The sequence below is a fragment of the Tamandua tetradactyla genome, chromosome 3 (genome assembly GCF_023851605.1).
Source record: "Tamandua tetradactyla isolate mTamTet1 chromosome 3, mTamTet1.pri, whole genome shotgun sequence".
Classification (NCBI taxonomy): Eukaryota; Metazoa; Chordata; class Mammalia; order Pilosa; family Myrmecophagidae; genus Tamandua; species Tamandua tetradactyla.
The window spans coordinates 65,925,977-66,214,334 of record NC_135329.1 but is presented as its reverse complement, the minus strand read 5'-3'; the positions used below and the strand labels follow the sequence as shown (position 1 = coordinate 66,214,334).

Sequence of the window (288,358 nt, the reverse complement as noted above, 5' to 3'; positions counted from 1 at the left end):
TGCCCCTTCAATGATAGAAGTGGTCCAATGAAATCAACCTGCCACCATTTAGTCAGCTGATCATCTCAGGGAATGGTGCCATATGGGGCTAAGTGTGGGTCTCTGCTGCTGGAAGATTGAGCACTCAGCAGTGACTGTAACCAAGTCAGCCTTGGTGAGTGGAAGTCCATGTTGCTGAGCCCATGCATAACCTCCATCCCTACTACCATGACCACTTTGTTCATGAACCCATTGGGCAATGAAGAGAAGGAGGCTGACTGGTATCCACAGAACACTTGATTATTAAAACCTTCCTCTGCTGAAGTCACCCTCTGGTATGCATTCACATGGGACAAATATTTTCATGTTTTTAGCCCACTCAAAAATGTCTATACAGGCATCTCTTCCCCAGACCTCTTTGTCACCAACCTTCCAATCATGGTCTTTCTAAGTCCATGACCATTCAGCCAAAGCATTAGCAACAACCCACGAATCAGAATACAAACACACCTCAGGCCAGTTCTCCTTCCAAGCAACATGAGCAACCAGCTGCATTGCTCAAAGTACTGCCCACTGGAAGGATTTCTCCTCACCATTGTCCTTTAGGGACATCCAGGATACAGAATTGTAGTGCTGCAGCTATCCACTTTCAGGTGGTACGTGCATTTTGTGCAGAATTATCTGAAGACCAGCCCCGAGTTTTCTATTGTTCAGTCAATTCAGTATAAGGAACTCCCCAAGAAGTCACAGCTCTGGTCTGGGAAAGAGAAGGTACTGTGGCTGGAGCGCAGACCATAAGCATCTAGGCCACTTCTTCCTGTAACTTACTTGTGCCTTTAGGACATGTTCTAGCCCTATCTCATACATACCATTTCCATTTTATGATAGAATGCTGCTGTGCATGCCCGACTTTATGGCTTGATGGGTCAGACAGCACCGAGTTCATGATAGGCAACTTGGGTCTCATGGCAACTTGGTGGCCCACGGTTAAGCGTTCAGTCTCTACTAAGGCCCAATAGCAGGCCAAATGCTGTTTCTCAAAAGGAGAGTAGTTATCTGCAGCAGATGGTGAGGCTTTGCTCTGAAATCCTAATGGTCTGCATTGTAATTCTCCTTTAGAGGCCTGCCCAAGGCTCCAGACAATATTTGTATTTGCCACTGACACTTCCAGCACCATTGGATCTGCTGGATCATATGGTCCAAGTGGCAGAGCAGCTTGTACAGCAGCCTGGACCTGTCGCAGAGCCTCCTCTTGTTCAGGTCCCCACTCAAAAGTAGCAGCTTTTCTGGTCACTCGATAAATGGCCAGAGTAGCACACCCAAATGAGGAATATGCTGTTGCCAAAATCCAAAGAGATCAACTAGGTATTGTGCCTCTTTTGTGGCTGTAGGAAGGGCCAGATGCAGCAACTTATCCTTCACCTTAAAAGGGGTATCTCAACATGCCCCACACCACTGGACGCCTAGAAATTTCACTGAGGTGGAAGACCCCTGTAGTTTTGTTGGATTTATCTTCCATCCTCTGACACACAAATGTCTTACCAGTAAGTCTAGAATAGTTGGTACTTCTGCTCACTAGGTCCACTCAACATGATATCATCAATATAAGAAACCAGTGTGATGTCTTGTAGAAGGGAAAACTGATCAAAGTCCCTGCGGACAAGATTATGACACAGGGAGGGAAAATTAATATATCCTTGAGGTAAAGCAGTGAAAGTATATTACTGGCCTTGCTGGTTAAAAACAAACTGTTTCTGGTGGTCCTTACTAATAGCTATTGAGAAAAAAACATTTGCAACAGATCAGTAGCTTCATACCAGATACCGGGGGATATATTGATTTGTTCAAGCCATGATACCACATCCAGAACAGCAGCTGCAATTGGAGTCACCACCTGGTTGAGTTTATGATAATCCATTGTTATCCTTCAAGACCCATCTGCTTTCTGCACAGGCTAAATAGGAGAGTTGAATGGGTATCTGGTGGGAATCATGACCCTTGCATCCTTCAAGTAGTTAAGAGTGGCAGTAATCCCTGTTATCCCTCCAGGAATCTAGTATTGCTTCTGATTTACTATTTTGTTAGGTAGGACAGTTTTAGCAGCTTCCACTTGGCCTTTCCTACCATAATAGCTCCCACTCCATAAGTCAGAGAGCCAATATGGGGATTATGCCACTTGCTCAGTATTTCCATTCCAATTATGCAACTGGGGAAATAACTACAGAATGGGTCTGCAGACTTGCTGGACCCACTGTGAGATGGACTTGAGGTAAAACTGTCCCAGTTCAATGGATTTGAAGACACAACTGATTTCTGACAAGGCCCCCCAAACCACTGAACTGGGACAAAATAGTCTTTTCAATAAATGGGCATGGAAGAACTGGATATCAATAGCCAAAAGAATGAACGAGGACCCTTAACTTATACCCTATACAAAAATTAACTCTAAGAGGATCAAATACCTAAATACAAGAGCTAGCACCATAAAGCTTCTAGAAAAAATGTAGGGAAACATCTTCAAGAACTAGTAATAGGAGGTAGTCCTAAATTTTACACACAAAGCACAATCAACAAAAGAAAAAATAGATAAATGGGAATTCCTCAAAATCAAATGCTTCTACACCTCAAAAGACTTTGTCAAAAAGATGAAGCAACAGCCAACTCAATGGAAGAAAATATTTGGAAATCATATACTGGACAAAGGTGTGATATCCTGTATACATAAAGAAATAATACAATGCAACAACAAAAGAACAAACAACCCAATTATAAAATGCGCTAAAGATATGAATAGGTGAGATCACATTAAGGCCACAAAAGGAGCAGCAATCTGGGGCATGCAAGGCTGCCCGTTGGACGCAAGGTGGTGACAACAACCTTAGCTTGCCATAGGTGACCCTGGTTGCAAAAGCTGAGGAACTGAGAAGAGAGAACTAGAGCCTTACTTGGAAGCCCAGAAACCACAGGGGTGGATGGATGGACGAGGAGAAGGGGACTAGGAAGTAAGCCAAGTCATGTTCCTTGAACGTATTACCCTCACCAGTGCAGCACCACTACCCACAACTCACCCCATACCCCATGCATCTGAACACTGTCACCCTTCCCTACTCCCCAGCTCCAAGCTGCCCCACCAACTCCTGACGCATGTGCCCATCGCACACCCCCACCCAAAGTGCAGCCCAACCCACTTCTCCTGCACTACTCCCGAGCACTACCTCTACCTCCCTGGGCAAGTGCATAAAGGCTGTGGACACTTGCCTCCATACCCAGGCTACACCCACCACCAGTTCATAGTGTTGCACAGCCTTACCCTGCCCTGACAGAGCTCTGTGCATCAGTTTACAGCACTCTTAGACCCGTGCATGTACTCAACCCACAGTCATGCCCCTCAGCTCTGGGAACAACAGTTTATGGCACTCCTAGACCCACGCATGTTCATGGCCCTCAGTAACACCCTCAGCTCTGGAAAGCATTGACCTGCACAGCTTGGTCACACCTGGCCTGAGCCCATGCAGGCATAACACCAAACCACTGTTATGCATGCACAGAAAGGGGTCCACACCCTAGACTAGCACACACCAGAGTTATGCCACCCAGATATGTGCACCTGCACAGCTACATCCTCCCAGGCACCTGGGCCCTCACGTTCACAAGCACTAGTTTGACATCCCCAACCTGTGACTATACCTGTACTGCAATGCATCATTATGCTGTTGTGACCCACCCTACATCCCGTATCCTGCTACACATCCATTTCACAAACACAAGTCTTTAGACTACTGAAAGAAATCAACTCCCAAGGTAAATCAATCAACATATCTACATGCAATGAAAACAACAGATCACTAAGCGTATCGCAATGCAGACAGATATAGCCCACCTATATGACCAAATTAAAACACCAGAGGAGACACAGATATTAGAACAATTAATCAAAGATGTTCATATAACTCTATGTAATAAAATACATGGGATGGCTAATGACATAAAAGAGATCAAGAAGATAGTAGAAGAACATAAAGAGGAATTTGAAAGAATAAAAGAAAAATAGCAGATATCACAGAGATTATAGACTCTGTTGTCCGAATAAAAGACATACGAGAGGCACATAACACCAAATTTGAAGAGACAGAACAAAGAATAAGTGAACTGATTTTGAACACTCAAGACAGCAAGTGGCAAAACAGATGGAAAAATTTAATTGGACTTCAGGGAAATGATAGGCAAAACACAGTACACAAATATAAGAATCATTGGTGTCCCAATGAAGGAGAAGATAGCAGTAAAGGGCTAGGAAGACTAGTTGAGGATATAATGGGAGAAAACTTTCCAACCCTTATAAAGGACATAACTATACAAGTCAAAGAAGACCAACAAACTCCAAACAGAGTAAATCCAAATACACCTTCCCCAAGACACATATGAATCAGTCTTTCAAATGTTGAAGAGAAGCAGAAACTTCTGAAAGCAGCAAGAGAAAAACAATCAACTACATAGAAGGGAAACCACATAAGACTGAGTTCAGAATATTCAACTGGTACCATAGGGGTAAGAAAACAGTGTTGTGATATATTTAAGATCCTGAAAGAGAAAGACTTCCAGGCAAGGATTCTGTACACAGCCAAATTATTCATCAAAACTGAAGGAAGGTGTGGGCCATTGTGGCTCAGCAGACAGAGTTCTCACCTGCCATATCAGAGACCCAGTTTCACTTCCTGGTGCCTACACATGCATAAAACAAACAAACAAACAAAAAAACTGAAGGAGAGATTAAAATTGTCACAAACAAGTCCTGAAAGAATTTGTCAACAAGAGACTGGCCCTACAAGAAATACTAAAGGGAGTTCTGTCAGTTGAAAAAAAAGGCAGGCGTTGGAGGTCTGGAGGAGGGCACAGAATTGAAGAGCACCAGTGAGAGTAACTTAAAGGATAAAAGGAGAAAGAAGGAAAATAATATATAGATCTGACAAATAAAATCCAAAAGATAAAATGGTGGATTAAAGAAATTACTTTTCAGTAGTAACTTTGAATGTTAATGGACTAAATTTATCAATTAAAAGATGAAGATTGGTGGAATGTATTAAGAAATATAATCCAGCTATATGATCCTTACAAGAGACTCATCTTAGACACAAGGATACAAATACACTGAAAGTGAAAAGATGGAAAAAGTTTTTCCACACAAGCTGTAACCGAAATAAAACTGGAGTAGCTATATTAATATGAGACAAGATAGACTTTAAATGTAAAGACACCATAAGAGACAAAGAAGGACACTATATACTAATTAAAGGGACAATTCACCAAGAAGATATAACAATCATAAATGTTTATGCTCCCAATCAAGGAGCTCCAAATCCATGAGACAGACGTTGGCAAAACTGAAGGGAGTGACAGATGTTTCAACAATAATAGTAGGAAACTTCAATACAACCCTTTCTTATATAGATAAAACAACCAAATAGAAGATCAACAAGGAAAGAGAGAAGTTAAACAACTTGATAAATGAACTAGACCTAGAAGATATATTTAAGTCATTGTACCCCAAACCACAAAGATATACATTCATCTCTGGTGCTAGATCATATGCTGGGGCACAAAACAGGTCTTTATAAATTTAAAAAAAACTGAAATTATTCAAAGCACTTTTTCTGATGATCACAGTGGAATTAAGTTAGATCTCATTAACCACCAAAGAACAAGAACAGTCACAAATATATGGAGATTAAATAACACACTTTTAAACAAGTGGGACAAAGAAGAAACTGTTAGAGAAATCAGTTGCTATTTGGAAACAAATGAAAACGAGGATACAACTTATCAGAACTTGTGGGATATGGCAAAGGCTGTCCTGAGAGGGAAATTTATTGCCCTAAATGCCTATATTAAAAAACAAGAAAGAGCAAAAATCGAGGACTTAACTGCTCACCTGGAGGAACTTGAGAAAGAATAGCAAACTAACCCCAAAGCAAATAGAAAAAAAGAAATAACAAAGACTAAAGTAGAATTAAATGAATGAGAGAACAAAAGAACAATAAAAAGAATCAATAAAATCAAAAGCTGGTTCTTTGAGAAAATCAATAAAATTGATGGGCCATTAGCAAGACTGACAAAGAGAAAAACAGAGAGGATGCAAAAAAAAAAATCAAAACTGAGAAGGGATGCATTGCCACATACCATGAAGAAATAAAAGAAATCATAAGAGAATACTATGAACAACTATATGCCAACAACCTAGACAATTTAGATGAAATGGACAAATTCCTGGAAACACAAAAGCAAGGTACATTGACTCAGGAAGAAATAGAAGATCTCAACACAAGTAAAGAGATTAAATCAGTCATCAGAAATCTTCTTACAAAAAAAAACTCAGGGCCAGATGACTTCATAGGAAGATTTTATCAAGCATTCCAAAAAGAACTAATACCAATTCTGCTCAAATTTTTCTAAAAAATTGAGGAAAAAAGAAATTCTATATAATTCATTTTATGAAGCAAACATCATTTTAATACAAAATCAGGTAAACATGCTATAAGAAAGGAAAACTACAGGGCAAATCTCCCTAATGAACACAGATGCAAAAATTCTCAACAAAATATTAGCAATTGAATCCAACAACACATTAAAAGAATTATACACCATGACCAAGTGGGATCTATACCAGGCATGCAAGGATGGTTCAACACAAGAAGATCAATTAATGTGATACAGCACATTAACAAATTGAAAGGGAAAAAAATCACATGATCATCTCAATTGATGCTGAAAAAGCATTCGACAAAATTCTCATCTTTTTCTGGTAAAAACACTTCAAAAGATAGAAATCAAAGGTAAATATCTCAATATGATAAAAGGGATATATGAAAAACTGATGGCCAGCATTGTACTCAATGGAGTATGACTGAAAGCTTTCTCTCTAATACCAGGAACAAGACAAGGATGCCCACTGTCACCACTATTATTCAACTTTGTGCTAGGAGTTCTAGCTAGAGCAATTAAGCAGGACAAAGAAATAAAAGGCATCCAAGTTAGAAAGGAAGAAGTAAAACTTTGATTATTTGCAAACAACATGATACTATACTTGAAAAATCCTGATAAAACTACAGCAAAGTTACTTGAGTTAATAAACAAATTCAGCAAGCTGGTGAGATATGAAATTAATCTGCAAAAATCAGTTAATGTTTCTATGCATTAGGAATGACCTAACTCAGGAGCCAGTTAAGAAAAAAAAATTCATTCAAAATAGCAAATGAAGGAATCAAGTACTTAGGAATGAACTTAACTAGGGGTATAAAGGACTTGTTCACAGAAAACTGCATAACATTGCTAAAAGAAATCAAAGAAGATCTAATTAAGTGGAAAGACACTACTTGCTCATGGATAGGAAGGCTAAATATAGTTAAGATGTCAATTCTACCCTAACTGATATAGATTCAACACAGCACCAATTAAAATTCTAACAACCTATTTGGAAGACTTGGAAAAACTAGTTACCAAATTCACCTGGAAGGGAAAGAGACTCTGAATAGCTAAAAGCTTGTTGAAAAAGAACAAGGTGGGAAGATTAACTCCTTGACTTTAAAACCTCTTATAAAGCCACAGTGATCAAAGCAGTATGGTACTGGCACAAAGATAGAAGCATTGACCAAAGGAATCAAATCAAGAGTGCAGGAATATACCACCATATGTATGGTCAACAGATTTTTGACAAGGCCCCCAAATTCACTAAACTGGGACAAAATAGTCTTTTCAATAAATGGGCATGGAAGAATTGGATATCAATAGCCAAAAGAATGAAAGAGGGCCCCTACCTTATGCCCTATACAAAAATTAACTCAAAGTGTATCAAACACCTAAATATAAGTACTAGCACAATAAAGCTTCTAGAATAAAATGTAAGGAAACATCTTCAAGACCTAGTAACAGGAGTTGGCTTCCTAAACTTTACACTGAAAGCACAAGCAAAAAAAAGAAAAAATAGATAAATGGGATCTCTTCAAAATCAAATTCTTCTGCACCCCAAAAGACTTTGTCAAAAAAGAAAAGAGGCAGCCAACTCAATGGAAGAAAATATTTGGAAACCACATATTGGACAAAAGTTTGATATCCTGTATACACAAAGAAATCATACAACTCAACAATGAAATAACAAAATAATTATAAAATGGACTAAAGATATGAATGGTCATTTTTCTGAAGAGCAAATACAGGTGGCTCAAAAGCACATGAAGAGAGACTCCTTTTCATTGGCTTTAAGGGAAATGCAGATCAAGACTGCAATAAGATTCCACTTCACATGTATAAGAATGGCTGCCATTAAACAAACAGGAAACTATAAATATTGGAGAGGATGTGGAGAAATTGGGACACTTATGCTCTGCTGGTGGGGATGTATAATGGTACAGCCACCATGGAAGACAGTTTGGCAGTTCCTTAGGAAACTAAATATTGAGTTGTCCTATGAATATGATTGCTGAATCATTAAATTGAAATTTCTTTTAGTCCCCAGTATCTTAGAGCAGCTAGATGTAAAAATCTAAAATTGTGGAATTATATCCCACACCAAACTCTGAAATATGTTTTACAAGTAATTGTTGTGCTGTGCTTTGAAATTTATTGCTTTTTTGTATATATGTTATTTTTCACAAAGAAAAAAAAGGGAAAAAAGTCAATTGTTATGATGAAAAAAGATTTATTCCTTTGAGCCTCCTATATTCTGGAGCTGCTAGACAGAAAAATCTGAGAGGATCTTATGGTAGCCCATGACAAACTCTGGGATCTGTCCTGCAACCACCTGTTGAAGAGTGCTTCGAAAACCATTGCTTTTTCATTTCTTTGCTTTGTATATATGTTATATTATACCAAAAAAAAAGTTGAAAAAAATCAATTGACCTTAGATCTGAGGGTCTATTTCTGATCTCTCAATTTGATTTCACTGGTCAGTATATCTATCTTTGTGCCAATATCATGCTATTTTGACAACTGTGGCCTTTAATATTAAGTTCTAATGTTGGGAAGTATAAATCCTCCCACTTCATTCTTTTTTATGATTTTTTTTCGCTATTTGAGGCCCCTTCCCTTTCAAATAAATTTTGTTAACTACCTTTTCTAAGTCTGCCAAGTAAGTTTTGGAAATTTGGATTAGTATTGCATTGAATTTGTACATCAATTTGGGGAGAATTGACATCTTGATGACATTTAGCCTTTCTATTCATGAATATGGAATGTCTTTCCACCTATTTAAGTCTTTGATTTCCTTTAGCAATGTCTTGTAGTTTTTGGTGCATGGGTCTTTTACATTCTCAGCTAAGTTTATTCCTAGGTACTTGATTCTTTTAGCTGCTATTGTGAATAGAATTTTTTTCTTAGTTCCCTCCTTGGTCAGGGCATTTCTCATGTACACTATTGATTTTTTTCACATTAATCTTGTATCCCACCACTTCGCTGAAATTGTTAATTGACTCAAGTAGCTTTATTGTAGATTTCTTAGGATTTTCCAAATATAGGATCATGTCATCTCCAAAAAATGAGAGTTTTACTTCTTCCTTTCTGACTTGCATGCCTTTTAATTCCTTTTCTTTTTTAGTTGCTCTAATTAGCACAGTGTTGAATAACAGTGGTGACAGAGGCCATCCTTGTCTCATTCCCATTATTAGGGGGAAGGCTTTCAGTCTGTCATCATTGAGTACAATAGTGGCTAGGGGGGTTTCATATATGCCCTTTATCATCTTGAGGAAATTTCCTTTGATTCCTACTTTTTGAAGTGTTTTTATCAGAAAATAATGCTGAAAGTTGTTGAATGCCTTTCCAGTATCAATAGAGATTATTATGTGATTTTACCCATTTGATTTGTTAATGTGTTGTATTAAATTGATTGGATTTTTGTGTTGAACCATCCTTGCATGCCTGGTATAAACCCCACTTGGTCATGGTGTATAATTCTTTTAATGTGCCATTAAAAGAATTTTTTCTTTTCTTTTAATTAATACTTTAATAAATTAAAGTATTTTGTGGATAATTTTTGCATCTGTATTCATTAGGGGGATTGGCCTGTAGTTTTCCTTTCTTGTAGTATCTTTATCAGGTTTTGGTATTATAGTGATGCTAGCTTCATCAAATGAGTTAAGTAGTGTTCTTTTTTCTTCAATTTTTTGGAAGTGTGTGAGCAGGAATGGTTTTAGTTCTTTTGGAAAGTTTGGCAAAATTCCCCTGTGAAGTCATCTGGCACTTGGCTCTTCTTTGTAGGAAAGTTGTTGCTGACTGACTGACTCTCTTTGCTTGTGGTTGGTTTCTTGAAATCTTCTATTTGTTCTCAAGTCTATATAGGTTGTTCGTGTGTTACTAGGAATTGGTCCACTTCACCTAAGTTGTTTAGTTTGTTGGTATAAATAGGACCCTCTTATGTCTTTTTTTTATTTCTTCAGGATCCATGGAAATGACACCCCTCTCATTTCTGACTTTATTTATTTTCATCTTCTCTCATTTTTTCTTTCTCAGACTAACTAGGAGGTTGTCAATGTTCTTGAACTTCTCAAAGAACCAGCTTTTGGCTTTATTGATTCTCGCTATTGTTTTTTGTTGTTGATGATATTGTTCTCCATCTCATTTATTTCTTCTTTAATCTTTCTTGTCTTTCTTTGGCTTGCTTTTTAGATTAGATTAAATTAGATTAGATTGCTGTTTATTTTTTTTTCTCTAGCTTCTTCAGTTGTTCAGTTAGGTCTTTGGTTTTAGCTTTTTCTTCCTTTTTAATGTAGGTGTTTATAGTTCTAAATTCCTCTCTCGGCACCACCTTAGCTGCATCCCATGGGTTCTGGTATGTTGAATTCTTACTTTCATTCATCTCCAGATACTTATTGATTTCTCATGCAATTTCTTCTTTGATCCATTGATTGTTTAAAAGTGTGTTGTTTAAGCTATATGATGATTTTATGAACCATAGATTGTGCACCATGTATGCAATGTTTGTACCTTTGTATGTTAACTTTTGTCAATAAAAATAGTTTAAAAAATAAAAAGTAAAAATAAAGTGTATTGTTTAGCCTCCATGTATATGTGAAACCTCAAGTTCTTTGATGATTATTAATTTCACATTCATTCCATTATGGTCAGGGAAAGTATTTTAATAATTTCAATCTTTTAAAATTTATTCAGACTTGTTATGCACCTCAGCATATGATCTATCCTGGAGAACATTCCATGAGAATTTGAGAAGCATGTATATCCTGGTGTTTGGGGATGGAACAATCTATATATTTCTGCTAGGTCTAATTCATTTATCACATTGTTTAGTTCTCTATTTCCTTATTGATCTTCTGTCTGGTTGTTCTATCCAGAGAAGAGAGTGATGTGCTGAAGTCTCTCACTATTACTGTAGAGAAATCTATTGCTCCCTTCAGTTTTGCAACTTTGCCTCTTGTACTTTGGAACTCCTTGATTGGATGCATAAACATTTATTATCATTATTCCTTCTTTGTGAATTGTCCCTTTTATTAATAGAGAGTGTACTTCCTTATCTCTTATGACATCTTTGCATTTAAGTCTATTTCGTTTGATGTATTATAGCTACCCCTGCTTTCTTTTGGTTACTACTTGCATGGAATATCTTCTTCCACCCCTTCACTTTCAACCTATTTGTATCCTTCACTGAAGATGAGTCTCTTATGAACAGCATATAGATCGATCATGTGTTTAAATCCATTCTGTTAATCTGTATCTTTTAATTGGGGATTTAATCCATTAACATTCAAAGTTATTACTATAAAGGCAGTTCTTGATTTAACCATCTTATGCTTTGGTTTTTATTTGTCAGATCTATTGTTTCCTCTCTCTTTTCTATCTTTAAGTAACCCTAACTAATACTTACTAATTCTGTGCACTCGACGAGACCTCTCTCTCTTTTGCCTGCCTCAGAGTTGTAGGGTTGGCATTGCTGCAAGATCTCTGTTTGTGGATAAATGCGTCTGCTGCTTCCCAGGTTCCAATGCATAAATTCCTGGCTGCAGAATTGAGAGGGAGGATCTCCCCAGCTGGCTGTGAATGTGGGAATGTGGGAGTGCACCACTCCCCAGCACTTGCTCTGGTCAGCATGTAGCCTTTAACCCCAGGTACGATTATGATTGAATCAATTCACCCCATCCTCTCAGTCATAATTTCTCTGCCTTTTCATCCAGGTTCTCTTTGGTCACTCTTACCCTAGAACTGCTGTCCCAGTCATTTTCTACTATTTCTTTAGTTATTCCATGGTGGAGAAGTTGGTTCTGCCACCGTCTTCCTGGAAGTCTCTCTTCTTTCTTTTAAAGCACCCCACAATCTCTTCCAATATTATTCTTCCTCTAGACCTTTTCTCCAACCTCTATTCCTGCTTCGTCACATTTCCACACGCAACATTCCTTTTTGTCCCTGTTGTACTTCCCCTGCCCACTCATGGGGTACATATCTCCCCCATGGCACCATACCCTCCTTTTTTTCCCCTTTACTTCCTCCTGTTGCACTTGCCATCGTGCTGTCTGTTTTTCATAGAGCAAGATGCATTCTTTTGGAATAACAATCTAACCTCATAAAATGTAAGAAGGGGAAGTGAGCTCTATGCTTTAACCCCTCCAAGCAGCCTGAAGACAAGGAAAGAATGACCAGTAACAGCCCTGCGCCCCAGCGCCCATCATCCAGTCTCCTAGCCACATGGAGACCTGCTGAACCGGGCTCTGATTCCAGACCATCACCACTGGTCACCGCACAAGAGCTCACCTCCTTCTTCACCTTCACCTTGAAACCTCATTCAAGTTTGGTCTGAAATCGCTGCAAAATCAAAAATATCCTTTAACAGGCGGCCACGGTGGCTAAATAGGCAGAGTTCTCACCTGCCATGCCAGAGAGCAGGATTCGATTCCCGGTTCCTGCCCATGCAAAATAAAATAAAGTCTTTTGATGTTTCTTCCCTAGAGAAATTGCAAGAACTATGGCAGAGCCATTCATTAGCTGAGTGTTGGAAGCTTGGGAGAGGCTCCGTGAAAGAGGGAGGAAGGGTCCCTGGAGCCACCCTCAGGGAAAGCTCTCAGCTGTCCCTAGAACCTCCTCACCTGTGGGGGGGTCCCTGCCAGTGCCTGCCAGGACTGGGCTTTTGAGAAGACCGAGAGGCAGGGGTGGGGTCTGCTGATACATCCTCCTTAGAATCAGGCATTTAATTTAATCACCAGGCATTTAATTTAGTACTCAATAAGTAATATGTGTTTTTGTGGGCACTATGGAAAAGTCAAAGCATGAAATATAAGAATTATTTTTTAAATATCCGTAATCTCATGACTAAAATCTGTGAATATTTTACTAGCTGTAACAGAACATTCATAACAATATTTATAAAATTAAAAAGTGAAATATCAAAGTATTTATGAATACATTGATAAATATTATAGTATATAATTGTATTCAGTTATATAAGAATAGTTGTGTTATGATAATTTACATTATATATTTTATTTATGTATTACATACATTTTCATGTTCATTGGTTTATATAATATCGTTACATATGATACATATTTTAGGTATAATAGATATACTTAGATTTATATATTTAAGTGTAAATATCACAACTTTGGGTATTATGAATAATACTAAGAATGTTCTGCTAAAAAGTCATTATATTGCTGATAATTATTTTCTTTGTTGTTGGAAAGAATTGATTCATTACTCTCAAGGGGACAAGAAATACTTTTTTTCCCAAAATCAAATGAAATCTAATATAAGCCCCTCATGTAGCAAGTATGGCAAGAAATCTGCTTTCTGTAACTCCCCCCCTGCCCGGAGTTGTCCCAGAGCCAAGAGAGAGAGGCCCTTGGTCCCTAAGTGAGGCCCGGTGCACCCCCTGGCTGGCCTTCTAAAGCTCCCTGGCTGGGCCCCTAAAGCCTTCTTACTGGGTCTGCCCTCTGCCTTGTCTACCTCCAGGCCTCAACTCAGGCTGCTCAAGCCCAACACCCACGTTTCTGGACATCTGCCCAGGCACCACTGCCCAGGATTCCTGTCTCCAGTCTTGCTGACCAGGCCCAGGCACCCCCGTCTCAGGACCTTCCACCCCTGGCCTTGCTCACCAGGGCAGGTACCCCCCTTTCGGGACCCCTACCTCCAGCCTTGCTGACCAGGGCATAGGCTGCCTTCAAGGGATCAACTATTTTTATTCTTTCAACAAAGGCTCATTCTTGATTTAACTTCCAAAGAACTCGCACTGCCATGCTTAGACTGCTAGGTTAAGTGCTGTAAATATTTTAGGACATTAAAAATCCTTTCAATTTGTTTATAATGAGAATATCATATACATGAAAAAATATGTGAAATTCCTAGGGAAAGTTTACAGAATTATAAACTGAACTCTATTGTACCCATGACCCAGATTAAGGAAAAATTATAATTCCTTCAAAGCTCCCTGTGCACCTCTCCACTTATCCAAAAGGGAAACGCAATTACGAATTTTGATTTTATCGGTGCCTTGCTTTCAGATGACAGATAATCAGATAATATCTCCCTCTAAACAATGGTGAAGTTTTGTGGGTTTGAGGACTTTTTATAAACAGTACCACACTATTTGCGTACTTGAATAGCAAGCTTTCATCACCCAACCTGTTTGTTTATGATTCCTTCTTGCTGAAGCATGAAGTTATGGTTAATTCATAGTATTCCATCATATGCATAACCAAAATTTAGTTATGCATTCGCCTCTTGAACATTTGGATTGTTTCCAGCTCTTTGCTGTTTCAATGCCTCTAAGGACACTTCTCTACAGTTCTCCTGGCTGACACATATAAGAACATCTGTGATTTGTACACCTAAAGAGGCACTGCTCACGCAGAGGTTAACACCTCTCTACCTAAAGGTAGAAATCCAACTTTTTTCCCAACACACTTATGCACTCTTACATTCCTAATGGCATACATAAAGTTCTGTTTTTCTCTACTTCTCTTCAGTCCATAAATTTTGTCAATCTGGTAGGGGTGAAATGGTGTCTAATTATCATTTTAATTTGCCTTTCTCTGTTTTCTAGCAAGATAGACCATCTTTGCACATACTTATGGGCCATTTCATAGTTCTCTTCTCTCAAAAGCTTGTATGTCTTTTGCCCATTTTTCTATTGGGTTATTTGTCTTCCTTTTTGCTCTGTTATAGATCTTTAGATAGTAATACAATATTGGTTATATGTGTTGCAAACATAGATTTGTAGTTTGCTTTTCACTGTCTTTATGGTGCTCTTTGGTAAGTTTTCTACTTTTCATCTTTGTTATTAAAATATAATTTACACACAATAAAATTCATATATTTTACCATGCATGGTTTAAAGAGTTTTTATAAATATTAAACACATTAAGCAGCAACACAGTCAAGATAGAGTATATCTCTCTTGCCCCAGAAAGTTCCCGTGCTCTGCTTTTCAATCATACCTCTCCCCTCCTTCCCCCAGCCAGACAATCATTGATCTAATTTCCTTCACTAAAGACTAATTTTGCCAATTCAAGAATGTCACAGAAATGAAATCATGCAGTATGTACTCTCTTGTATCTGGGTTTTGTCATGCAGAGATTCACCCCTGTAATTTCGTCTATCAGTTCTTTCTTTTTTATTGCTGAGTAGTGCTCTATTTTACAGGTACACTGAAGTTTGTTTCTCCGTCCAATTCTGGCGGACATTTGACCAGTTTCATTTTCTTTATTATGAATAAGAACATTGGTGGACAAGTTTGCATTTAGACGTATGTTTTTGTTTCTTTTAGGAAAATGGGAATAGAATTTCTGGATCAATAGATAACATATATTTAACTTTAAAAGAAACTGCCAAACTGTTAGCAAATGGAGTTATACTAGTTTACAATCCCACCAGACATTTATGAGAGTTTGAGCTGGTCTATACATTCCAAAAAAAACCTGACAAGGTCTGTGTTTTTATTTTGACCGTTCTGGTTGGTATGAAATGACCTCTAATTTTGACTTTAATTTGTTTTTCCAAGATTACAGCTGGTGTTGAACATCTTTTCACTTTCTAAACAGGATCTATATATCTTCTTCTTTTGAAGTATACACCTAAGGTTTTTGCCCATTTTTATTTATGTGGTGTTTTAATTTCTAGGCTGCCCAAGCCAATACCATGAAATGGGTCTACTTAATGTGAGTTTATGAGTTTACAGTTTAGAGGCTAAAAGAAAAACCAGGATGGGGTATCATCAAGGCAATGCTTTCTCCCTGAACACTGGGGTTCTGGGGCCATCGGCCAGCAATTCTGGGGTTCTTAGCTTGTAATATGGCAAGGCCCATGCCAGGGTATCCTGGTCTCTCCCTTCTCTTCCAGGTTCAGCCTCTCACCTCCTATGGCTTTCTCTCTCTCTGTCTGAATTTCATTCCACTTACAAAGGACTTCAGTAATAGGATTAAGATTCACCTGATTAATGTAGCCACACCTTTTTAACTGAAGTAACCTCATCAGAAGGTCCTGCTTACAATGGGTTTACACTCACAGGGATGGATTAAATTTAAGCCATTTAATCTGGGGTTCATATAGCTTCAAATCACTATGGATGGTGTCGTTTTTATTGAGTTGTGAGAATTCTTTGTATATCAGATACGTGCATTTTGAATAATTCCTCCCAAACTGTGTCTTTTCAAGTTGTTTTCCTAAAGGTATATTTTGAAAATCGGAAGTTACTAATTTTGCTGAAGTCTAATGCATCATTATCTTTTATAGTTAATGTTTTTCATTTAGGGCCTCCAGCTGATTGGATAAGGCCCACCCACATTATTCAGGTTAATCTCTTTACTTAAAGTCAACTGAGTGTAGCTTCTAATTCCATGGATGAAATTCCTCCACTACAGTATCAGGCAAGTATTTGACCAAACAATGGGACACCATAAACTTGCCAAGTCAAAACATAACATTAACTATCTCTGACCAGCTTTCTAGATTCCAAGAAATAAATTCTAACTAATACAGACCAAGTCACATCTGCTACCCTCCCACAGTTAAATGGGATCTGCAGTGAATGTGTGGCTTTAATCAGGGTTTGCCTCTGAACCACAGACTGTGTCCAGGCCATGCAAAGCCCTGATTCAGAAGAACAAAGCTCGAGGTTTGGAACCTGATAGGCTCAAACTTGAACTTTCATCTCTTTCTAACTATGTGACCTTAGGCAGTTCACTTAACCTCTCTGAAACTCAATTTCCTCCTCTATGTAATGTCAATAATAACTCCTAACCTAGTTATCTGACAAAGTCAGAAGTGTTAGCTACTTTGATTGTCATAATGAGACAGTCTGGTGGGAGTAAGAAATTCCAGGGATCAGAGAAAACAATCACTCCAGTGGGGAAATAAATCAGAAAAATTCAATGGCATGAATTCTTCCCTATTTCATCTGCTGGTCTGGCCGTTTCAACAATTCCAATGACTTAGCTTCTAAAATCCATCTCCATTTCTTGATGGAAGTGATACTACAAAACATTATCAGATAAAAGCACTACCAACTAAGGAGAAAATACCAGCCAGATCATGGATTCCTCCTCAAGCAACTCCAAAAACATGGCCTTTCTTCAATCCAAGCCATCCACTGTTAGCAAAGCAAGATGGGAGGTCGGAGAGACCTGCCGGTGCGGAGTGCCTCTCTGAACATGGTCCTGTGCGAAAGCTTTGCAGTCACATTTCCACCCTGAGTTCTCGCAAGGGCTCTGCAGGGTGGGCATAACCCCCTGATTTAGGAGACAAGGAAATTGAAACACTCCAGGTTAAAAAGGCTCACAGGTAGAAAGAACCAAAGCTGAGACCCTGGTGGCCTCTTCCTCCAATGGTCTCCCAAGCTGACCCTGAGCAAGGCCAAGGGGTCCGTGCTCTGCACGAAGCATGTGTGACTTCATCTTGGATTCTTGCATTTGTAGGAGGGAAACTTTGCATCTAATTAACTTCAGGACGAGTTCTCCATAAATTATACTTCAACCTGGTTCTCTATTTGAATTATTAAGTTTAAAACAGAAAGACTAATGAAGCTAATGGTTACCAAATTACAATGATTTTGAAAATCATTGATTTTCTCATTTGCCTGCTAAAATTAACTGATCTCATTTACATATACAGATTGCTTTTGCTTTAGCTTTGAGAATATTTATTACTTTTTCTACCAAAGTTTCAAAATCCATTTGAATAAATGCAATTCTATTTCAATTAAGCCCCTCTGCATGGAAAAGCAAAGCCTTATTACTCCTCTAATTAACACTACTATGATTATTTCTTTTATTTGAATATAATGTCTTTGTAACTTAAAGAATAAACGTTTTACCCAGTCAAGCAACTTAAAAAATACATATGGAAATGATCAGTGGGATACAATTTCTTCTGGTAAGTAAGATAAATAAAAACAAATTCTCCTGTTACAAAACACACCAAAGATACACTTTACACAATGTATTTTTAACACGTTCTATGTCAATACTTTAAGACCATCTGATGTTAAATGTTTATTTTCACACAAAAAAGAAAATATTTCCTGGGATTATTAATGGAGGATAAGCTCAAAAGGATTTCCAAGAAATAGAGACACATAAGGATCCAATGGCTTGAAAAGCAACTGGAAATCTTCTCACTCAGTATTTCACAGTGCAGGCCACCCCCAACAAATTTGGTGGATCATAATCAGCACTTTTTTACAATAAAATATAAATTTAATAGAAAGCATGTAGCAAGAGCAGCCATCAGTTGTGATGCTTCTGTTTCAGTTTGACACATGGGTGTGTTCATGTGTGTGCCTCCGCCTCTTGGGCCCTGGTCCTGACGTAAATGTATTCTTTACAATGGGTTATGGTCAAAATGTTTCAAAACTGCTTGGTCTAATTTATCCCTTTTGTCCAACTGCGGTTCCAAAGACTTCCAAAGATAATAAATAACAGACTTTGGAACCAGACTGCTTGGGTTCAAACATTTGTAAATAACTTAACCTCCTTGATTCAGCTTGTGAAAGCTGCCGAAAAGCAATGTTTCAGGAGTGGGTTGGCTTTTAACAATGGGGATTTATTAAATTAGAAGTCACAATTCTAAGGTCAATGGAAAAGGTCCCAATTAAGACATACATAAGAGGATACCTTCTCTGAGGAAAGGCCACTAGCAGCTGGGGTTTCTGTCACATGGGAAGGCACATGGTGATGTCTGCTGGCCCTACTCTCAAAAGTGTCTCCGGGCGTTTATGGGTCCTTGCTTATTTCTCCTGGGGCATCTCTCTCTAAGTTCTCTGAGCTTTAACTGTTTTTGATCCTTTCACAAAGGACTCCAGTAAAGTGTTAAGACTCGCCATGAATTGGGTGGGTTACATCTCCATGGAAACCTAAGCAAATAGTCCCACCCACAACAGGTCTGTCCCCACAGGGATGGTTTGCTGGTTAGCTTCTGGTGTCAACTTGGCCAGGTGATGATGTCCAGTTGTCTGGTCAAGCAAGTACTGGCCTGATCAGTGCTGCAAGGATATTCCATGGCTGTGTGATAAACCGAAAGTCTGGTTTATTAAATCATCAAGCATTTGATTGCAGCTGCAAATGGGGTAATCCAGTCAGTTGGAGACTTTTAAGGAAGGAGAGAGATTTTACCATTGTTTCTTTAGCCAGCATGCTTCACCTGTGGAATTTGTTGAGACACTTCATCAGAGCAGCCAGCTTCACAGCCTGTCCTATGGATTTTGGACTCTTGCACCCCCACGGTTGTGTGAGACCCCTTTATAAATCTCATATTTACAGATATCTCTTATTGGTTCTGTGTACCATGATTGGGGTGCTGCTGCAGTTTGCATATACCAAATATGTTAGAATGGCTTTTTAAATGGATAAGTGGAAGATTCTGGAAGAGTTGTGAGGAGCTTGATAGAGAAGGCCTAGAATGCTTTGAAGAGACTTTTGGTAAAAATGTAGACTATAAATACCTCTTGATGAGGCTTTAGACAGAAATTATGAACATGTCATTCCAAACTAGAAGGAAGACATTCTTTGTGAATGGGGTCAGAATTGGAATGTGATGAACTTGGATATTCAGCAGAAGAAATTTCCAAACTGAATGAGTAAAATGCAGTCTGGCTGCTCCTTGCAGCTTATAACGAAATTCAAGAGGAAAGAGATGAGCTGAGAACTGAATTCTGGGGTAAAAATAAAACAGAAATTGATGGTCTGGAAAATTCTGGGCTTCCAGCAAGTGAGACCTCAGTGAATAGGGCCCCATATGAGGATTTAACTAAACCCGGAAAGAGTCAGTCATTGCAAGACAAGCCAGGATTGCAGACGGCCTTACCCAGAAAGGATTTGTGGAACATCCTACTATCTGATGGAAGTGATCCTTGCATGTTGCATGGAAAACCAACAAGAATGTTATGGGATCTATGTAAATGGGACTACTGCCAATCTGGACTAAAAGGGACAGAAAAGGGATGGATTGAATGGAAAATGCTTCAAAGGCAGAACTGCGGAAACTAAGGTCTGAAGTCAAGAAGCCTTAGGCCAGGAGAGTGGACACATCCATACCATGCAGAGGTTGAATTTGCCCCAGAAGCAGAGGACTGGCCTTTGATTTTGTTGCTCTGGAAGAATTGTGCCGCATGAGGCTTCAAAGAGGGTGGAGCACATAAACCAGGAATTGGAGGGAACATGACTGCCACTCCAATGTTGTGGAGGGTTGAGCATGTGCCCTGGAGATGGCAGAGTACCCAGGTGCTGTTCCAATGGATGGAGAGGGTGGAGCCAAGAAAAAGGTGGTCCCCCAACAAACCCCAGTATTACAACACTCCCCAGCATTTGGAGAGAGTTAAGCCACTGCAAAGGCCCTTGGAAAGTGTAGGACTGCCACTTTCTAAAGCCCTGAGGATAACTGATTCTCAAGACTTTGAAATCTAATGGAGTTTGCCATGCAGGTTTTTGGAACTGTTTAGGTCCAGTGACCCCTATTTACCTTTCAATTTCTCCCTATGGGAATGGAAACATGTATGCTATGACTGTTCCTCCTTTATATATTGGCAGCAAATAATTTGCTCTGAGTTTCTCAGGTCCAGTGCAAGCTTTGCCTTAGGGCAGACTGCCTGTCGTTGATTTTGATGAGATTTTGCATTGTTTTTAACTTTGTATTGTATTTGTATTGTTACTGAAATGGCTTAAGGCTTTGTGATATTGGGATGGAGTGAATGTATTTTGTATATGGAAAAACCACATCTTTGGAGGGGGGGGGTGTCCAGAGGTGGAATGTGGCACTTTGAAAGCATTATGTATCTCAGAAAAACAAGGTTTTAATCCTGATTCAATCTTATGGAGGAAGCCATTTCTTTTAATGCTGATTCAATATTGTAAGGCAAAAACTTTTGATTAAATTATTTCCACAGAGATGCGTCACCCAAGTTGTGGGTGTGGTGATTTGATTAGGTGGCAATGTGACTCTATCCATCCGGAATCCTTTAAAAGAGGAAACATTTTGAAGAAACCTCAGAGTTGACAGAGAGAGCAGCTGTAGACACTTGTAGAACAGTTGTTTCAGAGAACAGAGACACGAATGTTTAGGGATGCTTGGAGCCTCGCAGATGTTGCTGTGTGCTTTTCCACCAAATACTAAGGAAGCTGAACCCGGAGAGAGTGAAGGGAAGCCAAGAGATGAAGGCGAGCCCCGGAGAAGCAAAGTGAGGAACCCCACAGGAACAGAGGCTTTGTTCCCACAAACAAAGCAATGGAGACTAGCAGATGCCAGCCATGTGACTATCCAGCGAACAGAGGTCTTCCAGACCCATTAGCTTTTCTCAAATTAAGGTATCTTTCCCTGGATGCCTTAGTTTGGACATTTTATAGACTTAGAACTGTAAGCCTTATTGCAACTTTTTAAATTCCCTGTTTAAAAGTTGTTCCATTTCTGGTATATTGCATTCTGGTAGCTTAAACTGATACTAATTTATTGAAGAAACACAGTCTTTTCTGGGGTACATAAAAGATTCAAACCAGCACCCTCCCTAAATTTCAGTTTCTTCACTTCTCAAATGGACATGGTAATAGCAAATCTCACAAGTTTGCTGTGAAGATTTAATGAGATAAACTATGTAGTGTTTAATACAGTGCCTGGCACGTAGTAAGCAATAAATGAAATTGTGACTGTCCTTATTTTCTAGAACTGCTGAAGATCTTCTTTGTCTCTGATTAATCTCATCTGCTTCAAGTTGTACCCATTTTCTGTGGGTCTTTATCAGTCTTTTCCTTACTGGATTGTCACTTGTCCACTTTCAGTTGCTCCTCCTGTTATCCAAAGACCAGAGACAGAACTCAGCTACCAACACTGGGCATGGCAGAACTGCTTCATTCATTCCCCAAATGGCCTCAGACCCTCATCCTGGGCTAGGACTCGTGACACAGGGACACAAAGAAAGGCCAAGCAACCATGCATCCCTTCTGCTAACCTCAAATAAAAAGTCTGGCCCAGCTGAGGAGGTTCTCATCATCTTGGCATTCTCCTTGATGCATGGATCCTTTTTATTATCACACATGCTTCCTTCACTATGCCTGGGCATAGAAAGAGAAATAGGACAGTCTATAAAATGGTGACACCGAGTTCAAATACTGATAAATCTTGGAATAATGAGATTTAAGGTGGCTGAAGGGGACTAGACTCAACTTATTTTAATGGGATTATAAGTCAAGCTAAGGGTTTTTAATTTCACAGTGTAATCATTTCAAACAGGCAGCAGTTGCTGAGCACTTATTTATGTGCATAAAGCTGAGTGCCTCATACATGGTTTCCCAATCAGTCCCTCCCATGCCCAGGAGGTGGGTTTTCCATCCAGGATCACCTTGCAAATGGGCATCTGCAGATTCGAAAGGCTGAGGAACACCTGTCAGATGGTGTAGCTGGTCTTCACGACCAGAAGCTGAATCCAGAGCCCGTGCTCTCCACCCATGCATGCTTTCCGCAGGCCAGAGGAGCCCAGAGGACTTGTAAACAGGAGAATGCTGTGGTGAGACCAGCAACTTCCTTGCTCCTGTGAAGGAAGTACCTCGGAGGCTGTTAGCCCCTGCATGCATCCCACAGGAGGTGAGGAAGGGGCAAAAGAGGCACAGACCTGGTGGGTGGAAGGACAAGGCATGTGCTGATGGGTCTGGGGTGAAGGGAGCAGGCACAAGTGGGCAGTGGTTTAAACCTGAAGCCTGAAGGGGCACAAAAGGGCCCAGGACACTCTTGGGCTTCAGGCTTGGGCAGCCACAGGATGGAAGGGATGTCACCTGATCTTAAATACATCAGAGGAAGCCTGGGAGGAAAGACCAGGAGCAGAGTCTGGGGCTCGTTGTGCAAAAGAGGCAGAAAGATGAGGCAGGTCTGCAAAGGAAGGGGCTGCCCAGCCCGGGACACAGCTCAGGAGCCAGGCTGCCCCGCAGGAAGCACCATTCGGACATTTCCCAGCTCTGGGAGGGGGAGGAAGTGACTACACACAGATGCTGCCTGTCCGGAGGAAGGAGTCTCAGTGTGTGAGCTATCCATAGTGTTCTATAACTAAATGAAATAAAACTAGGTGGAGGCAGAAATGTCCTCCCCCTTGCTGCTTCCTCTCTCATACTCTGTCTTGGCCTCTGACCGGGTTTTAGGCTCTGCTTTGAGACTGCGCAGCTGTAATGGAGACGCCGGGGAGCATTAGATGAGAACCCAAGTTCGTACCTCAGGTCAGCCCTGTCTCCCCCAGACCACCGTGGCCAAAGGCCCCTAAGAATGGTCCCTAATTTCATTCTCTGTTCTCTTTTCCTTCTGCTAGCTTGTAGACTGTCCCATGCTTGAGTTGGGAGCTGCCTCTTTTTGGGACAGAAACGGCGTTGCCTCTTAGGTGTGAATCAGCCAGTCCTGCCTACGCGGCACCACACGCCTGCCCGCCACCGGGACTTGCCAAGGGAGGGGGCCTGTCACGGGCCCTGCCAGCAGATTAGTGAGATGAGAAGGTTATTTCCTGGAAATCATTCAAGAATCCATTCACCTGAGAAGAGAGCATTTTCCCCTTTTCATTTGGTCACATTTGCCTCATAACCTTCCCAAGAAGATCCTCACAAAGCAAAAGTACTGGGAGAATGAACCATTTCTCTCACAAGCTTGCTCCCTTCCCCTTCCCGTCACTCTCGGCCACCAGAACGGCCCCAGGCACTCTTCTCCTAATGCAGGACCGCCGTGACCGTCCCCACAGTTCTCAGAAAGCCCATCCACATGAAAATGTTGTGCAAGAAGCTGATGGTCAAATGAAATACGGGCATGATGTTGGCGAGGGGGAGCCTCCAGCTAGCAGCGGCCTCTGCACGGTCAGCAGTTGGGAGCACCTGGAGAGCAGATGGGCCTGTCTTTGGGAGACACGCAAGGACCTGCCTGCGTTCACTGACTCCAGCCTGAGTGTGGACACATTCCAGCGGCAGCATTCGGCATCCGTGCCTCAGAAACAAAGTCACTTCTCCCTTTGGGTTTCCATTCTGTTCTCGGCATCTTTTGCGCAACTCTTCCCGGCTTCCATGCACCCTCTGGAAATCTCACTCCTAGCTTGGAACCTCGGGGTTGTAAGGACAGCTTAGAAGATGCCAAGACCCAAGAAGCTCTCCGAGGGCTTTCCTTCCCATCACCAGGGTCTCGAGCAGTGACCACCATTCCAAAGTGACTATGCAAGGACCAAGTGTGCTCTTAGGTCTCCTCCACCTTGACCTCTGGCTCGCTGGCACTAACAGAAGAAACAGTGTGGGAGGTTCTTGGACCTGTTGTCACCAGAACGTGGCTGTCACGCAGGCTTTTCTGGGACTTTCCTGCCTTAAACGCCTCCTCTACCTTCCAGGCCAGGACCCCACCATGATGTGAAAGGTTTTGCTTTCGAGACTCCTCTCTGAAGCACAAATACTCTAACATCCCCAAAAGCGTATTCCTAAGAATGCTCTCTGAAAAATTAGCTTCATGGTTAAAAAGAAGGTGGGGCAGGCGGAGAATATGGTATGTTGCATGTCTTTTGTAAGTGGTCATGAGACAAATTAGCATGCAAAAGGTTCTGAAGATCCCATAGTAAATAAAATTATTTTGTCATATTTACCTTGGTCTTCTCTTCATTGTGTTTAACTCAGTGTTTTCCAGAAAAATCTGCTCCTGAAACCCTGTCCGTTTTCCAGGTATGAACATTCCCAAGACTACCTCTTCCTTTGGAAAACCCAGATCAGCCATCAGTTTGGAGAAACTTGGAGAAGAAATATGCAGATCGCTGGGCTCAAGGAAAGTGGGGTTTTTAATTACAAGTTCTGTGACCTTGACAAGCCACTAAAGATCCTGACCTGCAAGTTGTGAAATGAAGAATAATAACCCTTAGCTCACGGGCTTTTGGGGGGAGCTAAAATGACAGGTGGGCTACTTGAGAGTGCAGCGAGAGACTGTAGAGGGTAGCGAGCTACTGTAGAGTGCAGTGGGCTACTATAGAGGGTAGTGGGTACCATCGAGGTCAGTGGGCTACTCAAGTATCATTAACTTCATAGCTGATATCAACTGGCCCTTTCTATTCCCAAGTGCTACTATTGTTGTGCTTGTCATTTTGGCCACAATGTCCTTAGCTGGGACTAAGAGGGGCTGGAAGACAGGTGAGTGCAAGTGAGGAGGTGTGAAGAGAGGGGGAGCCAAGGCACATGGCCCCACCCAGCACTGGCCAGAGCCCTGAGGCCATGGGGAGGCCTGCAGGTCCGGCCAGGGCCCTGGCTCCTGAATAACTCTTTTTTTAACCCATCTGAAGGGGTACAGGGAGTGCTCAGCAGAGCTTGTGTGCCCTGAAAGGCTTCTGAGAGGGAAAAGTGCAGGCTGAGGCCCCAGCTCTGTAGGGAACGAGCTGAGGCTCCATTCCTAGGTGAGCAGCCTCACCTCTGACGGAATCAGCCCGCCCAGCTCCTTCCAGCTCTGAGTTCAGGGCCACCAGGCTGCACCCCAGATCTGCAGAGCCACACGCAGGGAGGCCCGACAAGCAGGGCTCAGCTGGCACCAGGGGCTCCCAGAGCTGTGGGGGTGCAGGGTTACCATCCGCTGACCAGGGGCGGTGCAGAAGTCTGAAGTGGCAGACCCCACAGCGCGGGCTTGAAGGAGGCCAGTCAGCCAAGGAATGCATGACCCGGACCAACCTGGCCAGCGGCTTCTCTGTGACAACGTCTGCCTTCCGTCCCAGAGGAGCAGAGGAGCGCAGCACCCGGATTTCCAAGTATGTAGACCTGTCCCTGACCCACAGAAGACAGCACCCTTTCCCCTCATGTTCCCTCTCCTTCCCGCCCCCTTTTGCCCCCCAGATGCCAGGGGAGGGCCTGTAGGGTATCACATCTGACCCACACAATGCCCCACTGCACAGCCAGTTACAGCAGGGACTTCTCTGCTCTGGTCAAGCCAGGCCCCAAGTGCCAGATGAGTCCAGGTGCCGGAGTCCAGGCATCTCCCCTAGAAGGTTCGTCCTGCTCCAGGCTTTCCAGATGTGGCAATCTGATTCTAAGTAACTAGAATCACTGACCCACCAGCTTGGGCGGGATCACATGCCATTTCAGTAGACGATGAATTTAGCCCAATAAAAAAAATACACTGCAGATCACAAAGACTGTAGGACCAGGAGCTCTGTCTCTGCTCAATAAGCAGAGTCAAATTTCTTCTGCCCCAATGCCAATCCCAGGAAAAGCAATTCATGGCCTATGAGTCTGCCTCGCCCTGCAGGCTGGGGGTCTCTGGGGCAGAGGGCTGGCCTAACTATTCTTTGCAGCTTTCCCAGGGCAGCAGGGGCAGCACATTTACATCTGTAGACTGACTGTACCTGTCAGCATTTGCTCTCTAGTAGTCTTGGGCCCTGCAGTGGGTTTATTAGGACAAATTGAGGGAGAAGCTGGGATTTCACATGCAGCTGCAGGAGACTCCAGAGTATATACCCTAACTGAGAACAAGTGCCTCTGATGTGAGAATGTCATTTAATAATGCAACCATTAAACGTAGCAGCATTCAACAGGTGAAGTCTCCACACTCAGTGCAACCCTCGTGGAAGCTCAGCAACCCTGCGTGGAATACCCTATGGCAGCTCCACTGCCCTGCCCTTGATGATGACAAGCCCCTGACAGCCCCCTGAAGCCTGCACCCCATCCCACCACCCCTCCTCAACAGAAAATTGAGCCTCTCAAAAATGGGACGCTCAACTTCCTGCCCCAACCCTTAAAGTTCATCTGTATTGGCCCCATCCCCACTCTTTTCACCCTGATTCAGAGGCATGTCTGTCGCTCCTCCACTTCAAAGCCATCCCTTGCTCCAGGATTAGGTTGCACGGTCAGCTCTCGCCTCTCTGAATCTTCATCTTTTCCTCTTCAAGCCTTTTCATGTGAGTCTGTCCCCAGGTGGACTTTTTTAAAAACTCATTCACCAAGCACTCAGCACTCTCTAGGGCCCAGAACGCAAAGAGCAGTGTGTGTCCTCACCCTGGGCTTCTTGTCATGGACAGACAGACAAGCAAGGCCTGGGCTCCAACGTCCAGACTCCACAGAGAGTGCGTGCAGGAACCTTGGGGCCCCGGGGACCTCCCAGAGGCACGAGACAGAAAAGGCAAGGTGAGGGCTGGACCCCAGTCTTGCACAGCTGCCCCTGGCCCTTCCTGACCTTCACAGCCCTGTGATGAAGAATGGATGCGCATTCAACATGGCCATTCCCTCAACTACCTCTCCATTCATCTCCAACTAGTCTGGCTTCTGACCCAGCCTTGCCCACGAAACTGCTTCCTTTGAGGTCACCGGTCCTCTGGACCTGCGTGCACCAACAGAACATGTGACATTTGTCTAACTCGCTCTCCCTGAAACATTTCACACCCGACCACTCTTTTCTTCAGGAAACTCCCTTCTGCTTTGGCTCTGGGGTGCTCCTCCCTTCTGAGTCCTCCAGTCTCTCACCTGGCGCCCACTTAGTGTCTTTGTGGGCTTCTCTTTTAGTACCAGCCTTGGCTAGCAGCATTCCCGACCTCTCTACATGGCCCTCTACCCTTCTCATTTATTGTACTTATTTAATTCCCACTGGCTCCTCTGCTCACGGCTCATTTGTGACTTTCTCTCTGGCCAGATAAAATCTCCCTGCCATGCCCTCTGATGAGACCGTGCATCTCTCCCCCATAGCCCTTACCTCAGGTCTCATTTTGCATTTATTTATGCTGTTATTTGACTATCCCTTCTCCTTCAAATAGACTACATATATCCTATCCAATAACAGGATGCAGCTTAAATAAATCATGGTATACATACTTTATGAGATAATGCCCAACCAAGGAAAAATCATCCCAGGAAGAATGAATGGCTTGCAAAGATATCACCTTGTATCGCTAAAAAGTTTTAAAGCACATTGCAAAACAATATGTCCCACATGAATCTCATTTTTCAAGCCAATATAAAGCTATGTGCAAAATATTGAAAGAACAGACAACCTGGTAACCGTGTGTAAACAGGGTGATGTAACTAAAAGGCATTTTTGTTCTCTCAGCAGCAACAAAAATAATGTCACCAGTGGAGTTAATGAGGGGACGCTCTAAATCCTCAGAGCCTCCTGCAGCCCATCCAACTCACCTGCTGTACATATGAGTGCAGAGTTGTTCCTGCATCAATACAGAGGAGTCCAGTGTCAGGTGTTAGGGATGTAAGGACTTTCTGCTTTACCAGAAGAGAGACAAGCAGCGGTGAGCTCTAAAGGCCCAGAGCTGTGGGCAAGGGGCTTTCTGGTCTACCTTTGATTATTTGAGCTTTTGACACACACCACAGTATGCTCCACACACCACTGTCCAGGCATTCGGTATCCGGGGACAAGTCGGGGCGTTTGCACACATGAAGAGCTTGCTGTCTGCTGAAGAAGTCAGACACGTTGGCAGAGAAGGCCAGTCGATAAGAGCTACAGATGCTCAAGGAGAAGTTGGCGCAGGTGCAGAGCAGGGAACTCTAAATCCCACAGGAGCAGACGATGTGTAAGGGAGATTCAGTCTCTTCTCCTTCTGCTTATATTCATCAATGTGATTAAGGTAGGGAACGTCATTCCTCTCTTATTGTACAGATGAGGAAATAATAGCTACACTCAGAGGGCACTCACTAAGTACTTCATGGGTACTTAATCCCTAGAACAGCACAATGAGGCAGGAAATCTGTCCATGATCAGCAGAGCCCTGGAGTTCAAGCACAGTGCCCTGGGCCGGTACCTGAGCACCTGCTCCACCGCTCAGGAGAGTGCCAGGTAGCCCAGAGCAGGCAAGTGACCTTTTTTTTTCAAGGTCACCAGATAGAGACCAGGCACATCCCGCAGGAAAAGCCAGATACTCCGTCTCGAAGTCCAGTGCTGCATCCACTCCTCTGTCAGTCAAGAGAACAACTGTTAAAGAGCTTGGAAAACCTAGACGTGGAGAAAGGAAAAACACGAGGGAAGGAAGCACATTGATTTTTATTTATTTTGCACTTCATCAGGCACGGTACCCAGTGCCTAGCAAATATCACTGCATTGAGTCTTTGTCACTGCGCTGAAGCACAGCTGCTGTCCCCACCTGCCTAGGGAAGAGCAGTAGTTGGCCCTGGTCCAACCCCGAGGCCTGCCTGTCACCTCCAGGGAATCCCTTTCCTTCTCAGGCACAGGAGGAAGTGTGGCCAATGTCCACTCCAGCAGATGTGCCCCAGGAAGGGAAGACAGAGGTGCTATACCCTGGAGTCTGCCCTTGGTGCCATCTACCTCGTCTGCCAGGGTTGAGGGAAGGCACGAGGTGGGAAGTGGGGCTTGTCTGCCTGTCAGCATTGCCCACCTAGGCAGGACCACTGCTGGGAACAGAGCGGCCACTCGCAGGGCCTAAACCTGACTCTTGGGTGCAGCTTGTTCCCTTGCAGCATCCTAACAAGTCTGCCCAGAGGCTGCTCTGGACTCGGAAGGAAGAGGCAGCTGTGCTGAGTTTGCACCTGCCTGCATGCCCATGTGTGTGGGTACATGCCTACATGTCTGTGTGTGTGTGTACTGCCTGCACGACCATGTGCGTGCACTGCCTGCATGCCCGTGTGTGTGTGTGTACTGTGTGCACGCCCATGTGTGTGTACTGCCTGCACACCCATGTGTGTGCACATGCCTGCATTCCCGTGTGTGTACACCGCCTGCATGCCCATGTGTGCACATGCCTGCACGCTTGTGTGTGTGCACCGCCTGCATGCCCATGTGTGTGCACTGCCTGCATGCCTGTGTGTGTGTGCACTGCCTGCATACCTGTGTGTGTTCACTGCCTGCATGCCTGTGTGTGTGTGCACCACCTGCATGCCCATGTGCGTGTGCACATGCCTGCATGCCCTTGTGTGTGTGCACATGCCTGCATGCCCGTGTGTGTGTACTGCCTGCACACCCGTGTGTGTGCACTGCCTGCACGTCCGTGTGTGCACTGCCTGCATGCCTGTGTGTGTGCACTGCCTGCATGCCCATGGGCTTCGTGCAGTCTCCTGATGCTGCCTCTCCGCCCCCCACACGGAGCTCTTCATATTTGCCCTTCTTTGCTTTACAGAGCACCAGGAACTACTTTATGAGATTTGTAAACCCAGAGGACAAAGGAGAGCAGCCTCCTCCCCAACTGACTTGTGTTCTCCACTTCCAAATTGTGTCACACACATGATCAGAATATGCTGAGCAAAGCACTGAGGGGAACTGTGCAGCCTAGCATGTGAGGGGAAAGGGGCTTTCAGTCATGCTGGAGGTAATGCTGGCAGGAGTCCCACCCAGCCCACAGTGCCACGGCCCCCGAGAAGCCAGGCACACAGGCCGGTGCAGAGCCACCGGGCCCTGCTCCCCCTACCCAAGAGTTACTGAATGTTTTAGCACGCACAGCTCCAGAGAGCAGCAGCTTGGCCTGCAAAAGCTTCTGCTTCTTCTCAAAAACAGAGAAGAGAGTCAGGCAACCTATGTAGACATTTAAAAGAGGGGCCTGAAGGCTGATCACTGTCGCTCCTGGGACCTTCAGTTCCTCAAGCATGTAACTGATTCCACCAGGAATGAGGACTTCGGGCACTCCGTGGAATTCCACTTGGCAGTGGTTTGCCACTTTAGGAGCGTGTCTGTGGTTGGTCGCCCCCACCCTGTCCCTTAAATACAGACGCCCTGGGTCCTGTACCAGCATCAGGACGGCTGGTTGCTCTGCAGCCGCAGCTCTGCCCAGTTTCAGTCTCAGGTCAAATGGCTTCCATGCATCTCCCCTCCAGGCTCTGCTCAGCGGGGTGTGGACGCGGTGGGAATCTCTGTGAAGCCCTGGTTTCCTCTCCGAGCTGCGACCAAAGATGCCACGCAACAGGTTGGTCTAGACCCGAGTTCATTGGCTCCCAGGCTCCGCAGCAGGCAGCCTGCTCCCTCCCAGCACCCACAGCATCCTGTGGGCAGCAGTTCTGGGGTTCCTTGGCCTTCCCACCATATGGCGATGTCCTCTCCTTTCTCTTTTGTTTCCCATTGACCCCGGTTTTCCCCTGCGACTTTGACTGACTGTGTCCGACTCTCCTCTGAGTATAAAGGACTCAGGTAACCCAGGTTAAGGCCCATCCTCAGTGGACCCTCCTCACCAAGACAACATCTGCACAAGGTCCTGTCCTCACAGGCTCAAACCCACAGCGATGTGCAGGAAGGTTAAGAACACATCTCAACTGGGGTACAAATTCAACCTATCACACACCACTGTTGAAAATTTACTTTAAGTACAATATGGTACTAGATACCTGGCATGTGGGAGTCAATTTGGTTCTTGTAAGAGGCCCTTCCCACTGCTGTAGAAACTAAGGCTCCCAGAGGTTGGAAAGCCATGCACCCAGTAAGTGGTGGGCGTGGGGCCGTGGGAGCCCTTGAGAAGCTATGCCGAGCACTTAGGGGCTCACCCACTGCCTATGCAGGACTCACCCACTCCTGCTGCAGGGCTCACCCACCCCCAATGCAGGGCTCACCCACCTCCAATGCGAGGCTCACCCACCCCCAATGCAGGGCTCACCCAACACAGCTGCAGGGCTCACCCACCCCCACTGCAGGGCTCATCCACCTCCAATGCAAGGCTCACCCACCCCCACTGCGGGGCTCACCCAACACCACTGCAGGGCTCACCACCACCGCCCTGCAAGTTTCACCCACCCCTGCTATTGGGACTCCTCCCACCTCCTCGGCAGCCTGGCTGCCCGGGGCCTCCATCACAGCCCGCTGGGGCCTACCCAGGCTCACTTCCCGTCCCCATCTTCACCACCCTGCCTTCAACCCCAGAACCATGGCTGCTGCGGCTACTCAAGGTACAAGCCGCAGCCCTCTGCACTATGGTTGCTCTGAGGGCCTGACCCGTATGTCCAATGAAGAAGGACCCCTGTTGCCCCATTCATTGGGCTGACCTGTTCCCTGGCACTGGAGAGGAGTCAGGAAAGGGTTACCCAGTTTTCTGTGAGGAAGAGAATGGTATAACCGAGAAAAGCCACTTCCTGCACACAGGCATTCGAGACCGTGTTGATTCTCAGTCACTTCGTGAAGCATCAACCTGCTTTTTCTTTTTTTTTTACATGGGCAGGCACCGGGAATCAAACCCAGGTCCTAGGGCATGGCAGGCAAGCACTCTTACCTGCTGAGCCACCGTGGCCCGCCCTCAACCTGCTCTTTTATCCGCTTTGGATCTTTCTCTGGGGGGCGAGATTTGGTAGAACAAGGACAGAGTGTGTGTACCTTCTACGTGCCAGGCACAGAGAGGGGAAGCAGAGTGGACTCAAGGACAGGTGGACTGGACCCAGAATTCACACTATGTCTTACCCCCATGTGCCAGTTTTAAAGGATTTATGTACCCTAAGAAAGCCATGTTTTAATCCTAATCAGTCTTGTGGGAGCAACCTTTTCTTTTAATGCCTAATCAGTAATTTAGGTTGAAACTTGATTAGATTATCTCCATGGAGATGTGACTCGCTCAATTGTGGGTATTAACTTTTGATTAGAGGGAGAGTGACTCCACTCACTCCAGGTGGGTCTTGATTAGTTTACTGGAATCCTTTAAAAGAGGAAGCATTTTGGAGAAAGCTTGAGGTCTGAGAGAGCTACCAGAATGACGAGAGAACCACAGAGCCCACGCAGCCAGAGACCTTTAGAGATGAAGAAGGAAAACATGCCCTGAGGAGCTTCATGAAACAAGAGGCCCGGAGAGAAAGCTAGCAGATGCCACCATGTTCACCATGTGCCTTTCCAGTTGAGAGAGAAACCCTGAACTTCATTGGCCTTTCTTGAGTGAAGGTAACTTCTTGTTGGTGCCTTTATTTGGACAATATTATAGACTTGCTTTAATTTTCATGGCCATAGAACCGTGGACTTGCAACTTAATAAATGCCCCTTTTTAAAAGCCATCCCATTTCTGGTATTTTGTATTCCGGCAATTGGCAAACTAAAACACCCCACCAAGCTGCCTCTCTGGGTCTTCACGGCAGTCACGGAGGACAGCAGGGAGTTCCATCTTCATTTTTTCTTCAAGTTGGGTTCTTAGGAGAGCCGGCACAGAGCCAGATAGAAAGTGACATTCCAAGCTCTAAAATCACCACTGCAGGCGGTGTCATTGCAGCCATGTTACTTACTGCCCGACCCTGGGTAAGCCCTCAGTCAGCCTGAGTTTGCTGATTGCTCTGTAAAATAGGGGTAATCTGCAGGATTGTTGAGAAAGCTGAATGAAGCAGCATGAAAGATGCAAATCCCCATCCAGGAAAGGAGATGGACAAGACCTAACCAGCAGGGCAGCAGCACAGAGCTGCTGGCAGGATCCTCTTCCCAGACTCACAGAACTGGCCCTTCCAGGACACCATGGATCCCACCTCATTATGAGGTCAAAGGGAGCAGAAATGGAAATCAGATTGTTAATATGAAAATTATTTTTGGAGCAGAGAATGCCATATGCCTCCTAAACAGGCTCCCAGCCCCGTCCTGCTGTGTGTATGTCCTGAGCTCTCTGGGATCAGCACCAGAACCGCAGCAGGGAGATAAGCTCACTTGGGTGGGATGGCAAGAAACCCAACCTAAAACCAGGTGATCTGGGAGACAAGGTAGATGCAGCTGGGAGGGAGGCAGCTGCTGCTTTTGGTTGCAAAGCCAGGGATGGGGGCTGTGAAGGGATCCTTAGTCAAAGTAGTCAAAATTGAAATGAAATCAGAAAGCGAGTATGACCCAAACTCCTTAGAAAATAATAACAGCAATAATTTGTATTCATTGAGTCCCAGGCATATACTCATTTAGTTTTCACATAGTCATGAAACTATTAGTCCCATTTTACAGATCGTAAAACTAAGACCCAGAGAGTTTAAATCACTTGACAAAGGTCAAACGACTAGGAAATGGCCAAGCCAAGATTCAAACTCAGATCTACTGGAATTTCTATTTCTCGACAGACACCACTGAGGCTTAAATCCAGAAAAACCCAAGTCCAAAGATCAGAGGAAGAGAGAAAACGAGGAGGCACCGTCAAAGGTCGGGTATGGGAGATAATCTAACAAGGAGTTGAGAGGATGACATCCTCCTGGCCACTGGCCACCTACTGTGCAGCTGGGACAGGCTGTTTCAAGACCAGGCATCTGGTTGGGAAAGAACGTTTTTGAGCTCAGACAGCAAAGGGGTCTCTGCACCCCAAAGTGTCAGGGAAATCTCTGGAAGGAGCTGCCAGTTGGTCAGCATTCAAAGACCTCCAGCCTCCTTCTGCAAGCACGCATGAGAGCTCCTGTGGCAATCTGATCTCCACATAATTTTCATTTACCATACTTCTGCTTTACAAACTAGCTTAGGAAGAGGATTGCATTTTTTACCTACTAAAATGCTTGCCTTCTTTGTTGATTTTCATAGTTGTCTCTAAGCTATCTAGACTTTGGTGAAAAGACAGGCTTTATAACAAACTGATACAACTCTTTTAGATGTAAATTAGGCACTGCTTCAGTTGGCAACCATTTAGAGTACTTTCCACATGCCATGTATGGTACTGGCTGCTGAGGACGGGAAGGAAAATGCAAGCCGCTGACCTCAGGGAGCTCAAGAGCTAATGGGACAAGGAAAGAAACGGCAGAAACAGAGCTTTGATTTCTGCTTGGGGAAGACACAAGGCATATCTCGGCAGCCAAAGAATCTTAGGTCAGTCTGCCAGTGATTCTATTTCTGGAACCTGATATTTTGTACGTAAATATGTTCACTAAAGAACAACTTTCATTTTTTAACTTTTATTGTGCTAACACATACACAACTACAAATTTCCCCCTTTTAACCACTTTCAAGTGTGCAATTCAACATTGTATCAATATCAATTATTGATAAATTCATCAATAATTTATGATGCACCTATTCAGTAGAGAATTGTGTTCCCACTTTTAAAACGGTGCTTGTAAGTTACTTTTATTCCAGGAGGAAATGCTAATGCTTTAATATCAAATGAAGAATTAGATACCCTATGTTTAAAGCATAGAAGAAGGGTGGGCAGCGATGGCTCAGTGGCAGAATTCTTGCCTGCCATGCTGGAGACCCGGGTTCAGCTCCTGGTGCTTGTCCATGTAAAAAAAAAAAAGAAGAAATTGCTTCAAACATAGAAGAAAAGACTGGCAGGTAATAATTAGACATATTGGTCAGAATTCGCCAGAGAAACAGAACTTCTGTGCGTGTGTGTGTATATATATATATTTAGTTAGTCAGCTATTGTAGGAAGTGGCTCATGGCACGTGGGGCTGCCAAGTCCAGAATCTGCAGAGCAGGATGGCAGGCTGGAAACTAAGGCAAAAGCCAATGCTGTGGTCCTGATGAATTAACGTCTTCTTCTCCAAGAAACCTTAGGTTTTGTTCTTAAGGCCTTCACGCGATTAGATCAGCCCCCACCCCCATTGTGGAGGGCAGCCTCCTTTCCTTTGAGTTGGCTGAGTGTAGATGCCGACCCATCACAGACACCTCCACAGCAGTAGTGAGTCGCTGACCAAGACCTGGACAGGACGGTCCAGCCAAGCTGGCACGTTAAATTAACCATCACACCAGGCATATGTTGGCAAATATTTAACACCCCAAAAACCTAAGCAAATATGCCGAAAGCCCTGGCTGGCAGTGCGTGCCATGGCAGATGTCAAACCACCAGTGTGAGGCCACCATTCCTGAGTGTGCAACTGGAAGTCAGCACGGGAGCCAGCTTCCTGACCTGGCACCAGCCACCCCAGCTCCCTGCTGACCACAACCACACGATTCTGAGAGATGCCGGAGTGATGTGATTATGGGCAGCAGCATTTTCTACTTACATTTTCCAAATTTCCTAGAATGTACTGGGGGTGGGGGGGATGTCACCTTTGGGAAGCTCCCTTCACCTGTGCAGACAGCCTCTCAGCAACTGTGGCCCTCCACCAAAGAGCTGTCCTGAGCAGTGGCATTTAGGCTTTCTCTTTGCATGCGTGACCAACTAGATGCTTGATGTTTGGCTTTACATTTCATTCATTGAGTAATGCAGGGAACTTGGCTGCCACAGCCCACCCTGACATGACAGAGGCAGGGAATGCCCTGCAGTCTGGGCAGGGGGACAGGCATCACGCTACAGCCATGGCGGGCAGAACTGCAGGGATGGCTGACCGAGGTCACTCTTCAACTTGAGATTGTGATTTCTTAAATGAGACTAGAATGCACCACCAACCTCTGGGTAGCATGATGTAGTGGAGTGACATATACAAGTTATTCATTCTCTCCAATCCTCAGTTTTTTCTTCTATAAAAATGGAGACATTGGTACCCATTGGTAACCACTGCACAGTTATTGTGAGAATTGAATGCAAGTGATAATGAGGGACATAATAGCTTAATTTAATAGTTTAATAACAGATAGTAGTTATTATTTGCTCCCTTTTGCTTACTCTACTGCTTTAGGAAGAAAAGGAAAGATCTAAAGAAATGTCAACCAGCAGAAAAGGGGTTAATGATGAACGAGCTGCCCTGCCTCCAGACAGCAGCAGCAGGGGGTTCCAATATGCCACGGTTTGAAACCACATTTGTGTTTTTGTAAAATCCTCAAACAGCTTTGCCCTAAATATGCATCTATCACATAACAAGTAAATATTAATAACTTGTAGAAAGTACTATTTTGCATCCACATCTGCAGTTCAGAGAACAGGACATGACTTCAGAGCAGACAAAACAGTGTTTCTGCCTGTTGTTGTCTTCCTGCCGCCATAAGAGAAAGAGTTCAATTGGAAGAGGTAGTAAATTGGTAGAGCGATTCATGCAAGAATATACACCTTGATGGAAGGCACAGAAGCTACACCCCACGCTCAGAAAACACAGGGTGACCTTTCGAAATGCCTGATGCAAGTAGCTGTCAGGACCAAGCATCCAGGTGGCTAACCAGCCTGGCTAGGGCATCCCCAACAGGGAGGGCCCTGCTCCTGAGCATTGCTGGCTACTAAAGGAGAGATAGGCACCATCCTGGAGCAGAACGAGGAGCAATAGATGCCCTCTGCTCTCTGCAGATGCCTGATTGGATCAGGACGTGCTACCACGGGCAGACTCCCCAGCCCATCTCAGGCTCTTTTCTCCCACTCTCGCCAGAGTGCAGGCAGCGATCCTGATTTCGTTTGCAGATTTCTTTTGAAACCCCTTACTAGATAATTGAGTCATTCTTGTTCTGCTCCAGGACTGGAAGGCACTGGGGATACAAAAAGGACGAAAGACGAGCCAGTAAATCCTGCCTCTGTGTTCACAGAGCAGCCCCACAGCAGGAGCAGAGCGCTGGTCGGCGCTGGGCACAGATGCTCCTGCCCAGCAGTGTCTCCCGTAGGTCAGGAGGGGCGTGCCCAGCCCCCATGGGTCTCGGCAGCTGCACACGAGGCTAAAATGCCTGACTTCCTCCCCCCACCTCTGCAGTCCAGAAATGGTGGGCTCCTTTATTCTCAGAAGCAAGGACAGAAACGAGAGGAAAGGAATTCGCCCTGGTAGAAAAGGAAGTGACCTCTCCTTCCAGATTGCCCAGGGACCCGTACTGGAAGGTGGGGAAGTGGTTTTGCATGCTGCTCCCTGTGGTACCGCTGCTCAGGAACCGAGCTGGTCTGTATGAGAAGGAGGAAATGGACCAAGGTAAAGTCAGGGAAGGGATGTGCCCCTGAGGAGCTCTCCAATTGGACACAAAAGCACCACTTCTGGAGCTTGTTAGAAAAGGCTGATTCCAAAGCCCCAGCAGGAATATTTGATTCAGAAAGTTGAGGATGGGGTCCAGAAAGCAATATCAACAAAGCAGCTCCCCCCAGGTGATGGTCTGCAGGGGCTATAAGGCCCGACATTGAGGCTGTTTTGTCAGCAAGACCGACAGCCAGTTAGCATGCCTGAGAGGAGGGGATGGCCCCGCTGGTCTGCACCAGAGTAGGCTGGAAAAGCTGAGGGTGTTCAGAGGCAGAGGAGGTCATGGACAGGCTGGGAGAGGTCACCTCAACTTACCCAGGGCCCCCATACACACTCCCCAGGGCACTTCCACTCACCCAGAGACCTCCCCCCACTCACCCAGTATCCCCCTCTACTCACCCAGTATCCCCCTCTACTCACCCAGTGTACCCCTCTACTCATCCAGGGCTCCTCTCTACTCACCCAGAGGCCCCTCCCGACTAACCCAGGGCCCCTCTTTGCTCACCCAGGGCCCCCCTCACTCACCCAGGGCCCCCCTTTACTCACCCAGGACCCCCCCTTAACTCACCCAGGACTCCCCCTCTACTCACCCAGGGCCCCCCTCACTCACCCAGGGCCCCCCTTAACTCACCCAGGACCCCCCTACTCACCCTGGGTCCCCCCACTAACCCAGGGCCCCCTTTTACTCACCCAGAGCCCCTCTGAACTCACCCAGGGCCCCCCTCTACTCACCCAGGGCGCCCCCTCACTCACCCAGGGTCCCGCTTTATTCTCCCAGGGCCCCCCTTAACTCACCCAGGCCCCCCTCTCCCTGGCCCATCCCCATATGTCTGGAGGGGGTCTGCAGAGTCCTTGCGGCACTACAGGGGAGCGCCTACAGAGCTTCAAACCCCGGGGAGTCAAAAGTTGATCTGGGAGGAACTGGGACCAGCTGATGTTCATTTTCTCTGCTCAATTAGCAGAGTGCCAGCAAAGAAAACGTCATTATTCAGCAGGGGGAGTTGGGATAGAGGAATGCTTGTTCTTGACATTCGACCATAAGGATTGGTGTTACTCCATCCGTGCTGGAACCTTCTCAGGGCCCTCACTCGCCCAGTTCCCTCCTGGGGTCCCTGCAGTCTCACCCCCTCCTTCACTCCCATGCAGTGAGGCATCTCCCTGCATGCCCCCTTTCCCTTCCTGGCCCCCAGCTGACAGCAGCTTCTTTGGGGAGCAGCTTTCCCACCGGGCGTGCCCCTCCTTGCTCCTCCGTGGTCCTCCCAAGGCAAAGGCCCGACCCGTCTCCCTCCTTCAGCGCCGCTGAGACTCTGGAGCTGCCCACGAGCACCTCGGTGCCTCACTGCCCAGTGAGCCCGGCTCCCTGAGCTGCCCGGGTCTGCGACGTGGGGGTCCGAGACACAGCTGCCCTTCCCCTCAGCCACATGCTCACGGCACAGCTGACGGCCGTCTGGGTGGTCCCTCCACGCCACAGACATCCACAGCGCTCCCAGCTTCTGGGGCATGGCACAGGGACCGGCAGCTCTACTTGCTTTAGCCAGGAGGGTACCAGCAAAGGCGACCCAAGCAGGGCCTCGACGAGCTCATTCCGACCTGCTGCCAACACGGAAGAAAGCCGGGCTCTCTTTCCAGAGGAGCCACACGGAGAACTGAGAGCCTCAGCTAACAGCCCCAGCTCCTAAATGTGAGCAAGGCAACTTAGAGACACCCAGGCCAGCCCAGTGGCTAGAGGACACGTACGCACCCACACCAAGCCAGCCAGCCCAGGACAATCTGCAGCTTGTGAGCAAATAAATCGTTGCATGCAAAGCGACTGACTTTCCAGGTTCTTTAATGCAGCTGTAGGTAACCACTGAATTGTGTGTCTATTTGAAATAGCACTTATTTTGTAGCCGTTAAGACCCATTGCTTTAATTTCAATATCACTGAGGAGATACATAGATTCCCACATTAAATGAACCCTTAGTCTATTTCTTTGACATTTTCAATGTGAAAAACGCACATTCAATATCACTGAGGAGATACATAGATTCCCACATTAAATGAACCCTTAGTCTATTTCTTTGACATTTTCAATGTGAAAAACGCACACTGAAATCATTAGTCATTAAGTGTGAATACAAAATGGTGTAAATTCTCTACATTAAGTGTGAATAGAATCATTAAATATGTGGGAACAAATACATAGGCTATTACAAGGAACATCTCTTTAACAGATTAATGGAGAAAAACCTTTGATTATCTAAATATTTCAGAGAAAAATGAAGCACTTCATAAAATCACACACTCACACATGATTTAAAGCCCTGCCCAATTTAGTAATAAAGAAACATCTTAGCCTGCTATGGCACCTGCCAACACCCACAGCAAATGTCAATTTAATAGTGACCTGCTAGAAGCAGGTCTCCTTTCACAGAGAAAGGAGAAGCAAACGCCTGATAACAATGTTTCCAGTTCCACAAAGAATGAGAAGTCCCAGACCTGCCCAATAAGGCAAGAAAAAAGAAATAAAAGGAAAAAGAATTGAAAACAAAGAGAAAAATATATACGTATTTACATATAATGCGATTGTCTGGTAGGTTGAATAATTCAACCCCTTCCCTCGCCCATAAGATGTCCATGTCCCAATCCCTGGAACCTGTGGGGTCATCTTTTATGGCAGAAGAGACTCTGCAGATGTGATTAATTTAGGGATTTTTGAGATGAGAAGATTAACCTGGAATGACAATGGGGCCTAATATAATTACAGAGGTCCTTGGAGAATGGAGCAAGAAGTGAGAAGAGAGGTGACAGCAGAACAAGAGTTAGAGTGATACCAAAAAGGGGCCAGGGTGTCTCCAGAAGCTGGAAAAGACAAAGAAAAGGACCCACCCCAACCCGCACCCCTGAGAGCCCTGTCAACACCTTGACTTTAGCCCAGCGAAGGGACCCACCCTCCAGAACAGTCAGAAAATGTGTTTGTTTCAAACCACCAAGTGCATAATAATTCCACAACCATCACAGGAGAACAACACATCGTCTCAATAGAACATCCACAAAGAATTTATAGACATTTAAAACTACGAAGGGAGATCAACAGGTTTGTTGGATACAAGCTCAACATAGAAAAGTCTGCAGCATCCCACATACCTGCAATCACCTGCTAAGATACGTAATGACAAAAACCAACCTACCCATGAAAACAACTTAGATACTCCAACAAAAACATACAAGACTTTTATTTTAGAAAAACAACAAAATATTCTGAAGGACATAAAAGAAGACCTTCATGAAAAGGAGTAATATTGCACAATTTTAAGTATAAAAGTCATTCTCAGAAAGACAATAACCTTCCCTTCCCACCAAATTAATCCATACGTGCATGAATCCCAACAAAATTTTCTGTGGTGCTTGACAGCTTAAACCTAAAATCCAAAGAGAGACAGAGCTGAGAATGGCTGAGACCTGTGAAGAATATCAATAATATGGGGGTTTGGGGTTATTAGCCTCACCAGATTAAGGTTTATATAAAACTGTGACAAGTTACATGTCCCTGGAACATCCTGACAGATTGAATAGAACAGAGATCCTGAGACAGGGTCTAGAGTTCGCCTCTAGGAGTTTGATGGAGGGAACACAAACGTGGAGGACTGGAATTGACGACTCAATAAACAGTGCTGACAATAACATAAACATAGGGGTCTGCCAATGCAATACAAAATACAAAATTTCAACAGCCTACTTTACAGAAATGGAAAAGCTAATTACCAAATTTATTTGGAAAGGTAAGGGGCCTTGAAAACCCAAAGACATCTTGAAAAAGAAGAATGAAGTGGGAGGTCTCATGCTTTCGGACTTTAACATATATTATAAAGTCATAGTGGTCAAAACAATATGGTGCAGACAAAAATATAGATATATCAATAATAGAATTGAATCAAGAGTTCAGAAAGAGATCCTCAGATCTATGGTCAATTGATTTTTGACAAGTCCACTCAACTGGGACAGAACAGTCTCTTCAATAAACAGTGCTGGGAGAACTGGATATCCATACCCAAAAGAATGAAAGAGGATCCCTATATCACACCTTATACAAAAAGTAACTTAAAATAATCAAAGACCTAGGTATAGGAATGATTACTACAAAACTCCTAGAAGAAAATGTAGGGAAACATCCTCAATATCAAGTGTTAGGCAAGAGTTTCTTTGACTTTACACTTAAAGCACAAGCAAAGAAAGAAAAAAAACTAGATAGATAGGACCTCCTCAAAACTGAATACTTCTGTGCTTCAAAAGACTTTGTCAAAAGTATGTGAAGGCAGGCAACTCAAAGGGAAAAAAATATTTGGAAACCACATATCTGATAAGGGTTTGATGTCCAGAATATACAACGGACTCCTACAACTCAACCATTGCTCTAATTTGCAAGCTGCTGGAATGCAATATACCACAAATGGAATGGCTTTTATAAGGGGGAATTTATTAAGTTGCAAATTTACAGTTCTAAGGTTGTGAGAATGTCCACCTTTAAAGCAAGGCTATAGAAATGTCCAATCTAAGGCATCCAGGGAAAGATACTTGGTTCAAGAAGGCCTGTGTAGTTCAGGGTTTCTCTCTCAACTGGAAAGGCACATGGCCAACATAGGGACATCTGCTAGCTTTCTCTCCAGGCTTCTTCTTTCTTGAAGCTCCCCTAGGGACGTTTTCCTTCTCCATCTCCAAAGGTCTCTGGCTGCGTGGGCTCTCGTGGTTCTCGTGGCTCTGCTGCTCTTTCCAAAAAATGTTCCCTCTTTTAAAGGATTCCATAAATTAATCGAGACCCACCTGGAATGGGTGGAGTCACATCTTCCTCTAATCAAAGGTTAATACCCACAATTGGGTGAGTCACATCTCTGTAGAGATAATCTAATCAAGTTTCCAACCTGCAGTGCTGAGTAGGGATTAAAAGAAAAGGCTTTCTCCACAAGATGGATCAGGATTGAAACATGGCTTTTCCAGGGCACTTCAAACCTGCACAGCCATAAAAAAACAAACCACCCAATTTTAAAATGGTCAAATGAATAGACAATTTTCTAAAGTGAAAATACAAATGGTTAAAATGCACCTGAAAAAATGCTTAGCTTCACTATTAGAGAAATGCAAATCAAAACCACAGTGAGACATCACTTCACCCCTACTAAAATGGCCACTATTAAAAAAATAGAAAACTACAAGTGTTGGAGGGATGTGGAGAAACAGGAACACTTATTCTCCTCTGATGGGTATATGAAATGGTGCAGCCACTGTGCAAATGGTTTGCTGTTTCTTCAGAAAGCTGAGTATAGAAGTGCCATTTGATCTGGCAATCCTGCTACTCAGGCTGTACCCAGAAGATCTGAAAGCAGGGTTTCGAACAACTGTTTGCATACTTATGTTCATAGCAACATTGTTCACATTTGCCAAAAGATGGAAACAGCCCAAGTGTCCACCAACAGATGGATGGACAAACAAAATGTGGTAGATACATACAGTGGAACATTATTCAGCTGTAAGAAGGAATGAAGTCCCGAAGCATGTGACACCATGGATGAACCTAGAGGTCATTACGCTGAGTGGAAAAGTCCGACACAAAAGGACAAATATCGTATGTTCTCACTAATATGAACTAATTGCAATATGTAAACTCATAGACTTAGAATTTAGAATATAGGTGACCTGAAGATAGAATGAGGCTAGAGAATAAGGAGCAGTTGCTTAAAATGTGCAGAATGCTTAACTAGGAGATGGATAGAGGTGACGGCAGCACATTATTGTGAGAATAATTAACAGCTCTGAATGGTGTGTGGATGTGGTGGAAAGGGGATGTTTAGAGTCATGTATGTCACCAGAAGGAAAGCCAAAGGTCAAAGCATGGGAATGTATAACATAGAGACTCTTGTGGTAGATGATGATTGCAATTAACAGTACAATTATTAAAAAAAAAATCTTCCATGAACTAGAACAAATGTATACAGCTATTACAAGGAGCTAATCATGGAGTGGTGTGTGGGAGAGAAAGCACCTCTTGCAAGCCATGGACTATAGTTAACAGTAATATCTTAATCTTCTTTCATCCACAGAAACAAATGAACCACAGCAATGCTAGGGATCATTGGTGGAGGGATAAGGGGGGTAGGATGGCCTGGGTTTTCTCTTATTTGTTTCTGGAGTAATGAAAATGTCCTAAAATTGATTGTAGTGATGAATGCACAACTATGTGTACTTTGGATGGATTGCATGCTGTGTGTTTATGTCTCCATAAAACTGTAGTAATAAAAAAATTGGGGGTGTAGCTCACACTGTATCTGAAACATAAGGAGCCTACATTCTAACTAGGGGTAAGGGAGACATTAAACAATATAGGCATGATAAATAAATGAATTTATAGCATGCTAAAATGTGGTCAAGTGCTGTGAAGAATAAAAAAGAAACAGAGCAGGATTACAGAGCTCAGAAACGATCAATCTGGGGAAGTGCATACGGGGAATCCAGGCTTATGTTCGCCCTGCAGATGTGCAGGAAAGAGGGCAGAGAGGCCACGCTGCACAGAGAGGCCTGAAGAGGTGACCCACATAAAACTGAGAGGCTGAGGGCAAGACTCAACGCCAGCTCGGTCCAACTCCCCGGTCCTGGAAATAAATGGCCAGGATTTCCTACCCAGAAGTCAAGGAGCATTTCTGAATTCATAGCTGACGGTCGCCCACCTTTTTTCTCCTCCTGCTCACCCTCACATCACCTTTTTAAACCTCCGCCTCTCTGATACTCCAGCCCTCCATAGTGCAGTGTCCTACTGCAGACTTGCTACCATATCCTGAAGTCTGTTCCAATGGCATCTGCCTTGTGAATTTCCAAACCTCCAGGAAAAGGAATTGCCGCCTACTCAGGGCCCCCAGGCTGCTTTGCTCTTGCCTCAGGACCAATGATACTGGCATGGCACTGAGTGGTGTGTCTGTGTGTCTGTCTCTCCCTCTAGCTGTGGGCCCCAGAGGGCCATTGGTGTCTGGTTCACCCCAGTCTCCCCAACATGCACGCGAAGATAGGGGCCTCCTAGATGTTGAATAAAATGTGCTAAATGAGTGGATTATTGATGATGAAAACAAATGGTAGTGTTCAGCAGATATGAGGATAAAAAATAATGAAACCTAAGATTCACACCTGGTATAAAGTGATGTGCAATCCAATGCCTAAGTTCAGAATTATCAGATACCACGTGCCAAAAAGGAAGGTATCAGGACAGTAAGACTAATCATCACAGTCAAAGCTGTGCTTTCTTCCCCATATACCATATGCAGAGCCTGCCGCTCTGTTGGATTTGTTGGAAATGCGTCTTCCCATAAATAGATTTTTTCAGAAAGATGGTTCACAGACTTGGTGAACTGCAGACATGCTTTGAAGTTAGATTCTATGAAAATTGGATGGTTTCGCTGAGTCACAGACTTATATAAGACTTCCATTCATCGTGTAATTCATTCCTTTTCCTCTAGGAATATTTTTCTACTTAGTAATTTTTAAATGTTCCTATTTCATATCTCAGCATTCTAACCACTTTAATTCACATACAATAACTCGAGGATCTTTTTTTTAAAAAAAAAGAAAGATTAAAGGAGAGTTTTCCTTGGCAATATAGATAAAATATTTGCTAATCAAATGAATATAATGATAATGGTATTAAAGGGAGAACACGGCACTTCCTGGACCCTGTTTTCTCTCCAGGCCTTTCTGGACTTTCCCTGTGCACTCTGGTAGCTGCAGGCCAGATGTAATGACCAGTTGAAATGTGGTTAGTGCAAGTAAGAGACTGAATTTTCAATTTTATTTCATTTTAATGAATTAAAAATTAAATTTAAATAGCCACACTTAAATGTAGCTAGTGGCCACCATTTTGGATACTACATATATAGAACATTTCCATCATCTCAAAATGTCTGCTGGTCAGCTTGCCTACACTAGAGATGGCCAAAATTCATTACACATCATGAAATTAACAATGACCAGTGTGGGTACATAGGAATATAAATGCTGACACTGTCTGTGAAGATGAAGGGGTTCAGCTGGATAGAATTGAAATACAGTCCAGCCCCTAGTCCAGTGGGTCAAGGAAAGCTTCAACAGAAGAAGGGACCTCCAAATCAACTGTAAGGAAAAGGGAACTATGAGCAAGGGATGGGGTGGAACCACCAAGCCAAGCAACAGCCATGGGTAAAGCCACAGAAATGCATCCTGACAGGCCATGGCTGCTGGGTGACACAGAGTTTGGCCAGATGTGCTAGCTCTGGAGGGAGGCACACAGGGCTCTCAGGGAAACATGGATCTGGCAGATGTGCCAAGGGAGTCTCCTTGGGACAGTACTGGATTTTCAGGAGAAAAGTCAATCTGGCTGCAGTGGGAAAATTGATGGGCTGGATGGGAGAAGAGCCTGAGTGGTTGGGCTTATACAGGAGAGGTGACCAGGCCAGAGTGAGGCTTTTTATTCAAAGTGGACTGATACCCATTAAAAATACTCTTTTGAAGATACAGTTAGGACACATGACCATCTGATGACCTACAGAAGGCGTGGCTGCAATTTCCACAAAGGGCTGTGCCAAAGCCACAGGGAAAGGCAGAGCTTGCAGCCCACCCAAGAAGGTGCCTGGGCCCATCTGAGGAGGCCACCGCATCCCACCCAAGGAGGCCACTGAGTACGCCCGAGAAGGCCACTGAGTTCACCCAAGGAGACCACTGAGTCCACCCGAGGAGGCCACTGAGTCCACCCGAGGAGGCCACTGAGCCCACTCGAGGAGACCACTGAGCCCACCTGAGGAAGCCACTGCATCCCACCCAAGGAGGCCAGAATCCACCCAAGGAGGCCACTGAGTCCACCTAAAGAGGCCTCTGAGTCCACCTGAGGAGGCCACTGAGCCCACCTGAGGAGGCTACTGAGCCCACCTGAGGAGGCCTTTGAGTCCACCTGAGGAGCCCGGGGCAACCCACCTGAGGAAGCCACTGAGCCTACCTGAGGAGGACAGAGCAGTCCACCCAAGGAGACTGCTGAGCCCACCCAAGGAAGTCATGGATCCCCTGACGTCAGGTGCCCAGGACAGCCGACTGCCAGACTCCCTCAGACAATTCCTGACACCAGCCCCAGGGGCAAGCAAGGCGAGGAGCAGACGTGGCCAGGCAGGGAGGGGCGTGATGCCTCCCGCCAGCTCAGCCACATGCCAGCAGGGCCTCAGGACCACCTGTGGATGGTGCAGTGTCACTGATTCACCAAGGTTTTATGAATAACATTTTACCTGCCTCAAATACGCTGATCACCTTTGCCTTCCTCAAAACATTTTATCTCTAGGTAATGAATCCCCAAAATTTTAAGGGTAGACTCCACATTTAACATGTCCTTTCCTCACCTGGGTGATGTTTATCTCAGTTTCCCTAACCTTTGATAAAACCTAAATGCCCAACAGCCTTGGGAAGGGACAGAAAACACTTGCATTTCTGGTTTCCTATGGAAGAACCCATTTCTTCCTTAATCAAATGACATTCCTTAGAGGACATCTGTTTTAGTTTGCTTAAGCTGCCAGGATGCAATATACCTGAAAATGGATTAGCTTTTACAAAGGGGATTTATTAAGTTACAAATTTACCATTCAAAGGCCATAAAAAATGTCCAAACTAAGGCATCCAAAGAAAGATACCCTGACTCAAGGAAGGCTGATGTCTGTCACATGGGAAAGCACATGGCTGGCATCTGCTAGTCCTTGTTCCCGGTTCCATTGCTTCCTGCTTCTGATTCCAGTGGTTTCCTCTCTAAGCATCTGTGGGCCCTCCCTTAGCTGCTCTGGGAAAAAATTCCAGGTTTCATCTCTTAGCTCAGCTTCTGCCAGGGCTGGAGATATCTTCTCTTCAAGTTCTGGCTATTTCTGTGAGTCCTTGCTCAGCACCTGGGCTACATCTGTTGGCACTTCAAGAATCTCCAAATGTCTGCATCTCTATTGGCTCTGAAGTAATTGTGTTTTCTCCAAAATGTCTCCTTTCTAAAGGACTCCAGTGAACTAACTTTCTAAAAAAGACCCACCTTGAATAGGCACAGTCGTATCTCCATCTAATCAAAAGACCACACACACAACTAGGTGGGTCAATCACCATGGAAACAATCTAATCAGAGGTTTCCACTTACAATATTAAATCAGGATTAAAGGAGTTGGTTCTTCTGGGGTAAACAACACTTCAAACCAGCACAACATCTATCCCCTCCCCATGGGGAACAGCCCTTTCCCAACAGGTCTCATTGGAATCGCTTTATGTCAATTTGCACTTACAATATTAAATCAGGATTAAAGGAGTTGGTTCTTCTGGGGTAAACAACACTTCAAACCAGCACAACATCTATCCCCTCCCCATGGGGAACAGCCCTTTCCCAACAGGTCTCATTGGAATTGCTTTATGTCAATTTGTAAGTTGACAGCATACCAAACCTGGGGCAGATTGTATAAAGGGGAATTTAATAATTTACAAGTTTACAGTTCTAGGGAAATGAAAGTGACCAAATTTAGGCAACAACAAGAGGTCACCTTGACTCAGGAAAGGCCAATGGGTCAGGAACACCTCTATCAGCTGGGGAGTCATGTGGCTGGCATCTGCTGGTTGCTCCTGGGCTCTGTTGCTTTTAGCCTCTGTTCCTGCCGGGGCTCCTCACTTTACTTCTCCAAGGCTGGCTTTCATCTCTTGGCTTCCCCTGGCTCTCTGCAGGTTCTGGCTTGCTTAACATCTCATGGTGACGTTGCTGGGCTCCAAGCATCTCCAAACATCCGTGTCTCTATTCTCCACATGTCCACATCTGTGTCAGTTCTGCTGTGATGTTTCTGTTGGCTCTGAAGCTTCTGTCATTTCTGAAGTTTATCCAAAATGTTTCCTCTTTTAAAGGATTCTAGTAAACTAATCAAGACCCACCTGAATGGGTAGAGTCACATCTCCATCTAATCAAAAGTTATACCCACAACTGGGTATGTCACACCTCCATGGAGAGAATCTAACAAAGTTGCCAACTTACAGTACTGTAAAGGGATTAAAAGAAATGGCTGCTGCCACAAGATTGTATCAGGATTAAAACATGGTTTGTCTGAGGTACATAATACTTTCAAACCAGCACAAGCTTTCTCAGGATACACCCCCTGTCATGGTCAGGTTCATGTGTCAACTTGGCCAAGTGGTGGTACCTGTTTGTCTGGTTGGGCAAGTGCTGGCCTGTCTGTTGCAATGAGGACAGTTCATAGAATTAAATCATGATCACATCAGCTGTGTCCACAGCTGATTCCATTTGTAATCAGCCAAAGGGGAGTGTCTTTTGCAATGAGTGATGCTTAATCTAATCTCTGGAAGCCTTTTAAGGAGGATTCAGAAGAGACAGGCTCTCTTCCTGCTTTGGCTGGCGAGCCTCTCCTGTGGAGTTCATCCAGACCCTCCAGCAAAATCTTCAGCTTCACAGCCTGCCCTGCGGATTTTGGACTCTACATTCCCATGATTATGTGAGACACTTTTATAAATTTTATATTTGCGAGTGTTTCCTGTTGATTTTTTTCCTCTAGAGAACTCTAAATAATACACTCCCACAAGCCAAAATTCATTCAAGAAATGTATCCTAGAATAACTGAGGGCAGTCTCTTCTTTCCTGGGAGGCTGCGAAGAGTATAACTAGGCTAAAGAGAACATTTCACCCTTATATAACCTGAACTGGAGTTTTTCAAACAATGTTCACATCACAAAAACTTCATAGGGTCCTGTGGGACATTTATTAAGAAGAATAAAAATGCCTGTTATTTATTTTTTTAGCAACATATGTGATCCTTTCCACATAGCTAATCCTTTCAATGATCTTATGTGATAAGTGCTATAAAAATTCCAATTTAAAAGATGAAAAGACAGGCTTGAGTTTGCATGGCTAACATTTGTATCGAGTATGAGCTTGTTCTAAAGTCACACTACAGTATTCTTATTGCAAAACAAGTCAGGTTTTAATAATTTTGTGAAATTATCATTTCCTAAAGTAAGCTTGTATGAATATATTATCTCTGAAGACAGCTCCGGCTTCCTCTTTCACCTCCAAATCGTTCCCCAAGCCCCACTGTCACTCAGTGCATGTTTCCAGACACAATAAACAACAGTGTTCCATGGCTAAACTGAGACTATAGAGATAAGGCTCCTAAATTTGGGCATGATAAAACAGAAAAATAATCTAGGACCCTTCTATCTACCATTCCCAATTTAGTGACATAATTTTCATGACAATTTTAAACATTTCCTTCAAAACTGGCTCTAAATTAGTATACATTTTTTATTATTATGAAGTCATTTGAATCTTTCTCTCTTTACTTTTTTATTAATTAAACTATAGAGAATTTCTGATTTCTAAAAGTGTTAAAAGCCCTGGGCTAGATAAAAGCCAAATTAAGCAAGTGGCTGCCAAGGGTCACGGAAGCTAAGTCTTTGTAAACCCGTTAGGAGAGGGTCACTTCTCCGCACTGCCCTTTCCCAGGTGGAGGCCAGCCTGCCTCTCCTGGGCTCACCCTGGGGCAGCGGGAGTGTGCAGAGAACCGGAAGGAAGCACCCCCAGCATCCCCCTACCCACACAGTGCTCCCAGGCCCTCCTCTTCTCTGAACTCTGCTGCCTCTGGAGGGGCCAAGGCCACCCTGCGTGCCCCTGCTTTCTGGACCCACGTCCATCCAGCTGCCCAGCTGGGTGTGTCCAGCGCCCTGCCCTCATCCACAGCTTCCAGCGCCGCCTGCAACACACGGCGGGAACAAGCCTCCCCAAAGCCACGCAAGGCCGCATGGAGACTCACGTTCTCTCTTCTCCGCAGCTCCCCGCCCAGCACGCTGGTGCTGTGTGTGTGGGAACAAAAACCCCAACTCCTTCCATTTAAGCGGAGCACAAACACCCCTCCCAGGACACAGCCTGTCCACGGGGGCTGAGGACACAAGTCCCCAAAGTCCAGAGGGCGGGACCGGCCGCTGCTCCAAGGAAGACTGCAACCAGTGCATCTGTCCCCAGGGAGGGCCCAGGGAAGGGCTGCAGCCCAGTGCAGGAGGGAGCGGGCCAGGCCATTCCTGGAAGGAGAGGCTGCAAGGAGAGGAAAGGAAGGTCCAGCTCTAGGGCTGAGCCCTGCTCCCCAAACTCAGCACAGGGCCCTTTCCAGGTGGTTCTCACGCCCTCCTCTCTTCTCAGCTCCATGCCTCCTGAGGGCACCGTGGGCCTCTGTCTTGTCTGGAGCCAGCACTGCCCACAGTGCACCCCGAGAGCCACTCCAGGGCCCCCCCAGGGAAACAAAGGGAAAGCCTCCCGGGACCTGAGAGAAGCTTCTAGAGACCAGCTGGAGCAGCGTCGGCAGGAAGGCTGGTTCAGAGCCCAGGTCTCCAGCCGTGCATGGAGACCCAAGGCCCACAGGGCACTATCCACAGCAGGATTCGGTCTGCAGGGGGCCCAGAGCCCTGCCGAAGCCAGAGGATGGGGACAGGTGCCCAGGGTGGGTAAAGGACGACCCCACTGAGCCCTGAAACAACCCTGCAGGAACTCAGGGAAGAAGTAGTCCTCATGGAAAATGCTGGAAAATGGGCCCAGGAAGGCAGACGTTGTCCCGTTCCCACAGCAAGCTTGAGGCAGAGATGGCAGGTGCATGGGTCAGGAGGGAGGGGTCCTCTGTGCTTCCAGCTCATGGCCCCACGCCCCTGTGGGCAACTCCAGGGCCAGCAGGAGGGGCCGTGTGTGGAGGATCGCGGCAGGGAGTGACCACCAGCCGGGACAGACAGACCCTTGGCCTGTGGGAGGCCGGCCTTAGTCTTTGACGCTCACTCAAGGGCACCTGAGACAAAGCCCCCACCCCTCTGCTTCCCCCATAAAAGGCATGGGGCGACCCAGACACGGCGACACGAAGTGAGGCCATCGGCAGCAGAAACAGTGGCAGTCGTGGTTGCAGCAGCCTCGCCAGCGCATCTGAGTGTTGCAGTAAGACCCAACAAGTCCCTGGGGCGGCACCTGGCTCAGGGTGCTGGGTGAGCAGCGGTCGGTGCCTGGCACATCTGTCAGGTCTACACTGCTACAGAAAAGCCAAGGAAGGATGCAAACAGCCCCTCACCAGGTACCTGTGTCTGCAGAGATGCTGTTGGACCACCATGAAGCTGCAGTGGCAGGCAGCACTCAACCTTTCCACGGCTCATGAGTCTGTGGGATGCAGGTGACATGGGCTGGGCTCATGCACCTGTGCACTGGCCCAGGCCCGCCGCCGTGGGGACATCTGAGGCCACACGGCCCTACTCTGCATGTCTTCTATCTGTCAGAAGACCACAACAGAGGGGCAGAGGGCCGGAGAGAAGGCCCGCCCGGGCAGGGCACCTGCTACCCACCTACTCCCTTCCCAGAAGCCACAGCAAGTGGCTTACAGAACAAAGCGTGTGGCCAGGGGAAGTGAGAAAGCCATCCCAGCTATGGAACCAGGAGCATGTCACTGAGCTGCTGCCAGGGTGGGCACCACGAGCCCCCACCCACAGCCACCTGTTGGGAGGGTATTCACCGGACACAGTAGTAGATGCCAGGAAAGCTGCTGTGGGCAAGGCAAACTGGCCTCTGCTCTAACAGAGCTTGTGACCCAGTGGGAAGACAAACACGAAGAGCAACATGCTTTCAGATGATGAAAAATTCTATGAGATAAAGTAACCAGAATTCCCCAGCAGACTTTGAGGACAGGGACTTTTGAGCTTTGTGCTGTACTCAGCCTTCGGCCCAATGCTTAACACCAAATGGGCTTGGATAAACCCTGAAGGGACAGATACGGGGTGGCACGGCCCTGGCACCTGTATCTCCTGCCACTGCCCCCTCCCCACCTTCATGCAGGTGGAAGAGCAACCCCTGAGTACGTGGGGGCTGCTGGCCCCGGGGGTCCCAGGCATGTATCTTCACCACCTCCGCGGCCCCTGTGGCTACAGAGCTTTGGTCTTCCACGTGGTCTCCACGTGTGGAGTGGGGGACTGAGCATGGAGTTCCCGCTGCCCACCATGCACTGCAGAGATGCAGACCCCTCCTCACTCCTCTGCATGTGCTTTAAGGGTGGGATGTGAAGGGGCGAGAAAGAAGTGGGGGGCGCGGCCAGCTCCAATCCTACCAGCCCCATTTCCCTGAGCCAGATGAGCAGGCTCGCTGCCCCAAAATGTTGGCTTCTCACCACCACTTGTTGAGTACCTGGGTACTTCGTGTGCATTTACTCTTCACAGTAATCACTAGAGCTGGTTTCAGTCCCTGCTTTACTAGGAAGTTAGATGCTTTACCCAAGAAAGACGAGGAGAGTTGTCAGGAGAGCCAGTTGTTCTGAAGCAGCGTGGTAGACGGAAATAAAAAAATTCCGTGTGGTCCAATGAGCATGATGGACCTGAGTCCACACTTGACCATGATGGACCTGAGTTCACACACACCTCAACCACCTGCCCAGCCTGGAGCATGCCGTGTTAGAGGTGACAGCGACAGTAGTGATCTAAGTCTTAGAAGCCAGTGAGCACCACACCTAAGCTATTCACAGACACATTTGAATGGAGCGCATCTGTCGAAAGCTCATATGCCGCTTGCTTATATTTTTCCTTATAAAAATATTTGCAGAAGGGACCAACGAAGTAGACCCAGAAACAGATTTCAAACCTGAACAAAGTAATAAAAATCAGTCATCTTCTCAACTGTATGTGCAATAGAACAGAAAATCGTCTTAAATGAAAACTCCTCCTTTGGAGCACATGTTGATCAACCGAGGTGCCTTACGTGCACCCTGCTTGTGGTGAGGGGTGCACCGAGGAAAGCCTCTTCTCCAGAGTCCCCTCCAGCTGAGACAGACCTGAAGTTGGGGGACCCGAAAGAGGAAGTGTATTGGAGCCATTCTCTGCGGCAACTCGAACTATGGAAAGTTCCTTTTAATTTGTTCCATATGAATCGTGAGAAACACGAAATATCCAAGGGGGTTATCATAATTCTCGATGAGATAAATACTGTGTGCTCATGCAATAAAAAGATGGAAAATATGTATTTAGTCCAAAACTTTCATTAAAAAAATATAATAAAGTTAACATAAGGAAATGATTTCCTAAAGAGCCTCTCAGTCTGAAATGAAAGACCAGCTCAGCCATCTCACAGCTGCAGGTCACACACATCATGTGCATTATGTCCCTAGACAGGCCGTGGCATAAGCCATGCCGCCGACGCGCTCTGCAGCACCCGGGCACGTGCTTGGCCCCCACCGCACACCTTAAGCCTTGCTGAGCCCAGGTCCGCTACTCCCAAATGCATGGCTTAAAAATGACAAGCCACGCAACCATGGACACATCTCCACATCTCACTGAACTAACTCACAAGGTGGATGAGATCAAATGAGACTGGTAAACTATAACTCATCTACACATGTGGATGCTATTGTTTTTATAGGTTGAGATGCATAAACAAATGGTTTTGAGGCCCAGCCATTTCCTCAGGAACGTGTTAAACACTAAGAAAAGAAATATAAGTGAAGCAGAAGGTATGCACCCTGCCTCTAAGGAGCTTGTGAGCAAGTTGGAATGTCAGACAAAAAGAGGAAACAGAAAGAGGACCATATGAAAAAATAAGAAAATTAGCATTTTTGTGAGGAGGGCTACACATGGCCAGAAGTGGGTGAAAGTCTGGCATGGTCAAGGAAGGGTCCTGGAGAAGGTGGGATTTCGGGACAGGCTTGTCATGGGGTGGCATAAGGGAGGGTGGATAAGATGAACAAAGCTAAGAAGACCCACATCTCAGATGCCAATTTGGCAAAGGCAAATTGGCCTAACTTAAAATCCACCCTTGGCCATCCCCTCCTTGCGACACACCTCTGCAAATGTGGCCACATCCAGGACGGTTCAAAATCAAAAGGAAGACACGGAGGGAGCTTGGTCACTAGGGGGGCGGTATGACCAGGGTGGAGTCACTTCTCTGATCTCTTTCCTCTTCTTCTGAGTGGGGGCCAAGGCCCCTCGCCCCACTCCCTCCGTTCCCTCCACCAGGAAGTCCTCTGGAGAGGCCGTGCAGAGAAGTCACAGAACAAGGAACCAGGACCGGTTCCAGAAACACCAGCTGGCCCAGCAGGGGACCAATACACACTACTGGGCAGAAGGGAGATGGCACGGAAAATACACGTCGGGCAAGATCCATTATGTGCCAGACGCACATAATTTGGTGGCAAACTATCTCACTCAAAACTCTCCACGGGAGTGGAAGGTGATAGTTCCATTTTACAAATAAGGGAACTGTGGTTCCTAGTGACTGAGAGACCAGCACGAGATCCCACACCTCATAAATGGAGGAAGCTTTGAACCTGAGCCCTTGGGACACTGAAGCCCATGTTCTTTGAGGCTCACAGAGGCCCTAAGCTAAGATGGAAGTTGTCCGAGAGTCAAGGGAAGCAGCTTCCTCTCCTTGGCTGCCTTTTTCTCTTGGCTGGGAGAGGAAGATGAAGGGCTTCTGTTTGAAATACCCCTTGGCTCCTTGGAAAAGTCTTGGGGGATCCAGGAAAAGGAGCTGGAGAATAGCAGCTTAAGATGTGTTCACAGCCATTGCCAGAGAGGGGAACATCCCTGGGGGTCAGCCAACAGGCCCCAGGAGAAGAACTGGACTCCGGGGATCTGAGCTGTCTGGAATGAGGGTGGGTGACCAATGGAAGGGGCTTCCCATAAGTGTTCCTGCAGGGCAAGGTCGGGATAGGTGGGACCAGGGGCTGGCTGCAGGGGGAGGAGGAGAAGGGGGCCCAGGAGGCTGGGCACCCAGCTAGAAGGGCCACCTGTGAGCTTGGCCAGCCAGATCAAAAGAGGTGGAAACAGCTGGGAAGAGATGTGAAGTCGCAAGCAGAGAAACGCATTTACCAACACTCTGCATCTCAAACCGAGAGCTTGGACCAGACACCCAGGGGGTAAGGAAAGCAGTCCAGGAAGCAGCTCTGGGGCAGCCAGGCCGACACATGGGCGCTGGACCCGAGAGGAGCAGGGCTTCAGGTTGGGGGAGCACAGACAAGGCTCCCCAGCCCCTCCAACCTGGGCCAAGAAGCCTTCTGAAGGTGGTGGGCCTCCGCCAGGCTGAAAGAATGAAATAGCACTTTCCAGGGAGAAATGGGGGAGGGAAATACGTTTCCTTGGCAGCGGATAGGCTAGGAGAGCGGCCGGTGCTTCCCTCCCCGGTGACTGCCGGAGAGGGTGCAAGCTGGCACGGCCAGGCCGTAATCCAAGTCTGGGGACTGGGCAGCGCCGCCCTTCCCACCCGGGTTCTCACCTGCAAGGTGGCTCCTGCTTTCCTGAGGCCCCGCAACCCGCGAGGAACCAGCACTGCCGACCCTTCCGGGACTCCAGCCTGCAGGCCCAGGACGCCCAGAGTCTCCCATGCCGCTAAGGCCCAGACCATGCACCCTTCCCTAGCGGCAGCGCAGTCACTGAGGGGGCGAGCCAGGAAGCTCCAAATCAGCTGTAGGTCTCGGAGTGCGCTAGTTGCAGTGAAGGGCGGGGCTCCAGCTGGGGTGGAGCCAGATGGGGCGGGGCTCCATGTGGGCGGGGCTCCATGTGGTGGAGTCAGGTGGCTGGGGCTGTGGGTGGGGCGGGACTCCAGGGGACTGTGCAGGGCCCCTCCAGGCAGTACTCTAGGGGGGCCAGGGCTCCAGTGGTAGGCTCCAGATGGACAGGGCCAGCCAGCCCGGGCCCAGCCCTCCTCTCCAACCCCAGTGGGAAGAATTCAGGCGTCAGGGAGGTGTCCTCACGCCCGGGGTTTCCTCTCCCAGGGGCTGTGACACAGGCCCCTCCCTCTCATGAAATGTGGCTTTGCCACTGCTGTAACTCCAAATACGACACATTGGATAGACCTAAACCACAGGAATATACTGGCTCGCGGTCTGAGGGCTACGAGAAGTCCAAACTGAAGGTCTCAGCACGGTTTCCCAGTCTGTCGTTCTGGCGCTGGCTGCCTGCCATCCCTGGGGCTCTGGGTGCCCACACCTGTGAACCGTCACATGGCCATGTCCTCCCCTCTCCTTTCTCTTCCAAGCCCTCTTTATAAGATCCACCTCCTTCAGCTGACCACATCTTCACTAAAAACAGCAGCCCGGAGAGGTCCGCACCCAGGATGTGGGTTAAGGTTAGAACCCCGTGTTTGTTGGGGGACGGAGGAGCGCAGTCAGATGATCTTGAGGATTCTCTCCCCATGCTGTGCAACAGAGATAAAGACCCAAAGGACTTCAGAACTTCTGCCATGTGTGTGCTCCATCCCCCCATCCCAAACCTCTGTGACCTTCCCTCCCTCTGCATCACAGCTCACACCCCACCCCACCCTATAAAAGGGGGAGGGATGCCATGTCACTGGCTCGGGGCTAAACTCTTGAAGTGTCTACTCCACCAGGACGGGTGATGCACTCACCCACCTTGTCAATTTGGAAAGTCAGGCTCGCAGAGATGAAGCAACGTGAGGGCTGAGTCTTGCTCCCCCCTTAAGCCCACCTTTCCCTCTGATTGGACTCTGCACCCAAGTACCAAGCTTTACTTTGTATCTAAATCTATCACCCGTGGTCTCCCATAGGTCAGGTTCCAGCCATGTGATGGCTGGGTTCAGCTGTCAGCTTGGCCAGCTGATGTTGCCCAGTTTTCTGGTCAGGCAAGCACTGGCCTAGCCATCGCTGCAAGGATATTCCATGGCTGGTTGATAAACCAGAAGGCTGGTTTATTAAATCATCAGTGAGGTGATTGCAGCTGTGGCTGACTACATCTACGATCAACTTAAGACATGAGATGATCCAATCAGTTGGATTTGATTCGATCAGTTGAAGACTCTAAAGGAAGAAGAGAATTTTCACAGCTTCTTCAGCCAGCCAGCCTCTCCTGTGGAGTATGTCGAGACCGTTTATCGGAGTTGCCAGCCCCACCGCCTGCCCTAGGGATTTTGGACTCTTGCATCCCCATGGTAGCATCAGGCACCTTTATAAATCTCATATTTAAGACCCACCCCATTCAGCTGGCCACGTCTTAACTAAAAACAGCATCCTCGAGAGGTCCTTTTACAGTGGGACACACCCAGGACATGGGTTAACGTTAGGGTCCCGTGTTTGTTGGGGGAGAGAGGAGCACGGTCAGATGCACAGATACCTCCTGTTGGCTCTGTTTCTCTAGAGAACCCTGGCTAATACAGGCCACCATTATCTCTCTCCTTTACTGCCTTAACCTAACCCGCTCAGGCCCCACACCTCGGCATCTGCTTCCTTTGGCCCCTGACCTCACACCATCTCCCTAGCATGTGCCAGGCAGCCTCCGCCTCCCAAGTTCTCAGGACAGTCTGACTCAGTGATCTTCCTCAGGCCAAAGCCCTCACACCATCAACTTTGAAATTTGCCCTTTCTCAATGGCCAAGACCTCAGTTACCAGCAGTTGCTTTCCCCTGCCCTTCTGGTCACTCCCCCTTTGTCCTTTTACCCTATGGTACTGCAGAAAAAGCACGGACTTAGGCCTTCTGGCCTTAACCTCAATCAGCCACTTCCAGGTCCAACTGAGTTTTTTTTTTTTCTAAAGCTTGCCCTACCCTGCCCTTCCTGTCCAAGTTATCACAACCTCCCCATCATCTACTGCTCTATTGGGAAACACACCACTGGCAAGCCATTTACCAGTGTGGGGGAGGCACAGCCATTTTGTGGATTCATCAAAAAACTTGCAAGGGAAAATAAAAATCAGATCATCTTGCTGTCCTAACTGCTGGTCTGAATGCAGATGCCCCAGAAGCATCCTGTTTACTCAGACAGATGCCAAGGAAAACATGCTTAACCCTTCCTCACTCAGGGTAATTTCCCATTGGGTAGAAAAGTGTTCTCTTTTTCTGTTTTACAAAGGATAGATTAGTAAAAGATATATGAGGTGACACTTACATTCTAGATTTTACATGCAGTACCAACACAATAGTGTCACATCGTGAATAGAGAAAATTCTCTATCCTAAAATGTTAATGAATTATGTGGTTCAACTTCTGATTCTAACCATTTCAGACTTTAAGAATACCCCCTCTTTCTTCCCAAGCCCTCCTAAATAAAGTAAAAAGAAACTATTCAAGAATACTATCAACCTTGAAATTGTTATGCAACAAAAACAATTGACAGCAAAGATAAGAGAACATGAGAGAGAGAGAGAGAGAGAGAGAGAGAGAGAGAGAGAGAGAGAGAGACAGAGAAGGGGAGAGAGAGGGGAAAAAAAGCAGCAGTGCTGAGCTTGCATTGGCAGAAAAAAAAAAAAGAGCAAACCCATGCCATACACAGAAAAGCTAAGTGCAAATCCACCAAGGAGAAAATAGGTACAAAGGAAAGCTCACAGTCCGGAATATTACCTCTCATGAATTAAGTTTTACACTAGAAGAGGCATGAGAGGCTGTCCAAATTCTTCCCTTAGCTTCTGTTTCATCATTTCTAGATGGACGGTGCTAATTACACCACGGGGGGGGGGGGGGGGGGTTGAAAGGATGTGACGTGATGTACATAAGGTCTGCCTCAGCACTTGGCACTGAGGAAGCATTTCATCTTTGCTTTAAAGGTTGTTAAAGTTCTGCTCAGTAGGTCCCTCAGATCTGTGATTCGTACTGCCCATCTGATCCAGGGAGCAGAGCTATTTACTGAGGCCCCGCTGTGTCTTCATTGCCCAACAAGGTACTGTAGGAGGTGGGGAGTGTGGGCACAGCCCATGTGACATCTGACATGGAAGGGTGGAAAGGGAGCACCCTCCCAACCCCACCCCCACTCTCCACCCCCCAAGCCCCCCAACTGCTGCAGCCAAGACCCATTTTTAATACACGATACAGAAAATGTCATTCCGTCCATGTTCCTGAGTTTTCAGTTCAGGTGCCAATAAAAAAAGGGACTCTTCCTACCGAAAGTCATCCAACTCCCCCTCTTTTCTTCCCAGAGCAGTCAGGTGTTGTTCCACGGGTGAAAGAGAAGGGATGGGAAGCAAAGACAGAGAGAGAGAGAGGCTGGCCTGGACTCTGTCTGAGAAGAGCAGGCAGTGAGGATTTCTTATTGAAAATGGTCAGTGTGTTTATTGACCTGTGGGCTCAACTGCACCTTTCTACCCATATGCTGAAGTTTACAAGTCCAGACCGTATCTTCCCCCAGACGACCAAGCTAATTCATCCACTGCCTGCTGCGTATTTCCACGTCCCGCAGAAACCTCGAACCAGAGTCATCCAAAACAAAACTCATTTCCATGGCCACCCACCTCCCCTCCAAAAAGGCTTCCACTTCAGGTCTCAGTTTTAATTACAACCATACAAGTCACCAGCCTTAGAAACCTCAGATTAGTCTTTGATTTCTTCCAATATGCATTCAATCTTGCCTATCTTACAGCCCTAACCATTTCTTCAATCTATACAATATTTTTCCATTTCCCCAATGACACTGTTTTTATTTGCAATCACCATTGGCTCTTGCCTGGAATTATCCCTTAATTTATCTACCTGCTTCCAAAGGTACCTGTTACCCGGCTGCAACCAGAGTGCTTCATCTAAAATGCAAATCTGGCACTTTACTCTCCTTCTTACCCACTTTCAGGGTCTCCCTAAACAGAGACAGAATTCCTGGATGTGGCTTGCAAGATCTCCAATAATCTGATCTTTATTTACCTCTGTCAACCCATTTAAATTCAGACAGTGCAGCAAACTTCATGCCACACTCACAATGCATATACCAAGCTATTTCTCACCTCTCTGTCTTTTGTCCTTGTTGGTCAGTGTCCTCAACACCAAGCTCCCAGAATGTGTTTGCCAACAGTTAGCACCGTGCCTAATGTATGCGAGGCCATTCCATGAATGTTTATTACTTGAATAAATGAGTGTATTACCTGCCAATTACAGTTAACAAGTGCAATAGAGGAGGTGAGGAAAGGATGCCACAGGAGCACAGTGGAGGGGTACCCCACCCTCCTTGAGAGTCCTGAGGAGCTCCGTGAGTGGGAAGTGGTGGAATGGTGCCTTAGGGCATGGCCTGGAGGGAGGCAGGAAAGCAGGGAAGCACATGACCTCTTGCTTGGTTTTATGCTCTGCTGCTGCCATCTTGAAATTCTTGACTTTTGAACAGAAGACTTGTATTTTCATTTTGCTCTGGGTCCTATAAATTATAGCCAGTCCTGTAGGTCAGACTAGGTTGTCCAAAGGTATAGGGACATGAAAGAGTTTGAAAAAGTTCATTGGGAGTCCTGAAAGTAGCTCCCATCTGGCTCTGTTCCTCCAGGCAGATGTTTAACTGTGGTAAGACTGGATGTTTTCTTCCCCCATGCATTTTGATCTATTCATAAATGTTTAGAGTTTAGGAGAGAAACACCAAATCCACATTTCCAAGCCTTTTGCTCTTCAATATTTAAATGTGTGTATCATAGGACAAATCAAATCCATATGTTGCAGCTTCATTTACACTTGCTTCATCAGAATAGCCTCTGATCCCCTCCCACAAGGGCTGTCTCACATCCACGAAGTCATCTGAGCTCTCCTAGAGCTCTTGTGTTTAAAGAAAAGCATTTTGAAAAATCCCAATTTGACTCAACAAAACTGGATTTAAACCTCAAAAGGTCCAATTACGTTTTGCAACCCTAAATCCCCCTGCTCAAAGGTGGGGACTCAGCTTGGCTCAGTCTCACAAGTCACTTGGTTATTTCCACAGCAGGCACAGCCTCCACGGGGGCCGTCTCCTCCCAGGAGGAAAAGGCTGCTTGGGCCAGGTGCTGAGAAAGGCTGAGGAAATCATACCTATCAGCTGCTGGAGGACAGAGGGGCCTCCCTCACTGCTGTGTTTAGAATCACAAAGCGTTGGAACTGAACGGGACAACTGAGAACCATCCCCCCCACCCCACCCCAAAGATAAACGGCCTTCACTCACAGGTCACCTCACACTCCGTCGAAAGCAACAATGAGGTTCAGGGAGGTGGCCTGGGTTTCCCAGGCTCACACAGCTGACGATGGCAGGGCTCAGACGTCCCAAAACCCCTCATCACTATCAGGGGAGAAGCCAGGCCCATGCCAGAGCAACCACCTCTCCAGCCAGTGCTCAGGGCCCTTTATTCCCTTTATCTAAGCCTCAGGAGGGACAGAAGCTTCTCTCTCAAGAACTCATTCAAAGAAATGCCTGTTATTTCAGACGTGGCCAAACCCACTCCTTGTAAAGAACAAGACAGAGCTTTTTGCTTCAGTGTAAGTTACCTTTCAACCCCTTAGAAGGTAGTAAAGCTGATATTCTGCAACCATCACCCTCAAAGAAGAAACTGAAGCTCAGAGAAGTCCCATCATCACCCCGTATGCCTAACTCACGTTCTCCAGCTCCAAGCTTAAGATTCTTCCTCTGAGTATCTCTGAGCCCATAAGCACAGCCATTGGCAGAAAATGGAGCTGATGGGGTGGGGGAAGGAAAGACATCTCTGAGGCCTATGGACAGGACAGACTGTGGTGGGCCTGACCTCTGTGGTGGGGCTCATTAAAAACCCACAAGAACAGCTGGGAGAAAGGACGGGCTGGCTGAGGGCAAAATCTGAGCAGCACCTATATATATGCATATAGAAGATTCAGTTTTATCTCTTTCAAGAATATGCAAGCTAAGCTATAAATTAATACTAACCAGTACCCATGAGGTAAATAATTAAAAAGTTATAATTCACAAGGGGCCTACATTACTTGATTGTGTATCACCAAAGCTTATGAATATGAGAATTAATTACTCGGCCCAGACGTTGAAGGAATGTTTAATTTCTGGAGCTCTTGGTTTGAAGCGTCTACTGATTCTATTCAGCATTGATATGAAACTAGCATTATAATGCTTTTACTAAATTATTTTTAACAAACCGCCATTTATTAATGAGTTGATAGTCCATATTTTGCACTCTAGGCACTTTATACACATCATCTCACTTAAGCCTCACAACAACTATATAAGATGGATATAAAAATCATCATTTTATATGTCATAAAATAATTAGGCTCGTGACCTAGTAGCCAAGGTCGCACAAGGTCACACAGATGGAATGAACTGAGGATACAAACTTGTGTCTGTCCAGTCTGGCTGTTGAACTTGCCCTTACTGCAAATGAACCGCTCATCAATTCCGGTTTACCAAAATGTGAACAAAGAAAATTTATTCTATTTGTAAAACCACCTGATTTTGCCTTTTTTTTTTTCATTTGAAGCTTGGGATACACTTGAATCTCGAAATCTGTAGGCACCTAAATCCGTTCATTTCTGTGCTATCTATTCATCCCTAACTTGTTTCTCAGTTCCTTGTTAATCAAAACCAAAACCAAATGTTCCTGCCTGGTGAGTAGTACCGACACACCGCCAAATCCCACTCACGTTCTGAGGGTTAAGGGACCAGAGTGGGCTTAAATAAGTCATTTCCACACAGCAGTGGAAAAGCTGGAATTTAAAAATCTGTATTCTGTGTATGTTTGAGTTTTTAAGAGGTTATAAACTTTTAATAGCACTTTTATTTTCTACAATAAATATATTGTTCTTTAGTCATAAGGAAAATGCGTTTTAATTATTAAAATGATAAATGACAATTTGACTATCAAAATTTTTCATCACAATCCATCCTCTCCTAAACTTTATATGTTATTCTATCAATTGTTTTTATCAAATTTGTGGAAAGCCCTAAGGCCTCCCTGATTTTTTTCCACTGGAGTATTTTGCAGTCTGAAGTGGTTTTTAGGGTTCTTTTCCTACCCACGGAATTCAGTACTTTTACCAGGATATGCCAGGATGTCTGTCAGATTTAATTACATTTTTCTGGGAAGGTCTTTCAAGCTGCAGGTTCTTAACTTTCTTTATTTTCAGGAAATTATATTCTTCTGTACTGCTTTTGAATATCGTATCTGACATGTTCTTCAGACCCAGCTTTCATTCACTTTCCAGTTCGTATGTATAGCATTTGTTCTCAGATTCTGTAATCTCTTTGTCATTTTTTTTTTCTCTATCCTAGTTTCATTCACTGATTTGGTCCTATACAGTTTAGTTCTGTATCACTATAAATTTGTACTCTGCTATTATTCTTTTCTTTATGTTATTTGCTGGAGTGTGACTTATCCCAAAAAGGTAATGCAATTTCAATAAAAATACAAAGGAATGTTTTGGGGGACTTGAAAAAAATATCCTAAAGCTGACCTAGAGAAACAATTGATAAAACTAAATGGGACATATAGGAGGCTGTGGAAAACAGTACTAAGAGAGAGAAACATGCAATAAGAGATACCAAAATAACTTTAAACACTAGAATAACAAAAATGAAAGAGAGTAATCCTATTATCAACATAGGAAGGCAAAGCAATGGAGCAGCATAATTTTGTTTCTTCTTTACAAAGTATTTCAATTAAGAGGGAGGGAAAAGGATTCCATTACAGGCAGTGGAATTACTAGTTAACATTTAGGGAAAAAATATCACACTAGAACTCTGACTTACATTTGATAACAACCTAAATTCTAAATGAATTAAAGAATTAATTTTAAAAAAACATAAAATTACTTACAGAGGGCCATGGTGGCTCAGAAGGCATAATTCTTGCCTGCCATGTTGGAGACCCAGGTTCAATTCCCGGTGCCTTTTGCTCATGCAAAAAAAAAAAAAGATACTTAAAAAAAGTTGATGAATATTTATATAATCTTCATAGCTAAGAGGATTTTTCCAGACAAAAACCATAAAGGATAATGTAACTATGTTACATTTAACTCTTTATAAATTATTTAGAAAAATCAATACCCAGTAGCAATGGGAAAAGATACAAATGGGAAATCCACTAAAAAAGAAAAAGAAGAGAAATGCAAATGTCAAATTAACTTACAAATAACATTTAACCTCACCATAATCAAAGCATTGTAAATTGAAGGAAACTCTGAACATGTCCTCAATTCTTATCCCGTGTTTCATTATCTACATTTTTGCACATTTGTGGAATGTAAAAGTGAAATCTGAAGAGAAAACTTTAAGACCAGAGTTGGCAGAACTTTGTGGAGACTATTTAGAGAGGACAGATGTACATGAAGTAGAATAACATGACTATGCCAGCAATAAAAATATACCAGGTAGGACTAGGCTCAGAGAGAAGAAAACTCACCATGGACTGATACGGTCAAAAAGACTTTTGGAAAAATTGGACACTTGAGCTTGAGAAAAAGAAAAACCAGTACAATGAACTTGGAGGTACTCCAAATTTAGCAATCTGCCTCAAGACTGAGATGGCTGCAGTGGTTTTGAGATGTATATACCCCAGAAAAACATTTTCTTAAACTTAATCCATTCCTGTTGTTGCGAACCCATTATAAGGAGGAAATTTTTGATGAGGCTTCTTCAGTTAAGCTAGGTCCCACTTCAATCAGGATGGGTCCTAATCCTATTACTGGAGTCCTTTATAAGAGAATGAAATTCAGACAGAGAGAGAGAGAAAGCCACAGAGAAAGCAGCCGGAAGCTGAATCAACAGAACCTGGAAGGGAAGGAGAGACCGCCATTTGCCTTGCCATGTGACAAACCAGGGACCAAGCGTCACTGGCAGCCAGCTCCAGAACACCAGTCTTCAGTTCGAAAAAAGCCCTTTCATACCTGATTTTCCTTTCTCTCCCCAGTAACCCTTGATATTAGAGTGTGAAATGGTCATTATCCTCATTCTGATGAAGAGGAAACTGAGGCTTAGAGAGATGGGATGCTTTTCCTGCAGTTGCACTATTAGGTGTTGGCACAAGAGGATAAGATATTCCCTTATAGAAAAATCCTCTTGTCTTCTTCATCACCTCTGTTGCCATATAGAATTTAAAAAGATAAAATAAATAAATAACAGTTCTGTGCTTCTAGATCACAGCTGCACCAGTTTTAGTTTCTCATCCATATTTCAAGTGGTTGTGCTAAGGAACAATTGGTGTTGCATGAGAGTATTAGCAAACAAGAACTTTCTTAAAGAACCCAGACGTTCTTACAACCACCCCCCCACCAAAATAAAGCCCTTTGGCTGCAGCTGGATCCCTTTCTGGAGGGATTATGGAGGCATTGTAATTAAAACAGAAAAGTTGCAGCACAAAGGACATCATAGCCGAGCCACAAAGATCAGAAAACACTTGGTGGGGGACTTGCCCCTGGCTGTGAGAACATGCTGTAGCAATATTCCACATACAGGCCTCAGGTTCTCCAAGTATAGAACTAAAGATTGGGTAAAAGGCTGTCTAGCTCCCCTTCCAGCTCTGACCCTCACGGCTACCAGTTTAAGAAGGAAATAGACACACAATCAGAGGAGAATAAAGAGTGGAGGAGACTGAAAACCATGCTATGATGAGGTGTGACTGAAAGAACTGGGGACCAGCAAAGAAAACACACAGGGGACATGAGTGACGTATGTCTCCAAATGTTGGCAGGGCTGTCTTAGGAAAGACTAATTCAAACTACTATGTGGCCACAAGGAGAGTCAGACCAATGGGCAAAGCTCCAGGGAGTCAGCACTTGCTAAAAGGTGAAACTTGCAGCTTCGGGGAGGGTAGAGGTTGTGGAAGCGGGAAGGGAGAAAGAAGCACATTTATTGAGCAGACAGAACCAGCTGACCTTTTACATGCATGACCTTCAACCCACACAACCCTGCCAGTAGGGCACTACTGACCTCATTTTCCAGATCAAGAAACTATAGCTCAGAGAAAAATCATTTGACCAAGTGATCAGGTGAGTCCCTCCTCCGAGACAATGTTGAAGCAGAGGATGAAAGACCAGCTTAAAAGTATTTAAGCATCACATGTGGAAGATTAAACAAGAAGGTCTTTAACCCTTCCACCCAGAAAATCCATGATTCTATTGTGTCCACCATCATCACTGCCATGTCCGCCACCATCACCACCCCACCCTCACCATCACCACCAGCACCACCACCATCATCACCATCACCATCACTACCATCATCATTATCACCACATCAATCATCATCATCCTCACCACCACATCCATCATGATCACCACATCCATCATCATCATCACCATCATCACCATCACATCACACCCATCAACACCATCACATCCATCATCATCATCACCACATCCATCATCACCACCACATCCATCATCATCACCACATCCATCATCACCATCACCACATCCACTATCATCATCACCACATCCACCGTCATCACCACATCCACCATCATCATCATCACATCCACCATCATCATCATCACCACATCCATCATCATCATCATCATCACCACATCTATCATCGTCACCACCACATCCATCATCATCACCTCATCCATCATCATATCACCACATCCATCATCATCACCACATCCATCATCACCATCACCACATCCACTATCATCATCACCACATCCACCATCATCATCATCACTGCATCCATCATCATCATCACCATCATCACCATCTCCACATCCACCATCATCACCACATCCACCATCATCATCATCACTGCATCCATCATCATCATTACCATCATCACCATCTCCACATTCACCATCATCACCACATCCACCATCATCACAATCATCATTGTCACCACTAAATCCACCATCACCACCATCACCATCACTGCAATCACCATCATCAGCAGTACCAACACCTATTATATGGTAGGCCTTCGCATAGGCTATAATTCAGGATGTAGATTGCCATATCTAATAATGGTCTCAAGGTATCTTTGTCACCATTTGACAGATGAGAAAACTGAGCCCCAGAGAGGTGAATTATTTATAAAAGTTTTTTCCCCAAGTAATGGCAGAGCTCAGGCTCAAATCTAATTCTGTTTGACCCCAAAGCTGGTATTATCTTCAGAATACCCTCCATTGTCTCCCTAATTCTCCCCTCTCGTTCTCCTGCCATCATTGCATCTGAGCACAGAACACACCATTAGGAAATACAGGAGCAAGTGTTGGAACAGTCCCCACTCCCATACTCTAAAAACATGTGCTCTCCCATATGGAGCTATTGCAATATATGGCTTGAATAGCCATTGGGCATCTTGAGAAACATAAAGGACTTATTGGCATGATGTGATGCAGGCTGGCTTCTAAGCTCACTGCGACTTTGGAAGGTGATCCTAGGACCCCAGCCTTACCATCAGAAAGCCCTCCCCTCAGAACCTCAGGAGGGCAGGATGCTACCCTGTAGAGTGTAGATTGCTTTAAAGGCTCGTCCCCCAGTGCCACAGTTCACTCTGGGGGTGCTGGCTTGGCTTGCCTCCCTTGTGAGATATGTAGGTCATCAATAACTTTCCCCATACTCAGCACTTTCTCCAACCCTCTGGCTTTTTCAGCTGAGGCTACTATGTCAACCATGTCATTTTGTAAATTAATTCTTTGAAGATTCAGTTTTGTCAGCTAACTTTTCTCACTACAATAAGCCAAGAATGTCACTTGCCAGCAACTGAATTTTCCACTTTCATGTACTCCCAATGTAAGACAGTGTTCTAAAATCTCTATTCAGCACAACTGACTATTTATATATAACTAATCTCAAAAATGTCCACTTAGGGGCGGGTCATGGTGGCGCAGCAGTCAAGAATGCTTGCCTCCCATGCCAGAGAACCCGGGTTTGATTTCCGGTGCCTGCCCATGTAAAAAAAAAAAATGTCCACTTAAAAATAATGGGTAAGCAATAAACCCATCTTGGCCTTGGGTAAGAAAAGTATCTGGGTTACATCATCTGGGGAAGAAAGAGGATAGAGTCAGACTAAGCTTTCCACTAGCACTGGTCTTAAAACAATCCTGATTTTTCAGTTTCATTCTCACATCCTGCTTCAAGTTAGCAGGTATTTATGCCATGAACAGCACTGGGGTAATTGTAGGTACAGGGGAGAACATAGAGGAGTAAGGCATGACCTCTGCCCTCCAAGAGTTCACAGTTGGAGAGGGGAAGCGCACACAACATGCCATGAGGCTGAGAGCCTCTGCAGAGGGGCAGAAGGTCCTGGGAGCAGCTCCTGGAACCAGAGGACCAAGTCTTAGGTTTTGGTTCTGAGCACATCCCTAATTTGCTCCATGACTTTGGACATGTTTCTTTCTCTAAGACCCAAACAAACAAGACTGAATGATAACTAAGCCTCCTTCTAAGAGGTGAAAACAGTGGGGTGTTCCAGAAGAAGATGAGGAGAGCATTTCTCCTTGGTTTCATCTAGGACATCTGTGATCCTCAAGGAATGGCTAGGATACCCATGCACCTGGAGACTAACTGTTGGAAGGCATTCTAGTCCTAGGAAACTGCTTACCACCTGTGCTGCTGCTGCCACAGAGGAAGAGGGCAGGGGGCAGAAATGGGTACAGGAGAGGGAAAGCAGCAGGAGGAGAGAAAAAGGAAGAAGAGAGGAAGGAAAAGAAAAAGCAGAAAGAAGAGGAGGAGCAGAGGAACACCACACTGTAACCATCAGCAGCACACCCACATGGCCCTTTTCTCATAAGGGAATTCCACACACATGGGCTCTCTTAACTCTTACCAGCATTTTCGCTCATCCTTACAGACTCAGAGGTTGGATTGTACATTCACATAAGTGATGGAGCCAGAACTCAAACCTAGAAGTGCATGACAGCAAGTTCTCCCATCACACGACAGCTGTGGTCACACGTGCAGCGTGTCCCGCTGCGTGACGTGTCTCCAGAGCCGCTCCACGTGTGGGCCCTCCACCGGGCCGGGGGCTAACGTGGCACCCAGAGGCAGTGAAGGAGAAGCCTGCTGCGTTCTGCCCTGACCACCAGGACCACCGCTCTCAGCTCTGGGCCCCACAGCTCCGTAAGGGAAACTGTCCAATTGGAGCACTTCAGAGGATGGTGAGAATTACTCACACCAAATAATTAGGAACAGCTGATGAATCTTGGGTAGTTTTCATGGAGAAAAGAAGACATAGTAAGTACATAAGCAATGCCTTATAATTAACTGAAGTGCTATTATAGCCAGGGTCCCAACAGAAACTGATGACATTATCAAGTCAGGTCGAATAGAGGAATGTTTATTTACAAAGGGACTATTTCCAGTGGCATAAGCGTGGGTCAACCAAAGGATCCATCGGTAACCGGGACTAATAGCAGAGGAGCTGTCACCACGCTCAGGGCCAGAGGATGCAAAGAACACGTGAGGCTGAAAACCAAAGAGTGTTGTGTCGAGAGGGTCCTGAAAGAAGTGATGCCACGCCATTGAAGGGCACTAAAAGTGCCAGTCACAGCTAGCCCTCAAGGAAGAACCCAGGCGAAAACACACCTGGGTCCATTCTGCTCTCCCTCCAGCCTCTTGCTGGGACACCCCTTTGGCCATGTCCAACCAGAAGCTACAGCCTATAGGACCCCACGGATGTAGTGCCAACAAATTCCACAGGGCCAGCCACCCAGGCCAGAGAGCCAAGTGAGGAGGGGGAATGCGGAGCAGAGGAGACAAATGTGGAAGAAGCAAATGTGTCTAAGACCTTAAGTGGATTGGGGAGAAGAGTGGAGAAAGAATCAGGGTCACAGAGAAGTTAAAGGGAAACACATGTTGGCTAAATTAAAAAGAAATAAACTAACAGTCAGAACTGAACTAGGAAGGGATGAGCTTGCATAAAGGGACATGAGTGACCCATCTCTGAGCTTCAAGTTTGGAAGCCGCTGAGCCAGGAATGCACTACAGGGAGTCCGTGGTTGAGTTGGACCAAATGACTTATAGAGTTGATTTTAGCTCTGAGATTGCAACATTTTATGAAAAGTAGATAAAAGAGAAAATGCTTTCCTCCAGTCTTGCTCTTCACCCTCTTTGCAAATAGAGTACCTGCACTCAAGGCGCCCATCATAATAGTAGAAGATGTTTGTTAATTAAAGATGGCACTAGAGTTAGATTTTTAATTATGGAGAATTTTGAAGTCGCTTATGCTTTAAATAAGCCTGTGTATGTGGTGACAGAGTGACTTTGAAAAGGAAAGGGAATGCTATTTTCTAGCCCAGGCAACTTCAGAACACTTACTTCATCATCTCGAAAACGGCCGCAGTTGCTCACGAAATTTTGATCCGTAATTTCCCCCACCATCGCTCTATAATAAGATAATAACTTACAAATGAAGAAGTAGCTGAAAACTAATTTGCAAATTTTATTAACCTGTAAGTTTTTTTCCCATCTTATTTACTAAAAAATAATAGTGAGTTTTTCTCTCTTATTTACCAAGAGTTACACCATCAAAGTTAATTAAAAACTAGCTTTGCAGATGCTCCCATTTCTTGAATTGCCAAACAAATGCTAGAAAAAATTGGCAATTGCACAATGACTCAAAATTTGTTATGTACCAGAGAACTTTCATGTGGCCTTCATCTTAAATAATAGCAAGAATGTTCTGAGGCAATAACAGTTCAGTTATTCCATTGTTACTAAGTAATTTACACTGAGTTAGATGATCAAGGTCAGTGCGAATGTGTCCACTGAAATCTGCCATAGCTTGGTTACACAATCTGCTTTTCATTATTGCACAAGGTCTTGCAGAATGGAACCAATAAAGCAGATATTTCACAGAGCAGGGTGCCGACTAGCCATCTGATGGAATGTTTCAGCTCACAGTTCCTTCTATATAAGGAACAGATGCAACTGCAGAAAAAAGACCACCCACGGTCTAATTGTACAGGTGAGTTGCAAAAAACTGGCCCATGAATATTTTCCCCAAGAATTCAGATAACCAAATGAAATATTCCTAACAAGCATGATAGAAGACTTGGTGGTTGGAATCAATTCCTTTTTAGAAGAACTATGAATTAATTCGGTTGTATTTGGTAAGTCAAAATATTGCAGTCACCAGGGAATCCTTTAGGAGCTGTGGATTCTACTTCTTTGCTCCTCTATCGTCAGTGCTAAGTTGCAGTCTCACTCCTTACCTGCATCAACTCAGCGCTGTTCCTGCACAAGCACACCCCAGGAGAAGGGCAAAATGGTCGAAATCCAATTCTCAATACCAGGATTTCACCCAGTCATCAAGAATTCCTTGTCACCCACAGACCCACTCCCCGATGTAAGTTCTTTAAGCCCTCAGTGGAAAAGGCAAGCACCCGCCTCCTCTCTGCCTCCTTCAGCGAAACGCACCTCATTTGTCCCTTTGCTCAGCCTCACCTGTCCACACGCTGGCACCTCACCTGCACCTGGCGGGAGCTGACATGGACCTCATCCGCTCCCTCCCTGCACTGCACCTGCCCAGCACCTTTATGCCATTTCTCCCAACGTTTTCACCACCCCACCCCACCCTGTAACACTGGCCTCTGCTCACACGTTCAGCCCCGTCCACCTCACAGGTAAGGAAACAGACACAGAGGGGGGCAAGGGTCCTGCTGGGCTCCCCTGGCCAGTGAGGCACAGAGCCGAGGGCAGCTTCCAGGTCTGCCTCACAGCTCCAAATGTCCATCCAACCCATCTGTCCACGGACCCAGGGCGCTGACGGCGCCTGCACCCAGTGCCAAAGCAATGCTTATGGAGCTCTTTCTAGGTGCCCGGCAGCGTTCTGAGTGCTTTACAGGTTATTTGCACCCTATTTACTACTCACAGGAGAGCTGTTACCAGTGGGACCATTCAACAGGGAGAAAAACGCGTCCCAGAGCAGTTAAACAGCTTCCCTAGGGTTGCAGTGCTAGTAAATAGCAAACCCAGGGAGTCTGGTCCAGACGGAGGTTTTGATTCTCCTGCATTGTTCAGGGTTCTGCCGAACCAGGCAGCACCTTCGCTGCCTGGTGCCAGCAGGGGACAGGTCTTGGGCACCCGAGAGCTAAGGAGATAGGGTGGATCTTGATGTATTGGAATTTATAGTCTATTGATGAGCAGCTATTAAACAAGTAGGTGCTAAGGAGGAAAACACACTGATAAAAAATGATGATAAGTGGGGACAGGGCCCCTCTTAGACTGGTGGTCAGAAAACGTTCCCTGGAACTAATCTGGTGGGGTTCTGCCCTTTGGAAAAAACATCAACTGCAAATGGGAATGAAACCGAGTCTCCTACCACACTTAGTTCATTTCCTCAGCCTGAGTGTAGAGCTCGCCAGCTCTGTGCCCTTGGATATGTTACTTCACTTCTTTGAATTCCAATTTCCTCACCCTAAAGAGAATAAAACTGTAATCCCAGAGGTTGCTGTCATCATCATCATAGGAAATGAAGGGAGAGCACCTAGCAGAGTCCTTGCCACCCAGTAGGTGATGAGCAAAGGTTCGTCGTTCACCTTTCCTCCAGCTGAGCCCACCCTGGAGCCAGGTCTCGATGGGAGGGCCCAGCTCAGTCCCTCTTTGGCCGGCTCTTCCTGGTCAGGCACGCCGGCATGCTCGGTACATCTTTGAAATAGAGCAAGTCTATTTAAGCATCACCCGGGACCTTAACTCAGAAGACCTGTGGTCCTACCCCACAAAGTCTGTCCTCACGTCATGCATCCATCAGGAAAGCTTGTTAGACTGCCATAACAGGAGAAATTCTAATGCCTGCTTGATTTAAACAACAAAGGCTTGCTTCTCATGGGTGCCACGTGTCCATCCTGACCAGCTAAGGGCTGCGTTACATCCCCATCATTGAGGAACCGGGCAAGGGAAGCACTGTGTGCCTACATCTGGATAAAGGTAAGTGACAAGTTGACCCCTGGCCCCTGAGGCTCTGATGGGCCAGGACACACTCTCCGCAGGCCACATCTTACGTCCATCCAAGGCACCCAGCACCCAGCAGACAGGGCCATCCAGAGCCACCAGGTGCCTGGAAGAAGAGAAGTGCTGCACCAACACAAGGAGGTATGACCAAGCAGGGACCTGAGCTGGGCACTGGGCATGCCAAGCTGGTGAGGACCCTGTCCTCGCCTCTCAGGAAGGTCCTCCAAGAAGAAGCTGCTGCCTCCTGAGCGGTCATCTCAGTAGCAGATGCCTGGTATTCAAAAAAATCCTTCCTGAATCTTGCACCAACTGCCAGCATTTCTAATTCCACCATGTTCCTATAACTCTTTTCTTTTTCTGTATAAAATTCTTAGCCACCATTTAGCTAGAACCAATGATTTGCCAAGCACTTGACATACATCATCTCATTCCATACCATGACAGAAAGTCCTGAGTAAGGAAAGGTGCTAGCATTACTGAAGGTTTTGCCTAATGATTAGGAAGCAGAAGAGAAGCTCAGGGAAGTTCAGTGACATGTCAAAAACCACACAGCAAGCAGCAGAGGAAATTCGAACCCAGGTCTGACTGTTCCTTACCTCCCACCCCCTTTTCCCACTAAACTCCTATTCCCTCCTAGTGTCAGCCAAGAAATCAAACTCAGATGTCCATGAACGCAGGTGAGAGCTGCCGATACCAACCCTGACTCCATTATTAGTGCATGATTTGGCCTCACTTTTAGGGACAAACCTTGTGACGACACAAAGTGTTCTGACTTGACAAGGGTTACTAGGAAGCTCCATTGAAATTCCGCACTCCCATAACTCACTGATACCCATCACCCTCAGAGCCCCTAGGGAGCAAACTATCCCACAGGAAAGAAAGACCAACGGGCTATCTGGTGGAACCAAGATTGTAAATTTCACAAAGCAGCAATCCCCACTGAGTTTAGGGTCAAGATGACAGGAGTTGAGGCAAACAGCAGCAGGAGCACGTATGGAGCAGTTTCCTGCCTAGCCTCGGCCCCGGCTCTGGGCTGGGTTTGCTCAGGGCAAATTTAGGGGTGTCAGTGAAGCAGAGACTCTGGAGCCAGTTACTCAGGGGGGTTAGCTCTATACGCCAGTTGTGACTCCAAAGATACAGCCTTTCTGAACCCCATTCCACTAAGTGGCAAGGCCACTAATATTTACATGTTCAAGAGATGGATCAAGAATAACACAAGTGACTTCCTGGAAGATGGCGGCTTAGTAAGACGCGTGGATCTTAGTTTCTTCTCCAGGACAACTACTAGGGGAGTAGAAACGATACAGAAAGCGCCCAAAGCCACAACAGAGATAAAAAAGACAGCGTACCCCATCCTGGAACGGCTGGCTGGCTGAGAGAAGCAGCTCGGGTGAGATCGCCGAGGCGCGCGGGCCTCACCGGGCGGGGTGGCAAGCGGCCGGAGTTACTCCCTTCCCCCTTCCCGGGCCGGCTGGGAGAATTGGAGAGGTGGTCCCCTGAAACCAAGGCGACTGGCGCCCACACCACGCGCAGCCCCCGGACCAACTGAGAGAATTGGATCGGAAACCCCCAGGCCGCGGAGAACGGTGACCCCGTGACTCCCGGGGAACGTGCACTCTCTCGGGCGGGCCGCTGCCGCTGGTGCCCTCCCGCCACGCTTGTTGCCCAGGGCCGACTAGGAAATTCGGATGGGCTCTTTCCCTGGCTGCGGCGACCAGCAACCCTCCCTGCGTTCGGACACCCTCCCTGCGTTCGGACACCCTCCCTGCGTTCGGACCCCGGGCCGGCTCAAGCCGCTTCGGCTAGCGAACCCCCAGGACGGCGAGAGTTTTCCAAAGTTTAAGGTCCCACAGCACCTTTTACTGGTGGGACCCGCAGACAAACGTGTGCCACGAGCGCCACCTACTGGGCAGGATAAGAAAAACAGAACCCAGAGATTTCACAGAAAAATATTACAACCTTGCTGTGTCCAACACCAAGAGAAATCTGAATAAATGCCCAGACGCCAGCAGCAGAAGATAACTGTCCACGCTCAAAAGATTGAGAATATGGCTCAGTCAAAGGAACAAACCAATAGCTCAAATGAGACACAAGAGCTGAGACAACTAATGCTGAATATACGAACAGAAATGGAAAACCTCTTCAAAAATGAAATCGATAAATTGAGGGAGGACATGAAGAGGACATGGGCTGAACATAAAGAAGAAATAGAAAAACTGAAAAAACAAATCGCAGAACTTATGGAAGTGAAGGATAAAGTAGCAAACATAGAAAAAATAATGGATAGCTACAATGATAGATTTAAAGAGACAGAAGATAGAATTAGTGAGTTGGAGGATGGAACATCTGAATTCCAAAAAGAAACAGAAACTATAGGGAAAAGAATGGAGAAATTTGAACAGGGTATCAGGGAACTCAAGGACAATATGAACCGCACAAATATACGTGTTGTGGGTGTCCCAGAAGGAGAAGAGAAGGGAAAAGGAGGAGAAAAACTAATGGAAGAAATTATCACTGAAAATTTCCCAACTCTTATGAAAGACCTAAAATTACAGATCCAAGAAGTGCAGCGCACCCCAAAGAGATTAGACCCAAATAGGCGTTCCCCAAGACACTTACTAGTTAGAATGTCAGAGGTCAAAGAGAAAGAGAAGATCTTGAAAGCAGCAAGAGAAAAACAATCCATTACATACAAGGGAAACCCAATAAGACTTTGTGTAGATTTCTCAGCAGAAACCATGGAAGCTAGAAGACAGTGGGATGATATATTTAAAATACTAAAAGAGAAAAACTGCCAACCAAGACTCCTATATCCAGCAAAATTATCCTTCAAAAATGAGGGAGAAATTAAAACATTCTCAGACAAAAAGTCACTGAAAGAATTTGTGACCAAGAGACCAGCTCTGCAAGAAATACTAAAGGGAGCACTAGAGTCAGATACAAAAAGACAGAAGAGAGAGATATGGAAAAGAGTGTAGAAAGAAGGAAAATCAGATATGATATATATAATACAAAAGGCAAAATGTTAGAGGAAAATATTATCCAAACAATAATAACACTAAATGTCAATGGACTGAATTCCCCAATCAAAAGACATAGATTGGCAGAATGGATTAAAAAACAGGATCCTTCTATATGCTGTCTACAGGAAACACATCTTAGACCCAAAGATAAACATAGGTTGAAAGTGAAAGGTTGGGAAAAGATATTTCATGCAAATAACAACCAGAAAAGAGCAGGAGTGGCTATACTAATATCCAACAAATTAGACTTCAAATGTAAAACAGTTAAAAGAGACAAAGAAGGACACTATATACTAATAAAAGGAACAATTAAACAAGAAGACATAACAATCATAAATATTTACGCACCGAATCAGAATGCCCCAAAATACGTGAGGAATATACTGCAAACACTGAAAAGGGAAATAGACTCATATACCATAATAGTTGGAGACTTCAACTCACCACTCTCATCAAGGGACAGAACATCTAGACAGAGGATCAACAAAGAAATAGAGAATCTGAATATTACTATAAATGAACTAGACTTAATAGACATTTATAGGACATTACATCCCACAACAGCAGGATACACCTTTTTCTCAAGTGCTCATGGATCATTCTCAAAGATAGACCATATGCTGGGTCACAAAGCAAGTCTTAACAAATTTAAAAAGATTGAAATCTTACACAACACTTTCTCGGACCATAAAGGAATGATGTTGGAAATCAATAATAGGCAGAGTGCCAGAAAATTCACAAATACGTGGAGGCTCAACAACACACTCCTAAACAACGACTGGGTCAAAGAAGAAATTGCAAGAGAAATTAGCAAATACCTCGAGGCGAATGAAAATGAAAACACAACATATCAAAACTTATGGGACGCAGCAAAGGCAGTGCTAAGAGGGAAATTTATTGCTCTAAATGCCTATATCAGAAAAGAAGAAAAGGCAAAAATTCAGGAATTAACTATCCATTTGGAAGAACTGGAGAAAGAACAGCAAGCTAACCCCAAAGCAAGCAAAAGGAAAGAAATAACAAAGATTAGAGCACAAATAAATGAAATTGAAAACAATAGAGAAAATCAATAAGGCCAGAAGTTGGTTCTATGAGAAAATCAATAAGATTGATGGGCCCTTAGCAAGATTGACAAAAAGAAGAAGAGAGAGGATGCAAATAAATAAGATCAGAAATGGAAGAGGAGACATAACTACTGACCTCACAGAAATAAAGGAGGTAATAACAGGATACTATGAACAACTTTACGCTAATAAATACAACAATTTAGAGGAAATGGACGGGTTCCTGGAAAGACATGAACAACCAACTTTGACTCAAGAAGACATAGATGACCTCAACAAACCAATCACAAGTAAAGAAATTGAATTAGTCATTCAAAAGCTTCCTAAAAAGAAAAGTCCAGGACCAGATGGCTTCACATGTGAATTCTACCAAACGTTCCAGAAAGAATTAGTACCAATTCTCTTCAAACTCTTCAAAAAAATCGAAGTGGAGGGAAAACTACCTAATTCATTCTATGAAGCCAACATCACCCTCATACCAAAACCAGGCAAAGATATTACAAAAAAAGAAAACTACAGACCAATCTCTCTAATGAATGCAGATGCAAAAATCCTCAATAAAATTCTAGCAAATCGTATCCAACAACACATTAAAAGAATTATGCATCATGACCAAGTAGGATTCATCCCAGGTATGCAAGGATGGTTCAACATAAGAAAATCAATTAATGTAATACACCATATCAACAAATCAAAGCAGAAAAATCACATGATCATCTCAATTGATGCAGAGAAGGCATTCGACAAGATTCAACATCCTTTCCTGTTGAAAACACTTCAAAAGATAGGAATACAAGGGAACTTCCTTAAAATGATAGAGGGAATATATGAAAAACCCACAGCTAATATCATCCTCAATGGGGAAAAATTGAAAACTTTCCCCCTAAGATCAGGAACAAGACAAGGATGTCCACTATCACCACTATTATTCAACATTGTGTTGGAGGTTCTAGCCAGAGCAATTAGACAAGAAAAAGAAATACAAGGCATCAAAATTGGAAAGGAAGAAGTAAAACTATCACTGTTTGCAGACGATATGATACTATACGTCGAAAACCCGGAAAAATCCACAACAAAACTACTAGAGCTAATAAATGAGTACAGCAAAGTAGCAGGTTACAAGATCAACATTCAAAAATCTGTAGCATTTCTATACACTAGTAATGAACAAGCTGAGGGGGAAATCAAGAAACGAATCCCATTTACAATTGCAACTAAAAGAATAAAATACCTAGGAATAAATTTAACTAAAGAGACAAAAAACCTATATAAAGAAAACTACAAAAAACTGCTAAAAGAAATCACAGAAGACCTAAATAGATGGAAGGGCATACCGTGTTCATGGATTGGAAGACTAAATATAGTTAAGATGTCAATCCTACCTAAATTGATTTACAGATTCAATGCAATACCAATCAAAATCCCAACAACTTATTTTTCAGAAATAGAAAAACCAATAAGCAAATTTATCTGGAAGGGCAGGGTGCCCCGAATTGCTAAAAACCTCTGGAGGAAAAAAAACGAAGCTGGAGGTCTCGCGCTGCCTGACTTTAAGGCATATTATGAAGCCACAGTGGTCAAAACAGCATGGTATTGGCATAAAGATAGATATATCGACCAATGGAATCGAATAGAGTGCTCAGATATAGACCCTCTCATCTATGGACATTTGATCTTTGATAAAGCAGTCAAGCCAACTCACCTGGGACAGAGCAGTCTCTTCAATAAATGGTGCCTAGAGAACTGGATATCCATATGCAAAAGAATGAAAGAAGACCCATCTCTCACACCCTATACAAAAGTTAACTCAAAATGGATCAAAGATCTAAACATTAGGTCTAAGACCATAAAACAGTTAGAGGAAAATGTGGGGAGATATCTTATGGATCTTACAACTGGAGGCGGTTTTATGGACCTTAAACCTAAAGCAAGAGCACTGAAGAAGGAAATAAATAAATGGGAACTCCTCAAAATTAAACACTTTTGTGCATCAAAGAACTTCATCAAGAAAGTAGAAAGACAGCCTTCACAATGGGAAACAATATTTGGAAATGATATATCAGATAAAGGTCTAGTATCCAGAATTTATAAAGAGATTGTTCATCTCAACAACAAAAAGACAGCCAACCCAATTACAAAATGGGAAAAAGACTTGAACAGACACCTCTCAGAAGAGGAAATAAGGATGGCCAAGAGGCACATGAAGAGATGCTCAATGTCCCTGGCCATTAGAGAAATGCAAATCAAAACCACAATGAGATATCATCTCACACCCACCAGAATGGCCATTATCAACAAAACGGAAAATGACAAGTGCTGGAGAGGATGCGGAGAAAGAGGCACACTTATCCACTGTTGGTGGGAATGTCAAAGGGTGCAACCACTGTGGAAGGCAGTTTGGCGGTTCCTCAAAAAGTTGAATATAGAATTGCCATACGACCCAGCAATACCATTGCTAGGTATCTACTCAAAGGACTTAAGGGCAAAGACACAAACGGACATTTGCACACCAATGTTTATAGCAGCATTATTTACAATTGCAAAGAGATGGAAACAGCCAAAATCTCCATCAACAGAAGAGTGGCTAAACAAACTGTGGTATATACATACGATGGAATATTATGCAGCTTTAAGACAAGATAAACTTATGAACCATGTAATAACATGGATGGACCTAGAGAATATTATGCTGAGTGAATCCAGCCAAAAACTAAAGGACAAATACTGTATGGTCCCACTGATGTGAACGGACATTCGAGAATAAACTTGAAATATGTCATTGGTAACAGAGTTCAGCAGGAGTTAGAAACAGGGTAAGACAATGGGTAATTGAAGCTGAAGGGATACAGACTGTGCAACAGGACTAGATACAAAAACTCAAAAATGGACAGCACAATAATACCTAATTGTAAAGTAATCATGTTAAAACACTGAATGAAGCTGCATCTGAGCTATAGGTTTTTGTTTTGTTTTGTTTTGTTTTGTTTTGATTTTACTATTATTACTTTTATTTTTTTCTCTATATTAACATTCTATATCTTTTTCGGTTATGTTGCTAGTTCTTCTAAACCAATGCAAATGTACTAAGAAAGGATGATCATGCATCTATGTGATGATGTTAAGAATTAATGATTGCATGTGTAGAATGGTATGATCTCTAAATGTTGGGTTAATTTCTTTTTTTCCGTTAATTAAAAAAAAAAAAAAAGAGAAGGGATAATTGGAGATGAAGGGATACAGACTGTACAACGGGACTCGATATAAAAACTCAGAAATGGACAGCACAATACTACCCAATTGTAATGCAATTATGTTAAAACACTGAATGAAGCTGCATGTGAGGTATAGGTTTTTTGTTTTTGTTTTTTTTGTTTTTTTTCTTTCTATTATTGTTTTAATTCTTATTCTGTTGTCTTTTTATTTCTTTTTCTAAATCGATGCAAATGTACTAAGAAATGATGAATATGCAACTATGTGATGTTATTAAGAATTACTGATTGTACATGTAGATTGGAATGATTTCTAATTGTTTTGTTAATTCTTTTTTTAATTAATAAAAAAAAAAAAGAATAACACAAGCATAAAAATGGATGTCACAGGGCAGGCAATGGTGGCACGGTGGCAGAGTTTTTGCCTGACATGCCGGAGACCTGGGTTCAATTCCCAGTGCCTGCCTATGCCAAAAAAACAGAAACAAATAAAAATGGATGTTGCAAAGCAAAAAAGAAGAATAGACTCAACCATGTAAGGTTTTAAACCCATATATATATATTTTAAAGCAGGCAAAATATAAAGGCAAATGACAACCGTATGAGCTGAAATTAAATGTGTCCCCAAAAAGCTAGGTTGAAGTCTTGGCTCTCCACACCTCAACACGTGCCCTTGTTTGGAAATCAGGTCACACTGCAGAAGTAGTTGGCTCAGAGAACGCCACCCTGGGGTGGGGGCCCTGACCTCCAAGTGGCCCGTGACCCTCAAGGAGGAAAGAGGACAGACTCTCAGGGAGGGTGGACGCATAAGAACTGAGGCAGAGGTTGGGAAGATGCCCCCAAGCCAAGACACACTGGGGCCACCAGGAGGACGGAGAGCAGGACGGAGCCTCCCCGGACCCTGGAGGGCTTAGCTCTGCCCACAGCCTCGACTTGTGCCTCCAGCCTCCAGCGCGGGGAGAGAAGGCATTCCTGCTGCCCTAAGCCTCCTGGTTAATGGGACTTTGTTATCGCAGCAGCCCTAGGAAACTAAGGCAACTACCCAAAGGGAAACTTTCCGGGACATAGCTGAGAATGTTTAAGTAACATGAATGGGGGGAATTCACACAAATCAAATGCACATCTGCTTTTACTGGGAAAGGCCATGCTCAGAAGGCATAGAAATGGTTAATAAGCATTTTTTAAAATGTTTATCCTTACAGTAACAAGGGATACAAATTAAAATAAGGTACCATTTTTACCTAATTGACCTTTTTTTTATAATACCCAATGTTCTTGAAAGTGTTAGAATTTCACAAGGCATAAGGAGGGCAAATACCAGGAAAGCACTTCAGTAATATGTACTGAAAGCCTTACTAATGTTTTCTTCCTTAATCCGGTAATTAATTTCTGGGAATCTGTCCTGGAAAAATCATCAGAAATGCTGATAAAGATTTATATTGCAGAATTTCCAATATAATATTATTTGTGATAACCAAAAAATTTTTAAAAAATTTTAAATGGACACAACCTAAACAGTAAAAATAAAGTGCTTATTTATTACAGAAAGTACTACAAAGTATCATATTTTCAAGAATTATATGATAAAAGGGAAATGTTTACAATACATTATCAATCACAAAAGGCAGGTTACAATAGCATAACTTTAGAAGAAAATATTGCACACGCACACACAGACATAGTAACACATTCACACCCACATTCTCAAAGAGAGCGTGGTAGGTTGAAAACTTTGCCATTAAAGAATTCCCTTCCCTGGATCTGTGTTGCTGAATCAACACCTGACTTATTTGGCCAATGGGATCATGACTTGTTTGGCCAATGGGATTCTGACTTGTTGGGCCAATGGGATGCTAGCAAACGTGATGCCAATAGAAGCTAGCAAGGCATAACCCACTGAAGCTTGTTTTACCTCCCTGCTCTTTGGAATCCTGTAGCCGCCACCACAAGGAAGAGCCTGGGTGATCCTGCTGGGTAAGGAAGGGCCATGGCCACTGGTATCTCAGTTGTGCCAGCCTGAAGCCTGCCAACCTTTGGAAGCACAACTGCCGAGGAGACCAGCAGCTCACCACAGAGGCAAGAGTGAGCTCAGCCAAGACCAGCAGTCTCTTTACCTGGACCTCTAAAAACATATACCCACATCTCCTCCCACTCACAGCCCACTCTGCCCCCATATGCTTAGTACTCCACTCAAATAAAACTGCTCAGTATTCTGAGCACAGGTTATGTGACCTTCCCTGCTCATTCATGCTCCTTTTCTCTGCTTAGATTGTCTTCTCCCACAATTGAACTCCTACTCATCCTTCAAGACCCACCCTCAGAAGATACTTCTGAGTCCCCAGACTCAGCCTATGTTCCCCCAGCCTATTTATCTCGGGTCAGATTCTCTAGAAGCAAAACCTAAGACAGGGATCCTTGTGCAAATGATTTACCTGAGTGCTCTCAGGAAGATCCTTTAAGGGGAAGTAGGACGGGGCAATGTAAGTGAAGATGTGGCTTCAGCTAATGTCTGTGTGCATTGTTAACGAAACCCAGTGTTGTCCCACATTGAGGAAAGGCATCTTCTGGTCTATTGTGTCCACATACCAGGCCACCACTGTCGAGAGCCTATCCCCAGGAAGGAAACATGGCCTCCAAGCATTTCTAGAGCAGCAACGTGTACACAACATGTTCTTAACCTTAATCCACCTTCCTGTGAGTGTGAGGCCTTTTCTAAATAAGACCTCTTAAAGATGCCACTATTATTTGAGGCATGGCCAAACTGAATCAGTGTAAGTCTTAATTCAGATTATTAGAGACCTTATAAGGAAAGGAGATTTGGATGCTGTCAGTCAGAAGAGGCAGAAGTCAGCAGAAACCAGAAAAACAGACCCAAGGAGAGGGAGATCATCACAACACGAGAGGCATAGATGCTGTGCTTGTCAGGGGTCTCCAGAGAAGCAGAAATGACTGGAGGATGTACACATAAATATCAAGAGATTTATTATAGGATCTGGCTTATGCAACAATGGGGATTGGCAGGCCCAAATTCTGTAGGGCAGCCCACAACTTGGGAACTCAATGGTGACACTGAATTCCCCAGGGGAACCCACACGTTGGGAATGCTGATTCGAAGTTTCCAGTGAATTCCCCGGAGATGCTGGCAGTTGAAGTAGAAATGGAGATTCTTCCTTCTGATGGTGAAATCCTCCATTCTCCTTGTAAGGCTCTGATTGGAAGAGACTCCTAGCATTGCTGAAGGCCATCACCTGTGTGGGCTGTCAATGTCATCAGTGGCAGAGGCAATCAAGAGATTAATTATTTAAATCTACAAAATATCCTCACAGTAATAATCAAGCCAGTGCTTGCTGGATCAGACTGCTTGGCAGCATAACCTGGCCAAGCAGACACACAGACAACTGTCCCACAGCCACAGAGCCCCAAGGATTGCAGGAAGTCACCTCCAGAGCACTGTCGGCTGCAGGAGAAAGCACAGCCGCACCGACACGTTGATTTTGGACATCCAGCCTTCAATACCATTAAACAACAGATGCTCACTGTCTAAGCAGACCCACTGTGTGATTTTTGCCATAGCAGCTCTGGCAAAAGAAGACAACTTGCTCCGGAGAAGGGAACCCCTGTAAGCCAAGAAAGAACAGTGGTTGACTGAATTCTGCACCCCAGTTTAGACAATTTCTAACTGTGCATGTGTACGGATATGAACTCATTGCAAATAGAACCTCTTGAAGACCTGATTTTTAGTTAAAGGTGGCCCCACTGGAAGAGGATCAGATTTAATCCAGATTATTGGAGGCCTCATAAATAGAAATGGGTGTGAGAAAGGAGAGGACATCTCCATGTGACAGGAGGCAGAAATACACGCCACAGAGTCGCAAGGGGTGCCAGCAGCCAGCACCAGGGTGCTAGAACCTGGGAGAAAGCAAGCCTTACTGAGATCTTGATTTTGGACTTTTTCTAGCTTCAAAGCCATGAGCCAATAAATTCCCATTGTTTAGGCCATTCCATTGCATGGTATTTGCTTTAGCAATGAGGAAACTAAAGCAGATCGGTAGAGCAGAAAGATGCTTGCTTGGCCCCAGACCTCTTTCCTCCAGGTACTGTGTGACTCACATCCCTCAAATAAACCATCAAGAAGTGTTTCTGGTCCCAACACCTAATACAGGCACCATGGGTTCAGGCTGCCCTATTAGAACTGTCCCTGGTTTCCTGCCATAAAAACTGGCGACTCAATTTTGGGTGGGTCCTTAAAGAACCAACATCTAAACTACCATGAGAAGTATATACAGTCAGGCAGGGGGCAGAGGATGCAAAAGGTCAAGATTTCCAAGGTCCCTGATCCCGGTGAATTAGAATAAGCCAGAGGTCGTGTCCATTTCCTGGCCAGGCTAGTTCCTAGAAACAAGCGGTCCTTATTCGAGGATCAGAGCGGAGAGACACCTGGGGAAAGAGCAACGAGCCAGGTCTGTGCCCAGAACCATCTGCTCAGTCCTGGGGGGGGGGTGGGGGGGGTGGAAGGGGTGGGCAGAGGCCACGACTATGGAAGGTGCTGGAGGCTTGCCCACTCCTGGGACACAGCCGGCCCTGATGTCTTGCCTCGGCCGGAAGGGCCTGGAAAGGAAGCCGACACTGAACAATGGGGAAAGCTCTAAAAGCCACAGGGGTCTGGTGACTAAAGCCAAGAGGCTGCCCAGTAATACAGTGATTCAAAGGAGACCGAAAAAATAAAAGAAATAAGTTAAGAAAGAAGAGCACTCCATGCCTACCCAGGAGCATGCGTTACTCAGCGTGCCCTTCCAGGAATCTGCTGACACTCCCTGTGCTTTGTGTGCCTTTCTGCCTGGGGCCTGGAAGACCCGCCTGGAGGGGCGGCGGCAGAGGGGAGGTCGGTGGAGCGCGGGAGGAAGCCCTGGCTTCTGAGGGGTTGTGGGGCGCCCTCTGCTGCTGGCATGGGGAACAACGCCCCACCTCCAGAAACCAATCAAGAAAGCCTGTCTCGGAGATAGTGTGTGGGAAACGCCATCAGATTTTGCACCTCCTTTGAGCCAGATGCTTCCTCACACCTTTTATCTCACTGGAATGTTACATTTCCGCTAGGAAGGATTGCTCTGCCAGTTTTACAGATGGGAACTGAGGCCCAAGGAGATGATTAATTTCACTGAGGACAAGAATTGACAAATCTTTAGGGCTTGCAATCATTCCTGGAACATAAATGCTTGCCGAGCAAATGACTGGATAAAGGTTTTACTGACTTGCTTTTTGGTAATATGTCTGTATGGACCCAGCAGAATAGGAAAAAGTAAATGCAAATGTGAAACTAGGAGCTGAGCTTAGGGACGGCTCTCAGAAATGCCTAGTGCATGGAGCACGCCCTCTGTCTCTGCCATCCTCCTATAAGATTGCAAACACTTTATTCATCCTTTCTGGTGCCCACCTGGCACTTAGCTTTCGTGGATGGGCCACATCTGGAAGAATGGAGAGATCCAGCTGCACAGACAAGCACCAGGTTTCACAGACACGAGCCCATGACCAGCAAAGATGCGAGTGGAGTTGTGAGTAACCTGATGACACCGCGGAGGTTGTCCTCCGCCGGCTCCTGGCTTCCTGTCTCATCTGAGTATACTCCTTCCTTCCACATTTCTGGTGATGGTCAAGCATATCAAGCCTTTTTAGGCTGGACCCTCCATGCATCCCCTTCTACCACCTGCCCCCAAACATGGAAACACACCTCCATATCCATACTTCCACACACAAGCAACGTGTGTGCAAGTCCTTGAGCCTACCACAGTGAACTTCTCGCCATACCTTAACACACCAGAATCTGTTGCACCTTTAAAATTCTGCAATATGCTTAGTCCTTTTGTTCTAGCTGGGAAAATCACCCCCCTCAACCAACTCCTATTTAAGCGTCAAGACCCATCTCCAATGTCACTGCCTTTGTGAAACACTTCTTCCAGCTCATCACCATTTGTTTTGCTCCCTCAACTGTAAACCTAGATACTTTGCTCACATTTTATTTTAACAGACAGAGTCCTCATCTGTACATGTCTTGCATATAAGCACTCAATGAATGTTCATTGAATAAGTGAACAGAAGCTACTTATAAACACTCTAAGAAAGAGGAGTAGAAGCAGACTTGAAATGGAGCCCCAGGATCAGAAACCACTGCCATCCCAGGTTTTGGCGCCAACAAATCCTAGTCCTTTCTTGGCATCTGGTGTCTCTCAGCTGCTTTTCTGGACAAGGAAGAGCAGTGGGAGGCCCCCAACTGCCAGTGGAAAATGCACAGCTAGTCAAAGGGAAACAACCCCATAAGGCAGCAGTAGGCCAGTAGCTCTGAGACCTCAAAGCTCCCTGCAAGAGCAAAACTCCCTGTGCAGTTTCTGTCCAACCCCGAGCTCCTCTCCTCATGCTCAGGCTCTGAAATCTTGGGTCTTATCTAGAAAGATTACTTGCAGATTATTTATCTAGAAAGATTATGTGCCTGGGCTGGGGGAGATGCGAGGGAGCTGCTCAAGAAACACTTTTTAAAAGGAGAGGATAAAAATGACCAGACGCCAATGCCAAACCCACTCACTGCCCATGGTCTCAAGCCCAAGATACAGTGGTGCCTCCAGGAAAGGAGGACACTAGCATTTACTGAGCATCTCCTGGGTGCTGCTTTATAGCTATTGTCTCCTTTAACCTTCACAATGGAGCTGCAAGAGAGATGGTCATTCTCTTCTAGCAGATGAGGAAAGAGGCTCAGAGAGGTCATGGAACCTGCCCCAGGGCGCCCAGCAGCAGAAGGAGGCTCCTCTCCTTTGGCACTTGTTCCCTAAATGAACCTTTGCAATTCCTTGTTCCATGTGGGAACAATGTCTGCCCTACAAAGGGTCTGAGGGAGGACAGGTGCCACTGGCCCCTGCTGCTATGGGCTGGAAAAGCCTGCTCTGGGCTGGCTAAGGGAGGTGAGGTCCGGGCACCAGCAGGACTGAGACCCCCTGCGCGGGGCACCCCACTCTGGAGAGCTGCAGGCACCTGGGTGCAGAGCCACACCCCTAGAGGCCACCTGAGGCTCTAAGCAGACATGCCGTGCCCCTCATAACTTGAGCTGGGCAAGGCAGGGAGGCAAGAAGATGGGAATTGCTGGTCATTAAAGTGAGTTTCAGGCATCCTGAGCAGCGGGTCCTGAGCTTTCAGAGCCACCCGCTGCCGGGCCAGCAGCCATCCCAGCTCTTAGAGCCCAGAGGCGAGGCGCGCAGCGGCAGCGGGCTCCTCCAGCTGAAACGAGCCTCCAGTCGGCCGCTGCTCTTCCCGGGAGCACATTGGTCCCGTCGTGGCGGAGGTGTCAACCGGGATTTCTGGTCATGTCCCCAGCTCTGCCGTGTGCCTGCAGGCCCCGGGCTCTGTCCCACGCTCTGCAGACACCGCGGTGACGGGACGGGACGAACAAGACCCCAGCGTCCTTGCACAGCTCCCGGAGCAGGGGGATGCTGCGGAGCTTAGCAAGTGAACCGCGAAGACAAAGCAGGCGAGGGGGCTGAGGCACGCAGATGGTCTGAGAGCGCAGGTGATTGACACGCGCGTGGGGTCCTAAGAGCCCGGCCCTTGACAAAACCAGCACCGGGGAGAGCGCCCTGGCGGCCGCTGCACAGAGGTCAATGCGCGCGAGAAAGACACCAGCCAGGCGCGCAGAACGAGGAGACATCCCAGGACCCCGGGCTCAGCTGCCCACCTGGAACCTCCCGCCACACAGATAATTTCCACAGACAAACCTTGAGGAGAATTTCTAGAGGGTGCACTGAAAGGTTTCCTTGTGATATTCTCATTTTGTTATTTTTTCACATAGAGCTTCAAACGGCGGGCCAGTAAATCAGAGCTTCAAGGGCATATTTTAATATTCCACTTTAGCTTAGCTTTGTTACTTTTTGATGAATGAAATTAAATTATTTCGAAATGCTTCCAGTTTTGTAGATATATTTTAAGTAGTTAAATGCTTAATATTAAATGGAGTATATTATTTTCAAATATTGTAGCAAATATATGGAAAATGGTTATGATATTGAAGAACTGTGGCAGAAAACAAATGTACAGCCTTCCTCTTGGAAGTATAAACAGTTGCCCTCTTTCAGGAGGGCATATTTGCTGTAGCTCGAAAATCTTGAATACAAGATCTTGAAGAGGCCTGATATGTCAGATCTATTCCTAAGATGTTATTACAGAGGAAAAAATATACATGTGTAGATAAGAATATAAAGATGTGCATCATAGTATCACCTCTAATTCTAATACATTATAAATGTTTGAAATGTTTTCTTAAAGTATATGGACCTTAATTGTACTATTCTTTCAACTTTTCTATAATTAAATTTTTTTTTCAAAATAAAAAGTAGAAGTGAAGAAGATTGGAAATATATTAAGCAATATTGGTGTGGGTTTCAGATTGGCTCTGCTTTGACATCTGCAAGGGACTCCTCTAAAAATTTAAATCACTTTCTTAAAAAAAAGTCCTTCCTTGGCCCCATGGCCCTCCATTTATTCTCCTTCACGTGAAAGCTCCCCAAATGGTTCCCACCATCACTGGTCCCACGTCCCCTCTTCCATTCCTCTGAAACTGGCCTGTCAGGGTTCTAAAGGCTTCCGTAGTGTCAAGTCAAAAGGACTCGTCTATCCAACTCTCTCGTGGGTATCTTAAACTTAACACATCCAAAACTGAGTCCTTGGTCTAGTTTGCTCCAAGTGAGCATCCCCCTTAGCCTTCCCCAATCACTTATTTGCCATGACCAACTTGCCAGTTCAACCCAAAAATGCAGGAGACACTCTTGATTTCTTTTCCTTTTGAGTTCAGCTTTAATCAACAACAACAAAAAAATCTGGTTCTACCTCTAAAATAGGTCTCAAATCCATCCATTGATCGCTGGCTCCCCTGCCTTTCGCTTGGGGCAAGCCACCATCCCCTTCTGCTTCCCTAGCTCTTCTCATGACAGAATCACTCCCACCTCAACTCTCAGCCTAAGCATGGACCTTCCCCAGGGACCCCGCAGCTCCTCACAGCACACAGCCCACCCCCTCCTCCTGCAGTGGCTCAGCAGCACCTCCTGCTACCAGCTTCTCCCAGACCTTTCCCTTCCCAGAGTTGTCACCCTCTGGATCCCAACACCAAGGAAACTGGAGATGGCTGACTCTTGTCTCCTGGCCCTGGGATGCAGGGAGTGGTAGATGAGTCACAGGTGGGCACAGGCAGCTGTGAGGCCAGACCAAGGGAAACCTGCACACAGCCTCTTCCCGGGCATCGATCCTCCCTGCCAGTCCTTCCAGTGCAGGTGACTGAGCAGTCTGTCTGAGAAAGGTGCTTGTCCTCACAGCCTCTTCAGATGCTCCAGGAACACAGGCTTCACCCTGTCTCTGGGAAGTTCTTGGCTTCCCAGAGGGAATTTGAGGCTTGGTTTGGCAAGCACCCCTCCGACTCAGCACACAAAATAACCAGTCACAAGACTACTCTGTTTGCTTTTACCTCTTCTTCGCAACGGGCTACATCTCTGCAAGGCGTCCCAGGCCCTCGGCTTGCACCCAGGTATGCGAGCCCTCTTCTCCCACAGCTGCCCCAGGCACACAACCCCCCAGACACCTGTGCCCCTAGACTTCTGCTTACATGGCCGCTCAACCTGGACTGCTTTATTTTCCCCACCTCTTCTTCAGAGCTACCTCCACGCCTATTTCCTTTGGGCTCACCTGTAAACGCCTTTCTATTTCCTTTGGGCTCACCTGTAAAGCCTCAGACCAGATATGGCCTAGCCCACCAGGTGGCTGTGAGACCCCAACGCCGAAACCCACCTCTGCAATCAGGTGTTTGCTGCCTGCCGCTGCAGGTGAAGCCCATGGCCAAGGCTGAGATGCCACAGAGGAGGAGGGAGGGGAAGCAGAAGGAGAACCAGGTTTGGAATCAGGTAGATGACACATCTTACGGCCCCTCATAAGCGAGGCCATGCCACCTGCAGACAGCCACATGTGAGGGTTAAAAGCGATCACATATGCAGAGTACCCGGCACACAGGTGGGCTCAGGAACTGTTCATTTCCTCCCCCTTGCCCGCTTGCAACCTCCCAGAAAACTCTGGCGTGGGTTGGCTTTGGGAATATCACCTGGTCTTCCCCAGACACTTGTCTACCTGTCATTTCTTATTCCAAGCATTTTCACTGTTCCAGATCTGCCTTTGGCTCAGCTGCCAGGATACTGAAAACCAGACAGTGAATGCGGAACCCAGCTGTGCCGGTCGCCAGTGCCGGAAGCCCAGATGTGCCCACATAACAGAGATGACCCTGGGACCATGTCACAGGATCTGCCACTTCCCCGCACAAATCAGGGCTTCTTACCGATATGTGAATCTGCCTTACAATTTGCAGGACACGAGTTAGTGCCTACTTCAGCCTCTAAGGTCAGGGAGGGTGTTTTCCCCCACTGTTCTCGTGTCATGAGAATTAGGGTGCAGAGACCAAGAGCACAGCCCTCAGGGGGCTGCCCTATAACCTGGCATACCTGCCTCTGCCACATGACCATGGGCTTTCAGAGGGCAAAACCTGCCTCTCCAGTGTGTCTGTCTTCTCCCACAAGCACAGCCCTTGCAGGAAATACCTGCTCAGAGTAAGTTAGTTGAGTGAATGGCTGACTGAACGAATGACTTCGACTTAAGTGCATCCCCCAACACCTCCAGGTCATTTCCTCATCTGTGAGATGGAAAACATTCCGCCCACTGAAACAAAGGTGGGTGAAGGTTCTCCTCGCCTCTGTCACACTTTCTCTCCGGATGACTCCCTTGCCAAGTACTGGTGGCTTTTGTCCTCCTTGAAGCTCCCCCATGCAAATCAAATGGTGAAACCATGGACTCACTGCAGGTTAGTAACAACACCAGAGCCTCACCAAGGTTCTCGTCCTGTAAACTTCACATGTTTTACCTAAATAAAGGTATGTGAATGTCCAGGATATCTATCGTCTCAGAGAAAACTTATCACTTGGGATGGGGCTGAGGGGTTAGAACCCTAAAAATTGCTGTTGGCAAAAATCCAGGCACTTGCTGCCAAATTGTGATGCAGGGTTCTTCCAGGCCAAGCTCAGACCTCCAGATAAAGACAGTTGAGCACATGCTTTGATGTCAGTCATCCATCCATCCATCTGCCATCCATCCGTCATCTGTCCATCCATCATCCGTCCATCTGTCATCCATCCATCCATCATCCATCCATCAGTTATCTGTCAATCCATCTGCCATCCATCCGTCATCCGTCCATCCATCATCAGCCCATCCATCTGCCATCCATCCATCATCAGCCCATCAGTTCAAGACCAGCGATTTTCTAGTTGTATGTCTTTGGGTAAGTTAATTTACTTCCAGCAGCCTCAGTTTCCTCATCTGTAAAATAGAGAATAATATTTATTTTTGAAATGTTACTGTGAGAATTAGAATCGTGTATGTGTGTGTGTATTATGATGAGTATATGGTTTAGCCATATATTAAGTGTTCAATTAGTAAAACTAAACTGAGTATATAATTTACATCACTTCTTGCATGCCTTTGGTCAAGATAATCATTCTGCGCTCTAGCTTTTTCATTTAAAAATTAGAAGAAAGCCCTTCCTAGCCATCCCAACATGAGTATAATGCAGTGTTGCAGATGTGAGACTGTCTCACACCCCACATAGCTCTCTCCCTGCAGAATGTAACTTCCTTCTACCTCCCTTCTCTTTGACAGGAAGCAGGAGTCTTCCTCCAAGCAGCCAAGGAACTACACAAAACAGGCTCTGGGATTCCCTTTGAGCCCCATAGTGATTTTTAGAAATGACCCTGAGAACCTTACATTGCGCTCAGCTGATTTTCATCCCCCACCCCCACATGCCATGCCTCAGCCACTTGCTGGGCCCAGAGATAACTGCATCCTGGCTCAGCCCCAGACCAGCTCCTGCAAGCCAACCTTCACATGGGTGAGCCACAAACCTGTCCAGAGGAGCTGGGAACAGATGCCCCTTTCTGGGCTGTGGGCATGTGTCCAGGGATTGCCAGGCACCAAGCTGCAGCTGCAGGTGGCTGGGCCAGTGCACACTGCCCTTTTGTGCCAGGAGCCAAGGGGCAGACAGCGTCCACTCTGAGATGCACAAAGGCCCCTCCAGGTGCTGCTGACAGAGAACATTTTAGGGATTTTTCAGAAACAACCAGGGTCTTCTCCTGACACAGTCGCTGCCCGGATGCCAGGGCTTTCCCACGGGTCTCCCTTCCAGCCTCTGCCTAAATAGAGTGCCCAGTGGGATTTGGGACACAGGCCAACAGGTGATGCCATGGAGGGGCTTGACTCTCACTCTCACTCTTACAGTGTGCACCCCCGGACCCCCCAACCCCACACCAGGTTACACTGATGAGTGCATCACAGAGAAGAGCAGGGAACCGCACATAACAAAAGCCAGAGGAACTTAAAATGTGTCTAAGCCAGTGGTTCTTGAACTCTGGGCTACATCTGGACCGCAGACGGCTGAGCCCACTCCCCAGAATTCTACTTCAGCAGGTCAAGGCAGGGCCTGAGAATTGGCATTTTGAAAATTCCCTGCGAGCGGTGATGCTGAAGGCCCAGGGACTGCACTCTGGGCACCACGGGTTCCAGGCCAATGTTTCCCTTAATGTTGAGGAAACAGGAGCCCTGGGAGGGGCAGGTCTCTGCCTGGCAATCAGAGACTCTCAAGCTTGTTTTCACGACACCCCCAGAGGCCGTGACCTTATTCAGCATGGGGAAATAACAGAGTCCAGTGGGCAAGCATTGAGGGCTGGGATCCCTTGCACTCTGTTCTATTGTGTTTTCAAAAACTCGTTCCCCAGGGTCTGTGGGTGGTTCAGTGGTAGGACGCTCGCCTTCCATGTGGGAGACGTGGGTTCGATTCCCAGACCATGCACGCCCCTCACCCCCCCCCAAAAAAAAACACTTGTTCCCCAATGTCCAGGCAGAGACAGTAGAACCTGCAACTGCATGGGTGGAGCCGGTGCTGGGGAGTCTGGAGGGCCCTGGGGCCAGGGTGACTGGGTGGGACAAGGAAGGTGCAGCAGAGAGAGGGGCATGGAACTCCGAGGCCCGTGCTCCAGTAAAGGGAATCGGGAAGGCAGGAGAACCAGGTGATCGGCCGGAGCCGAGCGCTCCAAGCACAATACCGACACTGGGGGACTGAGCCTGGAGGGCCGTTCGGGAGGTCCGGGCCCAAGGACCCCCACGCAAGGTGGGAGGGCAGGGCTGCAGAGCTGTGGGGGGCGACCCACGCGGCCGTGTGCTGGAGTTAGACACGCGCTCGGAGCACATCGTGCTCGCGACTCACAGTGTGGGTACGCCCCAGCCACCTGCAGAGCGCCCTGCTCAGCTCCGGCCTCCCGGGAGTGCCCGAGTCATCGCAGAAACTGGGCGTCGGACGTTAGGACGGCAGGTGCGATGGAAATGGGGTGTCATCCCCTACGGCACCGCCCACCGTGGCCCATGGGGGTCCCTGAGCTCTTAGAGCGCAGCGCTGCCCCATGCCACCTGCTCCACCCAGCGTGGCTGCTCTTTCCACTTTTCGCAGTACATTGTCTCCGAAAGCCTGCCCGCACTGGTCCACCCCCAGATACCATGCAATGGGTCAACCTTGGCTGCGGGAATTAGTGGCTTGTGCATGGAGGCCAGAGGGATGGAAGGTCTCCTACTGGGTCTGTGGCCTCCTGGCTCGCTGAGGCCCTTGGGTGCCGTGGCTTTCTATCCACTGTGCCAGCCTCTCCTTTCTCTGCTAGGTTCCCACTGGCTCTAGGCTCCTCTCCACCACTCTCTCCTAGGTCTGAATTTCTCCTGCTTTAAGGACTCTGGTCATGGGAACATGACTCAACCCCATCACGTGGCCCCCACCTGACTGAAAGCAGCATCTTCAAGCCGTTTGGCTTCACAACCTGCAAGCACCAGCTCATGTTAAAGGACACAGTTAATGAGTGGGGAAAAAAAACCCTACCTGGGCAGTCTGGCTGCAGAGGTTTGGCTTTCAGGCACAACTTACTCCCCCCGCAGTCCCCTCCCCTACTCTGACTGCCACTGCCTGCCACACCAGGTCACGGCAAGGATTCACTCGTGGCTCCATCTCGCGTCCCGCAGTCTGAGGGCGGTGACCACTGGCTGCACTAGCACAGCACGCGCCTGGTAAGTGGTGAATGAATCGGTGCTTGGGTGAAGACATCTGCTGGCAGCAAGGCCACATACAGGTTTGAAAACAGAGGATAGTGGAAGGAAATCTAATATTGAATAGATACATGTGCAGTACCAGGATTTTATACACACGATCATTTTTAATTGGTGGGACAGACCAGTGAGGATACACTGACCCTGCTTCACAGACGAGGAAACGGTCTCAGAGGCTAAAACACAGTGGCAGGTTCTGGTATGCACCAGTGTTGGGGGAAATTGTGCTGCAGGCCCGCATTTACTCCTCTGACAGTAATGCAGAATTCCAGGTACTGGAAAGACAAATGAATCGTGTTCCTTGGAGAGACAGCCAACTGTTGTCCTGGGCACAGTGGCTACTTTTGCACTGACCACTACTTGCAAACTCTTCACAGATTCCTGATCGTCTCTACCAGCTGTTGTTTGAATTCTTCTTGAACGTGCTTTACTATTTCACCAGTTTCCTCATTAATGAATGAGTTAAACACACTCATTGGCACGTAGACGTTTTATACTTGCATGGCAGTTATGGTTTTACTTTTACTTTAAAGTAAAACTTAAAATCACCCGTTACAAAGAGTCAAACCCAAATTTGTTCTTTCCAAGTAATGTTACACATGTGTCATTGCTGTCCACAAATTCTCTATCATTACAGCTTTCCGTCACAGGCAAACTAATTTGGTTAAAACTTGGAAGCAACAAAAATTTAAATGGCTCTTTTAACAGTATTTTTTAACAGACAGTATTTTTCAACAGACAGTATTTTTCAATGGTGTCTAACACTGACTGAACTGGCAAGATTTGGCTTGGTCATCCTCCATGGCAGCCCTGGGTTCCTACTTGAGAGTGTACCCCAGGCTCCTGGTGTTCGGTATTTTCTGTCTCCTGCCCCATCTCCATCAAACCCAGTGCACGGCAGCCAGATAGTTTTATCTCTTTTTCTTAAACTGAGCTGTGGCTCAGGGCAGATTTGGCCCATGGTCAGGACTAAATAACACAAGTTGGACCAACCCAAATTGAAATAAACCTGGCTGAGATGCACCATGTATCTAGAACACCGCACAGCACTGGGTCCTGCTGGGCACTCTTCCTGAGATGCTACCTGCAGAAATCTGGGGAAATCCCAGTTTCGCCCCATAACATCTTCTCGAGGCAGGAAGAAAGACAGCCAACAGCAGGTCTTGAGTTAGTGGCCCCGGTTCACATGTGCATGTAAGCACACGCATGCATACACACACACACATATGCATGCATATGCACACATGCATGCACACACATGTACATTCACACACACACCAGGTGTGGCATAGTCAGGCAGCTCTCCAATCAAACCCTGCTACAGCAGTTCTCGCTCATCTGGGTTTCCATAGATTAATGAGACTGCGAGCGACAACACTAACCTGGGCGCCTCCCCGAGGGGACGCTCAGCACAGATCCGGTCCCCCGTGGGAAGTGCCACAACCTGCCCCACCTCTGCCAGCCCCTATGGAACGTGAGTGGGAGTGGCCTGGAAACTGTCAGCTGATAAGGGTCACTGTTAGGGAAAGGTGGCCGGGAAGCACCACGCACTCAGACCCAGCAGCTGAAGCACATTCCCGAATAGGGAGTGGAACAGATCAGGGCAGCATGGCAGCATGGATGGGGCACTTGCTGACTGCTCCAGCAGCACGTTTGTTAAAGGAAATTACAGAAAACCCCTCAGGGTTGAAGAAGCCCAGTAACCAGGTGGGACAAATAATGGGACAAAGTCTGTGCTCTGTCCACTATACATGGGAGATGAAAATGCAACACAAATCTGCCCAGATGTTGAAACACCAGCCTGGAGAAATGGATTTGTGATTAGAAGCCTTCATCCACATACAGTATAAGAATTTCCCAGAGTCAGGCTTTCTGGGATGCTAAAGCCAAAGGAAATGAGGATGAGACACGAGGTATCTGCTGCCTCTTCTCTGGGTGGCCACATCACTTCAACAGGTGGCTGCATCTTTGGCTACGTAAATAGGAAATGTGAACTAACCTTAGAGCAAGTGCTTGTCTGGGGTAAGAGGGCGGCACCTCCAGAGTCCACCTGAAACGCTGCACAACTAAAAGATATTTAAAGATTTACTAAATGTGGTATCTTTTGAGGACTACTTCACCAACCCCAGAAAGATCAGTTGATAGGCAGGATGTTCCAAGCTCACCCCTGGACCCTCATGCTACTCCACTTGGTCAAATACAAAACTAACAGGCCCAGAAGCCACTGCCCCTGGGATATGCCCATGGGCTTGATTCAGTTGTGCAAGTGTGCAAGAGTGCAGCTGCCCCCAGGGTTGGAGGCCAGCAGAGAAGCCACCCTTCAGCTCCCACTACTGTCTCTTGTGTACCCCAGAAGGCTCTGAAATGGAAAGAAGACAACTTTCATTAACTCCAAGGTCACACTGCACCTATTCTGAAAATTCACCTCTTTTCTATTGTAAATGATGCCTACCGTATAGTCTAATCCAGCCCTGCAGAGATTAGACATGGAAACGAAAAATGCATTGAAGAATGCTCCCCAAAATGCACACTGTGAATTTCTTCCCATTTTTAAAATTTCCACATAGAAATTAAAGTCCAAATAAATTGAAGCTTAAAACAACTCCCTTTTCAAATTTCCCATTCTACTCCATATCAGAGAGGATTCCAGATAGAAGGAGAGCTCAGATGGGTGGATTCCCCCAGAAGCTCCTGCTTCCTAAGCTCCCTTCCAGCGGAAGGGGGCTAGTCCTTCTAGCTCCTGCTCAGGAGCTGAGTGTTCATGTCTCTCATGTGTCCCACTTCGCCAAAAGCCACAAGATTATCTCAGTGCCACTCCCACACCTTCACAAGTCAGAAAACCCAAGCCAATTCCAAGTCCCTAGAAAAGTTACCACAAGCGAAATTATATTGACACAACCCAAAGAACAGTTCCCTCAGGGAATTTCTGGGAGAAGGGAAACAAACAAAAAATACATGAAAAAATTACATATGCTTGTTTTTTGCCTCCAAGAGAGGCAAAAAAATCCTTGCCTCACCAGGATACTAGTGAGTCCAGCCAGTTGTTTGATGTACTTTTTCTATAAATGCCAACTCGGCAGGAAGGATTTGCCCTGAGGAGGGCCTGGGAGCACAGGGCCCACAGAGCTCACAGCAGTGGCATTTGATGCTTTGCTGCTTTCCTGCAAGTGGCACAAGTTTGGGGTCTCCACGTTGTATTAGAGGCTCTCTTCATCCATGCGCACACTTAAAATCTCGTCATTTCCCTCTCCAGTGTTCCTGGCCCCACCCCACCTCCAACGCGGTACCAAGGATACCCCACACACACTCCCTCCTGTCTGCAGAGAGCCTCATTTCTTTGTAGTTTTTTGTTTGCTGGTGATTCCAGTTAGGTTTTTCCTCTACTTTACTCAAGAAGATGGAATAGCCTTGGAAAATAACCAGTGGTCTTTACCTTTGTATCAATTCACTCTACCATCGCCCTGCTGCAGTGAAACCAGGGTCAGGGGCCTTTGAATCTACAAGGACCCTGGGCCTCGGGACGCGCCCACCTCCCAGCCAGGTGGAGCCCATGCGGGCGGGGGGTGGCTGAGACTGAGAATCCAGGAGCGGGGTGGGCTCGAGCTCAGCCCACCACCCCACTTAATACACGATCAAGGTCAGAAGTCCCTGCTAATGAGCCCCAGAAAGCGTCTGACCACCTGTCACTAGTGCCAGCGCGGCTGTACCCTCCTTTCGCCCAACAGGACCCCGTTTTCTTTGACCTCTAGACCCCTAGTTCCTATAACAAATATGAATATAATGTTTTTCTCATTCTGTTTTAAATGGGTATTCATTCTCATTTTGTAGTGCGTGTCCTACCCTCGGATGACATTAATTATAACATCTCTGAAGTTTTCTTCTGCTCCTTGAGTTATCTGTTTCCCTTAAGCTTTGCTTGTTTGCTCCGGTTTTTTTGGAGATTTCCCCCAAATGACTGGCAATCTTTCATGTCTATTTACACTTAAGAGATGCTCTAAAAAGCTCTGGTGTATGCATATCTGTCTGTCTGCCTGTGTGTATGTCTGTGTGCCTGTTCATGTGTATGTTGTATGTGCGTTTTTGTGTCGGTGTAACTGTGTGTATGTCTGTGTAGCTGTGTGTAACTATGTGTCCGTGTGTGTAGCTGTTCACAATGTGTGTGCTTGTGCATGTGTGCTGTGTGGCCACATGTGTGTAGCTGTAATATACATGTGTGTCTGGGTTTATTTGTGTCTCTGTGCCTATGTCTGTGTGTGCAGCTCTATGTCTGTGTGTGTGTCGTTTGTCCATGTGTCCATGTGTCTGGGTGTAGCTATGTGTCTGTGTGTGCAGCTGTGTGTCCGTGTGTGTGTCCGTTTGTCCATGTGTCCATGTGTCTGGGTGTAGCTATGTGTCTGTGTGTGCAGTTGTGTATCCATGTGGCTGTGCAGCTATGCGTCCATGTGTGTAGCTGTGTGCCTGTGTGTGTAGCTATGCATCCACAAATGTGTGACTGTGTCTATGTGTGCAGCTGTACATCCATGTGTATAGCTGTATGTCCAAATATGTGGCTGCACACCATGTGGGTGGCTATGCATCCATGAGTGTGCATCTGTGCATCATGTGTGCATCTGTGCATTCATGTATGCAGCTGTGGTTTGTGTCTGTATATGTGGCTGTGCATCCATGTGTGTAGCTGTGTCCATAAGTGTGTGGCTGTGCATTTGTGTTTGTGTCTGTGCATTTGTGTGGGCTGCTATGCATCCATGTGTGCAGCTGTGCGTCCATGTGTGTCTGTGCATTTGCATGGGCAGCTGTGCATCCACATGTGTGGCCATGTGGCCATGTGTGTGGCCGTGTGTCTGAGTGTGTATGGGGGGGCCCGTGGGCTGGCAGCTTCCCTGCAGTCTGTCTGGAGGCATCATGGGTCTCTTCCCCGAGGTAGTTCAGTTCCTGCAGAGGGAGGCCAGGTGGGGCAACCTGAGGGCTGGTGCTCTGCAGCAGGACAGAGGACAGCATGGGGCCTGGGAGTCCATCGCTGCCAGCCCTGGGTGCAGTCTCTTCTCTCCTCTCGATGATCACCCCCTACAAGCAGCCGCACCTTCAGCACCCCTCTGCTCACTCGTTCCACCTTCACTTGCACCTGCTCCCACGTCCGTGGGCCCAGAACCACCCCCTCACCGCCACCCCTGGCCCCCTGCACAGCGGAGCTCCCTGCAAGAGACGCCCAGGCTGCCCTCTCCACTTTTCTCCCCCTCCACCTGCTCCCCACAAGCTCCGGGCTGCCAGCCCTCCGTAGTCCCAGCAGCAGGTGTGCTCACAGCCTGCAGAAGGGAGGCCCTTCCCCTCGCCTGCCCCACAGCAGCAGCGCTGGCAGTGCCTCTCCCCCTCTCAGGCATCTCCCCACCCTCCCCTCCTGGGCTGCCCCCGACCCCGCACCCTCACTGCATGCGCCCCATGGCTCTAGGACCCACCCATGCCTTCCTGACCAGAACATGAAACGGGGGTGTGTCCCGCAGTTTACCCAGTGCCCTTTCCCACAGGTCGGCAGGGAGCTCAAAGGGTCCCACAGAGATCATCTCTCTTCTCCCCCAGACCCGGCTCCCGCAATCCTCCCCGCTCCGTGGGCTAGAAAGTCCCGCACAGCCTGGGCCTCTGCTTCCCTGCGAACCTTCGCGACCACGCTCCCCCCACGCTCCCTGATGTGAGCCTCCCCACCTGCCGCCCACCACGTGCCTGCTTGAGGTGTTGTAAAAACCTGGGGTCACACACTTGGTGACGGCAGCCCCATATGGTGACTGCAATTAATACTGCCAAACTGTTCACTTGAAAGTGGTATAAGGGGGGAATTTTGAGTCTTTATAAATGTTACCACGGTAAAAAGTTTGAGCAGACAAGCAACGTGCAAGGTGGGGATGAAAGGGGAGAAAACAGGCATTCCCCACACGGCCAGCAGAAGCGCCCTGGTGGGCAGCGGAGGGAGTGGGTTTGGGGAGCAGTGCAGGGAAGCAGTGTGGCCGGGACCGTGGGGTAGTGGCGACGTGGGGTGGGGGCGTTGCGACCTCCGTGGTTGGGGGGCGTTGTGTCCTCCGTGGGTGGAGCGTTGTGCCCTGGGTGGGTGGGGGCATTCTGTCCTCTGTGGGTGGGGGGCGTTGCGTCCTCGCTGCTCTGGCCACGTCTCTGGGCAGAGTGAATTGAACGTGGCCGTGGCTCTGAGGGGGCCGTGCGGGAAGGAGAGGAGCCCAGAGGGCAAAGCGGGCGGTGGCCAGTGGGGCAACAAGAAGGAGATGTCCAAAGGCGAATTCCTTTTGTAAATTTAGGCTGCCCTTAGGTGTCCTAAGGTGCCGGGACATACGCCCCAAAGCCACACTTCACCCGCGGACAGAGGTGGGCAGGGGCGGGCGCTCCCACAAATGCACAGCTTCAGTTTTGGGGGTGCCCTTTTCACAGCTAACATTTTTACACTGCACCTTGACACCCCTAAACTACCACTTGCGTCTGAACCTCAACATTGCTGTGAAATGGGAGCCTGCCAGGGTCTGCTGGGGGATCCCCGGGCCTGCTCGGAAGAGGCCACTGGGTCACCCCCACTATGGCTGCCGATGGCGCCCAGAGCTTCTGGTCACCTTGGTGTCACAACGGGGGGGAGGGGCTCAGAGGAGGGGCCCCTAAGGCTCTACGCCTCCTCAGGAAGGTACTTTCCCTTCTCTGCGCCAAGCGTGGGCTGGGCTTACTTGGAGGCTGTTTGGCTGGCTCCTGCTCAGGGATGCCTGGGGGAAGGAGAGGTGCCCAGAGAAAGTCATGCCCTCTCAGGGCCCCAATCCATGCAAAGATCCTTGCCAGCTTAATTAGAAGCTTTAAAATAGTTTGTGGCTCCCTAGAAATATAATTGCCCACCCATCTCAGCCCCTACATCCTTGTGCGTCCCCCCACCGCCCGCACGAGAGACAGCAGGAGCCCAGGCCGGCTCCCTCGCATCCCCTCCTGCCCACGGAAGACGCAGCTCTAGTGGGTGACATGGGGTGGCGCCGTGAGCCTCTGCGCAGACTCTGGGTGTCTTCTTCCTTCCCCAAACTCAGGCACAGGAAGCTGGTGGCACCTGGACAGCCCCCCGTGCACGGGGGCAGGCTGCAGGGGGGTTTCTAGTTCTGGAGTTGCTAGGAGACGATCAAAAGGGCCGGATTGGCGACTGGGAGATGACTCCCAGGCCTGGCATCATGGGGCCAACAATCCCATCCTGACCAGAAGAGGGTAAAGAACTATAGCTACTAAAGTATCAGAGGCAGAGGAGTTCAAATAGAGTCAAGTGCCTTCTCTGGAGGTTGCTCTTATGCAAACTTCAGTTAGACCTTGCTACCTGTCATAACCTGCCAACCCCCAACCAGGACCATTTCAGCCAATCCTGAAGAACACCTAGGGCAATATATAAGACTCCACAAGGGTTCCATGAACTAGAATAACTTTCCAGAAACCTATGACTTCCAGATGGGTCCCTGGACTAGAAGGCCCATCCTCTCTAGAGCATCAGATAGTTACATCTCCCTACCCCATATTAGTGATAGCTCCTTTCAACATGAAAAAGTTAGATGACCAGATCCCAAATACCCCTAAAGAGAGGGATGGAAAGATCAAAGGTGATGGTGGAGTTATACATAGAAGATAGGATTTAAAAAATGAATATGAATGCTGAATCATTAAAATGATATCTCTTTTAATCTCCAGTATCTCAGAGCAGCTAGAAGTAAAAACCTAAAATTGTGAGATTGTAACCCATGCCAAACTCTGAAATATATTCTACAATGAATTGTGATGCTATGCTTTGAAATTTATTGCTTTTTCGTAAATATGTTATTTTTCACAAAAAAAGAAAGTCGATTATGGTGATTAAAAAAAAAAATTAAGCCTTCTAACCTATATTCTGGAGCAGCTAGAAGGAAAAGTCTGAAGATCACACGGTAGCCCATGACAAACTCTGGGATCTGTCCTGTAACCACTTTTTAAAGAATGCTTTGAAAACTATTGCTTTTTTATTTCTTTGCTTTGTACGTATGTTACACTATACAATGAAAAAGTTAAAAAAGAAAAAAGGGCCCAGATCGGTCTCAGGCCTAAGCCACCTCTAGCACAATTAATCGGCCAGGGTGTCTGCTCCTCTGGGTGATGAGGCCCATTTAGCTCAGTTTGTACCCATCAGTGAGAAGCCTGAGGACAGGAAGAGTGACAGGCACCCCAATCAGCATGGTTGGGGATGAAGCCAACCAAACAACATCACGCAATGTTCACACAGGAAAGTTCAGAGATAAGTGTGCGGCTGTGGTCCCAGGCTAGACCACCGAGTCAGCGTCTCGTTCCCTCTGCACACAAGTTGCTGAAGGGACCTGTCCTTGGTGTAAAAATCTGCAGCAGCTCACTGGCAGTGGGAGAAGGGGTAAATATGTAAATGCATTCCTGTATTTGGTAGAGGTCAGTGTTCATGATGAGGATTCAAATGGTGTTCCACTGTGCTCAAAAGTTAAAAGAATCAAGTAGACAAATATAAAACACAAATACATCCATTATAAGCCCAAATCCATTTTCTACCACATAATGTTCACGTAAACTTGAATTTCATTAGGGTTATAGTTTTATCTGTATTAAATTTTAAATGCATTGTTTTTATAATTGCATAAGCACTATAGTTTTATATTTGTACATACTGCAAAATACTACCCTAAATTGGGTTAGTTCCTGCTAAATAGCTCACGCTCTTCCCCGAATGGCTCTTTATAAGTTTCCAATGAGCTCTATGAGCTCTTCCCAGAATATAGATGCTCCTAAAGGTTCTTCTGCAGGCTAGAGCCAGCTCTAAATGGATCATGAAAAAAAACCCAAAGCCCGGGCTAAGCCCAGGGGGTGTTCTGTTCTTGGGTCCTGCCCCTTGACTCTGGGGCAGTGGTCTCCTGTCTTGGAAGATAGTTCCTAAGATGCAGATGATATTAGAGAAGGCAGCTTCAGATTTAGGAAGACCTATCTTCCACCCAGGCCAGGCCCTCGACTCACTAGCTGATGCAATATTGGAACTTGGCAAGATGACGCTACAAAATTGACTGGCATGAGACTTTATTCTGGTTTCTCCAGGTGTGTGTGCACCAGGGGAGGGGGTGGGGGGCAATGGGGGCAGTGCTGTGTATTTGTAAATGATGGTCAAAAGGAAGTTTACCAGGAGGTAGTGCCAACAGACACCCATGCTGGAGAAGCAGCCCAATCAGCTGAGGTGCCCTCCAAATTGGAGTGGTCTGAGTCTCTGTTTCGGTGGGCTTCTAAGGCCGTGGGGGTCTTGGCTCAGAGATGTCCTAACAGAGGCACTAGTTATGCTCTTACTCACATTCACAATATCCCTCACTCATCGTCTGATCTCTCTACTCTTTTTTTTTTTTAATTTAAAAAAATTTTTAAACATAACAACATATAAACATGAACATTTGTACCATATGATCATTCCATCCTTGGTATATAAACAATAACTCACATTATCATCACACAGTTGTCTATTTTACATACAGGTATATCTCCTGATTTCTCTACTCTTACATGCTACTAACATAGCCACTATGCAGTGACAACTAATACAACTGAGGACACAAAGTCGGTGTGAACCGGACCTACAAAAATCCTGATCTTCAGCTAGCCTGTGGAAGAAGCCACAAGAGATGTTTAGTGCCCAGTGAGAGACTAACACCACCTCTGGTCCAGCCCTCATAATCAAGGGTTTGACCCAAAGCAGGGAAATTGATAAAAATGTACAGAGAAAACCCTGGGGACTCCTCAGAGCCCCATAACCCACACCCCGCTTTCTCTTTGAATACACTCTGAGTTTCCTCTTGATCCTCGGAAATTCGAAGTCCCCACCATGGCGGGTGACCTGGATAGCCAGAGCGAGCCCCTGGATCATTAAGTTTGGCCCAACACAAAATAAAGCCCACCTGCCCTAGGGGACAAACCCTGGTCAGTCGACAAGAGTCAAGCTGACTTTCTTTTCAGGTCTATTCAGGTCGTTTGCATCCCTAGAACCCTGAAGCTACTTCCAACCTGGCTTCCTTTGCTGCAGCAAAACTTTGGTGTCCTGAATAAAATGCTGTAGTCGGCCAACTCGACTCCGATTTGTCTTCCTCCATGCTGTACAGCACATTTCCACTCTAATTTGAAGAAATGCAAGTCTTCACACGCCATGAACTGATATTTCTGTGGAGGTGCACATGAAAAATATTTTACTGTAGAAGAAACCTGTCTCTATTTCATCATCCTTTGTGTGCTGCCTGAAAATCAGAACACCACTTTTTGCCCAGAAATTAGGTCTCTGTCAATACATCAGAAGTTAACCACCACACTCAGTCAACAAGTGCCGTTTATTTTTAGGATAGCCCTTAAATATGAATCAGGAAGATAAAGAACAAAAGTAAAACTCTCAAACGACTCTGGAAAGAAAAATATTAGTTCCCAAACGAATGTGAAACTTGAAAATATAAATTATCTCTTAGCTTGGCTCTGTCACCCACATCGGGAAATGGATGTTTTTACAATCAGAGCAAATATACATATGGCTGGCTCTCCTGCATTTACATTTCTTTGTTACAGAATGAATGCAACTATTTTGGCTTCCCGCAGCAGCCAGCGGAGAAAGCAGCAGACCTGGTGGTTACTTTGCAAAGTGAAACTGAAAACCACACTGCCTGGCGCACAAAAGGCAGGATGAGTCACCAAAGGGGCCCCCGGCTTGCAGAACTCATTAAAGCCCTGAGAGGCGGAGAGGACCTCCTGCGCCAAACCAAAGCCCCGGGCCTCAGGAAGGGTGCCTCCTATGGGGGGTGGGGTGCCAGTGGGGGAGCCCCGGGCCCTCCCGCCCGGCATTGAACTGCAAAGCACCAGGATGACCCCTTGTGATGAGCACATGCCGCCCAGGGTCCCCGACTCTCCTGCAGGACTGGCCAGGCCGGGTCTTCTCTCCAGGGCCCGGCCACAGCTTCCCTAGGCAGGGGCTCGGTGCCCGCGCCACTTTCATGCCTCTGGGTGCTTTGGGGGTTACCTGTGGGCTGCAGCCAGACAGGTCCGGAGGGCCGCAGCTGGCAGCATGCCCAGCATCCCGCGGAGCCTCTTAAAACAGCCTGCAGCCCCCGGGGTCGGCCAGGCTCAGGCTGCCCCCAACAACCTTTCTTTCCTTAGCCCTAGGTACCAGGTAGTGCAGAGGCCATAGCGGTGCAGGGCGGGGGTGAGGGGAGGGGGCAGCATCTGCACCTCCCTGGCCGGGTCCGCAGCCCCACTGGTCTCCAAGCACCTCCAGGGAGAACCTGTCTGCACGACTGGAGGCGTGTTTTTAAAAACTGTGCTGCCAAACAAAACCGGGTTCAAGCCATAAGGTGGCCATTTTTTGCCGTGCCGACTTGCAGGGTTAGCTTCTACTGGATCCTATCCTGATTTCCTTCGGGCATCACGCCCTCTGCCAAGCTTCTACCCTCCCCAGCAGAGACGCTCACCTTAAAGGCCACAGCTGCTGGGAAGGTCTCAAGTGGGAGGAGGAAACCTGGGTGGCATTTTGAGCACCTCCTCTTAGTTCAAGCCAGAGACCCCATGGAAGCGGAGCACAGGGCTGCTCTCACTCTGCCCCGTAGTCTGAGGATAGGGTACAGAGGTTCAAAAGGGAGTGAGAGGTGATGGGCGGTGCAATGCAGCTCTCTGGGAATAGCTAGTCAGGAGACCCCTGCTAGAATGAGGATATCTAAATTTTAAATTCTAGAAAATTTGTTACTTGGAGTCTGCGTAACTTTCTTCCACACCTGTTCTTCTGCCCCAGGCATGCACCAGGGCAGCCAGCACTTATTTCTTTTCATGAGAAAGGAAACTTCGAACCCAGAGCTGGTGGGGAATGACCCGTCATTGCCACCGGGGCCTCCCATGAAGGCATTGCTGAGGTGGGTGGCAGCAATGTGAGATGCTGAAAATCAGGCGACAGAACGTTTTAAATGTTCAGGTGATCAGGGCTGGGCAAGCTGGGGTGGGACTGGAGCTGGTTTTCCTGCACGTGCATGCAGGCTGCCTGCGTGCGGGGACGAGCACTTGCTGAAGCCGGCAGGAGCAGACGATGCAGGGCTCTGAGCCAGCATGGCGGCAGTGCACTGCAGGCTAGAGCCCCGATGAATTTATATTTTTCAGGTAAAAGAGCCCACAAACCGAAAGACGAGTTGGAACAAGGTTGTGACGCTGCAAACTGAACTGAAAGCGTTTGTTCCAAGAGGCCTGAGTATTGAGTCTGCAGATGCCCAGAGATAAGCCGGCTTGGATTTGGTCTGCACAAGGGGCTCAGCCAGGCATCCTGGAGAGCCAGTCTGCTTCCGTGCTCTACCCAATATGCAGGCTAGTGCTGGGGTGCACAGAATTCACAGGAAGTATGGGTTTTTAGTTTATATGCGCAAACAAGTCAAGGATTTCGATGGATCAGTTTAAAATGAAAAGCTAATCCAGTGTGTCGCAGAGAAAAGAGTCAAAAAAAGCAAGGACAGTGGGTGTGAGGCAAGGGGCTGTCCTGGCTCAGGGCTCCATGTCAAACATGCCCTGGCCCTGGCTTGAGTGCCCCCAGCCCCCAGTATATGAGCCCCCGTCCCACCCACTGAGACCACCCAAGACGAGCTCCCCCCTCCCCTCTTCCCTTCCAAGTGCACAGACAGCTTGGGGATTTTAACCCCCTTAAATTTAAACACACTAGAAAGACTGGCTCTATTATTCAAAATATTGAATGGTTCGTTTCCTTGACTTTCTTTGAATACAGAATAAAATAGCATGCTTGATAACACACACTAGAAATCAGTAACTTAATGACTTACGAGAACAATTTAAAATTCACACGCTTGAAAGAGAATTCTTTCATCGGTCTCATTTATTATATTTTCTAACTTGGCATCCAGCACAATGCAACGAACTTTTACGATTTTTATCATTGTACCCAGCATATACAAAGACAGATCAAATATCATAAATAAATATAATTAAATCTTAATCCAAAGCTTAAATTGAAAAGGGAATTCTCTTTGAAGGTGGCGCAGGTCTGCGTTTTCCTCGTTGCTTACGATGCACGTGAGGTCTTCTCATACAGAGGAAGCATTCCCAGGGGCAGCCTGCAGGTCGGAGTTCCAGCAGAGAGCTACGGCTGCTGGATGGCAGCTGCATGCACACAGTGAGACAGTCACTTGTGCGTGAGCGAGCGTGCACACATCAGGTTTGCAGAAGATGCAAGGCAGGTAGCATGCTGCGTGCTCTGGGTTTTCTTTTAGGAGGGCGTGCCTTGTCCCCAGGGGCAATGGTATGGGATATTATGGAAATACTGGTGGTCCATGAGAGGGAGAGGCAAGGTAATGGGATGTATGAGGTTTTTTTCTTTTTTATTTCTTTTCCTGGAGTGATGCAAATGTTCTAAAAATGATCATTGTGATGAATACACAATTATGTGATGCTACTGGGAGCCACTGATTGTGCACCCTGTATGGACTGTAGGTGTGTGAAGATTTCTCAATAAAAATATCTGAAAAACAGTCAAGAAGCGTATGGAGTGCCCCTTCGCCATTCTGTGAGCTTATGGGGAGCAGCCTCACCAGTCCGCGAGCTTATGGGGAGCACCCTCTGCGAACCTAACTCACATGGCGCGCGGTTAGAATTCACGCAGAAGAACCTCCGTGATGGGATGAACTGCTGTGGCTCTAAAGGTCACTGAAGGATGAGCCCCGGGGCTTAGGCAGGACTGCCTGTGTCCTTCTGTGCCCCTGAAAGAGACCAGCACATGCACACTCCCTAACAATCATCACCTGCACCCTGGACACCTGCCCCCACCCCCACCGCCCCAAATGTCCCCACGGACCATGCTGGAAGGACCCTGATTGCTGACAGAGTCCCCTGACCGCAGGGGAGGCAGCACTGGTGAACTTTCTTTCACAGAAAGAGTAAACGGCCATTAAGCTGTTGCATTCTTGTTTTCTTCTATGGCTCCAACAATGCAATTTAAATATGAAACTATTTCAGTCACTGGAGTAGAACACTTTTAAATAAATAATACTTCAAAAAGTAAAGCAAACTCTTTTACAAAAGAATTCTTTCATTTTCAAATTGTCCTCTCTGTGAGCCAATTTAATAAACACACAAAAGACCTCCTACCGACACAGTTAATGTCATTCAAATTATTACTCATCTATTTGCCCTTAATTTGAGGGGAAAAGGCTAAGGAGGAAAAAAACACTTCTAAATTCCAGAAGAGAGTCAGTCTTATGAGATATGTAGAATAAGGCCCTTTGGCTAGTCAAACGTGTGTTTTCTTTTTTTATACACTAATGACAGTTGTAATAGAAAGAATATGCTAAGATTTTTATAACAGGAACTCCATCAGAGTAAAGAATAAATAATATCTACAAAGGATACACTTTAAAATTCCTGAAACTATTTTCTTCAGATTGACCAGTTTCTTTGAGAGCTTCCATCACAAACGCCAATATCAATCTGGCATAAACCGACAAGTACACCGTCAGCTCCAGCTCGCTGGGTGGATGGGCGCCCAGAACTCCCAGCTGCTCTGAAATGCCACCTAAGTCATGGTCAATCTGAGCCCAGGGCATTCTGCAGTGAGCAGCCCCGCAGCTGCGCCAAGGCACACATTCCCCAGCTCAGGCCCCACGAGAGAGGAGGGCGCATGTTACACCTCAAATACCACCTGTGCCCAGCAGGAAAGCAGCCGCTCCCAGGGGCCAGCCCAGCAACAGTACCACAGGGACCCTGGCAAGGCTGAGGCCCAGAGAGCAGGAGGCTGGATCCCCTTCTCGGAGCATCTTGCAGGAAGGGAGGCAACAGGAGGTGGCAGAACTGAGATGCATCCCGATTGTCAGGTGTTGGGGGTTACAGCCCTCCATCTACCCTCTGTTGGGCCTCGGGTTGCTCTGCACACACCAGCGTTGGTGCTGGGGGGTCTGGCAGGGTCTGGGGGCCGCAGCATCACACCTGGAGCACTCTCCTTGCACAAATGCACCGGTTCCGCACTTATAAAGACCACCTTTCACTTTTCACTTAGAGAGGCCACCCCTGGGAGTGCCTCTAAATCTCTCTGCTCTTAAACAAGTGACAGCACATCAGTCTCTGGCTCCAGCTCCTCGGTTCCCAAAAACCCATCCTTTAATGTGTGGGGCCCAGTCTCCGGGGCCCCATCCCGAGGCCCGCAGCACACTCATGCGGAGGCAGAATGGACATCCTGGTTTTCAAAGGGCGGCAGTGGCTCTCTCCAGAAGGTGAAGTTACTGAAAGTATCTGAACAGGGAAAGTCTGAAGAATGGCTTCTTTTCAGTAAGGGGAATACATGGTCAACCACTTCACATAGTCTCACATACCTGGAAGGAAAATGGAAATCGTCACTGCCACGGAGGGACCCCTAGACCAGGGGAACTTGGCCAGGCACCCAGGGCTTACGAGTTGGGAGCCAGACTTGTTTGGACCCCCAGGAGCCAGCCACTTGCCCCACATGACACAGGTGGTTCTAGAACACTTTCTTACTGGACAAGAAGAAATCAGAGAAGAGACCAAAGAGGAGGAGAGGAACCACCAGAGAGGGTTTCTTAGAAGGTGGGGGCCTTGGCTGCAGAGAGGAAAGAGGAAGCGTACAGGCAGCCCATGTGTGCACAAAGGAGAGCCTCGGACAAGACCCAGCTCTGGACCAAACAGATGTTTCCCAGGGGATAAAAAAAACCTCGGGTCCTAGGGTTATGGAGACGTGGACCTGACCCACCATGCATTAACCTTGAGCAAATGATGAACTCGCTTTGTGCCTTAATTTCCTTAACTATAAAAGGGGGATAATGAAAACTACCACACTATCAGCGTAAGAAATAAATAAAATAACATTTGCAACGATGCCTGGCCCACAATGGGTACTCAGTAAACTTATGTGACAACAAATTATCAGCATGTCTTAAGGGGAAAAGGCCAGTTGGACCAAAAGAGTAGGACGGCCACCACTCAGCTGGCCTGCTGCGGGGCCTGGGCAGGTGTCCTGCCTTCGCTGGGCCTTCGGGTCAGGGTCCTGCAGAGCTCTCACCCTGCTATCTGTGTCCCTACGAAGTTCTGGCAGGGGGTACCAGGGTAGTTCAGTGGTAGAATTCTCGCCTGCCATGCAGGAGACCCAGGTTCGCTTCCTGGCCCATGCACTTCCCAAACAGACAAACCAAACAAACGAAAAGCCAAACAACAATAAAAAATTCAACGAAATGGTGCTGCAATAAGGGAATGTTTACATGGCAAAAGAATGAAATGTGACCTCCCCCCCCCGCCACACAGCATACAAAGGAAAGAAAAAGAAAGAAAGAACGAAAGACGTCCCTGCACATCGGCCTCTGTCGCCTGTGCCACAAAGGGGAGCTGCTAAACCAAACACGCACCTTCAGACCTCCAGGGGCCCCCCAACCCCTCTGCATGTCCCTACTCCCTGCAGCCATGGTGTCCCTACCAGTTAGAATCTGCTAAGAACTTCAAGGCGCTTTCAAAACCCAAACTCCAGGAATTAGCATGTTCGGAGGCATAAAATATCTTATTAAATAAGGATGGATGTGTCTATAATAAGGCCCCAAAGGACTAACAGAAAAACTGTACTTGCACAAAATGGCAAAAATGTCTCTAAGTAACCAAGAAATATGTCTTTTGGGGGATCAAAACAAACACTGTAGAACGCCTCCCGGCTTTGGGCCCATTTGTTTGAATGTTGTGGCTGCGGGAGGGCCTTCCCTGCAGAGAGCAATGTCCCTGCCAGGCTGTGGTGGCGCCGGACGTGGGCCCCCACACGCCTCCCTGCACCCAGCCCATCTCTCTGCACCTCTCCCTGGCCACCCACGCACAAGGCCCAGCTGCAGGCTGAGCCCCCAAATACACGGACGCAGTCCTGAGCAGTGCCGTCCTGCCAGTCCCTCCTCATCTGAGGCCATCTGGGGCAATACCTCAAAGACAGTGTCCAGGGAGGGTGCCTGGGCTCGGGGACAATGTCCGGGGAGGTACCACCTGGGCTCGGGGACAGTGTCTAGGGAGGGTGCCTGGGCTCGGGGACAGTGTCCAGGGAGGCACCACCTGGGCTCAGGACAGTGTCCAGGGAGGCCCCACCTGGGCTCAGGACAGTGTACAGGGAAGCACCACCTGGGCTCAGGACAGTTGTATCCAGATCAATGCTTTCCCGGGAAGGCGGCCCCTGGCTCCCAGGAACAATCGGGTCTCCGCACCTGACTCCCCTCCACCACTTCGGAGCCTCACTTAAGCCCCACCCCTCAGCTGTGGTCTGGGCAGGGGCTCTGGCTGTCTCTAGGCAGGATCTCCTAAATGGACCTAGACATAAATCCACCAGATCTTCTCCATCCTGGGGAAAATCTCCTGTGGGGTTGAGAGAGGAGAGGAACCGGGACATTTTCAGGGGTGCCCATTTATTAAAAAACAGGGTGGGCACTGCAAGGGAATGTTAGGAAAAAAATGTAATGTCTGTGGTCTTGCAGTCCAAAGGCAGCCTGAGCCTAATGTCCCTTCGGAAAGGTGGAGAGGCTGGCCCTGTCCTCCCTCCCACGTCCCTTGAGATTGCTTTGGAGGCAGCATGACTAAGGGGGGCTTGTCTGGGGCAGACCCAGGACTTCCAGCTTGAAACTGCCCACCTAGGCTGAGTGAGACTCTACCTGGCACAAAGGTCACCTTGAACCTGAAGGTCAGCTGTGGAGAGAACCTGGACCTCTAGAAAGCCCCTAGACCCAATCCCAACCCCACACAGACCCCTGGGGTCACTCAGGCCAGAGGCTGTTTTCCAGATCTGCCCAGCTCAGGCCAACAGCAGGCAGCCCCTGGGACGGACAAGGCAGGGGGCGCAGCTAAAGCACCCTGACATCCCTCGCAGGCTGAGAGTCCACTCATCATCCTAAGAGTCAGGGGTCCAAAGAGACAAGTCAGGATCGTGAGGGACTCTACAGCCCTCACACCTACTCCAAAACCACAATTTGGTTGAGTCCACTGACACGGGGAAACTGGGTTTTGAGCAAAACCGTGACAAGGATTCCTATCACAACGGCCCAACACCATTCCTAGGAAGACACTGGTACAGTCCAGATGTCCAGAGAGCACGGTTCCTCCTCTCTAAGCACAGCTGCATGTGACACTTCAATACAGACACATTTCTAATTTGCCTGCTAGACTTTCAAACCTCACTTGGTAAATCTAAACCACAACCTTTCAAATACACCCAATTCCCTTCTGCAGCAAAATCTAATCACTAGTTTAAATTTTAGAGTCAGAGGAAATCCGATTTAATTAAAATGGCCCAAAAGTTAAGTTTTGGTAAAAAAAAACAAGAATTTAAAATACATCTTTTCCTATAAGAATTAAAGATGAAAAAATAGGTAGCATTCCTGGACCATGCACCACCACCACCACCCTCAAAAAAAGAGACAGCAAAGGATAAATAGGGGTACTGTAAACTGTAAAGGACCAGTCCGAGGGGTAAGCGGAAACAGTGACGCCTCAGTGACAACAGACACTGACAGGACTCACGATGAGATGTTGGTCTTGGCATGCTCTTGTACGAGTTCTCCTTTGGGATTGACGGTAAATATTCTATTCAAAGACACTCCTACTTGCTTGTATGAATACACATCCTATATTTGGCAAAAGCAGTTTAAAGAGTTAATTAGAAAAGGCATCATGATACAGACAAACACATGCCTTTTGTGAAGGGATGCAATATCATAAAATTTTCACTGACCAGGGTTACCCCTCCAAGTTGCTGAAGGAAAGAATATGCTTTGACGTGAAACTATTAAATCACCTTTCCTCTCTGAGGATGAGTTAAAGAGCAGGTTCCCAAAAACGCCTACAATGCTAACTTTCCTTAGTTAAGGTTCCTCTCAGACCTATTTTCTCTGTCATGATTCTCAAAAGTAAGAGAGTATTATAATTGGGCAATTAGTACCCAAACATCTTTTCCCAAAAGCTGAACTTTCCAGGAATTTTGGACAATACATATAAAATCTCACAGTATTTGCTTTGTGACAATACTATACTTTTAAATGTTAAGCTTATGAATTCACCTCTCTGGTTCCCTTCTGGGAGAAAGGGTCTAACCCTATTAAATATTCCTGTTTTACTCATTTATTAAGTAATTTGGAATTTGGATTATATATATATGTATATATAATCTACTACTTACAGCTGGCCGATTTCCAAAAGCAGCATAAAAGGGTTCCGTATTTGGAAAAAATAGGTTTTTGATGTCTGTCAAACACTGAACTTTAAACTTTTCTGGCTTCCTTTCAATCACTTCTCTGTTAAAATAAATAAACAACGTATCAGAGTGAGGGGATGTGCTTGGTTAATACCAAACTATTTTTCAATCGTCCAAGATGCCATGACACTCAGAACATTCTCGTATCTCTAAAAATTAAATATGCGTAAGTCAGGTAACTGACCTAAAAAGCACTAGACACAAATTCACAAATTGAGCAAGTACTTTAAAATCTTTCCACAAAGAACACACTTAGGACAAGCAATTTCACCAATCACTGGTAGAAAAGTTCTCCCAATCATTCTAAGAATATTTCCAGAGCATAAAAAAAGAGGAAACAATTCCAAACTTATGGTATGAGGCTAGCATAACTTTGAAAGCAAAATCCAAAAAAAGAAAAATATGAGCAAAGAGTAAATATACATCAGAAATCCTAAATCTATACATATGGCAAGCTGACTCCAGCAATGTATAAAAAGTTGAATTAAAGTAACTTAATATTTAAAGTCAGTAACAAATTAACAGATTAAAGGAGAAAAACATGATCATCTCAATACATGCACAAAAGGCATTCAAAATAATTCAACACCTAATTAGGATAAAACATTTAAACCAGGAATAGAAGGCAATCCCCAAAAATCTACAGCACACACCCCATTTAATAATGAAAAAATAGTGGCCACCATTACCAGTTTTAATTCAACCCCGTTCAGTGTAGTAAGGCAAGAAAAATAAATAAGTTATAAATATTGGAAAGAAGGGGAAAAAAGGAATTATCTACATAAAATACAAAGAACCTAGAGATGAATGATCAGAATTAATAAAAGCTGCTGGCTATAAAATCATATGCAAAACTCAACTGCATTTTCTTATGTCAGAAACAAGGAGAAAACATAATTCTGTAAATACCCTTTCCAATAGAATTTTAAAATATCAAATGTCTTAGGAATAAATCAAAACAAGATGTTGCAGACCCTTATGGATAAGATCATATAACTATATTGAAGTGTTCTAGAGAAGACCTAAATAAATGGAAAAAAACACACCATACTGTTGCATTCAAAATTCAATATTATATTGATCAGTAGTATAGATTCATTTTAATTTCAATCAAACTTTAAATAGGTTTTTGCATGTTTTTGTGGAATTTGATTTGAAAAGCTACATACAAGTGCAAAGGGCCAAAAGGCCAGGACATGTCTGATGGTGCCAGGGGAGAAGCTGCCCTACTGGATAGACTAAGAACTATTACAAAGCTGCTGGAGCTTAGTGTGATATTGGAAAATTTGCCCATCTCTTCGCTGGTGGAACAAAACGGAGTTTCCAGAAACAGAATCACACACATAGGGACACCTCAATTACAGCACGTGGCACCCCACCGCAGCTGGGATACAGTCCTTTTGGTAAGCAGTGCTGGCACAACTGACTATCCATATAGGAAAAATCAAAACAAAACTAGACATCAACTTCACTCTATGTACAAAAATCAATTCCCAGCAGATACAGACCTAACCATGAAGGCAACACCTTTAGATAAAATATAAAAGAATACCTTTATGCCCAGAGACCAGGGAAGGATTTTTTTAATGCACAAAAAAGCACAAGCCAGAGAGGAAATACATTCAACTACATAAAATTCAGAGTTTATGTTCATCAAAAGCTATAAATTGGGAAAGATATTGCAGCACTTATAACAAACACTAGGTATCGGGAACATATAATATGTTCTTACAAATTAAGAAGAAAATGGCTAAAAACTTACAGTCACTTCACAGAAGAGGAAGCCAGAAAAACCAATAAACATATGAAAAGAAGCACTTCGTTCCCGCCAGACTAGTGAAATGTGAGTCTGACAAGGCGTTGGCAAGAAAGTGGAGCACACAGAACACTCTTACACTGCTACTGGAAGCATCAACTGGCAAACCAGTCTGAAATTACCTAGTGCATCTGAAACTGTCCATCCTGCATGAGCCAACAATTTCACTCCAGAGTACAGAGTTTAGAGCAACTATTGCAAACAGGCCCCAAATGTTAACTTGTAACTTACTAAATTCCCCTTTATAAAAGCCCTTCTGGTTTGGTATATCATATTCCAGTAGCTAGTAAACTAACACACAGGTTTTAGGCAATTTCTATATCATAATGTTTATTTTCATATTATTCTTGCAATAAAGTAATGATTTTGACAAAACTAAGAAAATTACTAATCCAATCTACTCATTCTACAGTGGAGGAAATGATTTCGTAAGGAACGCTAGGACCGCTGCTTATCATAGCAAACAACTGGAAACAGCTCGAATATTCACCAACAACAAAACGGACACCTAACTGCAGTGGAGTCAGGAGCAGAACAGAAAACTATACAGCAGTAAAAAGAGGGAATTATAACCACACTCAACAATCTTAGGAACATAATGTTGAGCAAAGAACACAGCCTCCAACTATATAAAATTCACAAACATGCAAAATTAAACATATTGGCTAGAATTACAAATATATGTGATAAAACTACTAAAAAAAAAGAAGCAAGGAATGATTAACACAAAATCCAGGTTACTTTGGGGTGGAAAATGAGAGCAATCGTGGAACTTTTTGAAAGTAGCGGTGCCATCTTTTTTCTGTAAGTGGGCGGTGGGTGCGCTAGCTTCACCGAGCCTGATTACACCCCAAACTCTGGATGTGTTTTAGAAATATTCCTCTCTGCCCACTCAGTATATAACGTGGGTACCGACGATGGTCATGACAGCACTGAGAAGACGAACACGCCAAGCTGTGTGTCCAAAGCCCTTCAGGGACCTCAGGGGCTCCAACCCCTCTGTAACCCTAAAACCAGGGACTTGAACTCCATCTCAAGCCCCTAAAGCTAGGCGTAGAACAACTGTCTGTCTTGAAATTCAACGGAGGGAAAGCATCCAAATTCAATCTCCTGTTTCTCACACACATGCACACATGCACATATTCACTCACACACACACAAGCAATCTCACACTCACATACACACGGACACATTCTCACACACTCACATGTGCTCATGTACACACATGGTGCAGAAGGTAGGGTGGAGGGTGAGGGGAAGGAAGCCCACGTGCACACACGTGGAGGTAAACAGTAGATAGTAAGAAAGCACTCCCACAGTCCCAGGCCACCCAATGCTTCCAAGTGTGGGGGGCTCCTGGTTTGGTGGCCAGAAAGCCCACTGAGGGAGGAAGAGGTGAGGATGGTTGAGAATCGCTATGGCGAGCACTATAAATCCTTCCTTGGCATTCCCTACCTGTTAGGTGATCTGAATTTTGCAAACAGTCCTAGTTTCATACCTCACTTCAGAAGAAATTTTACTCTAACAAACTAATAATTGCCATTTTCCAAGCCTGAGAGCGGCTCAGGATATTCCAGAGGGAAAGCCGAGCTCCCTGTGGAGTGATTTCTCCTTTCCCCAGCTCAACTGCTGCCTCATCACTGCAGAAGCCCAACTCTGCCCAGCACCTGAATCCTGGGGACTACCAAAGGCCAATTCTCCAGCCTCCCTTCAGTGCATCCCAGTGATGGCCATGAGCCTGGGCCACGCTTATTCAGGGAGAGCCTGTGCATGGAGGGTTTGCAGACTCCATCTGGAGAGCTCAGTTTCCACAACAAAACGGGGGAGGTAAGCAGAAAGAATCACACGGCTCAAGTCCCAATTCCTACCTCACTAAGAGCAGTTCCCCAGCCAAGCGGCGAGGAGTATGAAATGGATTCTCTGAGCCTTCTTCAGCAAATGTCTTAGAAGCAGCATTTTAGAGCTGAAAAGGGCCTTTCAGATCATCTACTCCAGTCCCTCATTTGGTAGGTGTGCTGGTTTGAAAGAATGTATGTCCCCTAGAAAAGCCACGTTTTAATCAAAATTCCATTTCATGAAGGCCAAACAATCCTTATTCAATACTATGTGTTTGAAAGTGGAATCAAATCATCTCCCTGGAGATGAGATTTAATCAAAAGTGGTTGTTAAGCTGGATTAGGTGACGGCATGTCTCCACCTATTTGGGTGAGTCTGGATAAGTTTCTGCAGTCCTTTAAAAGAGAAAATATTTTGAAGAATGAAGGAGATTCGGAGAGAGCATAGAATGCTGCAGCACCACAAAGCAGAGAGTTCACGAGCCAGCAACCTTTGGAGATGAGGAAGGAAAATGCCTCCTGGGGAGCTCCATGAAACAGGAAGCCAGGAGAGTAAGCCGTGTTCACCATGTGCCCTTCCAGCTGAGAGAAAAGCCCTGACTGTGTTCGCCATGTGCCTTCTCACTTGAGAGAGAAACTCTGAACTTCATCGGCCTTCTTGAACCAAGGTCTCTTTCTTTCCTTGGATGCCTTTGATTGGACATTTCTATAGACTTGTTTTAATTGGGACATTTTCTCAGCCTTAGAACCGTAAACTAGCAACTTATTAAATTCCCCTCTTTAAAAGCCATTCCGTTTCTGGTATATTGCATTCTGGCAGCTAGCACACTAGAACAGTAGGCAAGGACAGACTGAAATGGGAGGTGCCTCTGCAGTCACGCTGCAAATGGGGGCACAGAGGAATGGGATTTTCCCCCTCAGGCTCCCTCTGACATCCCATTTTCCCACTATCATGCATCTCTCGTCCCATTTTCCCACTCCAGACCCCTCTGCCTTCCTGATTATCCACTGCAAGCCCTCTCTGTGATTCTGTTTTCCCACCTCAGGCCCTCTCTTTCATCCAGTTTCCCACTATCATGCCTCTCCCATTCATTTTCCCACTTCAGGCCTCTCTGCCTCCTCATTTTGCTGACCGCCTGCATGCCATATTTCCTTCACTCCATTTACACAAGGGCTGAACAATCAGAACTGTGCCCAGTGCAGTTTTGTGGAACGGCCATCTGTGCCCCAGCTGAGCTGGAGACCTGTCCACCAAGCCCAGGGATCCTGCGGAGAGTCTGCACGCAGGCGGGCTTAGGCCAGCCAGCAGGAGATGAGACGTGCAGCCCACGCCTGTGGAGCATCTCTCTCCATGGAGGGAGCACACTGTGAGCTCTCCTTTTGCATTTTTTTTCTGCTTTGTATGCCGTATGGCAGGGGTCACATTTCATTCTTTTTTTATGTGAGTATCGCCTATTGAAGCACCATGTGTTGAATTTTTGTTTGGTTTGGTTTTCCGTTTGCTTGTTTGTTTGGGAAGTGCATGGGATGGGATTCGAACCTGGGTCTCTCGCATGGCAGGAGAGAATTCTACCACTGAACTACCCTCGTACCCCTGAGCTCTCCTCTTTTTTTGTTTTTTTTAAAATAATTCCTCACAGGGAAAACGTGATTTCTTGGACAGTGATATTTATAAGAAAAAAAGACAAAGATCACCTTCAATTTATTTTAGTGGAAGGATGTCAGAATGCTAACATCAACCTCTTACTTGCACGAAAAAGCCTTGTTATGAACATACGCTGATGTGTTTGTTGCAAACTGTTAATAAAACTCAGGGACACCATTCCATTAAAATATCTGGAATTCATTACAATCTGCATGGTAGTGGCAGCTCATAGGACTTTAGCTGGGAGGGGGCAGCAAGGAGGTGAGAGCTAGCCAGATACACCACAGAATCCGCAGGTTTTGCCTGAATATTCTCCTAGAATGTGCAAGTTTCAATTCAAGATCTTTTGCTGCAGGACAAAAAGTTATTACACACCCCAAGAAAGAAGGTAAATGTATAAATGTATCTACAGAGCAAATGAAAAACATGCCAGAGGAGCAGTCATGACATTTTGGGCCTATCTTGAGTTTTCCATGGTTTTGATGTTCAGCAGCACAGAGCTAATCTGGCCCCCAAATACAGGGGGATTCATGCTGAAGCCCATCTTGGGTCTCAAAGACAAAGCTGTTGACATAGTGACCCTTCAGCAGGACCAGGACCCAGCAGTAACCACGACAGTCTCTGTGCCCTGGACCTCAAACCATGTGGGAGTCCTGTGTCCCCTCCCCTGCTGCAGGAGCCAGGGCTGGTGTGCTGAAGGCGAGAGGAGAGCCCTCAGAACCTGGGTGGTAGACCGTTTGAGGACCATTAAAATAAACAGTGCGGCCAGAGCTTTTCAGAGGAGAGCAAGAGTTACAGGGGCCCAGGGGGGCAGCGGCAGAGGGGCTCCCCGTTAAGCGAGATGCTGGTTCTCAAAATGCTATCATGACTGGCTGGGAAGGGGGAGCAAGAAGGTGAGAGCTACCCAAAAGGGGCGGCAGTGTGTGCCAAGGCTCTCAAGGTGAGGAGAATCATTCTGGAAAATGGAGAGTCCAGAAGGGCTAGGTTCTAGAAACTGGAGAGCACTGGGATGGAGAGAGAGCAGGGCCAGATAACAAAGGGTCACATCATGCCGAGCTCATGGATCCAGGCTTCACCCTGGGAGCTGTGGGGAGCCAAAGAGGGCATCTGGCTGGGAGACCTGCATTTCAGACTGACTGTTCCTGGTGCCCAATATGGAGCATGGGGAGACAGGGCAGGAAGCTAACCTTATGGAGCTCCCAGCAAGGGGAGCGAGGGTCTGGGCAGGGAGGCGGGCTGAAGGGAGGAGTTACCTGTGCAACGCAGAGAAGAGACTGCTTGGGCTCAGCAGCAGGGGCCCCTGGGGCAGCACCGTGCCCCGCTCGTTTACCCAGTGCAGGTACCCCCTGGTCATGTCTGCCATCCCAATAGCACGCGCAGAGCAGTACAGAAACTTGTATCCATTTCTGCAAAAGACAAAGCATTCGTGTTTAATGGCATCATAAAGGGGAAACTTCTGTGTTCACAAGCCCTGACCACTATTTGTTTCACGGAAGCTCCTTTGCAAGTAAAGACCCCATTATACAAAATCCTATTTCCAATAGGGAAAGAAGCCTGAGCATTTAGCTATAATTTACTAAGCACTTTCATTTGTCATTTCATTTAACCCTCATGAGAACTCTGTTTGGTAGGGATTTTCCCCCCTGATTTATTGACAGGGAAACAGATTTGGATGAGTCCAACTGGTCAACCTGCCACGTCTCCTCCCAGCCAAGGAGGCCCTGTCCACTTGTGCACAAGATCTGCCAAGCGAAGCCCTGGCTCCAGCACCGACCCCACACCTGCCCCTCACACACACACACCATCAAATTCATACACACCATCAAATTCCTCTCCACTGGATAATTCCTACCAGCCAATAATTACATGCAGCCACTGCAGCCACGAAAAAGGAAAACCAGCAAACTGTACCTGCTTAGGCCTGCTCCAGCTCCAATCCCATTTCTCTTTTGCCCTTTATCATACAACTTTGCAAAGAGTTATTTATATCCACTGACTCCACTTTTTCCCTCCTCAACCCACTCTCATCGGGCTTTTTCTACCTTCTTCATTGCCCCTGTAAAGGTCCCCAAGGACACCCACCTCACAAATACAGTGGCCAATCGCAGCTCTCCTTTGACAAATGTCTCGGTAGCATCTGATGCAGCTGGCACTCCTTCCTCTAGAACACTGTCCCCTGGCTGAGGCACCCCACCAATCCCCAGCCCCGTCCTCTCTGACCACCCTTCTCAGGTCCCTTTCTGGCTCCACCTCCTCTCCCAGCCTCAAAATGCTGGCATGCCCGGGGTCCGCGGACCCCCAGTCCCTAGCTGATCCCACCCACTTCCGTGGCATTAAACACCACATCGAAACCGACACGGCATAAAATGTTTTGTTTTCTGTTTTTTGTTGTTGTTGTTAAACACAGCACAATTGCTTTAGCTGGACAACATTTCACTTTTTAAACTGTTGAAAATTAAGTGTCCGAAATGAGATGGGCTGTAAGCATAAACCACATACCACATTTCAAAAGTCAGCCTAAAAACTAAAACAGCTCCTTAATAATTTTTACACTGATTACATGTTTAAATTATACTTGGAATACATTGGATTAGATACAATATATTAAAATGGTTTAAAGACCATCTTTACACTGTATCTATCAAATTTGTATTTCCAGTTAAGTCCCCTGTCTTAGGCTCCAGCCCCATATATTCAATTTCCAAATCCATGCCACCCGTTAGACATGTAAGTCTCAGATGTGGATGGTCCAGCACTGAACGCTGCAGCCAGCTCCTCCCAGAAGCTGCCCTGGGCCTCACCCCCTGTCCCGGCCACCCTGCTCAGCCCTCTGTCCCAGCCGCCCCCGCCCTTAGCCTTGGTCGTGGCTGCCCTGCTCAGCCCTCTGTCCCAGCCACCCCCACCCTCACCCCCTGTCCCAGCCGCCCTGCTCAGCCCTCTGTTCTGGCCTCCCCTGGTCTCACCCTTCGTCCCAGCCTCTAGACAGTCCTCTTGGCCCCAGCACGTACCCACCCCGGCCATGCCACCACCATCCTGGGCCTCCCCTGCTGCCTCTTCGCCCCACTCCTACCCAGTAAGTCTCCACACAGGACCTGAAATAGAAGTCTCAAGACTCAAACATCATGCGGAGACCTCATGAGGGTGGCCAAACCTCTCAGAACATAAGCCATGCTCTCTGCTGGGGCCCCAGGGCCAACAAGACCTGGACGTGTGCTCGCCCCAACCTGCTGCCTCCCTCCTGGAGAGCCACCCAGAGGTGCTCCCGCCCTGCCCCGGGCACCTGCCTGAGCCGTCCCCTCTGCCTGGGTGCTCCCCCGGCAGGTCCTCTCCTCCACTCACCTCCCCTGCTCCCCCACTCCAGCATCACCCCCTCAGACTGCTAGAACTCCAAATAACACACACACACACACACACACACACACACATACATACATACATACATACATACACACACACGTTCACTCCCTCCAGGCACTGCTTCCTGGCCCTGCTGGTTTTCTCATCGCACATCTCACTAATACCACATCTCACTCGCGTGTGTGTCACGTCAGCCTGCAGTCAGCGAGTCAGCTGCCACTTCCCGCCCTGTGCACTGCCCCCAGAGCCGTGCCTGGTATTGGCTGAAGGAGCCAGTCCCCACCCCGCCCTTGCCAAGGCACTGTACCCCCATGGACATTTTATGGTGGCAAAAGAACCTGCCTCTGCATTGCTTAGTAATACTTTCACTAAAACCAAGAAACAGAAAAGGCTTCAGACAAAAAGAATCTAGAAATATAGCTCGTTTAGAACACAGGAAAGCATCTGATAATCAAATCACCTTTTTAATTAAATGTCTTCGTATTTTACCTCTCTACTTAACGCCATCTTAAAAAAAAAGGTCACTATTTCCATATCAGCTCTTCCCATCCAAGTCCTAAGAGCTCATACTTGCAGAGGTCTGAGATGCTCATTTCATTCAAAGCTTCAATTTCAAGTACATTTCAGAGTCTGATCATGCCACTGAGGTGCTGTCACCAACAAATGTCCTGTTTCAAAGGCCATTACTAAGCTTAGCTGGAAAATCAGTGTGAGGACGTCCAAGTGAGGGGAAAGGCTTGTTGGTGGCAGTAACTCTCATGAAAGCTGTGCCCCTGCACGTGCCCCCTGGATGCTTGGGTTGTGCCAGGTTTGCAGAGCTTGTGCACAGAAGTGCCCTTGCTGAGAAGGGCAGTTAGCAGCAGGCACACCCTGCAGGGAGACCCAGCCCGAGTGCCTGTCCAACCCTGTGCTCGCCTGTCCTTCCAGCAAGCTGCATCTCCTTGGCCCCCCCTCGCCTCCCACTGAGCTGGGAAAGCACTGTTGCAGGCACAGACCCTGCCTTGCAGGGAGAAGGTGCTACGGGGAGAAGGATGAGTGGCAAAGAGGCATGTACAAGGTTCATTGGGCACCCAGGGGCAGGAAAGAGCATCTGAGCAGGTGCCAGGAAGCAGAGGTGCAATACAGACACGCATCCTTCGTTTCTTTAACATTCTCCCCAGCTGAGGCCAAAAGCAAAGCAAGGACAAGTCATGCCCAGGGTTAGCGGGTCTTCTTTCTCTGTCCCAGTTTCGAGACCCCTTTCCAAACCTCCAGCCCAGAGAGAGATCTAAATATTTGGGGAAGATGACCTCAGGGACGCCCTTTATTAGCATCTTGGCCCGGATGACTGTTGTTTTTTTTTTTTTTTGGCGGGGGGGGGAGTTGCCCTGTTGCTGGAGGATGCTGAGCACACTGACCTGCCTACCCAATGTCACAGCAACCAAATACCTCCCCAGCTTTGCGAAATGTCCGACAGGCAGGGAGGGAAGGGCCCTCTGAGGAGGGGGGGCACCTTGCCCCTAGCCCTCTGTCGCCAGGTGCCAGCCTGTCTCTCCATCTCACTTTTAACCCAGCTCCCTTGTAAACCCAACTCCGATGCTGGGGCTTAGCCCGAGTGACACGTCCTCTGAGACCCCACCACCACCAACACCTCCTCTTTAGTCTTGCCCTGCGCGGGCTCGTCACCGTGAGCCTTGTGCCTCCTCTGTGGTCACCATGTAGCGAGGGCAGTAGCTCAGGCACCGCCGACGCCGGCCAAGTCCCTTGGAGTTCTGAGAGCCCGGCCCAGAGCAAGAGGGCCAGCTCCAATGCACACACACGCTGCCAGCCCGAGCACAGCCAGGCCTGGCCCTCCTGGCGAGAAGTGACCCACGAGATCGCCGGGTCTGTCCTCACATCCCAGGGGAGGACCAAACCCCCTGAGGAGCTGTCCCTGGCCGAGGGCTGGAGGCGCGTGAGAGCTGCCAATTCTGTCACCACATCACCCTCCTCTCCTGGCAGACACGAGAGGGCCGTGGGGGAAGAAATAAGTAACTGCTGCGGGGAGAGAAGAAAATGGACCTGAATCAATTGCCAACAAGCATCCCCCATTTCAGAACCTTCAAGCTGGAGAGGAGACAGCCTTAGGCCACAGACATGAACTAATTTATCCACGGAGACACAACAAAAACACTCATCCTAGCCATTCTGCGGAGACACCGATTTGTGGCTGATGAATGCAACAATATGCCAAGTAAAGTAGAAAACTAGAGACTTATTGCCCAGATTTAGCCCCCACCCCCAAAAGATCTAGTTATTTTAGGAACTACTCCTCTTGACTTCCCTGCTATTAACTGAAAATACATGAATATGAAGGAGTTTCATATCTTTTCCATTTGTATGGTTCTTTTTAATCAATAACTTACATGAATCTAGAGAAAATCACAGATAATCTCTCCCAAGCTGACCATATTCAAGCAAGTAATCAAACTCAGCAAAAACAGAAATTAAGTCGTCTTTATTTTCTGTTGCTTCCCAACAAGTGGCTCCCTGCAGCCACCTGCCTAGAGGCTGAGTGTTAAAGTTAAGAGGTGCCCAGCTCCACGGGGAGCAGAGCAAAGCAAGAGTGGCCAGGACCTTAAATTAAACAGCACATTCTGTTGGGTACCCACGGGGCTCCAGGAGCCTGAACACCCCAACTGCACACAACAAACCCAGTGAGCAAACAAATGCCAAATGCTCCTTCCTCTACACCAAAATGATGGCAGAAGTGCCCTGCAGCACCTCCAGTCCTGGCCCACAGACCTCACTTGCTCTAAACCAACTGAGCAGGTGCTCTCTGGTAAGCTACTCTTTCTTTCAAGAAGAGATTTCTTCTGTTTCGAGACAAGAAGATTTACCTTATTTATTTCCATGGCTGCAAAAAATCCCATTGTACAGACATGCCCCATTTATTTACCTGGCCCACTATAATGGACATGTAAGTTCTAACTGTTTCCCTATTTCAAGCAGTGAGGCCATAAGCATTTTACAGAGACTGTTTATTATACATGAGGTATGTACTAGTAAATATATGTTCACATACTGAGGGACGAGCCACTGCAAAGCAGATTTACATCGAGACCAAAAAGGCAGCTATGCTCTCATGCTGTTGTTACAGCACAGACAGGCCTAGATTTATTTAGGTTCCGAAGGCCAAAAGGAATTGGGACAAACGACTCACTGTCCTGACCATGAGGATTTCTTTCAGCTAAAAATAAGTGCAATTTCCAGTGTGATGTGAGACTGAGCAGCCCAGGAGGAGGGGTGGGAGAGGGGCCTGCACAAGCCCAGTCCACGGGGCTGCGAAGGGGGTGGCTTCTCAGAGGGCGCCTCGCGACCCGTTCACGTCAGCGAGGGGACCCACGCTTCCACCCAGCAACTGCTCCTGGAAACCTCACCGGCTGCGGAAACGAGGGCGGCAACCTACAAGCCATGAGACGGAAATACACAATGCGCTGGGAAGCACCGAAGCCCACGCGCACGGGCTGCATGGGTGAGCCAGGGGAGCATGTTCTGAGCCCGCAGCTCAGCTTCCAGGCAAAGGCTCAGCGTGGGAAACCGGCCTGCAGGGACAGACACACGCTCTGTATGTTTACGCTTCTGCAGCCTTTGCCTCTTCTGTGCTTTTTGAAAGAAGCTTGTATTACTTTCATAATTTTTAAAGGATACAATCTGGAAAAATAAGTCCCATGAGCTGGGCATCAGGGAAGAAATCAGAAACTTTTAATCCTGCGAGGGAAGGAGTCCGTCCCCCTCAAGCTGCCCCTCACTGTCCTGGCCTGAAAACCCAGGAGGCCAGTGAGCACATCCAGCCCCTGATGTCCCCAGCACCTGCGCCAAGGCGAGGCCTGCACAGGTCACAGGTCACAGGTCACAGGTCAAGGCCTTCAGTGCTGGATAAATGAATGCATTTACCTGTCTCACAGAGCACTGGAAATAGCTTTGGCCCGGCCAGTGCAAGCCAGAGCTGAGAACAGAAGGCTGGAAATCACGAGATATGGGCTGAGTCCTGGCTCGCCGGCTGTGCCATCCGAGGCCGGCCATCCGCAGCCCAGCCCTGCTCTTGCTGGACATGGGAAGAGGACGCATTGGTGGGAGAAGCTGTCCTATGAAGGAGACTCCCCTACAGAAAGGGCCTCCTGAGTGAGCTGTCAGCTACCACGCGAGCTTGGCCAATCACTTTACCTCTGAGTTCATTTTGCTCATCTAAAAGCAGAAATGGCACCCCTTCCTTCTCAGATGCTGGTAAGTCCTAAGTCCAGTAGCCCCTGTGTCCAGCCCGAGATAGCAGTCCTGCTTCTTGGGGTGGCCTCCCCATGGGTGTTTTCCTGCTCGGCCACTCAGCCACAGCTCCACAGCCAGGTGCACCAGGCTCTCTGGACCCACTGCCTGGCACACAGCTGACCCCCCGTCATTTCCTCAGTCTCCCCTGCCACCTGTGCATTTCCGCCCGCCCCAGTTTCTGGTCTTCTCTGACAAGGAACGAAATGTGGGGTCACTGGGACTGCCCGTGCACACACGCAGCCGCGGGGCCTGCAGGATGGAGCCCGAAACAGGCTGGAGAAGAGGGCCAGCACTTACTGGCTCACTTTGTGGTACAGTTTCGCGATGCCCTGGTGTGTCCAGTCCTTCCCGAGGGTGGGCAGGATGTGGCCAAGAGTGTCGGATCTGCACAGACACGGAAAGGAGGAAAATAAGCAAAACAAAGAGCAAAAGGGAACACCTGTTCGATTCACTCCAGCACAAATGCTTCGTTTAAAATACCAACAAGACCCAAGACTCGGCTTCTGGGTAGGAAGCCTGAGGCCTGGGGCCCGGCCATGAGGGCATGAGGAGGAGATGCCGGCAGGGGCTGGTGCCAGGGCAGCACCAGCCCAGCCACAGGGAAGGAGAGCTGCCGGCGTGGGCCGCTCACCTGGTGATGGTGCCGTCGATGTCGGAGATGATGACCCTGTCGTCCCAGTCCCACAGGTAGATGGTGGCCTCGCAGCGGCAGGTGCCCTGGTACTGCGTGGTGACGCTGAAAACCACGTCGTTGGGGCCGTTCTTCAGCCTCAGGCTTTTCTGAAAAGTGCCACAGGGTCATCTGAGGGCCATGTGGGGCAGCAGGGCTCAGCCTAAGAGGGCCACCCGGCACCGCGGACTCTGTCTCTGCTCTGGGAGAGCAGTGCTCTTTCAGGCAGGATGGGCGATCCAAGCTGCACCCCAGTTGTGCGTGACGTGGGGCTGCTTACAGGTCTGGCCTGCTCCAGGAGTCCTGGGGAGTACGGGGAGGGCTACAGGGCAGACACGCCCACTGCCCGCCACTAAACGTGAAGCTCAAGGTTGGGGAGATACACTAACCAGCACGAAAAAGTCTCCTCTAAATAGCCATGTTTTTAATGATTATTACACTGGCACAGATGGTAAAAATAAGTCTTGGTTATCACTCACAACTTGTATTCCAAAGAATAAGTCTCAACCCAAGGACACCATACCAAATTCAGAAAGCAAATTGGCCTGGGCAATTCTGAATCTCTTCTACATCAGCACACACCAGCTCTGCAGGCCGACACGGCACCAAACCTGCGAATGCCGGGACCCCCGAAGCGTGGCAGCTAGTGGGTGTCTGGGCCACGGCCTTTTTCCAGTAACCCACCACAGCCAAGCCTCACTCCCCACCAAGACCAGGACAAAGAAAAGGCTCTGTGTGCAAACAAGCAGGGATGTCTGCTCGGTGGCTGGTCACGGTAAACGTGGTTGAGGGAGGTAATGGCCTTCTCAAACAAGCCTTACACGTCACCAAAATAGGGCACTGTGAGCAGACTGTGCCATGTGAAAGCCTCCAAATCCACCCCAGATATCCACCTACTGAAGGCTACGTTTGCAACAGCCTCTCTCCCAAACTGGAAACACCCCTGGGAGAGCTCCCAGCCTGTCTGTCATTTATATCTCAGGGTAAATTAGTTCAATCTGAAAACAGCCTCTGGATGAAGGATAAAAGGAAAGTAATAATTGAGGTGCCAGCCCGCTAGGGGAGAAGCTGGAAGCTTGGAGTACCAAAATGAGAAGTCTGGGGCAGCAGGGGCACCGGGACAGAGAAAGAGGGACCTGGAAGAGGGCCCGGGCCCAGGGGTCTGCGTGCTAGGGCTTGGCTGAGACCTGCCCCCGTGGGGACGGCGAGGCACTCACCAGCTGCTGCGAGCTGAGCCGCAGAGTCTTTCTGTAGCTGACATTGGAGCCTAGAGGCGGGTGGCCCAAGTGCGAGGGTGTGCCAGCCACGTGCTCATCGTCGCTGGAAGAAGACTCGTGCTTGGCCCTGTGGCACACGGGATGCAAGTGCCAGTGAGAAACACACCAGGGCCCTGATGAGCTCCAGCCCTGAAGTGGGGGCTGCTGGGCCCTGAGGGCCTCCACCTCGCTGGGGGCAACGAAACCCTCCCGACGTGGCTCCCATGCTCTCGTCCCTCCACGTTAAACTAGGAGACAGCTAGGTAAGTTGAGGTAAACTCCCTCCTTGCCTAGGAAGATGTTCACAAACATTCTCCACCTCCCCAAGCATGGGGTAGGAACCAACGGTGCAATCACACAGATCCGGAACATTTCTAAGGCTTTAAGCAGGAATCAGGGCAAAGAAGGAAGTCTCAAAACCCCCTCCTCCCAAGCCCCACGCACCACCACCCCGTGCTGGCCCACGGTAAGGAGCCCGGCCCTGGGAGGACGGATTCACCTGCTCACAGCTGCTCGGACAGTGCCCAAGTCCTCCACGCCTTCTTGTGGCGGGGCTGGCAGCACAGGGTGGGGACCATGTTCGTTCTCTCTGAACAGCTTATGTCGAGTGCACTGACAACTACATCTGCCCTAAACTAAAGCCTTGCTGGGACATGGTCCCAACCCAGCAGCACGGCTCTGCTTCCCATGCCTGTCACCTCTAAAAATGTCCGGCACAACCCAAGTTGCTTTGAAATATTTGTGGGACTAAACGGAAAGGCTGAGTGCCCGGGGCAGGCATTCCAATCCTCAGTGCACTGCCTTTGGCTCAGTGTAGCTGTCGGACACAAGAGCCACAAACCTGAGGGAGCCCCTCGGTTCTCGATCTCAGTAAGTGTTCACTGCTCACTGCAAGTGTTCTGTTCTGCCACTTCCAGGTTCCCCTCGGCCCCTCCCCATCTCCAGGACATTATCAGCTATCTCCTGTGCAGCCCAGCACTTTCCTAACCCATCTGTCTATTCATGAAGCAGCTCCTACATCACAGCCCTGCCAGTCCTGGGGAACTCAACTAGGGGGGCACTTGGGCAGGCCCCAGCCCTATCACTTCTACTGCATTGCACATGGCTCCCTGGTTTGCCCCCCAATACTCGTGCCGTGCCCAGGTGCAGAGGTTTGAGCAAACAACTGGTCACCATTCTGCAGGTGCTGCACTGGGCAGCCAGGCCCCTGCTGGGTATTTGCTGCAATAAGAAGGCAGGAGAATAAGGGTGGGAAATGCAGATTTGGAGACCACTGGTGCCCCGGCTGGGGGCAGGTGACTGCAGGCTGAGAGGGCAGTCGCTGAGCCGGCCCCTTGTGGGTACCACAGGGCCGTGCTGCATGGGGAAGGCTGCTGCCTGGCACTAAGGGTCAGTAAGGCCCAGGTATGTGCACTGGCTGGTGGTGCTAGGTTGTATTACCTTAGACAATCACCTCTTTTTCTTTCAGTCTTGATTTCCTTCTTTAAAATGCAGAAGAATAAATTGCACCCCACTCACTAGAAAGCTCCCACTGCAGGCAGCTGGGAGACAGCAGTTGGGAAAGAAGACATGGCCTGAGGGCATCAGGGTGGCTTAATGGCTCAGAAATTGCCCTGTGGGCCTCAGTGGAACCTGCAAAGTTGAGGCGGTCCAACAAGCACCTTCCAGCTCCACCATCGGAGGACCCTGGAGCAAGGTTGCTTCTCCCAAACCACCACCTGCAGCTTTCAGGTGGGAGCGCATCTGGCCTTGTCAAGCAAATAGAGCCCACCTTGCAAAAGACAAAAAACGCTCGCACTCCAACAAAACTGTTTTGAGTGAAATGAGAGCAAAATAAATGCAAACAAAGCTCCCAGTGACAAAAATGATGTGTGTCTCTGCAGGAAAGGCGCAAAGGGGAATCTCTGCTACCATCTGCTGCTTAAAAAATAAATAAGCACATGTGCATGGGCTGCCGTGTTTGTGGGAACAGAGATACAGAAACAAAAAAGGAGATGTGGCCTGGCTGCTGGTAGTCCCAGCACAGGGCAGGTAATCGGTCATTTGCGAGCTGCACGGTCAAGATTTCGCCCAGTGTAGCATGAGCAGCTCCTGCTCAGAATATCCCACGTTTGCAAGAGCTGGTGAGATGGCACTTACTTTACACTGTCTGCAAGAAGCAATGGAGCAAAACAAAAGGGTTCATGTCACTTGAAAATCTGCTTTCAGACCTGCTAACATCTGAGTTAGCACTTGTCAGCACACGTTTCTGAAAAGGCATTTTAATTATGTGGGTGGTTACAAGACGGATTCCTGGGCTGCCCTGCTACTAAGGCCCTTCAGTTAGGAAACCATTCCAAGACCTTTTTAGTCAAATATCTGAGTCCAATAATTTCTCAAGACAACTATAAGTTCAGGATGCTAAAATACACAGATGCACATTTCTCAAAAGAATTTTACATTAATACTTTTCAAACTCTCAATTCCTCTTCAGAAGAGTCCATTTTTAATTTTCTTCGTTTGACAAAGAGCATTAAGGGTGGATAGTCTAAAATATTTCTTAGATATTTTGACTGGGAATGTTCCGTGTGGAGCAAGCCACAGAAGGGTCCCGCTGCCCACTCCGGCCTCACTGCCCACCTCCTCCCTGGGTCCCGTGGGGCCTCCAGGGAACAGGACCATGGCAGCAGTGATGGCGCCTGCCGCCAGGCCAGGCTTTTCGGGATGGGCGTCATCTCTTGTCTACGTGAGCAGACATTCTTCATTTGGCCCATGGGACATTTTTGAAAACATCTTGTATCTCATGGTTTAAGCTTGAGCAGGAACAGGTCACGCCCGGCACCTGGCACCTTCCTTTCTCGCACTCTGGGTGTCTTCCACATGCAGCTATGGTGAGGGTTAAGTGAGAAGGTGCTGATCTACCCTTACTCGGCTCCTCAGATGAAAAAGAGAGCTCACGGGGGTTGTCTGACAGAGCCCCACCCCTGAATACCTTCACACTCAGGTTGGGAAATTACTGCTAGGACTGAGACGGCTCTTAAAAAGAACTCCTGGAAAGCAGGTGGCTCTGTGCAGGAAAGCCTCCAGTTTAAGTTGTTTGGACATAAAGTTTGGATCTTCGCTTGTGTGGCTTCTTGTGAATGCCCCTCTCTGGCACCCTCCTCCTGGCACTCTGCACATGAGCATAACACTTTTACCTGTGCTCAGGCATTGACACACAGCCCAAGGTCAACAGTCAGCTGGTAGCTCAGGCAAGATTCCAAACCATGTCTGCCCACTGCCCAAATCTGTGCTGATTCTGTGGCAGCCTCCTGGCTTCCCACTTAGAGGAGCAGACTCCTCTCAGGTTGGGGTCTGGGCACCAGGTTCTCTCTGGCTGCTTCCTAATGAACCCAAAGGACAGCCTATTCCTAGTGTCGCCTCTAACTCAGAAAGGCCTGCTTGCTTCCTTCCAAGGTCACTCAAAGTCAAACTCAAAATTCCAGGTTGGGACATATCCAAGTACTCTGACTTGAAAGCCCTTCCCCAGAGAATGAGGCAGAGGTGAAGGCCAAACAGAGGGGCAGCAGCACCCCAGCTCGTGAACATGCTCCCTTCTTGTGTGAGAGGCTGTGGACACAGCTGCACAAAGCAGCAGGCAAGGCGGGTAGTGCCACGACCTGCAGGTCTTCTTCCCGAGCACCCAGTGAGAGCTGCCAGGGGCCATAGACCGAGCTCAATTTTCCAAGGCCCTGCATGCTCCCTTCTCCGTAGGGAACAGGAAAGAAATCAGATTTCTCTTACTTGCCACATGCAATAGTACACAAGTTTCTATTTTCCACAATGAATTCAAGAAATAAAATAGTTTAAAATACAGAGCTGCATGGTGATGGCAGCACAACATTACAAATGTAATTAAGAGCACTGAATTATATATGCTGGAATGTGGTTAAAAGGCAAACTTTTAGGTTGCATATATATTACTAGAAAAAAATTTTTTGTAAATAGGACTGTACAACACAAGCAGTGAACCCTACTGTATGCTATGGACTATGGTTGATAGTGGAATTATAAAAATGTTCTTTCATGGACTGACAAATGCACCACATTAAAGCAGGTAGGGTGATGTATGGGAACTCTGTTTTTTATGCACGATTTTTCTGTAACCTACAACTTCTGTAATAAAAATAAACATACACACACACACACACACACACAAACACACACACATAGAGAGGAGGAGAGGGGGACTCCAGCCAGGAGTCAGGGGCTTGCCAGTGTCTCCTAAACTCCAAAGAGAGAAGATATCGGGATGATCCTGTCAGTTCTGCAGCAGCTTAGCAGCATGCACACCTACTACGTGGACAACAGCACACACGTCTACTTCACAGCATGCACACCTACTACATGGCCTGACAGCACACATACCTGTTTGTTATGCAGCATACACACCTACTATATGGCCCAGCAGCATGCACACCTACTAAGTGGCCCTACAGCACACATGCCTATTACACAGCATGCACACCTACTAGGCAGCCCGGCAGCATGCACGCCTACTCCATGGCCTGGCAACATGCACACCTACTAAGTGGCCCTGAAGCACACACGCCTACTATGCAGTTGGCAGCAGTTCACCTCCAAGACACAGAAATGATAAAGATTTGGGTCTTGACCTCAATTAACCAGATTGCATTTTCCATCTGAAAAATGAGGAGTGGGCTGCCTATGCTTCTCAGCCCTGTGGAGATAAGGTAAGGGGCGATACAGTGCTCTGCTGGTGCCCTTCATCTCACTGGGACGGTCCCCAGAGGGGGCTCACCTGCAGGCCGTTCAGACTGCAGCCATCCACGGGCTCAAAGCTGGCCTCCCCATGCCACGTGGTGTGAACCCACACCCGCACCCTAACCAGGATCACACGCATCCTGGGGAGTGTGCAACGGGGATGGAGAAGGACAAGTTTCTCCAGAGAGGCCCGCTCTACATCACTGTCCGTGGGGTCCAGGGTTACCCCTTCTGACCACAGAGGTGGCCCCATGAGAAATTCTCTCAGGACAGCATCTCGCTCACGCCTCACATTTGCCCTGTCCAGTCGGCACCTAAGGGGCAAGTGTTGCCCTGTCCAGTTGGCCCCTAAGGGGCAAGTGTCCCGCTTTGCTGAGAAGCCAAGGTGAGGTGTGACAGAGCAGGGCTGCATCCCCTAGGTTGGGGGAACTGCAGTCCCCAGAAGCCCTACCACTCTACCTGGTGGCCATGCCAAGCTGTGGCGGCTGCTCTCCAGTATTGAGGCCCTTTCCAGCCAAGCACTGCTCCGGCTTACTTTCCTGGAGAAGAAGACAGAGAAGGGGTCTGAATGCAGCTCACATTCCACGTTCCACATTCCACAAGAGGACAGAGCCACCAAAGGAAGACCCTTCCTGGGGCTCGCACTCTGGGGAAGGCCTTGGAAGTTCTGGATATCTCCATCTGGGCAGGCTCTACTTAGTCCTTTGCTAAGAAGTATACAATTCAGCTGAGAAATATTTTTGACAAAAATGGGTCTGTCATCCTTAAGTGTCTGTGGCACCAAACCAAACCTTATAATCACTGTAGCTTTGCAAAAGCTATATCAAGGGCTGCTTGGATATCCGAGGGCTTTCAAAATAATTCCTTACAATTGCTCTTAGAAATGCTTGGAAATATTTTCACACCATATTTTGCTTGGGAAAAAAGCATTTTCTCTTTTGCAACACCACATTTTCTTAATAGAAAATGCTCCTCTGAGGTACCATAAGGAGCCTCAAATTTCTTAGAGAAGACCTGGGCTCAGGCCTGCTTCTCCCACTGCTGACGCTAGGGCAAGCCAGGTGCAGCAGGAGTCTGGCCGCCTCCTCTGTAAACATGGGGCGAGGACACGCCCTCCCCAGCGAGGACATGCTCTCCCACGGCTGCTATGGGCACTGAAGGGGCACCTGTCCATGAGCACAGCACCTGCACAGAGCAGGCATGGGGAGAGCAGAGATGCTCTAAGTTCTACAGGGCCAGGGAGAAACTCCAAAGGAAAAAGGATATTCAAATAAATCTCATTATTTGTGGCCACTGGGTCAGCAGGTAGGTTAATGCCTTCCAATGCACAGCTTTAATACAGAAAAGGAACACATAAACAAAGTAAGAGGTGTCTTAACACACAATAACTGCGAACTATTTTTAAGCATCTTTTAGCTTTTCATAAGCACACAAGCAATCGACATGATGACATACCCAGTCATTTTGATCTATTTAGTGAAGAAGGTAACTTAGCGACCACTAGGAACAACTCTCCATTAGGCTAGTTAAGAAATAAACATTCATCTGAAATTATACTTAATTTCATGCCTGCATTTCCATCAATCCATATTAGTGATAATTTGGACAACTATAATAAAAATGTCTTTGAAACAGCCCCATCCTTAAGTTCCAGAACATTCTGCTCTCTACTAGGTAACTAGGAAGGCCTTTTATGCTTTAAGATGCCCTAAGGTAAAGTCCTAAAGCCAAGTTCCATTACCGTTGGAGGTAATGGAACAATCAGTAAAAGTCAGGATTGCTGACAGAAAATGTCAGAGAACAGCTAAGGCTGATTAAAGTCTTTTTTCCCTTTGAACTAATGGAATAAATATATTGTTTACCGTTATAAGAACCCACCGCTGTCCTGGTGTTCTTCTCACATGACATTCCAAAAGTAACCATCATCCCTCTACAAACATTTGCCAACCCCCTACTCTGCCTCCAAAAAAGGCACAAGGCACCCGGCGGGCATGACAGCTGTACATGGGCTCTGTCATCGTGGAGCTTAGGGTCTTGAGGTGTCAATCTGCTGTCATACTCATAAGTGTATAATTATAACCTCTGATAAAATGTATGCTGGAAAAGTTCAGAGGGCTACAGAAGCTTAGAAATGGCCATCTAAACCGCCTGTTAGTTAAGTGAAAGGGGGTAAAAAGATCCAACAGCAACCAGGCAGAGAAAAATAACACAGCAGTGGACGTGGAGGAAATGCTACTTCTAGTCAGTAAACCTCCAGCTCAGAGAGAGGCAATAGACAAGGCTGAAGAGGGAGGCAGGGGCTAGAAAACACAAATCCTGCAGAGCATGTTAAGGATATTGGTCTTAACTGAAAGACCCCTGAAAAACATGAAGTTTTAGGCAGGGTGCACGACGAATAGGACTGGTATCCAAAATGGACAGCAAAGAGAGTGAAGAAGAGAGGACAGGCCTGGGGATGCAGAGACCACATGGAGGTAACCCTGGGAGAGTCAATACTGGTGGGAATTGATGCAGAGAGAAATGGACAAATGTGAGAAAGATTCTGGGTACTAAACTGATAGAACTCAGTGATGGACTGAATGTGGGGAGTGTGCAAAAAGGAAGAATCTAGACTAAGCAAGTATCTGGCCTGTCCACCTACAGCTCCAGTGATGGAAGAACTCACAAGAATATCAAGGGTCAATTCTCAACAGGCTGAGCCTGAAGTGCCCTTGAAGTATCCACGTAGAGGAATAGTGGAGACATCTACCTAGTGGGCTTCGTGATAAGTGAACCTGGAGTACAAAAGAGGGTCTGGTTTGGAAGGAAAAATGGAAATGTCAGCATGGACATGGGTGAGACTGCCTGCAAAAAAACGCCAGGAGAAAAGCAGAAGAGAAGGCCCTAAGGTAACTCTTGATGAGCTACAAACTTAAATGGCCTTACAGAAGGGGCTAAGCTGGCAGCGGCCTAACACAGGAAGTGTTTCAAGAAATGGGTTGAGAGGCCAAGCAAAAGGAGACCTGCAAAAATTATGGGCATTTATACAGAGTGATCCAAAACTATAATATTGAGATATGTCCCTTAAGTGAAATGACAAATGAGAATTAATCTAACACTCTAGGTATACCTTATTAACATTATCCTTACAAACAGCAAGATGACATTTGATCAAAAAATAAATAAATAAAGCTGAGAGGACTCTCACAATTGTTGAGTTGAATCCCTTCCTTTTACACTTTTCACAGAAGCAGGAGTGACCTGAGCAGGGTCTCCGAGCCCACAGGTGACAGAGTCAGGACGAACCCACTTCCTCACCCACCCTTCTTGTCTGTCTTCCCTCCCCACGCAATGGGCGCTGAGCTGGCCCATCAGAACTCAGTTCTGTGGCAGATTTCTCGGAGAGCAGAGCATGAAAGCTTCACTACTCAAAACCCCAATTTGCAAAGTTAAGGGGAAACATGGCTTGTTGTGTGCGCTCACCTCCGTGATTGTGGCATTTCTTCCGCGCCACGAAAACCACCACCGTCTTCCCTTTCTGGGCATCTTGTCCCTCACAATGGACTCCACAGTGGCCTGTTTCAAACGGATGGTAACATAAATAATGGAGCCAAAGAAAGAGCAACGCAGCACATCCAAACCAAAAGAAACACACGTGCAAATTAAAGTAAGATTAAAAAAAAAGAGAGAGAGAAAATGCAACATACTGTTTGTGAATTAAAAACTTTAGAGAAGCAAAACCTAATGGCATCCAAAATTACATTAAGATAACTTAAGCATGAAGACTTAAGATGTTAAAGGAATAAGCAAACACCAAATAAGATATAACGCAACAACAACAAAAAAAGAAAGCATTAAAATATCATTAGTGATTAGTAACACCAGGAAGTTTCAAATTAAAGTGACTTATTGGTTAAGACAGTAATTATTACTCTCAATACGATGATTATAAAATTAAAAATGAAATGATTAATATGGAATACAGGATAAAACAGTTTTAAACAAAAGATAAAATGTTTAGGCTCATTTATGAAATGTAAATTTCTAAATTTTGACAAACTGCTTGGATTTAAAATCTAAACTATTAAAACAACAATTCATATCCCGAGACTTTTGCCTTAAAATGAACAAAAGTGCGAAGGGGTAAGATTAAATACTAATTAATAATTTTCTAAGCCTTTCCAAAGGACTAAACATCTACTTAAGGGTTAGTCCCAAGACAAAAGTAAATATTACCTAACTTCCTGTCCTCATTTTACAGAGTTATCAAGAAAGTTATACCTCAGCTAGTAAAGACAAAGAATAAGTCTTTCAATATAGGTTGCAGGTAGGTCACCTGCAGGTAAGTCACCTATTTAGCCTGAAGGATGCTTCTTTTTATCATTTAAAATATCCTGTTCGTAAAAGAAACTCTAAATATACTATATGCAAACCATGTACAACCTGCCTTAGTTTATGAATAGGAAAATTCACGAACTCCAATTTCCCTAATATCCCTGAACTCACCCATAACTGTAACACAACCCAAATTTTAAAAGTAAAAACAGGATTGTTTTCAGACCCAGACAAACCGATTTTAAAGTTCATTTGGAAAACCAGCCTAAAAGAATAACCAAGAAAATGCTGAAAGCAATGGTAATAAACAGGCACAAGCCCTACTAGATATTAAAATATATTTAAAAGCTATAGCAGTTAAAAAAACTTAGTGTTGAGACTGCACCAACATGTCAGTGGAACAGAAAAGAAAGCTCAGATAAATCCAAATTGCTGCAAAGACACAACGTGCTGGAGGCTGAGATGGCGCCAGTGGGAAGAGGCCCTGAGAAATGCACAGCAGCGCTCAGTGGCCATGCCAGGCCTGCCGGCAACCACCCTGAGTATACCATCCCACTCTCTTGCCAGCAGATCCCAAACTCTGCTCAGGAATCAAGGTCAACCTCAGGGAAGAACCTCAACTGACCCAGGCCACCCACGTTGCTACTCGCTCTGACCAATGGGCCTAGGGTTGGTCAAGTGACCAAGGCTGGGCCCGCGAGGCAGGAGAAGGCTCCCTCCCCCTACTCTGAATATGGTTGTGTGAGGAACTGACAGTGGAGCAGAAAATCACAGGGAATGAAGGTTCTTATTACCTAAGATAATAAACCTTTATTGCTTAAGCCACTTGTAGTCACTCTGTTTCCTGTAGCCAAAATCATCTTGACTCAATAAGCAATTGGTAAAAATAATTTGGCGTCTTATATCTCACTCACTACACTCAAGAAAATCTAAATAGTGCCGAATTATTTATTACTCCCAAAATAAAATTCAATGGATCAAAGATTTAAAGTAAAAGAAAGATCTACTGGTCTCCGGTAGATGGAGATAGTAGCGTGAAGTGCCCCAGGTACCACTGCCCCACAGGATTCTGGACATCTAGCAAAAACTGGCAGAGCCATTTTCCTCAAAACTCCAGGGAACAGTTAAATGGCTGCAGTAACTGGGCAACTGCCAAATCAAGAAAATGCTGTGCTTGAAAATCAGCAGGCAAAGCTTGTGGTGCCCTTTCTTGGCCCTGTGGCAGCCGCTCCCCAGCGCGGTACGGAGCAGCCTGCACTCACATATGTGTCTCTGGCCCTGATTTCGAGGGAGCAGAGTAATCCCGATGCAAACACTGGGGTGCCTGAATGTCAGTGCTGATTCATCAGTGGGAGCAGAGCAATCAGACCTGGAAACTTGTCTTGGGCTCGCTCTCCTAGCATCTGTCCTGCAGGCAGACAGCTAAGGCAGTGTGCAAAATGACAAAATCAAAGTGACCCGGGACAAAGGACTATCCATGAAGTCACAGAAAAGAGTACCCAGAAGTTGACTTCACTCCAAGGCCAGCAAGCACAAGGGGAGGACAAAAGGCTCCTCCACGCTCAGGTAAGACAAGAGAGAACCTTGCACCTCACATTCGCCCAGGCTGATCTCTGCAAAAGGACTGATACGCTCTGGAGGAGACCACCAGCCAAAGCCCATGAAAGGTGCTTTTTGCTTTGGCTGGTTTGTTTTCCTTAGCTCTTGGCACTGAAGGCAATCCCTGTCATTTGATGCCATATAACTAGGTGGATACAAACTTAAGGAACAGATAGCTCAGGGACTAAACCCTAGAGTGAATACTGACATATTAAAATGTACAATGTGCAGCAAAAGACTATAAGACAAAGAAACAGGATGTGACGGTCTTTCCAAAGGAACAAGATAAAAATCCAGAAACCACAAACAAAGAGGACCAGACTTTGGGTATACTGGTCAGATGTTTACAAAATAATCCTCATTATGCTCGAGGAGAGCAAGGAAAACACAGAGGAACAACTAAAGGATATGAGGGAAACAATCAACAATATGGGATTCTTTGTAAAGAGTGATAAATCTTAAAAAAGAACCAAACGGATTTACCGGAGTTGAAGATCATAGTAACTGAAATGAAAAATTCCCCAGAGGGCTCCAAAAGCGGATTGGGGCTGGCAGAATACAGAATCTGTGATCTTGAAGAAAAGACAATTGCAGGCTGAGAAGTAAAAGAGAAAAGAATTTTGAAAGAGCAAACAGAGCCTAAGAAACCTGTGGGACACCAACCAGCACAACAAAGTACATATTGTGGGAGTCCAGAAGAGAAGGGAGAGAGAAAGGGGCAAAGAAATAATGGCTAAAACCTTCCCAAATTGAACAAAAGACATGTTTATATCCAGGAAGCCCAATGAACCCCAAACAGCACCCACTCAAGGAGAATCATGCTCTGACACATGGTGGTCGAGCTACCGAATGCTAAGGGCGTGGAGAGAATTCTGAAAGCTGCAAGAGAAAAGCAATGAGGTATCACAAGGATGGCCCAATGAGAAGTGTCGATTTCTCACTGGAAACCGTGGAGATAAGAAGTCAGGGGGATGAAATAGTTAAAGTGCTTAATGAAAACAACTGACAACCAGGGTTTTACAACCAGGAAGAACTTCTTTCAAAAACGAGAGAGAGAGAGACTTTGGGGAAGATGATGGGATGAGGGCAGGCAGAACCCATTCGTCCACCATAAAACCACCAGAGAACAGTAAAAACCATCCAAGGCAGCAGTTTTGGAGTCTGCATGACCAGAAGGCCCTCTGCACTATGTGGGGAAGACCTGGATGGAAAGCGGAGAAATGACGACTGAGAAACTGTAATGACTCAATCACGACCCCCTAGGGCCTGCCAGACTGGGCAGCCAGAAAGCGGCATGCCCCTTTCCCCCCTGTTCCAGCTGCCCGCTGGGGGGTCAGCCCTCTCCAGCCCGCAGTGCAGTGCTCCTGTGAAGAAACCAGGAGACTCGGCCACAGGCAGAGACCCTGCTGCGGGGCTCAGTGTCTAACCCCACCCTTGGTGTGGGCCCTGCAGGCACCTTGTACTGGGGGAAACTGGGAGCCCTGACTTGGGAGGACAGAGCACAGGAGGCAGAGAAGATCTGACGAGTGGCCAGTGAAAGAGGCTCTGGGTCCTGCTGCCTCGGTCCATCTCCACCCCAAGGCCTGGGGCGCTCACCACATGTACGGGCAGAGAGGCGGGGCCAGGCAGCAGTGCTGCAGGCCAGGTGCCCACCCCCACTCCAAGGATGTGGGCGCTCCCAGGCTGGCTGTAGGCTGGGGAAGTTGAGCCACTGGGCCCCAGCCCGAGGTCATTCCACACAGGAACCTGGGGTTACCAGACCCACCACGTAGATATCAGATCCCCAAGTGAGTGGCTTCCAGCACACACGGAGACCTGCAGCCTGGACTGGACGTGCACCTGGTCTGGACGTGCACCTGGTCTGGACCCTACCCAGGGTCACTGAAGTCAGGGAGAGGCTGGCCTGAGATGAAGCAGTGCCCAAGGGGGCCATCTGCTAGGAAATTGCAAAAAGTGCAGCTTGGCAAGCGGCCACCCTGCCCAGCCCCCAGGACCTCCAGGATCTCAAACCAGGGCTGCTCCTCCCTCAGAAGCCCGGGCCACAGGCTAGCTGAAACTACTGACAAACCAAGTGCCAAAGGAGTCCTTCCATGCAAGCCCAAACAATTACAAAGACTTGCACCAGCGAGGGGAATCAACGTTCAAAACAAACCTACCAAGATAATCAAATGCCAAGAAACCAACAAAAAAAAAAATCACAAAACACATGAAGAAGCAAGAAGACACGGCCAAGCCAAATGACCAAATGAAGAAGACAGAGGAGACACAGAATTTGGAACAAGTAACCAAAATTGTTTATACAATTCTCCTAAATAACTTTATTGAGTTGGCCAAAAACAAGAAGGCTATCAAGAAGACACTAGAAGAGCATAAAAAATTCAAAAGGATATGTAGAAAAATAGCAGAACTTAAAATGGAAATGAAAGCTACTGTAGATCAAGTAAAAATATATACTCTGGAGACACAAACAGCAGCAGCCACAGAAGAAGTAGTAGTGAAGTAGAGGACACAGCAATTGAGTTCAAATGCACAAAAGAATAAATGGCGAAAACAAGGGAAACATCTGTATTGGATCTCAGAGAAATGAAGGAAAACATGAAGCACCCAAATATACAAGTCACAGGTATTCCAGAAGGAAAAATTAAAGTGCTAGGGAGATTATTTGATGACTTAATTGGGGGAAACTTCCTAACCTTTATAAAAGACAAACATGCAAATCAAAAAAACCAACGAACCCCAAATAGAATAAATCTAATCCGACTGTCAAATGCTGAAGAAAAGGAGAGAGTCCTGAGAGCAGCAAGAAAACAGTGATTCACCACGTACAAGGAAGTCATATAAGACCAAGCACGGACTTCTTATCACGTAGCACAGAGGTGAGAAGGAGGTGGTATGATACATTTAAGATTCTAAAAGAGAAAAATTGCCAGTCAAGAATTCTTTATGCAGCAAAGGTATCCTTCAAACGCGATAGAGATCCACGCATTTCCCAAAGAACAAACAAGCAAGGAAAACAAACAGAAAAACCAAACAAACAAAAAAATTCAACAAATGGTGCTGCAATAATGGGATACTCACATGGAAAAATAATGAAATGTGACCCCACCATAGAGCAGACAAAAAAAAGTGATGAGTTTAAAATTTTCACGGAGAGAATTTGTTAACAAGACCTGCCCTGCAAGAAATGCTAAAGGAAGTTTTTCAGCTGAAAAAAAGAAGGACAGGAGGGGGAGATCTGGAAGACAGCATAGAAATGATGGTCATCAATTTAAGGATAACAAAAGGGGTTTTAAAAAAAGCAGAATAATATTATATCTGACAAATACAAGCCAAAGGATAAAGTAGGTGAAGTGAGGACAGTTTATACAGTAATAACATTGAATGTGAAAGGATTAAACTTCTCAATAAATAGACACAGACTGGCAGAATGGATAAAAAATATGATCCATCTATGTGCTGTTTAGAAGAGATTTATTTTAGACTCAAAGATACAATAGGGTTGAAATGGCTGGAAAAAAGAGATTCCATGCAAGCAATAACCAAAAAAAAAAAAAAAAAAAGTTGGAGCAGCTACACTAATGTCAAATAAAGTAACTTTAAATGCAAAGAAGTTATATGGGACAAGGAAGGGCACTATATATTAATTCAAGAGGCTATTCACCAAGAAGAATTAACAATCTAACGTGTTTATGCACCTAATCAAGGTGCTCCAAAGTACATGAAGCAAACACTGGCAAAACTGAAGGAAGCAACAGATATTTCTACGATAATAGTGGAAGACTTCAACACACCACTCTCTTCAATAGATAAAATGCTAAACAGAGGATCAATAAGGAAACAGAGAACTTAGATAATATGATTAATGAACTAGACCTAACAGACATACATTGATCATTGTACTCCAAAACTCCAGGATATACATTTTTCTCAAGTGCTCATGGAACATTCTCCAGGATAGATCATATGCCACGGCATAAAACAGGTCTCAAAAATTTTAAAAAGACTGGAATTATTCAAAGCACTTTCTCTATCATAATGGAATGAAGCTGGAAATCAATAAATGCTGAAGAATTAGAATTTTCACAAATACAAATGGAGGTTAAACAACACACTCTTAAACAATCAGTGGGTCAAAGAAGAAATTGCAAGAGAAATCAGTAAATACTGGAAACAAACAAAAATGAGAACACAACATATTTAAACTTATGGGATGCAGCGAAGGTGGTGCTGAGAAGGAAATTCATAGCACTAAACACCTTCATGAAAAAGCAAGAAAGAGCTAAAGCCAAAGACTTAACTGATCAACTGAAGAAACTAGAGAAAGAGCAGCAGACTAACCCTACAGAAGGTAGAAGAAAAGAAATAACAAAGATTAAAGAAAATATAAATGAACTGGAGAACAAAAAGAAAGACAGAGAATCAATAAAACCAAAAGTTGGTTCTTTGAGAAGATCAATAAGATCGAAAAACCCTTAGCTACACTGACAAAGTCAAAATAAGATTAGATGCAAATAAATAAAATCTGAAACAAAGGAAAGGCATTACCATGGGCCCCACAGAAATTTTTAAAAATCATAAGATACTATGAACAATTGTACACCAATAAACTATACAACTTGAAATGCACAATTTCTTAGAAACATATGAACAACCTACACTGACCCGAGAAGAAACAGAGGACCTCAGCAAACCAATCACAAGTAAAGAGATTCCATCAGTCATCAAAAACCTCCCTACAAAGAACTGCCAAGGGTCAGATGGCTTCACAAGGGAATTTTACCACGGATTACAGAGAGAACTAAAACGAATACTGCTCAAACTCTTCCACAAAACTGAGGAAAAAGGAACACTGCCTAACTCATTCTATGACGCTAACATCAGCCTAATACCAAAAACTGATGATACCACAAAAAAGGAAAACGACAGACCAATCCCCCTAATGAATACAAATGAAAAAGTTCTCAACAAAATACTTGCAAATCAAATACAATGGCACATTAAAAAACTGTACACCACAACCAAGTGGGGTTTATACCAAGAATGCAAAGGTAGTTCAACACAAGAAAATCAATCAATATAATAAAACACATTAACAAATCAAAAGGGAAAAATCACATGATCATTTTGACGAGCACTGAAAAGGCATTCAACAAAATTCTGTATCCTTTTCTGATAAAAACACTTCAAAAAGTAGGAATCGAAAGAATCTTCCTCAATAGTATAAAGGACATACATGAAAACCCACAGCTAACATCATATTCAACAGTGAGAGACGGAAAGCTTTCCCTCCAAGATCTGGAACAAGACAAGGATGCCCAGTGTCACCACTATTATTCAACATTGTGCTAGAAGTTCCAGTTAGAGCAACCCGGCAAAAAAAAAAAAAAAAAAAAAGAAAGAAACAGAAGTCACCCAAATTGGAAAGAAAAAGCAAAACTTTCATTATTTGTAGATGACGTGATCTTATATTTGGAAAGTCCCAAGGAATCAACGACAAAGCTACATGAGCTAATAAACAAATTTGGCAAAGTGGTGGGATACATGATCAAAGCGCAAAAATCAATAATGTTTTTATACATTAGGAATGAAGTAACCGAGGAGGTAATTAAGAAAAAAATTCCATTCACAATAACAACTAAAAGGACCAAGTATCTAGGAATAAACTTAAACAAGGATGTAAAGGACCTGCACACAGAAAATACAAAACATTGCTAAAAAATCAAAGAAGACCTAAATAGGTGGGAAGACATTCTGTGTTCATGGATAGGAAGGCTACATGTCATTATGATATCATTCTACCAAACTGATATACAGAATCAATGAAATACCAATAAAAATTCTAGCAACCTACCTTGCAGAATTGGAAAATTTAGTTATCACATTTAAAAGGAAAGGGACCTCAAAGAGCCAAAATCATCCTGAAAAAGAATGAAGTGGGAGGACTTTTGCTACCTGACTTTAAAGGTATAAAACATTATATTATAAAGGCACAGTTGTCAAAACAGCAAGGTACTGAGCCAAAATCATCCTGAAAAAGAATGAAGTGGGAGGACTTATACTACCTGACTTTAAAGGTACAAAACATTACATTATAAAGGCACAGTTGTCAAAACAGCAAGGTATTGGCACAAAGAGAGACATATTGATCAATGGAATCAAATCGAGAGTTCAGAAATAGACCCTCAGATCTATGGCCAATTTTCTGACAAGGACCCAGCCCCACTGAACTGGGACAGGATAATCTATTCAGTAAATCGGGCTGGGAGAACTGGATATCCACATTCAAATGAATGTAAGAGAATCTCCACCTCAGACACTATACAAAAATGAACTCAACATGGACTAAAGACCTAAACATAAGAGCCACTACCATAAAACTCCTAAAAGAAAATATAATGAAATATCTTCAAGACCTAAGGATAGGAGGCAGCTTCTTAGACCTTACACTCAAAGTACAAGCAACAACAAAAACAAACAGACAAATGGAAAATCCTCAAAACTGAATACTTCTGTGCTTCAAAGAATGTTGACAAAAGGATGAAAAACAGTCTTTCTCCGCCGGCCCGCCGCGCAGCGCCCACGCCCCGCAGCAGCCGAGCCGCCCGCCCTCCTTCTCCCCTCTCTTTCTCCGCCGGACCGCCGCGCGGCGCCCACGCCCCGCAGCAGCCGAGCCGCCCGCCCTCCTTCTCCCCTCTCCTCCCCCTCCTGCTCCGGCTGCTCTCCAACCACCACGGTGCCCTCTTCCCCCGCCTTCACCGTGCTCCTCCGCCACCAGCCTCGACAGCCTTGCCGCCCTCACCTTTCCTCCTCCAGAACAGCTACTGGGGGAGTGGAGATAATACAGAGCAGCTCCCGGAGCCACGAGGGAGATCAAAGGGACAGCGTACCCCATCCTGGAACGGCTGACTATCTGGGAGAACCAGCTCCGGTGAGATCACCAAGGGGCACGGGCTTTCCTGGGTGGGACGGCAAGCGACCAGAGTCCCTCCCTTCCACCTTCCTGGGCCAGCTGGTAGAATTGGACAGGCGGTCCCCTTAGGCCGCGGCGGCTGGTGCCCCCACCACACGAGGCCCCCCGGAACAACTGAGATAGTTGGGTCGGAAATCCCCAGACTGCGGAGAACAGTGACCGGGGGATCCCTTCCAAACACGTGACTCCCCCGTCGGCTGGGAACAGTGCACTCTCCCGGGCTGGGACAGCTGGCGCCCTCCCGCCACGCTTGGTGCCCCGGGCCGACTGGCTAATTTGGCCGGACGCTCTCCTGTGCTGCGACGGCCGGCGACCCTCCCCGCGTTTGGAACCCCGGGCCGGCTGGCGTTCTTCCAAGACGCTTCGGTTGCCGAACCTCCCCTACGGCGAGAGTTTTCCAGAGTTGAGGGACCCACAGCAACTTTCGCTGGTGGAACCCACAGACAGGCGTGTGCCACGAGCGCCACCTACTGGGCAGGATAGGAAGAACAGAACCCAGAGATTGCACAGAAAAATCTTTCAACCTGTGGGGTCGAACACCTGGGGAAATCTGACTAAATGCCCAGACGCCAGCAGAAGATAACGGATCACGCTCAGAAAATTGAACATATGGCCCAGTCAAACGAAGAAACCAATAGTTCAAATGAGATACAGGAGCTGAAACAACTAATGTTGAATATACGAACAGAAATGGAAAACCTCTTCAAAAACGAAATCGATAAATTGAGGGAGGACATGAAGAAGACATGGGCTGAACATAAAGAAGAAATAGAAAAACTGAAAAAACAAATCACAGAACTTATGGAAGTGAAAGATAAAGTAGAAAAGATGGAAAAAACAATGGATACCTACAATGACAGATTAAAAGAAACAGAAGATAGAATTAGTGATTTGGAGGATGAAACATCTGAATTCCAAAAAGAAACAGAAACTATCCGGAAAAGAATGGAAAAATTTGAACAAGGTATCAGGGAACTCAAGGACAATGTGAACCGTACAAATATACGTGTAGTGGGTATCCCAGAAGGAGAAGAGAAAGGAAAAGGAGGAGAAAAACTAATGGAAGAAATTATCACTGAAAATTTCCCAACTCTTATGAAAGACCTAAAATTACAGATCCAAGAAGTGCAGCGCACCCCAAAGAGATTAGACACAAATAGGCGTTCCCCAAGACACTTACTAGTTAGAATGTCAGAGGTCAAAGAGAAAGAGAGGATCTTGAAGGCAGCGAGAGAAAAACAATCCGTCACATACAAGGGAAACCCAATAAGACTATGTGTAGATTTCTCAGCAGAAACCATGGAAGCTAGAAGACAGTGGGATGATATATTTAAGTTACTAAAAGAGAAAAACTGCCAGTCAAGACTCCTATATCCAGCAAAATTGTCCTTCAAAAATGAGGGAGAAATTAAAACATTCTCAGACAAAAAGTCACTAAGAGAATTTGTGACCAAGAGACCAGCTCTGCAAGAAATACTAAAGGAAGCACTAGAGTCAGATACAAAAAGACAGAAGAGAGAGACATGGAGAAAAGTGTAGAAAGAAGGAAAGTCAGATATGATATATATAATACAAAAGGCAAAATGGTAGAGGAAAATATTATCCAAACAGTAATAACTCTAAATGTCAATGGACTGAATTCCCCAATTAAAAGACATAGACTGGCAGAATGGATTAAAAAACAGGATCCTTCTATATGCTGTCTACAGGAAACACATCTTAGACCCAAAGATAACTATAGGTTGAAAGTGAAAGGTTGGGAAAAGATAGTTCATGCAAACAACAACCAGAAAAGAGCAGGAGTGGCTATACTAATATCCAACAAATTAGACTTCAAATGTAAAAGAGTTAAAAGAGACAAAGAAGGACACTATATACTATTAAAAGGAACAATTAAGCAAGAAGACATAACAATCATAAATATTTACGCACCGAACCAGAATGCCCCAAAATACGTGAGGAATACACTGCAAACACTGAAGAGGGAAATAGACACATATACCATAATAGTTGGAGACTTCAATTCACCACTCTCATCAATGGACAGAACATCTACACAGAGGATCAATAAAGAAATAGAGAACCTGAATATTACTATAAATGAACTTGACTTAACAGACATTTATAGGACATTACATCCCACAACAGAAGGATACACCTTTTTTTCAAGTGCTCATGGATCATTCTCAAAGATAGACCATATGCTGGGTCACAAAGCAAGTCTTAACAAATTTAAAAATATTGAAATCATACACAACACTTTCTCGGATCATAAAGGAATGAAGTCGGAAATCAATAATAGGCGGAGGGCCAGAAAATTCATAAATACATGGAGGCTCAACAACACACTCTTAAACAACAAGTGGGTCAAAGAAGAAATTGCAAGAGAAATTAGTAAATACCTAGAGGCAAATGAAAATGAAGACACAACATATCAAAACTTATGGGACGCAGCAAAGGCAGTGCTAAGAGGGAAATTTATTGCCCTAAATGCCTTTATCAGAAAAGAAGAAAAGGCAAAAATGCAGGAATTAACTGTCCACTTGGAAGAACTGGAGAAAGAACAGCAAACTAATCCCAAAGCAAGCAAAAGGAAAGAAATAACAAAGATTAGAGCACAAATAAATGAAATTGAAAACATGAAAACAATAGAGAAAATCAATAAGACCAGAAGTTGGTTCTATGAGAAAATCAAAAAGATTGATGGGCCCTTAGCAAGATTGACAAAAAGAAGAAGAGAGAGGATGCAAATAAATAAGATTAGAAATGAAAGAGGAGACATAACTACTGACCTCACAGAAATAAAGGAGGTAATAACAGGATACTATGAACAACTTTACGCTAATAAATACAACAATTTAGAAGAAATGGACAGGTTCCTGGAAAGACATGAACAACCAACTTTGACTCAAGAAGAAATAGACGACCTCAACAAACCAATCACAAGTAAAGAGATTGAATTAGTTATTCAAAAGCTCCCTAAAAAGAAAAGTCCAGGACCAGACGGCTTCACATGTGAATTCTATCAAACATTCCAGAAAGAATTAGTACCTACTTTCCTCAAACTCTTCAACATAATCGAAGTGGAGGGAAAACTACCTAATTCATTCTATGAAGCCAACATCACCCTTATACCAAAACCAGGCAAAGATATTACAAAAAAAGAAAACTACAGACCAATCTCTCTAATGAATACAGATGCAAAAATCCTCAATAAAATTTTAGCAAATCGTATCCAACAACACATTAAAAGAATTATACATCATGACCAAGTAGGATTCATCCCAGGTATGCAAGGATGGTTCAACATAAGAAAATCAATTAATGTAATACACCATATCAACAAATCAAAGCAGAAAAATCACATGATCATCTCAATTGATGCAGAGAAGGCATTTGACAAGATTCAACATCCTTTCCTGCTGAAAACACTTCAAAAGATAGGAATACAAGGGAACTTCCTTAAAATGATAGAGGGAATATATGAAAAACCCACAGCTAATATCATCCTCAATGGGGAAAAATTGAAAACTTTCCCCCTAAGATCAGGAACAAGACAAGGATGTCCACTATCACCACTATTATTCAACATTGTGTTGGAAGTTCTAGCCAGAGCAATTAGGCAAGAAAAAGAAATACAAGGCATCAAAATTGGAAAGGAAGAAGTAAAACTATCACTGTTTGCAGACGATATGATACTATATGTAGAAAACCCAGAAAAATCCACAACAAAATTACTAGAGCTAATAAATGAGTACAGCAAAGTAGCAGGCTACAAGATCAACATTTAAAAATCTGTAGCTTTTCTATACACTAGTAATGAACAAGCTGAGGCGGAAATCAAGAAACGAATCCCATTTACAATCGCAACTAAAAGAATAAAATACCTAGGAATAAATTTAACAAAAGAGACAAAAAACCTATATAAAGAAAACTACAAAAAACTGTTAAAAGAAATCACAGAAGACCTAAATAGATGGAAGGGCATACCGTGTTCATGGATTGGAAGACTAAATATAGTTAAGATGTCAATCCTACCTAAATTGATTTACAGATTCAATGCAATACCAATCAAAATCCCAACAACTTATTTTTCAGAAATAGAAAAACCAATAAGCAAATTTATCTGGAAGGGCAGGGTACCCCGAATTGCTAAAAACATCTTGAGGAAAAAAAAACGAAGCTGGAGGTCTCACGCTGCCTGACTTTAAGGCATATTACGAAGCCACAGTGGTCAAAACAGCAAGGTATTGGCATAAAGATAGATATATCGACCAATGGAATCGAATAGAGTGCTCAGATATAGACCCTCTCATCTATGGACATTTGATCTTTGATAAGGCAGTCAAGCCAACTCACCTGGGACAGAACAGTCTCTTCAATAAATGGTGCCTAGAGAACTGGATATCCATATGCAAAAGAATGAAAGAAGACCCATCTCTCACACCCTATACAAAAGTTAACTCAAAATGGATCAAAGATCTAAACATTAGGTCTAAGACCATAAAACAGTTAGAGGAAAATGTAGGGAGATATCTTATGGATCTTACAACTGGAGGTGGTTTTATGGACCTTAAACCTAAAGCAAGAACACTGAAGAAGGAAATAAATAAATGGGAGCTCCTCAAAATTAAACACTTTTGTGCATCAGAGAACTTCATCAAGAAAGTAGAAAGACAGCCTATACAATGGGAGACAATATTTGGAAACGACATATCAGATAAAGGTCTAGTATCCAGAATTTATAAAGAGATTATTCAACTCAACAACAAAAAGACAGCCAACCCAATTACAAAATGGGAAAAAGACTTAAACAGACACCTACCAGAAGAAGAAATACGGATGGCCAAGAGGCACATGAAGAGATGCTCAATGTCCCTGGCCATTAGAGAAATGCAAATCAAAACCACAATGAGATATCATCTCACACCCACCAGAATGGCCATTATCAACAAAACAGAAAATGACAAGTGCTGGAGAGGATGCGGAGAAAGAGGCACACTTATCCACTGTTGGTGGGAATGTCAAAGGGTGCAACCACTGTGGAAGGCAGTTTGGCGATTCCTCAAAAAGCTGAATATAGAATTGCCATACGACCCAGCAATACCATTGCTAGGTATCTACTCAAAGGACTTAAGGGCAAAGACACAAACGGACATTTGCACACCAATGTTTATAGCAGCGTTATTTACAATTGCAAAGAGATGGAAACAGCCAAAATCTCCATCAACAGAAGAGTGGCTAAACAAACTGTGGTATATACATACGATGGAATATTATGCAGCTTTAAGACAAGATAAACTTATGAACCATGTAATAACATGGATGGACCTAGAGAATATTATGCTGAGTGAATCCAGCCAAAAACTAAAGGACAAATACTGTATGGTCCCACTGATGTGAACTGACATTTGAGAATAAACTTGAAATATGTCATTGGTAACAGAGTTCAGCAGGAGTTAGAAACAGGGTAAGACAATGGGTAATTGAAGCTGAAGGGATACAGACTGTGCAACAGGACTAGATACAAAAACTCAAAAATGGACAGCACAATAATACCTAATTGTAAAGTAATCATGTTAAAATACTGAATGAAGCTGCATCTGAGCTATAGGGTTTTTTTTGTTTTTGTTTGCTTGTTGGTTTGTTTGTTGTTGTTGTTTTTTACTATTACTACTACTTTTATTTCTTTTCTTTATATTAACATTTTATATCTTTTTCTGTTGTGTTGCTAGTTCCTCTAAACCGATGCAAATGTACTAAGAAACAATGATCATGCATCTATGTGATGATGTTAAGAATTACTGAGTGCATATGTAGAATGGTATGATTTCTAAATGTTGTGTTAATTTCTTTTTTTTTTCTTTCCGTTAATAAAAAAATAAAAAAAAAAAGGATGAAAAACAAGTCAACTCAATAGGAGAGACTATTTGTATATTCTCTGTACATATATCTGATAAGAGTTTGATATTCAGTCTATATTTTTAAAAATCCTACAACTCAACAGTAAAAGAACAAACAACCCAATTAAAAAGTGGGCTAAAGATATGAATACACATTTCTACAAGGAAGAAACACAAATGCTAAAAGGCACATGAAAAATGATCATCTTCATTAGCTATTAGGGAAATGCAAATCAAAAGCACAATGAGACATTACCTCATACCTATAAGAATGGCCACTATTAAACAAGCAAGAAACTACAAATGTTGGAAAGGATGTGGAAAAACTGGAATACTTATGCTGGCAGAAGACAATGTGGCATTTCCTCAGAAAAATACGTAGTAAGTTTCCCTATGACCTGGCAATTCTGCTACTTGGTATATACCCAGAAGATCTGAAAGCAGGGACACGTTCAGACATTTGCACACTGATGTTCACAGTGGCATAACTCACAATGGCCAAAAGATGGAAATAATCCAAGTGTCCATCAACAGAGGAATAGAAAAACACAATGTGGAATACTCATACAATGAAATATTATGCAGCAGTAACACAAAATGAGGTGCTGAAGCATACGAGACCATGGATGAATCTGGAGGACATAAGGCTGAGAGAACTAAGTCAAACACAAAAGGATAGATGTATTACATGATCTCACTAATATGAACTAACTAGAATATGTAAACTCATGGTCAGAAAATGTAGGATATAGGTTACCAAGAAACAGATTAAAACTAGAGAATGGGGAGTGGTTGCCTATTACGTACAGAATTTTTAACGAGATTGAACTTAAATGTTTGGAAATGGATAGAAGCGAGGAGAACTCATCATTGGGACTGTAAGTCATAGTACTGAACTGCAGGTGGATTTGGTGGAAAGGGGTTGTTTATAGTCATGTATGTGACCAGAAGAAAAGCTTGAGGCTTGGATATGGGATTGTATGACACAGAGAGTCCTGAGGTGGACACTGTTTAAGATTAACACCACTAAATATAAATAAGTTCTTTCATGAACTAGTGCAAGTGTATATAACACTTGTACAGTTAATAACAGGGTGTTAGATGGGGAAAAAAGTACCTATTGTAAGCTTCAGTCTAGATAACAGTAATATATTAATATCCTTTCATCAACAGTAACAAGTGTATCACACCAATACCAGAGATCAATAATAAGGGGTATAGGCTAATTTTTTTTATGTCTATCTGTTATTTTGGGGGGGACGGAGCAATGAAAATGGTTCAAAATTGAATGTGATGATTGTACAACTAAGTGACCCTGTGAGACAATGGTTGTGTCCTTTGGATGGATTTTATGATGGGTGAATATACCTCAACAAAAATTGCAGTTAAAAAAAAAAAACAACCTCCCGACAAAGAAAAGCCCCGAACAGATGCCTCCTCTGGTGAATTTTCCATCTAAAGAATTAATACCAATCCTACTAAAACTCTTATAAAACTGAAGAAAAGGGAACCCAACCCAACACATTCTGTGAGGCCAACCAACATCACCCTCATACCAAAGCTAGTAAAGATACCACAAGAGAAGATCACAGGCCAATATCCCTTATGATAAATAATATACAATGCTAGATTTAAAAAATTTTAAGAATAAAATTAAAGCAAGGATGGGAATAAAAAGTTTCAGGGTCAGATTGAAAATTTTTAGGGTAACCATTCAAGGGCTCTCTCAGGTGACTTCTGAGTAAAGAACTGAGGAAAGGAGGGAGAAAGCTATACAGATATTCCACAGAAGAGCATTCCAGGAAGAAGGAACAGCAAGTGCAAAGGCCCCAAGACAGGCGCATGCCTCTGGTATTCTAGGGACATCAAGAAGGTGGGTTTAGCTGAACGCAAGAGAGAGCAGGAGAAGATGACGGTACAGAGATGATCAGGCAGGCCATGTCAGGCCATATGTCACAGTAAGGACTTAGGCTTTTACTCTGAGTCAAATGAGAAGCCACTGGAGAAGGTTTGTTCGTTTGTTTGTTTTCAGACACACAGAGCTAATGAACAGCAGAATTCAGATTTGGACCCCAACTAGCTACGGGCAAATGCCCCTATGTGGTCACCTGGCTATATGTCTCTTCCTGACCGTGTGCTCCCTTCTCAAAGACTCATGGCCTGGACTTTCTTTGCATCCTGTGCTGAAATGTGAGCCTTGAGACCATGAATGACTGAATTCTCTTTTTGTTTTGTTTTTACAAACAATAAAGCATTCTGAGAGGAGGAAGGACATGCTCTGATAAGTTTCAATAGTTTCACAGTGGTTACTAGGTTAACAATGGGCTGGGGGGAGGAGGGACACTGGGAAGAGACCTACTACAAGTACCCGGTGAGAGATGGTGATGACTTGAACAAGAATGGCAGGAGAGGGCGGGCCACGGTGGCTCAGCAGGCAAGAATGCTTGCCTGCCATGCCAGAGGACCCGGGTTCGATTCCCGGTGCCTGCCCATGTAAAAAAGAAAAAAAGAATGGCAGGAGAAGGGTTGAGAGAAGTGGTCAGATTCCACATATATCAGGACCAGAATTGGGCACAATTCTTCAACAGCTCATTAGACACTTGAACAAAGACACTGAGGAGGCCACTGAACATCTGTGTCTGCAATTCAGGAAAGAGATCTGAGGTGGAAACATAAACCTGGAGATCACAAGACCATAGAGCACTGGATATGCCAACCTTTAGCTCTCTAGAAGTTAGGAAACAGCAAAGCACATAAAGAAGGTGTCTATAGAGGAGGCAAGAAAGTAGGGGCTTCACCTTGAAGCCAAGTGAATAAAGTGTTCCAAAGAGAAAAGAGTGATCAATGGGGTCAAAGGCTACTGACAGGTCAATTAGGATGAGACTGTTGGATTCATCAATGTGCAGGTCACTGGTAACTGTGCTAGAAAGTGGTTTGGGTAAGCAGGACAGCAAAATGCTGACTGGGGTGGATTCATGATGGAATAGAAGGAATAAAAGGACCTGAGGTGGGTGGGGGAGAGAGGAGGTGTTCGGATCAATGGGTTGTGAAGCACTGTGGGTGTCAGAAGGTTGCAAAGCTAAGGTAGAAAGCTGTGAGGTGTAGAAGAGAATGGAATGTCTGAAGCTGAGATGGCTGAGGGGTGCCAGTTACCAACGTGACTGCTGAAATTTCTCAGCAGCAAATCCAGACAATTCTTTCAGGGAGTCTTGGTGTGAAGGAAAGAAAACACTTAGGAGAACAGTGATACTGGAAGACAGCTTTATGGGGAGAGAGAACTAGTTGTATTTATATGCCAAAGGGAGTGATCTGGTAGAGAAGGAAGTATCGATGATGCAGAAGGGAAGAGAGAATTGCTGGGGCAAGGTCTCTGGGCAGGTAAGAAGGATGGATTTTAGTGTCCAAGAAGGGGTATGGCCTTGGCTTTAAGACAGCTCACCTTTAACAGGAGACAAGACAGCACACACAGATACAGAAGGAGGTAGATGCAGTGGTGGATCTCAGTGAAGCAGGAAGCAAGGCCACCTCCTGTACGTAAGGAAATGCAGGAGTCACCTGCAGGTCTGGGGAGAGAGAAGACTAGAATAGCCATCTCGGACACCTGGGGAGCAGATGGACTCTGCCAACTGGACAGCATGGGGCCCACTGGCACAGTTCAGCAGGTGTGGTGTGTTCTGGTCAAGGCACGTTCAGCTGCACAGAACAAGGCATGGAAGAGAAGGGAAGTTAGATTTAGCCAAGATTATCATTTAACCAAGAAGTATGACAACGTGAGAGGGCGAAAGGCATGTAAGGGCAAAACAAGGGTAAGAATTACAGTGACTGACTTGGAATTGAAGCTGAGTGAAGAGAGATAAAAGGACCTGAGGTGGGTGGGAGAGAGAGGAGGTGTTCGGATCAACGGGTTGTGAAGCACTGCGGGTGTCAGAAGGTTGCAGAGCTAAGGCAGAAAGCTGTGAGGTATAGAAGAGAATGGAATGTCTGAAGCTGAGATGGCTGAGGGGTGCCAGTTACCAACGCGACTGCTGAAATTTCTCAGACACCAGTGAGAGGGACTTATCACTCACAACCCCTCTAAGCCCCTAAAGAATGAAAAGGCACTAAAGAAAAAGAACCTGAATCCAGCAAGAAAGAGTAAGAAGCAATAAACAATGAAGAGCAAGAAATTGCTAAAAAAAAAAAAATCAGGGGTAAATCTAATTCTCTAATAATTGTGACTAATTTTGTGAGTGTTAGAAACAAGGTAGAAAGACACTGGATAATAATCACAGGTAAAATGGAAAGGGCAATCAGTAAACAGAGTTCAAGCCTTACATTATTTCTAAGAACAGCAGACGGGGCATGTCCTCCCTTGGGCACACCTGCGCTAACCTCTCTAACGTGTACTCTTTTTAAAAAACTTATCTTTTTAATAAACTTTACTACTTATGCACACTGGCCCTGTCATCTCTAAATTCTTTCAGTTTCGAGATTATGGATCCTGGATTGGGGCTCATCTGGCACCGCTGCCAGCAGGGCACCGGCTATGCTGGTGAGCCCGCCAGCAGCGATTTCAAAAGAACCCAGGACAGCAGCGTCTTCCACAAAAGACCTGGTCCTTGAGAACTGCACTTCAGCACTAGGCAGTGCGTCTATCTTACCAGCCTCTGAGTCTGGCCCAGGGCTGCCAGGGTGAGAAATTCCGCTCACCAGCCCTCTAGGTCCAGCTCAGAAGTTAAGGGGTGAATCCAACAGCCCATCTCCTAATGTCTAAGGTTTTTCTTTCCCACGGGGAGGGCCTTGGGGTGAGTCGGTGTCTCAAGGGTACTTTCAACTGAGGGACAAGTCATCAGACCCCAGTGAGTGAGTAACTCTCTATCTCTCTCTCCTTTCAGAATAATGGGTGCTGTGTCCCGCATCCCAACTGACAGCCCCCCCAGGCTTCACCCTGAAAAACTGGAATAATCTGCTGACCACCAAATTGAGAAAAAAAGTTGATGTCTTATTTGTAACACTGCTTGGCCTCTATACAAATTGGGAGGTGGAGAAGAACGGCTGGAAAATGGCACTCTTGGGTTTAACCCATTCTTTCATTTCATCTTTTTTGTAAAGGAGAAGGGAAATGGTCTGAAATTTCCTATGTCCAGGTCTATGACCATAAGGAGAGCTTATAAATTGTGTTACCTTAAGGGGAATTAAGAGATGAACCCTTTCTGTCTCAGGAAGAGAAGTAGGCAAATATTTTTAAATGACCCATTGTTAGCTAAACCCCCAAAGTTTGAAACCTGAGTGGATATGGAAGATTTAGAAAGTTCATGAAGAGAGAAAATGTGGTCAAGGTTAAGGAACATTTAATGAGTCTAAAACAGACCAATGCAAAACTAAAACTCAGTTTGCTGTTTAAGTGACAATTTTCTCAAATCATTATTCCATCTTTAGTACAAGGTTTTCCTCAAGTAGTGATATAAACAGCAAAAAGTCTATTGTTTGGCAAAATAACTTATGCCTGTGTTAACATTAGCATACCCTTAAATAAAATATATATATATTGTTTCAAACCTGAATACTTTTAATATTTTGCTTTCTTCAGGTCAAACCCTAAAAAAAAAAACATCTTTTATTCCAAACAGTTCCAAAAATGTATTTTTTCAGATTATAAAATTAAGTACTAAAAACAGCTAATTTCATTTAATATAAGTTGCAGAAAAAATGTTCAGTGGTATAATTAAAATTTCCTTGTCGATTGCATTGTCTCATTCTAATGCTTCTCTAAAAGTGTTTGCAGTAAAGCACAAATCAGAAATTCATCTTCAACAAAAAAATACTTTTAAAAAGCAAGGTAAGTATGTAAACTAGTTCTCCCTGTTAATGCAACCATAGTTATGTTAAAAAAAAGATAAACCTATGTTTTAACTAAAATATTGGCAAATATATTCCAGCTTTAAGTAACTCTAGCCTCCCATGGAATATTACAGTTAATCACCCATGTTCCCCAAAGAAGCAGCTACCTAATCTTAATACTTTCTATAATTATCCCCTCTCTGTTCTGTATGTTATCTCTATTGTCAGAGTACATCTTAACAAGACCCGTCCATCTGTGACAGGTATCTGAAACAGTTCAATATGGATAATTAATTAGGGTGGCATCTGGGCACCAGAATAGATTCAACAGCACCCCCAGCATATATGATGGTTGTCCACCTAGAAGGGTGACCAGGACATCATTATATGACAAAATAAATTAACAGAAGGGCAAAGCAGCTCTAAGCTAGCCAAAGCGTACCTGCCATTTTATTCTCATTTCTCAACATTGCAAGCTGTAAATCTGTAACTTCCCGTTCCCACACTCAGGGTTTGTGTGTAAGAGGTGGTAGAAAGATTTTAAGAGTGATGGGATGGGACAGATTATAACATAACGTTTTTGCATTTTCTGATATCTCCTTAGCCCTTCCAACACTGTCAACAATTATGCACATTCTTACATATTCTCTCAACTCAGTGAAAACACCAAAAATTTATCCCTCAACCTCCATTTAAGATTAAAGGGATTGAACTCTTTTGGGGGGGACTGAAGCAGGATAAAATAGGGCAACTCTAAGTCCTGGTTTCCTATTCAGCTCTGAAAGAGTTAACAGACAACCCCAAGTCCCTTGTTTCTGATCTAGCTCCAAAGGAACTAATACATAGCTTCAAACTTCCTAGGACAAAAACTTCCCTAAAGCTCCCAAACCTCCCCAAATCACTGCAACCTCTCCAAACCATAAAAGCTTGTAAACTCCTGGGTCCAAAGCAAACCCTTAGTAATAGGAAGCATAGGGTTGTAAAGATTGTTAACCATTTGCCCAAAAATAAATTTTAGGTATGTGACAACAAACCATGAATTCTCTAGTTATCTCCTCCTAGAACAAAGAAGACACCTCGTATTCAAAGGTTGCTATGGAAACCTGCCACTGGTAAAACTTCCCTACAAAACAAGCTGGCCCACTCCACTCACTGCATGTCCCCAGCTTGGGCATACTCACGTTAACCACTCTAACATGTACTCTCTCTTTTTAATAAACTTCTCTTTTAATAATTAAAAAAAAGAACAGTAAACTGATTATTATAAATTTACATGTAGTAGAAAATTTAAGGATAATCTCTAAAATATGTAAGTCTCAACAAATTAGAGGAGTAACTTGGCCAAATCACACTTGAACAGTTCAATAGAAAACAGAAAAGGAAGGAAAATAAAGCTAAAGGGGAAGGAGGATGGGCCAGTCTGAAAGTATTATGCATGCCAGAAATGCCAGGTTTTAATCCTGATTCACTCTTGTGGGAAGAGCCATTTCTTTTAATCCTTATTCAATACCTTAGGCTGGAAACTTTTAATTAGGTTACCTATAAACTTTTAATTAGATGTGACACACCCAATTGTGTGACCTTTTGATTAACGGAGATATGATTCCACTGATTCAGGTGGGTCTTGATTAATTTCCTGGAATCCCTTAAAAGAGGAAACATTTTAGAGAAACCTCAGAAACAACAGAAATGACAGAGCTGACAGAAACTTCAGAGCAGAGCTGACACAGATGCCGACACTTGGAGAACAGAGACATGGATGTTTAGAGATGTTTGGAACCCAGCAGACGTCATCAGGACATGTTAAACAAGCCAGAATCTGGAGAGAGCCAAGCAAAGCCAAGAGATGAAAACCATCCCCAGAGAAGCAAAGTGAGAAACCCCCACAGGAAGAGAGGCTGAAAGCAACAGAGCCCAGGAGCAAGGGACCAAGCAGATGCCAGCCACAGGACTTCCCAACTGGCAGAACTGTTCCAGACCCATCAGTCTTTCTTGAATTAAGGTATCTTTCTTTGGATGCCTTAGTTTGGACATTTTCATAGGCTTAGAACTAAACTTGCAACTTATTAAATTTCCTTTTTTAAAAGTCATTCCATTTCCAGTATATTGCATTCTGGCAGCACTGAAGAAACTAACACAGAGGTCATAGCTTAAAAAGCACCAAAACAGATAGCAATAAATCCAAATTTAACAGTATTTACAATAAATATAAAGGAATTAAACAGTCCAGTTAAAAGACAGATATCTTAGAATTTTTTTAAAAAGCTTTTTTAAAAGATACAATGTTAAAATACAATACAGAAGGATTGAGAGTGAAAGGATGAAAAAAGGCACTATAGTGAAATAACATCCAAAAGAAATCTGGATGTTAAATTAACAACAAAATAGACTCTACAGCAAAAAGCATCATTAGAGATAATGAGATCACACATCATGATAAAAGGAAGATTTCAGTAGAGCACTACAGCAATTTTGAATGTACAAAGACCAAACAAAAAAAAAGCTTGAAAATATAAAAGAATGGCACAGCAATAGGGAGAAAAAACTAGAGGCACTCAGAAAATGGCATAACTAAAAGAAAATCTTTTACAAAGAAAATTACAGAACATAGCCATATAGCATAATGGAAGACCCAAATAAAGAGTGAAAATAAAATGTTAATGAGTGTTGTGTGAATATAATAAATATGGTATTTCCCACATATTAGACTACAAACACAATGAAATTCTAATAATAACCTCATAATCTGATTATAAAATTCATATGAAGAGAAGAAAGCTAAGAAGAGCCAAGCAAGATTCTTAGAGAGAACAGGTAGGAGAACTGGCTCTGGAAGATATCAACATTTATACTAAAACGAGATACTACCATCTGGAAGGTCAAAACAGGACAAGGAAAGTGACCTGGTGAAGATGCCAGAGCTCTAGATAAACTACCTCCAAGGAAGAAAGAATATCAATTTGATGTGAACCAAACATACTTCAATTATTTTTAAAAGATCAGCTTTAATTAACAACATTTCTGTCTTTCCTTTTAATCACTAACTTTTGATTAGGATTTGGAATTGATTAGGAATTGGATGATTAGGAAAACCATGACCCTTTTTTTGACCTGAGCGAGAGACAGCCTTTCACCCAGTTCAGGTTAGAGCTCGCTAATGCCAAGCAGGGCGCCGACAGGCAAAGTCCCCTTCTCTGGTGCCAAAGCCCAGTGCTGAGCAAACTAACAAGCTGCATCCAGAGAGCTGTCCAGGGAATGGGGAGCGTCCTCCTTGCCCCTCTTCCCATGCTCCCCATAGGCCCTGCACTCAACCACAGGGTCCCAGCCCCTGGGCCTGCCTGCTGCCTGGCTGCCCTGCACTCGGCCCCCCAACTGGAACACCACTCAGCTGACCAGGCCCCCATCTGTGCCACCAGTGTGGTAGGTGCCAGGCATCACGGAGGGGATGGATCTGGTCCTGCACCGCCAGTTCCCAGATAACGAGGAGAGGGAAGACTCAAGGTGCTAGAGGTCAAGACAGATAGACAGGAATCTCAAATACATGCCCAAGAACTTCAAAAAAGCACAGTGCACCTCATTTGATGGTCTGACATAAAAGTTAAATTCCAGCTGCCTACACTAAAGTATTCCTTGTTTTTGGTGTCCCTTTTCTTTCTCAACTCAGAGCTCACCTTTGGCAAAGGTTTCTGGAAAGCCTGCATGGCCAGGAGCAGTGGTGCAGCCGTTGTCCAATTATAGTATCTAATGGGAAGCAAAGAGGTAGATGTCAGAAGACCAGGGCTGAGTCTCAGACTCTTCACACTGTCAGGACAGGCAGTCAGCAAACACCATGGGACTCTAGCCAGACCCTCCAGAACCCAGTCCTGCCCCACATGCCCAGGCATCCCACGCCCCAGCCGTCACAGGGCCTCCTGCATTAACCCCACTGGGCCCAGTTGGGGGACAACAGCCATAAACCAGCTCTGCTGGATTCATGTGCTGGGATGCCGTGGCCAGCCCCAGCTCCACTGTGCACCAACGTGCCAGTGGCATTCCCAGCCACATTTCACGGAAAAGGCATCTAGGTGCTCTAAGGCAACCCAGCTTCATCTCACAGAGAAAAGCTAGATCATATTCAGCCAAAAAAAAGCTAGATCATATTCAGCCAAAACACCCGAATCCCGCCTTGACCTTAAATGATGGTGTTTTAAAGGGGTGGAGCATGCAATCTGCTCGGCTGGGCTCTGCACCAGGCATCTCCAAGTTACAACACAAAGTTACAAATTCAGTGAAAAAAATCTCGAAATCTACAAGATGCAGCCCACCTGCTCCAGGGGAACCCAGGGAGTAATCACTTTTTCCAAAGACTTTATCTTATGTATTTCTAAGGCATAAGGTCTGGGTCTGAAACAGAGTCATGCTCCTGCCCAGAGCCTCCGGGAGGCACTTACTTATTCCCAACCTTCACCACGAGGTTGGGGTCATCAATGATAGCCGGGTTCTCCACAAACTGCTGATACGACACGGCTTGCTCCAAAAACGCTTCTGCCAAAGCAACCATACAGGTAAGCAGACAGCAAGCAAAGAGGCGCAGCTCACTCATGCATCCACAAGATCTTCCGAGAGCAGTGCATTCCAACCGTGAAGAAATTCTACAAAGCACACCTGTATAGGCGCACTGGTTTCTTTGGGGCAGTGTCTGAGGAAACTGGGGCACAGACAGTCATGCAGGAGTAAGTGTGTGGAAAATAGCATATAGGTATGTTCCTGCAAAAGCATATTTTCTGAAGACAAACTGCCTTGGTTTACGGCTCGTTTATTGGCTTGGCCTCAGCCACCCCACTGTGCCATGAGGGTGATAACCCTCCACCCACAAAGCACTGCGATTTAAAGTCCTGACTCTCTTCCTAGGCTGCGGGTGCCCTGCCTCCCTAGACAGCAGGGGACACAGAGCCATGTTCATGAACTCTGCCCAACAGCCAACAACTGGGGGCTCACAAACTCCCGAAGCCATCGTGATAACACAGCTGAGGCCAGCTAAGGGCAGACGTGCTTGGGTCTTAAAGCAACACAGAGCCGTGTGTGCTCATGATCCGCAGCCATGCAGGGAGCTACTCTGGAATGAACTAACCATGGAAGCCGGAACAGATGTGCATCTGCCCCCAGCTTTCCGGACGTGCTGACCGGCTGGGGTCAGAGGGCACACATGGCCAGAAAACATGCGGCGGCCCCAGCACTGTGGCCATACCTTTGGTGATTTCCCGGTGGTCACTGAGGCCCCCACAGAGGGAAATGGCAATGGATGGCAGGTCCCTGAGGCCATCCGAGGGGCTCTCCACGCCACTGTCCACGCCAGAGCTGCCCAAGGACTGCGGGGACTGGTTGGCTGACCGGGCTCCGTTGTCACTCATATTTTTTGCAAGCCCTGAAGGATCCCCGCTGGGAGGAAAAACAGAGAGAGTTCTGAGGATTTTCGCTTTTTTGGTTCTTACACAGACATCAAAATGCTCTCTATTGACCCCTGAGAAAAATAAATGACTTCACCAAAGGACCAACTTTTCCTTTTGCACCTCGACAAAAAAGTGTAAGATAAATTCACCTTAGGACACAAAAGAGTTATTTTTAGCCTATTTCATCTCCTTGTTCCCTTCTCAAACCCATGCAAAGTAAACTGAAGAGAAAGTAGTGTCCAAAGGGTGTCACTTTCCTCTAAGGAGATGGCCCTTCCTGCAAATCACAGAACTTAAAATGGCACACTAAGGGCCACGGCAGAACCCCTCCTGGTAAGGGAAACGGGCTGCGTGGCTGCCCACCTTTTGGCCACTCTATGGTTCGTGGCCCACTGACTACTGCAGCCCTAAGCTTTGTCATGGGTGAGCCGAGCGCCTGCACACCTGGCAAAAGGTGGAAGCTCCCCATGCACACATACCTGCCTAGGCACGCAAGAGCCAATTCTTCTCACTGGTGTATCTCAGGTAAAATGGGAGCACCTCCCCCACCCCCAGCTCATCTTCTAATACACCGTAAGGACACGCGGACTCCCACAGTCTAAGATTCACTTTATAGCACGTGATATGCGGAATAAAAAGAAAGCAGTACTTTTTGGGAAAATACAGGGCAGCCATTTCAGGATCCATAGCCGTGAGGTCATCCAAGTAAACCCCATCAGCACCCAGGTGTCTGCTTCGTTTGTCTGCAATGAGAGAAAAAGGGCCCAGAAGTCAGAAAACCATTCTTCCAGAAACAGCCTATGCACTTCTGTTCATCTCTGGGAATAGCATTTAAGCACAGGGTGCAGGTTTCTCAAACCTGCTCAGGAGAGCCAAACCTGCCCAAGAGCCACAACAGTCCGACGTCGACAGCACAGCACGCCCGCAGGCACGTGGGCCGTCGCTGTTAGCCGCCAGCTGGGTGAGCCTCAGTCTCACCTGGACGGGCCTGAAGTCCAGAAGGTACCCAACACAGCGAAGCCATCAGCATCATCACCACCCCCATGGGCCATTTCACGATGAAGGCTTTCATTCAGCACTTCCCCAGCAATGTTCCAAAAGAGAACGGCTCCCTCAGTTGGGCCACTGCCAGTCCCTGAGCACCAGGGTTTCAGATTTCCTCCTTACTCCTGGTGGAGAATTCTGTAATCGGCTCACACAGCTCTAGAAAACTCCAAAAAGCTGCACAGCTGGCAAAGACTGGTTTTCACATCGTCACTAAAGACATCCGACCAGCTATTGGTTTAACTAGCAGTTACGGCACTCCACTTGCCCCCACTTCTCCACCTTACTATTACCAGTAATAGAAGCAGATTAATGCTCATTTGACAGGATGACTAATGGTGTGAAGAATTTGAAGCGGGATCACAGGTCAAAGAGAGAGCAACTCGGGGCAAGGAAAGCGGGGAGAAGGACTAGCTCAACACTCAACATTCTAAACTTCATTCTTTCTAGCGTCCCACAGTGCCATGAAGAGGACTTCTGACCAAGGGCCCTGAGCAAGTGACTCCCTCTGGGCCTCTGCTTCCCTGATTTGTAAATTGAGGAGGTGCTGCCTGGCCGTCTGATTCTCCATGACTGAAACTCAGTTAACACATCCAGCAAAAGCACACAGACTGAACGTGGCAGATGTCGTGGTTCAGCCTCTACTTTGGCTCATTATGAACATCTGGAAGGAGGAGTCATGATTTGTAGATATGGTGCAAGCCTCCTAGTGCTGCCCCCATCTGTGAAAAGAAGAATTTGCATGGAAAAGGACTGGGAAGGGCCGGCATTTGTACCTTTTTTCCTAGAAGGAGACTCCGTCTTGCTCGCTGCCTGGGCTACACTGGCAGACAGGAGCCTGGGGTCCTCATTCGTAGGTAAAGGTAGAGCTGCTGCTGCCACGGCCGTGGCATCTTCTTCATCCACAAACTGCATTTCTACCGGAGGCCTGCCTGGGTCCAGGAAGGGCTGCTCGGGGGGACTGCTAGCCAATGTGGGGGATGGGTCGCTACACGTATCTGAAGATTCACCCTGTATGGCTTGAAAGTGCACTTTCTCAGAGATTTTTCTGCTGCTCAATGGACTGGACTCTTTCATCTTGTGTAGAGGTGGCTACACAGATGAGAGTAGGACAGAGAGAGAGAGAAAAAACAGAGCAAAAGGCAAACAGAAAAAGCTGAGTTAACCAAAGGAAAATAGATAATCGCCAGCAACTTGTGATCCTTTCCATCCACTGCCCTTTGAGGAGACACTGGGCTTCAAGTCCCCTGGCGATTTCCATACCCACCCGCCATCTGGAAACCCAGAATACTAGTCCCAGCGCAAGTGAACTTTTCGTATAAAACACCCACTGCTGGAGAGAAGCAAGTGAGATTAGTAATCTCCCAAAGTGGAAGCATCCCAAATGTCCATCAGTAGATTCACGCGATGGGGTGTTGTGCTGTACAATTCAAACGCATGGAGAAATCCTGCAAAGCTGATCTCTGCTGCCAGAAGTGGCAATCGCGTTTTTTTCCTGGGAGGGAATGTGGGGGTGGGGGGCAGTTTGAGCAGTAACTGGAAGGAGCGTACACTTTCGAGCTGCTGGGGACACCCTGTTTCTTAATCTGGGTGCACGGGTATGTTCTCAACGTGAAAATTTATTGGCCGTACACTTATGAATTGTATATTTATCTGTATGTCTGTTACATTTTAATGAAGTTCACCTTCAAAATATGAGTGAATAAGCAAATGAGTGGGAAAATTACACTATTTATTCTACCCCTCATAGAAAATTTCCAACTACAAAAAAGATTTATTCAAATGCAACTTATGGGCCAGAAAGTGGGGAGAGTATATTCACATCTCTACCTGATTTCACAGCTTCTATCACCTGAAAATAATGCGACAGCAGATCTGGGGTCAGAGCTCTTTTGCTAGAAACAGTGATGGCTTAGCACTTTCACCCCGTCTCTCCAGCAACTTTTGACATGAATTTGTAAAGCGCTGGCTGGGTCAGCATGATTACTTATGGGCACCGAAGTCAGCATTTTCTGAGAAAGCTAAATATAATCTAGAAATGGAATGTATCCGCAACTTTGGACTCAACAGACTTATACTCTAAAGAGCTGCCTTTCTTAGTTCTCAACAGGAATGCTCTCCAATTTCATTCATACATTCATTATTCACTCATTCGTTCATTCAAACTATGAGTACTTACTCGGGGAACAAGAGCTTGCAGCATCTCCCCAGGACCTTGCAGTATTTTAAAAAGAAGCTTGGAATATAATATAGTCCAAGATGCTTTTACTACAGTAAAATAGTGTGCTGCTTTGAAAGGAAGTATGTCCCCTAGAAAAGCCATGTTTTAATCAAAATCCCATTTCATAAAGGTAGAATAATCCCTATTCAATACTGTATGTTTGAAACTGTAATCAGATCATCTCCCTGGATGATGTGATTTAGTCAAGAGTGGTTGTTAAACTGGATTAGGGGATGACATGTCTCCACCCATTTGGATGGGTCTTGATTGGCTTATTGGAGCCTATAAAAGAGGAAACATTATGGAGAATGGGAGATTCAGAGAGAACAGAGAAGAATGACATAGTCACAAGAGCAGACAGCCCACAAGCCAGTGACCTTTGGAAATGAAGAAGGAAAACGCCTCCTGGGGAGCTTCATGAAACAGGAAGCTAGGAGAGAAAGTAGCAGATGATGCCTTGCTCGCCATGTCCCCTTCCAGCTGAGAGAGAAACTGTGACTGTGTTCACCGTGTGCCTTTCCAGATGAGAGAGAAACCCTGAATATCATCGGCCTTCTTGAACCAAGGTATCTTTCCCTGGATGCCTTTGATTGGACATTTCTATAGACTTGTTTTAATTGGACATTTTCTCAGCCTTAGAACCGTAAACTAGCAACTTTTTAAATTCCCCTTTTAAAAGTCATTCTGATTCTGGTATATTGCATTCCAGTAGCTAGCAAACTAGAACAAATAGGAAATTTTATTTCCTGAAAGAAAAGACTATATCCACTTTGTGTTTCTGATACCTAACTGTTATACGCATTTTACATTTGCATGGGAGCCCACTGCATTGATCAGATGATGAAGCTGAGGCCTAGCAGGTAAAAGGGACTTACCTGGAGACAGCACAGCCTGGTATGTGCCAGGCACTCTGCCCTTATTACCTCACTTAGTCTCCCAACAACCCTGAGTAGTATCTACTGTTTTCTCACACCTTACAGATGAAGACACTAAGATTGAGGGAGGCCACAGAGGTCCTACTAGCAGGTGGGGAGTGGAGATCAAACCCAGACAGTCCACTTCCCACATCCTCGTTCTCACCACCATATCAGCTGCTTCTCTGTTTCCCAACGAGGTCAGCTCTGGATGCCCCCAAAAACTTCCCGATGAATTAAAGCCTTTAATTTTCCCAACTATATTTAGTACACCCAAATCTCTCATTTCTGCTGTTAGCTCCTGTTGCTCTCCTGCATTTCTCTCTCCCTGGGAGGGACACAGGAAGATGTAAATTCCAGCTTTCCCAACTCACTCAGCTTTTCTTTCCTCAGGCCCAGCTCCCAAGACTCATTGTGTGGTTTTCAGCGGTTGTCACTCACTTCTCAGAATTCAGAGCGTGTGGGCACCTTCACTGGCAGCGTCAGTATACCAGGATTTGTGTATACATTGCATTTTTTTTAATTCAGTTTGCATCCTGTGATATGAAATGTAAATCCTAACATAAAGATTGTCCCATCTGTTTAAAACACATCAAGGAATTGAAACCTCTTTATAACATTGGTAATGTGGAAAAAAGCAATTCTGGTGTTCAAGGCTAACCTTAATCCTTTTTTTTTTTTTTTGGATGCAAGCTATGGGAATCAAACCTGGTGTCCTTCCTGAAAGGTGAGCATTCTACCCGTGCACCCTAAATACATTCTTATTTACCTATAGCTGCTGGAAGTTACGTTCCTTGGCTATGATATGACACTGATTCCATATTATTCAAGACAAACCATAATAGAAATCTACAGTGCATGGCAGAAATGAGGGAAAAGTAGTGCGGTTCAACTTGCCTTTGCAGCATGTGGCAATTCTCCCCAAAGCCAGAGCATTTCTGGGTCATTCTTCAGCCCTGCTCTCTCCAGGGACTTACTGACCAATTCTGAATCGCTTTTAGGTGTCGAGGGTCGTGAACCTGAAGGACTTAAGGAAGCACCATGTTTAGAGTAAGAAAATAAACTTTTTTTTTTTAACATGGGCAGGCACCAGGAATTGAACCCAGGTCTCCGGCATGGCAGGTGAGAACTCTGCCACTGAGCCTCCGTGGCCCACCCGCAAAAATAAACTTTTTTTTTTAGTCCAGATCCAAGGTTCAAATAGCCCAAAAAATGCACCCAAGCTTCCATGTGCTTACCGATGTGGTTTCAAACATATCATTCTGTAGCCAAAGGGTCTATAACGCACATTTCCAAGTATAGCTTCTCCCAATTTGAGAAACCCCACCCTAACCCGCTGCCAAGTTCAAAGTAAGTAAAGAAGATGAGAAAAGAGGGGAGCTGAGAGAAGGGAAATGGAGAACAAAAATGCAAGAAAAAGATAAAGGAAGAAAATGTTTGTTTTTACCTCAAACCCACCACTCCCCCTTTCCCACCTCAGTCCCAGTATCGCCTCTCCTGCATTCTCAGTTTCCAAATAAAATTTTTCATACTCCCAGGCAGCAGCAAAAGGGTCCCATTATCTCTGACAAGTGCCCATTATAACCTGTATTTACAATATTCACAAATCAGCAGCAGTTTCGAAAATCGGGCAACTGAAATGTGGACTGACGATGCCACAACTCAGTTTCTAGCGTGGCACAGATGTCTGAGCCACGGCCAAGGACTGGACAATTTGCAAAGGCTCTTTCGGTAACCACATTTGCAATGCTCACTTCTCAGGCCAGCTTTTAAGCAGGTGTAACTTGGGCTCTCACCTTTATATTTTCTATCCTTTCTTTCTTAAGATCTGAACAGACTTCCTCTTTTCAGGCAAACTTACTGGCCAAAAGTAATCAGCTGATGCATGAGATTTGCACTGCTTCCTAAAATACATACAGCAAAGAACAAACACCCACTTCACCATTTCTCGACTATCCTGCCTCTAGCGTGACCAGGATGGAAGAGTTTTCATACAGAGCAAATCGCAAAGCTGCCATAATTTCCCCTTTGCAACTCTCTCAAAGACTTCCCATCATCTCTTAGCGTACAGGTCACTGACACTCATGGTCTCATTTCTGTGTCTGACTTAGATTAAATCTCCAACGGGCCTAAATCCAGGTTTCCGGCCAGCACAAGGAGCGCTACCACATTCGTAGTAAACCAATCCTGAATTTCTTCATCAAGCCACGTGGGCCATACAGGCTGGCCTTCCCGGGGCTCACTGCCCACCACCGTCTCCCATGGGCACTGCTCGCACAGGCTGAGAATGCCATGGGGAGCTCATTCCATGGGACGCTCGTCTGCCCAGCCATGTGGAGTGGGCCCAGGGGAAGAAGCCCCGACCTCCCCGTACTCTGACTGTCGCAGAGTCCCAGCACCTTGCAAGCGCCCTTCCTTCCTCTCAGTAGCTGCACTTCTCTCCAAAGGGTCAGAGCTCTTCTGGCCCTGAAGCGTCCCCATAATTGTGACTTAATGATTTTATCTCTCTTAAAGTCAGAGAGATATGGAAAGGGAGTGTCACCACCTAACACGAAGGGTTTCTGTATCTACACCTGTCATGGAGCCATCCCAGGAGTCCACTGCAACTTGCTTCCTCTCTTCCGAGATGAGGAGACAAGCCTCAGGTCACTTGTTTAAAATCGCACAAACACGTTGTTATAAGTTCTACAGAACAATACCCACTGCTGTTAAATTAAGTAAACCCTTTAGACTGATCTTAACTTGCTCTAGAGTAGGGCTCAGCAAACTTTTTCTGTAAAGGGTGAGAGAGCAAATATTTTAGGCTTTGTGGATCAAATGGTCACCACCAAAATGCTCAGTTCTGCCACCATTTCCAAAAGCAGCCATAAATAACATGGAAGTGAATCGGCTGTGTTCCAAACAAAAGTTTATTTACAAAACCAGGGTGAGTAGATTGGCGGACCCCTGCGATGGAAGAATGAAAATTGGTGTTTCCCAACTTTTCTCAAATAGCCGTGCGGTTTCCACGGGGGCACTCAAGTTTGTCAGGGGCAGATGCGTCAGGAGCTCAGTGCTACATCACAGCCCTAAGCTGCAGTCTCGCCTGTCGCACTGAAGATGCCGCTAAACAGGTGCTGCCTTTCAGAAGGACTCAGTGCACAAATGCACACATGCCTTAACCGCCACTGGCAGAGAAGGAGTTCAGGCCAGCCAAAGAGAGCCCTCTGCTGAGTGACGTACCAAAAGGTGATTCCAAAACGTCCCCTTACCCAACAACAGACTTTCAATTCAAAGGGTGGTTCAAAAAAGCAAGCCTACAACACTGACTGATGTTCACAAATAATGTATTCAGGCTTATGATCGTTTTCATTACTTTTGGCCAATCCCAATCAGGCAAATTAGTTAGAACTGCTTAAAACTGAGTTGGCCTCAGTTTAAAATGGACTTTTTTCTACACGCTTAACCTCCAAATGAAGCCTGAGATTTGGTTCTTTAGCCAAAAAAAAAAAAAAAAGTTTTCTCTGTACAAATTAATTATAGCTTCATTTGCCAAAATTTATAAAGTCCACAAGTCCACAATATAGGAACTTCAAAAAGCGTGCGCAAAACTGAGGGATGAAGGCAGAAATCCAAGGCAACTCATCAAATGAAAATACCAACTAAAGATCCAAAATTCTGTTATAGAAATGCTGTCGAAAACGTCTGATTCTTTCATTTAGAAAGTCTTTTAAAGCTACTTAAAAATTTATAATAACTATGGCTTTATACTAAAGTGGTTCCTAAAAATATTTTGTAAACTTATTTATTGAACAACCCTCAGGATAAAACAAAGGATCACATTCCCAATCTATCATTCTTTCATTTCAGAGCATTCCACAGAATTAGGCAGTATTATAGGTTTAACCATAATTTTCAAAGGATCAAATTTAGTGCTTAAAAAAAAGAAAACTAATCATCTACAAATGCTTAAAATGAAAGGAAAGTGTAATACAAATTTTGATTGCAACACAACCATATAGCCTGCGGGTATTTGCTTTCAGTGATTTGATTAGTGTTAAAATTCTCATTACCGAATTCATTAAAAATGCGGAATGTATGGACTGAATTCCCCAATCAAAAGACATAGATTGGCAGAATGGATTAAAAAACAGGATCCTTCTATATGCTGTCTACAGGAAACACATCTTAGACCCAAAGATAAACATAGGTTGAAAGTGAAAGGTTGGGAAAAGATATTTCATGCAAATAACAACCAGAAAAGAGCAGGAGTGGCTATACTAATATCCAACAAATTAGACTTCAAATGTAAAACAGTTAAAAGAGACAAAGAAGGACACTATATACTAATAAAAGGAACAATTAAACAAGAAGACATAACAATCATAAATATTTACGCACCGAATCAGAATGCCCCAAAATACGTGAGGAATATACTGCAAACACTGAAAAGGGAAATAGACTCATATACCATAATAGTTGGAGACTTCAACTCACCACTCTCATCAAGGGACAGAACATCTAGACAGAGGATCAACAAAGAAATAGAGAATCTGAATATTACTATAAATGAACTAGACTTAATAGACATTTATAGGACATTACATCCCACAACAGCAGGATACACCTTTTTCTCAAGTGCTCATGGATCATTCTCAAAGATAGACCATATGCTGGGTCACAAAGCAAGTCTTAACAAATTTAAAAAGATTGAAATCTTACACAACACTTTCTCGGACCATAAAGGAATGACGTTGGAAATCAATAATAGGCAGAGTGCCAGAAAATTCACAAATACGTGGAGGCTCAACAACACACTCCTAAACAACGACTGGGTCAAAGAAGAAATTGCAAGAGAAATTAGCAAATACCTCGAGGCGAATGAAAATGAAAACACAACATATCAAAACTTATGGGACGCAGCAAAGGCAGTGCTAAGAGGGAAATTTATTGCTCTAAATGCCTATATCAGAAAAGAAGAAAAGGCAAAAATTCAGGAATTAACTATCCATTTGGAAGAACTGGAGAAAGAACAGCAAGCTAACCCCAAAGCAAGCAAAAGGAAAGAAATAACAAAGATTAGAGCAGAAATAAATGAAATTGAAAACATGAAAACAATAGAGAAAATCAATAAGGCCAGAAGTTGGTTCTATGAGAAAATCAATAAGATTGATGGGCCCTTAGCAAGATTGACAAAAAGAAGAAGAGAGAGGATGCAAATAAATAAGATCAGAAATGCAAGAGGAGACATAACTACTGACCTCACAGAAATAAAGGAGGTAATAACAGGATACTATGAACAACTTTACGCTAATAAATACAACAATTTAGAGGAAATGGACGGGTTCCTGGAAAGACATGAACAACCAACTTTGACTCAAGAAGACATAGATGACCTCAACAAACCAATCACAAGTAAAGAAATTGAATTAGTCATTCAAAAGCTTCCTAAAAAGAAAAGTCCAGGACCAGATGGCTTCATATGTGAATTCTACCACACGTTCCAGAAAGAATTAGTACCAATTCTCTTCAAACTCTTCAAAAAAATCGAAGTGGAGGGAAAACTACCTAATTCATTCTATGAAGCCAACATCACCCTCATACCAAAACCAGGCAAAGATATTACAAAAAAAGAAAACTACAGACCAATCTCTCTAATGAATACAGATGCAAAAATCCTCAATAATATTCTAGCAAATCGTATCCAACAACACATTAAAAGAATTATACATCATGACCAAGTAGGATTCATCCCAGGTATGCAAGGATGGTTCAACATAAGAAAATCAATTAATGTAATACACCATATCAACAAATCAAAGCAGAAAAATCACATGATCATCTCAATTGATGCAGCGAAGGCATTCGACAAGATTCAACATCCTTTCCTGTTGAAAACACTTCAAAAGATAGGAATACAAGGGAACTTCCTTAAAATGATAGAGGGAATATATGAAAAACCCACAGCTAATATCATCCTCAATGGGGAAAAATTGAAAACTTTCCCCCTAAGATCAGGAACAAGACAAGGATGTCCACTATCACCACTATTATTCACCATTGTGTTGGAGGTTCTAGCCAGAGCAATTAGACAAGAAAAAGAAATACAAGGCATCAAAATTGGAAAGGAAGAAGTAAAACTATCACTGTTTGCAGACGATATGATACTATACGTCGAAAACCCGGAAAAATCCACAACAAAACTACTAGAGCTAATAAATGAGTACAGCAAAGTAGCAGGTTACAAGATCAACATTCAAAAATCTGTAGCATTTCTATACACTAGTAATGAACAAGCTGAGGGGGAAATCAAGAAACGAATCCCATTTACAATTGCAACTAAAAGAATAAAATACCTAGGAATAAATTTAACTAAAGAGACAAAAAACCTATATAAAGAAAACTACAAAAAACTGCTAAAAGAAATCACAGAAGACCTAAATAGATGGAAGGGCATACCGTGTTCATGGATTGGAAGACTAAATATAGTTAAGATGTCAATCCTACCTAAATTGATTTACAGATTCAATGCAATACCAATCAAAATCCCAACAACTTATTTTTCAGAAATAGAAAAACCAATAAGCAAATTTATCTGGAAGGGCAGGGTGCCCCGAATTGCTAAAAACATCTTGAGGAAAAAAAACGAAGCTGGAGGTCTCGCGCTGCCTGACTTTAAGGCATATTATGAAGCCACAGTGGTCAAAACAGCATGGTATTGGCATAAAGATAGATATATCGACCAATGGAATCGAATAGAGTGCTCAGATATAGACCCTCTCATCTATGGACATTTGATCTTTGATAAGGCAGTCAAGCCAACTCACCTGGGACAGAGCAGTCTCTTCAATAAATGGTGCCTAGAGAACTGGATATCCATATGCAAAAGAATGAAAGAAGACCCATCTCTCACACCCTATACAAAAGTTAACTCAAAATGGATCAAAGATCTAAACATTAGGTCTAAGACCATAAAACAGTTAGAGGAAAATGTTGGGAGATATCTTATGGATCTTACAACTGGAGGCGGTTTTATGGACCTTAAACCTAAAGCAAGAGCACTGAAGAAGGAAATAAATAAATGGGAACTCCTCAAAATTAAACACTTTTGTGCATCAAAGAACTTCATCAAGAAAGTAGAAAGACAGCCTTCACAATGGGAGACAATATTTGGAAATGATATATCAGATAAAGGTCTAGTATCCAGAATTTATAAAGAGATTGTTCATCTCAACAACAAAAAGACAGCCAACCCAATTACAAAATGGGAAAAAGACTTGAACAGACACCTCTCAGAAGAGGAAATACGGATGGCCAAGAGGCACATGAAGAGATGCTCAATGTCCCTGGCCATTAGAGAAATGCAAATCAAAACCACAATGAGATATCATCTCACACCCACCAGAATGGCCATTATCAACAAAACAGAAAATGACAAGTGCTGGAGAGGATGCGGAGAAAGAGGCACACTTATCCACCGTTGGTGGGAATGTCAAAGGGTGCAACCACTGTGGAAGGCAGTTTGGCGGTTCCTCAAAAAGCTGAATATAGAATTGCCATACGACCCAGCAATACCATTGCTAGGTATCTACTCAAAGGACTTAAGGGCAAAGACACAAACGGACATTTGCACACCAATGTTTATAGCAGCGTTATTTACAATTGCAAAGAGATGGAAACAGCCAAAATCTCCATCAACAGAAGAGTGGCTAAACAAACTGTGGTATATACATACGATGGAATATTATGCAGCTTTAAGACAAGATAAACTTATGAACCATGTAATAACATGGATGGACCTAGAGAATATTATGCTGAGTGAATCCAGCCAAAAACTAAAGGACAAATACTGTATGGTCCCACTGATGTGAACGGACATTCGAGAATAAACTTGAAATATGTCATTGGTAACAGAGTTCAGCAGGAGTTAGAAACAGGGTAAGACAATGGGTAATTGAAGCTGAAGGGATACAGACTGTGCAACAGGACTAGATACAAAAACTCAAAAATGGACAGCACAATAATACCTAATTGTAAAGTAATCATGTTAAAACACTGAATGAAGCTGCATCTGAGCTATAGGTTTTTGTTTTGTTTTGCTTTGTTTTGTTTTGATTTTACTATTATTACTTTTATTTTTTTCTCTATATTAACATTCTATATCTTTTTCGGTTATGTTGCTAGTTCTTCTAAACCAATGCAAATGTACTAAGAAATGATGATCATGCATCTATGTGATGATGTTAAGAATTAATGATTGCATGTGTAGAATGGTATGATCTCTAAATGTTGGGTTAATTTCTTTTTTTCCATTAATTAAAAAAAAAAAAAAAGAGAAGGGATAATTGGAGATGAAGGGATACAGACTGTACAACGGGACTGGATATAAAAACTCAGAAATGGACAGCACAATACTACCCAATTGTAATGCAATTATGTTAAAACACTGAATGAAGCTGCATGTGAGGTATAGGTTTTTTGTTTTTGTTTTTTTTGTTTTTTTTTCTTTCTATTATTGTTTTAATTCTTATTCTGTTGTCTTTTTATTTCTTTTTCTAAATCGATGCAAATGTACTAAGAAATGATGAATGTGCAACTATGTGATGTTATTAAGAATTACTGATTGTACATGTAGATTGGAATGATTTCTAATTGTTTTGTTAATTCTTTTTTTAATTAATAAAAAAAAATAATAAAATAAAAAAAATAAAAAAAATAAAAAAAAAATGCGGAATGTTTCTGTACCTTTCCGAGGCATGGAAGTGGAAAGACTGCGGAGGGCATGAGCTGGAAAGGCCCCCCTCGGCCCCCGCAGCGAGACGGGGCGGGGTCCTTTTGCAGTCTATGAGGTCACTGGATGCCACGGGATACGCATTAAAGAAAAAGGAAAACCAGAGGTCAATTAAATGAAATTTCACAGTAATGATTTGACAACTTTCAACAATAACATTTATAAGGAAATGAAAATATTCAGGCATTGGACAAACAGCACAAGACTCTATACTGAAATCATTAAGAAATCAACCTGACTTTTCAGAACCACAAGAACAGGAAGTTGCCAAAAGACCTATTTCGCTTTCTATTTCACCCATATACACCTAGGAGAATGGTTTTCTCTGGTCACAGTTCCGTACTTCATCAAACTGCAAGTGTCCCTTTAAAGAAAATACGTAATTGTAAGTATGGAAATGTATCTGTTTATTCTAGTTTGTAATTCCATTTGATACAGTCTTCTCGGATCCACAAAGCAAAACATCAAAGACAGAAAAACATCTTCAGGACTGTGTTTAAATCATTTGTTTTAAATCCTTAAAATTTGTATTACTTTTGAACAGGTTTTTCAACTTATTAATAGTTTCTAAACATCCCACATAACTTTTTCCCCAAAGTAGTGTTTCTTCCTCCATAGGGCTTATCGCCATAGACCTGGGGACAGAATGTGTGAACTTCTAGCCACGTGTGGCTACTGACCGAGCACATGAAATGGGGCTGGACCAAAGCTCAGGAGACGGATTTCAAAGATTCAGTATGAAAACAAGAACATGAAATATAAAATCATAACTCATTTTAATTGATTACTTGTTGAAATGATAACATTTTCAATATGCTGAGTCACAATCCATCACTAAAATTCATTTCATCTGTTTCTTTTTGCATTTGAAATATGTCTTTTAAAAGATTTAAAGTTAAAATAAAGACAGTATTGCATTGCTACTGGGCAGGCTGGTCTATAGCAGGCAGACCTCGACGAGCCGCCCTAGGCTCACTGACAGCCACCGTCACAGCCATGGCTGGGAAACAGGTTGGGGACACCGAGTTCCTTCCGCCCTCTGACCCCACACAGGGCTCTGACGCCCTGACCCCACTGGAACAGGCAGGCTCTGGCGGTGGGGCCGGCTCAGTAAAGAGTGAGTTTGTCGTGGTACCCATCTCAGCTTTGGGGGGGCTCCTGTACCTCCACCTTACTCAGAGAAGTCTGGGGCCCTGGGTGTGCGAACACCCTGGGATGCTGCTGCCACTTAGGCCACGTCTCTTGGACTCTGTTTGTTATCGACCCCACCCGCCAAGCTCTTCTAAAACTATTTTCTCCCCCCCACCACGAAATTATAAATCTATGTATCTAGGCTTATGTGCCCTGACTCTTTCGAGGATCACAAACCATTGTAATAATTAGGATTTTTATGCTCCCCAAGAACTAATTTTCACCCCCCTGGGGGCAGGATCTGTCCTGTGGAGAATGGATGACCTTCTGTTTCCCCCCACTCCCCATCCTTTTGGCCATTTGAAAGTAAAGAAAGCTGCAGAGAAGGGCTTAGAGGCTCTTCTGGGTTTCAGTGCTTGAAGGCTCTGGAGGCTTGAGCACAGCACTCTGCACGCTGGGCAGCTCCAGGCTTACACGAAGGTGGCCTGTGAGATCACTGCAGAGAAATAAATGCTCCTGAACTCAGCAGAACATCATTCTATAGCCCAGGATGGACACAGAGGCCCCTGAAGCAAAGTTTCTGCTTTTTCGTTTTATTTTCGGCTAATTATGCGGAAAAGGCTTTGCTACGGTTTTCTTCTGTTAAGAGCGAGCATTACATAACTGAAGACGTCTTTTCTTTCCTCTTACCAGCCCCTCCAGAGAGCAGTGCACCAGCTGCACGTCGATGAAGATACCGTGTAGACATTCACAGTCTGCACATGTTGTCTTAATCCTGGTCTGCACCCCCATTCTAGCTTACTTTTTCTAGCCTTCATGGATTTCATTTGCTATCTGCATTTTACTGTTTGCTCAGCAGGGCAGGGACTGACCTGGAGTGGGGTGGCCAGCATCCGTCTGACACAGGGTAGGACGCCGACTTGGGCTTCGGGATGGAGAGATGCTCATGGGGGGAGTCGTCTCGGGGTGCAGGCACAGCACTGGGAAGAGCTCTGGGGACAAGACGTAACGTCAAAGGACATCCGGGAGACACAGTCATCACAAACCTAATTCTCAACCTTTCCTTTATTACCTGAGTGTTTCACAGGAAACACCATCCCTCTAAGCCACCCCACATTCCAGGCAGCTCGTAGGGAGGGAAAGTGGGATGCGGCGTCAATGGATGTGCGCAAGTTTCTGTTCTGGCTGAACTACAAGTTTAAATGACTTCGTTTAGTTTGGGTTTACCCAGTACAGGACTGTGCCGCTTGTTGCTCACACAGAGGGAGGATACTGGGCAAGTCCCCACTGCATGCACCAGAGGCCCCGCCTGTGGGCAGGGGGCAGGGGGGCTCTGAGACCCTCCCGGAGTGGCCCAATCAAATGTATCCCAACATCAAGACACCCTCCTTGCTCACGCATACGCCTCACAGAACCATTCACTCCTCCAGGCACCCAGAGGCTCTGTCTGTATTGTGGCATTACCTGAAATAGCAATCAAGCTCTGGAATTAAAAGCTACACATAGGAAGGCAATTCTGATAAGCCTCTCCATCTGGGTCCTTAGCCCACGCGGATTTGTTAGGAAAGGCAACACTGCCAATTTCCCCTTACTTTTAAACAAAAGCCCCAATCTACTCTGAAAAATAAAGCAGGGGGTATTCTTGCTGCTCCTTATTCCATCTGTATTTTAACAAGATATAAGCATAATTAACAAAACTACACCGAATTACACAAAAATGTGAAATATCAAATATACTTTATAAGTGAGTTTTATCTTTTAAAACTGCCATTTTCACCAAAATAGCAATACATAGAAGCAAAATTCCACTAAGCTGTTAAAAGCAAAGAATAACAGAATAAAATGTGCATTAAACCATGGACTTAATCAAAACTAAACAGGGGGAAAATTTTGCTTGTAGCAAAAATGGGTCACTTTGCCTTTATAATCCACAAGTCCTCCCCGGACCACCCGCATTCCAGCCCCTGTCTATACATCAGCCCAACTGCCATGCAACATCATTTGTGCACAAATAAGAACAAATAGGCCCTGAAAAATGGGATATGGCCACAAACTATTAAATTTGTTTGGTTCCTGTTTGTTAATTCTATTTCCAAAGTGGGCTGGGCATTCTCAACTGCCTTCAGGATACAAGCTCCAGCCAATCTCTGTGTGGCTCTAACACTGGGTCCACGCGATTCTGCAATGCAGTGTGAAGCCCTTTCAACAGAACAGGCACCCCTGGGGAGAGACCTGCGTCCGAGGGCGACGGGCGGCCCCACCGGGACCTGCACGCCTGCTGCGGCGGACGCACCTGCTGCCCAGCGGCTCCCTGTCCTCGTCAGAGCTCAGCTCGATGGGGAACATGTCCTCATCCTCGGACGAGTTGGCGCTCTCTTCCCTCTTCAAGCTGTCCAGCTGGGACTTCCGCCTCCGCTTGCGCCGCTTCTTCCCGAGGGAGCCGCTCGAGGCGCTCTCCAGCGGGGCGGGAGGCGGGGCGGCGGCGCCGGGGCCCAGCGTGCAGAGGCGGCCGGCCGAGCTCCTCCGCAGCGGGCACTCCATGCGCGACGCCCCCTCCGACAGGATCGGGGAGGTGGCCAGGTGCGTGGGGATCACCTCCTGGGGACAGAACGCAGTTTCGGAACGGACTCTCGGGCCTTGGGTTCCGTGGGCAGGGCCCGAAGGGGCCCAGCTCCTGCACGGGGAGAGTCCGGGCCAAGTGGACGGGGGCCCAGCTCTGCAAACTCCCGTATCAGCGACCCCCACTTACGTAGCAGAGCAGTCCAAACGGGGTTTGAGATGACCTGTAGCAACTGACTTCAGTGTGGGCCGGTGTGTGGGGGAGACACGAGGAGTGAGGACCTTGGTGTTTGTTTTTTTTTTAATTTTTTTAAATTTATTAATTAAAAAAATTAACAAATCAAATAAACATCAACATATATAATCAGTAATTCACAATATCGTCACTTAATTGCATATTCATCATTTCTTAGAACATTTGCATTAATTTAGAAAAAGAAATAAAAAGACAATAGAAAAAGAAATAAAACGAACACAGGAAAGAAAAAAAAAGATTATACGTATCATACCCCTTACCCCTCGCTTTCATTGATCACTAGCATTTCAAACTAAATTTATTTTAGCATTTGTTCCCCCTATTATTTATTTGTATTCCATATGTTCTACTCATCTGTTGACAAGGTAGATAAAAGGAGCATCAGACACAAGGTTTTCACAATCACACAGTCACATTGTGAAAGCTATATCATTATTCAATCATCTTCAAGAAACATGGCTACTGGAACACAGCTCTACATTTTCAGGCAGTTCCCTCCAGCCTCTCCATTACAGCTTGAATAACAAGGTGATATCTACTTAATGCGTAAGAATAACCTCCAGGATAACCTTTCCACCCTGTTTGGAATCTCTCAGCCATTGACCCTTTGTCTCATTTCACTCTTCCCCCTTTTGGTCAAGAAGGTTTTCTCAATCCCTTTATGCTAAGTCTCAGCTCATTCTAGGGTTTTTCTCAATCCCTTGATGCTGAGTCTCAGCTCATTTTAGGATTTCTGTCCCGACCGTGGTGTTTTTAATAGGCACGGAGTTAAGGTAATAATAACGTTTAAAACAACCTGACAGGTCTCACGAGGGCCGCTTAGGCAGCGGCTCTGTGGCTGTCAGGCACACAGAGTTTGTAACTAGATGCTGACTGTCTTCTCAACAACAAAAGAAAAATGTTAATAGCTGTTTGATAAGGATATCCTGGGATTTTTTTTTTAATTATAGCCATCATTTTATTAATGCATGATGCATTGATTAGGGAATTTCGTAACAAGAAGTAAAAATGCATTAAATCTTGATGGTGACTGAATAATGATATAGCTTTCACAATGTGACTGTGATTGTGAAAACCTTGTATCTGATGCTCCTTTTATCTACCTTGTCAACAGATGAGTAGAACATATGGAATAAAAATAAATAATGGGGGAACAAATGTTAAAATAAATTTAGTTTGAAATGCTAGTGATCAATGAAAGGGAGGGTAAGGGGTATGGTATGTATGAATTTTTTTTCTGTTTTCGTTTTATTTCTTTTTTTGCATAGATGCAAATGTTCCAAGAAATGATCATGATGATGAATATGAAACTATGTGATGATATTGTGAATTACTGTAGAATGGAATGATCAAAATAGGAATGTTTGCATTTGTTATGTTTTTTGGTATTTAAAAAAAATTTTTAAATGCATTAAAAAGCGATAAACAGAAATACACTGCTGTTCATTTAAATTGATATAAAAAAGTGTCAAATATGGCAGACCTGAAAATCAGCACAGCTATATATAAAATAACAGTTGGAGTAACCAAGAAAGCAATCAGGCCTCAATTAGAGATTAAAACAAAGCCAGTCTGGCTGGATCTAAGGTAAATTAGAATGAAGGATAAAAAATGATAGTGTAGGGCGGGCCACGTGGCTCAGCAGCAAGAACGCTTGCCTGCCATGCCAGAGGATCCGGGTTCGTTTCCCGGTGCCTGCCCATGAAAAAAAAAAAAATGATAGTGTATGTACTGTAGACCTTCAACTGCTACATGAGGTCAAAGGCACAGAGGTAACCTAAATTTTCTGTAACACGTAGCCTGAGTCAGCCTCCCTGGATAAACTCATTTAGACAGCTTGGACTCCGGGAATGGGAATGAAGCTTTGCAATTTTCTACAGCTTCGTGTAGAGCCAGGAGACATCCCAGACTATGGTAGGCTGATAATTAAAAAGTATAGATAAGAGCCCCTTGAGGATGTGAAGGGGAAACCACCTCTTGGAGGTGGAACTATTAAACTCTCCCATCTGGGAAACCTCGGGTATTGTCTCAACCACTGGGACTCCCAAGAAAACAGGCCCTTCTGAAACTTATTTCTACAGGGGAGAAGTTAAGATTACCCATCGCAAGGCCTAAGAGTTGCTTCCTAGAAGCCTCTTTGTTACTCAAATGTGGCTTCTCTTTCTCTCAGTCCAACTCTGCAAGGAGAATCATTGTTCTCCCCACTACATGGCACAAGCCATTCAGGGGTGAAAATCTCCCTGAATACATGGGGCGTGACTCCCTGGAATGAGTCTGGCCCTGGCATGGTGGGATTGACGATGCCTTCAGGACCAAAAGGGGGAAAAGAAGTGTAATAAAATAAGGCATCTGTGGCCAAGAGAGATCAAATGGAGTCAAGAGGCTGTTCAAGAGGCAGCTCCTATACAAGCTTCAGTTGCCAGACTTTGCTAAACTCCAATCAACATCACTCCTGTTGACTCTTAAGGATACCTAGGCTCAAACTGAGAATCTGTAAAGGTTTCATGCACTAAGTTTGCCTTCCTGGAACTCATAATTTCCAGAGGATTCCTAGGTCAGATATATCCTGAAACCCAGAGGGACCAACCTCTCCAGGATTATTAATTAATTGCATCCTCCAATCCTTCAGTGTGGACACCCCTTCTCAACATGAAAAAGTCAGACCCGGCATTCCCCATACATCTTTATAGAAAGGAGGAAGCAGTAGAACAGAGAAAATGGGATTTAAAAAACAAGTATGGCTGCTGAATCACTCTACTGATACTTCTTTTAGCCTCTAATGTTTTGGAGCAACTAGAAGGAAAAATCTGAGATGATGAAATGTTGGCCCATGACAAACTCTGGGATCTGTTCTCTAAGTAATTGACGTTTGCTTTGAAAAGTATAGCTTTTTTCTTTCTTTGCTTTGTATATGTTATATCATGCAATTAAAAAATGTTTTAAAAAAGTATCAAATATGCAAAAAATATAAAATCTCTATCTGAAAAACTGAGCTTCAAGGTAGAAAGCATGTTAATGGCCCATCCAGCTGCACAGGAAGAAACACAGGCCATGTCAGGGGTCGAAAACAAGGGCTCTCAGCCTTGCTTAGCCTGAAAACAAGGGGCAACAGGAGGGTGAGCAGAAACAGAGACCCCACCTCGCCACAACTGATGCTGAGAACACAGGTGCCCTACCTCCCCCAGCCACCACTCCCCCCATGAACAATCCCAGACGTGCCTGTAGGGACAGAGCCCCTCACTTCTCCCCCACGTGCGGACCCAAGAGGTGCCTATAGGGACAGAAACCTCCACTGCTCCCCCCACATGTAGACCCAAGAGATGCCTTAGAGCAAGATAGGATGTATTCCAGCCCCCATGGCCCACCCACCCACCCACTGACACTCACAGCCCCCTGATGTCTTCCACCTCACAGCATCCTCTCCAAAAATGCTTCCTTCGCTTTCAGACCCTAAAATCTGCTTAGACCCAAGGAACACACAGAGTTTTAAAATGCAAGTGTCCATTTGATGGGAAACAGCTTCTGCTAAGGCACACTTAGGTGTCAATTCCTCATTATCAAAGCCTTCCGATTCGATTGAGGAGGGAGAGAAACGTGCACACAGGAGGACCACAGGATCTTCTCACTGCCCCCTTGGCCAGGTGGACCCGAGCACTCTCTTCTGGGCAGTCTCGGGCCCATGCCTTGACACTGGAACCACAGCCACTAGTTTTAAGGCCATTCAGAGCTGCTCCTCATCACTCAGTAACTTCCCAGAGAGGGAAGGCTCCAAGAAGGAGGCACGGGACCCTGCTACTGGCTTTCTGGGGCATCAAAGAGTAATAAAAGTGTAAAATTTTGATTTTGATTTTGATCAAATTTTTATTTGATCCCACACTAAATAAAATCAGAGTGTTTGGCCATTTGGGATTTGACACAATTGCACACGTCGTATGCTCCGGGCCACAACTCAGGCCAAAGGTCTGATTTCAGTCCCTGTCTCCTGGCAGCCTGGTAGGCCAGGGCATCTGAGTCAGCCTTGCCCTGGTAAGCCCCCAGCGCGGGAAGAGGTGGCACTGCTTTCCACCAAGCTGCCACCACGTCTCCAGAAGAACAGCGCTCGAAACACAGCTCGGACACCGGGTCGAGCCTGCGTTCCTTACCTGATCGTTATCAGCCTCTTGCACGAAAAATGCTTCTCCATTATCTCCCAGCTTCATGTGCAAATCCACAGATTCCCCATTGATTTCTATGTCAACCTGGACATAGGTTGGAAAAACATGGAGGAAAAACATGTCTTTAAGAACGCAATAAGCTGTCTCAGCACAAGCGGCAGCTTGTGGGGGTGGCCGTGTGTCTGTACGTGCCCTGTAACCACATGCATCCGCACACGTCCCAGTCGGACCGGCCCAGTGAGCCTGCCCACGCGCAGGGCTGCAGTGGATGCGCTCTGGGCGCTCTGTGATGGATGGACCCACAGAACCCAGACCTGGAAAGGGGCCCCGGCCAGGGGCGTGGCTGGCCCCGGCTCGCACAGCCGATTCATGGCAGGGATCAAACCGCCATCGAAGACACCTTTGCCCAGTTATTAGGATTAATGCCCAGGATCTCATGTCTGCTTTTGCTGGGACAACAGCTCTCACCTGAACGTAACTCAAAGATATGATTGTAATACACCATTCCAAATTCCTACTAAGTAAGGGTGCAAAATGTACAATCTGCTTTTAACCATTTCTAATTTTCAATCTGTGGCCAGTAATATTTTCCAAAAATGGACACTCAGTACTTCTGGTCCACATGCTCCTCCTGAACCTTGCCACACCACATGAAAAAATGGAGCCTATTTCCTTCCCTTTGAGCCTGGGGGTGGGGAGCAGGGGACGGCCCCAGCCCATCAGGAACTACAGGACTTCTGCAGCCAGGACATTAAAGGAACGCCCCTTCTTGTGTTCCACCCACCTTGTAAGCAGGCACCACGTTCGGGGAAGGCCCCAGGCCGCCGAGGGACCCTGTGGGGGTGGTCTGGGCCAGGTCGAACCACAGTCCCTCCAAGAGCCAGGACCAAGCAGACAAGCATGTGTGCAAGTCCAGGGGACCCAGCCCAGTCCACAACTTGTCCAGCAGAAGCTCCAGATGGCAGAGAGAACACAACTCTCCCTGCTGTGCTGTCAGCATTCCTGACACACAGTTGGTCCATGCCACTCAGCCTTGAAATAACTCACACAGCCGTGGGGACCAGAGCACTCCGAGTCTCTCCAGCTGACTGTAGTGAGAGCAGCCGCGTGAGGCCACAGACGTGCGGTTACTGCACTTACCACTTTCTCTCGGGAACGCAGCACGCCCATCTTCCCAAAGCGGACGTGGAAGGGGGAGCACTGAAGGTTCCCGTTGGGCTGGCGGACCACGATGATGTCGATGCACCCCGACAGCGTGGCGGGGTTCAGCCCCTTGTACAGCTCCTTCACCGTGACGAACACCTGGCCCGCGAGCTGCCCAACGTAATTCATGGTCTGAGCCTAGAAAGCAGAGACAGAAGAGCAGGGCACAGACACACTCACAGTTCGTTATGGAAAAGCCACCAAGAGACCCACCACTTCAAACAAGATGCGGGCCCCATGCTGCTCCTCTGGAATGGACCACAAGGGCCACCCTCACCCCCGAATCTCCTTCCAAACAGCAAGCCCACAGCCCCTCTCTCAAGGCCCAGACAAAGGCCCCACTCCAAGGAGCTCTCAGAATTCCCACGTGTGTGTGCACCAGGTAAACATGTCGCCAAATCCACCTCCACCCAGAACCTCGAAATGTGGCCTTATTTGGAAGCAGATGTAATTAAGTTGAAATCATCCTAGATTAGGGGCCCTAGAATCCACTGACTGGTTTACTTATACGAAGGCCAGGGGATGACAGACAGAGATCACAGCAAAGCAGCCACAAGTCCCAGAGACCCCAGGAGTGGCTCTGGCCCCCAGAGCAGAGGTGCACCATGAGCACTAGAAGCACATAGAGCACCAGGAGCCCAGGAGCACCAGGAGCCCAGGAGCAGCAGGAGTACTTGGGGCTTCAGGAGCCAACAAGAGCACCAGGAGCACTTCAAGCCCCAGGAGCAGAGGAGCCCCAAGAGCACGAGAAGCACCTGGAGCACTGGAAGCATAACGTGCCCCAGAAGCACCAAGAGCCCCTAGAGCACACGGAGCACCAGGAGCTGCAGGAGCACCAGAGCCCCAGGAGCCCCAGAGCCCCAGGAGCCCCTGAAGCCCCATAAACACCAGGAGAAGCAGGAGCACTAGGAACATGTGGAGCACGGAGAGCTGCAGGAGCAGCAAGAGCACTGGAAACATGTGGAGCACTAGGAGCATCTGGAGCATGGAGAGCTGCAGGAGCACTGAGAGCTGCAGGAGCACCGAGAGCAGCAGGAGTACTGGGAACCATGGACAGGAAAGGAGGGACCCAGCCCAGGGCCTTGGGAGAAGCATGGCCCTACCAGCACCTGATTTCGGACTTTCGTCCCCAGCACTGTGAGATGCTGAACTTCTGTGGTCTGGGGCCGCGGGCAGCCCTGAGACACTAACATCAGGGTCACCACACTCACCACCAGCTACCCTTCTACCATTTTGACAAACTTCACATCACCGAATATCACATTTATGAGAAAAGAGCCTGTGTTTATGTATCTTTGGTGGCTCCCTCCATGCTAGAGTGAGCATCACTAATACCAGTTGAAAGGAAACTCTCAACTTTTTAGTGAGAAGGGGAGGAAAGGCTTTGGCCACCCCCGCTGGTGCTGGTCTGCTTGCCTGGCCTCTCCACCACTGCCAGGGACGTCTGGGCTCAGCTCCTCCTCTCTGCCCAGGCGACCACCTGAAATCCACTCGGCGAACACTTGGGGCCCCTGCTCCACCCAGGGCCTGGCGTGGAGCCCCAGAGGAAGGAAGATGCAATCCCTCCCTAAAAGGGAGCCTCCGAGACAGAGGCAGACACAAGTCACCAGAGAAACATCAAGGTTGAATTTGCCCTTTCTTTTCTTTTTAACTAAGCACTGAAGGAGCCATGACCAATGGAAGAGCAGACTGTGCTGCAGGAGAGCTGACACCTGCGGTGGGCTGGAGGAGGGGCAGGGCACCTCCAGATGAGAGAGCATTGGAGCGGAAAGGGGAGGGAGTGCCCGTGCAGAGGGGAAGCAGCCCAGGGCGCCGGGCACAAACCCGGCCCTGGGGGAACAGAGTGTGCATGTGACAGCCACGTGAGGGCATCCTGATTCACCGTGCAGCACGGAAGCTGCCAGATACATGGGGACAGCCAAATGCCCATCAGAGCCACGGCTGAGAAAAGGCACTTCAGCAAAAGTGTGGGGGAGACAGAGAAAAGCGGCTGACGGTAGAAGGGCAGACATGGGGACCTAGTGGCCGGCCAGCCCGAAATGACATTGGTGTGAAATGAGGCAGGGGTAGCAGAAATAGAGCCCGAGGGACAAAGGCGAGACCCCTGAGGGTGCAGAGGCCTTCTCACTAGGTGTGGTAAACACTGCTGGCTGCGGCCCTGACCTGTCCGGCCCGTGCCCATCATGCTGGCCGCCGTCCTGCCCTGGGCACCTGGCTCTGGCTCGCTCCCCCCAGATGGGCTTCCCTTTCCTGTCCTCTTCCAGCCACCCTCCCACGTTAGGGCAGAGGCCCAGCTGCTCTCGTGCCTTCATCCGCTGACCTCTGCAGTGGGCTGGGGATGCCACTGGGCACAAATGATCTGCTAAAACCACTCTCCCAGCCCCAGGCCACCCCCCACTCACCGGCCCCCACGCTGACTGCCCCCAGCTCGCTTGCCCTCATGCTGACCATGCCCACGCTCACCGCTCTCCAGCCCCCCACATGCTCACCACCCCCACGCTGACTACTTCCCGGCCACCCCAGGCTCACAGGGCGGGTCCACCCATCCCTGTCTCTGCATGTCCATCCCCTGCTGCTGCTCCCACATGTCTCCTATCACTGAGCGGAGCTGCTCTCCTCGGGGCCCGGGGCCAGCGTGTCCTTCCAGGTGAGAAGACAAACAAGCCCGTGGGCAGCCTCACCAGAACCCAGGAACAGGCCAGCGCAACAGCAGGATGCCCGTCCGACAAATGAGGAAACTGAGGCTCAAATCCTCATGGCTTATGAGCCCAGCCATCAATTTAACCTTAGTCTGGAGTAGACCAGAGAGCCAAGAGCCACAAATGACACGAGCGAAGAAGACGCTTCCCAGGAGTGTCCACACCCCTGAGCCGGGCGCAGCCCACCCCCCACAGAGGCGTCCAGAGGCCCCACCTGCCCATCCACCAGCACAGCCCAGCTCCCACCTCATCCACCCGGCTAGAACAGGTCAGAGCCAGTGAGAGGACAGAGAGGGAAATGGGGGAGAGAGAAAGGGAGGGAGACAGAAAGAGGTCAGAGAGATCTACAGCAACAGCCCCTTCTAGAACCACTGGGCACATGACTCTCTGTGATGGGTCTGTACACGATCCCATGATATGTCTGCACAAGACCCCATCATGGGTTTGCACACGACCCTCCATGTTGTGTTTGCACACGACCCTCCATGATGTGTTTTACACACGACCCCCTGTGGTATGTCTACACATGATCCACTGTGATGGGTTTAACACAACTGGTGATGTATCTACACACAATCCCCATGAGGTGTCTGAACACAACCCCCACGGGTTTGTGCACAACCCTCCATGATGTGTTTGCACATGACCCTGGTGATGAGTGCGCACACAGACCTCAGTGATGAGTGTGCACACAGCCCTCCATGTGTTTGCACGTGACCCTGTGAGGTGTGTGCACACCATTCTGATGTGTATGCACTCCGCCTCACAGGCCCAGGGAGCCCACCTCTCCTGAGCTCTGTCCTTGGTGCTTCCACAGAGTACAGGCCCCATGAGCCTTTCCCAGGCTTACACGTGAATGCCATTCGTTCATTCAACATGTTTCTGGGCAGTTTCAGCACTGGGACTGGGACTGCAGCAGTAAGCAAGACTGACGGAGGGGGAAATACAGACAAATCAGCATATAGAGACTGTGGGAAGCCTGCAAAGGAATCAGATGGGCAACCTGCAAGTCCGTGAGGGCAAGGGGTCCCCAGGGGCTTGAGCTGAGACCTGCAGGAACCAAGAGAGCAGCCACAGAAAGAGGACACAGCTGGCCCACAGATGCAGACATGGCGAAAGCAGGGAAATTGAGCCTCGTGCAATGCACTCACATGGAGCTGAACCTCAGGGGCCTGGGCAGAGGTTCGGCTTCTCCACACCAGAAGCTGCCAAGGGGGTCGAAGCGCGGACTTTAAGTCACAGGATCTGATTTAGCCTTAGGAAATGCTCCAGCTTCTGTGGAAAAGGGGGGCTGCGAAAGCCGAGAAGCCAGTGGTGTCAGGAAACACTCCAGGAGGACGGGGTGACTGGGGTTGGACAGCAGCGGGCTCAGGAGGAGTTGCAGAGGGGTCAGAGGTGGCTGGATACGAAGCAGCGAAGAAAACGGAGAGACCAGCAGTCACCACGGGGTTCTGTGTGACACGGAACAGATGCAGCAGAAAGCTTCTTCTTCGACCCTCTGGGCCCCCCAAAGCAAAGGGCCACCATGCAGGGCAGTTCCCACATGCTGCAGGACTGGGCCAAGGCGGCCTGCCTCTGCCTCTCCACCCAGAACAGACGTCACTAGGTGGCCTCCTGCAGCAGGTGCCGAGGCAGACCTGCAGAGTCCCAGGCAGACGCCTTGAAAACCAGTGCTCCCAACCGACCCACCGCAAGCGCCGCCCAGCCCCATCCTCAGGGCCCAGTCGGCGCGGTGAGCCAGGACGTGCCACCCGCGCCCACCGCACAGCCCTGGGAACACACAGCCCAGCACCCGCTCCCACATGGGGCTGCTGGGAATGCACAAGCGCCTGCAGGCACACTGAGAGTTTCAGGGACCCCGGCTGGCCCCCCAAGGCCAGGCCGGGTGCTCTGCAGGTAGAGAGACCAAAGCCAGCACCTGGTGAGTGATAAGACCCATTTTGTCTGATGGAGCCTCTGATGGAGCCAATGGGCTTCAAGGCTACAGGGCTTATTATGAGCCCCTTTCCCCACGGGAAGCCAGGTCAGGACCTGGTCTCAGCACTGGGGGGTTCCTGGGAGCCCCCCATCTTCACAGGCCTTCAGTCTCTGCCACCCACTTGGCAGCTTGGGTGGGCTTCAGCCCCGGCCCCACTGGCCTCCAAATCCACCGCCCCTTTGGGGGGCCCAATGGCCTGCCCAGCTCCATCCAGCTGCTGCCCTGCCTGGGCGGAGGCCAGGCCTTGGTCCCAAAGCCTCCTGGCACTGGGCTCTTGGTGGTCCCACTCCTGCCCGGTGCCCACCCCACCTGCAAAGCCAGCACCACGGAGCAGCCCTCCAGTTTCAGCCTTGCTTGGAGGGGCCTCTTGCCTCTGGCCGGGCAGCACACACCCTCCCACTGCGTCCTGCGGCTCCGACCCTGCGGCCGGCAACACAGTGGACTGCACAGGCTGCGCCAGCACCACTCGGACGGACTGCCTCGCCCGGACTTTCTTTTTTATTTTTTAATATTTTTATTGACAAATCTTCAACATACACAGCCCACACACGGTGTACAATCAATGGCTCACAATATCATCGCTTAGTTGTGTATTCACCACCATGATCATTTTTAGAACATTTGCATTTCTCCAGAAAGAGACAGCAAAAGAAAAATAGAAAAAGCTCATACATCCCATACCCCTTACCCCTCCCCTCACACTGACCACTAGTATTTCAATCTACCCTATTTATTTTATCCCTTACCCCCACTATTATTTATCTAATTTTTATCCATCTTTTTTAACTCATCTGTCCATACCCTACATAAAAGGAGCATCAGACACGATCACCTGGACTTTCAAGGGAGGACACTGAATCAGCCAGAGCTCGTGCCAGGGAGAGGATCTGAGAGGGGGTGTGAGGAGGAGGGGAATCCCTGGCAGCACCCCGTCTGCCCTTGCCCCAGCCCCTCCCAATCAATGCCAGCTACAGAACACGGGAACAGGCCACCTGGGTTTAAGCTCCAGGGCTTCACCTTCCTCCAGGTCCGACTGAAGGATAAGGCTCACGGAAGACACTTTGATTTATCCAAACATAAAATGCCAGACAAGCACCATTAACCTCACTGTTTTCAGGGTTCTGGGACCCCGAGACATGGGACCAGGCAGCGATGGGAACGCTGGTTTATAAGAGGAAATATCTTCATTACCTAGAATAATCAGAGATCAGTAAAACTGGTAAAGAGCAAAACAAAATGCTTAAATTTCCAGAGCAGTAAAACTGTAAACAAAACAAAATGCTTAAATTTCCAGATCAGTAAAATTAGTAAAGAACAAAACAAAATGCTTAAATTTCCAGCGGAACAGTTTTGAGACACCTGCCTCTGACTGGTCCCATACCAAATTACTTCTGAGTCCAGTGGTTTTATAATCTCCAAACGTGGCCAGAAACGGCTGCTTCACCTGCTTGGTTCCATTCCCCACGTAAACAGGATTTCACAACTCCTAGCTTAAAAGTCTCTGAAGAGCTGAGTCAAACCTCACAAAAACCCTTGGGCAAATCTGGGACCCTCTAATGTGAGCAGTGGATTGGACAGTGACTCTGACACACGTAAATACTTTTGAATGCGGCATCTTCAAGCTTGACTTTTTGGAATAATGCTAATTTTCTGAAGTTATTAGATCCCATTGGAATACCGTCTTCCAGATAATTTTCCCCACGTTTTAAACTATAACAGCACTCATATTAAGACCCAAATAGAATATACACCAAAGAGCCTAGAAACCCAAAGGCATATTTCCACTGGGCATCCTATTTACAATATTAATAATAAATGGCACGTTCAACTTTAACTGCATCAATTATTAAAACTAAATATGGGGGTCCAATTTGACCATCTCAGTTGTTCTGCTCATTTATTATACAAGTGGGTAAAAGTGATTTTAATTTCTCTTCCAGTTGGCTCAACTAGAACATTTTCAAAGGCACGTTATCTAAGAAGTAATCATTTCTCCACTTCATAACCATGGGCTCACTCTTCGAAAGCAAAGTGTCAGGTACCTGACATCCACACACGGTGGCCCGGGACGCAGTGAGGACAGGAGTCAGGACCAAGGCAAGCCATCTCGACAAGAAGCAGCATGCATCTGCACCATTTTAGTCAAACCTTCCTCTTCCTCACTTCCCTCTCCTTCTGCTGCTCCTTCTCTTTTGGAGTCGAGTGGCCAGCAAGGGCCCCTGTGACCATGCCTCAGGGCCGTCCCTCACCTGCTCTGCAGGACCCCTCAGTTAAATGGAGCCACTCCCCCTGCCCAGGGCAGCTCCTTGGTAAACATAAGATGTCTTCATCAGGACAGACAGCTGCCCACCGCCGCGACTGGGGACAGGGCTCACTCAGCGAGGACATGCAGCCCTGTACCTCATAAGGGCCAGGAGGCGTTTGTCCTTAGCCGCACCCCTCAACATGCTCCAGGAGTCTAGCTGAGTCTACTTGCTTATTAAGACAGGTGCTTCTGGAATGATCCAACTGAAATTAAATCTGCATGGTGACTGTCTTCCAAAATAGAAAAAGCTTTCTTGATTTAGAACACTTTTCTACTGATAGGACGGAAACAGTGAACCCAAGCCACCCTGTCCTCTACTTCAACATTAAAAACAAGAATGCATTGGGCTGAAATACCTAAAGTGGTGAAAGAAAACAACAGCCAGCCAGGAATTTCATATCCAGCAAGATTTTCTTTCAAGAGTGAGGCAAGATTAAGACAGTCCTAGGTAAACGAATGCTGAGGGACCTCATGCCCAGCAGAAGTGCCCTGCGAGCAGCACTGAAGGGAGTTCTTCAGACAAAAGGAAGGGACACTGGACAGTGGACTGAAGCAGCACAAAGAAAGAGAGGCTGCAGTAAAGGTAACCGTTTGTGTAATTATAAATGCCGGTGTTACTGTAATGTACTGCTTGGTATGTAACTTCACTTCTTATCTCCAACAGGTGCTAAAATGCAGATGCACAAAAAGTAACAATACGTATATGGCTTTGGACATACGGTGCACAAAAGTAAAATCTGTAAGAAGTACAAAAAGGGGGAGGACGGAGGGGTATAGGAATGGCATGTGCTATTGAAGTCAAGTTGGTAGCAAATCAAATAGGATATTTATTTAGGATGTTAAATTTTAGCCCCATTGTAACCACAAGAAAAATATATGAAAAACATCACCAGATAAGAATGAGAAAGGGACTCAACATGGTACAATATAAAAAATCAATATGAAAGTGGCATTAACAGAAGACCTAAGGGACATAAAAGGTATGAGGCTTACAAAAACTGAACAGCAAATTGGCAGAAGAAAGTTCTGCACCATCACTGGTGACTTTAAGTGTCTATGGATTACCTACTCCAGTCAAAAAACAGAGGCTGGAAGAATGGATAAAAAAGCATGGCCCAACTATATGCTGTTTATAAGAAACTCACCTTAAATTTAAATATATAAGTGGTTTGAAAGTGAAGAGATGGAAAAATATATATACCGTGCAAGTAGGAACCAAAAGAGAGATGGAGTGGCTATATTAACACCAGATGAAACAGACTAAGTAAAAAACTGTTATGAGAAAAAATAAAATAAAATAAAACAATAATTATAAAAGAAAAACTGACAAAGATGGTCATTAAATACTGATAAAGGGGACAATTCAACAGGAAGACACAACAATTATAAATATGTATGCACCTAACAACAAAGCCCCAGAATATATGAAGCAAATCTTGACAGATTTGAAGGAAGAAATTGTCAGCTCTACATTAGCAGCAGAAGACTTGAACACACCACTTTCCATAAGGGACAGAGCAGGTGGACAGACAAGCAGTAAGGAAATACAAGACTGAACCACGCTTTCACTAACCAGACCTAACAGGCATAGAACACTTTCCCCAGCACCAGTGGAATAAACATTCTTCTCCGGTGCACACAAGTCACTCTCCAGGACAGACTACATGCTGGGTCACAAAATAAGTCTCCATAAATTCAAATATATTAAAATCTTACAATGCATCTTCTCCATCCACAAAGGAATAAAGTTAGAAATCAGTAACAGAGAGAGAAATGGAAAATTCACAGCTAGGTGGAAAGTAAACAACGTAATCATAAACAATCAATGGGTTAAAGAGGAAATTAGGAAATACCTTGAGGTGAATGAAAATGAAAACAAAATATATTGGAAGTTACGGGAGCCATCAAAGGCAGTGCTGAGAGGAAAAGTCATAGCTCTAGATGCTTATTATAAAAAAGATTTCAAAATCAGAGATTAAGCCTCAAAACTAGAAGAACTAGAAAAAGAAGAGAGCAAACTAAACCCAAAGCAAGCAGAAGGAAGGAAATAACAAAGATTAGAGTGGAGATACATGAAATTGAGTACAAAAAAAAACCCCAAAAACTTGGTTCTTTGAAAAGCCCAATAAAATTGGCAAACATTTAGCTGGAGTGACAAAGTTAGAAGAAAGAGAACACATAAAGTAAAATCAGAAATGAAAAAGGGGATGTTACTACCAACCCCAGTGAAATAAAAAGGACTTTAAGAGCATACTCTGAACAGCTGTACACCACTAAATTAGACAACCCAGATGAACTAGAGAAATTCCTAGTATCACACAAATGAACTACACTGACTCTAGAAGAAATTAAAGCTGTCAGCCAACCAAAAAGATCAGTAAAAGCTTCTATATATAAGCAATGAAAAATAAGACAAAATCAAGAAGAAACCCATTTACAATAGCAACTAAAGGATCAAATAACTAGGAATAAATCTAACTAAGCATATAAAGGACTTACATGCGGAAAACTACAAAGCATTGCTAAAAGAAGACCTAAATAAATGGACATTCTTGTTCATACTTATAAGAGTAAATATTGCTAAGAAGTCAATTCTACCCAAAGCGATTGGCAGATTCAACACAACTCCAATCAAAATTCCAACAGACTTTTTTGCAGAACTGGAAAAGCCAGTAACAAAATAATGTGGAATATAATTCAGCCTTAAAAAGGAATGAGGTTCTGATTCGCACGACAACATGGATGAACCCTGAAGACATCAAGCTGAGTGATGGAAGCCAGACAGAGAAGGACAAACACTACACGAGCACACCAATGCATTTAGAATAAGCAAGCTCTGAGTCAGAGTCTAGAATACAGGTAACCAGGGACTGGGTGGGGACAGGGAATATGGAGTTGGGGCGTAACATGTACAGAGTTTCCATTTGGGTCAATGGGAAAGTTTTGGTGATGGACGGTGGTGATGATACAACCGTGTGAATATAATTAACAGCACTGAATTATATATTTCAATGCGGTTAAAAGGGGGAAATGTTAGGTTGCATATATGTTGTTAAAAAAAAAAGAAAGAAAAAAATCCCATGCAACTACACGGCACAGATAGTGAATCCTAAATGTGCTTTCATCAATGGTAACACATGTATCACACTGATGCAAGGTGTTAATAACAGGGGGTATATGGAAATCCTGTATTTTATGCATGATTGCTCTGTAAATCCCTTTTCCCAGCTAAATTCAAACTCGGATGGATAACGAACCCATATAACTGTAAGGTCATTAGAAGGATAGAAAATAAAGAACATATCTGGAGCAAATACCAGGGCATCTGATCTCAAGACAAAAGTGGAAGCGTGGGGTTGCGGCACACTGGACGGCGTGAGGAGGCAGGCTCAGAGCTGCACGGGTTAGGTGGTAGGACTGGATTTTCCCAGCTCCATCTATTTCTAAACACACAGCTCTTTTCCACATTCCAAAAAGCTTCCTAGAAACTACTGACCAAAATACTTTATTCTCAGTTCATCTCAATGGCTACCAAGCGAGGAAGGCAGGGTTAGAGCCATCCCAACGCACAGATAGAGATACTGAGGCCAGAAAGGTTACATGGGATGCCAGGACATGGGAAGTGCTGTGCATCCTCACCCCACCTCAGTGAGAGAGCAAGTGACATGGACGGAGTCGTGCCCCAGGAGCCCAAGCCGTGGGGTGCTGGCAGCACCCCTGTGTGTGGGCTGAGAGTATACCGTGAGGGCTCCTTGAGCTGCCGGAGGCACTTGAGAAGACACCTGGGGTCAAGAGACCAGCTAAAGATGGCACGGGGGGCTCACCTCCACAGGGAAACCCCTGTGCCCGGGTGAACATGCAGTTCTAGGGAGGGCTGGCGCATGCCAGTCTCCCAGGGCTGCGTCCATGTGTCCACTCAGAGGCCTGGCCGCAGGCAGAGCGATGTTTAGTGCATCAACCCCCATGGCATGTGCATGTCAAGAAGACGTGTGAGCCACAAGTATGCAGAATCCTGAATACAGCATGAGATCTTGTTGATTTGCCCAGTTTAGGCGCCCCAATATATCCCAGAGTACTTTGGGCAGTGAATAAAGAAGTATTAGCAAAATACTTTCCCCATACTTCTGATATTCTCACAAGCAGTGGGGACAGACAAATCAATAGGCTGAGTTTCGATCTTGGGCCTATGAAACTTCTTCCTGCAAAAGATAGGCTAAGCCTACTTAAAATTAGGCATAAGAGTCACCCCCAGAGGACCTCTTCTGTTGCTCAGATGTGGCATCTCTCTCAGCCAACATGGCAAGTGAACTCACTGCCCTCCCCGCCTACGTGGGACATGACTCCCAGGGGTGTAAACCTTCCCAGCAACATGGGACAGAAATCCTGGGATGAGTCAGAACCCGGCATCAAGAGATGGGAAAAGCCTTGACTAAAAGGGGGAAGAGAGAAATGAGACAAAATAATGTTTCAGTGGCCGAGAGATTTCAAACAACACTGCGAGGTTATTCTAGAGGTTATTCTTATGCATTATGTAGATATCCCTTTTTAGTTCATGGTGCATTGGAGTGGGTGGAGGGAAGTACCTGAAACTGCTGAGCTGTGTCCCAGTAGCCTTGATTCTTGAAGATGATTGTATAATGAAATAACTTTTACAATGTGATGGTGTGATTGTGAAAACCTTGTGTCTGATGCTTCTTTTTTCCCAGGGTATGGACAGATGAGTAAAAAAAAGATGCATAAAAAATAAATAATGGGGGGTCAAAGAGTAAAATTAATTGGGTAGACAATAATACTAGTCGTCAGAGAAAGAGAGGGGTGAGGGAAACAGGATGTATGAATTTTTTCTCTTTTCTTTTTCTTTTTTGGGAGTGGTGTAAATGTTTTAAAAAATGATCATGGTGATGAATACACAACTATGTGGTAACACTGTGAGCCAATGATTATACACCACATGTGGACAGTATGTGTGTGATGATTTCTCAATAAATATATTTTGAAAAAAAGAAAATGTGTAAGGAAAATATTAGTTTTAATAACAAATCTAACAAAACACACACACGTCCTGGGTGTGAGGACAAATGACTTTCCAGCTGAATCAGGATTGGCCCTGCCATTTGTCTCAGGCCCATGCAGTGTCACTATTGAGTATTATAAATAAATACCAATAGGTACTCTTAACATCGACAAAGATGGTCTCTGACATTATGTACAAACCAGTTAAAAGAAACAATTAAAATATTTTAAAAGAAAAAGCACACAAACGTACGTAGTTACAACACTTAGAAGTCTGCCTGAACTCCCAAAGGCTTTTCTTTGCTCATTTAACGCCAGAGAACATATTTCTCAGAGAGATACTTGCAGTTTATGTAAATGAAAGAAGCATTTGAATATCTAGGGTATCCACAGAAAAATACTATAAAAGTACATGAAACGGCAAGTTTGTACCATACACTATTACTACTGCCTTCATTTGAAGGCGCCTGTCGCGCTTGGGAACTTTCAGTGTTTATGCATGAAGTAAACAGCAATAGCATGTACAAAACAAACAAAAAACAAACACATGCCCAGAGTGAAAGTCGAGGCCACGGGAAGTAAATTTACTTCTGGGGACCCTGTGGCACTGCCAGGTCAGCGCGGCGGCCCTCGCTTCGGGGAGTCCACCCCAGCACCCCACAGGATGAGACGGGTCCTCAGGACACACCAACAGTAAACAAATGGGGATTCCGGAAAACGCACGGTCTCACCAGCCTCTGACTTCAGCAGAGGCCAGCTCCATCTGCAGACACGGAGCCCCGGAGCCCCCCGGCTATGAGGGGGGAGCCTGCGCACGGGTGCTTAGGGTCCAACACAGGCCCCAGGAAGCCACGGGTGCAGCCACCGGGGCCACCTTCCACCTGGCAGCAGAGCGTCCAAGACGCCAGGGCCTCACCGTGAGCAGGACCAAATGACTATCATGAAAAAGACCACAGAGCTCTGGAGAGGGACACGTGTGGCTGCCACCCTCAGGAGCTGCCAGGACCTAGGGCCATCCCGAGCCCACCGTGTCCCCTCCCAGGATGTGTGATGCGTGGCCAATGGCAGAATCCGCGGAAGGCCTGGCCAGCCTCCGGTGACACCTCCGCTGCCTTCAGCCATGCGCGGGACCTCATCCAGGTCGCGGTCCTGCTCCATTTCGGACGCGGAACCAGAGGCAGAAGGCGGCGAGGGGCAGCAGTCTGTGCAGCGGACTTTGGTGGGGCCTGGAGTGGTGATGCCCTCCCCCCCTCTCAGAAAACTGAAAAATGGATAAGACCCAGGTAAGAAAAGCAGCGGTGTGAACAGAGTAAGACAGCTCGCCCTCTAGTTCTCAACATCACTTGGCACATGATTAACAGGCTCCTGCAAAATAGCTCAATGATCACAGACTGCAATTAAAGTGCAAAGGCCACCCAAAGGCACCTTCCCCAGCGGGGAAGGACATCTGGGCTCCGAGGGACCCTTGGGCCTGTCCTCGCCCTGCAGAGAAGACACCTGTGGCCCACGAGCCTCGGACATGGCCGAGTCCATCCCTTCCACCCTCACCCTGACCCAGCCCAAGAGCGGCGGGTGACTCCAGGCCAGCAGGAAGACAAAGGACACAGGTGGAAGCCCCCTGCCCCATCCATGCTTTCGGCATATGGGGAAGGCCTTGGATTTGGCCAGGCGGCCCTCAGAGTAGAGCCTGGCTAGGTGAACTGGATGCATAGAGGCAGCTCCAGCTCTGGGTGGAAAGCACAAAAGCTGTGAGACCAAGCAGCTAGGGAAAGCCAACTCCTGGGAGGGAGGGAGCGCACCGCCAAAGGGAGCATTCAATTAACCAGTGCCTGGCGAAGAGCTGAAGAGGGAATGTAAGAGCACGATGGAGCTGTCACTTCTATGATAAAGGAGCATGACCTGAGCAGAGCTACAGCCCAAAATCAAATCTTCATGCCAAGCAAGGGAGATTTGTACGGTCACATGACAAAAAATCCCACAAGTAGCTTGGCAGGTCTAGGTGTAAGGAGGAAAGCACTAAAATTTAAAACTTAGAAGAAATGACGAGTACGTGATTGTTCTCTCCCAGTTCATAAAGACAAGCTCTCAAGCAAAATCCCTGCAAACACACAGTGTAAGTTTTTTTTTCTTTTGGTACGGCATTTCTCACCAACAAATAAGCCACAAAATGTAAAGGGCAGGAGTCTGAAAAACAGTAAGTGCATAAGATTTGGGGGAAGATGACTGGACCAGGTACCTCCTGTGTCTACTGGCAGGTGCAGGTGAGAGAGGTGTAAAGACCTCTGTGGCCTCCCCCCACCACCCAGGCCAGCTCAGGAGGTAAGGGTCCGCCCGGGAGACGGGGAGCAAGCAACATCCACCACCCTCAGTGAGGAGGGGTGGGGCTCCACCTTGAATCCCCGAGGAAATACGGTCAAGCTTTCCACGCCACATAAGCTGTCCTTCCCCGGGGCCTTTAAGGAGGGAAATTCAAAATCCAACATGCAAAGCCCCCAGAAGCCCCTAAGGGTCAGGAAGGGTCCAAAATGCTCCTCCTCAGCACTTTCCTTCTCAGAAGGTCCTCCTTCCAGAGAGCCCCCAACGCAGCCTGTGTGCACTCAGATAAAGCAGCCGAGGGCACGGGACTCCGGGCGAAGGGCCACAGGGAAGTGGCCTGCGAGCACCAGGTGGACAACAGCCCGGCTTCCTGACCCACGTCCCTGTCACCACCCTTGAGGGGTGGGCCCATCCTCCAGCAGCGACCCCACTCTCCTCGATGGCTGTGGCTGAAGGAGCACCCCCCACCAGCATGGGCTACTTTGGCAAGGAAGGCAACCGCCTGAGCACGCACGGCGCCCATGTCCACCCCTTCCCAGCCTCTGCCCAGCTTTACATCCACTGGGCTGGGAGAACCAAGGGTGTCGACCAACATTCTCACATGCTCGCTGTCTGAGGCAAGGGAAATAATTTCTGCATTTTGCAGAAAAGGAAACTGAGCTTTAGAGCTTGGGTAAAGCACTGGAGTCTGTGCCCACCTGTGAGCAGCTCTGTGGCCACCTGCGGGCTTGTGGCAGCTCCCCTCTGCATACTGCAGGAAGCAAAAGAACAGGCGAAAATGCAAGCGGTTCCCCAAAGGGGGACAGAGTTACCCCACATCTTAATAGCGTCACTGCCGTTTGCTAAGGCAGCAACTGGCTGAAAACTGACCTGTCTGCTCCAAGGTGTGACCATACCTGTGGCTGGCCCAAGGCGGCCAGTAACGGAGCCCAGCAGACCTCAGGCCACAGCAGTCAGGACCCCCCTCTGCCACAAACAGGACTTCCGGCTCTGTGACAATGCAGCCAGAAGGCGACGTGACTTTCTGAGGACAGCATAGATGCGTGGAGCCAAACCCTCTGCCTGCTTACCTGGCCTGCCCTGGAAGAGGGCAGGTGAGTGGCCCCTGACCCCTAGGCCATGGGGCCACCTGGATGTGGCTGCTCCCTGACCTCGCACACTGCAGCCTTCTCTGAAGCCAAAGCGAGCACTCATCGCCAGCATGTAAACCGTGTGCTTTTAGCTAAAGCCGTCTTCCTCAAATTCATCAAACTCCGCCTCCCGTGGGCTGTCCCCATAGGTCTTCCAAGGCCTGGAGGACACGCCCCAACCTTCCTCCGCAGCCGCTGTCCTTCCAGGCCCCGCACTCCCACCCAGCCACCGTCCCCCAACACCCTCCCAGTTCTCCCACGTCTGCACCCAGGTCTGTGTCCAGCCAGCACCATGTCAAGACACCTTGGGGGCCACACACTGACCAACTCATTCTCATCTTGGGGTTTATCAGATGGACCCTGGTTTCACCCAAATCATCTCAAAAGAGTCGAGGGGTCATCTGGAGGTTATTCTTACACATTATATAAAGAACTCCTTTTTAGTTTATGGAGTGGCTGGAGGTACCTGAAGTGTTGAGCTGTGTTCCAGTAGCCTTATTTCTTGAAGATGACTGTATAATGATACAGCTTTTGCAGTGTGACTGTGTGATTGTGAAAGCCTTGTGTCTGATGCTCCTTTTATCTACAGTATGGACAGATGAGTTAAAAATATGGATAAGAAATAATTAATAGGGGGAACAAAAGTTAAAGTAAATGAGTAGACTGACATACTAGTGATCAATGAGAGGGAAGGGTAAGGAGTACGGCATGTATGACTATTTTTCTTTTTTCTTTTTTTTCTTTGTTTATTTCTTTTGCCAGAGAGGTGCAAATGTTCAAAAACACGATCATGCTGATGAATACACAGCTATGTGATACTATTGTGAGCCAGTGCTTGCAACCATATCAAGAATGTTTGTATGCTTGTTGTTTACGAGAAAAATGTTTTTTTAAAATGGGCACTTGCTAAGACAGAGTGAAACAGGTCTTATAAGCAGCGCTGGTTTCCTCCTGTGAGCACATGGACAGAAGGAGCCTTGGGCAGAGTCACCACAGCCAACAGGTGGCAGGTCACAGGGGAGGCCAGGAGGGGTGTCTGCGACAGGGGAGGCCAGGAGGGGTGCCTGCGACAGATGTGGCACGAGGACGAGCTCCCTCGCCCATCAGCTGCCCAGGGTCACAGTGCGCTGAGCAGACAGTTCAGGGGTAACACGTCCTTCAGCAGACGCTCTGGTCCAAAATAAGAAAACTCACCAGGAAAGCTTGAACTCTTTAATAACATCAGCACTTCCTGACAAAAGTGGGGAGGCACCTAAATCAGCCCACACAGCCCCCAGAGCCCTGACCTAGCCAGGACAGAGGGTTCCCGTGACCCAGCTCCCGGACAGAGGCCGGGGGAGCCCAGGAGCTGCACTGGAACAAGCTGGGGTGAGAGGTGTGGTCGGGGGTGCCACCCGCAGCAGAGGGTAAGGAAAGTGGGATCCCAGAAAACCCTGGACAATGCAGGGGAGGGAGAAAGCCTGCAGCTCCTGGCCCAAGCAGCTCGAGAAGCCCCAGTCACTAGGTCCCCGATGGTTCCAGGAAGGACAGCAGGGTTCACACTCTGTTCGAATGAGGCAGCAGAAGTCTCGTGACTTTCGGCCTAGTTGTCACATTGGGAAAATCAGCGATTAGTCAAAATGGGCAGAATCCTTCTCTGGGATTCAGAGATTTATAAGAAATACTGCTTTCTTGAAATGTGTGCCAAAAATTCAAAATCCCTACTATAGCTTTCATTACCCCACAATTTTTGCTACCACCATCCACTTCTAGAATAGGGCTTCAGACCAACCTGATGGAAAAATGGGTAAAATATAGAGCTCGCAGAAAAAGAAATGGCTAGAGCCAATGGCATATGAGAAGCTATTCAATCCCATTCATAATTAAAGAGATGCAAATCAAAGGAGAACTGTCACATGGCCAAAAATTAACGCCTTTCATAAAAGCCCCAAGGCTGGCAAGAGTGGGAGAAAGACACACCCCCGTCTCTAGTGAGTAGTAAATCAGTAAAAGCATCATCACAATAGTGGTCATTTTATGCACGTATTACTAAGCTGCAGCAATTCTAACTGCTAGAAATTTTACTACAAATACAATAAGATCTATGTACAAAGACATCAATTGCAGCATTGACTGTAATAGGGAAAATTGTGAATAAGTGATTATCAGTAAGATGCTGCATAAATTAAATAATAGACTATCCATACCATAAAACGGCATATTATGAGACTGGTAAAACAAATGAGGTGAAGGAGAGTAGTTCCATAAATACTAACAGGAAAAGACCAGTATTGAGTGAACAAAAGTTACAAAATAAACATTTACTATATGAATCCATGTTTTTAAGAATTACATTTGCATATATTCTGATATGCACAAAAGAAACCTGGAATGATTTATATACCAAAAAAATTCATAGGGGCCACCATTGGGGAGCAGGCCTGGGGAAGGGGGAGGGAGACCCTTCCCTTTTCACAATAAACCCTTCCCTGGTGGTGTTTTTATGGTGTGCTTTTGTTTTCCACTGGGAACTGGGCCACTTTAATATCAATTTTTACTAAGCTCCAAGAACTTGATGCGGGATGGAAAGCTCAGATTCCCTCAGCCACCGGGACTGCTGATTCACAGCAGAGGGTGTGGGGGAACTGGGGTTCCTGCTAGGGTGAGAAGGTGGGGTGGGTGAGCTCAGCCCCCAGCCTTGAGATTCTGCACCCCTCGGAATTGACAGTACCCCGTGACTGGAGCTCCCAGGTCCATGACTAGGAGCTCAGAAGGCCTGCTCAAAGCACAGCCTGGCCACCTGTGCCAGCAGGGAACCTTAGCTCTTAATCGCATAACTCAGGAACTGAGCACAGGACACTTCTCCCCCTTAGAGACTCGGCATCCTCTCTACATCTCAGTGAAAGTCCTCTGCCCAAGTCTCTGTCTCAGTCAAAGAGAACACCCTGCGTGCTGCTTCAGTGGGGTCCCCCACTCCTGCAGCCATCAAAGAGTGCAAAATCTCAGGAGACAGTATGGCCGAGGGGGCAGGAGAGCAGGCCCGGGGACCACACAGGGCTCAGACACCCACAAACCAAGTCTGCATCTTGGGCACATCCAGCCGCTCTGCACCTCGGTTTCTGTCTGTGAAATGGGGTGGCCCAACTAGCACCCATGTCATAAGACTGTGGTGAGGATAAAGCCAGATACAGTAAATAAAGTGATTTTCAGAGGGCATGGGTCATAAAAATGCAACATATAAAAGCCAGTGTTGCTAACAAATGAATTCAGCAAAGTGGTAGGACACAAGTACAACAGCAAAAAACAGTGGTGCTTCTACATGTCAGTAATCTGAGGAGCAAATTAAGAAAAAAAAATCCATTTAAAATAGCAACTAAAATAATCAAATATCTACAATTCAATTTAGCCAAGGCTATAAAGTATCTCTACATAGAAAACTGCAAAACCTTGCTAAGTGAAATCAAGGAGAACCTAAATAAATGGAAGGACATTCTGTGTTCATGGATTGGAAGACTAGATATTGTTAAGACGTCAATTCTACACACATTGATTTATAGATTCACATGATACCAATTAAAATCCCAACAACTTACTTTACAGAAATAGAAAAATGAATAATCAAATTTATTTGGAAGGGCAAGATACCCCCAATAGTTAAAAAATATCTTGAGAAAGAGGAATGAAATGGGAGGTTTCACACTACTGGACTGCAAAGGATATTACAAAGCTACAGTGGTCAAAGCAGCATGGTACTGGCATAAAGACAGATGTACTGACCAATGGAATAAAACAATGTTCAGACACAGGCCTCTCATCTACGGACAGCTGATTTTTTATAAAGTGGCCAAGTCCACTCAACTGGGACAGAGTAGCCTCTTCAACAAATGGTGCTTGGAGAATTGGACATCCATATTTAAAATTAACTTGAAATGGTTCAAAAACCTAATCATCAGAGTTAAGACCATAAAACTTTTAGAAGAAAACGCAGGTAAATATATGAAAGATCTTAGACAGGCAACGGTTTCCTAGACCCTACACCCAAAGCACAAGCAATAAAAGAAAAAATTAATGGGATCTCTTCAAAATTAAAAACTTTGTGCATCGAGGGGTTTTGTCATGAAAATGAAAAGACAAGCTACTTAATGGGAGAAAATATTTGGAAACTATATATCTGAAAAGGGTTTCATATCCAGAATATATAAAAAAACCTATGACTCAACAATAAAAAGACAAAACCCAATTTAGAAATGGGCAAAAGATTTGAATAGACACTTCCCAAAGAGGAGATACAGGGCGGGCCGCGGTGGCTCAGCGGGCAAAGTGCTTGCCTGCTATGCCGGAGGACCTCGGTTCGATTCCCGGCCCCAGCCCATGTAACAAATACGGAGAAACAGAATACAATAAAAACAAGAAAATGTTTAAAGATGTTTCCCTTTCTTCCCTCCTTCCTTCCTTCTATCCTTCCTTCCTTCTCTCTGTCTTTCCTTAAAAAAAAAAAAAAAAAAAAGAGGAGATACAAAAGGCTAAGAACCCTTATGATAAGGCACAGTCAAGATCACTAGTTATTAGGGAAATAATAAATCAAAACCATCATTTCACACCTAGAATGGCCACTATTAAAAAAAACAGAAAACTGCAAGTGTTGGAGAGGATATGGAGAAATAGGAACAATCTTTCACCTCTACTGTGGAAGACAGTTTGCAGTTCCTCAGGAGGCTAAGTATAGAATTACCATATGACCCAGCAATACCACTAGTGGGTATATACCCTGAAGAACTGAAAGCAGGTGTGCGGACAGAAATGTGCATGCCAGTGTTCACTGAGGGCATTATTCACGGTTGCCAAAAGATGGGAACAACCCAAGTGCCCATCAACCGATGAATGGGTAAACATGATATGGTACATACATACAATGGAATATTATTAAGAAGGAATGAAATCCTAACGCGTGCGACACCATGCATGAACCTTGAGGACATTATGTTGAGTGATATACGCTAGACACAAGAGGAAAAATATTGTATGATCTCGCTGACAGGAACTGATTGAAATAAGCAAATTCACAGAGTTAGAATACAGGTTACCAGGAGACAGAAGGTAGAGAATGGGGAGTGATGCTCAATTTGTGCAGAATTTTTAATTTGGCTGATTGTAAATGTTCGGAGAGAGACAGAGGAGATGGTAGCTCATTATGGTGAATGTAATTAACAGCATGAATTATGTGTGATTATGATTGAGAGGGGAAGTTTGGGGTCGTGTATGTCACTAGAAGGAAAGCCACAGGATGAAACATGGGACTGCATAACATACCCAACTCCATTGTGGATGATGAATGTGGTTAATAGCACAAATATAAGAATGTTCTTGCACAAACTAGAACAAATGTACATCACTATTACAAGACGTTAATAATAGGGCAGTATATGGGGAAAATACACCTAATGCAAACTATGACTATAGTTAAAAGAATAGTTTCACATTCTTTCAGTGGTTGTGACAAAGGTACCACACCAATGCTAACTGTCAGTAATAAGGGGTTATAAAGGATATGGGGTTTTTCCTTTGGGAGTAAAGAAAATGTCCTAAAACTGATATTGGTGATGAATACACAATCCTGTGAATATACTGCGGGCCATGGATTGTACACTTTGGATGAACTGTATGGTGTGTGACTATCTCAATTAAATTACTTAAAAAAAAAAAAAAAAAGCCTGGGGGTGTCCGGTTGGTTCAGTGGTAGAATGCTCGCCTTGAGTGTGGGAGACCCGGGTTCTGTTCCCAGACCATGCACCCAAAAATAAAAAAAAAAGAAAAAAGTCAGTGGTTATAAATTGTTCAGACTTGGGCTCTGATGTACATGTCTTGCTGGAGAGTGCTTTGCATGTATGAACTATTTAAATTGTACCTTCCAGAAAATGGAAAGGCAAAGAATAATATTGGTTGAAATTGACATAAAACTATTAAAAGGGCATATTTACATTCCAATAGAGTATTAAAAATTTTCCATTTCTTCAAAATCTGAGCCCAAAGGCAACCCCAAGACAAGGTGGCCTCCTGAGCAGCTGCAGCGCTCCCCCACAGGAAGCTCTTTGCCAGGGCAGCTCTCCGTGAGCATGCCTTTCTGGGCTGCCCGCCTGCTTCCTACCACCTCAGAACTTGTACCTCCTCTTTGGTAAATCAAGCATGCCCTGACTTATGCGACCTGTGATGTGGAGGAAGCCTTCGCCAGAAGAGAGTAGCTGCGCCTCAGGGCAGGCGGGTTCTAGGGAAGACAGGGGGACGCGCCCTGCAGGGCTCACAGGCCCTCGGGGATGAGCTGCATCCCTGCTCTCTCTGGGTGTCTGCCTGCAGGGCCTGTGCTCAGCCAGACCTCCCAGGCACACGGGCTACCCATGCAGGGTGAAAACTCGAAGAACTTTCCTTCCAGAAAGCCCCAGCATTCAGCACCAGGAAAGAAATTCTTAGTTGTTGCAAGAATCCCAGCACTTGGCCATGATGATAGATGCAGGCATAAGGGCAACCAGGGTCACCAATGCGTTGACGCTCCCTTCTCCTCCGTGGACTTGGCCTCCCTGCCAGTCAGCAGACAGTGGACGGCGCCTCCCCTGGGAGCCTTCCTTTGGCCAACAGCACCCACCTATGGACTGACTCCTGGACCTTCGCCCATGTGCCAAGGGGGAAGCTGGTCTACCGGATGTACTGGGGGTTACGGCAATACTTTGCACACTTTTCAGATTGGGACTCACCACAAGAAAAATATTCCTCATCAAGACCCAGGAACCACAAGGGAATCCCTCCTCTGCACCAAGGGTGCCAAGGCCTTTTGTGAGGAACAGGGGTAGTGCTGCTGGCCAGGCGTCCTGGCCCCAACCCTGACCCCTTTTGGCCAGCACCCCAAGAGCTCGACAGGTCAGACCCCAGCTCTGGGCCCAGCACACACACAAACACAGCTCAAACGACTTCTGAAATCACACCTAAGGAGAAGTGTGACGCACTTACTTCCTTCCACTTCCCTATTTAAGCCTACTCAGTTGCTTTCGGGACTCGTGGACCCCAACATGCCCCTGCAAACTGTCTGGCCTGTCCTTGGACTCACAGCTGTGGGCAAGCAAAAACCCTTTATCCTCCAAAAATTCCGCCCGGCACAGCCCCAGCCCCAGCTGTCGCACAAGTCCTGCCTGTTAAATAAAAGGTGGGAGGAGGAGAAAAGGGGAAGAAGTGGAAAGAGGAAGCAGATGCTGCACATGAGGAAGGAGGGAGGACAGGGTGAGGAGAGAGGGCAGGGACAGGTGGGAGGACAAGGACAGGTCGGAGGACAGGGACAGGGGGGCGATGGGTGTGTTCTCTGGACCCAGACAGCGGCAGCAGTCAGGAGACCCCCACCTGGCGCAAGGAGGCAGAGGCGGCTGGGGCTCGGGCCAACTCAGTCACAAGGCAAGTCATGCCATAGGGCCACATGTTCAGTCCTATGTCCTAGACCATGCTCAGAGTTTGCAAAGCCAGCATTTCAGAAACGCCAGGACATAGTATCCGGAGCCTCCTGTGCAATCACTCAAGGGCGTTCGGGCCTCTTTCACAAACCCCAATCATAAGGGACTTGTTTGTTGTGAGGACCAGGGTCCCAGTGAACTCCAAATTTTTGTTCTCCAGTTCTCACTGGGGATGCTGATGTGCAAATGGGTCAGGGCACCTACCTCAGCACCCCCCATTCCAGTACAACCCAGCCCACAGCCCCCCATGGTCTTTTCTGGAGCAAGCATGCCTGCACTTGTGCCCTAAACGGACAGGACCCAGGAAAGGGAGGCAAGGAGAGCTGTTCTCCAGCAAGCAGGTCTGTCCCCACTCTACAAGATGCCCCTTCCCGGCACACGGTGTCCTCACTTAAATAGTAACAGGCGTCATGTGCTGACCTGTCCTGTCCAGGGGCCCTGTGCAGCAATCCTACTTTTTAAAATAACTTTGGGAGAGACATGGTCATTCCTCACAGATGAAGAACCTGAAGCTCAGAGAAGTTCTCTTCCCCCAAGAAACACAAAAGCCACAGTTTTCACCAAGGTCTGAGGGACAACAAAGCTTCTGCACGGAGTCCCAGCAGACCCTTCCTGGGATGTCTCTCCCCCAGGACAAGTGGGGAGGCCAAAGGGAAGGCTACTCTCAGGCGGGCAGCCACCAGGACCAGTTCCTCAGCCATTTCTGCGGCTCTGAGCCAAATTCTTCAGTCCCTCACCTGAGCTCCCAGGTCACCCCCTGCAGCGCCGCCCCCTCCTTTCCTAAGCCACAAGAGCAGGGTGCTGGAAGGACTGGCCTGGGTCCCACAGCAAGGGAAGGCAGGGCTAAGACCCTGCCCAGCTGGGTCCAGGGCTGGCTTGGCAACCGGAGAACGCCAGACATCCAAGCAGGGTCAAAGCTCCAAAACAAACACCCAGAGAATAAACGTTGGCAAACATGTGGCATTTTGGAAACACAAAACCATAACTCTAATCCTTAGAGCTTTCGGTATTTCTGGAGGACAAGAAGAGTGTATTTCTCAATTACTATATGATCCTCAGTTGCTTCCTTTCATCACAAGACCCCAAATCATGGAAAAAGGATAAACAGTAAATTTCACAATCACCACCAACCACTATTACCCCAATTAAAAAACCATTACAAGTCTAACTTTTCCCAAACCTTTCTACCACTTTGTGGGAAACTACTGATTCCAAAAACACTCTGGGTGAGCCGCCGGGTGGGTGCCGCTCAAGGTCCGGTCTGGTCTCACAGACTGGCCACCAGGGCCTCCTGCCACAGCTCCTGCCCTCCGGGCACTAAAGTGACTGCCAGAGCGCCACTTCTCACACTCCATCTTCCAGGCCTTCTCCACGGCACAGGTCTCTGGCAGGGGCTTCTCAGGGCGCTAGGTAGGCCTGACACTAGCGCCAGGGAAGTCAAGCACAGAGCCCCGACTTGCCGCGGAGAGCCGCCGGGGACAGCCTCCCAGAGCCGTGCGCCCCGGGCTCCCCCGCGTCCTCCTGCCTCACCCTGAGCCCAGGGCCCCCCTCCTCGTGGTCCGCCCCGAGCTCCGGGCTCCCCTCTCCGGGTCACTCCGAGGCCCAGGCTGCCCCGCACGCCGGGCTCCCCTCCACACGGTCTCTCCCGTGTCCCGGGCTCCCCAACGCCAAGCTAGGACCTGACTCCGCCCGGAGGCGTTCGCAGGCAGGATGGCCTTAGCTGGAGCACCGCCCCTCCTGGACAGACCTCTCCCGCTGGTCTCCGGGTTCCTCTACGAGCCCCCCCGGAACCCCTCCGCTCGCGATCAGCCCGACCCGGCCCCGGCCGCGCGCTTTGGGGGAGACCTGGGGGGTGAGCGCGGGACCCGCAAGGCACCCGGGTGCTACCCTGCCGTACCGCTCCGGCCGCCACCACCCCCAAAAGGCCTCCATAGGCGAGGGGCCTCGTCGGGCCGGCGCCGGAGCACTGAGACCCCACCCCAGCACGGGCCCGCGATTGCACAGCGGGAAAAGCACCCACTCACCTTCCAGCATACGGCGCGCGCGTGCTGGGCCGCTGGGGACTGCAGACCCAGAGCCGGCCGCGGGCCACCAGCGCAAGGGCGGGGTGAGGCGAGGCGGGGCCTGCGCGGGGACGGGGTGGGGCCTGTGAGTCGACCCGGCCGCGCCACCCCTGTCAGTCAAGCGGGCTGGGGACCAGGCTCGGCCCGCAGGGAGGGGCGGGGCAGTGGGGCTGCCCGAGGGGGACTCGTGGCGCCTGCGCACTCGGCGAGCGTCCGCGGAGCCAGGGGCTTGAGCGCCGTCAGTCGCCGCGCTGTGCGGATGGGCCCTGAGGCCACGTTATTGATTTTCTTCCGCGGAGCCAAATAGTGTATTTTCTTGAGCTGTCTGAGACACGTTTGGGAGCGGACTGGGCGTCACCTGCGCGCGCCCCAGCCTGCGGGGCCTTCGGCCGCCGTCGGCCGTGCTTCAGTCCGCCGCTGTCCGTGGTCCACAAAGTCAGAGCAACACTTGCAAAGCACTCCTGCGTCCTCCGTTCATCAGTTATCTGCCAGGCCCTGTTCCCGACACTGAGAGAAGTCCCCGGGGGCTTACACTCGCGAGCAGGGAGACCAGCCATGAGCAAAATAATCCCTGAAGGCTTTAGGTCAGATGAGAGAAGGCCACGTTCGAATCGAAACCCGAAATGGCAAGAAACCATTTTTTTTCTTTGCACCTGTTCATGAAAAGGTGGGGGACGAGTCATAGCTTTCCAGAGCGCAGAGCCGCGAGTGCAAAGGTCCTGAGGCAGGCCCTGCGGGGGACGGGCGCCTAAACGGGACCGGAAACTGGAGGTTTTGCAGGGCACGGAGGCAGGGAGTGCAGATGTCGTACCAAGAAAGGGATTAAATCAGGGATTATATTATTCCGTTTACGTATTTTAAAAAACATGGCTTCTGTGCTAAATGGAAAATGGGCTCTCGGAAGCCGAGGTAGAACGGAGGCGACAGAGGCCGCAGCAGGGACAGAAGGGAAGGCGGGGCTCAGACGCGGACCCGGAGGTCGCGGGGCGGGAAGGGGGCTCAGGTGACGTCGGATGGAGCTTGAACAGCTGAGGGGGGCGACGCCCTTCGCTGGGACCAGGAGGGAGAAGGCAGAACCCAGGGACGAAGCAAGACCAGGGGCGCAGTGTGGGCCATCTAAGCTTCAGGGCTTGTCAGGCACTGCGGAGGCGCTCAGTGAAGTGGAGACGGATCCAGCCAGGAATGCGGGGTCCTCGGCGTCGAGCGCGGTGCGGACGCCTGTCAGCGGGCCTGCGGTGACTCCCACCAGGAAGGCAGGCGCCCCTCGCCTCTGCCACTCCCAGTAGGGGCTACGCAGGAAGCCCTGCCCAAGTGGCCCCCCGAAGGGAGCGCCCAGGCCCGTGGTCTATGGGGAAAGCTTTCCCAGGAAGCAAAGTCCTCCTTCAGGCAGCTCAAAGGAAGCTTTCAAATAAGTTTGAATTATTAAAATTCGGGAACTGGAAATCCAAACTGATAAGAAAACCCCTCCAAAGCCCTTATTCTACAAAGGACGAAACTGGGAAGCAGAGCGGGGCTGGGAGAAGCCCCCAAATCTGCACCAATTAACGTGGCCAGGGGAAAGGGACTCTGGGCTCAGAGGAAATTCGGGTCCCGGGGGCTGCCCAGCTCCTCCCACCACCACCACGAAGGAAGGCTGTGTCCCAGTCTCGTCACTACTGCCACACCGCCTGAACAGGCCCAGCAAGCGCAAGAAATCCTTTTCCAAACCATGAGAAGGGACACTAGCCGGCACTCCACGCAAGCTTTAAAGCGGGCTGCTTTCTGCGGAGCCCGGCGCCGCGGGTGTGGCCCTCGGCAACCCCCCTGCCGGGGCCCGGGCGGTCCTGCCAGACCAGGCGAGGCTGAGGCGAGGCCCTCCGCCAATCCCGAGAGGAGAAGGGCGGGGAAGGGACGGGGAGGGGGCGGGCGACGCCACACCGAGGCCGCGCCCACCCCCACCTCCTCTCTAGGGGCGGGGAGAGGCCCCAACCCAAGGCTCACCGCCGCGGGCCGCTCCTCTGCAAGTGCAAGCTGCCTCCAGCTGGATGCTCCCGTCAGCACCGACACTATAGCACGTTGTCCTGGGGCCACCACCCCCAGGGTGGCAGCGGGGTGGGGGGCGTGGAGGTGAGTACCCCTCTTCTGGGGGAGCCTCTGACGGACTTTGGCGGCCTCGAGGGGTAGGTGGGGGAAGGCTGCTACCCATAGGGCTCAGAGGGACCACAGTGACCCGAACTGAGGGCCGGTGGAAGAGGCAAAGGCGGGTAAAAGGCCCAGGTTCCGCAGAAAGAGGAAGAGCCAAGGTCTGCAGCCCAACCAAGCCCAAGAGGACTTCTTCCTGGTCAGCTGCCCCCAAGGCTCCAAAACCCATTCAAAGGGAGGGTGGAGGGCCCAAATGACAGCTGAGGGCAAAAGAAGTCCCAAAGAGCAGGGGAAGGGCTGGCAACTGGCCCATGCAGTCCACTTCGCTCACTGGTCGTTGTCCAGCAGCCATGCCTCCCCTCCCCACCAGGAATCCCAGTGATAGGCTTTGTCTGCTGGCAGTGCTTCAAAAGTGTGTACGTTCTCTGCTTTCCATTTATCTTGAGGGTGTGGGTCTTGGTGATCTCCATTCTTTTCATGAGTCTGAATCACTTCTTGGGGGATATGTTGGAAATTTCGAATTGCTGCGACCCCATAACCTCTTTGGAGTTCTTAACCTGAGATCTAGGGACCCTAAGAGGTTCAGAACTGTCTGAAATCGTAGGTAAACATTTGCCTGAGTGTAAGGAAGTGCATTTTCCAGAGAGGCTCTGGTTTGCACATTCCTAAAGGAGTCTTGAACACCCACTGCTTAGCCAGCATCTCTCCCAGTGGCAGGTTCGCATTTTCAACTGTCCACACCTTGCCCTGGGCCATGCCAACCAAGCTGACCTGCTCCTCCGAATTCCGCTGGTTGAGAGCCCTGCCTTCCTCCAGGCCCTGTGGACTTGAAGTGAAGGCGTTGGGCTGTCTCAGCAAATCCTGGAGCCCTCCATTCCTTGGAACTTGTAATTCATAGAGATAATAAAGTTCCTTATTGTCAAGACAAGTTGTAATCAAAATTTCTGTTACCAAAGTCAAAGGAACAAATAAAAATTTTATACATATTAAAAAGTCAGTACAAGTGCAATGACCTAGGATAAGCAGAGCCTCCACAAAGAAATGCAACAGCTCGCAAGTTTGGCAGTTGTCACTGTGAGTTAGAAGAGAGAGATGTCAGCAGCCAATGCAGATGAATAAAAGGAAAGGCCCAGAGGCAAGTGCAAACCTGAGGTTCCCCTCTAGCTGCAGTTCCTGGGAGAAAGAAACCAAGTCTGTGCATGGACCTTCCGGCTAAGAGGATGGCCAGCAGGCCGTGGACCCTGTGGTCAGGACCTCAATCTGGGTTGCCAGTTACAAGCCCAAATATGTGAACCATCCAACTGAACCCTTGGTCCTGCCTCCAGAGTTTCCAAGCTGACTTCGAGTGGTTCCCACTGGAGACATCAAATCAATTCAAAAGATTGGTCTGCCTTACAGTCTCGTTTTTTCGTTGTAAATTTAAAATTTGCTGTCTAGGGGGCGAATTCCAGGAAGATGGCAGGGTCAAGTGGATTGAATTCACCCCTGCCTCATAGAACAAGATAGAAGACAGGGAAAAAATGAGCAGAACTGCAGTCTTAGGGGGTAAACGATCAAAGAGGGTCCTCATAGTGTATAGGGAAGAGAGAGATGCAGAGATCTGGACAGGGAGAGCAGGGTGGGTCAGATCAGCTGTGATCCCCAACGGGGGCGGATGGAGGCACGCGGGGAGGTGTGGGTCAGAGGGAATCAAATGTCCCTCCACTCCAGCCTGCCCCAGCTGTGGGCTGAAAAGCAGTAAGTGCAAGGAGGCAAATTCCCTATCTGCCTAGTTGCTTTGTATATACATATGATTATTTCTGTTTTCAATTTTTATTTATGTATTTGTTATAGCTTTATATTTTTATTGATTTTTTTTCTCTCTCATCTGTGGGCAACAGTCTGAGTTCATTCCCAATATATCTTGGGGTGTCTCTTTCTGGCTTTGGGGCCTACTATTGTTAAGGTGTATTTATATTTTATTGTATATAATTTTATTTGGTGTGGGGGGGGTGCATGGGCTGGATCGCCTATGTGGTGGGCGGGTATTCTGCCACTGAAGTACCCCTGCACCCCAGCCTAGCTTTTTTTTTTTAATTTTACAATTTACAAAAAAAATTTTTTTGTTTTTTACAATTCCCTCAAAGAGAATTGTACCCCCTACATGAGATCAGAATGTTGGTTTGGCAGAGAATTACTGTCAAACCAAGTACAAAAGGGAACAGTCAACATAAAACCAAGTAAATACAAAACTGTAGATGGGTAAAGGAAACCAATTTGCAGAATAACTTTACTAAGATAATCAAATGCCCCAAACACAACACTATCACAAAGCACATGAAGATCCAGGCAGAAGTGGCCTAGCATTATAACCAAATCAAAACACCAGAAAGGACACAGAATATGTCCTTTTTATTGATTTTTTTTCTCTCTCATCTGTGGGCAACAGTCTGAGTTCATTCCCAATATATCTTGGGGTGTCTCTTTCTGGCCTTGGGGCCTACTGTTGCTAAGTATACTACTCAAGGGTATTTATGCGGACATAAATGATATCAGGAAAAAGACACTAGAAGGATACAAAGAAGAATTCAAAAGATTAAATACAAAAATGACAGATTTCACAGAGATGAAAGGAACAGTAAACCAAATTTAAAAATACTAGAGACACAAGATACAGATTTGAAGAAGCAAAAGGAAGAATAAGTGAGCTAGACAACAGAACAATTGGCAAGAAAGATGGGGGGAAAATGCAACTGGATCTTAAGGAAATGGTGGACAACAGAAGGAGTGCAAATACATGAATCAGTGATGCCTCAGAAGGAGAAAAAAAGAGTAAAAGGCTTGGAAGGTTAGTTGATATAATCAGGGAAAACTTCCCAACCCTTCTAAAAGACATGAATATTCAAATCAAAGAAGTCCACAAACCCCAAATAGAATAAATTCAAATAAGCCTATTCCAAAACACATACAAATCAAACTGTCAAATGTTGAAGAGAAGCAGAAAATCCTGAAAGCAGCAGGAGAAAAGTGATCTACATACAAGGGAAAACATTTAAAACTGCGTTTGGCCTACTCCACAGGCACCATGGAGATGAGAAGGCAGGGGTATGATATATTTAAGATCTTGAACAAGAAAGGCTTCCAGCCAAGAATTCTTTATCCTGCCAAGTTGTCCTTCAAAACTGAGGAAAGATTAAAATCTTCAAAAACAGAGAACTCAACCAAAAACCTGCCCTTTAGAAATACCAAAGGGAGTCCTGTCAACTGAAAAGAAAAAGAAATAAAAAAAAGACAGGAGAGGAGAGGGAGGTATGGAGGAGGGCACAGAATTAAAGAGTACCAGGAAGGGTAATTTAAAGAATAAAAATATAGAAAAGGAAAATAACATGCATAGATCTGACAAAAACTAAAGGAGATAAGATGGTAGATTCAAGGACTGCTTTTACAGTAGTAACTTTGAATGTTAATGGACTAAACTCACCAATTAAAAGATACAACTTGGCAGAATGGATTAAAAACTGTACTCCATCTATATGCTGCTTACAAGAGATGCAACTTCAAACCAAGGACACAAATAGATCGACGTCAAAGAATGGAAAAAAGATGTTCTTTGCTAGCTGTAACCAAAAGAAAGCAGGAGTAGCTATACTCATATTAGACAAAATGGACTTTAAATGTAAAGAAGTCATAAGAGTCACATTACGTAAAAGGGAAAATTCACCAAGAAGAAATAACAATCTTAAATGTTTATGCTCCCTATCAAGAAGCTCCAAAATACATGAGGCAGGGCAGGCCACAGTGGCTCAGCAGGCAAGGACGCTTGCCTGCCATGCCAGAGGACCCGGGTTCGATTCCCAGTGCCTGCCCATGTTAAAAAAAAAAAAAATACATGAGGCAAACATTGGCAAAACTGAAGGGAACTATAGATGGTTCAACAATAAGAGTGGGAGGTTTCAATACACCACTCTCCACTTGTAGATAGAACAACCAGACAGGATAAATGAGGAAATAGAGAACCTAAACAATGTTATAAATGATTAGATCTAATAGACATGTATCATGGTCAGGTTCATGTGTCAGCTTGGCCAGGTGGTGGTACTTGTTTGTCTGGTTGGACAAGTGCTGGCCTGTCTGTTGTGATGAGGACATTTCATAGAATTAAATCATGATCAGCTGTATCCACAGCTGATTCCATTTGTAATCAGCCAAGAGGCGTGTTTTCTGCAATGAGTGATGCTTAATCTAATCATTGGAAGCCTTTTAAGGAGGCTTCAGAAGAGACAGGTTCTCCTCCTGCTTCAGCCAGTGAGCCTCACCTGTGGAGTTTGTTCAGACCCTATATCAGAGTAATCAGCTTCACAGCCTGCCCTACAGATTATGGATTCTATGTTCCCCCAGTTACATGAGACAGTTGTATAAATTTTATATTTAAGGATATTTCCTGTTGATTCTGTTTCTCTAGAGAACCCTAATACAATATGTATAGATCATTATACCCCGAAACACAAGGATATACATTCTTCTCTAGTGTACATGGAACATTCTCCAAGATAGATCATATGCTGAGATAGAAAATAAGTCTTTATAAATTTAATAAGATTGAAATTATCCAAAGCACTTTCTGGGACCACAATGGAATGAAGTTGGAAATTAATAGTCATCAAAGAACTGGAGCTTTCACAGATATATGGAGATTAAACAACACAATCTTAAATAACTAGTGGGTCAAAGAAGAAATTGCTAGATATATATCTGGTATATATCTGGAGATGAATGATAATGAGACTACAATATATCAGAACTTGTGGAATGTGGCAAAGGCAGTGCTGAGAGGGAAGGTTAATGCACTAAATGCTTACAATAAAAAAAAAAGAATGAGCTGGGCGGGCCACAGTGGCTCAGCAGGTAAGAATGCTTGCCTGCCATGCCCGAGGACCCGGGTTCGTTTCCCAGTGCCTGTCCATGTAAAAAAAAAAAAAGAATGAGCAAAGATCAAGGACTTAACTGCTCACCTGGAGATATGAGAGAAAGAATAGCAAACTAACCCAAAAGCAAATAGAAGAAGAGAAATAACATAGATTAACACAAAACTAACTGAACTGGAGAACAACAACAACAATAACAAAAAAAAAACAATAGAAAGAATCAGCAAAACCAAAGATGGTTCTTTGAGAAAATCAATGAAATCGATGGACCCCTAACTAGACTAACAAAGAGAAGAAGAGAGAAGATGCAAATAAACAAAACCAGAAATGACGGGGGGTGGGGTGTTACCATTGATTCTGAAGAAATTTTTAAAATCATGAGAATACTATGAACAACTATTTGCCAACAAACCAGACAACTTAGATGAAATGGAAAAATTCCTAGAAAGATATGAACTACCTATACCATCTCAAGAACAAATAGAAGATCTCAACAAACCAATTATAGGTAAAGACATTCAATTACAGAAATTTTCCCATAAAGAAAAGCCCAGGACCAGATGGTTTCACAGGGGAATTTTATCAAAGATTCTAAAAAGAACTAAGGCCAATCCTGCTCAAACTCTTCAGAAAATTGAGAGAAAGGAATGCTACCTAACTCATTTTATGAAGCTGACATTACTACCAAAGCCGATAAAGATGCCTCAAGAAAGGAAAACTACAGACCAATCTCCCTGATGAACACAGATGCAAAAAATTCCCAACAAAATACTAGCAAATTGAGTCCAACCACACATTAAAAGAATTATACATTACAACCAAGTGGGGTTAACACTGGAATGCAAGGGTGGTTCAATACAAGAAAATCAGTCAGTGTAGTACAGCACATTAACAATTGAAAGGGAAAAATCACATGAGCATTTGTCAAAATTCAGCATCTTTCCTCATGATAACACTTCAAGAGGGAGGAGTCAAAGGAAACTTCCTCAGTATCATAAAGGGCATATATGAAAAGCCTATAGCCAGCATTATACTTCATGTTGAGAGACTGAAAGCCTTCCCCCTAAGATCAGGAACAAGACAAGGATGCCCACTGCCACCACTATTATTCAACATTGTACTAGAAGTCCTAGTTGGAGTGATTAGACAGGGGAAAGAAATAAAAGGCATCCAAATAGGAAAGGAAGAATTAAAATTTCATTATTTGCAAATGGCATGATCCTATGCTAGGAAAACACTGAGAAATCTAAAACTACTTGAGCTAATAAACAAATTCAGCAAAGTGGCAGGATGCAAGATTAATACACAAAAATCAGTAATGTTTCTAGACACAAATAATGACCTATTCTGAAGAGACAATTAAGAAAAAAAAATTCCATTCAAAACAGCAACCAAAAGAATTAGATATCTAGGAAAATACCTACCCAGGGATATCAAGGACTTTTACACAAAACTCTAGACCATTGCTAAAAGAAATAAAAATGACCTAAATAGATGGAAAGACATTCTATGCTCATGGATAGAAAGTTGAATGTTGTTAAGATGTCAGTTCTACCCAAATTGATCTACAGATTCCATGAATACCAATAAAAATTCCAACAACCTCCTTTGAAGATTTGAAAAAAAACTAGTTATCAAATGTATTCGAAAGGGAAAGAGACCCCGATTAGCTAAAGATATCCTAAAAAGAAAAGTGAAATTTAAAGCTTATTATAAAGCCACAGTGATCAAAACATCAAGGTACTGGAACAAAGATAGAAGTATTGACCAATGGAATCAAATCAAGGGTAACTGATCTTCTCTAAAGCCCCCAGATCCACTGAACTGGGACAGAATAGTCTCTTCAACAAATGAGCATGGGAGAATTGGATATCAAGAACCAAAAGAATAAAAGAGCACCCCTACCTTACACACTATACAAAAATTACTTCAAAATACATTCAAGACCTAAATATAAATGCCAGTACCAGAAAACTTCTAGAAGAAAATGTAGGGAGACATCATCAACATCTAGTAATTGGAAGTAGCTTCTTAAACTTTACACCTAAAGCACAAGCAGAAAAAAAGAAAAGAAAAAATAGATAAACAGGAACTCCTTAAGATCAAGAGCTTCTGTGCCTCAACGGATTTTGTCAAAAAGGTGAAGAGGCAGCCAACTCAATGGGAGAAAATATTTGGAAACCACATATGGGATAGAGGCTTGATATCCTGTGTCCATAAATAAATTATTCAGCTCAACAACAAAGATCAAACAACCCAGTTATAAAATGAGCAGAGGATATGAATAAGCACTTTTCCAAAGAGCAAATAAAATTGGGTAAAATGCACATGAAGAGAAGCTCATTTTTGTTAGCTATAAGGGAAATGCAAATCAAGATGAAAATGAGATACCTCACCTATAGCAGAATGGCTCCTGTTAAACAAACAGAAAATTAAAAATGCTGGAGACAATGAGGAGAAATTGGGACACTTACTCACTGTTGGTGGAAATGTATAATGGTGCAGCCATTGTGGAAAACAGTTTGGTGATTTCTCAGAAAACTAAATATTGAGTTGCCCTTATTATTTATTTATTGAGCAATACCAATACTTGGTATATATATTCAGAAGAGCTAATGGCAGTGACACGAACAGATATTTACACACTGATGTTCATAGAGCACTTTCACAACTGCCAAAAGATGGAAACAATCCAAGGGCCCATCAATAGATGAGTGGATAAACAAAATGTGGTTTATACATACAATTGAATCTTACGCAGCAGTAAGACAAAAATGAGGTCCTAAAGAATATGACAACATGGATGAACCTTGAGACATAAGCCAGGCAGAAAAGAATAGATGCTGTATGATTTCACTGTTATAATTCTGGTAATCCCAGAGATTTCACAGTAGAATATAGCAGACCTAGAATTACACAAAAGCTACAGATGAGAGGAAGGCTACCCAATGAAGCTGAACTTAAATGAAAGGGAACAAATAAAAGTGATGGTAACTAATTAGTGGGTTTATAGGCAATATAGAAGGTGAATATGATTGAAAGGGGATGTATAGAGCTATGTATCCCAAAGATTAAATCTATAATTTTAAATAAGTTCTTGATTAGACAATGAGTCAATAGTAGAGGGGTATGGGGGGAAATTAAAATTGCATGCTATAGCCAATAGTTCATAAGAAGATATCAACAGTACCATAGCAATACTAGGGGCAACTAATTGGGGGAAGGACAAGTGATAAGGGGTAATTTTGATCTGATATATGGTGGGGCTGTGTTTGTCGGTTCATCTCTTTGGACCAGTGAAAATTGTCTAAAATTGAGAGTGCTGCTGATTGTACAACCAAGTGAGCTCAGTGTAAGACATGATTTTTTTTTTATTTTGGACATTATCCATGATGTCCAATGGATTGAGGAGGCCAAAGGATACACTGACTGAGAAGCCAAAAGGCGAACAGTGATACATTTATATGATGGTATTTGGTGTGGCTACAAAAAGGAAGGATACTGCGGAATGCAAGGAACTGAATGAATCTTGGAGACAAAATAAGCTAGAAACAAAAGAACAAATATGCTAAGGTCTCTTTCAGAAAATACCTTTAAGAAAGTTGGAGCCTAGCTTGTAAGCCCCTATAGTAGTCTGAATTAGTAAGTGTATTTCTAGATTCTGAGACACTGAGCTGTGTGTGTATCAGCTGGTATTTCCCTGGAACTTTGTAGGTCTGTGACACCAAAGACTCAGAAATGGCGTGCTGTAGGCCTGAATGATAGCATAGCTATACACAATAACAGGCAAAGTAACTGGAAAAGATTTGAGGCCTCAATTAGAGATAAAAATGAAGCCAATCTGGCTGGGACTAAGGTAAATCAGAATACAAGGCAAAACATTATGAGTGTATGTACTCTAGACATTCACCTACTCATATGAAACCAAAAGCAGAGAGGTTTATTGTGTCTAGATAATAAATTTTCTGTAACTCACACTCTAAATCAACTTGTCTGGATATCTCATTTAAACAACCTAAACACATGGAGCCCAGAACAGGAATGAGCCCTGTAATTCTTTGTAGTTTAATGTAATACCAAGGTATATCTCAGACTATAGTGGGTTGAAAATTAAAAAGTATTAGCAGAGTCCCTTGAAGGTCCAAAGGGAAAAAAAAAAGAAACTATTAAACTTTCCCATCTGAGAAACCCCAGGTACCCTCTCAACCACTGGGGTCTCCCAAGAAAATAGGCCAAGCCTTTGATTTTGAGGCTTGCCCTTATGAAACTTATTTCTGTAGAGGAGAAGCTAAGGCTACCTATAACAAGGGCTTAAGATTTGCTCCCAGGAAACCTCTTTTATTGCTCAGATATGGCCTCTCTTTCTAAGCCCAAATCTGCAATTAAAATCATTACCCTCCCCGCTACATGGGACATGACATTCAGGGGTGAAAGTCACCCTGACAATGTGGGACATGACTCCTAGGGATGAGTCTGGCCCTGGCACCATAGGATCAACAACAACCTCCTGGCCAAAAGGGGGGGAAAGAAGTGTAATAAAATAAGGCTTTGGTAGCCAAGAGCGATCACATGGAGTCAAGAGGCTATTCTGGAGGCTACTCTTATACAAGCTTCAGCTAGATGCTAATTGCCACGGTTTGCTAAACCCCAACCAACATCACACCTTTGACTCTTAAGAACACCTAGAGCTCAAACCAAGACTCTATAAATTTTTATGCACCAAGTTTACTTTCCTGGGACCTATAATTTCCAGAGGGTTCCTAGGCCAGATAAATCTTGAAACCCAGAGGGACCAGCCTCTCCAAGATTATCTACAACTTCATCCCCCCATCCTTTAGTTTCAACACCCATTTTCAGCATTAAAAAGTTATAATAGGCTTTGCCTAGAGATCCTTATGGATTGGGAGAAAGATCAAAGGAGAAGGACGAGGTATAATAGAGAAAAAGGGATTTAACAAATGAGTACAGCTGCTGAATCACTATATTTTTCTCTTAGCCTCCAGTCTGTTGGAGCAGCTGGAAGGAAAAATCTGAAACAGTGGAATGGTAGCCCATGACAAACTCTAAAATCTGTTTTGCAACTACTTGTTCAAGTGTACTTTGAAAATTATTATTTTTTCCTTCTTTTCTTTGCATATATATTTCACAATAAAGAATATTAAAAAAGAAACTTGCTGTCTGGTTTGTCCATCTCTTTTGGGCTCTGTTCATATGAGTCAACCTCGCCGGCTCTCATGACACTTGGCATGCTAGAAAGAGTGAGCCTTGAAATCGGCAGGGTTTCAGGGCTGGTGCCTAAGGATGGGTGAGAATTCATTCTCATGGATCCGGCAGTAGCTTCTCCCTGGGCATATGTGCAGGGCCCGTCTCAGGCTCACACTCCAGCCTGGTGAACTTCTGTCAGTTCTGTGTCTTTCTCCCCATCCCTAAGCAGACCCTCACCAGCTCTCATAGAGGAAATGCAGTAGCCTAGCCACCCTAGACTACCCATGGCTGCCTGGGTGGGCGCGAGCTTCCCCCACTGCCCATGGAGACTGAATGTCAGGCCATAAAAGCTTCTGGGGGGGGCCGGCATTCCTAGTGCACCTCACCCACCTGCCCCCTGGCTGTCTCGCGGGCTCACCCCTGAGCACCTGGCCTCCTCACTGGCTCCATCCCAGAGCATCTGGCCACCTCGTGGGCTCACCCCCAGGGTAGCTGGCCACCACACAGGCTCTGTCCCCAGGGCACCTGGCCACCTCACAGGCTCTGTCCCCAAGCACCTGGACACTGCACAGCCTCATCCCCAGGGTAGCTGGCCACCCCACAAGCTCTGTCCTCAGGGCACCTGACACCTCGCAGGCTCGTCGTCAAGTACTTGGCCGCCTCGTGGGCTCTCCATCCCCAGAGCACCTGGCCACCTCCTTGGCTCACCCCCAAGCACCTGATCAAGACACACAGGGCCTGGCACTGCCCAGTGTAGGCCCCATTAAAAATTGCCAGAAATAGGGCGGGCAATGGTGGCACAATGGCAGAGTTCTCACCTGCCATGCCAGAGACCTGGGTTTGTTTCCCAGTGCCTGCCCATGTAAAAAAAAAAAAAGAAAAGAAAATGCCTGTAATGAAATGTTATTTTCCATTTGACATAAAATAGTGCTGTAGTATTTTAATGTCTCACATATCAAGTAGCTAAGATTTCAGAGTGGTTTCTCTGCTTTCTTTTCAATTACTTCTTGATCTTTGAACAAGCAATCAGAGTTAAACTACCACCTCTTATTTAAAAGTGCATCGAAGTAAAACAAATAATGGTTTTTGAAATGTCAGCAATCACCCTCTAATGTTTTGTCCTTTCCTAAAACCAGTGTCCTTGTCCTGGGGATCACAGTGACTGGAATGAAACTGTAAAATGAGTCAAGTCTTGCAGAGAAGTGTCTTTGTAAATTAAAGGCAATAAATAACTATGGCTTTAAAATGTTTCTCGATGTGAGAAAATTGCTGTACTCTAATAACTTCTCATCACCACTTGTGTAATTTTTCGCAAGCTCAGACTTTGCAAATGCACACTGTTGGCATTTCAAATCTTTCTGTAGGCACCACTTCATCTACTGCTCCCAGCTTAGCGCTGGACACAAATAATTCAAAAGTAAAGACAAAAAAGATTAAAAATTTACCTTTCAAATTGATGCAAATCTTATGCATGTGCAGTGTTGAGGTGGACACTTCTAGATGTGTGGTCCTCGCTCTAAACACAAACCCAGTTGCCTGGTGGGTAATCCAGGACCCACCACCTCACAGCAAGGCCACTGGACTTTCCATAGCAGTGTTATGCATCTCAGGGAGAAGGATGGCCAAGTCAAACTCTCCAAAAAAGTCCGTGCTGGCAGGTGATCAGGAGAAATGTGAGAAGAGCATCAGGCACATGCTGTGTGGCCACCAGAGAGAGTCCCCAGATTTCACACTAACACCAACTCCAGTGACATACCATGATGTAGTGGGTGGGTGTCTTGGTTAGGGACAGGTGTCAACTTGGCCAAGTTGTGGTACCTGTTCATCTGATTGGGCAAGCGCTGGCCTGTCTGTTGCAATGAGGACATTTCATAGGATTAGGTCATGATCACGTCAGCTACATCCACAGCTGATTCCATTTGTAATCAGCCAAAGGGGAGTGTCTTCTGCAATTAGTGATGCTAAATCCAATCATGGGAAGCCTTTTAAGGAGGACTCGGAGGAGACAGGTTCCATTCCTGCTTTGGCTGGTGAGCCTCTCCTGTGGAGTTCATCCAGGCCATCCATTGGAGTTATCAGCTTCGCAGCCTGCCCTGTGGATTTTGGACTCTGCATTCCTACGGTCACGTGAGACACTTTCATAAATTTTATATTTGCAAGTGTTCCCTGTTGATTCTGTTTCTCTAGAGAACCCTAACTAATACAGTGGGTAAAGAAGATGCTTCCGCTTGTGCACCCACCTACTCCTCCTCTACTCACATCTCCTTCCTCCTTCTGCTGAAAGTTCCACCATCACTAAGTCCTTTGTGTTTTGGCCTCGACCGCTGGGTAGGCAGTTCCAGAAGAAGCTATACTCAAAGTCATTCCTATTTCAGTGTGACTGACCTTCCTATCTTTTTCTCCAAATAAGTTTTAAGGAAGACAGATAGAAGGAGGAAAGAACAGGAATCCCTCCTGAGGTCAAGGAAGGAACGGTCTGAGTAGGGTGGAAGAGGGGTCTGCTTTGGAGTTCTAACAGCTTTGTAGGTATTATCAGAACATCAGGGCAGGATGAGACTGCTATGGCCTGGAGAAGTCATGCTCTAAACCCTCACGCTTCTCTCCTTGGTTCACACTCTCTCCCCTTCACCGAGGGTGCCTAGGCCCAGGGCTAACTGCTCAGGAGATGGAGAAATGGACCAGACATGATGCCTTCCATCAGTGCCTTCTTTGTCCATAAAATATAAGTAATAGGTGCATTACCATCAGCCTGGACATGAGGGAGGGCTTTAAGAGAAACAAGAGCAAAATGCTCTTAATAAAATAAGACCCTTCTGAGATCGTGCCCAGAAGGTAGGGTAGCTCTTGATGGGAGGCAGCATGGAGGAATGGGTCAAACCATTGGCCTTGGGGTCCTTAACTCCAGGGCTTGTTTTCCAGATTCACTTCTGTGGGCTATGTGATCTCTCTGGCCCTCAGTCTCCTCTTCTATAAAATTTGGGTGAAAATATGGGTTTCCTGAGATTGTTTGGAGGAATGAAGGAATTAAGATATGTAAAGGTCTTGGTATGATGTCTGGCACAATATAAATGGCTCACACTTGGTGAACACTGTAGGAACAACAGTGATGGTTATCAGCATTATTTACTAGGAACTGAGTAATGTTATAAAAGAGTTTTCCCTTGAAGAACAGGGAAAAATTGACAGACGTGCAGTGGGAGGAGACATAATAATGCACCTGGGGAATGAGGGTCTGACAGTTTGGTGTGGCTGGAGGGTGGGTCGACTCCTCACCCCTGCCTGGGAATCTGCACTCCACACTTCTGAAGGAGCTGCCTGTCGGGAAATAACTTTTCCAAGGTGGCAGTTAATATTCCATGTACACCCATGGAATCTCCTGGACCAGACAAATGCAAGGACAAGTTCTTATCCTTCTACACATTTCATAGGGTCAGGATGGGCAGGGTCCAGGGAGCCCTCACCAAACCTGCTGAGTGACTGAGGAACTGACAGGCTTGCTAAGTTAAGTTAGCCCATGAAAGGGTCTCACCACCCACGAGAGTCCAAGTCAGTTTCTTGGATGCAAGCACATGCCCTTTTCTACTTGGGGAGGCTAAATTGCATTTTCCTTTAACCCAAAGCAAAACCTTAAGCGCCTACATAAAAAGGCACGCACCCAGAGGCAGCCAGGTTGCTGGGTGCCTGCAGGAATGTGCTCAGCTTTCCTTCCTGTCCAAACTGGGATTGAAACCGTGCAGTTGGCACTCACCTACTCCTTTCTCTCCAGACTGCCCCTGGGGCTCAGGCCTTCACTGCCCCTTGGTTGAGTGCACCGAGAAGGAAAGCCAAGACCACCTCGAGAGAGAAACTCCACAGGCCTGATGACGGTCCCAGGTCAGGTCATTAACTATGAACTCTCATCCCGTGGGCTCTCTCAGAGGGTTTGAACCAGGATGGGAAAAAGTGCTCATTCACTGGATTCCCTCACACTTTAAGAGAAGCTTTGGAATGTTTAATGGAATGCAATTTAATTTGTGGGCATCTAATTCAATACAAACTGGTCCCTTTTGATTCATGGCCAAACACATCATACTTTTTCCTGCTTATAGAATCATAAGTATGGTGCAGTAGAAAAAACAAAGGGTTTGAATTCAGAAAAGTTGGCTTCACATCCTGGCCCTACCACTTCCTGGTCAAGACACCTAACAAATCTGAACTTGAGTTTTTTGATCATCCATTTTAAAAGGAGATTTCCTGAATTCCTTCCACTAATATTTTTTATAAAATGAAACCCAGAGTGATTATGGTTCTCTGTACCATAGTACCAACAGGCTATGGGCTTCCATGCATTGAGAGGAAATCGTAGCTATAGAAGTAATGCAACTGGATAATTATCACATGTGTCTACCAACCAGTGTGAGTGCATGTGTTTGTGTGTGTGAGCATACGCATGTGGGCATTGGTACGTGTGTGGCCATGTGTGTGCATGGATGTGTTTGTGTATGCAACTTTATGGCACATGTATATGGGTATGCATGGGTATGTGTGTGTATGTGCAAACAAGTGCACATGTGTGCCTGGATGCATACATGTGCACAGCCATGCATGTGCAGGTGTGTGTGTGCATCTGCATGTGCATGAGGGCATGGTTGTGTGTGAGCATGTGGGTGAACACATAGTGCATGTGCATATGTGTGCGTGAATGCCGGTCCCTTTGTGCCATAAACTGCCGCATTAAGAACAGAGTCTTGTGAGCAGTTGCCCAGGCTCCAATGTATATGAGACGCTAAAGTATCCCTGAAAACATAACAAGATGAATAAAATGTAATTATGACTCTCAGAAATAATACTGAGAGGCAAAAAAGAATATTTTCTTCAGCTGCAAGGGAACTGGAGAAAGCATGCTCAAATAAGGATGAGGGTGCTGAACTGAGACCAGGAGGGATGCATTTTGCTGAAGGAGTATGAGTATAAAAGTTCGGGATGGGAATGAAATTATTGAAGATAAAGTAGAATAACTGAGCACTGCCACAAGCAACCTCCTTCTGGGCTTTGCTTTTTGTGAATGCTGCCTTCCTGCTAAAGATGTTGAAATATTGGTTCAAAGACCCACAAGCTTTGGTTTGCCTCTGTATGTACACACACGCAAGTGGACACTCCTAATTCTGGTTATTACCTTTGGAATGATCCTTTAGGAAATCCAAGTTGTACCTAAGAAGGCTTATCAGCCAGTTTCTTATATATTTTTCAACTAAAATTATATATTTACATTAAAGTTATAACACATTTCACCACAGAGAGTAATTTGGCACAGGATACACTGTCTTGGACCCCAGTAAGGAATATTTATTGTGACAGTGTCATTCATTAAGGGGGGGCATGACACACTGCATTTGTGTGATTGCTGGCTGTGGAGCAGGCACTGTCTGACCTGGTGCAGACATTACCTCATGTAGCCTTTATCTCCAAAAGAACTTTATGAGGTGGGTGCTACCATTATTTCTATTTACTAAGGAGGAAACATTCTTAAAGAGAGGAAGTAAATTAAATTGCCTAACCCCACCCTGAAAATAGGAGAGGGGAATAAATCCTAGGCTCGCCTCTGATGCTCCCAGTCATGCCAGGAGGCAAGAGCCCAAAGCTCCCAAGGATGGAAAGCAGAAATCCATAAGTGCAAATGGAGAAGCAATTACAACTGAATCTCACTGGTCACCAACTGAAATTCAGTACTATTTCCTTGAATTGTAAACATAAGTAAGAAACTGCAATATCAACTGTACCTGTGACCAGCACCACCCATAAGAAATCATTTTCTTGCCACATCAAAGAGGTTACAGGTATGCTGAAATGTCATGTATACATCACTACTTGAAAATATGGTTGTTATCAGACCTGCTACTAGATTTTGTTATTCATTGTGTAAGAAGGCACATATATCACTGTTTCAAAATTTATTTTATTTTAGGATTTGAAACCTGCATGTCAGTATAATTGGTTCCCTTTATTTCTTATATCCTTAATTTTATTTAAAATTGTGATTCTGAGAAGTGGTCCAGAGGCTTTGACAGTCTGCCAAAGGGATGCCTGGTACAGAAAGGTAAAGACCCTTGAGATGGAGACATCAAATGCAAACTGGAAATAATTGGACATCCGGTTTCTGCTCTGGGGCATACAAAGCTGGAAAGAACGTTGCTCCTAACCTCACAGCCACAGCATAAAGCTAGTTAATTCACACTCACAACTTTTCTCAAGCCCATTGGTAACAGGGCAACCAACTGGTCCGAATTTAAGGAGGTGGTAGTTTGAAAACACTGGTCACGGATAAAAAGAGTTCAGAGCATAGGTGGAAAAATAGGTGAAGGCCCAGTGTGAGCCGCTGACATCAGGAGAGGGAGGTCTGCATCCTATTGCAGAGTCTTTTTCCACGGGCCTCACTTGGCATTGAGAGCACTGGACAGTGGACTAGGGAGGAAGGCAGTGCTGTGAAGAAGGGACTCATTACACCATCACCTTCCTTTTCCCTTCTTTGCCCTCTTCCCTGTCAACCCTTTTCCCTATCCAAAAAATAAAGGCAAAGGGTAATAACCACTGTCAGGCTAAAGAAAGCAAAGGGTAATAACCACTGTCAAGCTTAAGACCCTGGGGGAAACTCATTATGACCAAGGGAAGGAAATGGGTGAAACCTTCCACCCTGAAAGAGGGGCAGGAAAACTGAGATGCCAGAGCTAGGAGAAACAAGGACAGGAGCCTGTTCAACCCAGTGGCCCACACTGCCAAACTAACTCAGCTAAGAACAGCAGAACAAGAGACAAACAGGAATCTGCAGAGACCCTCGCTGAGGGTCAGTGCAAAATGAAGGTCTGAAGCTGAGAGTGAAGCAGACTTTGCTCCAATAAACTGACACTCTTCCTAAAACACAAAGTACCCCCTGTGGAGTACTAGGATAACCAAAAACGATGGCAAACCTCAATTCCAGCCAAGTACTATACAGCCACTCCCAGCATGATAAATGACATATACCAAACACTGCACCCCAAAACAGCAGGATATATTTTTTCTTAAGTGCACATGGATCATACATGGGTCACATAACAAGTCTCAATCAATTTACAAGATTTAAATTATACAAAACATCTTCTCTGACCACTATGGAATGAAGCTGGAAATCAATAATAGGTAAAAAAAAAAAAAAAAAAAGGGAAAATCCACAAGTATATGTAAATTAAATAAAATACTCTTAAACAATCAATGGGTCAAAGAAAACATCACAAGAGAAATCAGTAAATACCTTGATATGAATGAAAACAAGAACACAACAAATTAAGAGTTATTAAATGCAGAAAAAGCAGTGGTGAGAGGGAAAATCATAGCCCTAAATGCTAGCATTTAAAAAGAAGGAACAGCTAAATTCAAAGAACTGTAAACCTGGAGGAACTAGAAAAAGAGAAGCAAACTAAAAAGCAAGGAGAAGGAAAAGACAATGAAGATTAGAGCAGAAATAAATGAAATAGAGAGCTAAAAATAGAGTATTAACAAAATCAACAGTTGGTTATTTGATAAGATCAATAAAATTAACAAACATTTATTTAGACTTACACAGAAAGAAAGAGAGAAGACACAAAACAATAAATGAGAGGGGGCCATTACTACAGACCCCACAGAAATAAAAAAGATCATAAGAGGATACTATGAACAACTGTATGTCAACAATTGGGCAACTTAGAGGAAATGGAAACATTCATAGAAACACACAAACAACCAACAGTGACTCTGGAAGCAATAGAAGACCTCAACAGACCAATTATGGGAGATTCAATCAGTCATCAAAAACCTCCTAAGAAAAAAATTCCCAGAACCAGATGGCTTCACATGTGAATTCTACCAATCATTCCAAGAAGAATTAATACCAATCTTGCTCAAACTCTGGCAAAAAAAAAAAAAAAAATGGAAGAGAAGAGAACATTCCCTAATATATTCTATGAGGCTGTGCTGGTTTGAAAGGATGTATGTCCCCTAGAAAAGGGACATAAATCCCATTTCATAAAGGCAGAATAATCCCTATTCAATACTGTATGTTTGAAACTGTAATTAGATCATCTCCCTAGAGATATGATTTAATCAAGAATGGTTGTTAAGCTGGATTAGGTGATGACATGTCTCCACCCATTTGGGTGGGTCTTGAGAAGTTTCTGAAGTCCTACAAAAGAGGAAACATTTTGGAGAAGGAGAGATTCCTAGAGAGCAGAGAATGCTGCAGTACCACGAAGCAGAGAGTCCATCAGCCAGCACTTTGGAGATGAAGAAGGAAAAAGCCTCCCAGGGAGCTAAATGAAACAGGAAACCAGGAGAAGAAGCTAGCAGATGATGCCGTGTTTGCCATGTACTCTTCTAGATGAGAGAGAAACTCTGACTGTGTTCACAATGTGCCTTTCCACTTGAGAGAGAAACCCTGAATTTCATCGGCCATCTTGAACCAAGATATCATTCCCTGGATGCCTTTGAATGGACATTTCTATAGATCTGTTTTAATTGGGACATTTTCTCAGCCTTAGAACTGTAAACTAGCAACTTATTAAATTTTCCTTTTTTTTTTTTTTTTTTTAAAGGAAAGACAGAGAGAAGGAAGGAAGGATAGAAGGAAGGAAGGAAGAAAGGGAAACATTTTTAAACATTTTCTTGTTTTATTGTATTCTGTTTCTCCGTTTTTGTTACATGGGCTGGGGCCGGGAATCGAACCGAGGTCCTCCGGCATAGCAGGCAAGCACTTTGCCCGCTGAGCCACCGCGGCCCGCCCTTAAATTTTCCTTTTTAAAAGCCGTTCCGTTTCTGGTATATTGCATTCTGGCAGCTAGCAAACTAGAACAGAGGCCAATATCACCTCGATACAAAAGCCAGTTAAAGCTAATATAAGAAAAGAAGATTACAGACCAATTTCTCTAATGAATATTGATGCAATAATCCTCAACATAATACTTGTAAATAGAATCCAACAGCACATTAAAAGAGTTATACACTATGGTCAAGTGGGCAGTAATGCAAGGGTGGTTCAACATAGGAAATCAAATGTAATACACCACATCAACAAAACAAAGTGGTAAAACCATGCAATCATCTCTATGGAGAAAAGGCATTTGATAAAACCCATAATCCTTTCTTGATAAAAACACTTTGAACACTAGGAAGAGAAAGAAACTTCCTCAGCATGGTGTTCACTCACTAATAGGGAACATGAGCTGGGATTAGACCGTCCTCAGACAGGTTAATTTTGCTGATGATGTGTTGTTGCCATGGTAATCCTGCTCAGTATGAGAGGAACCGCAGGTTCAGACATTTGGTGTATGTGCTTGGCTGAGGAGCCAATGGGGCAAAGCTACCACCTGTGGGATATGACTGAATGCCTCTAAGTCAGAATCCTGCCCAGGTGGAATGATACGGCAGCACCGCATATGAAAAGTCCACAGCTAACATTCTACTTAATGGCGAGAGACTAAAAGCTTTCCCTCTAAGATCAGGAATAAGATGAGGATACCCACTGTCACCACTGTTATTCAACATTGTACTGGAAGTTCTAGCCAGAGCACATGGGGAAGATAAAGAAATAAAAGGTAAATATAAACTAGGGAGGAAGAAGTAAAACTTTCACTGTTTGCAGATGATGTGATCTTATATGTAGAAGGTCCTGAAAAATATGCAATAAAGCTACTAGAACTAATAAAAAAATTCATCAAACTGGCCATATACAAGATCAACAGGCAAAAATCAGTAGTGTTTCTAAACACTAATAATGAGCAAATTGAGGAAGAAATCAAGAAAAAATTCCATTTACAACAGCAAGTAAAGGAATCAAACATCTAGGAATAAATTTAACCAAGGATAAAGAATTTATACATGGAAAACTACAAAACATTGCTAAAAGAATTCAAAGTTGATCTAAAATGTTCATGGATTAGAAGATTGAGTATTTAAATATTGTTAGAAGATTGAGTATTTAAATATTGTTATGGAAGACTGAATATTTAAATTTTGTTAAGATATCAATGCTACCCAAAATTATTTACAGATTCAGTGCACTCCCAAACAAAATTCCATTATCCTACTTTGCAGAATGGAAACACAAATCCTCAAATTTATTTGGAAGGTTAAGAGGCCCTGGAAAGCCAAAAACATCTTGAAAAAGAAGAAGAAAGTTGTAGGATTCAGACTTCCTGACTTTAAAACTTATTACGAATTTTCAGTGGTCAAACGGCATGGTACTGGCACAAGGACAGATATATAAGCCAATGGAATCTAATTGAGAGTTCAGAAATAGACCCTCACATTGATTTGTTGGCAAGGCTGCCAAGTCTACTCAACTGGGAAAGAATAGTCTCTTCAACAAATGGTACTGGGAGAACTGGATATCCATATCCAAAAGAAGGAAGGAGGACACTTATATCTCACACCTTACACAAAAATTAACTGGAAATGGATCAAAGATCTAAATATAAGAACAAGGACTGTAAAATTCCTAGAAGAAGACATCTGGAAGTATCTTCAGGACCTTGTGTTAGGTGATGGTTTCTTTGACTTTACACCCAAAGCACAAGCAATGAAAGAAGAAAAATGGATAAGTGGCGCTTCCCTAAAATTAAAAACTTTCGTGCATCAAAGGACTTTGTCACAAAAAAGAAAAGGCAACCTGCACAATGGGAGAAAATATTCAGAAACCATATATCCGATAAGGTTTTAATATCCAGAATATATAAAGAAATCCTACAACTCAACAAAAAAAGGCAAATAACCCAATTAAAACATGGTCAAAAGACTTCAATAGACAAGAAGAGGTGCACAACATCATAAGTTACTAGGAAAATGCAAATCAAATACAATGAGATGCCATTTTCACATCCACTACAATGACTACTGTTCAGAAAAAGAAAAGTTTTGGAGAGGTTGTAGGAAAACGGGAACACTCGCTTATTATAGATGGGACTGTAAAATGGTGCAGTGACTGTGGAAGACAGTTTGGTGGTTTCTCAGAAAGCTAAGTATATAATTTCCTTATGACCTGGCAATCCTACTACTAGGTCTATACCCAGAAAACCTGAAACAGGAACTTGAACAGATATTTGTGCACTGATTTTCACAGCACCAAATGCCAAAAGATGGAAGCAACCCAAGTGTCTATCAACTGACGAATAGAAAAATAAAATGTGGTGTATATATACAGTATAATATTACTCAGCATTAGAAAGGAATGAAGTTCTGATTCATGCAACAACATGGATGAAAAGTAAAGATATTATGTTGAGTGAAATAAACCAGACACAAAAGAACCAATATTGTATGATCTCACTGATATAAATTAATTTGAATAAGCAAACTCACAGAGTCAGAATCTAGAACATAAGTTACCAGGGACTTGGTTGGGGCTAGGGAATTGAATGCTTAAATTGTACAGAGTTTTTATTTAGGTTGATTATAAACTTTTAGAAATGGATAGTGGTGATGGAAGCACAACATTGTAAATATAATCAACAGCCCTGAATTATATATTTGAATGTGGTCAAAGGGGGAAAGTTTAAGTCATACATATGTTATTAGAATAAAAATTTAAAGAAAAAACAAAGGACCGTACAACACAGTGAACCCTATTGCAAATGATGGATCATATACAGTTATAGAACAATTCCATTGGCTTATATAGAACTGTATATGATTTCATCAATTGTGACAATGCTACAACACTAATGCAGAGTGTTAGTAATTTGGGGAGGGGTATATTAAGCCCCGTAACCAAGGATGGGGGTGGGGCGTGCTGGAATTATGTCTCCTGGCCCCATACTGTGCATTGAAGAGCCCTTGTTGCTTTTCCTATACTTAACTGTTCCCTGGATTCAGGAAAACTGAGTCTCCATTTGTTTTCACAATAATTCATAAAAAGAAAGGTAAGAAATTGAAAGGGTAGTCTATGTGCTTTCCCTGCCAGGCCCCTCCACATGGGCTGGTCATCTGGCTGTTTTGAGATGTCTCGGACAACCACCCTTTCCCATCTCAGAAACAAAACAAACAACCAAAAAAAGACTCCCTATCCTAAAATCCCAATGAAATCCCAGTTTCCATAACTAATTTTTTTGGTTGATCATTGTTATATGTCCCCTGGCTGTTGGTGTTACAAATACCTGGACTATACGGGGCACAAAAAGGTAAAGAGGAGGGAGCCAAGGAAGGGGAGGCGAGGGGAGCCAAAGACAAATTCACCTACTTCACAAATGTGCTGTGGGCTGTCCTTGGATCTTGGTTTGGGAATCGAAGATCGTGTCTCTACTGCCTTGTCCTTCTAACAGGGAAGTGGACTCTGTAGGTTGCCGCTAGGCTCCGACTTGGAGAACTCCCTGAAAACACACTGAATATCACATGCTGGTGCACACATCTAAATGGCATTTCTTTTGCACTTCCCAGGTTAATAAGGTACACTATTAGGAGGAAAACATTTTTATGAGTTATAATTTTATAAAAATGGACCCTGCTCATCATTCTTAAAGGAGCTCCATGAGAAGACACCTAGTCACATTTGAGAGGTTGAAAGACTTATCTAGAAGCCTAGTGCAAATCAGAGCAAAGAGCAGAATAAAAACTCCAAGAGTCTTGTTATAAAATTCTAATTTCCCCAAACTTCAGTCACTGATCCCTTCTTCAATGAGGTCTGTGCCTGAGATGCCAGCCCAGGCAAAATGCTGACCTGTAACACCGAAAAGCACTGAAGCACCTTGAGGCTCAGCTCTCACTGCCTGCCATTTACCTGGGCTGCCAGGAGGACGCCTTGTCTTCTCCACTGGGGGGGCACCGGGGCACAGCCCCGTCCCATGTTCATCGACTTCACAAGGAGGTCCCCAAGAGTGGGAACTTGGGCCTTCTGGTCGACCCTGTCTCTCCTCATGGCTTCCACCTTCTCAGCAGTCCAGGCCGCGGCTCGCTGGCTGTTGTCAGGAGAGGCATGGCCGGCCCTCTTAGGGTCGTGCCCCTCAGTCCGCCTCCTTCCCTCCCATTTTCTCTCCCTTTCTGTCTTCCTTTCAACCCCGCCCTCAGCAAAGGCTCCAGGAAACCTGACTGTGACACGCCTATGGGATTATGACATCGGTATCTGAGTGGTGTTAGATGAGGAGAGAAAGGCAAGAAGGGACGAGGGGAGACAAAGCAACGCTGCTGCAAGAAGCTGGTCTGGGCCAGCACCAGACTCAGATCAGAAGCTGCTGGACATGGAGGCAGATAGAAAGCGTGAGCATAATATAGCCAAGTCCTTTCATGAAATCTGATTTTGGCCTTGCTGATTTCTGAATTTACAACAAGCTGGCCAGTAGGAATTTTTAATTTGGGACACTGCACTCCAACAACTTGAGAAAATGTTGGAGGAATGAATTACATTACCCATATCGTACAAGGCGTGGAAATAATCTATGAAGTCCTATATCTTTACTCTATTAAATCTGATATCTGTTAGATTTCTAGAATAGAAGTTGCAGAAAAAAACAACAGTCTCAAGAAGTTTAAGCTATATACAAACTCTGTAATGTCCAAATCAGAGGAAGAAATGAATAATTGAACACAGAATACAGTATTTAAATTACTGCCCAAGCAGCTAAAAGTAGAAATTTTAAGTGGTGATGAAATGGAACGTAATGAAACAGTAAGAATCGAATCTTTTACAATGGCACTGCCACACGACTAGCACGAGTCTTTGCTCACGTGTGACCCTAGGTGTGACCCTAGGAGTCCAAACCTTCCGCTGAACACGAAGGACCCCTTTGCCCTTTCTCCCCAGCCTCGGTATGCACTCTTAGGATTAGGGTGGTATTTCTATAAGCCACATCCTTAGGTGTGACCAAAATGCCTCGTCCCAAATGTCAACCATCAGTGTGGGAGGTAGATTTAGAAATTTGGGTTCATAAAAGGACTCTGGGAGTGGCGCAAGGGTGGTTCAGTGGTAGAATTCTTGTCTGCCATGTGGGAGACCTGGGTTCAATTCCACAATCATGTACCTCCAAAATTTTAAAAAAAAATAAAACAAAGGAAAAAAATTTTTAAAAAGAGCTATGGGCCTTCTCATTCAGTGGGAAAAGGCAGTCTCTTGGGATTTTAGGAATATAAAATCTGCTTCATCCTCCCATGTCTTCTTTGGATGGTGCTTTTAAATCTTGATGAGAAGGTCAAGTTTGGAAGACAAGTTCTTACAGAAAAGGGATTTTTTTCCTTCATACGCAGCTCTTGGTACTTTCAGTGTATTTGTGGTTACTGCGGAGTCTTAAAAAGGCCGTTCTAATATTAACAGTAGGGCAATGGGCCCCATAACTGCAGGATTTGTGATTGTTTTGTGAACTTGCTGTCGGGCAGCATGGCCAGCACCCTTGGGTAAGCCCTCTGCAAAGCTGGCACATTCAGCTGCTCCGTGTGAGAGCACCCTTGGAAGCAGCAGTGCCTAAGGAATTCACACGTCATGTCTTCCACGGCTTCTCCACATCCTATCAGCCCTCTTTTACCAAAATTTGGGAGCTGAAAAATATTTTTCTTTTTAATCTACTCGCTTTGAAAACCGTCATTCTAGTCCTCAGAAGCGTGTGGCAGTGTACAACACTCTGCGGAGACGGGGTCTTCCACCCACGCAGCGTGCAATGATCGTGAGCTCCGAGGCCAGACCCCCTGCAGACCCACATTTCCCCAGCACCGTGAGCTGGGCCGGGCAGGCAGGTCTGCCAGCCTGAAGCAGGGGAGGCGGTGCTCCCTCATCTTCTCTCCAGGTCAGCCCACACTCCAACAAAGTCCTTCAGTGCTGGCTGTCACCATTTCAAGCCGAAAGGACAATGGGAGAGAATGACCCAGGGGGAAGGGGAGGTCACAGCATGCCCTACACACAATAACAAACAAGTCAGTGGAGGTGAAGGGGCCATATTTGCTGTAGATTTCAAAGGACCTAAGGGTGAAGTCAGGGGAACGTATGATCACCGTGGAAACGACCTGAGGATTCATTGTCTAGACTGAGACACTGGGTGTCTGGAGGGCAGAAGCTCCTGGCTAGAAAGAGCAGGGGCTGGCTGGGGTTGGGGCGAGGGGGTGGGGGTTGAGCCTGAGACAACAAATTGGGCCTGATTCCCCTAATGCTCCTTCCAGCCCCAGGCAGTGAGTCCCTCCCTCTTTGCTGTCTTCTGGGGTGAACTGCACTATCTTCTGCAAAACCCCTTTGAGCATCCCTGCCTTAGGCCTGATTTTGCCTCAACCCAAACTGCTCCAGAGCTACCATGCTGCCCGCGTAGACATGGGCAAGTAAGAGATCTGAAAACTGCAACCACATTTTGCTGTGTCCAGATGGAATTAGCCGCTTCCTCATTCCCACCGCCAACAGAGGATGGTCTGGTTTTAGGGAAGCTCCAGGATGGGCGTTTGTGGATGGAAAGGGGTCCCCGGCTCCTGCTCCAGGAGTAGTGAAGGCACAAGAGAACTCTATCCATAGGGATTCTGGGTGTAAGCTGATTCCAAAAGACAGTTGGAGTTTCAGGTCTGCCCCTGGGCTAGAACTCATGTCTCTCTTCGAGGTGACCCAAATGCCCAGATGGACAGTGGCTGTCCATTAAAGTGGACTCAGGCCTCTGCCAACCTCATATTTTCCGCAATCAGACCAGTGAAATTACAGGCCCAACATAAAAAGTCACCGCTCTTTCCAGAGCTCAGGCTATTCTGGGGATTTGGGACCAGGAGGCCTGAGCTCTGGTCTGTGCTGTCACTCACCATGGGACCTCACACAAGCAGCTCAGGACCTCGGGACGTGGGAAATCCCTTCCAGCTATGACCCATGATCTGTGTCTGCCCTGACAGCACTGCACCCTGTACACACACACACACACGCGTGCGCGCGCGCGCGCACACACACACACACACACCCCGAGTGCCACAACTGTCAGTCTGGGCTCTGTGACAACTCTGGGTTTCTCTAGTCACCTCAAGGAATGTTGAGAAATTTCCAGAAGAAGGAATTCATGTGAACCCACTTTAATTTTAAAATAGATACCATTCCACCCCACACTTTTTTTTCCCCTCTTGCCCAGGGTTGTGTAAATAAAATTTGGGCAAATCTAGTTAGAGGGAATGCTGAGCAGAGCACAACACACCCAGGACAAAGAATCAGATGGGAGACTCTTTAATTGCAAACTGGAACCAAGGGAAGGAGACAGAGTGAGGGAAGGGCAGACAGGAAATGATCTTTGCGCCAACACGATTCCATCTGAATTCTCTTATCTCACCCTGCCTCTCCAGGTCCCCAGCCACCGCAGCACTGACAATCAACAGCCAATGTGCCCCTCAGCAGCAGTGCCCTGTGAGCCCCTGGGCCAAAGATCAGCTGGAGGGTGTCACAATGAGGGAGCACCCTCTGAACAGCACACGCCCACAAACCTCTGCCTGCATGGCGGAATGCCGCTGCTGTTGCTCCCAGATCCCTCCTTGCAGTCTGGGCTCAAGCCACATAGGCCCTTGCCATTGCTCTCTGCTTTTCTGCCCTCTCCCACCACAGACCCCTGTGTGTGCTGCCCCTCCATGGAGTCCTCTCCTCTCCTTACCCCGTTTGCTGCTACTCATTCTTCGGCCTTAGCACACGCATCGCTAACCTCCCCAATGATGCCAAATCTCCATTAGAAATGCTTGCTGCTCCACGCATCTTTTATTCACAATATCTGTCAGGACCCAAACTTTCCATTCATGTGCCTAACCACTGCATTCCCATCACACAGCACATAGCTGAATGAGGGAGAAGGCCATTTCCGTTTATCTACCTTGCCCAATTCTGGCACTGAGTAGGTGCTCAATGAGCATTTTTAAATTTAATTTAATGAATTTAATTTCATGTGATTAAATTTGATGAATGCTTCCAAGAGGGAGAAACTCCTAACAGCAGCATGTTATGGGGATTAGAAGCAAGGTCTCTGGAGCAAGAACACTGGTTTTACCGCTAACTCGGCCGCTCACCAGCTGTGTGACCTTGAGCCAGCTACTCAACCTCTCTGTGCCCAATGTCTTCTCTCTCAAGTAGATATAATAATAGGAACAACTTACAGGGTAGTTATGGGAACTCAAATGAGTTAGTTTGTGGAGCTCTTAGACAAGAACCTGACAAATGGTAAGTGCTATATAAGGGAGTGTTAAATAAATAAGAAACACTAACAGCTATATTAGAATTATAATCAAAATAGAAGAAATAGATCCCAGTTAAAACAAGTCAACAAGATGAAAATCAGAGAACGTGATGGCTCCCAAGTGTTAGACTAAATAAAAGTTGAAGGGTATTTTGTATAGTGGGGAGTAGTGGTCACACATATTTCTTTTTCTAACAGGGAAAAAGAAAGGCAGACAACTTGCAGGGGAAAAAACTGCAAAAAAAAAAAAAAAACTCGCATAAATAATAAAGTCATGCTCTGAATATGAAGCAACCTCAGACCTGGTAGGATCATGCATACATAGAGAGTTAAGAGAGAGGAATTCATGTACGTAGGGCTCTCTGTGAGAATGGCACGTGCCTCATTTCCAGAGTGGTCAGTGGTCAGTCAGTGTCCAAAGAGATAAGCAAATGGAAATCAAGCATACTGTTTAGATATTTGGAGGTAGCCACCAGAAGAACTAACACGTACTTAAAAACAGGTGCTTCATCAGATGCTAAAGGACAGAGACTGCATGGTTTCCTTATTATGACCCTGTTAGAGGTAACCTTGGAGGTTACACTGTAGAATACAGGGGACCTAGAGGTACACAGAGGCTGGAGACGGAAGACAGGCTACCCAATGAGGATGAACCTAAATGCAAGGGAACAGATAGAAGTGAAAGCAGTTCATTAGTGGGTTTGTAAGTAATATTGATATTGAAGGTGAACATGATTGAAAGGGATGTATAGAGCCATGTATCTCACTGATTAACTCTACAAAAATAAGTTCTAGCATGAATTATTTCCAAGGTTTGATATCGGACAAAGAGTCAACTGTAAAGGGGTATGGGGGAAAACTAATATTCCATGCTATGGTATATATTTAACAGGAAAACATTAATAGCAATACTGGGGCAACTAAAATTGCTGGGAAGTGGCAAGAGATTAGGGGAGGTTTTGATTTGATATTTGGTAAGGCTGTGTTTGCCTATTCTTTATCTCTTTAAACCAATAAAAGTTGTCTAAAACTGATTGTACAACCAAGTGAGAACACTGTAAGACATGGTTTATTTATTTTGGGCATTTCCATGATGCCCAATGGATGGAGAGGGCCAAAGGGTACAAATACTGAGGAGCCAAAAGACAAACAGTAATACATTGGTATGATGGGATAGGGTGTGGCTACAGACAGGAAGGGCATCAAGAGGCACACAATGAACTGAATAAACCTTGGGGACAATGTGTTGTGCAAAATAAGCCTGAGACAAAAGAACAAATATGCTAAGGTCTCTTTCAGAAAATACTTATATGAAAATTAGAACCTAGATTATATGCCCTTATAGCAACCACACTTAGTCTGAATTGGTAAGTATATTTCTAGATGCTGAGACACTTGCCTATATATGAATCAGCTGGTATTTCCCTAGAACTTTGAGTAGGTCTGTAACACCTAAGACCCAGAAATGGAGTCTTAGTTCCGAAAGATAGCACAGTTATATATAGGAACAGTCAAAGTAACTGAAAAAGAGATCAGGCCTCACTTAGATATAAAAACAAAACCAATCTGGCTGAGACTAAGGCAAATCAGGACACAGGGCAAACAATGATGAGTGTATGCATGCTAGGCATTCACTTACTATGTGAAATCAAAGGCAGAGAGGTTTATGTGTCTAGAATATAAATTTTCTTTAATTCACAATCTAAATAAACATGTCTGGATACCTCATTTAAACAGCCCAAACATATGGAGCTCAGAACAAGAATGAGCCCTGTAATTCTGTATAGCTTAATGTAATACAAGAATACATCTCAGACTATGGTGGGCTGAAAGTTAAAAAGTATTGATAGAGTCCCTGGAAAAGGACTGAGGAAAAAACATGGGACTATTAAACTTTCCCGTCTGCAAAACCCCTGGTACTCTCTCAAACATTAAGGACTCCCAAGAAAACAAAACCTCTTTTGTTGCTCAGATGTGGCCACTGTCTCTCTAAGCTCAACTCTGTAAGTAAAATTATTACCCCCTCACCGATGCGGGACATGACATTCAGGGGTGAAAATCTCCCTGACAACGGGGTCATGACTCCCAAGTTGAGCCTGGCCCTGGCACTGTGTGATTGACAGTACCTTCTGGACTGAAAAGGGGGAAAGAAATATAACAAAATAAGGCATCAGTAGCCAAGGGAGATCAAACAGAGTCAAGAGGCTATTCTGGAAGTTACTCTTATGCAAGCTTCAGATAGATGCTAATTGACACGATTTGCTAAACTCCAACCAGCATCATTCCTGCTAACCCTAAAGAACACCTAGGGCTCTGTCTGAGATTCTATAAAAGTTTCATGCACTAAGTTTGCTTTCCAGAAACCTACAGCTTCCAGAAGTTTCCGAGGCCAGATAAGTCCTGAAATCCAAAGGGGCCAGCCTCTCTAAAAATATCAACTAATTACATCCCCCTAGCCTATATTTTTGACACCCTTTTACAACATGAAAAAGTTAGAAGGGCATAATGCAAAGGCCCCTATAGATTGGGAGAAGGATCAAAGGAGAAGAAGAAGGTATAACAGAGAAGACAGGATTTAACAAATGAGTATGACTGCTTAATCGTTAAATTGATTTTTCTTCTAGTGTCCAGTGCAGCTAGGAGGTAAACCCTAGAATTATGAAACTGTAACCCATACCAAACTTCGAAATCTGTTCTATAGTTACTTGTTGAAATGTACTTTGAAAAACATTGCTCTTTTTTATGTAAATGTTATATTTCACAATAAAAAAAATATTTTGGAAAATGGGTGCTTCGGGAAGAGACACAGGGTGGTGGAGACGATTTCACTGTGAGCAGACTTTCTCAGTTCATGGAAACCAAGCCCAAGAATTACTTTGAGAAAATTTCAATCTGGACAAGGTTTCACTTCCTTACCCCACAAACTGTGCTTACTTCAAGTAAACAAAGTTTTTTTAAGCCCCATCCTTTTTCAAACCTAAAGACAACTAGAGACATAAGGAATAACCAATCTGTGGTTTCAAGTAACGGAGCCAGGATAACTTAAGAGTTCTGAGAATGAGCAATGTGGTAATCAAACTACACCTTGGCCCAGGGGGCCGTGGGGAACATAACACAAAAGATCGGCTAATGCTAATGTAATGAACTGGACCAAATGCACATTGCCACATCGAGGCAGGGAAGCTTCTGTGATCATTTCATTGCTCAACTGTACCCCAGAATTCAAGCCATTTGCTGCCATTCCATGTCTGTGCACAGGGAAGGGCAAGGAGATGTGTCGGTGATTATGCACTTAGGTTTCTGCATTCTGAAGCCAGTGTTGATGAATCTTTGAAGGAAAAGACCCCCCAGGACCCCTCATCCGTCTCCCCAGCATCCACACACTCACACAGGAACCAACAGAGGGAGGGCCTCTGGGTCGTACTACATCCCTTGCTGCAAGCCCCTTCTCTGTTCTTGTCACTAAACATTTTTGAATTCATGAACCTGCCTTCTAGGAATAGCAGAACATAAAAATGATCAGATACCTTCACAGCAGAAGCTTTGACCAGAAGCCTCCTGTGTACTCTCAGCCCCTTTGCCAGGCTGTGCACCCTCCCTGGATGACCCTGTCCAAACCCTGAGATCAAGGACACCACTGCACCAAGGCCATGCAGGCCAGATTTGCCCTCACTTCTGGTCCTACACCCCGCTCCTCCTGCCAGTCACCTCCACGGGGGTGTCCCACAAGCGCCTCCAACTCAGCGAGGCTGCCACTGAGCGCCTCACTGTCTCTCTGCCTCAGACCTGCCCCACATGCACCGCCCGGACATGGCACTGCCTGCTTAAGGCCCTTCCATGCCACCTCACCGTGACCTTTCCCTGGAGGACACATTCGGGTCGTCAGAAGAGAAGACGAGGTGTCCTGTCCTTAGGTGCCTTGCCTCTTCCTTCTCCTCCTCCTCCACTTTCACCTCCTGCCCCTCCCTTCTTCAGACATATGCTCCAGATCCCAAGATACACCATGCTATTTCTCCAGGCCCAGCGAGCCAGCCTCTTTTAAGACTCCATGTGAAACTCAGCCTTTCTTGGAAGCATTTTTCTGAAATTGCTTCTAAACCGCCCACCCAAGCTGTGTCCCAAACCTTCTTCTATTCCACCCCAATACCTTGAGTAAACAGCCAGCATGTTATGCTAATGATGGAATAAACCCCTAATTTACCCAGAGGAGGCAGCCAATCTGCCCGACGTCCTGCAGATGCAACAGCAGAGCTGGGCCAAGACCTGGGACTCAACCTTGGTGCTCTCCGAAAGGCCCAAGGCCACCTGCTGTCTCTCCTCGGAGCAGAGCTTCCAGCGTCAGCCTCCTGCCCGCTGCTTCCTAATCTTGCTATCAGAGGCCGCCGTCGAGTGCCCCTCCTGGCCAGTCAGGTAACCACCAGCACGGGACCTGGTGGCCCCAGCCCACGGCCTCCAGCCCTGCGGCCTGCACCTCCTCCCCGGGGAGAGCTCACTCACCCGGACTTCCCACGCTTCTGCTCAGAGACGGACCCCTTGATCGGCCCAACTGCCACTAAGGCCTGTGGCCAGGAATCTCGGCCTCCAATTGGGCCACGTCGCTGTCACTCCTCAGAAGTAGAACTTCTGCCCCTGACAGTTCCAGGGCCTTCGCCACCCATGGACCTGAGGCCCCGTGTGAGTCTCAAGGAAGACACTCACTCTGGCTGGCCAGTGCCAGGGCCGCATATGCCCTCAGCAAATCCTTGAGTCCATACTCTTTACGGAGGCCTACTCTGTAAGGCCATGAGCTCTCTGGGGATGGGAGCTCAATTTTATCTTTTGAGCTCTAACCCCAAGACTTAGTTCAGGGTCTGAAGAACAAGTAAGTGTTTGGGCTTCGTCATTTCTTTGCTGGACCACTCTTTCTTGAGCTTCCCTGCCCTCAAAACATATGGCCTCAAGTCTACTCTCCACAGTGGGGGGATCTCAGGTTTATCACCTGGGACTACGTGGCAAGTCGTATGCTGTAGCTGAAACAGAAAGTATAGTTCCAGGACAAGGGGAATGTGCTATGAGAAAAAAAATAAAAGCTGGACTTGGAGGTTGGGTCCATCTTCTGGAGGGCTTCTGCAAAGGTGAGGGTGATCCAAAAGGATAGGACCCAGGGGCAAAGCAGAGAACAAAACATAAAGTACAAATTGCCCATCTGAAGGTGCTGGGCAAAGGTTTGGAGATGAAGCACAGAGCAGCGACATGGGGGGCAGGAGAGCAGAGGAGTCCACGGTACGAAGGAAGGGGCAGGCTTTGAGGGGGTGGGCCACAGCTGCAAGGACTCCATCAGGCATGGGATGGTTCATGATAAGGAAGGTCCCCAGGGTGACACATGGCAGAAGTACTAGCATGGACCTTATGCTGTCGGCACTGGGGAGCCACAGATAGTTTTAACCAGGGAGGTAATACTATCACACCTATACTTAAGGGTGGGTCGCTGTGAGGAGAGATGCAAAACCAGCCCAAGGGTTTGCGCTCCACCAGGGTGTTCAAACATTCAGAAAGGGCCCTAGACGAAGTCTGAAAACATCAGCTGAATGGTGAACAGTCCTTGTTTGGAGAAAACCTATATTCACAGCGATAAACCACAGTTTATTGCTTGAAACGTTAAAGCATAACTTGCACGTTTATAGCCACGTCACTCACATTAATGTTTGAAGAGCACACACTTCTAATCCATCCAGGGCCTCTCATAATGGGAATCTGAAAAGGCAAAAGCAAAGATATTAGAAATTAATTAATGCCGATGTTCTGGAGTTTGATTGTGTTGATGGCTGCCAGTTACAGGGACACGATGAGAATGTAACCCTCTCTCTCCCATTCCTCCTTCTCATCCTTTCCAAAGTACATGTGCCCTATGGCTGGCAGGTTAGGAGCCAAAGCAGCATGGAAAAGGCTGGAATCAGGAGTCAGAAGACAAGTTTCAAGGGCTGCTAACACAGTCTCTTCATGTGTGACTGTAACACAGGTGTGAAGATAACTCTGCCCTGCCGAGCCGACGCTGGGCACACTGCCTGACCCTGTTCAGTTACACGGGAGAGCCAGATGTGCACACAGCCCCTCACACCCTGACACGTGCTGCTGTAGTCAGGTGCGGCTGCTTTCCCTAAGGGCACCCCATTGGAGCAGGCTGGAAGGGCGGCCCCTACCCAGGTCTCAGCCCCCGCCTCCCGGAGGGACAAAGAGAGCCATGGGCAGTTTTCCAAGCAATCTTAAATTGCACCCTAAATCATATTTGTGTCGAGTTCAACGAAGGGAGCCAGAACCAAGAGCACTTCGAGCCCCACAGGACTACTTCCTTGGCCTGTCACCCCCTTTGCCTGCTACTGGTGGGACCCCCAGAGGTTGCCTGGCTGACAGATAACGGCTCTGCTTCACCTGATCACATATTGGGTGTCTCTGAGGGAACCCACAGCTCATTAGGTAAGGAAAACACAGAGATGAAGAGATGGGACCCTTGTCCTTGCGTCACCCATCATCTGACCATAGGGAGTGGGGGCAGGAAGACATAAAAAAAGTGTATTGTGGCTGGGGCTCCCCTCAGGACTTGCGGGGCAGGGCGGGCACATGGCAGGAGCAGACAGGCGGCCTCAGATGGACAAGGCAGGCTCCTTCGGGAGGATGAGGAGGGCTCCCAGAGGAGGAAGGTCATTCCGAGCAGAGACGTGAGTGTGTTCATGGAAACTGAGGCACCGCATTTGTGCCTGGGGAACTGCGATGGGGTGTGGCTTGTGGAACTGGACACAATGGGGTGCCGTAAGGGGACAGGGATGGGGCCTGCATGGGGCAGGACAGCACACCAAGAGCCCCCCCACCCCCTCCAGGAGTTTGGGCCTCACCCTCTCAGCCAGAAGCTCTGATTTTTTTAAGGATGTCCTCTTCAAACACAGTCTGTTATGGGAGGCCGTGGTGCCACAGGCAGAGAGAGACCAGCTGAAGTCAGGGCAGGGCAGGGCTGTAGGGCCCCTGTGCCGGCCACAGAATAGTCTGAAAATGACTGCTGGGCACACAGGGCCAAGAGAGGTCACTAGGTCCATGCTTAATGCTGGTCTCTGGCACCCATGGAGTTCACTGGAGGCAGAGGCACCCAAAGGAAGGCCACTCCTTCAAAGGACAGCTGGGCCAAAGGGGACAGTTGGCAAAAAGAGGAAGGGATGGCTGGAGACATTCCAATGGGAAAGTCTCCGGGACTGGGTAAGTGGCTGATATTGGCCAGGTGAAGGAAAGGGACACCTGAAGGCTCTGGCTTGAATGAGTAGTAGATGATGGCAATTTTGACTAAATGAGGAAAGCAGGAGGGACAAATTTGGGAAAGAATATTCTAGTGTTCTGAAATCTCCCCTGAAATAAAAAGGGTGGATTTTCTATAAGACAGTGTCTGGGAAAGATGGCAAGTGTGAGCTGAGGGGTCTGCCAAGGCTGGATCCCTGCTGAGAAAGTGGGAAAGGTGACCAGGTCTCATCTATAAATGACGAATTTTGTGAATCAGTCAGGTCCTGGCCTCAGCTGAAGGCTGCATGGGAAACACTTCTTGGAATCCAGTTAGTCCTTCACTTTGGTTTCTTTGGAATAGTACAGCACACTGTAAAAAAATCATGCCACTTGGATGCAGATGTTCTGAGTCACCCAACTCAAATTCTCCCAGGGACACAAACTAAGTCACTTACACGTCAGCAACCTTTGGGTGCAGGGGAGCTGGTGATTCCCCACTCAGGAGGCAGGCTAGGAAGGCTGACAGAAGTTAAAGATCACAGTACTTGGATTTGGTCTGGATTAAAAATGAAGTTTCAAATCGAATAGTAAATATATTATTTTACTGCCAGGGGAGGAAGGTCTCACCCAAGAGTTTGGTTTGATTTCAGAGTTTAGATATAACCTCAAGAACACTGAAAACAATGAGCCAACATGTCTCAACAATAGTTTCTCTCAAAGATAAGCAGAAAATGATCTCATTCTATCCCACAGCTATCTGTCTGTTGCCATTCAAAATTATCGCATGAAATGTGAAGTCAACCCTTTAGTATCTGGATACCAAGCAGTTAGCAGTCATGTTGGAAGCCAAAAACTAACTTGGGTTTGAGCCCCAGCTCTCCCAATAGCAGCTGTGTAGCCTTTAGTAAGGAATTTAATCTTTCTAAGCCTCAATCTTCTCATCTGTAAAAAGAGGATAACAATAAAATAATTATCTCAGAAAGTTGATGCGAAAAATCAAAAGAGTCAATTCTATGCAAAATGGTAGCACACTGTGCGAGTTAGTTACCACACCTGGACAACGACCATGAGGTGGGAGACCAGGCATCAGGAATAGGTGTGCATCTTCAGAATAACTCATTTGCTTTCCTCTTATTTGTACCATGAATTAAATAATTGATCAGACCTTCTTTTGAGACTGGCTGTTAGAACCACATTTCTATTCTAATCCTTGTTAATGAGTAGGACACTATGAAACACATTTGTATTTGCCATGTTCTTGGCCCACTTATAAGTTTCTACCTAATTTTCCCTTTTCTTCTTCACTTACTTTTAATTTACTTAATCCTGTTGTGTTTGGAATCAACTTTGTCTATGACCATATAGAATGGATGGATGGATGGATGGATGGATGGAAGACAGATGATACGTATAGAAGATAGATGATAGAGATACACAGATACATGAAAGAGAGAAAGGAAGGAAGGAAGGAAGGAAGGAAGGAAGGAAGGAAGGAAGGAAGGAAGGAAGGAAGAAGAGAGACTAGATAATATATGGATACAGACAGAAAGAAAAATGCTTAGAGAATGGTTACAGTAAATGTAGCTAGATTTACTATAAACTAGTGTTCCTACTGTCTTTTCCTTTTGGGTTGTATGGTTTTGCTTGCTCGCTTGACGACACATATCATTAGGGTGAAATAGAGGCACCAAGACTGGGACAAGCCAGGCTCTCTGTCACTAATGAGTAGACAAATAGCAGGCAGCTGTCCTCCTCTCCCCAAGCTGCTGTTTCCACCCTCCTCCCAGGGCTGCTGCGGCTCAGCTGGGAGGGTGCATGGCAGATGCCCTGCAAAGCTGGATTTGAATTGGACTTGAGCCCTCATAAGATTCCATAATCTATCATTTAATAATAGCCAAAGTCTATTATTTCTTCACAGGGCCCCGCTCACTGACACACCATTGCTTTGCCCATGATTTTTGGAGGTGGCTCACATAGGACCTACACTCATATTCAAATTCAGGCCAATGGGATTACAAAGACACTGGAGACCAACAGAAATATCAATATAACAATTCAGCAGTCATACTCATTTGTTAAAGCCTATTTTCTCTGTCATACTCCTCCTTCTGTTTAAATGACATATATGCATAAAAGCAATAAATTTCAGGTACACCACAGCAATTCGTTGTAGAACAGATTTCAGAGTTTGGCATGGGTTACAATTCCACAATTTTAGGTTTCCATTTCTAGTTTCTCTAAGGTATTCGAGGCTAAAAGAAATATCAGTATAATGATTCAGTACTCATACTGGTTTGTTAAACCCAACCTTGCTACTGTTCCTCTAATGGCAAAATGTTTGGACAGCAGAAATCCAAAACTTAAAAAGGGAAAAAAGAGAGGCTTCAGAGGGAAGTGTTTCCAGATTATCGGACCCTAAAGTTCAGAGCATTAGCCCAGGTTCTCCCCAACTTATAAATGGGACATTTGAAAGCTCATTCATGGATTTTTTTTTTTAATTTAAGTACAACCAAGCCCTTGATCTTGAGGTTTGCTCTTGTGAAGCTTATGTATGTAGTGGAGAAGCTTCGCCTACTTATCAGCATGCCTAAGAGTTGCTTCTGGAGGACCCCTTTTGTTGTTCAGATGTGGCCCCACTCTCTCTAAGCCCTACTCCACAAGTGAAACAGTTGCCTTCCCTGCTACATTAGACATGACATTCAGGGGTGAAAGTCTCCCTGGCAGCGTGGGAGATGACTCTGAAGGATGAACCTGGCCTGGGCACTGTGGGATCAACAATGCTGTCCTGGCAAAAAGGGGGAAAAGAAGTGTAACAAATAAGGTAGCAGTGGCCGAGGGAATTCAAATAGAGTCAAGAGGCTGCAATGGAGGTCACTCTTATGCATGCTTCAGTTAGACATTGCTACCTATCATAACTTGGCAAACGCCAAACAAAACCATTCCTGCCAATCCTATAGGTATTCTACAGATACTTTTATATAAGATTCTACAAAGTTTCCATGCCCTAGGGTAACTTTCCAAAACCTACAACCTCTAGATGGGTCCCTGGACCAGATAAGCCCTGAAATGCAGATGGTCCAGCCTTTCCAGAACATCAGCCAGTTCCATCCCCCTATCCGATATTTTCAACAGCCCCTTCCAACATGAAAAATTTAGAATGGGCATAGCCCAAATACCCCTTAAGAGTGGGAGAAAGATCAAAGGTGATGGTGGAGTTATACAGAGAAGGTTGGTTTAACAAACAAGTACGAGTGCTAAATCATTATACTGACATTTCTTTTAGCCTTGAATACCTTAGAGAAGCTAGAAATAGAAACCTAAAATTGTGGAATTGTAACCCATGCCAAATTCTGAAATCTGTTCTACAACGAATTGCTGTGATGATGTACCTGAAATTTATTGCTTTTATGTATATATGTCATTTAAAAAGAAGGAGGAGTATGACAGAAAAAATAAGTTTTAACAAATGAGTATGACTGCTGAATTGTTATAGTGGTATTTCTGTTGGTCTCCGGTGTCTTGGAGCAGCTAGGAGAAAAAACAAAAAATCACATAACTGTAACCCATATCAATTTTTTTTTCTTTTTTTACATGGGCAGGCACTGGAAATCAAACCTGGGTCTCTGGCATGGCAGGCAAGAACTCTGCCTGCTGAGCCACCGTGGCCTGCCCCCATGCCAAACTTTAAAATCTGTTCTATAACCACTTGTTAAAATGTACTTGGAAATTTATTGCTTTTTTGTACATATGTTATATTTCACAATAAAAAAATAGTTTAAAAAAAAGTTCAAGTACATTTTCCCATAGCTATCAAAGTTAGCTAGCTTTTCCAAAGGAAGCTCAGCAAATAAACAGTGACACCATGCCACCACAGACAAAGGGTACTATGGTCCATTCTTACATCTGCTTTTGTAGGAAACTCTTTCAAATGACAGGCCCAGGAGTGCCCAGGACGTAATCGAGGCTGGGCCAGGAAATGTGGGCCTCTGTCCTGACCTGATGGACTTGCTGCCAGCCCTGGGCAGCCACTTCCCTCCTCTGGGTCTCAGCTTTTCCACGTGTCACAGGAGGGGTTATCACAGCTGATCTCTAAGGGCTTTTTATCTCCAAAATTCTGTAAATGATTGCAGATACCGTCCTCTACCTCAATTCCATTGATAAGTCCCCCTTTCTTCTGTGGGCCAGCAGGTGCTGCCAGTTCTCTGGTTGGGACAAGATGGGTGCACTCATCACTGAAGGACACTGCAGGTCTGAGAACCCCTTCGGGGATCTGAGGAGAGAGGGGTGGGCGCTGGCCCTAGGGGCTGGGGAGGGACTGCTGCCTCAGAAGAAGAACCTTCCAGAGACACATCTCAGCTCTGCGCTGAGCCAGGCTGATCCCACGCCCACCACCCTCGGCTCTGCTCCAACCGGCACACAGAGCCCCCCCACGGAGCTCACCATGCAGCTCCTGCCAACCTGGAAGGGCACGGGCCAGGCAGGGCCCCAGAGCCTTTTGCTGCTGGGGCAGGAAAGTCAACAGGACGGTGGGGAGTCCCCAGATGGACAAACTGCGTTCCGGAGGGAGAGAAGACTGGTCTGAAGCCACACCCTGGCTTGCTGGGGTTACTGAAGCACAATGGATTCTATATTCTTTAATTAATAAATACGCTGAAGCAGAGATGTTTAGAAGATAAATATATTCTGTTTCTCTCAAGCATTCACCCACAAATTTTAGCATCCGTCGGCGGATATTGCCTACAATTTTTGCTCATGGCAACTTTCTATTTCCTTCATTCATTCAAAAACACATTTTTTATTTCCAGTGTACAACTGTGGAGACTGAGATTGAGATTTAGTCACTTTCTGAAGGTCACATGACTAGGAAGTGGGGGCTGGGATGGGCAGCCAACCTCAACCCCAGGCCCCTGCCCTTTCCACAGTCCCGCGGGCTCCTCGGAGGACAGCAGGGTCCTTGCACAGATGTGGGTGAGGCCAGGTAGCCCCAGCATGCAGCTGTCCAGGTGGTCAGCTACAGAGTCCAGGTGTGCTGGGAGAGGAGGCTGCCGGCCACACAGGTGCAAGCAATGCACGTACTGGCTGAAGAAAGGAGGGAGGAAAATATGGAGAGAAGGAGAAAAGAAAGAAAGTAGGAAAGTGTAAATTAAGGCCAAATTATGGTGAGTTTCTAGCAGGAGGTTCAGACACTATGTGGAACACAAAGCGAAGGCAGCACAAATGACTGGCTTGTGCTCTGTCCCCTTGACAAAGCCGAGTGTGGGCAGCAGAGTGCTTCGCGTCTGACCACAAAGATGGACAAATCCTGCATAGCCACCATGTTCATTTTGCTCCTTACCCATTTCATTCCCCAGGATTTACAGTGTCACTCAGGAAGCTAGCCAGGACTTGGTCCAGTATTGTCTCTCTTTCCTCCCCATGAAGAAGATGCTGCATGTCTGCCTGTCCATCTGTGCCTCAGGACAGCCTTTGCATGGCTGTGCATCCCCAACGGCAGAGCAGCTCAGAGACAGACCTCGGCCCTCCCTGCCCTGCTCACCTCACCACCAGCATCCCATGCAGGCCCAAATCCTCACTTGCTGCAGATGCACTGAGAGCAATCACTTCCTTGCTGCAGCAATCTCACACTTGGCCCAACTCTCACACTGGATAAGAGTACATTAAGTCATTTACACATGAGGAAACTGAGGCTAAGGAAGGTTTACTGACTTGCCCAGGAGCTGTAGTAAGTTTTAGAAAAAGCGTTTCAAACCCAGATCTTTCTAAGTCTAGAGCTGTTTGTCATTTTAATTAACATGCTCATTATTTCCCAAATGATCTCTAGCTCGATGTCTTAAGAAATGAATGAATTCAGTAATTCTCTTTCCTTTGATTGAGACCGCTCGAGTTCAGGGAAGCTTTGCAGTGTATGGACTTGGCTCTCATTCCAGCAGCCTGTGATTTAAAGACACTGCATGGACCCAGTGCTCCAGGACTACTCAACCATCAGCCATAAAGATGTCTTTATAGACACCTTCTATCTCTTTAGTCCAAAGATGTGGGGAATGTCATTCAGAGAGGCCTGACTTGAAATACAAAAACAAACAATAGGGATGAATTTCTTGAGTTCCTGCTACCTACTGAGCTAGGACTACAACCTGAAGGAAAAGAACATCACAAGCCTCATATATCTAAAAACCTAGGAAAAACCAAAAGCTGAGTGACCCACCAGAGCACAAGAGGCAGAGGTAGAAGCAACACCCCAGGCAGGGGCCACTGGGAAGAGCTATCTGGGGGAAGGAGGACTTAACTGGGCCCTTCATGTGTCGTTTGAATGTGAACAGGGCAGGATGGGGGAAATGCCCCACATCTCAGAAGATAAACAACACTGGAGGCAGAAAGACAGAACCGCACTTGAATAGGACAGAGTGGTCATGGAGGGAGGAGCTGGGGGTCTGCATATCAAATAGATTCATGGAGAAAAGGGACTGGCAATAGGAGAGCTGGTCCTAAGAACAAATCAGGTGGAGGTAATCAGGAGCCAGACTATGGCAAGGCTTTCAAACTATGCCAGCAAAAGTGTTTATCCACCCAACCCATCCATCCATCCATCCAACCCATGCATCATCCTTCCATCCACCCATCCATCTGCCCACCCATCCATCCATCCACCCACCCATCCGCCCACCCATCCACCCATCCACCCATCCACCTACCCATCCACCCATCCATCCACTCACCCACTCATCCATCCATCCATCCATCCACTCACCCACCCACCCATACATACATCCATACATACATACATCCACCCACCCATCCATCCATCCACCCACCCATACATACATACATACATACACCCACCCATCCATCCACCCACCCATCCATCCACCCACCCACCCATCCACCCAACCACACATCCATCCACCCACCCACCCACCCATCCATACATCCATCCATCCACCCACCCATCCATCCACCCACCCACCCATCCACCCATCTATCCGTCCATCCATCCCTCCATCCATCCATCCATCTATTCACCCACCCATCCACTCGTTCATCTATTCATCCATCCATCGATCTACCCATTCACCCACCCCATCCATCCACCCATCCATCATGCAGTGTCAGGCCCTGAGACAGACCCTGGATGGCAAAGATGAACCAGACCTTTCTTCAAGGATACAACTGCTTTATGAATGACATAAAGAAAAATACAACCATAATAAAATCTGTCTTGACAGGGCTCTACCCTCAGGTACCCTGAGAGAAGTAAGAAGAGAGGAGGGACTGACTCTCCAGAGACACTCAAGCTTCACAGAAGGTGAACAAGTGAGCCTGGCTTGAAGTGTGAGGAGAAGTTCTCCAGTCAGAGAACAGTATGTGCAAAGAATATGAGAGCTCAGAGTGACCAGGGAAAGGAGGCTGGAGCTGAGAATGCAATGAGACGTCAATGGTAAGAAATGGGTAGGGAGGGGAGAGGAGATTGGAGCCAGGCAGTGAAGACTCTACACTACTCTACTACAGTTCTCACTGTTTTGTGTGGGAATTAATGGTTTCACCAAATGGAAAACCTAATGTGTTAGGGCTTGGCTCCCCGACCCTAAGTTAGCTAGAATGAGGGAAACCTAGTTCAGCACCATTCCTTTGAGAACACTTGTTCAGTTTCCATTTTTGAAAATATAATTAAATTTTTCTATACTGAGAAGCTTTTGTTCTATTGGTACATGCCAGGGTTCAGACAGACCAGGAGCTCACATAGAGCTGGGGCTCATACAGGCCAGGGGTTCATACAGGCCAGGGGCTCATACAAGCCAGGGGCTCATAGAGACCAGGAGCTCATACAGGCCAAGGCTCTTTTTGGTCCCTTTGATGTTTTGGTGAATCCTATGCATCCACTTCTAAGAAGTACACAAACTGCCAGAAACCTGCAGACAATCTCAGGGGCTCCTAAGGATCCTCTAGCACATCCATTAATACCTTTAGACTAATGAACCTCAGATATGGACCCAAGGCTCAGAGAAGGGAAGTGGCTGGCTTGGGGTCACACAGCCAGGCAGTGGTGAGCTGGAATTGGAACCAGTCCAGTTTCCCCAGAAAAGTAAGAAATAGAAAGGAATTCGTAGTGAAGAGAACTGGATTTAAGCCCTGGTGAAACACTTAGTGACACCTGGTCTTGAGTCAGTCTCTTACTGCATGAGTATTCCATTTCCTGGGGTACAAGTGAAGTTGCTAACGCCCCCCCCTCCACACACACACACACACACACACACACACACACACACACACACACACACACAGCTACAGCCCAAGGAGGGCAGGCTGGAGCCTACAGCTGTACCATCTATGACCGTCTCTTCTAACCTCTGGTGCCAGGTGGGACCTCTCAGATGACTCAGTCAGCTACTTATTTCACCAGCCGTGGTTAGCAGCCTGAATCTGTCTACAACCTGAGTTTCTTTTTGCCAGGCAATCTCATATCTCCACGGGGTCCAGGGATTGGAACACGACATCTTGGGGCCACTGTTCTCCACCTATGGCCTGCTGAGGGTGTCCCCTCTCCTCTGCCACCTGCAGTACATTCTCCACGCAGCGGCAGAAGGCACCTCTGTGAAGCAGCTCTGGTCAAATCACCTGGTGATGAAAGCCTGTCCACCTGTCCCACTGCTCTCAGAAGTGAAATAAACACATGCCAAAAACTTAAAACCCTTCTTAATTTAGCATAATGATTTCCTACTCCAGCTGTAACAAATGGCCACAGGCTCAGTGATTTACAACTCTCATGAGTAACCACAGAAAAGGCCATGATGCCCCAGGCAGTGCCTGGAGCACAAAGGGGCCTGGGGGGAAACAGGCCAAGTCTAGGCCTGTGGCACCCCAAAGCCCAGCTCCAGGGCTCAGCAGTGGTTACCAGGCTTGTGAGCAGGCAGCTCAGGCCAAGCCAGTCTCTTCCCCAGCACCCCACTCAGCCTCAGAGGACTCCTCATGCTGAGCTAAATGCATCTGAGAAATAGGAAAGAAAACAGAAATACAGATTTCTTTCTTGCATAGCTTCCTTCTCAATGCCGTTACTACATCAATGTACCCTGTCAATCTCCAAGAGAGAAAATAAAATGCAGCTTTTCCCAAAACCATATCATCTTTTTTTATCAACTAATGAATTGATTTTTTAAGAGCAGTTGTAGGTACACAGGAAAACTGTGCAGAAAGTACAGAGCCCCCGTACTGCCACCTCACACGGTGTTCCCTGTTACTGACATTTTGCATTAGTGGGGTACATTTGTTACAACTGATGAACCAATATTATTATAATTATATTGTTAACTGACATCCATAACAGTTCATACTCTTTGTGTTCATAGCTTTGTGACTGCTTTGATTTGTTTTTATTTTAGTAGCATATATAAAATACACAATTTTCCATTTCAACCTCTCTCCAGTGTACAATGCAATAGTACTAATTAAAAGCTCAGTGCTGTTTTCCATCCCCCAAGCAGGAGCCCTGTACCAGTCACCCCAACTTCCCTTCCACCCCACCCGGACCTGCTCACCTGCCTTCTGGTTTATGATTCTATGAATTTTCATATTCTGATTATTTCATTATCAGCGATGTCATACATTATTTGTTCTATCTCGTAAATCACGTCATTGCAAAGCCCTTCTTCCACTGAGCATGTGGCAGTATTTGTGTGTTTTGAACCTCATTATGGGGAAATCTTGCTACAGAAATAACAGGTGTCCAGCTCCAGCCTGGGAGTTGGGCATCGAAGCTTCCGTCAGGGAGGGGAGAAGGACAAGGTGAAGGTCTGGAGGGAAGAAGGGCCGTGAAAATGAACAGCAAGGCAGGAGCAGATGCTTGTGCCACGCTGAAAAGACAGAGAGACAAGATGGAGAGACAGATGGAGAGATGGACAGAGACTGCCCCCACTCAGCTGGCTCGCAGGCATTCTCCTCACGGCGTTCTCATTGCAGAAAGACCTCTGGGCACACACCCTGATTCCTTGCTGCCTTGGCCACGCCAGGTAAGTCGAGGCTTGTCTTTCTCAGGCATCCACCCTGCATGGCATCCTTGCAGCCGCCAGGCCAGGGCGACCGCTGTAACACCAAGATGTAGCCATGCAGGGGTGAGGTGAGGCGTGCACAAAATAGCCAAGGAACAGTTTTAGCACAGGCACTAACCTATCCCATCAGAAAGGACACCTCCATCCTGGCCATGCAAACCAGCAGGGCCGAGCTGCACACAGAGGCTCTGTGTGGCTTGATGAGGCTTGCAGTCTGCAGACCTGAGCCCAAGTCCCAGGCCTGCCACCACCGAGCTGGGGTCCTTTGCTCTCATCCTTTAATGCCCCTGGACTCTAAGCTCTCCATCTGAGAGGTGGGGGTGACAGCATCTGTTTTCTACTGCTGGCGTGAGGATCGGCACACAGCACGCATTCAGCAAGGGCTGCTTTTCCTCATCGTCGTGACGGCCATCGCTGCCACACAGGACTCGGTGGCAGTGGTCCGATGTGGCCACTCACTGGGCACTGAGGGTCTACTGCATGGGAGCCTGGTACAGACGAGCCATGGGTGCTGCCGGAGATCAGGGCAGAGAGAGACCAGCCAGGACTGGGTCACTCGAGTCCAGCAACACGTGAGCCGGGCACCCGCGCTCACCATGCCCTGCTGAGGCCTGCGGCCATCCATCACCGGGGCAGTTGCATGGACGACTAACCCATGACAGCTTGAGTTATTCGTGGTCTTGCAGGGAAAACGGGTGCATAAAGGCATGTCGACACCCAGCAAGATATTGTTACTTTGCAATTATGAACAAAGAGCTGCAATAGTCCAGGGGCAGGTAAGTCTCTCTAGGAAAGGGGGGGGACAGGGATGGTCAGGGAAGACCCTACAGAAGAATCAGAATTGGAAGGTGCTGAGAAGGCCAGCAAGGGAGGCACATGACCCCAAGAGATGAGAATAAGCATGGCACTATCCAAGCCAGCGAGGGGCCAGAGTACACAGCCAGTGTGGAGAGCCTCTAAGGAGGAGAGCAGTCCCTGCAATCCTGGAAGGGGAGCTGAGAACTGGGAAGCAAAGAATCGGGTGGGGTGGAGGGAGCATCTCATTCAGAAAGGGCCGATGTGGCAGCAGTCACGGCTAGAGGACCTATCAGGGTGCCCAGCTGTGCAGACCGGGTGGGGAGGGGTCTGTGGTTAACCACCACCCGCTGCTCAGTCCCACCCAGGGGTATTTTTCTACGTGTCATCTTTAGTCCTCTCTGCCACGCTGGGAGGACTGAGAGATGAAGATGCTGGGGTCAGGCTGTGGAAGGGGCTAAGCTGAGAGTGGACCCAGCCTGCTCAACTCCAAAGGCTGTGCTCGTTCCTCTTGACAATTCTGCTGCCCGAGAGTGGGGGGCCAGCCCTGAGCTACCACAACAGCCCACGAGGGATGAAGGGGTGACAGCGGACCAGGACAGAGAGAGAAGGGGGAGAGCACAATGGGACGGTGGTCAGCTCAAGAGAGGCTGTGAAGGCCACACAAGCTGGGACTCAGGAGGCCCTGAAATATGGTCCACCCTGGGGGAGACACCACAGGCATTTGTCCATCACCTGGCTGAAGCTGGTCAAGCCTACAGGCACGCTGGGGGGCAGGGCTGTGCTGCTGTATGCAGGCGGACTCTGGGGGCCACGCATGAGGAGGAAGGAGACCCCCAAACTGTTCATGACTATAAATCCCAGCACCTGAGTCACACCTGACAGGTGGGCAGGTCACTATGCAGGTTCCTCATGTCCACCTATAGGTGCCAGGTGCTTTTCACAGGTAGTTCATCTAATTCTCTTATCACTATGGGTGCAGCCATCCTGTTTTATGTTGGAGAAACTGAGTTTCAGAAACTGAAGCCATACTACCAACATGCTCTTTTCACTCTAAACTGAGCTGTGTCCAGCTGGTCAACTCCTACTCATCCTCCATGCACCCACCCAGATGTCACCTCCTCCATGAAGCTGTCCCAGCTCCTGCAGCTGCGCTGCCCTTTCCACGTCAGCGTTCCCAGAGCACCTTGTTCACATCTGAATCCCAGCACGTGCCATTTGACCTTCCCTGTCTGTCCTGGTTAGCATGGAATGTCCCAAGAGCAGCAGCGGGCTTCCCTCTTGTAGTTCTTTAGGCCCAGCACTCTGTCCCTAATTGGTGACCACGTGCTGAATGGAGAATTCTGAGTGAAAGAACGAGTGGATGGCATAACTGCAGGCAAGGCTGCCCTTGTACAAGACCGTTTGCAGCTGCTCTAACTGAGAGGCTTGCACTTTCATGGGAGTCAAAGCCCTTGAGGAGGAAGGAGGCTCTCAGCACCGGGTACACCGGTGAGGTGAGTGGTGGGAGGTCTGCTTCCATTTCCTCCTTCCTCTGTGGCCTTCCTTCCAGCCACCGCCCTGGGACTCCACACCCCTCCGATGTGGGGTGGCCCGGCCAGAGATGCCATCTGATCCCTGCAGGCCACTCAAAAGGCCCAGCAGGTAAAACTATGTGTTCATTCTCACCAAGTAGAACTCAGGCCACGCTGTAGCCCATCTTATTCTTTTCACCCTGCTTAGAATGACTTGTCCTCAGAAAAAAAGTGCTGCCTTGGGGGCTCTTTGTGTGGATCTATTTACAGAGACACAAATACCACAGTACTGTGCAGATAGAGGAGGGCTCTAGTTTCTCTAGAGGGACTGTTACTGGTTGGTAGTGTTTAAACATTTTTCCCCAAGGAGGGAAAGAGGTTTAAGAGAGACTCGAAGTAAGTGGGAATGAGCGTGAACCTGGGAGGTGGACCCGAATTGAGCTGATGAGACATCAAAAGTGGCAGCTATGACAACAACACATCTCTTATACTGTTCATTTTCACGGCCAATAAAAGCCTTGATCTCGACTCCGGGTAACAAGGGTTCTAATAAGTAAGGTTCATTCTGTTTAGAAAGAGGGGCATATGCTCCCCCTTCTACGTGGGACATGACTCCAGGGATGCAAACCTCCCTGACAATGTGGAGCAGAAATCCTGGGATAAGCTGGGACATGGCATCAAGAGATTGAGAAAACCTTCTCAGCCAAAAGGGGGAAGAAAGAAATGAGATAAAATAAAGTGTCATTGGCTAAGAGATTTCAAATAGAGTCTAGAGGTTATCCTGGAGGTTATTCTTATGCATTATATAGACATTCCTTTTAAGTTTATGATGTATTGGAGAGGCTAGAGAGAAGTGCCTGAAACTGTAGAGCTGTTTTCCAGTAGCCACATTCCTTGAAGATGATTGTATAATGATAGAGCTTTCACAATGTGACTGTGTGATTGTGAAAACTTTGTGCCTGATGCTCTTTTTATCTAGGGTATGGACAGATGAGTAAAAAATAGGGATAAAAAATAAACAATAGGGGGAACAAAAGTTAGAATAAATTGAGTGGATTGAACTACTAGTGGTCAATGAGAGAGAGGGGTGTGGCATGCATGTTTTTTCTTTTTTCTTTTCCTTTGCTGGAGAGATGCAGATGTTCAAAAAAATGCTCATGGTGCTGAATACACAGCTATGTGATGATATTGTGAGCAACTGATTGTAACCATGTCAAGAATATTTCTATGGCAAGAATGTTTGTATGTTTGTTTGTTGTTGACAATAAAAATGTTTTTTAAAGGAGTGGCATAAGAATTTCCCAGTCGTACAGGGGCCAGCCTTCTGCCTTCAGTTTGGATGCGTGGAGAGGGTGATTTAAAAGCCCAGCACTGAGAAGTCTGACCTCTTCCATCAGTCCTAAAGTGAGTGCTTGTCTCTGCAGACAACATTCAAGAGCATGAAGAAATTGTTCCTGAAGTACTTGATCCTCGGGATGTGTTCCTGCTGCTGTACCCAAAGCTTCCGACACTTCTAGAAGAGGCAGTGTATGGGGCTGTGCCATAGCAGCCCATTCCAAGGAGGCCTTTGGAGTCAAGGGCTCAGAGAAAGATCCTGGTTCCCAGTACACTCAGTCCCTTCTGCGAAGCGCCTGGTCTCCTGAGACAGGCTGGGGTTCCCTGGGGCAAGCTGCAAGGACAAGCCTGGGGAACTGCCCCTGCCCCGGGGCACACCCAGGGCCCTTCGGGCTGAAGCCCCTGCGGAGTCAGGGCATGGCAGGTGGACACTTAAGGGAGAGGTGTTTCATTTCTGGGAGAACATTTAGCAGCCAGCACTGAGCCCCTGAGAACAAAGTTGGGGATGGAAAACCATGCCACACCCAGCGCCTGTCCGGTCCTTCCCTGGGCAGCCTCAGGAGTCTGTGTTTCTTAGAGTTTTGGCTTCTGTGCAAGCCAAGGGTACGGCTTGTTCTTGGCTGGTGAAAGGCAGAGGACGGAGTTGCAAATGGTAGGGAGGAGACCTTGGCATCCAGGACCTGCCAACACCCGCTAGCTGAGCCACAGGCTTTGGGTGTGACTCAGGATTTTCAGATACAACAAGGCCACCTGCCAAGTACTTCTCCACTCACTCTGCCCCAATAGGCATCTCTTCCTTGCCCCTGGGCTATGCCTGGTCACCACCCACAGCAGGCAAAGGAGGGAGCCTGGGGTCACACAGGAGAAGCAGAGGCCGAGGTGGGCAGGACGGGGCAGGATGCAGCACTTTTGGGGCGAAGCAGGCACCAGAGCAAAGCAAGGAGCAAATGGTACCAGACTTTCAAGAGGCATTTTTAAAGGAGGTGAAAGTGTTTGGAAGCCATGGAGGAATAACAGCTGATGACTTCTGCTTTGATTATTCTAGATTGTCCTAAGGATCATATCCCAGTGGAAGCATGCACGTGTGTGGACTTCACTCTGCCTGTTTCCAGGCAAGTCCCCTCTGAGCGGGGAAGCGAGGAGCTGAGCCTGCAGGAGGAGAACCATCAAGAGTCACAGGGAACAGTTCTGGCAAAGAAAATGCACTTGCATTTTCATACACTATATTGGCAGATCAGGGAAATGTCACCCTTGCACATGAACACCCACACCCTCACATACATTCATGTGCATCACACCACACATATGCACACATGTGCACTCTCACATGCACACTCACCTGCACTCATACATGCATGCACACACATGCACACTCACCTGCACACTCACCTGCACACATACACACACACATATGTGTGCTCACATGCACACTCACTTGCACACATGTGCACACATTCGTGCACACACTCGCATGTGCAGACTCACACGCACACACACTCACTTACAGGTATGCAATGGCTTAAGCGAAGGATGGCTATGATCTCATGTGATGCCCTAGAGGACAGGTGGGTGACTTGGGTCAGGTCATACACACCTAAAGGGATTGTACAAACTGACCTTCCTACAGAATGTGGGACCCACTTGGAGGGGCCTCACGTGCCACACCACTGGCTTTGCTCTTGCTCCTTCCCTCTCAGATATGTTTGTGGTCATGGTCAGGGCAGTATAACAAATTCATACTTTGAATCGCCTCCTCCGAACCAGATACATGGTATATAAAAGGATAAGACAAAACTGGCATAGCCAGGCTCAGAAGCGAGGTAAGAGTGGTTCCCAGGGGGAGCCTGACCCATAGGCAGACAGAAATGCCAAGATGTGGGTGGGTAGAGCACAGCCCCCCAGGTGGCACCCAGAGGCATGGTGGGGGGGATCACAAGGAGGTTTTGCAGGCATTACGTATGAGGATTTTCCAAAATTGATGAACGGCATGAACAAAGAATGAAAGCAGACGCTGGGAACAGGGGAAGAGTAAATTACAATTAATTTAAAATAAAAATAAATGCATACATTGTTGTGAAGCAACAGAAAATAAAAGGTGAAGGATAAAATGTTAGTCAGAAGATTAATGTATTGTAAAGATTAAAGGAAAACGATTTTCAGTCTTGGCTTTTACATGCAGCTAAACTACCACTCAAGCAAAAGAAAGAACAAAAGAAGCATATCTTGCATGTATTTTCAAATGTACAAAGATGAAAGGAATTCATCTCATACAGACCCTCACTAAAAGAACTATCAAAGGAAGTACACCAGCAAGAAAAATAGTGGACCCAGGTAGAAGGTGCAGATACAAAGAAAAAGCAACAAGTACAAATATGGATACAAGAGGTTGAAAATTATAATCATTAAATTTTTGACTGAAAAATAATGAACAGTTTAGATCTTCTTTTAAACAAAACAAATGCTCTGGACAAGAATAATAAGATAGGCATGTATTCAATGGTTGTTAAAATGAGTACAGAAATACTAAATAATATTGAATTGTATTAGAAAATAATCATTAAATGGGTTTGTTTAAAAAAAAAAAAAAAAAGGAGACCCACCAAAAGAATAGAAATGCAATCTTTATCCATGGAACCCACTGAGGAAAAACAGAAGAACGGATGGGAAAAAATTTTGTTTTAATTATCAATTCAATAGAAATCAGGAAAGTACATACAATCAGTATGTTGAATAACAGAATCAGGATTTGAAAGAATCTTAAACAGATCTAAAACGAATGAGATATCATTTAAGGCAGATATATTAAGGTTTAAAAAGTCAATTATATAACTCCTAGATGGAGAACCTTAGCTATCAGCAGTCAAAATGAAAAAATCAGAATGCTGTGATCTTAGAAAACAGGAGGAGATATACGAGCTCCAGAGCAAGGAAAAACAGAGGCCATTGTGCTCTGCTCTGACAATACTTTCAGAAGAGCACTAACACGCAAGAGTCTTTCCAAAGAGTGCAAATGAAATGTCCATAGAACCAAAAATCTTGAATCATGATAAAAGGCTACTGAAGGGCGGGCCACGGTGGCTCAGCAGGCAAGAATGCTTGCCAGCCATGCCAGAGGACCCGGATTCAATTCCCGGTGCCTGCCCATGTAAAAAAAAAAAAAGAAGAAAAGAAACAGAAGGCTACTGGAAAGAATTGGGCATTGCTTAGACTGCAGAAGAAAAGACTTGTCAGGAAACAAACTCTGCCTGCAGATCTTGGAAGAAAAGGCGTTACGTTAAAAAGATGTGTGTGTGTATATATATATATATATATATATATTAGACTGATCCAGGGAAGCACCAGAGCGTCATTGCAAAAGGGAAGATTTCGGTTCATAATGAGGACTCAGTAGCTAACAAAGCTATTCAACCTCCCACAAGCATTTACTGAGCCTCTCCTCTACCCCAATTACTGCTGAATTCTAGGAAAACAAAGAAATAGATGATAAAATCTCTGTCCTCAAGAAGTTAACAATCTAGCAGAGAAAACCTATACTGAACAGATAATAAGTGTAAGGGGTAAGAGCTTTGAAAGATGGATACAAATCACAACAGGCACTGAGAGGAAGGTGGATTTCATTTGGTCTCGGGGTGGAAGGGAAGGCTCACGAGGAAAGCGACATGGCAATTGGACATGGAAGGAGAAGTCTAAGCTCACTGGACAAAGAGGTGGGACAGGAACACCTTGAACCAGAGCAAAGGCTTGAGGGAGCCTTTTGGTGGAAACTTGAGTAGCCTAGTGTGGTTACGGCTGCTTTCTTCAGCCCTGACCATGGGTTACCTATGGAGCTTTTAAGAAAAATTGAGAAGTCTGGAGCCCAGGTCCATAGATTCTGATGGAATCTGTGTGATTTGGAAACTCCGAGAACTAATTTGCACAACCAGAACTAAGTCACTGCAAGGCTCCCATGGGGGCTGAAGAAGACGGCAGTCCTGTGAGATGAGATTAGAAGACCAGCCAGCCAGGCCTTTTCCAGTGCCAATGTTCTAGGATCGCATATAACCACAGTCTTCCTTCATCTGGAAAGTCTGCAAGACACAGGATCCATGGAGAAGAGCGTCCTGCCCACCCATTCCCACCTACTTCCCCTAAGAAGAGCAACCAACACTGGCATCAGGTGGAAATAAGCATCACTCCAGGTGGTCGTGTAGGAGAATGAAACCTCTAACCCAAGCCTCAGGGCTAAGCGGAGACATCCATGCTGGGAGACCTGGCTCCTGTGAAAGTTAGAGGTCACCCCACAAGTACCCTCCAGAGAAAAAGAGGAAGCAGCACTTCTTGTGGAGAGAGTAGGGTCTTGGGAAGCAAGAGGCCTGGGCTGGACGTATGGCTTCACCACTTAATAGTGGTAAGGTCTCAGGCTTGTTAGTTATCTCTCTAACCTTCCCCTGGTGTAAACTGAGGTTAAAAATTCACTCACAAAGTTCTGGTGAGGATTAGATGAGACAAAATATGGACAGTACCTATGAGCAGAGTGCCTCATTAAAAAACAACAATAATAGTAAACCTGGACATTTATAAGGTTAAAAACACTTTAAATTGTCCATAAATTGGGAATAACTCATACGTTTGAAAAAGACCAGTTGGCTGCTCAGACTCAGTGTTCTGCATGCAAGATTTACTGTTCTTTCTCCTTCCATTTGGTGACCTATAACCCACTAGGCATTTCTAACTGGATAAAAACTAGAAACTTGACACCCTCTTGCTGCACCATTAACTGCAAAGTGTCCCTCAAATGGCTATTAATAGACTCAGTGTCTGCTTAAGTCAAATCAGGTCAAGACACCAACTAGCCAAGTCCCTTTTTTCTTGATTTTGAACTACCTTGAAATTCATATCACTTTGTCTTTAGATAGGAGAATTCAGATGAGCATGTCAACAAAAATCGCCTATGGTGGATTGAAAATATTTTACACGTTCATTCTTTTTCCACGGGTCGCAGTCTGGCGAGTCTTTCAGATGGGGGAGGAGGGCATGGTCGCTGCCCGAGCATGGTAGTGCCCTCAGGAAGGCATTTCTGAATCACATCCAGGACCAAAAGATGCCGAGAGATGCTCCGAGACCATTTCCACGAAGGGCTGCAGTTTTATGGGGTGAATGAGGAAGGCTGCAGGGCCTGGAGGAGAGCACGTGGCAGGGAAACAGGGTCCTCCCAGCCACTGCCTTACAGAAAGCTTCAGTGGCTCAGTCCCCAGTCAGAAGTCCACGTTGGTCCTAGGAGCTGCAGCCTGGAAGCTGGGAAGGCAACTCCTCCAGCGATTTCAAGCCATGCTGCTCGGAGGTTGGGGTGACCATGGTGGGGGAAGCATGGGGGTGTTGGCAAGCAGATGGCAGGATGCATGACAAAAAAAAAAGCTCGCCCTCCTTACAGCTTCAGGATTGCTCCATACTTATTCCATTGGTAGAAAAGACCCTGCAGATATTTGCTTTCACAGCCAAGGTTCTGTGTGGGAAGTACAGGTTTTGAAAATCATGGGTCAGGCCCAACAACCTGGGCCACAGCTTGTCCATAAGGCCCCTCTGTGCAGCAGTGACAAAAAAGGACCCTCTCTGGATAGACACATTTCAAAAAGGTGCCCCTTCTTCTTGACCACCCCAGCAAACCCAGTACCAGAGCCCAGGAGGTTGGTGACAGGAGCTCGAGTGGATGGCAGGCCCCATGATCCCCTCACAACCCCCATGGCCCCCTCGCAGCCCCCATGGCCCTTTGTGCAGTCCACAAACTGCAGAACCTTATGCAGCCCTGCTGCACCCTCCCTTCACAAAAAAACCCACCCATCCTATAAGTCCCCCACACCCTGCTAGATATCTGTGCGTGGGCATCTCTACACTTGCCATGTGGCCCACGTAGGCTCATGGCATTCTCAAAACAAGCTACAGGGAAGAGGCCATTTCTCCAAATTACAGCAGGCCCATTCGAAGCCACATGAGAGCAAAAGGGGACGTAAACCCAGCTCTCCCAACTTGGCGAGTTCTCTAGATGCATCTCCTACTGAGAATGGTTCACCTTCTAGGGTCTCACTGTCTTCATCCTACTAACAAGACTCTGCCGAACTTGGAAACAAGGGCCCTGCTGTGTGTATTCTGCCACTCCCAGCCGTCCCTGTAGAAGGAGCTTTCTGCCCTCCCTAAGTCCAACCACAGCCACCCAACCAAGAGGGCCAGCATTCATGTTCCCACAATATCTGATGAAGCAGTTTTCTTGTCAGTCATGTCTCAATAATTCAATCTAATTATCTAAAAAATTAGATAATGTTGTTCTAAACTTTGGTTATTTGCTTAAATACTTTATCAAACCCAAACCAGATTTTACACTGCTTAGAAAGAAAAAGACAACATGTATGAGAATTATTTAAAAGCAGATCAAGAGTCGCAAAATGGAGCAGGGTTTAGAACGGAGGAGAGAGTGGAGAGAATTACCCTGCAGTCCAGACTCAGGATAACCCTGTAATTGGCATAAACAAAGCCCTGCCCTGGCCATCATTATGATCCACTGCTGAGACACGTGCTCCAGTCACAAACACTTTGGGAAACTTGTGCAACGGGCCCTTACACAGGCCAGGGACAGAATGGACTGCAGCTGAGGTGGAAGCAGCATCCAGGTCATGCCCGGGGCAGGGTGTGCTCTTCTGGTGGGGAGGCACAGTGCCACAGCCATGGCTGCCCACACACAAAACATCTCCACAGTGTCCAAACCACACCAGCCATCGCAACTCATCTAGACCCTCTACCACTCACCTCTTCCCATGAGCCTTCATCTCCCCCAGTCTACTGGTCCTACCCTGATGGTCTTCACCATGAATCGGGCCAAACTGCAGAGTGAGCCTCACAGGCCTAACCCTCCATGCCCTCCATACCCAGCCTGGGCAGTGCTTTTCCAGAGGAGCAGCCCAGTGGTTGTGGAGGGTCATATGGCAAGTGCGGCACTTTCCCTGCTGAAAAGTGGGATCCACAGTGTAAAGGGGCATAAAAGAAGACCAGAGCTCAAAGCTCACCATTGTGCCCACTTTGTCATTTCATTCATTTAGTTGTTCCTTTAATGAACACCAAGCATTTGCTATGTGTCAGGGACCAGTTTTGGAATAATGACAATAAACAGAGCTGGTAGTTGAGAATGGGGCATCACTCCCATGGGTTCAAGGCAGTGCTCAAGGAGGAGGCTGCACTTGAGCAAGTCCTGAAAGGACCAGGAGACTACTGACAAGTGGCCAGCCTCTCCAGGTTTGCCCCAGTGTAAAGAGGAAATGGGGCTGGATCAGTGGAGGACAGGGAGAAAGACAAAGGGTAGGAGGGCCGAAAGAAAGAAAACATCTGCAAGTGAAATAAGACAAAATGTATTACAAATCTCAATGCAAACAGAAGTTCAAAGTGGTGCCTGAATATATGCACATCCTTGGATGGAGGGGAAGGAAACTAGATTTTCAATCTTAACTCTGACAGAAACATGCTTAGAAAAAATCCCTTCCCTCTGAAGGACTCACTTTCCCCATATGTAAAATGAGGGGTTGCACCAGAGTTGGGATTCTCACCCTCTGTATTTCAGGAACCAAAGCTACATTTTCAGCCTAGATCTCACCCCTGAACTCCACTCTCAAGTACCCATCTGCCTCCTCAACCCCCTCACAAAAGGAGCACACTCAGACCCAGTCACTGAGTCTCTCCCCACCCTTGCCACATGGAACCAAACCTCCTGGGATAACGCCGTAGTCCCAGTTACTCAGGCCAAAGTCCTAGAGTCCTCCTTGACTCCTCTCTCTCTGTGCCATCATCACATCCTGTCAGCTCAACCTGCAATCAATCAATCAATTAAAAGACATCCAGCACCAGACCACTTCTCACCCATCCACTGCCACATCCTGCTCCAAACCACCATCACCTGTCACTTGAATTACTGCAATAGCCTCCTGACTGGACCCATTGATTCTGCCCAGCCAACAAGTCTAGCCAGCCTGTCCCCTTAAAATGCACATGGGATGACATTATCATCATGGCAACATAAACAGCTACTGAAAACCTCTTCCCAGAGATTCAATGTAAAAGGGGTCAATTATGAATTGTTCAGAACTCTGGAGGAAGAGAGAGACTGAATTGAAGAAAGAGAAAAATATCACCTAGGAAACCTTAGTCCTGGACTGGCCCATCATCTCCCCTCTCCCTCACTCAGTCTCACATAGCACAGGAAGGGCACAGAGGCAGCAGCTGGGACCCCTCTGTGGTAGTTAGATTCAGTTATCAATTTGGCCAGGTGAAGGCACCTGGTTCTGTTGCTGTGGACATGAGCCAATGGTATACGAACCTCATCTGTTGCTGATTACATCTGCAGTTGGCTAGGAGGAGTGCCTGCTGCAATGAACGATGTTTGACTTAATTGGCTGGTGCTTAAATGAGAGAGCTCAACATAGCACAGTCCAAGCAGCTTGGCATACCTCATCTCAGCACTCACAGCTCAACCCAGGCCTTTGGAGATGCAGAAAGGAATCGCCCCAGGGAAAGTTGTTGGAACCCAGAGGCCTGGAGAGAAGGCCAGCAGAGATCACCTGAACCTTCCCACGTAAGAAAGAACCTCAGATGAAAGTTTAGCTGCCTTTCCTCTGAAGAACTAACAAAATAAATTCCCTTTTGTTAAAAGCCAATCTGTCTCTGGTGTGTTGCATTCCGGCAGCTAGCAAACTAGAACACCCTCCCACTGGTGACTTAGACTATAAAATCTCTCATGGCAGTGAGACAGACCTCTACCATTTGGAGACCTGGGAGACAGGGGAGGACATCTCAAGGCCCAGGTTAGTGAGGTTCAAAGTGTCTGAGAAAACATGGGCAGAGATTATGTTTCCAGCCCTGGGTCCTGGTGCCCAGCCCCCAGCCCTGAGGGAAGCAGCAGAGGGAGGCCCTATCCTTGCCTGGTGGGATGGTTGCAGCCTGGGGAGCTGGGCAAATCCTCTACCCCATGAACAGTGGGGGGCACAGCCCCACATTGAGGGAAGTGGGGCACACAGGAACCTTCAATTTCAGACCCACTAGGTGAGACAAAGCTCGGGCTTCAGGAGGTAGCTCCACCTCACCAGGTGAGAAGCAGCCTGGACTCCAGGAGATAATCCAACCCTGCCCAATCAGATGCAGCCTAGGCTCCAAGAGGAAAACAGCTTCTGAGAACAACTGACTCACTGAAAAGCCTCATCTGCTGAGCAAACCATAATGGCAGAAAAGCTGCAGTGCTTTTTAGAGCCTTCTCAGATCCTATCCCAGGCCCACTGGAGCTAGTCTACATCCCCTGCACAGGAACTCACTCGCATTTTCACTGAGATACATGGACAACACAACTGTTAAAGCTGTGCCTTAAAACAAACTCAGGTTTTGTGGGCCAGTGAAAAACAACATCAGTGGGAGACAGCAAACTTGTTTTACTCCAAAAGGGAGACCTTGCTGTGGGGTCCAAGGCCTTCTTCCCATCTCTGAGACAGACTGCTGTGGGCATCTGGTTTTGGGGGAAACTGGGAGGCAGAGGTAATTTGACATCTGGTAAGCAAGAGAGATGAACAGATAGAGAACAAAGCCCACCAACATGAAAACCTTAGGCAAAAGACATAAAAATGACCTCCAGAATAAACAAAGAAGGAAATCAGATGCCTCAAGGCAGCAAAAAAATCATGACTCATACCAGGAAGCACAAAGACTTAGCTTAACCAAAGAAACAAACTAACACCTCAACTGAGATACAGAAGTTGAAGCAACTTATTAAAGATGTTCAAACAAATCTTTTAAATAAAATCAACAAGTTGAAGGAAAATATGACAAAAGAGATGAAGGATATAAAGAAGATATAAGGAGTCCATACAGAAGATCATGAAAGCTTGAAAAAACAAATGGCAGAACTCATGGGAATGAATGGCACATTATAAGACATGGCAAACATAATGGAGACAAAACAACAGATTTGAAGAGGCAGAAGAAAGGATTAGTGAACTAGAGGATAGAAAAGAACAGATAGAAAAAAGGATGGAAAATTTTGAGCAGCATTTCTTGGAACTGAATGACAACATAAACCACACAAATATACATGTTTTGGGTGTCCCAGAAGGAGAAGAGAAGGGGAAAAGGACAGAAAGAATAATGGAGGAAATAATCACTGAAAGTTTCCCAACTCTTAAGAAAGACGTAAAATTATAGGACCAGGAAGTACAGCACACCCCAAACAGAATAGATCCAAATAGACCTATTGTAAGACACTTACCAATCAGATTCTAATGTCAAAGACAAAGAGAGGATCCTGAAGACAGCAAGAGAAAAGTGATCCATCACATACAAAGGAAGCTCAATAAGATTAAGTGTGGATTTTTTCAGCAGAAACCATGGAGGTGAGAAGGCAGTGGTATGATATGTTTAAGATACTGAAAGAGAAAAATGCCAACTGAGAATTCCACATCTGGCAAAACTGTCATTCCAAAATGATGGAGAGTTTGAAATATTTACAAATAGACACCAAGAGATTTTGTGAACAAGAGACCTGCTCTACAAGGAATACTAAAACGAGCAGTACAGGCAGATAGGAAAAGACAGGAGGTAGGTTTGGAGAAGAGAATAGAAATGAAGATGAGCAGTAAGGGTAACAAATAGAGTAAAAAGTTAAAAAAAAAAAAAAGATATAACAGATAAAATCCAAAAGAAACCATAGCTGAAGAAAGTATTGCCTTTATAGTAATAATATTAATTATTAATGGATTAAACTCCCCAGTCAAAAGATGCAGATTGGCAGAATGAATTAAAAAAAAAAAAAAAGATCTATCTATAGCTGTCTACAAGAAACTCACTTAAGACCCAAGGACAAAAACAGGTAGAAAGTGAAAGGATGGAAAAAGATATTTCATGCAGCCAATAACCAGAAAAGATCAGGAGTAGCTATACTAATAACAGCCAAATTAGACTTCAAACGTAAAAAATTAAAAGATACAAAGAAGGGTACTATGTCTAAATAAAAGGGACAATCCATCAAGAAGACATACTATCATTTATATCTATGCTATGAACAAGAGTACCCCAAAATGCATGCGGCAAACACAGACAACACTGAAGGGAGAAGTAGACACCTCTAGATGGAGACTTCAATACAGTACTCTTATCAGTGGATAGAACATTTAGGGAGAGAATCAATAAGGAAAAAGAGATTTTTTAATAATATGATAAATGAACTAGACTTAACCAACAACAACATTGCATTGCACCCAACAACAACAGGATATACATTTTTCTCATGTGCTCATAGATCATTCTCCAGCATAGCTCACATGTTGGGTCAGAAAACAGGTCTCAGTAAATTTTAAAATACTGAAAGTATACAAAGCACTTTCTCAGATCATAATGGAATGAAGTTGGAAATCAATAAAAGACAGAAGGCTGGAAAATTAACAAATATATGGAGGATAAACAACACACTCTTAAACAGCCAGTGGGTTAAGGAATAAATTAGAAATCAGTAAATATTTTGAGGCAAATGAAAATGAGAACACAACATATCAGAACTTTTGGGACACAGCAAAGTCAGTGCTGAGAGAGAAATTTATTGCCCTAAATGCTTATATTAAAAAAGAAGAAAGGGCAAAAATTGAGGAATTAACTACTTATCTGGAGGAACTAGAGAAAGAAGAACAAACTAACCCGAAAGCAAACAGAAGGAAAGAAGTAAAGATTAGACCCAAAATAAGTGACATTGAGAGCATGAAAACAATAAAGAATCAATAAAAACAGAAGCTAGTTCTTTGACAATACCAATAAAATTGATGGACTCTTAGCTAGGCTCACAAATAAAAAGAGAGAGGATGAAAACAAATAACATCAGAAATGGGAGGGGGGACATAACTTCTGGCCTTACAGAAATAAAAGAGATAATGACAGGATCCTGTGAACAAATATATGCTAACAAACTAGACAATCTAGATGAAATGGACAATCTCCTAGAAAAGCATGAACAGCCAACATTGACTTGAGAAGAAAAAGCCCTCAACAAACCAATCACAAGTAAAGAGGCTATATTAATCACAAAAAACACTCCTCAAAAAAGAAAAGTCCAGGACAAGATGGCCTCACATGTGATTTCTACTAAACACTCAAGGAAACATTCATACCAATCCAGCTTAAACTATTAAAAAAAAAAAACTGAAGAGGATGGGAAGTTACCTAACTCATTCTATGAAGCCACCATAATCCTAATACCAAAGCCAGACAAAGATAATAAAAGAAAAGAAAATTACAGACTATTTTCTTTAATTAATATAGATGGATGAATGAATATAGATACAAAAATCCTCAACAAAATACCTCCAAATTGAATCCAGCAAAATCTTAAAAGAATTATACACCATGACCAAGTGGGTTTTATTCCAGTTATTCAAGTGTTGTTCAATACCAAAAATCAGTTGATGTCACACATCATATCAATAAGTTAAAGAGGAAAACCCACATGATCATCTCAAATGATGCAGAAAGTCATTTGACAAAATTCAGCATTCTTTCTTAATGAAAACACTTCAAAGGATAGGACCATAAGGAAACTTCCTCAACATGATAAAGGGAATATATGAAAAACCCACAGCTAACATAATTCTCAATGGGGAAAGACTGAAAGATTTCCTTGTAAAGATCAGGAACAAGGCAAGGATGCCCCCGTCACCATTGTTATTCAACATTGTGCTGGAAGTTCTAGCTAGAGCAATTAGGCAAGAAAAATAAATAAAAGCCATCTAAATTGGAAAGAAAGAATTTTTTTCCAGTTTGCAGATGACATGATCCTATATGTAGAAAATCCTCAAAAATCTACAGTAAATCTACTAGAACTAGTAAACAAGTATGGCAAAGTGGCAGGATACAAGATCACTATACAAAAATCAGTAACGTTTTTAAAGCAATGAGTAATCTGGGAAGAAATCAAGAAAAAAATTCCATTTACATTTACAACCAACAGAATCAATATTTAATAAATTTAACCAAGGACAAGAAGACCTTTTTTTTTTTTTGGTTAAATACAGAAGGCGTTGCTAAAAGAGATCAAGGAAGACCTAAATAAATGGAAGGACATACCATGTTCATGGATTAGAATAGTTAATACAATTAAGATGTCAATTTTATCCAAATTCCTTTATAGATTCAATGCAGTACCAATTAAAATCCAAAAAATTTACTTTGCACAAATAGAAAAGCCAGTAATGATATTTATTTGGAAGGGCAGGGTCCCCAAGTAGCTAACAATATCTTGAAAAATAAAAATGAAGTGCAAGTTCTCACACTACCTCTATTTAAAGCATATTACAAAGCTACAGTGGTCAAAACAGCAGGGTACTAGCATATAGCTAGAGATACTGACCAACGGAATTAAATTGAGTTTTCAGAGGTGGACCCCCTCATTTATGGCCAGTTGATCTTTGATAAGATATTCAAAATGCAAACAATGAAAAAAGATAAATAAATGGAATCTCCTCAAAATTTAATATTTTTCCACATCAAAGAACTTTGTCAGTATGCCAGATTTAAACTGTTGTGTACCCAAGAAAAGCCCCATTCTTTAATCCTCATTCAGTGTTGCTTGGTGGTATCTTTTTATTGTTTCCATGGAGATGTGACTTACCCATTCAAAGTGGAGTCACTTACTGGAACCCTTTATGAGGGAACCATTTTGGAAGCTCAAACAGCAGATATCTTTGGAAATGCACGATGAAAATGCCCCCGAGGAAGTCTTATGAAATGAGGAGATAAAGCTAGCAGACATCACCATGCGCCTTCCCAGCTGTGAGAAGTGATCAGAAGCCAGAGACCCCAGCAGACACCAGCCACATACCTTCCCAGCTGACAGAGGTGTCCTGGATGGTATCAGCCTTTCCTGAGTGAAGGTAACCTCTTACTGGTGCCTTATTTGGACATTTTCATGGCTTTAGAACTGTTAACTTGCAACTTAATAAATTTTCTTTTTAAAAGCCATTCCATTACTGGTATATTGCATTCTTGCAGCTTGAACAAACTGAAACAGTCAGGAAAGTAAAAACACACCCTATGCAATGGGAGACAATATTTGGAAACCATATATCAAATAAGGGTTTAATATCCAGAATATATAAAGAGTTACTACACTCAACAGCAAAAAAGACAAACAATGTAATTAAAAATGGGCAAAAGACATGGATATACTTTTCCAAAAAGGAACTGCAAATGGTTCAAAAACATATGAAAAGATGCTCAACTTCAGTAGTGATTAAGAAAATGCAAATCAAAATCACAATGAGATATCATCTCACACCTACTTAGAATGGCCATTATTTTAAAAGCAGAAAACTACAAATGCTGGAGAGTGTGCGGAGAAGTAGATATACTCATTCACTATTGGTGGGAGTGTAGAACGATGCAACTGCTCTGGAAGGCAGTCTGGCAGTTCATCAGGAAGCTAAATATGGAATAACTGTATGATCCAGCAATTTCATTACTGAGTATATATTCAGAGGAAATGAAAACAGGAACACAAATGGGCATTCGCACATCAAAATTTATAGCAGCACTAGTCATGATTGCCAAGAGATGAAAACAACTCAGATGTCCATCAATAAACGAGTGGCTAAGCAAACTGTGGTGTATATATATATATACAATGGAATAGTACACAGTTCTAAGAAAGAATAAAGTCATGAAGCATGCCACAATGTGGATGAACCTTGAGGACATTATGTTGAGTGAAATAATCCAGAAACAAAATAAGAAATACTATATGATCTCACTAATACGAACTAACATCAATGAGCAAACTTTGAGAATTAAAGTTGAGAATACAGGTTACCAGGAAATAGAAAGAGGGTAGAGACTGGGCCTTTGGTGCTGAACAATTGCAAAATGTGCAGCAAGATTGATTGCAAACATCCATAAATGGATAGCACAATATTATCTGATGTAGTGCAATAATATGAAGACACCGAATGACACTGAGTGTGAGTATGGTTGAATGAGAAAGGCTAGGGGCATGAATGACACCAGAAGGTAAGACAGAGGCTAAAGACTGGATCTGTATAACATAGCCTAGAGTGGACAATGATGCTGATTAAATGTACAAATATAGAAAAGTTTTTACTTGAGGGAGAACAGTTGAAGGTCATCATTGTAAGGTGTTAAAACTGGGATGGTATATGGAAAAAATACAATCAATGCAAACTAGGGTCTGTAATTAACAGCAACATTCTATGTGCATCCATTAAGTGTGACAAAGGCAATATACCAAAGCTAAATGTCAGTAAGAGGAGGATATAAAGAAGGGGTATGGGGCTCTTCTTTTTGCTATTGTTTCTCTTTTTCTTTTTTTATTTTTTCTTTTCTCCTCTTCTTCACTCCTTGTGGAAGAAATGGAAATGTTCTCATGTAGATTGTGGTGGTGAATATACAACTATGTGATTATACCAATGCAGTAGGTTGCTAAACTGCTGGAATGTAATATACTAGAAATAGAATGGCTTTTAAAAAAGGAATTTAATAAGTAACAAGTTTACAGTTCTAAGGCTGAGAAAAGATCCAAACTAAGGCACCCACAAGAGGTAGTCTTCACACAAGAAAGGCTTATAGCATCCAGAACTCCTCTGTCAGTTGGGAAGGCACATGGCTGGCATCTGTTGGTCCCTTGTTCCTGGGCTCCTCTGTTTCCTATAAGGGTTCCTCGCCTGATGTCCATGAACCTTCCCTTAGCTTCTCCAGGACGCAAGTCTGGGTATTGGCTTGCTTAGCATCTCATGTGAAGGCACATGGCAATGTCTGCTGGGCTCTGCACCTCCAAATGTCTGGGTCTCATGTTGACTCTGTCAGCTCTGAAGCAACTGTTCTCCAAGCATCTGCATCAGCTTTGTACTTAATCCAAAAATGTTTTCTCTTTTAAAGCACTCCAACAAACTAATCAAGACCCACCTTGAATGGGTGGAGTCATGTCTCCATCTAATAAAAGGGCCACACCCACAATTGAGCATGCCACATCTTCACAGAGATAATCTCATCAAAGGGCCACACCCACAATTTGGAGCACTACCTTTGTGGAGATAATCAAATCAATGTGTTTCCACCCTACAGTACTGAATGACGATTAAAGAAACATGGCTGTCCCCACAAAGACTGGATCTGGAAAAAGACCTGGGGTACATAGCAAGACCAGTACAACTGTGAACCATTGATTGTGCACTTAGGATGGATTGTATGGTGTGTGAATAAAACTTTTTAAGTGCTGGAGAACATAGGAGAGGAAGATAAACCTATTCCTTGTTGGTAGGGAAATAGAATGGTGCAGCCCCTCTGAAGGACAGTGTGCTAGTTCCACAGGAAACTAAGTACAGGGCTGTCATATGAACCTGTAATCTTGTTATTAGGGTATATATTTAGAAGAACTGAAAGCAAATTCATTGAACTGAATACAAATGGCCATTTTCACACTGGTACTTATGGTGGCATTACTCACAATTTGCAAAGGATGGCAGCGACCTAAGGGTACATCGACTGATGACGGAAGAACTAAACATGGCATATACATACGATGGAATATTGAGAGGCTACAGACAGGAATGAAGTTGTGAGGCATACAATTAGGTGAATGATCCTTAAGGATATTATGTTGCATGAAACAAGCCAGAAACAAGAGGACAAATATTCTGGGGCCTCACTAATATAAACCAACTATAATGAGCAAACTCTGAGACTTGAATTCAAGAGCATAGGTTATCAGGGGATAGAATGTGGGCAGAGATCAGGCAATCAGTGATTAAAGAGTACAGAATGTTCAATAAGGCTTACTGTAAAGGTTCCTAGATTGTAAGCTCTTCTAGCAGTCATCTATTCCTGAGTTTTAACTTTTCTTTCTAAATTCTGAGATGCTGTACTCTTCGTGTATAACCTGGCAGTACTTTGGAACTTTGGGCATTTGTGTGACACCTCAGACTCAGAAGTAGAGTTCTGCAGTTTTGAAAGTCAGCATTATCCTATACAGCAACTGTTAAAGATGCTGAAAAAGAGATGAGGCTCCAATTAGAGATACGAATGAAAAGGACCTGGTTAGGACTAAGGTAAATCAGAAAACAGAATAAAGGATGATATTATCTGTGTTTTAAAACTTTAATTTCTGTGTGAGACCAAAGGAAGAGACATTTAGTTCATCCAAAATTAAAATTTTCTATAGCACACTATCTAATTTAATGCATCTGGTCAGTTTATTCAAACAGTTCATCTAACTACATGGAACCTAGAATAAAGAATGAGATCCTGCTTTTCTGTACAGGTTAATGCAATACTTGGATACATTCCAGAGAATCTGGGGCAGAAAATAAAAATGCATTTGCAAAGTCATCTTGAGCTACTGGGGGAAAAGGTGGAAATATTAAACTTCCCTACCTGGGGAATTCCTGATATTCTCTCAGCTATTAAGTCACTCCCAATTCAATAAGTCAATTCCTTGATCTTGAGGTTTGCCCTCATGAAATGTATTTCTGCAATGGTGAAGCTAAGCCTACTTATAATTATACCTAAAAGTCATCCCCAGAGAGCCCTTTGCTTGCATAGATATGGCCTCTCTCTAAGCCAGCTCTGCAAATAAACGCACTACCTACCCCCCTGCATGAGACATAATTCCCAGGGATGAGCCTGGCCTGGCATTGTGGGATTGAGAATGATTTCTTGGCCAAACGGGGGAAAGAAATGAAACAAAGTTTTCAGTGACTAAGAGATTTCTAATAGGGTTGAGAGATCATTCTGGAGGCTACTCTTATGCAAGCTTTAGTCAGACACTACAAACTATCACAGTATGCCAAGCCCCAAACTGCAGTATTCCTGAAAGCCCTAGGGCATACTCTGGGTTCTAAGACTCTATAAACGTTTTTTTTAGTAAGTTTTTGTTTTAGAAACTTAAGGCCTCCAGATGGATCCTAGACCAGATAAGTCCTGAAACCCAGAGGTACCAGTCTTTCCTGGAGCATCAGCCAGGTTCAATCTTCTACCCCACAAGTTCAACCCCCTTTCCAGCACAAAGACAGAAAAGTGGTCATTGCTCAGATATCCCTAAAGATTGAGAGAATGATCAAATGAGGGGGGAGGTGATCTGAGAAATTAGGATGTAACAAATGACAGTGACTACTAACTGTTTATACAGACATTTCTTTTTAATGTCTAGTGTTTTAGAATAGCCAGAAGGAAATACCTGAATTTACTGAACTGTAATCCAGTAACTCTGATCTTTGATAATGATTGCTAAGCTATATTCAGAGGAAAAAGTCAATTGCCCGTGTTTGTATGTTTTGTTTTGTTTCTGGATGTTTCATTCTGTTCCACTGATTTATTTACCTATCTCTGCCAACTGCTGCCCTGTCCCGGTTAACCTACTTTTATTGTAAGTCTTAAAATTGGGCAGACTGCAATACTAGTGGTCAATAAGAGGCAGGGGTAATGGGTATGGGATGATTGGGTTTTTTTGTTGTTTTTTTTTTCTGAAGTGATATAAATGTTCTAAAAATGATCGTGATGATGAATGCACAACTATGTGATGGTATTTTGAACCACTGATTGTATACTTGGATGGACTATATGTGTGTGAAGGTTTCTCAATAAAATTACATTTAAATAATGCCCACGGCAAGGTAGCACACACCCACAGTCCTCCCGTGACTTCAGTGGTCGACCAGCTGCACAGGCATTGCACCCCTCCTCACTGCCCTGCTACCCTCAGTACCTCCCAGACTTCATCTCCTTCCACACTACCTGTTCTCAACTCCAGCCACACTGGCCTCTTGCTGTTCCCCAAACCTGCTAGGATGCATCCACCCCAGGGCTTTTACACCCACTGAGTCCTACGCTTAGAATGCTTTTCTCCTACACATGGAGAAGTCTCACTCCCTGCGGTGGTTTTGATCTGCACATACCCGTCAAGAAAGCATGTCCTTAAATTTATAAATAAAGTTATAAGTTTAATGGGTGTGCACCCATTGTAAGCAGGACCTTTGACGAGGTGACTTCAGCTAAGGTGCGGTTCACCCCAAACTGGATGGGTCTCAACCCTACTTCTGCTGTTCTTTGTAAGAGAATGAAATTTAGAGAGAAAAAAGCCTGAGGAGAATCAGCCAGAAGCTGAATTCAGTGGAACCTGGAAAAGAAAGGAAAGACCAGGAGACGCCCCTGTGTTCCCAAGAAACTAGAGCCTTCTCTCTCCTCCTTCATGTCTTAGTACAAACGTGACCTCAGTGAGGTCCTTCCTGGTTCCACATTGAGAGCGGCACAGCCCACCCTCTTCATACTCCCTGTATCCTTCCCTCACTGTATTTTCCCCCAAAACCTCTCTCTCCGTCTGACATATATTTCACTTATTTACTTGCTTATTCCCTCCCCCTCCCACTAGAATGTAAGTTCCACGAGAGCAGAGATGTACACCTATTTTATTCATTGCTCTATCTCCAGGGCTAGAAGGGCACTTGGTGTATAGCAGAATCCTAAAAAGTATTTACTGCTTGAAGGAAGAGAGGAATGACAAACTGCGTGAAATGAATGAATAAATGAAAGTCTTTTGGTCTTTTTGCTTTGGAGAACATGGGTGGTAAATGACACAGGTGTCAACTCTTTATCTCAATAAAAAAGAAAAGCCACAGAATGGGAGATAATATTTGCAAAGAATATATCTGATAAGGGTTTAATATCCAGAATATATAAGGAAATCCTTCAATTCAAGAACCTAAAGACAGACAGCCCAATTTTAAAATGGGCAAACATGAATAGGCGTATCTCCAAAAACAAAATATAAGTAGCCAATAAGCACTTGAAAAGATGCTCAACATCACCAGTCATTAGGAAAATATAACCAAAACCACAGTGAGACACCATCTCACACCTACTGAATGGCTACTATCAAAAAGACAGAAAATAACAGGTGTTGGAGAGGATGTGGAGAAATAAGAACACCAATTCACTGCTGGTGGGAAGTAAAATGGGGCAGCCATTGTGGAACACAGTCTGCTGGTCCCTCCGAGAGGTATCCATCAAATCACCTCTGACCCCACAATCCCACTGCTAGGTATGTACCCAAAAGAATTGAAAGCAAGGACTTGGACAGATGTGTGCACACTGATGCTCACAGCAGCATTATCCACAATTGCCAAAAGACAGAAACAACCCGAGTATCTAGCTACAGATGAGTGGATAATCAAAATGTCGTATTTGCTAATACAATGGAATACTATTCAGCCACAAAAAAGAATGAGGTTCTGACCCATGACACAAGGTGGATGAATCTTAAAGACATCACATTGAGTGAAACATCAAACACAAAAGGACAGATATGGCCCACTTTTATGAAACATCTAGAATAGGCAGATTCCCAGAGACAGGAAGGAGACTAGAGGTTTCCAGGGCCCTGGGAAGGAATGGGAAGTTATAACTCAATAGGTACAGAGGCTCCGTCTGGGCAGATGAAAGGTGTTGGAAATGGATAATGGTGATGGCCATCCAACATTGGGAATGCAATTAATGCCACTGAATTATACACTTAAAATGGTTAAAATGACCAATTTTATGTTATATATATTTTACCAAAAAGTGATGGAAGGAAGGAGGTGGGAAGTGAGGAGGAGAGGGAACAGAGAGGGATGGGGGAGGGGAGGAGGGATGGGGAAGAGGGGAGGGGAAAGGAAGAGGAGGGCCGCTATTACTATAATCTTCCATGAAAGAAACTGTAGACTCCCAATGGGGCCCATGCTCTCAGGATGGAGAATGAATTGTTTTTCCCTCCAGGAGCTCAGTGGGCAAAGTGCCATTGCACTCTCTTCTTCTCATATGTCACAAGTGAAAGCTCCATACCTCACCCTGCAGCTCTCTCCCAGGTCGACCCTGTGCCACTGCAGAACTCTCTAGCCCGAATGAGGGGAGCAGACAGGGGGTCTCCAGTCCCAGCGTAGGCGGTGCCCGGGTCCCAGCCCTACATGGCCCTGGGGAAAGCAGGGGTGCGGCCCAAGGCCAGCCAGCTCCGGGGCCACCTTTCCCGCCAGCATGAGCCAGCATGGCCGGCCTGGCTCGTGGTTTATTTTCACTTTCTATATACTTCCTTCCACACCTCCTCCTAACACATTTTTCACAGGACTGATAAGAGAAAAATAACCACGATAAGAAATTACAAACCTTCGCCATAAGCTACTAAAGCGGGTGTATATGTCCCAGTTCTGGAGGGGAAGCCCCATAGGCTCTAGGAAGCTCCCTGCACAGGCCAGGAGCGTGGGGTACCCACCACGGCACTGAGGCTCCGAAGCCTGGGCTCCTGCCATCGGGTCCTCCTTCGTTCGTGCAGTAAGACACGGGCATCAGATACCGGGCAAGCTGGGGGGCAGGGGGTGGGGAGGGCAATGGGGCTGGGCAAACCTGCTCCCCGGGCTGCCACTCACCTGCCTTCAGCCTGGCTGCACCAGGCCCCCCTCCTCTGACAGTGCCAGGAGCAGAAGGGAGCCAGGAGTGAGAGGGAGCGAGCCCTTTACATCCCAAATCTAAACCTGCTCCAGACATCCTCCTTCCTTCCTTCCTTCCTCCTTCCCTTCCCCTTTCCTCTCTCCCCCTTTGGAGCCTCCCGTTCACACCCCTCAGCTTAGCTCCAGGCCCACCTACTACAAACAGCCTGGCTTCCTGAGCAGTCACCCGCAAATTGGCACCTGCAGCAGCCCCTGTGCCTCAAATCTGACAGAATCTAGTGTCTGCGCCTCATGGTCTGAAGCAAAGCCAGCCCGACACATTCTCTGGTGCTTTCTGCCACATAACTGGGCCTTGTGAGATGCCAGAACGCAGAACTACGGCGGCTGCACTTCCCATGCCATCCACGGCTTCCTGGACTCCTGGGCTGCCTCTCGGCTGTGCCCCGAGCAGGGTCTCCTCCGTGGGCCTCGTGATCTGGGCGCAGAGTAGAACGCGGCTGGCTCAGCTGCATTTGGGGAGAATCTCCAGTCTGCATGGACGTGTAGCCACGTGAGCCTCACGGAGCCCCCAGAAACGTGGTGGTCCCCAAGTTCTTGTTTTGGGATTTGTCTACGCTCTTGTGACTGGCCATTTGCACCTGGGCCTGCCCCCAGCTCTGACTTCACAGGAGGGCAGCCCCCATCCCGGACACTTCCGAGGGCAGGGGGCGTGATAAGTAACGGCCCCAGAAGGAAAGGCAAACCCAGGCTGAGCCAGGCAAGCAGGACGCACTCCAGGGACAGGCTGCCTGGCTTCCGGGTGGCCCACAATGCCAAAGGCACTGCCGCCCATGGGTTGTCCAAAGGGCAACGGGAGAGAAATAAGCAGCAGGACAGAGCAGGCCACGAGGCCACAGCAGTGCCGGGCCAGTCGTCCTACGGTCTGCTGTGAGAAGGGGAAGAGGTCAGTTTCCAACAGAAAGATGAGGAAAGCAAAAAGAGAATTTTCTCTAGTTACCCGACATGAGGATGGGCGTCCACTTCTGAGAACCACTTGGAATTTCACAGAGACAGTGGCGTCTGTACTGAGCCCTGGGAGTGGGGAGAGAGAACTGCAGTCGGGGCTTGTTGTGCAAGACGGAGACCATGTTCTAGAAGCAGTTCCGCGTCGGGAGATGACCCGCAGGCAGAGAGAGCAACGGGGAATACTGCAGGGCTGGCCTGGCTGCCCTCCCGGTCAGCCCTGACTGTCCACCCCAAGCCTATGGCTTGGGTTTAAGAGGGCTGCTGGTTGCCCTGTTTGTGGGGACAGAGCTCGGCCACCCAGGGAACACCCAGCACCCAGACGGCGGCTGCACCTGAAGGAGGCCAGTGTGGGGCCCAGTTCCCTGGGAGAAGGAGTAAAAGGCCCCGAACTCTGTGTCCCCACAGAGGTCCCGTGGAGACTGCGGACATAGCTTTTGCTTTGTCCCCCAGCCCACTCTACCCGAGGCACTGGGGCTTTGGGGCCTCCCTGAGCCCTCTCCCTGGCCCAGTGGCCCTCGGGTGACCCAGGCCAGCTCAGGCTCTGAGGAGAAGCAGACCCTCTTCCTGAGTGCGTCCCCCTGCCTGACCCCTCCGTCAGGGACCCCCGAGTCCATGGGACAATGAGGCTGGGAAGCCACCGCCCAGCCCTGCCCAGGCCTTCGGCCCAAGGAATCCTGGGTAATTGGGCCTGCAGGGGCTGGAGGGACAGGAGGGGTCTGGGGTCCTGAGGCAGCTCCCCAGAGACCCAAAGCGCAGTGCCAGAAGGAGGGAAGCCTAGAGGAGCCCCGTGGGCCACCTTCAGAAGGCCAAGGGCTGAGTTAAAATGCCGCCAGACTCACTTCTCATCCCCGGAGGACACAAAGGGATCTGGATTTGTGATGTCCTCTAATTCCAGTAGTCCAAGGCCAAGCGGCTTTGACTCTTCATCACTGTTGTGTTTACAGCCCGAACTGTAACCCTTTTATCCAGGCTGGTGTTATTACAGTAACAGCAGCCATTCATTGAGTACTCCTATCATTAGGTATTACGGGCCCCTGTTCCAGGTGAGAAACCCAAGGCTCCAGGAAATCAAAACTTATAAGTGGTAAAACTGGGGTTTGAGCCCAGGTCTCTGGCTCCCTGCGCCCCCACCTTCACGGGGGCCTCACGTCCTTGGCCTGTATCCCTTTCCTGTTGTCAGGCTGGATGCACGCTTCCCTAAGGAGAAACAAAATCCCAAGGTGCCTAAGAGATAAACCTGCAGACGGAGCTGCAGGGGACAGCCTGTGCCCCACTTGTGCCAGCGGCTCTGTCACCCGGGCAGCGGCTCCATCCTCCTGCTCTCCTGGCTGAAACCCTACGCCTCCCCAGAGATGGGCTGAAGTGCCAGCTTCTGGCCCTGCTGGCCACCCACTCCCACCGGCCTGGCCCCCATGCCTGAACCAGCTCCTCCCACCTCTGCACTCACTCAGGGCTCGGAAAATGCTGTGGCCCGGACACCCAGCCTTGGAGGTGCTGGGAACGGCTGATGCCAACGTCACAAGGCCCCGAGGGCTCGCCAGCGCCAGCTGCCCTTTCCCAGCAGAAACAAAAGCAGCACACACTGCCTGGGCCATTTTCACCCTTCCCAGAAGCCGCCAGCCCTGCCCTGGCCCAGGTACACCCAGCAGCCAATGGCCCGGGGCCCAGGGTCCTTGGGGCCACTCAGTCAACAAGCGCTCATCAGCCTTATGGGGGCAGGTGGGGCTGGAGAACAAGAGGCGACTGAGCCCTCCTGGGGCCGCACCGAGGCTTCTGGGAAAGGGCGCGGCCTCTGCCTGCAGACCCTGAGCCACGCTCCTCTGTTTTCTTCCATTTTCCGTAATGCCATGTACTGCTTTCATTATCAGGAAGAAACCAATCAGGAAACAAAAGTAGAAAACAATTACAGAAAGTCAAAGCTCCATCGGGCACGGTGCCCACACGGTCTTGGCCGTCCGGGGACAGCAGCTCCCAGGTCGTGGGGACCCACGAGGGCCTGCTTTCTGGGATGGGCACGCATGGGCATGGACACTTCTCCATCAGCAAAGAGACATGCCAGGCACGGAGACAAACGGACACGTCAATTCCCAGCTAATCAAACAGACAAGCAGAAGCTCAGAGTGCAGCCTCATCAATCTGCACGGTCCCTGTCGCTCTGTCCTGGGCACAGTGGGGGATGGACAGAGAAACTGCAGCGGGACAGGGTGGGCAGTGAGTCTGAGAGCGCCTCTGAGCACACCCAACCACCCAGGAGACACTTGCCCCAACAGCCAAGCAGTGGGGAATGGGAGGGGCAGACCCCAGGTCCCCCTTCCTTTCTCCCACATCCTGTTCTGCATTTAAACCTGAGTACCATGAGCACCCACCCTCCCCAGCAGTCTGCTGCCCAGAGGAAAAGGTTCTGCCATGAAAACCTTATAGTCCTGGGGGATAGGGACGCTGGGCCTCCAGGCGCTGGCCCATTCCGTGCACCCAGGAAGGCAGGCAGGTCATCCGGTGTTTCCGGGTGCAGCTTCTGGGGCAGAGCCCGACCCACTGTCCTCACTGCCCAAGCCCTTGCCATTGTTTGGAAGAAACAGCAAGGCCCCAAGTCCAGCCCAGGCCCTTCCCAGGGCACTCACTGCCCCTTAGTGTTGTCTGAATGCCCTCGAAGCCTGCTGTGGGGTTCTAAGTGAAAATAACTGTTTAAAAACCAAAAAGCCTGGCATCCAAACCGAGATCTCTAAGCAGGGAGGTCCAGCCTAGCAGCTCCCGGGTCCTGTGGCCTCCCCGGTTCTCCGGAGCCGACACGGGGAGAGGGCGGGATGGTGACTGAGCCCAGCCCACGCCTCTCCTCTCCTGCACAGCGCGGCCAGCAGCAACCACCCCCGAGACCCTCCATCATCGTGTTGGGATCCAAGCCACGAGGACTCACTTCCCTTCGAAGGCCAAAGAAAACAAAACGCCTTCGCTTCTAGAAGTGATAAAATCTGCGAAAGCTGCCTCCATAGGCAGAGCCTCTGGGGAGCTGTTCCATGAGTCCTTCCTGAACAGGGCGCGTGGGGCAGCCTCCCCAGATGACCCGGCGCCCCAAGCACCCAGGTGGCTGGGGTGGACAGGGGAGAGCCGTGCGGCCGCCCTTACCCAGGACCATGGCGAATCCGGGGTGCGCAGTCCCTCTGCACCCTTCCAGGTGGCGCTGTGGGGGGTACCCTGCTCCTCCATGGACCCCCGTAGGTCTGTCCGTCCGCCCACAGAGCCTGCAGCCTGCTCCCCCCGCCGCCCAACACCACCACCAGCGCCAGCAGCAGGGCCAGGAGCTTGGGCCATCGTGACCTGGGCCAGGGCAGGTGCGTGTCCCTTTACGGGTGTCCCCAGGAGCCACAGCCAGGTCACAAGGCTCAGATGAGCCCGAGTGTGCTGCAAATCCTCTTCCCGTAGGGCTGGCTAAGGGGTGACACCTCCACCAGGTGCTGGGAGGTTGCCGGACAGGCCAGTTCCTACAAAACGTGTGGAGGGGACGCTGGGGGGCCAGTCCCCGGTGGGTGATAGCCAGGGCAACCCCAGGCCAGCTCTCTGTCTGCGGCAGGAGTTACAAGCACGACTCAGTGTCACATGCACACCATGAACTCCCAGGCCTGCCCCTCCCAGCGCGCCGCCCAGAGGGACCAGCACACGCTGTGACCTCAGCCTGTCTACACCCAGCACTGTCTCAGCACCCGGACAGAGACCACCCACCATGCAAGGACCACCCTCCCCGCCCTGGCCACCCCGGCGCCACTTTCGGCCTCAGGGAATGGGGCCGTGCACCAGCTGTCCCTCTGAGATGACCTGCTTCTCCCAGGCTCACCGTGCTGGGCCACATGGGGATGCCCCCCACCTTTACAGCCGAGGGTGCCCCCGGGGCTGCCCCACCTTCCCCAACGGGGCACGAAGGCTCCCACTTAGCAATGCCCACCGCACGACAGAAGAAGGAGGAAGAGGGTCACAGAGAGAGGGTGCAGGTGCCCGGCTCCAGGCTTGCTCCTTCCAGGCTCTGCCCCGTCCTCTCTGCCCCCCGTCCACGGAGCCCCTCGCCAGCCGACCCGCCACACTCTCTGCTCAGGCCCCGCCACCTCCCGCCTCAGGTGACAGCTCTGCCCAAGGGTCCACCCAGGGGGCGCTGCAAGGATGAAACTGGAAGGCCTGAAGGCATCCGGCTTCCTCCATTTAACGGAGCGGGGGTGACTGCCTCATTTCGCAGGTTTGGGTGGCGGAGGCTTCGCCAGGACCACCTGGCAAGAG

The 288,358-nt window shown here is 46.0% G+C and overlaps 2 protein-coding genes across 6 annotated transcripts; both read right to left on the bottom strand.

Annotated features, from left to right (window-relative positions):
• Positions 1–109,259: 109,259 nt before the first annotated feature.
• On the bottom strand, positions 109,260–236,608 carry LPIN1 (lipin 1). Of its 5 annotated transcripts, none has more exons than XM_077153226.1 (22): positions 236,260–236,608; positions 235,783–235,912; positions 186,294–186,494; positions 185,142–185,237; positions 180,478–180,782; positions 179,057–179,176; positions 177,008–177,115; positions 169,181–169,310; positions 165,925–166,240; positions 164,754–164,847; positions 163,903–164,093; positions 163,106–163,199; positions 162,347–162,416; positions 137,532–137,624; positions 134,529–134,608; positions 129,288–129,414; positions 128,032–128,180; positions 127,698–127,784; positions 121,013–121,165; positions 114,389–114,503; positions 113,734–113,837; positions 109,260–110,555 (listed from the first exon to the last, which is right to left on the bottom strand). In XM_077153226.1, the coding sequence occupies exons 3-22, from the start codon at positions 186,483–186,485 to the stop codon at positions 110,396–110,398; spliced, it is 2,784 nt and encodes a 927-aa protein (XP_077009341.1). In that variant the 5' UTR covers positions 186,486–186,494; positions 235,783–235,912; positions 236,260–236,608; the 3' UTR covers positions 109,260–110,395. The 5 variants fall into 5 exon arrangements, with proteins under 5 accessions (XP_077009341.1, XP_077009342.1, XP_077009343.1 ...); XM_077153227.1 differs by having other exon boundaries at positions 236,287–236,608; XM_077153228.1 differs by having other exon boundaries at positions 235,783–235,923; positions 236,320–236,608.
• A 9,672-nt stretch (positions 236,609–246,280) lies between these two features.
• LOC143675600 (uncharacterized) lies at positions 246,281–287,939 on the bottom strand. The gene is made up of 5 exons (XM_077151726.1): positions 287,925–287,939; positions 287,542–287,654; positions 287,219–287,434; positions 284,088–284,161; positions 246,281–246,430 (listed from the first exon to the last, which is right to left on the bottom strand). The coding sequence occupies exons 1-5, from the start codon at positions 287,937–287,939 to the stop codon at positions 246,399–246,401; spliced, it is 450 nt and encodes a 149-aa protein (XP_077007841.1). The 3' UTR covers positions 246,281–246,398.
• Between the last annotated feature and the right edge of the window lie 419 nt (positions 287,940–288,358).

Excerpts from the sequence above, each read along its gene's own strand:
- LPIN1 (XM_077153226.1), bottom strand. The coding sequence starts at position 186,485 with ATGAATTACGTTGGGCAGCTCGCGGGCCAGGTGTTCGTCACGGTGAAG. Across the intron at positions 177,116-179,056 it reads TGCTGGCCACCCCACTCCAG|TGACCTCATAGACTGCAAAA; the intron begins GTCAGTCCCTGC and ends CGTGGCATCCAG. Across the intron at positions 128,181-129,287 it reads GGCTCAGCTCGCAGCAGCTG|AAAAGCCTGAGGCTGAAGAA; the intron begins GTGAGTGCCTCG and ends GGCACTTTTCAG.
- LOC143675600 (XM_077151726.1), bottom strand. Across the intron at positions 284,162-287,218 it reads CGGATTCGCCATGGTCCTGG|GGCTCAGTACAGACGCCACT; the intron begins GTAAGGGCGGCC and ends CCCCACTCCCAG. Across the intron at positions 246,431-284,087 it reads GACGCCCATCCTCATGTCGG|ATTCCCATTATGAGAGGCCC; the intron begins GTAACTAGAGAA and ends TTGCCTTTTCAG.